General features: G+C 56.6%; 10 protein-coding genes across 17 annotated transcripts; 6 read left to right on the top strand and 4 right to left on the bottom strand.

Moving 5' to 3' along the window:
* Positions 1–648: 648 nt before the first annotated feature.
* On the top strand, positions 649–18956 carry PTP4A2 (protein tyrosine phosphatase 4A2). Its single transcript, XM_082071626.1, has 6 exons — positions 649–861; positions 8914–9585; positions 10564–10656; positions 15060–15190; positions 17385–17459; positions 18532–18956. The coding sequence occupies exons 2-6, from the start codon at positions 9490–9492 to the stop codon at positions 18638–18640; spliced, it is 504 nt and encodes a 167-aa protein (XP_081927752.1). The 5' UTR covers positions 649–861; positions 8914–9489; the 3' UTR covers positions 18641–18956.
* Positions 18957–21687: 2731 nt separating this feature from the next.
* Positions 21688–116473, top strand: ADGRB2 (adhesion G protein-coupled receptor B2). Of its 2 annotated transcripts, XM_082071385.1 has the most exons (29): positions 21688–22127; positions 95579–96371; positions 100194–100277; positions 101518–101682; positions 105251–105415; positions 105492–105593; positions 105712–105818; positions 106218–106412; positions 106506–106574; positions 106675–106783; positions 106858–107004; positions 107877–107952; positions 108027–108129; positions 108389–108432; positions 109376–109502; positions 110002–110105; positions 110348–110450; positions 110710–110860; positions 111115–111184; positions 111312–111378; positions 111496–111581; positions 113071–113242; positions 113315–113410; positions 113593–113632; positions 113766–114421; positions 115017–115052; positions 115377–115481; positions 115612–115665; positions 115845–116473. In XM_082071385.1, exons 2-29 carry the CDS (start codon positions 95594–95596, stop codon positions 116037–116039), a joined length of 4206 nt encoding a protein of 1401 aa, XP_081927511.1. In that variant the 5' UTR covers positions 21688–22127; positions 95579–95593; the 3' UTR covers positions 116040–116473. The 2 variants fall into 2 exon arrangements, with proteins under 2 accessions (XP_081927511.1, XP_081927512.1); XM_082071386.1 differs by lacking the exons at positions 108027–108129; positions 108389–108432.
* Positions 116474–119314: 2841 nt separating this feature from the next.
* On the top strand, positions 119315–140163 carry COL16A1 (collagen type XVI alpha 1 chain). Of its 4 annotated transcripts, none has more exons than XM_082071400.1 (70): positions 119315–119476; positions 120512–120624; positions 122649–122711; positions 122843–122960; positions 124167–124290; positions 124379–124654; positions 124733–124813; positions 125177–125308; positions 125661–125714; positions 126282–126314; positions 126707–126733; positions 126912–126974; positions 127117–127158; positions 127239–127283; positions 127510–127545; positions 127692–127754; positions 127880–127924; positions 127994–128089; positions 128209–128247; positions 128506–128550; positions 128781–128816; positions 128975–129091; positions 129203–129238; positions 129358–129393; positions 129481–129576; positions 129680–129724; positions 129867–129902; positions 129988–130041; positions 130215–130331; positions 130407–130442; positions 130551–130658; positions 130756–130878; positions 130955–131008; positions 131079–131120; positions 131212–131247; positions 131474–131527; positions 131598–131666; positions 131776–131856; positions 132071–132136; positions 132218–132271; positions 132370–132423; positions 132507–132560; positions 132928–132972; positions 133068–133184; positions 133504–133539; positions 133756–133836; positions 134006–134050; positions 134374–134418; positions 135585–135638; positions 135713–135766; positions 136092–136145; positions 136262–136306; positions 136423–136476; positions 136569–136604; positions 136957–137019; positions 137129–137200; positions 137393–137446; positions 137538–137582; positions 137792–137836; positions 137950–138003; positions 138086–138139; positions 138252–138302; positions 138407–138496; positions 138598–138633; positions 138757–138801; positions 138908–139096; positions 139171–139237; positions 139322–139498; positions 139653–139730; positions 139812–140163. In XM_082071400.1, exons 2-70 carry the CDS (start codon positions 120549–120551, stop codon positions 140012–140014), a joined length of 4851 nt encoding a protein of 1616 aa, XP_081927526.1. In that variant the 5' UTR covers positions 119315–119476; positions 120512–120548; the 3' UTR covers positions 140015–140163. The 4 variants fall into 4 exon arrangements, with proteins under 4 accessions (XP_081927526.1, XP_081927525.1, XP_081927527.1 ...); XM_082071399.1 differs by having other exon boundaries at positions 119320–119645; XM_082071401.1 differs by lacking the exon at positions 134374–134418 and having other exon boundaries at positions 119320–119645.
* A 387-nt stretch (positions 140164–140550) lies between these two features.
* On the top strand, positions 140551–143765 carry PEF1 (penta-EF-hand domain containing 1). Its single transcript, XM_082071239.1, has 5 exons — positions 140551–140653; positions 140776–140962; positions 141597–141752; positions 142261–142404; positions 142969–143765. Exons 1-5 carry the CDS (start codon positions 140633–140635, stop codon positions 143196–143198), a joined length of 738 nt encoding a protein of 245 aa, XP_081927365.1. The 5' UTR covers positions 140551–140632; the 3' UTR covers positions 143199–143765.
* A 782-nt stretch (positions 143766–144547) lies between these two features.
* TINAGL1 (tubulointerstitial nephritis antigen like 1) lies at positions 144548–152559 on the bottom strand. Its single transcript, XM_082071379.1, has 12 exons — positions 152521–152559; positions 151663–151994; positions 150824–150887; positions 148961–149053; positions 148752–148866; positions 147608–147731; positions 147339–147489; positions 146898–147081; positions 146548–146593; positions 145955–146078; positions 145471–145516; positions 144548–145316 (listed from the first exon to the last, which is right to left on the bottom strand). The coding sequence occupies exons 2-12, from the start codon at positions 151961–151963 to the stop codon at positions 145176–145178; spliced, it is 1389 nt and encodes a 462-aa protein (XP_081927505.1). The 5' UTR covers positions 151964–151994; positions 152521–152559; the 3' UTR covers positions 144548–145175.
* A 4377-nt stretch (positions 152560–156936) lies between these two features.
* KCNQ4 (potassium voltage-gated channel subfamily Q member 4) lies at positions 156937–172692 on the bottom strand (the record flags this gene model as incomplete). The annotated part of the gene is made up of 14 exons (XM_082071384.1): positions 156937–157155; positions 157270–157405; positions 157593–157724; positions 157982–158084; positions 158197–158396; positions 161065–161220; positions 162313–162401; positions 162603–162698; positions 162849–162959; positions 163052–163177; positions 163251–163426; positions 163501–163627; positions 164316–164406; positions 172445–172692. The coding sequence occupies 14 exons, from the start codon at positions 172690–172692 to the stop codon at positions 156937–156939; spliced, it is 2010 nt and encodes a 669-aa protein (XP_081927510.1).
* Positions 172693–177370: 4678 nt separating this feature from the next.
* NFYC (nuclear transcription factor Y subunit gamma) lies at positions 177371–206642 on the bottom strand. 4 transcript variants are annotated; one of them, XM_082071594.1, is made up of 10 exons: positions 206465–206642; positions 193198–193310; positions 190213–190284; positions 189541–189654; positions 187282–187377; positions 184100–184273; positions 182932–183090; positions 179530–179637; positions 178784–178843; positions 177371–178241 (listed from the first exon to the last, which is right to left on the bottom strand). In XM_082071594.1, the coding sequence occupies exons 2-10, from the start codon at positions 193300–193302 to the stop codon at positions 178122–178124; spliced, it is 1008 nt and encodes a 335-aa protein (XP_081927720.1). In that variant the 5' UTR covers positions 193303–193310; positions 206465–206642; the 3' UTR covers positions 177371–178121. The 4 variants fall into 4 exon arrangements, with proteins under 4 accessions (XP_081927720.1, XP_081927718.1, XP_081927721.1 ...); XM_082071592.1 differs by lacking the exon at positions 206465–206642 and adding an exon at positions 203161–203271; XM_082071595.1 differs by lacking the exon at positions 206465–206642 and adding an exon at positions 202853–203010.
* A 12387-nt stretch (positions 206643–219029) lies between these two features.
* Positions 219030–223728, top strand: RIMS3 (regulating synaptic membrane exocytosis 3; the record flags this gene model as incomplete). Its single annotated transcript, XM_082071468.1, has 6 exons — positions 219030–219243; positions 220252–220393; positions 220511–220623; positions 221631–221732; positions 222160–222299; positions 222489–223728. The coding sequence occupies 6 exons, from the start codon at positions 219030–219032 to the stop codon at positions 222699–222701; spliced, it is 924 nt and encodes a 307-aa protein (XP_081927594.1). The 3' UTR covers positions 222702–223728.
* Positions 223729–230788: 7060 nt separating this feature from the next.
* On the bottom strand, positions 230789–247970 carry SMAP2 (small ArfGAP2). Its single transcript, XM_082071224.1, has 10 exons — positions 247783–247970; positions 236097–236230; positions 235448–235533; positions 234702–234780; positions 234260–234346; positions 233742–233823; positions 233163–233263; positions 232880–233045; positions 232297–232619; positions 230789–231922 (listed from the first exon to the last, which is right to left on the bottom strand). The coding sequence occupies exons 1-10, from the start codon at positions 247883–247885 to the stop codon at positions 231797–231799; spliced, it is 1287 nt and encodes a 428-aa protein (XP_081927350.1). The 5' UTR covers positions 247886–247970; the 3' UTR covers positions 230789–231796.
* Positions 247971–250108: 2138 nt separating this feature from the next.
* COL9A2 (collagen type IX alpha 2 chain) lies at positions 250109–261849 on the top strand (the record flags this gene model as incomplete). Its single annotated transcript, XM_082071223.1, has 32 exons — positions 250109–250180; positions 251722–251796; positions 252538–252573; positions 252662–252724; positions 253024–253077; positions 253332–253367; positions 253574–253597; positions 253735–253788; positions 254090–254143; positions 254336–254383; positions 254664–254720; positions 254884–254937; positions 255187–255240; positions 255934–255987; positions 256145–256198; positions 256287–256340; positions 256497–256550; positions 256765–256818; positions 257068–257121; positions 257257–257301; positions 257392–257445; positions 257762–257815; positions 257894–257947; positions 258506–258577; positions 258670–258705; positions 258931–258975; positions 259167–259199; positions 259472–259618; positions 260198–260252; positions 260333–260521; positions 260694–260771; positions 261320–261849. The coding sequence occupies 32 exons, from the start codon at positions 250109–250111 to the stop codon at positions 261523–261525; spliced, it is 2073 nt and encodes a 690-aa protein (XP_081927349.1). The 3' UTR covers positions 261526–261849.
* Between the last annotated feature and the right edge of the window lie 12575 nt (positions 261850–274424).

Here is a 274424-nt window from a genome sequence, read left to right on the forward strand (position 1 = left end):
CAGGCGGACAGGCCGAACCACTGAGCGCCTGGAGGGGGGAATGGAGAGCGGGCTGTACCACTGCTGCTGTGCGCCAGGGGGGGGTGCTGGCGTGGAGACGCCCCCGCGCACGTGCGGCTGGAGGGCCAGTCCAAATGCGCCGGAAGGGCGGGGGGGGGGGCGGGGAGCGGGGCGTACCAAGGGGGACTGGGGACAGCAGGGAGGCGCGTTTCGCTTCGTGCCGTGCACACCGCCGGCGGGGCAGGGCGAGCCGCCCCCGAGCCCCACTGGGAAGGGCCATACCAATGCCCAAGGTGGGGGGGGGAAGCAGGCTGTACCTCTTTCGCCGTGGGGGGGAGGGGGCCTGTTCCAACAACCGCGCCATGTAGGAAGCTGTTCCCCGCCGCACAGGAAGCAGGACCCGGCTTGTCGCATGGCAGCGGCACGACAAGCCGCGGTAGTGGGGAGCGTGGCCTCCTCAGCGCCGCTTGTGCCTCGCCGGATTCCCGGGGCACCCCCGCGGCTCAGCGCGTGGACGCGCCCGGCGCGTTAAACCGGGGCGCGGGGGGGCCGGACCGTACCAATGCCGGATGTGGGTGTGAGCAGGGCCGTGCCAATCAGCGGCGGGCGGGTCGTACCACGGGGCGCGGGCGGGGAGGGAGCGGCCTGTGCGCGAGGAGCCGTGTGGCGGCGCGCGGGCTCTCGGGTCTCTCCGCGCGGCCGGGCCGGACCGGGTCGAGCAGCCCCAGCCCCGTCACGGGCCCCGCCGGCACCGGGCCGGGCCCGCCGCGCCCCCTCCCGCCTCCTCCCGCTCCTTCCCGGCCCGCTGCGTGGGAGGCGCCGGGCCCGTTCGGAAGAACGCCGACGCACTCAATGCCCAGGGTGAGGGGCCGCGGTGGGGAGGAGCGGGGGGGCCGCGGGTGAGGAGGGGGAGCGGGAGCCCCGCCCCGGCTGCCAAGAAGTGGGGACTGTGGTTCTGTGTCGGCCTGTGGGGTCCCCCCCGCTCCCTGGGGAGGTTCTGAGGGGATCCCCCTGGCTGGAGGGGCCTCCTTCGCCTGGAGAGTCTGTTTTAGGCCCCGCCGCTGATTTGAGGGGTGTTTTGTGGTCTGTGGGTCTAGTTTGGGTGGTCCTTGCTGGTCTAGAAGGCTCTTTTCAGGCCGAGGGGCCGGTTCAGGGGGTCCTTCCTGGGCTGGGGGGTTTCCTGAACTATGGGGCTTGTTTGGGGAATCCTTCAAGGCCTGGGGGCTCCTTCAGCCTGAGGAGCAGGCGTGGGGGGTCCCCCCTGCACTTTGGGGCTGCTTTTGGGGGGTCCTTGCTGTGCTTTGAGGCTGCTTTTGGGGGGGGATCCCTTCTGCCTGTGGGATTGGGCTGGTATGAGGGACCCCCACAATGGGGCCGGTTTAGGATTGTAATCTTAACCCTTGTCTGTGGGATCGGGCTGCTTTGTGGGGTTAATATTAGGGTTAGTGGCCTTTTGACCTGTGAGGCTGGTTTGGAGGGTCCTCCCTCAGCTGTGGGGCTGGGAGGAGTGGACCCCAAAGGGTCAGTTTAGGGGACAGAGTCTGCTTTGGACCTGGGCTTGGGGGGGATGTTGAAGAGGGGAGTTTGTTGCTTATACAATTGCAACAATGGGAAAATAAGGGGTTGGTGTGTCTTACTTGTGCCTGGTATGGGGGGCATTTGGAGGGGTTTGTTTGAGGGGAGGGGCTGTTAATTATTTGTGTGTGTATGTACGGATGGGGGAAGAGTTTGCAAAAGGATGGAAGGGTTGTTTTGGGGAAAGGGGCCCTGCCTTGTGTTAGGCCTGGAGACTGTCTGTAGAGAATAATGAGTTTTTCTGGGATAAGGGCTGGAAAGCAGAGAGGGGGAAGCCGGGAGTGGTGTTGGGGGAGATCATTCTCCGGCTGGAAGGGGCACGTGGAGCTGGGAAGGAAGGGTGTCCAGGATGTGGTGGTTTTCCTGGGGTTTGAGCGGGGGCAGGGTTGCGAATGCTGAGGGTTTGTGTAGATAAAGTGCCGTCCTGGGGGATTTGGAGCTGCTTGGGCTGGAAGGGGTTGCGGATGAAGTCTGGCCAGGGCAGCGGTAAAGAAAGGGATGGTGGTGCCGAGGGTGTTAGGAGTGACCTACAGGGAGTGGTGTACTTACTGGGAATGGCTGTGGTTTGCTGCCTAGGGCGTGATTTGTTGGGTGAGGAACCCTCGTAATTTAGAGCTGGAGGTTTGGGATGTGGGGCACAGGCAAGGCTGCAGATTGGGAAGCGTTACAGTGTGGGGATCATCCTAGAAGTGGCCTCTGCTCAGCTGCGGTGATGGTTCCTTGGTGTAATTAGTCACAATCTGCTTTATCTCTCAGGGCAGCTGTGTGCTGGTTGGTTTGTGTGAGGAGGAGCAAGGCAGAAAGTTGGCTTTTAAAGGCTACTGTATAAATGGAAACTTGCTTCAAAACTCCCAAAATGAACCCGTCAGGGTCTGACTCAGAACTGCAGTTAGTATTTAAAGAAGAAAAAAGATAAACCCACCACTAGCAGCAGCCAGGAAACTCTATCTCGTTATGACTCAACATGTAGAAGTACTTAATGAACTTAACTGTTGGAAAGAAAAGATCAGTCAGAGTTAAGGTAGGAGTAAGGATCCCTATGGATGCACAGCCAGGAGGGTTTGCCTTACTGCATAGGGATTGTGATGTTTTTATGTACATCTCCCATAAACAAAGGAGATTGACTTAAGGTTTAATCACCTGCAAATAACCATCGTTCTCTTCCACGCAGCAGTATTTCAATGTTCTTCCTCTATCAGAGTGGAGCTGAACTGTGATCGCAGCCGGTTTCCTCGCTCCTGCTGCTGGACTTTGCCCGGTGCTGGAATGTGTGCTGTTAACTGTTGGGAGGCTGCGAGGGGGAGCGGACGGGCGTCAATCTGTCCTTGCTTTCAGGAGGATGATGCACAGCTGAAGATGTGGCCCTTGTGATAGTGTAGTGCAAGCAGATAATTTTTGTAAATGGTGTAGGTTGTGTGTTTTGATTATAAGAGGAAACATGTTTTTGGTGATGTACTGTTACTGAACTAGCTCTGTGCTGTCTGTTGTATTTGGATTAGTTTGACAGCTTATTTGCCTGTTAAAAGAGTTGCAGGTTTAAAGCAGCTCTGTCTAAACATTGAAAAATACACCTAATAGACCTGAGATTCTGGCCTAGAAGTTACTCTTTTTGGCACGTATGAATTGCAGTGCTAGATCAGTCTGGCACCTCATTAGGCCAAGCTGATGCATATCATAAAATAATTTATAGTGGCTGTTGACTTTGGTATCATCTTGTGTCTCATTTTGCTAATTGTGAAAGGGTAACAGGAGTCTTAAATCTCTTGATCCTTTTTGCTGTCGTAACACTCGAGATGCTGGGTTGCTCTCAATCCAGGTCGCTGTTACGTGTACCTCTTTGTTACCCCTTGTTTCGCTCTGTTTTGTACTAAGAAGTTAAATTCTCTTTGGTGCCTTACACTGAAAGTCTAGCTCTGCTCTAAATGATGGACTGTGGGTTTGAACAATAGAGACTTTGTGGGCGTGCAGTGAGATTTATCGGTGAGCTTCAGTTTCAGTTGTCAGACTGAATTCAGGTGCCGCAGGAGCGTGGAACAGGAGCCAACTCTCCACTAAATTTTCCAGCAGACGGACACGGCAAATTCAAATAAGTGAGATGAGTAAGATTCAAGTAATTCAGCTCTGTAACTTCATAGAATAATATCCCTGTTGCTGTGTGATTTTTAAATTGCTTTTAAGTCCTGCTTGACTTGTTAATGAGTTTTTGGGTATTTTTTGAGACTTCATCTTAAAGTGTGAGAATATTCAGTCTGAGTTGTCAGGGAAGCGGATGATCCAGCAGGACCGTGTTTTCCAAGACCAACAGCTGATACAGCTCAGACAACTCAGCATTCTGGCTTGTAGGAATCCATTATTAGTGTCATATACTCGTGGCCTGTTCTCTAAAGTAAATTTGGATTTTACTTAAATATAATTCGGAGACTTAAACAGGGTAATAGCTGAAATTTTCTTAGCAAGGCCTTTTGGTTTTGACTTCACACACTTTTAGTAACTCTAAACTTTTTGGGCATGGTATGCAAATAACATTCAAATGTGTCCTCTGAAGGGATTTTAAAAACCAAGTGGTGGGTGGGGAAGGCGTTCAAAAAAATCCAAAGTGTCAGAACGGTATTTTTAACTGTGAAGCGGGTTCTGTCTCAAGGAAAGGAAGGTCTGTAGCATAAAGCACGCGTGCCTGTCAATTCTTTCTGCAAGAGGCAACGCAATATCTAATCCCTCCAGGACGCTGAGCTCTGTCCATCGGTGCCTGTGTTGGATGTGTAACGGTTTGACCTCACCCAAATTGAGGGGATGGCAGCTACATTTTTTTGCGTATTACTCGGTGTTGAGTTTTGCTGCAGGGTTGTTCTCTCGCTGAGTAGTCTCACACGGTACATTTGCCAACTCTTTGGGTTTCCTGATGTGTCACTTTTAAGTTGAGAGTTCTTAAATCTGGACTTTTTTTCTAGCAAAGGCAGATATCTCTACCTCCTGCCCTCGCTTTTGCGGCCTAGGACGGAGCGACTGGGTTAGAGCGAAAGGAAAGGAATGAGTCACCCGCAGAACTTGTCAGCTCGGCGCTGGGGAGGGTGGAACAGCACAATTTCTGACCTCACCCCTCCCTAGGCACGTGCCATTCTGAGCAAGCTTCCTTCAGAGAGCGCTCAAGAATTTTTTCCGAGAATCTTAGTTCCAGAGTTTTTCTCTGTATACTAGGAGAGTGTATTTTAGAAAAAGATGCTTGCTTTGGTTCTTGCTAACGTGTGTTTTTGCTGCTTCAAGGCTCGCTTTGGAGGTCTTGGTGAATTCTTTCACTTGAAAAGCACCTCGTGCTCCTATGAAACAGGACGTTTTGATACTGAATGTGCAGAATGTGGGTCACTCAGTGGGGCAAAGCAGGAAGGGGAGGTGAAATGTGACGTACACAGTGTCAGGAAGAGCTTGGCTGGTCTGCCATGTCCTACCAGGGTGGCAATTTCTATGCGATCGAGTTGTGTATTGTCATTGTCCTGTGGTGCCGGTTTCACACCTGTAAATGCGAACAGAATGAGGTTCTATAAAAGAGGAAAAATTCAACAGCTTGTGACCTAACTTCATTAACATCAAACGTGGGTTCCCACTTAACAGGAGCAAAATGAGTTGAGCTGGTTTCAGAATCCTGCTTTTCAAAACACTGCAGTGTTCTTTTCAGACTGACTGACAAATTAGCGGGCTCTGCTGTGCATCCTGTGCGCTGGGTTATTTTGAAAGCTGATCCCGGTGACCTTTCCAAAGGTGTCCCTGTTTTGCAATCTCTGGAAGCTGCAGCTGTTCCAAGCTGTTTCGCTGTCTCCGCGTAGCTAAGGCAGCGCTTTTCACGGTGTGTTTTGAAGGAGATGATGGCACTAGGAATTCCTTTGGACGTTATTACTTGTTTTTCATTAGACCTGTCTCCCTGGACTCTTACAGGCTCAGTGCAGGAGAACAAGCGACTTGCTCTATTGAAATACTTAATTTAGGAGTCAATGTGATGATAGACGAGGCAGCCACTGGAGGTGAATTGAATATTGTAGGTGTGTTGGATTTTTATTTAAGACAGTCTCCAGCGAAGTTTCTGTCAAGTCAGGAATTCATTTAACTGTTCTCTCTTAATTAGTTAATCACCCTGATGTATTTGTGCTGGGTAATAGGGGTGCCCCTTGCTTACATTTTAAGCACATTCTTGCATGTTCCTAGCATTTTGAAAGACATTCTTCTCAAATTGGCCTCATTAGGCTTTGTCAAGCTCTTGGCTGTGTGAGCATGAGGGATGGGGAGCTCACAGTGCTGTTAGTTAAACTGAAATTAGTCCTGTCTGTAGGTGCAGAGACCGTCGCAGCTCGCTAAATTTGATTGTATAGATAAGACATCTTGATTGATGATTATTCCCTGATAATTAAGTGAAACAGCATCAGGAACTGTCCCAAGCATATCTAGTTCTTTGCAGGTGCGTGAGTGGCTCTTGTGTGGATTTTTTGTGCTGCTTTCTCTGCTTTTTCTCCTCCTCAGGTTCCTGCTGGATCTTTTGTGCCTCATTTGTAGCGTTGACACGTTGGATGCTTCTGCTCCCTTTCTGAGACCAGCCACGTAAAACATGTAGTAACTTTTTGGTTCCTCTCCATGTGCTATCTCACTTTATAAGTATAAAAAGTTAAAAGTTAATTGGCTGAAAAATGGTTTCTTGTTTTATGTTGTGCGTAGGCCTGGTTACTATTTAGTGTCCGTTTGATAGCGCTCAGTTCTCTTGGGATTTTGAAGAGCAGATTTGCTTGCTAGCACAGGGAGAAAGAAATTCTAAAGTATTTACTTGGGGAGATCAGACATTGTAGACAATAGGGGGCTTTTCTGTTTTTAATTTTCTTAATTAGAAGCCTGTTTTTTAAACTTTAGCCTGACAGTGAGCAGTTGGAAGTAATGGGAGGAAGAGATGTGTGTGTCAGTAACCAAACTTAAAATTAGGGTTGTGTGCTACCTAAACTTATCCTTCTGGAAATCACTTTTCAGCCTTAAATACAGTGCTTTATGGTTTTAATCACTCCTTAGCTATTAGCTAATTAAATGCTTCAGTAATATTCCTTTGGGGAAGGCAAGACAGTGTCGTTCCTGTTCTGCAGATGGCTTGAGCTGCTGGAAGTGGCTTGGCCAAGGTCAGGGTTGGAGCTGGTGACTCCTCCTGCCACACTTAATTTACAGGAGCTTGTCATCCCCGTGTGTACTTCCTAAGTACTTGGTAAATAGTTTTTACAAAAGACTTTTAAAATAATTGGGTTGAAATTCCCTCTTTGATTTGGTTGAGGGAGGAGAAGTGTAACGATAATGACCTGATGTGATACAGCTCACTGTGCAAATATCACTGGTTGAGGGTCTTCCAACCCAATTATTGATGCTGAAAAGAAAAATGTTTGAAGAATTTGTTTAAATATGCCACGATAGCTCTTCCCTTTGTGACAGTGTACTTTGTAATGCTGTAAGCCTCTGGTACTCCGGATCCAAGTTTTGATCTCCTATGCCAAGATCTGTTGACCGCTTTTGGTTTTTGAATGACCTTGTTAGGTTCTTAAAAGTGGGTGTTGAAACTGCTCTGTGATGTGAGTCTGCAGGACCGGGTTGGATGTTCAAACGGGGGGAAAACAGGCCAGTATTTGCCCGAAAAGACTTTCTTGCATCAGGTTTTACAAGTGTTGAACACATGTGGATGCTGTAACTTTAGTTATTCTGTTCGTGGTACATCGTCGCTGTAGCAGACTGTAACACATTTCAACAAATCCTTTGAGTTTCGGTATGTATGAGAAAATGGTGACAAATATGCAAGAATTGACAAGCGTAGGGACTTGAATATGATGTGTTTAGATGGGAGGCTTCCATCTGGAGTGAGACTTAATCCTGTAGTCATTACACTGATAAAATATTCCAGGATTCATTTTTGAAATTTGTATTTCAGTCACTCAGAGGAAGAACTGCGTTGAGGTCGGGGGAGGTTATTGAAAACATCTTTGTTCTTGCCTCTGGCAACCTAATTAATGTATTCTTTTGGCATTGAAAGCTGTTCTTTAAGGAAATAATTGCTGTTCTTTGGGTGATTCTTGACTTCATGTCAGTGAAAAAGATAATTTTGTAGTGCTTAATTTGACTGTTTTAAAGTGAGGATCTCATTAAAGTGCTGAGCGCGCCAGCAGTTTGGGGTGTGAACTTCCACGCATGTGTGTTTTTTCCCTAATTGTGCTCACTCCAGTGTGCCATGGTGACCTTTCTGCTTGAGTTGCAGGTTTGTGACTTCTGACTGCTAGTTTGGATTTTATTCAGCTGATTTAAAACTTTTTCCGTGAAAAAGAAGTGGCGGTAGTGATTCTTTTGCTTCGTGCTTTTTAAATGCAGCGAAAAGCCATGTTTTTTCTTTAGTATTTCAGCCTGGACAGCAGGATGACTGTGAGCCAGCACTGGGCCCTTGTGGCCAGGAAGCCAATGGTACCTGGGGTGGGTTAGAAGGGGGTGGTCAGTAGGTCAGAGAGGTTCTCCTGCCCCTCTGCTCTGCCCTGGGGAGACCACACCTGGAATCTTGTGTCCAGTTGTGGCCCCTCAGTTCCAGCAGGACAGGGAACTGCTGGAGAGAGTCCAGCGCAGCCACCAAGATGCTGCAGGGAGTGGAGCATCTCCCGTGTGAGGAAAGGCTGAGGGAGCTGGGGCTCTGGAGCTGGACAAGAGGAGACTGAGGGGGGACTCATTCCTGGGGATCAATATGGAAAGGGGGAGTGTCAGGAGGATGGAGCCAGGCTCTTCTGGGTGACAACCCGTGATAGGGTATCTCCCTGCTGCTGTTGGGAGTTCGGTGACAAAATGTTGGTGAAATTTATCTGCTAGCAAAAGCTCAAATAGATCACAGTTATACTCTTACTTCTGCTTGTATTGCTTTTTTTGTTCAGAACATAAAGCCATACCAACAATATTTCGTACATATTTGGGCTTAAGCCAAACAGGTATGACTGTACCAACAACTGCTTTGGAGCGTGCACTTAGCTTTGGGCTATTTTATCTTCTTCTAGGGCACCTGTTTGGGCGGGAGGGGCTGTGGAGAGCACAGAAAGGTTTTCCTTGTTCTCCGTTCCCGTGCCTGCCAGCCAGGAACAGCACATACAACAAGTCCCGTGTCCCTGGGCTAGAGCATTCTCGGTGCCGAAAGAACATTCAGGATTGCTCCTATTGGAAATCCAGTAAAGGCTGATTTTTGTTTGCTTTTTTAACCATAGTCTTACCTATGAGTTTCTCTAGGAGGGTCAATATTTGGTGTCTTTGGAAGCAGAAGCAACAATCCCTCTTAAATGCTATTTTTTTTCTTCTCTTTAGGTGTTCTGTTGGAATCTACGTCACACATTTATGGCGATTCTGAGCGTGAGGGCAGACTTCTGCCAGGCCCAGCACAGCACCCTGGCTGACAAGTGAGCTGAGCGCAGGGGGTTCTACGTGCCATAATTACTTTGCCTTGAAGACTCCAGACACAGCGAACACACTCAAATATATGGGATATCTTCTGCACATTGGAAGCATATTCCTTTTACTGACTCTAGCAAAACTAAGCATCAAGAAAACAAAGTGGAGAGAAAATCCGCCCTTACTTTTTTGCCTCACCAGTGCCTAAATGTAGAACAGGCTGCCTAGTCTTGCATGTAGTCAGAGTTTTTGGAGTCTGAAGGATACCACCTGCAGTAATTGAGGCCGAAGTTGAGTTTAAGTGGATTCTGAAGCAAACCTGCTTTTCTAGAAGTGAATTCTTTAAGGAACAAACACATCAAAGCAAGCTCTGATCAATCCCCAGGCGTTTTAGTGGTCTTTTTAATGTTTTCTGCTGTGAAACGTTTCCAAGGCTATCGATTTTCTTTTTAATTTTGTTTTTTTGGCCCCTTACACATTTTGTTTGCCATTATGAACCGTCCGGCCCCCGTGGAAATTACTTATGAGAGTATGCGATTCCTGATCACTCACAACCCAACTGACGGAACCCTCAGCAAGTTCGTAGAGGTAAGTCAGCCAGATAAAGTACCATCCTTCTTTCCTGATACGCTCATAGTTTCTGTATTGAGTTTTCTGAAACAGTGACAGATGGTATCCTCAGAGAAGCAGTAGTACAGTGTATTGCTGCATTCTAGTTTGCTCTGGACTTGCTGTATCTTTGTGCCCTTTTATCTTAGATCTAGAGGACTTTTATCTTGCATATGCACATCTTTTTCATTCCAAAGAGATCTGTTATCTGATACTGATGGCTGACTGTGGCTATGAACACACGTCCATCATCTACCAGTGTGCTCTTCCCCATGAGTCTGCTCAGATATTAGTGGTTAATTTTGTATGAAAGCCACATTCTTTTGGTCTTTTTATTCCCACCCCATTGTTGTGAATTGTCTTCCTTTTTCAGGAGTCTTGACTGTGGAGTAGATATTATTGCTAATTGTTAGAAGTTAATAGTTATTCAGTCCAAACATGAGAGGAAATTCTGCTTGCGGTGTGAGCCGTCAGAATGAGCTGGAACAGCTTTTGTTTGATCTTCTGTCTATTTATCTAGCACAATGTGCTACTTATAGTGCATTACAAGGAAGCTGGAGTATGGTGGGTTGTGTGTGTTCTGTTCCTCCCTGCCTCAAAATGTCAACACTGGCTGAAGCAAACAGCTCCAGGCTTCTATTTAAAGAGAAGAAAATGCATGGAGAATATAAGCAGCTATTTTATTTTTACTTTTATATATGCATTTTTTTTTCCGCCTTGGCATTTCCCTGGAGAAGAAGAATTCAGAGGCATTTTACATTTATTCCTGTCACTTGTAACCCTTGTCCTAATGCTGACCATAAACCCTCCTTGCTCCTTTGTTGTGTTGTCACCTTGGAGCTGTGCAATAGTCACGGTACCACCATCTGTGTAAAATGTTGAGTTTTGTAGCTGATTAGAAAGTTCTTTAATTCTTTACTCTGTCAGTGTGCTCACATGTTTTCCATCTTCTTAAAGGAGCTGAAGAAGTATGGAGTGACAACCTTGGTGCGAGTTTGTGATGCCACTTATAATCAAGCTCCCATTGAAAAAGAAGGAATCCAGGTTCTAGTGAGTTGCCTTTAAAACTGTCTAAAAATGAGAAATCGCTTGTCTAGAAGTGTGGGGGTGGCCTTGAAGCTTTGGGCAAGAGCTCACGACTGGTTCGGATTGGCCAAAAGCGATATCATCCCCTGTGTCAGATAAAGCTGGTGTTGAGAAACTCGCTGTACTTCTGTGAAAGGTACTTGCTGATTTATTACTATTGCCTGAGCCCTTAGAAGTGTCTGTTCTGGAATTTCTGGATTTGTTGAGGTATTTTGGTTGCCTTTAGTGACTGGGTCGATACTAAACCAATGCTCAGCCTTGAGGTTCATCCAACTGTAGGATGTTCTGTAGGAACAGCACTTCTTGACTGCACTGTCGACCTTCTCAGGAGGCAGATAAAACTCTTTTCTCTCAGTCTTTCAAAAAATGCCACCTCTTGAGCCTATAGCTGGTGTGTTGATACAGGCTCCCATGGACTGGCTGTAGCAGGATGGTGATTGGAAACCTCGCCACTGGTCACCCCCAAACGCAGCCCGGCTGCTGGTGGCTTCCCTGGTCAGCAGGTGGAATTCCTGAACTGCCACTCGGAGTTAACATTAAGCAAGAACTGTCTGACCATATCGTCTAGCATTGCTTAGTGTTTTAGGGAGGTTTTTTTAATAGGTGTGTGCTCATACAAAGCTTGCAGGCAGTATTTTTCCAGGCAATACTTCTGAATTATGATAGTGTGTCAGATATCATCAGTTTATTTTATTGGAGTGAGTAATACTCTGTTGTGAGGCCAGAAACTGCATCTTACCTTCTTGTTGCAGGTAGTCAGTCTTCTATTGCCTCTTGATTTTTATGGCTCAGTCAGAGGAAAACTTCTGCAGTTTTCCATTAGGAGAAGAACTTGTATCCTGGCATAGCTGTGAAAACTCCAAGTACAGGTCAGTCAGGTTCCTTGGCTCCAGGCCCTGGTAAGCATTTACTGCAGTTCCAGGCAGCCACGTGGGCCTCGGTGTTGTTGGAAAAATCAGTCATTACGGGGCTCTTGGTGCTCTCAGGGCATTTTCACCCACTCTAGAGCTGTTGTGGACTTGGGCATCGCGATATTTTCAGGCATGCTGCTGTGAAACCTCTAGCTGTGATACTTCTGAGGGTGCCAGAGACTGGAAGGATTAAACTTCTGGTGTGGAAGCCCTCAGAGCCCTGATTTAAGCTGGGGCTTAGAGTATTTCTGTGTTCCTGTGCCAGAGCTGAGATCTGAGTTCTTCCTAGAAGACTCAGGGCAGTTTTGCAGGTGCCCGGCTCTGCTGGGGGGGCTGCCCTGTGAGGCCGGGTGACCTCAGCCCCTGCAGCTGTGGGCAAACTCCCCTTCTCTGGTCCAGTCTCCAGGGCATCTGCAGGAGCCGGGGAGTCCTTCTGAAACAGCTTGGGGGTTTTGGTTCTCGAGAAACTGTAAAAGCTTGCTGTTGGCTAGGTTTGAACTGAAAGCAGTTTTTTGAGGAAGCTTTTCGAAAACCTGGAAATGGTGTTTCCATCAGCTCTGCTGAGCACTGTTCTGTTGGAGAGCCTTTTGTTTTGGGTGACACATGCGCAGGTCTTGTGTCTGTGCATGTTTGCCTCCGCTAACCAGCCTCTCCGTGTTTGGTACATACCAGTTCTTAGTATTCTGCTGCTGCAGGAGGCAAAACAGGAGAGAGAGAAATCCAGCAGGCATCTGTGAAGGGTAACAGAAAGCAGGAGGTGACAGGGAAGGTTTGCTGCTAATACCATCCCTGATCCTGATGATCCCAGTCATGATGTTGTCTTAGTAATTTACTGTATTGCAATAGTGTTTTGATATTTGAGATAAGTTTTAACTGGTCACCAATGCGACCAGCTCCTGTGAAGTTTCTTTCCTGCGAATGCACGTTTTGTCAGAACAGAGTCCCGGTGCTGCTCAGAAACGTATTGAATTGCCATCTGGCTGAGGAAAATAACACGTCACTATTTAAAGCTAATATTTGCTTGCAAAAATAACATTAAGATTAAAAACACAGCCTGAGAGAGATTAGTGTCTATTTTAAAACGGTTGAGGTCAAAAGCCTAGTGAAACCCTTGAAAACGAGAGCATTTTCGCAAAGCCTGTTCTCATGCCATAATAGAGGATCATGTGCTGGCAAGACGGGTAGAATGTGGCAGCTCGAGAGCTGCTTTGGCAGATGGCACAGTGAGAAAGGGGAGGTTTAGACGTTCCATGTTTGAAGTTGTACTATTGCATGTGCGTGTTTATCAACAGAGATTAAATCCAGGAGGCGGGGATGGATTTAGTTTCTGTGGGCTTCTGCAGTTCTTACGGTTATGTTCATGTGTGAGGTCTTGTAACATAAAAATGCCACATCGCAAAAACTGGTAGTTTTTTGTTTTTCTGGAAGTATTTTTGCACTGGCTGTCAGTTGAGGAGGCCGTGATGGTTTTGTTCATCTTCAGGGTGTAAGACATGTTTCATTGTTCTTCTGTCGCTCCTTCATTACCGTTTGTCCCTGGATCAGACTTTACACTTGGTGCTCTCTGGAGCCGCCACCACCTGAATGCAAAACTTCGCTGCAATTGCTGCTCTGGTCACAGAATTATTCTTGTTCCTCCCTCTGGGCAGCGTCCTGTGCAGCAGCGTTTTATCAGTGCTAATTTAATGGCAGCGCTGTGCCATTCCTGGGAAGGTGATGATCTGTGGGGAAATGACAATTGTCCTTAATTCGGGCCAGCACAGGAGTTGTGTGGACACAGCAGTTACCATGTAAGCTAACGCAGTGCATGACCTGCATTGGGTCCAAAGGCAAGGATTTAATTTAATCCAAAACTAGGCCACAGAACTGACATGTAAATCCTGTTCTTTGCGAGGCAGTTTCAAATGAAAGCATCTTGCAGTGGGTAATGCCTCTTCTCTTGGCAGCCCGTAATCTCTTCCCGGGACAGTGGATGACACTGGGCCTAAAATAATAGAGCTCCCAGTGTGTGATTGAGTGGAAAATCTCGTAAAAGCCTTTTATTAGAAAGAACAAGTTTTACTTTAGCATCCTGTTCCTGTGGTCTTTTATTTTGCTGCGTTGCCCCAGATATTTTTCATTTCCCATTTGCTGTGAAAAAAGAGCTCTCTGCATTCTTCAGACTTTGTGTATCGTTCTTAATTGAACACACATAAAGTTATTTCAGTAACCTAAAGCTTTTTGGGTTTGGAGGTCCGAGACGCAGCTTTCCATGTTGCAGCTTTTTGAAGCGCTGATGTGTGAGGTCTGTGTGAAGCTGCACTTGCACTCAGGAAGTATTGGGGTAGCAATAAGTGCATTTCAACGTTTAAAATGTCATTCTTTTACCTTTGGTTCTACACAGAGTTTGCATGTGCTGCTTTCAGGCTTCAGACGATATTACTTCACGTTAATCTGTTCTCAGGGTACTCCATGAAAGACTCGTTTCTAGACAAAGAGGGTTCCTTTCAAAGCAGTTGTGCTGTTTGGAGAGGTTGAATAATATGAAACTCTGGCTATGCGTCTCTTATAAAATGCATTGCAGTCGTCTAATGGAAAGTGCTAAATAACCAGCGTGTGGGTTTTTTCCCTCGCATCCAGGAGCGCTCTTTCCGCACCATCCCTGTGTCTGAGGAGGTCGAGCAGCATGTGATGTTATGCTTGGTGTTGCATTATAGGACATGTAGTACCCTGCTTAGCTCGGGTTCCAGGAGAGAGCTGTGACCTCGAGAAAATGGCACCTTCTCGCATGGAATTCTGATTGACGGCCGGCTTGCTGATATTAAATGTGGCCTGCGGGGTTTAAATGTTGACTACCCCTTGAATAGGCAGAAATGTGATTGTAAATGCTGCTTCGTTGTTGACTTTGTCTAAGCACTCTGCTTTTTTGCTTGCGAATGTTTTTTTTTTAATATATATTTGAAAACAGCCAGGTAATTTTAACTGTCCTGCTTATTGGCAGCTGGACAAGCAGGAGCTGTGAAATACTTTGTCCTCTGCTGATCCCCTGAATTGTTGGGAAGCAGCTTCTCCTCTGTTCAGAGTCTGCGGTACAAATAGTATTTTAAAGAGGTTGACGCAACTGCAGGCAAAAGTCTACGGAGTTCTCATCTTTCACGTGTTTATTTGAAATGTCTATTGATTTTTACGTGTTTTTCATAAAATGGGATTTCAAGGGCAGCTATTTTTCTAAAAAATTCTATACTACAAAGGAGTTAGTGTTGAGTTTTATTGAGATTTTATTGAAAAGTACAATTAAATGGTTGTTAAACATTTAGTGTTGCATTATGATATTGATTTGCAAACTTCTGTGCGACCAGAAAAATAACTAGAGCACTGTTAGTGTAACAGGCGCTTGTTGCCGAATGCAATGTCATCCTGCCCCGGTTCCGGTCACGGATTGAAATCCACGTTGCTAACGTCTGTTTTCCTTCCAAGGACTGGCCGTTCGATGATGGAGCACCACCCCCCAATCAGATAGTTGATGACTGGCTAAACCTGGTAAAAACCAAATTTCGTGATGAGCCTGGATGCTGTGTCGCTGTTCACTGTGTTGCAGGGTTGGGAAGGTCAGTATTCTGCTGTCTTCTTGTAGTTTAATTTATTTGCTTGGGTGGCAGGTCATGGAAGGTGTTAAGAAAATGCCAATTTCTCTGTTTTTCCCAAACAACATTTTAAAGCAGCATCAAGTTTGTGTCATTAAAGCAAGAGAGACTTATTGCAGCTTAAAAAGCTTCAGTCATTTCATAACTCTAATCAAAGATAAGAGCAAAAACCTGGGGAGATTATTCGAAACACCTCTGTCAATCATGAACAGCAGCAGTTAGGGCTGCTGTTAATTTTCAAGTATAGGCCTTTGTGCTAAAACACTAAAATGTGTGCTTGAAAAATGCAACCTGCCTGATGAGGCTGATTCCTTAGGCTGTACAGGTTTGTTTGGTTTTGTTTGGTTTGGTTTTAAATTTCCTCCTGTTTTCAACTGGTGTTGGAAACAAAAGCATTTAGAAAAACTGGTTCAATTGGTTTCTTAACTCTAAAGTGGCTTCACTTCAGTGGTACGGAGGTTTCGGCTTGTGTTTCTTGCTCACTGGTGTTTCTGTCCTCACCACTAAAAGTGTAACTTCCTTCTTTGGGAAGAACTTCCTTTCGAGATGAAATAAAAAAAGGACTGATTTGGGCGAGTTTAATGCTACATTCATATTCCCTAATGTAATCTCTGAATGTTATGTTTATTTTATGGGCTAAGAGGAAATGGAACTTAAGTGTTAGTATTGCAATAACCCTGGGACTGTTAATATTTAAGGATATGAATAAGTGGGTAAGAAAGGTGGATTAAAGAAGTGAGCACGGAGCTGGAGTGCAGCAAGTTCTTAAATTTCCACCTCTAGAGGAGACGGGGGAATAAAAAGGTAGAGGGAGAAATAGCCAATATTTACATACACTAGAGCCATAAACTCAAGGCAGTTAATATTTGTTTCTCCATTTCTGCTCTATTTTTATCTGAGGAACATCCTTAGGAAGGTGTAACCCGATTTTCAACTCTCCTGTTTGTTTCATAGTATCAGGCCTAAGGGTGCCAGGAGCATCTGTATGTCACACAAACTTGTGTCTCTGTTCCTCACAGAACGACCTTAATCTGGAAAACTGTCTCCCTGTAGTGGGGAACTGAACTCCAACTATAGTAAGAGAGATGGGATTTTTTTTTTTAAGTGACTTTTGAAGTTTCAAATTGTTGCTGGGTAACTCTAGACCAGTCAGCCTCACCTCCATCCCTGGGAAACTGATGGAACGACTTCTCCTTGGTGCCATCTCAAGGCATGTCAGGGATAAGAGGGTCATTAGGGGCCATCAACATGGCTTCACCAAGGGGAGTCGTGCTTGACCAACCTCATTGACTTGTATGAGGACATAACAAGGTGGATGGATGATGGCAGAGCGGTGGACGTGATCTACCTTGACTTGAGTGAAGCATTTGACACAGTCTCCCACAGCATCCTCACAGCTGAACTGAGGGAGTGCGGACAAGGGGCAATGGGTGCAAACTGGAACACAGGAGGTTCCACTTAAATATGAGAAGAAACTTCTTCCCAGTGAGGGTGGCAGAGCCTGGCCCAGGCTGCCCAGGGAGGTTGGGGAGTCTCCTCTGGAGACATTGAAACCCACCTGGACACCTTCCTGTGTAACCTCATCTGGGTGTTCCTGCTCCATGGGGGGATTGCACTGGATGAGCTTTCCAGGTCCCTTCCAACCGCTGACATCCTGGGACTCTGTGAAAGTGAATAATTGTTTGTGTAAGTGCAGCATGGCAGTGCCGGTTGTTTCTCCTGAACGCTGGTTTTGTGTAGCCACGAGTACAGCTTGTCTGTATCAGTCATCTGTTCAGTGCTTCATAAATCTCTCATGTAGCTACATCTACAGTGTGATAAGATGCAAAATGAGTGCAAGAGGTATTACCTGTTTTAGCAAAGGAGAAAATTAGGTTGTAGTGAAATGAGAAAGTGTAAAAATCTGGAATTATTGTTTCATGCCTCAAACAGTAAGGAGCTATTGATTTTTATTTTTGTGTGTGTGTTGAAAGCAGAGCTGTCTACTAAAAGGAATTTTACATTACCTACTCAGCAGACAAATGTCTTTCTGTAGATAAAGCTTAAAGAGAAGATACTTCAGCTATTTGCTTAGAGATTAATTTGCTGTGTTTTGAGGGGTTTGATATATTGTTTCTCCAGATCTTCCTTAAATACTGTTGTTTTTTTTTTCCTGTAGGGCTCCTGTCCTGGTTGCACTTGCTCTCATTGAATGTGGAATGAAGTACGAAGATGCAGTTCAGTTTATAAGGCAGTAAGTTAAACTTCCCCCTTCTCCAGAATCTCTCCGTTTATGTTGTGTTTGAACAGCACGCGTCTTCAGAAAAGTTGATTAGATTTCTGATTGCTTTTCTGGTGGATATATCCTGACAATAACAGGCATGACTTTGACATTAATGCTGAGGCTTGTGCCCTTTCCTCTGTTTAGAGATGAGGATTAGGAGTTGATCTTTTTTATTAATATTAGCTTATATATTAAGCCGTTGACTCAAAGATTTTGGGGAGAAAACAAAGTCTAGGCTGGGGCTGTAAAAATTGTGTATTGGCATGGACTAATTGCTCCTAATTTAAAAAAACAAACAAATTGGAGTGAGGTTTGGCCCCCATGTAGAGTTTCTACAGCAAGTAGGTGAGCACACAGGTGGTGTAGGTGAGTGTGGAATCCACCCAGGTGATGTTAGAAACCTCCTTTCTGGAAAATAACAAAACTGGTAAAGGATGAGCCTGCAGAGCTCTGCTGGTTTAGTGATAACATCAGATCTTGAAATGAAGCCCAGCAGGTAAGATTATGTTGAATGAGCTCTGCCAAGAAAGCGATTCATCCGTTGATGGGTTCCCAGGGTCTTCAGTTATCTTTGTAAACTCGGTTGCTGTCAACAGATCCTGCTGAAATTTTCCTTTCTTAAATTCCTTTTTTCTCCTCCTGGGTACAGTAACTTTTATACTCAGAAGCTCTTTTCTGAGAACCTCTTACATATTTGTCTGAATGTCACGGTCTTTATTTCTTAGCTAGTAAGTAGCACGTGTATCTGCAAGGAAAGGGTGACCTTGATGTTGTTCAGTGACTAATGCTGATGATGGAAATAAACTCTCCCAATCCAAGAAAATATGCTGAAATTTGCTCACTGCATTTTGATTTTTAATATTGGCATGTAGGTGATGGTCTGGTTTATCCTCAAAGTGTGGATGGATACAGAGCCAAACCAAAATGCTGGTTTATGGACAGAGAAAAGCTTTGAAACAAGGACTAATCAGCCTTAAAATGTACATAGTGCTGGAAGCAATACTTTTTCCATTGACATTAGCCTTCGTTTTCTTTGTTTTAGGAAAAGGAGGGGAGCTTTCAATTCCAAACAGCTGCTTTATCTTGAGAAATACCGACCTAAGATGCGATTACGCTTCAAAGATGCCAACGGTCACTGCTGTGTTCAATAAAAAACAAGGTCTCAAAGGAAGGCAGAAGTTAGCATGGCTGTTTGCTGGACTCTTGGCACCTGGAAATGTGAATCTGGAATCAAACTATGTCGTCAAATGAGTGGTGGAGTCATTGCTCCTCAACCTCTGTCCTAATGGTGGTGATTGAAAAAACACACAAAAAAATAAACAAAAAATAAAGAGCAACATTTCAGTGAAGGATTGTTTTCTCCTTGAGCTGCAGTTTGAACATCTGCAAGGAGAAAATAAGTTTCTGAACCTTCTGTATTTTTAACTTTTTAAGAAAAGAAATAAATTTTATGTCTAAGGAAAACCAGCAGAGCATTGGCTTGTGCAGAAATGATCTTGATTTGAGGGCAGTACCCCCCAGTTAGGGCCTGATCCATTTGTTCCCGTGGGATTCCTTTAAATGGAGTTGCCTTTATTGTAACCCTGGGGGGCTGTGGCAGCTGGTGCTGGGGGGGAGTGGCCTGACATTATCTGGTGTCTGTGCTGGATGTTTTCAGTGTTCAGGCTCTGCAGGTGGGGGAAAAAGCTTCTGGTGGGTTTTAATGGAAGACTTGCTGCCTAATATCTGCGGTCAATGTTCCTGGTTGGTGGGAGATGGTGTTTTTAACCATGTGGGAGTGTGTGTGTGTCTGCACGTGTGTGTGATTTTGTGTGTGTCAGGCTTATTTTCCCAAAGAATTTGGCTGAAGTGTTCATTGTCTTTCTGTTGGAAGTTAGAAATATCTATCCTGGTGGAAGATTGATGTTCAGAAGTGTCCTGGGGCAATTCAGATAAGGACTTTAATTTCTCATAAGGCAGAAGAAAAGGCTTTTCGCTGCTGTACGGTTTCTCTGCCTTGCTGAACTCAGTAAATCAGGATTTTTGGGAGGGTCTCATTTGTATCACACGTGAGGTAACAATGGGGGACACACGTCCGTGAATAACAGCCTGGAATGGGGATTTTCCCAGACCAGCCCTTGTGTCCAATTCCGTTTAACCACAGATTGCCTTGTTATTTCTTCTTAGACTCTTTAGGAGGGAGAATCTCTAGTTACACACCAACATGCCTGTCATGTGTTCGCTGTGGACAGACCATAAATACGCTGATTTGTGGAGTGTGGACTGGCACTGTGTTCTATTTGTAGGGCCACTGCTATTGGCAGTGAATTAATCAAGACGAGTCACTTTGCTGTGTACCAAACCCACATTAACTCAGTGCCCTGTCCAGCAGTGACCTCGTATTCTTTCATCTTGACCTTATATCTGTAAAATTCAGCCATTAGAGGCTTTGAATACAGGTTTAGGGTGCTGGGGTCTCCTGCTCTGCAGCACCAAAGGCTTTTGTTGCAGGTGCAAACTGGTACCAGTCTCCTCCCGATACCTGAACTGCCTTCACGGGATTTCTTCCTGTTTTGGGTCTGCAGCTTAACTGTGCAAACACTTTCAGAACGCAGGTAATGGCTTTTTTTGGGATTCTATTCCTAGAAGGGATTTATAAATTTAAGCAAAAGAGGAATGGCACTTGTCAAGCCCCAGGTGTGCCAACAGATGTGGTCGAGGTGAAAACACGGCGCTCGGGCTGTGCCCTCACTCGAGATGTGTTGTTGTACCGAGTTCCTTCCTCCCTGTAAGATGTGTAATGTTTCTGATTTCTTTAATAGATAAAGGAGCCGCGCAAGTGTTTGCGATGTCAATGCCTGCGTTAGGGAAACAGCGGATCTGGTGGTGTCCGGGTCCCTGTGGAAGGGAGATGATGCTGAAGTTGCCTAATTCTGGCCTTTACCTTCCCCTCGCCAGCTCTAAGCCTATAAGCAAATTAAAAGTTCTTAGTCAAATGAAGTGCTGGTAGTTAAAGCTGATTTGATACATGGTGGAAGTCAAATTGGAGGGGAAGGTGTTGAGCTGGGTTAAAAACCGAACCCCAAGCCCTTTTGAAGAACAATTAGAAAATTATATGCTCTATGTATAACTTTGCATTCTTCCCCCTAGTTTTACTCTGATTTGTAATGTGCTAATTCTCATATACTATAACTCTGCAGCCTTAATTGAGGGAAAAGAGAGAAAAGCGCCGACTGTCATGCGGTGTAGACACGACTGGAGGAGTGTTAGTGCGACCCACGTCCGGTGGGCACGACACTTGGTTCAGCACTTGAACGCAGTGCAATAAAGTTCTTGCAGTAAAATGTCTCTTCCCTCTGGCTCTTGATGGATTTATTGCAGCTCATTAACGTTTCATGCTCTTTAATCTGGTTTGTAAAGGCCTTTGGCCAAGTCCGTGCCCCTCGCGTTACTCATCACTTGGGTTTGCTGGGGACTGCGGGCAGGAACCATTTCCTTACTTTCAAATTACCTATTTAAAACTTGTAAACTTACCTTTTAAAGAAAAAAACCCCAAGAAAACAACCCCCCCAACTAAGTGCCAGTTTAAACTTTCCCAAGATCTGTTGCAAAACTCTCTGTGGGGCCCAGGACAAGAGGAGACGCCGTGTCCCCTGGCACAGCTTGAATGGGGCTGTTGTTTTGGGGTAAGAATGAGGGAGTTTTGATCTGGAGTCCCATGTCCCAGTTGCTTCCCTGTCCATGGAATTGCCACTGCCTTGGTTTGTATCATTCATTTAAATAATATTAAGGTGCTACTTTGGGGACTTCACAGTCTCTTTCTGTGAGAATATATATTGTTTAACACCAAACTCTTGCTTGTTTTTCCAAGTTTCTACCTTTTATGTTACTGTGCACGAAAAGTAAAATGTCTTGCTAATTAGAGGCGTTTTTTATACTCAGTATAAAAAATACGATGCGTTTAACGGGAGGTGTGATATTCCTGTGTGAGTTACTTGTTTCTCTTGTTAGGTTTTTCACTGACATTGAGGCAGCTTCAGATACTGGTACTTGAACTGGAGATAACACTTAATCACGTGTATTTCTATCACTTAAGATGCTGCTTTTAGAACAATTAAGAATGATAAGTCGAGTGGAGCGACTCTGCATGGGGAAAGAAACTGTTCTGACCGCTTCTTTCATTGCAACTTAAATCTGCTTTTGATGCTGTATACTTAGTCTCGATCCTGCTGCTGCTGCTGGGACGACATCAGAAAGAAATCCAGGTTCTCTCATGGAGATATTTGCCATTTGAGAAGGTAGTTGGTGCAGTTGTAGAAAGTTTCCTCCATCCCCCCATGGCCAGGAGCCCCTCGGTGCAGGGCTGGGGTTGGTACCAGCTCACTGAGCACTTTGGGGGGTTAGTGGTGTGACAAGAAGCTTGAAGAAGCTAATGTGGGTGAGATTTAGAGGCTGCTGGAGAAGCCGCTTTATTTTGGCGGTGGCCGCGGCGATCCTGGCAGGACGGCTCGGATTTGAGGTGTCTGTGCCCTTTCTTACAGGGCTTAACTCTGTAGATGGAGACAAACGAGGGACAAACTGGGAGCCACCGCCAGAGGAAAATCCCTGACCCAGCTCTGCGGGTGGATTAGAAGAGCTCGAGGAGGGGCAAAGAACCAGGTAAGGAATCGCTTCTCTGTCCAACGTCGAGTCATAACTGAGTCATTTGGGGCTGCACAAAGTCAACAGAGAGAGCAAATGGTCCCGGGGCGCGGGGCGTCCTGTGCGGTTCCCAAAGCCGCTTTGCTGGGAAGCGGAGCTGAGCTGCAGCTTTACTGGAACCATTCCCTCTCTGACAAGCACCCCGAGGGGCAGGGAGATGCGAAAGGGCCCTGCTGGGGTGACACATCCGCGGTGTCGCGCCAAGGCCAGAGCGCAGCGGGGTCCTCTGCCTGGAACGACACCGGGGAAGCCCTTGTGCTGTCCCTGGCAAGGCCGTGCCTGTGGAGCTTGTGACCTTCCTGCACTACTGTTTAGTTTGTTTGTTGTTGTCCCCGTTGTCCCTGGGGCTGTCGGGTCGTTGGCTTGCTGGGTGGCACGGGTTTGCTGAGCTGGTTATTCCAATTGACTGGACTTAGCGCTTTGGGCTGCCTTTTGCTGCGGATAATCTTGCTCGCAGGCCGACTCTCGTGCTACTTTGTGATTTATTGCCATTGCAATTTTGGTTTCCAGCGTTAAAAGGGAAGGGGACGTTCTCATGTGGAATATAAACAGCTCTAGGACCGAAATACGAGATTTCCCTCGAGAAAAGGGCAGCAGGAGCCATCAGGCCGACGCTGAGTGGGGTTGGGGGGAAATATTAAAATAGCAGCAGTTGGTTGACAACTTGGCCCCCGAGCTTGGAGGGTGCGGGCAGAGCCTCCTGCTCTTCTGAGAGCAATGATGGGGTCGATACGTTCCTGCAGAACGATGCAATCCCATCATCTCCGTGTTTGGCAGGGAGGGGAGCATCTGTTCTGCTCCAAGATCTTTGACTAGTCCTATAATAAGGAGAGACATGCTTTTTGATTTCTGTGGCTCGAGGGCAGCAGGCGAGTCATTGGGTCTCCTGCTGTCAGATCAGGCGCAGGGGAGATAAAATGCAGATTGGATGGGCTCCCTGGGGATGGAGGAGTCAGCTGGAGCGCATCGCCAGCACCTACTGTGTGGAATAGCTGGTGCTGGGGTGGGGATAAACCACGAATTTCTTCCCTTTTCTCCTCCCTAAACACAATGAAGGGTAATAAAATGTCAGGCTAATAGAGGAAGAGCTGTATAATACAGAACTTAATGATAATTGTTATCTTGCCAAGTTTAGCTCATCCGCCAACCCCACCTGCAAGCAGCACAGGACTGGGACCTGGGTGCTTTTGGGGTGTTCCTTTCTCTGTAGCGCTCATTCCTATTAGTGGCATCTTTGCATCTGGGATTCCAGTCAGGCCTGAGTTTGCAGCCATGGAGTGGGGCAAGAAAAAGAGATTCCATTTAAAAAAAAACAGAAGAAAATGTTGTCAAGGAAACTGCTCCGGCGGTACCACTGTGTGCAGCCAATGAGGCACAAAGAGAAGTCTCCCCACAGCGGAGCTGTGCGGGGTGGGCTCCGCAAACGTAATTGAGACAGCAGGAATTCAGTGCTAACTACAAAGCCGTGTTTTGATTACCGCGTGGACTCCATCCCAACCTGCCGCGGCTGTTCTTTGTACCTTCTTTAATGAGCCGGTCGCGCTTTCCTTGCTGTAAAGCTAGCCAGAAATTTTAAATGGGAGAAGAGGTCAGGAGGAAGGTGACAGAAATTACAGCAGACTTGCTTTCTGTATCTTGCAAGGATAATTACTTAAAGCAAGGAGAACACTCTGAATTTCAGTTAACTCCTCTCCAGGCTGTGTTAAATCCATTACGGGATGCCTTGCGTTTGACATTTGCGTCTTAGTCCTTAATGATGACAGTAAATTTAACCATCCCAAAGGGCTGCAGGTGGCTGCCAAGTCTCAGGATGCTGCTGCTGCTCCGACTCCTTCAGCATCGCCCCACGGGAGCGACGGGAGGGCTGGCGTCTCCCACACACTCACATCACGGCGAAAGCTGCTCTCAGAAAAGCCGAATGTGACGCTGATAAGCGGCGGTTGCTTCCTGGTTACTGGGTAATAGCACCGTCCCAGGTGAATCCTTCGTGCCCGCGAAGGTAATTTATCACACGGCTTTTCCTGTTTGTGTTCTGCTGAGCTGAATCCGAGCCTCGCATTTATTTCAGGGCCTCGGTAAGAAATCAAAGCAGGATTGCCAAAGGGCAGTGGAATTAAACTGTTCGCCTTTGCTTGGAAGTGGCTTTGCATTAATTCTGGTGCTCGCGGAGCCGAGGCTGCTGGTGATGGCCGGGTTTGCAAACAGCACTTGCACTTTTCCGCAGCTGTGTGATAACTGACACAGCTCCAGAGCCCCCCCAGCTTCTCGAAGTTGCAGACGTGCATTAAACTCCCCCGGGAGTGAAGTCCGAGTGCCAGGGAGGTCTGCGGGGTCCCCGTGTCTGGCTGCTGCGAGTTCTGCCCCTGGATGCTGCCAGTGATGGAGCTTTGCTGTGAATCCAGGCTGTTGTCGCTCCTAAACAAAGCGGCTCTTAAGCCAGGCTTGCAGGGCTGTGAGCCGAAATGCCATCTTTCCTCCCGCTCTCATGTTTATGTATACATGCTATATACACTTCTATTATTCCACCTGTTTTCTGATAATGGGTGTTTGGGCTAGAGCAGCTGCTCAAGTGGCACATGGGGCGGATCGCATCAGCAGGTGACATTTTTCACTGGGTTTATCTTTGAGAACAAGCCGGGCCTGCTTTCAACTGGCTGCTCCCTCATTTACGAGAGGACAAAGCTGCCATTATTCAGGGCCAGAAGAAAGCGAAACCCCGGGGGATGAGCTGAGTGCGTGTGCGATATCCCCGTCTGCCGGCATTAATGCAGGACTCAAGGTCAGAGGCTGCCCAGCTCCGAGCCGGAGGCAGAAGGGGCCTCCAGAAGGAAGAATGGGTTATTTCTTTATCTCATGGAGCCCTGCATCAATTATCCGTGGCGTCGAACAGCCTAGGAAGGAATAGATCTCTCTGCGCTTTAAGAAAGGTTTTGCATGCCCTGTTCGTTTGCTGGGCAGTGAATTTAGACTCCGTGTGGCTCTCGAGGCAGGAGGATAAAAGCAGAGATGTGGGGTAGCGCATGAAAGGGGAAAACCCAAAGGGGAACAGCTTTCCTTTTAATCTCAGGTGCTCCTTCTGTGGCTCATCAGGCAAATGGTGCTGATAGTGTGAATTAGGGAAATCTGTTGCGCTCTGTTCTAGGGGGATTGCTGAGAAATTGAAGAAATTACCAGTCCTGCGCAACAGAGAATTGTGGCAGCGTTAAAACATAATCAGATCAGCTCAAAGCCAGAGGAGTTTAAAAAAGCAATTTTGTGCTTTTATGATGAACGACTTGCTGCTTGTCTCTGCTGCGATATCGTATCGTGACATGGGGTTTCCAGTTTGCAGAGTGGTGCTACGTCCTCCGGAGTGGATGCCGGTGAAGTGATGCTCCTGCACCTCCCCTGTGATGAGTTTTGGGAAGGCCCGGCTCACCGCAGGCTGACAGACCAGCAAAACCCACCCTGCGCACCCGCGAGCTCCAACAGAAACAGCGTTTCTGAGCTACATCCCAGCTCCGGAGGCAGAGGATCTTTGGAATACAAATGGATCTTCATCCCGCGCGTCCCTCGGCCCAGCTCAGCAAGTTCCAGGGCCAACTTTCCCTCTGGCAGCAGCGCTCGCTGCCGATTGCTCCTTGTTCTAGGAGAGAAAGCCCTGAGCAGGAGAGGCTCCGAGCGGTAATTCCTGCTCTCTCTGGGATAACAAACTGTTTTCACCTTCAGATCAATTGAAATCAGCTCCTTGTTTTTGGGAAAAAAAAAAAAAAAACAACACATTGTGTTTTCACTGCCTCAGCAGTGAATTGATTGCAGGAAGCAGTTGCTGTAGCATGAAAGAAATGCCTCTTAGCTAGAGAGCAAGGAGGAGGTTTGCTTTGCTGGCTCCGCGATGCGCGGGTGCCCTGCTTGCCACAGCAGATCAAGGCAGCGGGAAGCGCTCCAGCAGTTTTCAGCCCTTTGAGCCCCCTCCCCTACTGCCTCCTGCCCCTTCCAGCTCGGCTTGTTGGGCTCTGGAAACGTGTTTGTTTGGAAGTAAAGCGTTGGGAGTGTTTCAGATCAGAGAGGGGGTTTGGACAGTCACAGGGGATTATTGCCTTCAGCACCACCCGAAGTCCGGGGTTCACAGAATCCCAGAATGTCAGGGGTTGGAAGGGACCTGCAAAGCTCATCCAGTGCAATCCCCCCATGGAGCAGGAACACCCAGATGAGGTTACACAGGAAGGTGTCCAGGCGGGTTGGAATGTCTGCAGAGAAGGAGACTCCACAACCCCCTGGGCAGCCTGGGCCAGGCTCTGCCACCCTCACTGGGAAGAAGTTTCTTCTCAAATTTAACTGGAACCTCCTGTGTTCCAGTTTGAACCCATTGCCCCTTGTCCTGTCACTGGTTGTCACCGAGAAGAGCCTGGCTCCATCCTCCTGACACTCACCCTTTAGAGATCTGTAAACATTAATGAGTCCCCCCTCAGTGTCCTCTTGTCCAGCTCCAGAGCCCCAGCTCCCTCAGCCTTTCCTCACACGGGAGATGCTCCACTCCCTTCAGCATCTTGGTGGCTGCGCTGGACTCTCTCCAGCAGTTCCCTGTCCTGCTGGAACTGAGGGGCCACAACTGGACACAAGATTCCAGGTGTGGTCTCCCCAGGGCAGAGCAGAGGGGCAGGAGAACCTCTCTGACCTACTGACCACCTCCTTCTAATCTCCACCTCAGGATGCCATTGAGGTTCCCAACATGTGTCTCTCTGCAAGCACCAGTTACACCCGCTTGCTCTTCTTCACACCCTTCCCTGGATTTCCTTCTTTTCTTTTTCAGTTTTACTTCTTGCAGTAAGCCTGCAACATCCCAGGTGACGGGATATCCTCAGTCCAGTGAGATGGAGGCCTCAGATCATGAATCTCTTGTGTTTCCACCACCTGAGTCCTGCGGTGGGGACCAGCCTCCCCAAGTCTGACATTTGGTGTAAGATGGGAGCAGGTTCTTTGGAGGTTGGTCTTTAACGGCAGCTTCCTTCAGTCCATCGTCTCTTGACAGCCCTTCAGGAGTTATTATCTGGCTGTGTTTATCAGGTGCTTTGTAACATAGTCTGGCAGCTCCCTGGAGAGGAGCATCTTCCCTCCCGTGCGGCGTGTCCTGACAGCAAAATGATGCTCTCCCCGCTGCTCTGCCCCATTTTGCCGGGTTATTTGCAGATCTCCCCGCGGTGCCCTTGCTGGCTGACCGCTGGGGCCGTCTTTCATCCCGTTAGCAATTTTTTGATGATGGGAATAAATGTAACCTCTTAGAGATCACTCTCCTATTGAAAATGCAATAACACAGAAAGCGATTGCTCTTTGAGTCAGGCTTTGAGGGCTTCTGACCGCTGTCTGCCGGGCTTAATGCAGCAGGGAGCGTCTTCCTAATTGATGAGAGCTCCAGGTCGCCAATATCTGATCGATACGTTGTAGAAATGGAGCAGTGTTAAATCTGTGCCTTCTCAGGACCTCCCATGAGAAGTGGAAAAAATATAGTTGCAGGCTGGTAAAGTGATTTCCCAGCTGGAGACGGAGCTCTGCAGCGCTGGCTTCCGAATCCCACCCGTCGCACGCTCCCATCGCTCTGCCGGGGCTCCCGTCGCTCTGCCGGGGCTCCCATCGCTCTGCTCTATCTCCATGCTTCATGAAACTTGCATTATAAACTCGAGTCTCCCTCCTGTTTGCTGCGTAGCTGAGGCAGAAAACGGGTGAGAACAGCTCTGGGAGCAAAATGCTGGGGAACGTTTGCCGCTCGCCTGGAATCCAGCGCTGCCTCTTCAGTGAGAAAAGGGTCATAAAACACCAGGGGTGTTGATTTAATGAGTGTTTTGCGTGTGCTGCGAGACAAAGAAGGGATTTTTTAGATGGATGCCGTGGCAGAATTCAGGCAGGAGATGATTCTTGTTCCCTTGATAAGGATGTTTCAAGGGCAAACGGTGCGCTGTAACATCTTGGGTATGTGCAGCTCCCCACAAGTTATGCTCAGGAGGAGCTCTGGCTGCTGGCTTTGCAGCAATGGGCTCCATGGCTGAGCATCTCCCCGTCCCGTTGCTCGTGATGCTGTATTGAGGCTGCGGATGCTCTGCAGCGTTGGGCTCTCCGGTCACCTCGTATGGCAGCGAGCGCTGGGGAGAGGTGAAACGATCTAATCCCCAGCAGTCGAGGCAGCGGGACCCTCTGCTGCAGACACCCCTTGCAAAATCCCAACTTTCACCATTCAAATGGCATCAGCCTCTTCCTGTGCTGCAAGGGTGGCTGCAAAGCCAATGTCATTGCTGCTAGAGGAGAGGTTTGGGGGCCACCTTCCCCTTTCAGCGGGGTGCTGACTCCTCCACGCCTTCATCTTTCAAACCTCCCTTACGAACCGCAGGAGACGTGTTGCAAATCAAAAGGTATTTGAACTTGGCTGCCTCTGTCGCCCTTAGACTTAGAGTGTAATTAAAAATACAATCCATCCCCCGTACGCCAGGTGCCATCCCAGCCCGCCGGAGTTCTGCAGCTATATTTTGTGATTACCAGCGATGCCGATGCTATTCCCGGTTCAGCGGCAGCCTGACTTTCCCATCTGCCATCTGCCTCATGCAAGCTGAATGCAGCCCCGGAAGGGGACGGGACATGTTTGTCACCTGGCTGAACATGACAGGTCCAGCGTACCAAGGTCTCTAGATGTGCCTTAGCGAAGTGTCCTTGCTAAATAAGAGAAGTGAGATGGACGGGGGGTGGCAGAGCGCAGCGCGGGTGAGTTCCTGGCCGAAAGATGCGTGTCTGTAAATAACTTCCCATCGTGGTTGCGGTCCAAAATGATGTATATCAAACAGAGAGCCTTGTGTGCTCGGGCTTCTTGGTTTTTGATGCTAGATACATTCTTAACGTTCAGCTGAGTTGTTGCCATCTCATAGAGCACCTGCGTTTCCTTTGCCAAGGAGTGAAGAGCGGATTCCTGCGGTGTGGTACCCTGGGATTTATACCCACGGTGCTGGGGGATGTGGGGACTGTGGTGTCCCCAAGGGATGCAGGGGGATCATGAGCGATGGCCCAGGTTGGCCAGAGAGGTGGTGGATGAACCATCCCTGGAGACATCCCAGGCCAGGCTGGACGGGGCTCTGAGCAACCTGAGCTGGTGAAGATGTCCCTGCTCATGGCAGGGGGGCACTGGGGGAGCTGGGAAGGTCCCTTCAGCCCAAACCATCCTGTGATTCCTAAAGCATGGGTTGCGCTTCCTGAACCCCAACCGAGGGAGGCTGAGCTGCTTTTCCACGTGCTCGAGCAGACTGCTGATGTGCAAATACCTTGCACAACCCCTCGGGGATGAAACTTGCGGGTTTTATGACTCCCCGCTTTTCCAGGAAGGTCTTTGCCAAGACAAGCCTCGCTGCGCTGCGCTGCAATGGCATTTTCCAGATAACAGCTGTTTTTCTCCGAATCTCCTGTCCTGGGAGAGAGGAGCCCAGCTCGCCCGCGTGGCCACGCTGCAGCTCTCCACTTCCTCTGTGTTCCATCCTCCCAGCTAACTTTGATAGAAACCTGTTAAATAGCACTGAAGCGTTTCTCAAGTCGCATCATTGTACTTCAGAGAACACGCGGGAGAGTGCGTCAGCCTGCAAGCGCGATGGGAACAAATCCTGAAGAGCTTTTGAAGTGAGGGGAAGGAGGGGAACTGGCCTGCGTAGGAAGGGTCCTTGGCACTGAAACACAGAGAGCCTTTAATACAAAGAAAAAATCTGCAATTTGTTTAGTTGTTTCCTACCCAGTTTTCTCACATTCCTAGAACTGACTCATAAACCTGCTGCTCTGCATTTCTGATGCTGAGCCCGAGGGCCGGATTCATGCGGTACTGGGTGTCTCGTCGCTCTCTGTGCTGTCCCGGTGCACATGGAGGAGCTCAGCACAGAGTGCTCTGCACCTCACAGGATTAATCTTAGAGACCCCGGTCTGTAGGAAAGTTCTTTTTGGCTTGGAGACGGCTGATTGCCGTTTAATTAACGGCAGTTAGGGTGTTTGAGCGCTTGGGATGTGTCCAGAGGAGCCGTGTTCCGGGATGCTGCTCTCTCTGGTTCGCCCCAGCGCTCGGGCGAGTTGTCGATGAGGATTCAGACGCTGCCCGGGCTGGATGTGTGTGTTGAACTCCCCCAGCAGAGGCAGAAAATACGCTTTGAAAGTTGGCCTGGATAATCTATAAATACAGAGGGGTCAGAAACAAATCCGTGACATTTCGCATCAGCGGGGAGAAAACAACATTTCATCTGAGGTTTTATTCAATAGAGAAACTGATAATAAACCTTCCCTTCCTCCAAACGGTCCATCGCCATGGCAACCGACGTGACATGCCAGGATGCAGGGATGGATGCAAAGTGTCACCGTGAGGAGGGCTGATGCCTTCAATGTGGCAGCGTTAATTGGTGCCTTCGTTAAGGCGAGGAAGGAGTGGGGCAGCAGTGGGGTGTGTGTCCAGGTTCCCTCCAGCTGCATTTTGCTCCCATCAGCAGAGCTTCGAGTCAGCCCGAGGAACGTGGGGGCAGGTCTGGGGAATATTGATTTTTGGCTTAAGGCAGCGAAGTGCAGCTGGACAAGGTTTGGGGAGTTCGATTTGCAGCAGCCTGGCAATGGCAGAGCGGCCGTTTCCCTCCGTGGTGGCTGTCGCTGTGCGTGTCCCACCCCACGAGAGGGAGAGACCTTTGTTTGCTGCACAACTCGGCCAATTACTGCCCCGGTGCTGCTGTCTGCTGTGGTTCACAGCTGAAACCTGTGCAGGATCGAGCAGAGGACGAGGCACCTGTGAGCAAACTGGTGAGGTTATTTATAATCTCTGTTCCTTTTCTGTCCAGCGAGAGAAAGGGTTCTTTGGTTCATCAGTCACATCTTGTGCAACCCGTGTGTGACGATCGGTTCTGTTGCTTGCTGGCCTTTTTCTCCACCCTCGGTAAGAGCAGGCAGCGGTGCTTTGAGGTAAAACCCAGCACTTTAAAGTCTTATCCCCGTGAACAAGAGCAATTTGACTCCAAGTCACGCTGAGCACTTGTCTGGGATGTGGATCCAAGTCCCTGCGGGGAATGAGACCCAAACATGCTTGGCAGGGCAGCACCGCTGCTGGGGACTCTCTGTCGTTGTGCCCACAGCAAACAGTCACGAGGTGGGGGAGAGCTTTGCCTTGTAAAGCGGGGAAAGGCTTTAGGAACAGCTTTCTTGTGCGGGTATTCCCTGGAGGTGGAAGGATGCCAGCCTGGACCTGCCTGCCCTGCCAGGGACCGGGGAGGGCAGCAGGACCGAGCCAGCCCTTGGCGTCCCTGGGAGGGGACGCAGCTTTTCCCTGGTCCTTGTTTTTGCAACATTCTGCACGTTAAAACCTCCCGGTTCCTCCCGCAGATCACAGAGCTGGAGGTGTCACCTGTGCCTGTCACCTGCCCGCTCCAGCGCTTCGTGTCGGTCACCGAGCGGAGAGCGGGTGACTGCAGACATCAGGATGGAGAATAAAAGCTGCAGGTTGAATTTCTGCCTCGCAGGTGGAAGTTGTAGATCTCCCGTCTCCTGGGGGCGCGTTGATGAATGTGGCAGACGTTTCCTGGTCATTATTTCATAGCCTGCGGGCCTCCTTGTGACAGCGGTGTCCTTGTTGGTCATCTGCTTCGGAGAGCGAATCTTTGTGCTCCCCAGCGTGCGGCAGGGAAAGCACTTTGCAGAGTTGTTGTTTTATCTCCTGCAGAGGCAGGCGCTGTCATTTAGCCAGAGTCAGGAGGGAAAGCAGATGGTGACCTGGTTTTGCCAGTGAAAGAATGAGGCTGGAAAGGTTGCAGTGAGGACATGGGGAAGGGGCCGCCCGGCAGCCCCTTCGACTTCATTTTAGCTGCCCTGTCCCCACGCTGGAGGTGGAAGAGGTTCCCTCGGTGATGGTTAAAATGCAGATCTCCATGGTCCTTGATTGTTTTAACCCATGATGTTTTTCCCTCTTCAAAAGATGCATGTGGTAGGACGGGAAGAACTTGTCCATGGTGTGTCTGGTCTCCAACCATTCACTCCAAGAACTCCAGAAAAAGTGACTCTACACTACACAGACCCCGCTCTTAGTGTTTCAGCCTCATCCCTGATAAAGATGCGTCCAAAGCAGGAGTGATGACGGTATTTTTCCCTTTGTTTTCCTGTGTGCAGTTAACTGCTGGAAGATGATTCACTGTTATGCATATAAACATATGCTTCTTCTTGGAGTGTTGCTAATTTCTTGGCTTCAGCAGCTTCTTCTGGGAGTTTGGCCACATTTGGTTCGTGTCGAGCGAACAAGTGTTGTTAATGCCTGTTGCTTTGTGCGGGGTTCTGCTACAGGGGAGTTGTGAGTCAAAGCTTGGTCCCTGCTCAGCATTCATCCCCTGCCTTGAAGATAACTTAATCCCTGGCCATTTCTGCTGGAGCAGAAGGTGCCTGAGGCAGAGCGGGTTGCCCCGAGCAGGAGAATTCAGAAGTGCAGAGCTGGGAGACGCTGGGTGAGTTACCATGGGAGGGTTTTGCTGATTTTTGAAGCATTTTGGGTTCTTTGTTCCTTGCAGCAACGTGATCAGCAGCGGAAGGCACGGCCATCACTTCCCCAAGGTGAATATGAAATAATGGAGAAGGGATTTGGAGGGCGGATGAATGAGCCCTTTGCCCCCACCTGGGAGATCCCAGCTCTGCTGGAACCAGCCTGGCAAGAGAATGGGTGTCCCTGTACAAAACGTGATGCTGTGCATCGGCCAGGGATTTGAGAGGTGTTAATGGGCGAGAGAAAGTGTTTCCAGGCCTGGGAGAGCAATAAAACGAGCTGGAGTGGTTCGAGACAAAATGTGGATGCACAGGGAGATGCCACGAGCAAGAGGCTGGGGAGCGTTATGGTAATTAGGACGGGATACAGGGAGGCATATGAGTCACTCGGATTAGGTAAATCTCAGCAGGATTATTGTTATTATTACAAGGGAAAATCCTGCAGATGTTGGAGCTCAACAGCTTGAGAAGTCACCTTGAAAGGGGAACTTTCCAGGGCCTTTCTGCAGGGCCGGGCCTTGGGCGAGCGCCGCGGTTGTGCCTCCTGCTCTTCAGCCCCTCTTGTTCTCCTGCAAGGCTGCGGACTGACCCGGTGGCCACATCACGGTCTCCTGTTCATTCCCGTCCCTCTCTGAAGCTGCTGAAAACATCCCTGAGCAGCAGCCACCGTTTTGGGTCATGACTGAGGTTTGTGCACTGAGACAAAGTGCCTTGAGTGATCTTGCCTTGAGTGATCTCCCGGCGGGGCAACTTTCCGACAAAGACCTGCGCTCGGAGGCTGCGGCATCTGCAGCGATTCACAGGAGCAGCCCGCACGCCGCCCGTGACCTCTGCTCGCTGCTCCCGGCCCTCTCAATTAGCAGATCCTCGTTAGCGCTGGCAATGTGTGCCCCGGCTCTCCCCTCTGGCTGCAGCAGCGAGGTCGTTATCGCGGTGCGGGTGTGATGCTGGACTCTCCAAGCACCATTAGGTACCAAACGGGCTGCTGGGTCAAACCAAGGGCTTTTCTTCTTGCTCCTGCAGCAGCGTAGGAGTCAAAAAGGGGATTTCTCTGCTGGCCAATATCTCACCCAGGCTCCGAGAGCGAGCTCTGCCTCTCCACTTAGCGCTGATAATAAAGATGCTCTGGGCCAAGTGGTTTCTGTGCAGCCCACCCTGCCCTTGTCCTCTGTCTTCTGCAGGGAAAATGGGTATAACATGCTGATTTAGAGTCGTGATAAGGGGTTCCCCGGCTCCCTGTGAGCTCTGAGAAAGGGGAGAAAGAGCCGCTGCCACCCAGACCTTCGTTAGCGAGGGATCCCCATGGCCTGGATGCTGGCGGGTGTAGCAGGGGAGTGAGTTCATTTATGTGAGCTGTCTGGCGGTGGGGAAGCCCTCCCCATGGGGATCGCTGACAGAGCCCAGGATGAGCCAAATTTGCTGGCGGCGCTCCCGCAGTCAGTCTCGCACCCCGGCCGATGGGTAGGTGACCTTAGTTTTATTTATAATCACAGCCCTGTAATTCCCCAGGTAGCAGATGAGCAGCAGCCCTGTCCTGAAAGCGCAGCGCCTTGGCTCGCTATAAATAGATTAGACCTTAATCCTAAAAAGATAAAGCAGCGCTGGTACTCAGGCAGATTAAGTGATGTCGGGGGGAGTTTTCCAGCCCGTGGAGTGGGAGGATGGCGGTGGTGAGCATCGCCGCTTCTCCGCAGTCCGCTTGTCACACGAAGCCTTTAATCCAGACCCAGAGCATCCACGCTCTGCATTTTGCTCTTTTAAGTGTAATGACGGCCCGTGGTGGCCCGAGGTGCTGGATGCCCCCTGGCAGGGCGCAGGTGACCGCGCTGGGACGTGCCCGGGGGACACGGCTCTGCAGTCACGTGCAGCGATGCTCGTGGACGGTGGATCCGCTGCCCTGGAAAGAGATGAAATGATGCGTCTCCGCGGCAGATAAAAGTCTGCCTTGTGTTTGCCACAGGCTGCAGCTGCCTCTAAATGCTGTTATGCAACATGAGGTTTCCTCTCGTGTGGAATTTGACTTTAACAACCTTATAATTTAGCAGAGTGATGATTTTATCTTTTTCCTATGCCTTTTTTCCCTGAGCTGTCATCATCCTGGGAGTGCTGCGCTGGCTTTAAAGACGACTGGAGTTAATGACAGGTTGGCCCATTCGTTAGGCACAGGGTTCTGCTGGGGATGAGGAATGAAATGTTTAAGTAAGCTGGCGCAGGCAGGAATTCAAATAACAACAAACGTGTCTTGGTTGGGCAGGTGGTGGTCTAAGTCCTGTCCTGTTTTCATCGAGTGCGCCCGCGAGGTCCCTTTGTGCCGCTAATGAGAAGTTGGTGTCATTTACGTGGTGGGCTGGTTGTCTGCACCTTCTGTTGTCTGCACCTTGCATTGTCTGCATCAGCCTGAGCAGGAAAGATGTTTGGGGAAGGCAAAGAAGAATGTTTTAATTGGATGCTGAGGCTCAGACGTGCCTTCAGGAGACCTGAGCAGCCCCTCGGCCCTGCGCTCCCGCTCGGAGGATGCTCGGAGCTCCCGCATCTCTCGCCGTGTTGGAAAAAGGGGCCGAGGGGCCATTGTAACGCAGTGAGGATGAGCAGAGGAGGGGGAGGCGTCTTCCGAGGAAGCTTTTGGTGTCTATCGGCGGCAGCTCCGAGGAAGAAAGTTGGATTAAGGACACGAGCTCTGCCAGGGATGGTGCGGAGAAGGTGACGCGGCCATGGGTGAGAATCGCGGGGAAGGTGCTGGTGTTTGCTGGGAGCTGCGTGCGATTACCGGGCAGAGTCTCACGTCTGATGCCACTTTTCTTAACTACCCAGGCAGCGAAAACCCTTCTTCAGGATGCGATTGCCATGCTGGCGGGGAGAGACACCCTGGAACGAGCTGTTCCCATACACAACAAACTGATTCATCTTTTCTCCAGGGAATCGGCTTGTTCCACGAGGAGGTTATTGTACCTTATTGTACCTTAAACTCCTTGGAGCCTTCATCCACTTCTTCTTAGAGGATGAGGCGAAACTCCTCCCCCTGTGCCGTGTGGTCCCTCTGTGGTGCGGGGAGATGGGGATCAGCTGCTGGAGGGGTTTTCCCACCTATGAGGTTTTTCCCTTTGTGTGTCTCGCTTTGAGGGGCTGGAAGAAGCCTCCCAGCAGTTTGGGTTAAGAGCATTTTACTTTCCAGTGTTTGTTTCTGGTCTGAGAAATGCGAAGCATGTGCCCCAGCCCGCAGCAAGGCCACTTTGTAAACGTTGGAAGTAAATAATAGAGATTAATAGCAATAACAGTCTCGGTATCGTGTTGCATACATAGGCCTTGAGTAAATCTGAAGGTTATCAAATAAATAATAACGATAATCTTGTGTATTTTTACTCTTTCGGCTTTCAAAGCTGGCTTTCAAAAGGTTTTCCTAAGCAGGTTTTGCCCTGTGGATGCTGTCAAGAGGCTGAATTCTCCCCGAGGTCACCTGGGATTATTTGGAGAGCGCAGGCCCAGCCAAGACCGAGGTTTTTCTTTCAAAAACTCGTGATTTCTGTGCCGGGAGCTCCCTGGGGAAGGAGCAGTGATGGGAGGGGAGGTGGCCGGAGTGCCCCGTGTCACCAGGGACGTGACCTGGGGCTGGTGTGAATTTGCAGTGTCTGTTGGCACAATTATTGTGTCCAGTTGTGGCCCCTCAGTTCCAGCAGGACAGGGAACTGCTGGAGAGAGTCCAGCGCAGCCACCAAGATGCTGCAGGGAGTGGAGCATCTCCCGTGTGAGGAAAGGCTGAGGGAGCTGGGGCTCTGGAGCTGGACAAGAGGACACTGAGGGGGGACTCATTCCTGGGGATCAATATGGAAAGGGGGAGTGTCAGGAGGATGGAGCCAGGCTCTTCTGGTGACAACCAGTGACAGGACAAGGGGCAATGGGTTCAAACTGGAACGCAGGAGGTTCCACTTAAATATGAGAAGGAACTTGTTTGGGGTGAGGGTGGCAGAGCCTGGCCCAGGCTGCCCAGGGGGGTTGTGGAGTCTCCTTCTGTGCAGACATTCCAACCCGCCTGGACACCTTCCTGTGGAACCTCAGCTGGGTGTTCCTGCTCCATGGGGGGATTGCACTGGATGAGCTTTCCAGGGCCCTTCAACCCCTGACATTCTGGGATTCAGTGAAATGCTCAGCCCCAGGGTTGGGTGTTTGCTTTGCACGAGCAGGAATAACGTGCAGGGCTCGGAGCCCAACGGGTGGGTGACCAGGTCTCCGTGGTGAGGTACAAAATGCTTTTTGCAGCAGCTAAAATATAACTATTGACTGTTTTCCCCAGGAGGGCAGAAAAATCCCCTGCATTAACCAGGTGGAGGCTGTGGCCTTGCTGGAAAGGCACCTTCTGTCCCCATTTGGAAACAACACACTGCTGAGAGGAAGGGATTCAAATTTTAATTACACCTGGCATGGGCGCAGGTTGAAGTTTCGGGCTTTTAGTAGAGTGTTTTTTTCAATGATGGTTTTAGTGTGGAGACACCAGATAGAGGTGGATTTGCTGACTTGTGCAACGTGATACAGCCCTGAAGGTTTTAACTTCGTCACCGAGCGCAAAGCACTTTCCTGGCGGTTCTCCCACCCGGGGGCTGGTTTTTGGCTCTGGGAAAGGTCGGTGTGAGCCCAGGGGATTCACCTACATGATGGGAACCCCAATGGGTGAATCCCGGTGGGGTTTGCAAGGCTGTGCTGTCACCCGTGTGTGTGGGCAGGCTGGGTCCTCAAAGTACCTGGTTTTGGAAGAAAACTCTGGCACTGTAGCACGACAGTTTATTTAGAAAAGACCCTTAGGATCATCAAGTCCAAGCATTAACAACCTTGCTGTACAGCTGCTCGCCGGAGCACGATGCGTCTGGCAGCCTTTTATTGCTCCTGCAGAGGAGGTGGGTTTGTGTCCGGACAAGGTGTTTCCTGGAATTGCCTTGGAGGTTTTGCCATTGAATTGAGACGTGAGAGGTGGGTCCGGCAGCCCCAGGACTTTGTCTCCTTCCCGCGGGCGCCCAGCTGCCTCTGGACGTGCTGGGGAAACTCTGCGCCTCTCAATTTATCTCATTTCCTTGTACAGGATCCAGATGGCACCGAGCTCCCTGTCCTCTCGTAGTAAACACAGCAGGCAGCCTGATGGTGCTGGAACCGCTCCGGCCGGGCGTTCGGTGCTTCTCAGCCGCCGTCCTTGGCGCGTTGGTCCTGGTCTCCTTCATCTTCCAGCTCTTTGGAGCCCCATGGCCGGGCTGTTCGAGCAACCGGGGTTCCTGACACCCCCGTCTCATTGGGCAGCAGCACTCGGTCCCATTTGTGTGTGTTATTGCAGGGGTTTGCAGCCCCAATGAGGTTTTCCCAAAGCCAAGGGGTGCAGAGTGCACCCAGTTCCGTCTTGTTTGGCTGCAGGTCTTGATTTTTGAGCGTGAAATGAGGGGTTTGGAGAGAAACTTGCGGCCCCAGGGAGATCTGGCAGGTCTCTGGCAGAGCTGGGGTCTAGTCCCTGGGGTCCTGAGCCCCTTTTTGGCCCATTTCCCCAGTACCTGCTGGGTGTCCTCGCACTGCTGGGACACTGTCACCTTTAGCGTCACCCAACCCAGTAAACATGGGGTCTATGTGCCTGTCACACACAGGCAGCCAAGCTGGGAGTTTGCGGTTCCCAGTTCAGCAGAGGCCAGGAGTGATGGGGAGAGCTGCCTCAAGTCCTGGGGTGACAAGTGCTGGGCGTCCCCAAGGAGGATGTGGCTCCCAGCACCTGGGACCGGTGGCCCCGTGTCACCAGCCCTGGGAACGGCAGCATTTTGCTGCCCTCTAGTGAGGTTTGGCAGCCGGCTTCCCTTTGGGGTCCCCACGGCACCGACACCTCCCTTTGAGGTCCCCAGGGCAGGGGCACAGCCTTTGGGGTCCCCAGGGCAGGATGCATCCTTGCAGTATGGTGGCACTTTGTGGTAGGAGCTGCTGTCCCTGAGTGGCTGCGCCATGTCCTGCTCCAGGAGGAGTCACCAGCTTAAAACTAATTGACCCCCAAAGCAGCTGGGCTTGTCCCCCACTTCCCACGGCCTCTTGGGGACCCCACCTTGTCCCCCTGCTGTGCCCTGGGCTGCAGGCTGCTGTCCCCAAGGTGTCAGCACCCGCCACCCACTTCCTTTGGGACCTGCTCTTTGCCAAGCGCCAAGGAGACATTTCCCCTGGCTTCTGCCCGGGCAGCTGTTGCTGGGTGTAAATAATACAAATTAATTAAAAGGAAAATCAGAACTAGGCACATTTATAATTAGATAATCCACAAGCCCCTGGTATAATTAATTATGTTAATAGGGCCGCCTGCACTGTGAAGGCTTGCAGGGGGCCAGTGTGGTCGCTGTGTGGGGTCGAGAGCAGAAGGGATGTGTGGTCCAGCCCTGCTTGGGTGGGGGCTGCAGAGCATCCCTGTTGGGGGGGGTGCAGAGCATCCCTGTTGGGGGGGGTGCAGAGCATCCCTGTTGGGGGGGGTGCAGAGCATCCCTGTCCTGGGGTGTTGAGCATCCCTGTCCTGGGGTGTTGAGCATCACTGTCCCAGGGGGGAAGAGGATCCCTGTCCTGGGGTGCAGAGGATCCCTGTCCTGGGGTGTTGAGCATCACTGTCCCAGGGGGGAAGAGCATCCCTGTCCTGGGGTGCGGAGCATCACTGTCCCAGGGGCGAAGAGCATCCCTGTCCTGGGGTGCAGAGCATCTCTATCCTGGGGTGCAGGCATAGTTGCCCTGTCCGGGAGGAGGATGTCCCTGGCAGCAGTTTGGCGCGGCAGAGGGCAGCAGCAGCCTGGGCACGGCGGTGCCCACTGCAAGCAGCTGCAGCGGTGCCATGCAGGCTGCGCCTGCGGGGGTGCAGGGCCAGCACCCCGCCATGCGCTGGGTTTCGGGTGCTGCGCAGGCTGTGGGATGCAGGGCGAGCACCCCAAGATGTGCTGGGTTTTCCATTTCTGAATCCCGGCGTTGGAAGTGGTGCAGGGGGATTTGTAGCAGGTGAATGATTCAGCTTAGAGAGCGCAGCACTGCAGGAGCGTGGCTGCAGGAAAACAAGGGTTAGAGCTTCTGTCTGCCCTCCCCTCGGGGTCTGATCCATCCCCTTTCTGCTCAGGGTGCAGCAGGATGTGCGGGGGGGCTGTGAGGCTACCGGGCTCTCACACCGTGTGTGCTGTGTCTGTGCACGTGTGCAGGGGCCGTCTGTCTGTCCGGGTGCCAAACTGGGGTTTGCAGCCCTGTGCCATGAGGAAGGGTCTGTTGCATCCCCAGGAGCCCCCAGCAAAGGGCCAAGTGGCTGTGGCTGGCAGGTGACGCTGCCCGGAGGCAGGTGGGACTGAGGGCAAGATGGAGCTTATTAACAGGAGGATTAATAGAGGCTCCTTCCACAAGTGCCAGGAATCCGGGTGTTAAACGGCCGCTGTCAGTCAAGATTAGGGCTGACACTTAGCGCCTGACAGGGGAGAAGATGTTGTTGGGAAACCTGGCGGAGTTGAGGGCGTGCGAGTGAGTGAGTTTGTCTTTTGCAGCGATACAAATCCATCACCGCCCGGGAAGCGCCTGGTTGAGAAGCACAGCGCTGGCTGCAGCTCCTCCCCGGCAGCGGTGCCCATGGAGGCATGTATGGGCATGCACAGCATGTGTACACACCTGTATGGGCATGCACGGTGTGTGTACACACACGTACAAGCATGCACAGCATGTGTATGCATGTATATAGACATGCATGCCCCGTGTACACACATGTACTGGCATGCACAGCGTGTGTATACACCTGTATGGGTGTGCATGCCCCATGTACACACGTATGCATGTGTGCACAGCATGTGTACACACATATGCAGGTGTGCACACCCTGTGGACACACATATGCAGGTATACACATGTATGCAGGTGTGCACACCCTGTGTACACACATATACAGGCATGCACAGCGTGTGTACACACCTTTACAGGCATGCACAACATGCATACACACCTGTATGGGCATGCATACCCCATGTACACACATATGCAGGTGTGCACACCCTGTGTACATACATATGCAGGTATACACGTGTATGCAGGTGTGCACACCCTGTGTACACACATATACAGGCAGGTTCAGTGTGTGTACACACATGTACAGGCATGCATGAGGTGTGTACGCCCCTGTACAGGCATGTATGCCTTGTGTACACACATGTACAGGCATGCACAGCATGTGTACACACTTGCATGGGTGTTCAACACATGTACAGGAATGCATGATGTGTGTACACATGTATGGGCCTGCACAGCATGTGTACACACATGTATGGGTGTACACATATGTACAGGAATGCATGATGTGTGTACACATGTATGGGCCTGTACAGCATGTGTACACACATGTACAGGCATGCATAGCGTCTGTGCACACCGGTACAGGCATGCATGAGGTGTGTATGCTCCTGTACAAGCATGCACAGCACGTGTACACACTTGTATGGGTGTGTACACATGTACAGGAATGCATGATGTGTGTACACATGTATGGGCCTGCACAGCATGTATACACACATGTACAGGCATGCATAGTGTCTGTGCACCCCTGTACAGGCATGCAGAGCACGTGTACACACATGTAGGGGTGTGCACACATGTACAGGAATGCATGATGTGTGTACACATGTCCGGGCATGCACAGCATGTGTACGCACGTGTACGAGCGTGCACAGCATGTGTACACACCTATAGGGATGTGCCCTCTCCCTGGAGCAGCCCGCTCTGCTCCATCCCTTTGCCATCCACTCCCCGCCTGTCGTTTCCTCCAGGGCTGAAGCTCATTTTGAACCCAGTGACTGCAAATCGTCCCCTGGAGCCGCGACCTTCCTGGAGCAGCTCTGCCCTGAGCGGGCCCTGATTAAATGGGGTGTTGGGGAGCACAGCGGGGATCCCCTCCTGCCTCTGCAGCTGCTTTCTCGGTGCTTCAAAACATCCTCAGGTATTCTGAGAGCTGGGAGCAGCGTGAGCCCTGGGGACACCTTGAATTAAGGGGTAATTGTTCCATATTTTCTACGTAACTTTAAATAAAATAATAAAAATAACCCGCTACAAACTTAGCCTTTTGCACCAGCCTGCCAGGAGCTTTCAGCGCAGGGACTTTATAGTCCAAAACACCATAAAACGGAGCCTGAATTACCTCGCTCTCACTTGAAACAATTACAGTTTTTATCTATGGATATTAAAAGAGATGATTGTTCAGCGTAGTTAAAAAATCTTTTCCTTTTTCTCTTTATAATTCAATCTTTATGGCTGCGGAGGGAGCAGGTGTGCGGCTGCCCTGCCAGCTGAGCTGGGGCTGAGGGCCGGGGAGGGTTTTGGGGGGTTTTGGGGGATGTGGGGGGTTGCTGTGTGACTGTGGTGATGCCAATGCACATCCTTGGGGTTGGGGGAGCATTGCGGCTTCTGGTTAAACAGGGCAAGGATGGCGCTGGGTGAGGAATCCCTGCCCTTTGGGGCTCCACTGCCTGATTTAGGGGCATTTGCTCTTCTACACCTTCCAAGCTCTTCTCAGAATTGGGGGAGAAAAGGGCTGGGACAAAGTTTTGGGGGTAGGAAGGAGCCTCCCGAGGCTGCCCAGGCGCCGCCGCCGCTCTAATCCCAGGTAATTGGATTTACAGGGAGTGCTGTATCCAATTACAGAAATCCTAATTAACAGACCCAACTTACAAGCGCGATGTGTCTTGCTTTCAGCAATTATGATTAATTTTGCCAGAATACACACGCAGACATTGATTACAGGATCCGCGGGCAAACAGGAGCTGAATGCTGATAATTGAGCCGTCAGCGAGGAGGCAAATCGGGGGCTCAACCCGCCCTCAGCCCTGGGATCCCTGGAGGTGCCCCGGGGACCTTCCCCTGCATCGATGCACCAGACACGGGGACCGGGAGCAGCATCCCTGGGCTGCGCATCCCCTCGCTGCACCAACACGAGCCCCTCGACAGGGTTTCCCACTGCAGGAGCCGCTCCGCAGTGTTTTATCGCCTTGTTTTATCGCCTTTAGGTCAGAGAGTTCTCCTGCCCCTCTGCTCTGCCCTGGGGAGACCACACCTGGAATATTGTGTCCAGTTGTGGCCCCTCAGTTCCAGCAGGACAGGGAACTGCTGGAGAGAGTCCAGCGCAGCCACCAAGATGCTGGAGGGAGTGGAGCATCTCCCGTGTGAGGAAAGGCTGAGGGAGCTGGGGCTCTGGAGCTGGACAAGAGGACACTGAGGGGGGACTCATTCATGTTTACAGATCTATAAAGGGTGAGTGTCAGGAGGATGGAGCCAGGCTCTTCTGGGTGACAACCAGTGACAGGACAAGGGGCAATGGGTACAAACTGGAACACAAGAGATTCCAGTTAAATTTGAGAAGAAACTTCTTCCCAGTGAGGGTGGCAGAGCCTGGCCCAGGCTGCCCAGGGGGGTTGTGGAGTCTCCTTCTGTGCAGACATTCCAACCCGCCTGGACACCTTCCTGTGTAACCTCATCTGGGTGTTCCTGCTCCATGGGGGGATTGCACTGGATGAGCTTTCCAGGGCCCTTCAACCCCTGACATTCTGGAACTCTGTGTGCTGGGCTCAAACGGCTCCGTCTCTGCTGAGGGCTGGGGAAACACCAGCCGCGTGTTGCCTTGTGTTCAGCTGGGAAGCTCCATCGCGCCGCTGCTGCAGCGCCAGGTGTCTGCCCTGCGGCACGAGGAGCTTTCATCGCGTTTTCTCTCCTTTGAAAAAGAATTAAATAAAACGCACCCACTGTCCAAAAGTTACAAGTGCTTGAGAAATCTCCATCGCTCCATCAGCCCTGGGGCTTTGCTGGTGCCTGAGCACTTGCTGCAGTATCGAGTATCCCACCCGCCCTGTCCAAGGGGCAGCCGGGGTGATGTGATTCCCTGCCTGGCATCTTCCTGGCATCGCCAGCAGCCTCCCTGGCCATGGAGAGCTCTTCCCCGTGCCTTATCGCTCCGTTTGCTCTTGCTTATTATCTTGTTCTCAGGCAGCTGCGAGCCCCCGGCTCGGGATATTAATCCAGCGCAAGCCAGAGGCTTATCCAAATATGGAATCTTCCTTGGTGATTTTTAAACAAAACTTGATAAATCCTTTGTAAAAGAAAAAGGGCTTTCATCTCCAAAGGGCCCATCTCGGGAGCTGATGAGTGATAAACGCTCTGGCACTGCACATCTTCATTTGCTGCACGTTTTATCCCCGGGAGCCCAGGCTGTGCACATTTACTCTTCTCACCGTATTTTTTCCTGCTGTCACGGCTCAGTGGAGAGATCCCAGCGCCGGGACCGGCCGTGGGATGCTGCACCCCACGGCCATGCTGCTGGTTTTGGTGTCCATTATGGGCCAGGATTTGGTGTTTGGGCTGGCAGGGGCTTGGGGACCTTCCCTCTCCATGCACCCACAGAGACCCTTTGCTTGTCCCTTCCTGGGATCATCCCTGTGCTCTCTGCCTCCTGCCAGCGTGGAACTGGGGACCCCGTGTCCCCACCCGCTGCCCTTCCTGCCCGGCCTCAGCCCCCTGTGCCCCCCACCCTGCCTGGCCCTCTGCAGTGCCCAGATTTGGGGACAGCTGGGATGGTGCAGCGGTGCTGAGCGCGGTGACGGGACATTTCTTGGCTGCCAAGGGCGGGGGGCAGCAGGGAATCTCCGATGGAGCCTCCATCCAGCGCTCGGAGCCACATCTCCGGCTTCTCCGCCTCTTTTGTTCCCAGCCTTTACTCCCTCTCTCCCCTCCTTCTTCTTCCTCTTCTCCCTCCAAGCCCCCCAGCTCCTTTGACGCTCACACAGCGCTTTGATCTCCTCCGGAAAGCCCCTTCCTCATGCCAAACCCAACGCAGCGCCTCGGCAGAGACTTATTAAAATAGATGAAGAGCTCTTTTTGATCGCCGCGGTGCTCCCGAGACCTTTCCCCACTGCGAGGCTTCAAGCGAAGCCGTTCTGCCTTTCATCCCGGCGCCGGCGAGGAGCTCGCCATCCCGGAGACCGGGAGCTGCCGGGGCCACCGCTCGCCTTCCAGGGAAAGCCTGGGGGATCCCGGTCCTTGGGGAGCCCAGCGTGGTTACAACGGGGCCGCGGTGCATCCCTGGCAACGCGGTGCCCGCCGCACAGGGATCTCGGGGCAGCTGGCAAGGACACGGACATAGAGAGACGCACCAGGGAGAAGCGTTGCTGAAACTCGGGGGAAAACAGAAAGGAAATGAGAAGGTGAAGATAAAAACAGTCCTGGGGAAAAAAAGAGAAAGGGTTAGAAAGCAAAAGAGAAGGCAGCAAGGGCAGCTGCCCCCCTGGGCAAAGCGAGAGCTTGTTAGACCTTTATAACGACGTGTCTGAATTTGCTAAAATATGAATAATTAATCCTCTGCCCCTCCCCGTGGATTGGGCTCTCGGTGCGCTTGCTGCACTGTGTGTTTCTGCGGGCGCTGAGCTGCCGCTGGGCTGAGAAATGGGGGAGCCCCCACCCCGTGTGGGGATGTGGGGTGTGGAATGCAAGGATGTGGGATGCAGGGATGCAGGATACAGGGATGTGTGACACAAGGATGTGGGATGCAGGGATGTGGGACACAAGGATGTGGGATGCAGGGATGCAGGATGCAGGATACAGGGATGTGGGATGCTGGGATGCCGGATGCAGGGATGCAGGATACAGGGATGTGGGATGCAGGGATGTGTGACACAAGGATGTGGGATGCAGGATACAGGGATGTGGGATGCAGGGATGCGGGATGCAAGGATGCAGGATGCAGAGGGGGAACATTAGGGACCACATGTAGCTCCTGTCCTTTCCCACACCAGCTCATCCAGCTCCATCCCCACAGGAGCCAGCACAATCTGCAGGGAGCCGGTGTGCCAGCGCTCCCTGGGCAAATATTTGTCCAGACTGTGAAAATGAGGCAAATCCTGCTAATTACAGCTAATTAACTGCCAGGCGGGCAGCCATTGCCCTGCCTGCCGTGGCCCTGCCACGGGCATGCTCAAACTCAGAGCAGGCACGGTGGCTGCTGCCATTCCGGTGGGGTCTGTCCCTAAAACCTGGAGCTCTGCATGTTGCATCTGCCCTCCTGGGTGAACGGCAGCAATGAGGATCGCACCTTGTCACCACGGATCGCACCTTGTCACCACGGATCGCACCGTGACGCTGCTGAGTCCCGTCCCACCTCGGTGACGAGCCTCCACCGTGACCACATCGTCCTCTGTCCCACCACAGCCCCGTATGGCAGAAACTGCGCTGAGGCCTTAATAAGACGTGATTCACACACTGTGCTTAATTAGCAATTCCGTTAACGGTTTGTAATTCAGGCACGACCCTGATTGCATCCGAATGCTACTTTATTTCTTCTCTGCTGCTTGCATTCTGAGCACTAATTATGCCTCTTTGGATGCTAATTGCTTCCCAGCCCTCTGCCGCTGTCTTTCCTGAGCAACATTTATTTTTCATGCGTCCATGTGTTTAAACTAATAAAAGCTTGTGGGGGGATAAGGGGGGAGCCGCGTCGGTCCAAGGCTTCGCCAAGATCAAACACCCTGGGAAGGTGAGATGGGACGTGCAACCGCGTCTCCAGTGGGGAGGAGGGAGCGTGGGAAAGAGCTGGGCTGCTCTCCTGCCTTCCTCCTCCTCCTCCTCCTCCTGCAGCCCCGGTTCTACCCTGCACCAAACCCCTCCATCCTCCACAGGTTCATCTCTCTCCTCCATGGGGTGGCTGGACCGGGGGTCCTGGGGCAGGCAGGGATGCTGCTTTGTCACCAAAGCTGGTTGCATTGTCACCAAGGCTGGGTGCTCCCCACAGGCTCCCAGTGTGGATGGGAACAGCGAGGGATGTGGTCAGGCTGCGTTAGGGACGAAAACACAGACCCAGTGACCCCCAGACCCTCCTCTTTGCTGCTGTGGGCTTTCCAGCACCGCAGCTGGGTGGGAGCTGAGCCCTGTGAACATGTGCTGATGGAGGTATCAACACCAGCTGTGCAGACCACACAGCTGTGTCCGGAGCTGCTGGGGGGTGGCTCTGGCAAAGGGGAGGTCCCACCAAGGGGACAGGGACCCCCAGGGCTGGCAGTGTCCCTGCAGAACCCCACTGAGGGGACGCAGCACAGCCCATGGCTCCCCAGAGCCCACCTGCACCAGGGCAGCTGTGATGGGGGTGCCAGGATTAATTGGAAGGGTAATTAAGTCCCAGCAGGGCCAGAGCCTTGTGACATCTGCAGAGCAGCAGGATCGGTGACCAGCATGGCCAGGAGGGGTGAGTGCAGACCACTTTGTGATTCTGTGCCTCAGGTTCCCTCTTGTGCACCCAAATACTCACTCTCCCCAAAGCCAGGAGAAACCTCCCATTGGGAGCAGGGGGGCTCAGAGGCAGCTTTTATTGTAATAACTATATCACTAAGGGCTGTTTAATTAGCTCAGCCACTCTCATTAGTGGCATTGCAGGGCCCTGAGCCGTGTCTGAGCTGGTGAGTGCAGAGCGTGGGGGTGTTGGGTGCTGTTAAACCCTTTGCAGCATCAAAGAGACAGAGCTGGCAGCTGTCTGTCCCCTGCAGCTGTTTGTACTTCTAGCCGTGGCTTTGGGCTGGCCTTGCCCCGCTCCGTGCCTCAGTTTCCCCAGAGCACAGAGGTGTGTTGGCACCGCGGGGCCGGCTGGTGCTTGTGGTGAGAGGTGCCGGTGTTGGATGAGCCACGGGCCAAACCTGTTGGAATTTTACCTGGCGTTTCATGAATAACAACAGCGAGGAACCCACAGGAGGGCACACAGCAGAACTGGCAGCATGAATATTCATCTGCTCGGGGAGATGCGGCTGAGTGGCAGCTGTCAATCTCCCAGCTTGGGTGGGGGAGTGGGCGCCGTGGGGCTGGGGCCCCGGGGGTCCTGCTGAGCTCCCCCAGCACCACGGTGTGCCCGGCCCATGGCGGTGGGGCAGGGGGTGGGCACCGACCTGCAGGCACCAGGACTGGGAGATGGGATTTGGGCTGATTGGCAGCTGGGATTTGGGCTGGTTTGGAGCTGGGATTTGGGCTGGTTTGGAGGTGGGATTTGGGATTTGGGCTGGTTGGGAGCTGGGATTTGGGCTATTTGAGAACTGAGAGCTGGGACTTTGGGCTGGTTTGGAGCTGAGAGCTGGGACTTTGGGCTGGTTTGGAGCTGAGATTTGGGCTAGTTTCAAGCTGAGAGCTGGGATTTGGGTTGATCTGGAGCCTGGCACTCGGCTTCGAGTGCAGAGGGAGATCACCGGCCATCGTGCCGAGGCTGGACACGGCTCCGTGCAGCCTGTGGAGGGTTAAATCCCTGCTCGGGTGGGAGATACCGCCTCTTGATCAGTGTCTGCATTGCGGGACATTAATGCCAAGTGTCACTAAGCAGCTGTTTAGGCCGGGCTGGCATCGGCAGGGCCTGACACTGGGGACATGTGCCGAGATACCGAGAGGTTCACAGCTACCAGCAAAACCCCTGCCTGGCTTCCCCAGGACTGGTTTTGGGCTCATCCCACCCTGGTTTGGTTTTGGGCTGCAGAAGAGCCCATGGGCGGCGGGGCCGTGTGTGCACCTGCGAACCTCGGAGCTGGGGATGTATTGACGCAATCATGTTTATTTATTTAAAGTATTTGGCAGTCGGGGAGTGAGCAGAAGAATGTAAAATCATATTTGCATTGGATTCCTGCTGGATGGCCCCGCCGCCCCGGCAGCCGCTCGCCAATTAAATCTCCATCAGTAACAAGGAAAACAAACTCACGGATCCCTAACACTCCACATTAAAAGTTAATAATACAGCCAGCACCTGCAGCAAGAGAGACAAATCACGAGCAACACTTGGAGTAACACAGTAAACAGAGGAGGGAGCAATTAACAACCAGAAAAAGATGAAGAGAAACAATTGGGGGGGTGGGATGTGCAGGCACGTGTGCGTAGGAGCCACCGCACCGCCGGTAGAGCTGAGACGTGTCCCCAAGGTGCCACCTCGGGTGCTTTGGTTTGCCGCTGCCTTTCCCACTGTGTGGGGATTTCTGTGGTGCTTTGCTGGATCCCTGTTTGCAACCCCATGGGGTTTGGGGTAAATCCTGCGTCTTTCCCAGTACATTCATGTGATGTGCCTGGTCCCACCTGGGTGACCGCAGGGACCCCCAAGGTGTCCCTTGCACATGCAGGAGCGACACCAGCAGCTCCGCTAATCGCCACCGCTCCCCTCCCCTGCTCGCATCGATCCAATATATTAAGCTATTAAATTATTTTGCTGTTTCAGAGCTCGGTCAATAAGCTGTGAAGCTATCGGAGGGAATGACCTTTCCTGCGGGATGCTCTTGGGCACAAAACCCGCATCGCCATTGACCGGCGTGGGCTCCAGACGCTGCTCCGAGACCTCTCCTGTCCCGCCTTGTTTTGGGGTGTTTCCCCTGGGTTTGCAGTGCCAGGTTGGCTCGTAGCCACTGGTGGCGTTGGGCAGATGCTCCCGGTCCCAGGTTGGGCACAGAAACAGCTGCAGTGTGACAGGGTTGGGGACACTGTCCTGGGGTGTGACGGGATTTGGGAGCCGGGAGCTGGTCCTGGGGTGTCTGTGCCTGAAAAACATGCACCAAGAGAGAGAAAAGGGGGTTATTTTGCTGCATTCACCTTAAAAGCAGCGTGGGAGGAGGAGGATCAGGAGGGGGAGCCTGGCCTTGAGTTTGCACTGTGACCGTGGCACCGATTTCCCAGTGTTTTGCCCCATTTTGATGCCTGGACCATCCACATCCCAGCGATGGGCTGGGACCAGCCCCAGCCTGCCTGTGCCACTGGGGAAACTGAGGCACAATGCTGGGTGGGGGGCGTCTCCCCCATTTTGGGAGCAATGTTGGGGTTTAAGGGATCTGCTCGCGGGGGTCGAGCCCCCGCTGCAGCCCGTCACCCTCAAACATGGGGGGGTTGTAAATCTGGGCTGGAAGAGAAGCAGATGTGACAGATCCCGGTGACAGCAGAGCTCGGTTTTCCACGTTTTCGAAATGTGATTTTTTGGGTTGTTTTTCTTTTTCTTTAATGGGTTTTATCACAGTCAAAAAGGGAAAGCTGGCATCTCTGAATATGCGGGAGAATCCTTCCTTGCAGGCTTTAAACAGAAAGTGAAATGTTTTAACTATTACAATAGAATATTATTAGAACGGCACCGGCAGGACGGAGACATCGCTGCTGGCGTAGCCGCAATGAAAGAAGAATAAAATCGAACCCTGAAAGCCGCCCGAAAGCTCAAAGCCGAACGGCTGCTTTCAAGCTCTGACTTTTTCCATTACAGATATATTTTTGGAAAGCAAAAAATTTCCATTTTGGAGCATTTTTTTGATCTGGCAGATTACTAAACCCCCTGATTTTGGATGAGAGAAGTGAATATGTATGGGGGGTTGGTTAAAATAACCCCCGGTTGCTCCAGCTTTCACCCCAGCCCACGGGAGCCGCGTCTCCATCGCAGCCCCTGCCAGGCTGGGGGGAGATTGGCTTATTAATAAACTTAACGAGACGAGTAACATTGGCGGCCGCTAATAAAACGAGAGCAATTCTCCCATATTTCACTGCTGGAATCTGAATTACTGTGTATCGCCACCACTTACCGTTCCTGTAAAGCTTTATATCTCCAGAACGCTGTAATGTCATTAGCAACTAATTGATTTTTTGCAACATCTTGGGGAGATATAGAAGCAGGATCCTCGTTTCGCAGCCAGACAAATTGACTCGGCCGTGCGGCTGAGTCGGTGCCCGGTGTTGCCAGTGGCACAGAGCCTTTGCTGCCTCCCAAATCTCAGCTTTTTCTCCCCATTTTTTGGGGATTCCAGCATTATTCAATATATTCATCAATGATTTGGACGAGGGAATAGAGTGACTGTCAGCAAGTTTGCTGATGACACCAAGCTGGGAGGAGTGGCTGACACTGCTGTGCTGCCATCCAGAGACCTGGGGTGGGTTAGAAGGGGGTGGTCAGTAGGTCAGAGAGGTTCTCCTGCCCCTCTGCTCTGCCCTGGGGAGACCACACCTGCAATATTGTGTCCAGTTGTGGCCCCTCAGTTCCAGCAGGACAGGGAACTGCTGGAGAGAGTCCAGCGCAGCCACCAAGATGCTGGAGGGAGTGGAGCATCTCCCGTGTGAGGAAAGGCTGAGGGAGCTGGGGCTCTGGAGCTGGACAAGAGGAGACTGAGGGGGGACTCATTCCTGGGGATCAATATGGAAAGGGGGAGTGTCAGGGGGATGGAGCCAGGCTCTTCTGGTGACAACCAGTGACAGGACAAGGGGCAATGGGTTCAAACTGGAACACAGGAGGTTCCACTTAAATTTGAGAAGCAACTTCTTCCCAGTGAGGGTGGCAGAGCCTGGCCCAGGCTGCCCAGGGGGTTGTGGAGTCTCCTTCTGTGCAGACATTCCAACCCGCCTGGACACCTTCCTGTGTAACCTCATCTGGGTGTTCCTGCTCCATGGGGGGATTGCACTGGATGAGCTTTCCAGGGCCCTTCAACCCCTGACATTCTGGGATTCTGTGATCCTGCCTGTGGGGAGATGGTCTGGGATGGGTGGGAATCATGTTGGATTTTCCAGCTCTGGTGCTGGGAATGGGGGTCAGGGCTTGGCAGGGAGCAGCTGTCTCACCGGTATATGATGTACCACGGTTTCTGTGCCCAAAATCCAGAACCACCTTGGGGATGCCCAAAAACCAGCACCCCAGCATCCCTGGTAGTCGCCTCTCCTCTGGTACCCGGATTTATGCCAATGGACCAGGAAACTGGAGGGAGAGATAAATTAGAATTATTTTTAATAAAACGGGGATCATTTTTAATCACGTTTAAGTTATTTTTCTTGAGCCACCTCGCGCCGTGTAGATTTCTCTGAAAAATGGGGAACTTTCATCTCTCGTTCCTTGGAAATTAATTCCTCCCTGACAGCCGTGGTGCTTAATGTAGATAATAACTATTAGTTCTACCCCAGACAGCACACTCCGTCCTGCGGGGCCGGGGCTTTCATTTTTCTCCCTGGATTAGACTAACTCCTTCGACAGGCAGCGAAACCCTTGAGCAGGAGGGGCTGGGGGGACACACGTGTTGTTAAGCCATACGGATGCTCCATCCCTCTCCCCATCCCCGTGTTTCGCGCTGGGTTTTTTTTAGTGCTGGTGGTGGGTTCTGGTTCTGCAAATGGTGGGTTTGAGGTTGGTTTTTGGGGTGTCTGCTGGATCGTGTGTTGCCACCGCGGGCATCCCCCACCAGTGTGACAGAGCGACGCGACCCGCGTCCTATTGAAAAGGGGCTGTAAATATGAAGTTAATGGAGCCTGAAAGCCGGTTCCTCGGTGCGGCTCCCTGGCTGAGATATTTCCAGGCTGGTTTGTGAGCTGCTCTGGGGATTTTATAAATATATAAAGGGGGAGTGTCAGGAGGATGGAGCCAGGCTCTTCTGGGTGACAACCAGTGATAGGACAAGGGGTAATGGGTTCAAACTGGAACACAGGAGGTTCCACTTAAATATGAGAAGGAACTTCTTCTTAGTGAGGGTTCCAGAGCCTGGCCCAGGCTGCCCAGGGGGGTTGTGGAGTCTCCTTCTGTGCAGACATTCCAACCCGCCTGGACACCTTCCTGTGTAACCTCATCTGGGTGTTCCTGCTCCATGGGGGGATTGCACTGGATGAGCTTTCCAGGGCCCTTCAACCCCTGACACTCTGGGATTCTGTGATGGGGCTGAAGGGACCGTGCCCACAGCAGCCCTGGTTTGGTGGTTCTCGTGTCCTCGTGGCACGGCGAGAGTGTGGGGCCAGCTGGCAGAGAGCCCCTTTTGCCCAATATCCGCTCTTCCCGGTGACCCAGGAGATGCTCAGGGTTCACTGGGGCCTGGTGACCCCAAAATCGCCTCGTCCATCCATCCCCGATGGCTGAGCCCATCCCCGGAGCGTGAAGTTCTGTTTTTCCCTCCCTGGAGTTGCTGATCCCCCATCACTCAGCACAGATAATCTCCCTCCATCAGCCGGAGCCCGTGGGGCTGCAACAAGAGCTGCTTTTAGAAGCAACACAAAGAGGCCGGCGGTAATTTAGGTGCAATAAGGGCTCTTTGCCGCTTTCCCCGCGATGTGCCGTCCTCCCCTCGCATCCTCGCTTCGCCCACATGCAGCTGGTAATCACTGCTGCTCTGCTCGCTCCCGGGCTGGTGTGCAAAGCCGAGTTTGCAACAAACCCCTCCTGGCCCCCGAGGCTTTGCCGGAGCTGGTTGTGCTCCGTGAGCAAGGCTGTGAGTCGAGGGGAAGGAAAAACCCCTTGCTGGAGCTTGGAGAGTCCCAGTGGGAACAATTTGAATCATATTGGTTGGAAAAGACCCTCAAGATCGTGGATACCACCCCATCCCTGCCCCATGTCCTGAGAACCTCATGTCCGTCTGTCCAACCCTCCAGGGATGGTGACTCCAGCACTGCCCTGGGCAGCCTGTTCCAATGCCCCACAGCTCTTTGGGGAAGAAAAGGTTGAACTCGATGATCTTGAGGGTCTCCTCCAACCAAAATGATTCTGTGGCTCTATGATCAATGTTCTCAATCCCACCAGTTTGGCTGTGGAAGCACCGGGTGGGCTGTCCTGGCACCATCGGTGCCCGCTGCGTGGTTATCACCATCGCAATTACGGCTCCGGCGCTGATATGCGGATCACAGGGGCTTTGATCCGGCGTGTTGTTCTTTTTTGCTGCAATTTCGCATTCATTAGCTGCACCATTTACCTACTGAAAACACTGAAAAACACACCGAAAGCCCTCGTGTTTTGTGTAAATGACAGCCTGCCGAAAGGGACGGGTGATGACACCCCCGAGACGGGTGCAGAGGGAATGCAAACAGCTCTGGGCTGGTACAGAGCCTGGGTGGTGCGTGATCCCCCCGTCCCCTTCAGGATGCTCTCGCTGGTCCCTTAATTAATGCTCACAATGAAGATTCAGCAACTGGAGCCATTGGTCCCTAATTTAACCCCAGCCAAACCCAGCGGCGTCTCTGCTCCCCCCGTGGGGTCTGGGGCTCCACGTGATCCCCCCGCTGCCACGGCTGGAAAAGGTTCTTTTAATCAGGGGTAATTTTATGCATAATTAATATCAGGCCTGATTATAAGGAATGAAAGTTCAGCCGAGAGAAAGATGAAAGGAGGCAGCAGCCGTCCCCTCTCCCCTCACTGTGGGGGGTGTCCGGGGGTCCGTAGCTTTGTGCTCGGTCCCTCAGTGTCCCTCGTGTCCCCATGTCCCCTGGGAGGCTGGTCTGGCCAAGGGGACAGGGAGGACCCCGTCCTTTGGGGACCCTTTGGCTGGGGTTGTTCACCAGGAGCTTGGGGACAACACGAGTCCCTCGATACCAGAGCGGCGGGGGCTGGGGGACGGCAGCGGGATTTGGGGGACAGAGACAAGAGGGTTTATTCGCTTTTCTTTGTTAATACCATTTTATGCCTGTAAAGTGCTTTTATAGCCTCTCCTGCATCAAAGGATTTTATTTCACAGGCAACGCATCAAACACGCCTCTCCTTGGAGAAAACCCCCGTTTCTTCCTCCTCTTCCTCACCTTCCCCTACTTGCTTTCCTTCTGTGTGTGGGTACGGCCATAAATTAGAGCCTCCGTGAAGAAAACAACATCTGTTTATTCTCCTTGGGTGTGCAGCTCATGAAAGGAGAAGGAGAAAAGGGTGCCCTGATAGGTTATTTCATTATTTATCACCCAGTTGCTCCCGGGCATGTGGGTCCTGGACGCGGCTCCGGGAGATGGAGAGGAGCAATTCTCATCTGGGGTGCTGAAGGGATAAAAAACGCCCCCAAGTTTTATTCTGTGAAAGGCGCAGGATATAAAATCTAAATGCCAAAAGAACCTTTTAGTGACAAAGTGTAAATTTATGAGGATTCACCCCGATAAAACTTGGATGCGAGTCGCTGCTGAGAAATGTGTCTGCGTCCCTTGGGTGCGAATTGTGATGGAGAGACGGTGCCGGGAAAAGGTTTCGGGGAGGATTTTGCTGCTGGGATCTCCCAGCGGAGATCGCACGTCCCAGGGAAACTGCAAATCCCCCGGTGGGGAAGCGCTGATGAGCACGAAATAAATTAGAGCTAATTGGATCAAAACATCTCAGCGCCGGGGTGGGAGCCTGAGCGTGGCTGCGTCCCCAGCTGCCAGGTGGGGACTTTGGTGACACGGGGGGGCCGGGGCTGTGCCACAATCGCTGGATCTGTGAGAGCTGCACAAGCTGCACTGAAATGTCACGTTAGTCAGGTTGCAAACGTTAATAAGGTGCATGTTTAATTAAATACCATCTTTCTCCCCCTCGTCCTCCCCACCTCCTCCTCTTGTCCTTTCCCAAGGAAGCGGCTGTGATGGAACATCTTTAACCACCAGCCCTGAGTTTTGGAGGAAAGTATAAAAAGCCCAAAGTTCCCCTCTAATGTTAACCATAATGAGATAAACGTAATTGAACAATTTTACGATGTCATACTCATTTCCCTTTTTAATTAGGTCCTTCTTCCATAACAACACGAAACCGTATGATTGTGAACCTCCATGAGCTGTTCGTTAGCGAGAGCACCAAGAGCCAGAATTAGCGGGAGGGTTTGGACAGAGCGAAGCGGCTCCTGGTCGGGGCTTTGGGGGACACGGTGATGCCGCGATGGGACACGGGGACAAAATCCTGGTGGTGCCGGTGCTTGCGGGGTGGCAGGAGGTGACATGAGCCCTTTGCTGCTGGGTGCTCTCCCCATCACCGCTGTCTCCCAATCAGGAATTAATTGCTCTTAGCAATGTAAACACACTAATGAAAAAAAAGACAATGAAAGATAAGCTACAGCTTTGATTTAATGGCCTGATGGATAGGATTTGCTGGGAATTTGTGGTGTTGGGCTGAGTGGGGACAAAGGGGCAGGACCCTGTGCTGGGGGGGCTGTGGATGTCCCAAGTGTCCCCTCGTCCCCAGCACATGGTCACGCCAGGACCCACATGGGCACAGCCACCCCATCAGCAGCGATGGCAAAGACTGTGGTGGGTGAACCTCATCTCCCTGCTGCCAAAATCCAGATATTCGGCTTGTTTTTCCAAGCCAGAATTTTGAAGGATTGACTAAAGGGGCAGGAGGTGGATGCTAAAGAGGGGGCAAAAGAAGACGTGGGGGTAACAGTGCGATTGCGGATGGCCAGACTCCTTGTATTGGCTGGGGGTCAGCACCCATGGGTGGGTTTGGTGGGCTCGGTGCCTCCCTGAGCACCCATAGCCCTGAAACTGGGGCACGGCACAGGTTTGTGTGCAAGGTTTGCACCGCGGTTGCTCTGCGGTTGCTCCGCTCCCTCCGGGCTTCGAGGAGGTATTTTTGCAGGGGAGAGCACTTAGTGCATTAGCAGCAGCTTCTCCACGCCTGCACCCGGGCGGTAATTAATCATTCATACAGCTCTGGGACCCCTGGCATCGTTCGGAGGGAGTAATTACACCTCTCCCGCTCCTCTTCCTCGCCGCAGCCGCCCCGCTCCCCCAGCCCGGAGAGCGGGGAAGTTTTGACAAGGTGATCAATGAGGTCTGCAGTGCTGGCGGGGGGGGGTGTGCGAGGGGGGAGGTAATTAGAGCAGAAAAAAGGGGCCTGGAGGAGGGAGCCCTACCTAACGGAGCAGCCGGGTTGCGGCATGCCGGGAAAAAGGGGAATAAAAGCCGGAATGTGGCCATGATGCTGCTGACCCTGCGCTGAGCTCCTGGTGGAGACTGCGCCGGGCTGGGGGGTGAGAAAGGTTGGGTGGGCTCCTGGTTTGTGCGGGATCAGGTGTGGGGTTTGTGGGGTACATGTATTTGCTGCCCCCGAGATGGAGGTTGGGACCAGTTTCGCTGTGGGGCGATCCCAGTATCACCAGTGCTGGATCCGCTGCCGGCCCCAGTGATGCTCTGCGTTGTTCTGTTGCGCCGTGGCTGTGGTTTGTCCTCATTGCAGCTGGAGAGAGGGGGGAAAAAAAGGCAAAAAAAGCACAATTTGGGACTGAATTTATGTCCTGGGCTGGGCCCAGGGGGGACCACGCGCCCAAGGGGTGTTGGGGACAGGAACCACGCAGGGAATCAGGTCCACAGGCTGTGTGTGACACGGTTGGGGTTGGAATCGCTCGTCGGCCGCAGAACATCGCCAGACAAAAACCTGCGGAAAAAATCTTGGTCCTTAAAAATGCAAATAACATGGGATGCTGAATGTCCTTGTTTGTGTGTAATTGCAAAATTCTTAGACTCAATCAGCCAAAGATAAACTGTGTTATTTAGGAGCAATTTGAAAGCAGACGGATTGAAAACAATGGGCCGGATTCGGCTTTCAGCGGCTCAGGAATGAAGCCAGAATCTCGGGATCAGCTGGGCCGTGTGGGATTTACACCCCATGGATGGGGAACATCGCAGTGTCCAGGATCGCTCCCAACAGACACACAGTGGGACAGGGACCTGCTCTGGGGAGCCTCTTCCCTCCATAATTCCTGGGCATTCCCAAATTTCCTGCATTTGCAGCCTTAAAACACCTTAATAGCCACAAACATCCTCCTGGCTCACTGGTGGCTGTCGGGACTGGTGTGTCCTGCTCCCGCATCCCCTGTGTTTAATTAATATTTAGGAAAGAGAAGGCGCAGGGACTGATGAGGGTGCAAACCGCGGGTGTGCGGCTGCTCACACAGCCCGGCAGGAGCGGAGCCAGCGGCCAGTGATTTATAAAAGACAATTTTCTTGGCTCCTACGCTGCAGATAAATCACTTTGGGGAGCGGCCCCGAGCGTCTCTGCTCGGGCGAGCTCTGCACCAGCCGTCACGCCGAAGTCCCCCGCAGGAAAGTGCCGCGGTTGTCTCGCCCGCGCTCGGCTCTGGTGGCACCACGTCCTGCTGCTGTCAGCCTGGTGACAGCTTGGTGCTCGCAGCTGTCCCTGCTGCCCAGAAATACACGTTTGCTGCGCTCCGCTCCCTGGGAAATGGGAGTTTGGGGTGGTTGGTGTGCGCCTGCATTGTGAGCACTGCAAGGAGGGCAGAGCCTAATGCTGCAGGTGTCTGAGCCCCATCGCTGTCTGTGCCCTGCAAAGCACCTGCTGCCCAACAGCGGCTGGGTGCTTGCCCTTCCATGGGTGCTCGTTTTTCCATAGATGCTCATTTTGCCATGGGTGCTCATCCTCAGATGGATTCTCACACTTCTGTAGTTGCTCTTCTTTCCATGGGTGTTCATCCTTCAATGGATGCTCATTTTTCCCTGCGTGTTCACCCTTCCATGGGTGCTCACCTTTCCATGGATGCTCACCTTTCCATGGATGTTGTCCCTTCCCATGAATGCTCACCTTTCCATGGATGCTCTACCTTCTATGGATACTCATCTTTCCATGGGTGCTCATCTTTCCATGAATGCTCACCTTTCCATGAATGCTGTCCCTTCCCATGGATGTTCTACCTTCTATGGATACTAATCCTTCCATGCGTGCTCTCCCTTCCATGGGTGCTCAACCTGCCCTGGGTGCTCTTCCTTCCATGGGTGCTCATCCTTCCATGGATGCTCATCCTTCCATGGATGCTCATTTTTCCATGGATGCTCATTTTTCCCGGGGTGCTCTCCCTTCCCTGGCCAGGGTGCAGCAGCCAGCACCCTGCACATTCCCAGCAATCCCAGCCTCAACCCTTTGCCCAGCTCCGGTTGCTCCAACAGGGTTTTCCTTGGGGCCGGAGGAGCCGGGGGAGCACACGGTAGTGCAGAACACAGAGGTAATGATTTTTAAACAATCACATTTCCCTTTCTGTGCAGACCTACGAGGATGTAAACAAGATACCCTTTAAACACATGCTTCCCGGCCATTCATCACCCCATCCCGACTTTATTATGCTCTACTCTATATGTTATAAATTACATTTTAATGATACATTACGCACTCCTAATGCAAACTGCAACCTCCTGTTGTCGGTAAAAACAATAATGGGTTTTGTAGAAAGTGAAAATTGGGAAATGCATATTTATGAGGTTGGACAGTTTGGGGGAAAAAAAGGCAATTGTTATCTGAAATATTTGGATTTATGAATTACTTCCTATTTTAAAAGGCCTCTGTGTCTTCTTACGCTCAAAATGTCAAGTCGTTAGAGCTGACGAGGGTGGGAAGCGCTCGCTGCAGCTTCTGCCTCGTGTGTTTGGCCCCAGAGTCTGCTGGGCAGACTGGGGTGAAGCCCGGTCCTTAATGGGGTTTAACGGGATGATAAATGCCAGGGGATGCTCCAGCATCTTGGGGAGATAGTGACCATGGGAGGGGGCTCGGATGGAAGCGGGGAGCCCCAAAATGCGCTGCAGCGGGGCTCAGGGCTTGGGAAAATACCCAGAATGTTGGGAATAACTGGGTCAGCATCCAGGGAAGCATCTTTTCAGCAGCCAGAGCTAAGCAGGGGAGGAGAGACCCCCCCCCAAAGTTAATTTAACCCTGTCATGGTGGAACACTGCTGTAATTAGCCTTCCCGTCACGGTGCGGTGGCTCTGTCAGGCAGCCCTAACGATGGCGGTTAATTAGGGGCTGCCGCTGGGCAGGGTGCCCTGCGCAGGTGCAGCCAGCCCGGGGCTGTAATTGGGGGGAGGCTCGTTTAGAGGGGGAGGCGATGGGGAGGCTGCGTGTCGCAGAGCTGCAGTGCAGCGAGGAAGAGGAGGAAGAAGAGTATTTGGGGGCAAGCAGCAGCATCTTTGCTCCCTCCTTCCTTCCCCGGAGCAAACCACGATTCCTCTGTGCACCAGCAGCTCGGCAAAGGCATCTCCCTGCCCAGATACTCTGTGTGTTGCTGCTCCGTGTCAGTGCTAAAATGTGGGAATTGTTTTAGGCTTCAGTATTCTAGCTTGAAATAGTATGGGGGAATACTTCATCTACTACTGTAATCTTGTATTATTTACTAGTTACTAAGTTATCTTTTTGTATTTCCAAGTATTTCCTCCTGGCTGCTGTGCTTTGAAGGATACGGCTTCAAACATGGGATGAACAGATGAAATGTTTCATCTAGATGAGGTTCTTAGGGACACGGTTTAGAGGTGGACTTGGCAGGTTAACGGCTGGACTCGATCTTAAAGGCCTTTTCCAACCAAAACCTTTCTGTGATTCTATGATCTGCCAGCTGGGGCTGCATCCTGCACGGCTCAAGCTGTTTGGGAGTCGGGACAAGGCTGCGTTTGGGTTTGGCTGGAGAAAAACTGCCCTTGTGCATGGTGGGACACAGGGATGCTTGGCCAAGCGAGGAGCTGGTTCCCGGTGCTACCGGGGCTGCCGGTGCAGTTGTCCGGTACTGCCGGTGCAGTTGTCTGGTGCTGCCGGTGCTGCCGGTGCAGTTGTCCGGTACTGCCGGTGCAGTTGTCCGGTGCTGCCGGGGCTGCGGTTGCCGCAGAAGGAGGGGGTTCAACTGCCAAGCGGGTGCTTTTGTCTGCACATCCATTACTGGAGCAGCTTTTAGAGTTCAGCAGAGATCGTGTCTCTGGCCTTCAGCAAATGGCTTTTTTCAAGGTGAAGAGCAGCTTTCCGCCAGAGCCGAAGCTTTTGGGAGCTTTTAAAAGAGCATCTTTTATTCGGCAGCAGCGGCAGCTGGAGGCCCTAAGTGAGATCAGGGCCCGGTGGTGCGAACCCCTCGGCCCCTGCCTGGAGAAACTCCCGGGCGAGACCAGGAGGCAAAGGGGAAAATGGGACATGGAGGAAAGTATGAGGAAGGCAGGAGGCGCAGGGGTCGCGAGGGGATGCGGGGCTGTGGCCATGGGGCCGTCCCACCCCGTTGTGTGTGACCCCAGCTCTGCAGAGAGGAAGGGGCTGTGGATTTTGGAGATGGTTGAGGGGGCTGTGCACACCTGGGCAGGGGACTGGGGGACAATAAGGACAAGGACAGCATGAACCGGTGTCTGAGATGTTGCTCCATCCCCAGGACCGCCAGGGCATGGGGTGATGGAGAGGTGAGAACGTGGAGATAAATGAGTGGTGAGCACAGAAACGTGAAAGTTTGACGTTGGTGATGTTGGTGCCACTTCCTCAGTCCCCTGCGGGTGACAAACTCTTCTTGTTCCCCATCTCCATCGGGCACAGAGTTCTGGGTACCAAACCGATCGCTCCCGGGCCTGGGTGCAGGAGAGGATCATGCAGGAGCACTTAAAGGGCTCACGCGAGAGCACCCTAATAGTTTATGCATGATCACCTGTTCAGCCCATGCACGAGCGCCCATTTAATTTGTGCATGGCCACTCAAGCCATCCATGCATGATCACCCTGTTAGCTCATGTGTGGGTGCCCAACCACCCCCCCCAGCCCCTCGCAGAACAGAGTGCTGAGAGCTGCAGTCAAAGTGGGGAGAGGCCGTTCTCTGGGTGCTGGGGATGAGCCAAAAATCCTTCACCAGCTGCTGTGGACAGGAGGCACCTGGGGGTGTGCTGAGCCAGGGATGAGCTCTTGTCCCATCCCAGCCATTCTCCCTTCCCTCCCATCTCTCAGCCCAGCCTCCGAATTCCCCAGCGCTTTGGGAAGCGGGAGGTGAGAGCGAGCGTGCGTGGCGAGCTCCGCTCTGCCTCCTCATCCTCCTGTGCCGCGGCTGCCAGCCGCACGATGCCGGCGCTCGCCGCCCCCTCCACCACCGGCTGCGGGAAGTGTGTTCCTGGCTATTTTTGGGTTGGCTCCCCGTGGCGGGGCAGCTGCAGGGGATGGGTCCGTCCATCCATCTGGCTGCCTCCCCAGGGTGCGTGGCCCCCGCTCTGCTGAGGCTCTCGCATGGATGGGAGCGGTGACGCTGGGCTGTGGGTTGGGGACAGTGGCATTTTGGGGACAGGCAGCTGCGGGTTCAGCATCCCGCGGTGAGGCGATCTGGACCACACCGGGGGCAGGTGTGTGCTGAGCATCTCCCAAGCTGGCTGCGGCAGGTGGGACGGCAGCACCTGCCCGGCTATATTTAGGAGGAATGTAGGGCAGGCTGGAGCATCCCCGGCAATCGCCCTCCCGCAGCCGCTCTCGCCGGCGCGGCACACACCGCAGCATGTGAGGGCTGGAGCCGGCGCTGCCCGCGGGCTCTGCCGGGCGAAGGGGGGGCTGGAGGGGCTGCCGTGCCCCCGAGCAGATGGGGGTGAACGCTGCGGCTCTGGCCAGCTGGTAAAACACTCGGGAGATTTCCTCCAAAAGCTTTTTGGCATGGCTGTGGTGCACCCGCGGCAGATGAGCGCCTGGTCCTGGGGCTGGGGAGCACTCGAGGGGTGCAGGGGGGTCCCCACCCGGGGGGGGGGTCTCATCTCACTGCCCCATGCTGCTTCTCCAGCGGCCGAGAGCTCTTTATCCGGCTGCCGTGTCGCTGGCAGCGCGCCATCAGCCGCGGTCACGCTGATCTCCTCTCAATAGAGGCCTTTGTTCTGCTGCACAGGAGATGTTTAATTCCTATTATTGCCATTAGCATAAAAGTACAAAGAAAGGTGAAATGAGAAAAATCGCTCCTGTCCCCTAATTCCCCAGGTCTCTGCAGCACAGCAAGCGGGGCCGGTGACGGGAGGGACTGCCAGACACTGCCCCGGTGTCGGGCAGGATTTGGCACCTGGGAGGGAAGAACCCCCGTGGCTGGGGGAGCAGGGGGGGCTGCGGGCACCGCTGCCTGCTGGGCACCCCCCACCCTGCTGCCATCAGCCCTGGGTGCTCCGTGAGGACACGGTGCCCTTTGCCGGCCATGGTGGGACCTTCCCAGCTCCCCCAGTGCCCCCCCTGCCATGACAGGGACATCTTCACCAGCTCCGGTTGCTCAGAGCCCCGTCCAGCCTGGCCTGGGATGTCTCCAGGGATGGTTCAGCCACCACCTCTCTGGGCAACCTGGGCCAGGCTCTCACCACCCTCGGGGCAGCAATTTCCCTGTTGGCAGGGACACACGCTCTGGGGCATTTTGGAGCCATGGCAGAGGAGGGGTGATGGTGTGGGGGGTTGTCACCAGAGCTGAGGGACACATGCCACCCGGCAGAGATGGGCTGTTCCCTGCCAACGCCATGGGAGAGAGAGGAGAGGAGAGGAGAGCTGCCGGAACGGCGCCGGGCTGCTGCCAGCATGGCTGGGAAGTGCCGGGAGCTGAGCCGGGTTTTGGACACGGGGCCCTTTGCCAGGGCTCCTGGATGCTGAAAGCGGCTTCGTGCTGCTGGCCCGGTCCTTAAAATTCCAGCGAGGGATTTCATCCCGCCTGCCCGTCCCCACCTCTGCGGGCCCCGGCTGCTGTTGAGTGGCCAATGCAGATGCTGCCGATTGGGGCATTAAATTTAAAGAGCTGATTAAGTGCAATGAAAACCGTGTCAGCTCGTTGTCAGCGAGGAGAATGCATCAGGGCTGCGGATTAGCGGCTGAGTGACGGCTGGGGATTGCGGGCAGACAGCCCATCCGTCAGCCGCCGGTGCGGGAGGAGGCAGCTCTGGGTGCTCGGGGGGCTCCACCCCTGGGTGCTCATCTCAGCATCACCTTCTCCCACCGTATCTGAAGCAAATCCGCTGGAAAAGCTCCAGGCATGGCCAGCTCTGGGAAATGACATTTCTCAACCTCAAGCGAAGGAGCCGGGCGTTGCATTTGGTTGCAAATGCGCAGGATTCAGCCCACGCTGAGCTGTCTCTCGAAACGAGGGGCTCAGGCCAGGCTTCTGCGCCCGCGGCCGCTTGTGCCGGCTGCCGCAGCTCCATCGCCACCGGCGCTGCTGGCGATCGCTGCCGGTTTATCGGCATTTCACACCCTCCCTTCCCACCCCGCGCCAAAGCCGGGATTTCTCACACGTCTGCGAGGCGGGAGCAGCCGCAGTGGGGATGGGGGGGACGGTGCGGGGTTTGGCACCCCCATCCCAGCCCTCCCATCCTCCGGAGGTGGTGGTGGGGCTGCAGGAGCCGCACGGCTTCAGCCGCCTCCAGCTCTTTCCGTGCTTCATTACATCACCTGTATAACAGGATGGGGAACCCGAGGCTGCGGTGCTGGCTCAGCCCATCGCGGTGGACTCGTGGCTCTGCTCCGCGTGGCCGGAGCAGCCTGGGGACGGGCAGCGCCGTGGCTGGCCTGCCTTTAATTCTGGTATAAATACATGTAAAACGATCATCTGTTCTTCAGGGGGCACCCAGCCTTTCCTCTCTTTCCCTTGGTTAATTAATTTAATGGTTTTATGATTGCAAAGAGATTAGCTAGGAGATATATAATCTATATATAGAGGTATAGAGGGGACTATAGATAGCACATAAAAGTGAGAACAACCCCCACTCCCCTTGAATTGGGAACTTTTGAAGCGAAGGGGAGGCCTTGCCGGAGGACGTTGATGGAGTGCCTGGATCCAGCCGGCTCATTGCAAATCACCGGAGACGCTGGCCGGGATTTAGCGGGGCCGGTGCATGCCGGGAGGAGAGCGAGGGGGTGGGAACCCCGCAGCGCTGGCTGGGGGCTGCAAATGGCTGGAACTGGTGATGGATGGAGCAGAAGGACAGGAGGGCAGCGTGTCCTGGACCCCACAGCACCCCTCTCGTCGGGGTCCCTGGTGTCCCCGGGATGCCCTGTCAGGTGTGGCTGTGCAGAGCTGGGTGCTGGGAGGGATGGAGATGCTCCCAGCTCTACCTTCCCTGGGCTTTGGCAGCTCTGGTGCCATCCCCGCGATGTCACCATGTCACACAGCCCAGCCTGATCCCTCTCCAAGGGCTCCCTCATGGCTGCAGGGCAGGGATTGGGGGGACGTGGGCAGACGAACTCCACAAAGGGACTTCTGGTGCATTTTCGTGCTCCAGAGGCTCAGTGAGGACCAGTGATTGCCCTGGGGGTGCTGAGCCCTGTGCAAGATCTGACCTCCAGCTCTTCCCCGTCTCGCCCTCCACTTCCAGCTCAGCCCAGTGTCACCGTGACGGTGACGAGCCCCGTCCACCATCCCTCCGCCTGCACTGTCACCTGTTCCCTGGCAGCTCCCTTTGTGTGGGGAACAAAGCCGGTCCCTGAGCAAACACAAATCTATTGCAGGATCGGCAGCTGTCATGGAGGGAACATCCTGGAGCCACCACCGTCCCCGTCCCACAGCCCTGGGGGGGAGCTGAGCATCACCATGGGCGAGTACCCAAGGGCTGATGCTGGAGCGGGGGGTGATACTCCTGCACTTGCTGCTTGAAAATAGCGTTTGGTCCCCTTGGTGCTTCTCATCACCCCAGGGATGTCCCTTGTCCAGCAGCAGGGACGGGGGGAGCCACGGAAACCTTGACCCTGCGGCACCCACAAGCTGGTGGCTCTGTCCAAGAATTTATAGCCCGGGGGCTGAGGGTGACAGGGCGTCACTGGGGTGGACAGAGGGTCCCCAGCACCCGCCCAGCTCCGTGATGCTGCTGGGGGCTGTGCCAGCGCCGGGGGGGCAGCACCGGAGCAATCACCCCTGTGTCGTTGAGGCTGAATGTCGCTCTCATGTCGGGATCTCCGGAGGCAGCGAGCTGCAGATTGACTTTGACAAACACGGCCCAGAAGCTGCGTCTTGGCGGATGCAAATTATTCAGCACCTCCCGGGGAAAAAAAAACACGCTCCCCGACAGCACGCCGGGGGGGGACGGGCTGTAACACCCTGTCACATCCCCCGCCAGCAGCAGCTGCGCCCTGTCCCACCCCCCCACCACCCTCCCGCCAAAGCGGCCGGGGGGATGTGTGCTGTCACCGTCCCCAAAGGCGGGTGGGTGGGAGGTTGGGGAGGTGACACCGGGGGTTTGGCCAAGGGATGGAGACCCCCGGCCATCAGAGCGGGCAGCAAAGCCCCAGACTGTGTGTGCACCGAGGAGCACACGTGCACGTGTGTGCATCTCCAGCCACGCGCGGGGAGATGCCTAAAGCATCCCAGTTCATCCCAGTTCATCCCAGGCTTGCGTCTCGCTGGGGCGGGTGTGAGATGAAGCTCCAAGAGCAGCTCCAAGCTGTGTCGGGGCTGTTTTGAAATTGGCCGGGAGCTGATAATCGAGGAGATGAAGCTCTGGAAGACGTCTCCTGGGGTCACTTTACAGATCTGATTTGCCAGCCGCCGAGCAGGTAGATCTTGCGGAAAAGCCTGTTGTCAGCTGAGATTCAATTCACGCTCGGAAAATAAGCAGCAGCGAAGCTGTTCCTGGCTGCGAGCCTGGGGCAGAACTGTCCCCAGGGCTGTCCCCAAGGGAGTGACATCTTGGATCGGACACCGCAGCCTTGTCCGGGGTGAGCTGCTACTGACCCAAACAGGTGTCATTTGCATTAAGAAATGGGATTTTGTGCCTCTCCCCTGGTAGCAAAGGTGTCTGGGCAAACCAGGCTGTGGGGACACAGCGTGGGAGCTCTGGGGTCATGGGGGGAATCCTAAACACCCCATGGGCGTTTTAAGACTATCCGCAGCCCTGGTTACACACATTTTACCTCGCTCGCAGGTCCCACAAAGCCCAAAGCTCTCCTGAACTCCAGGGATCAAGGTGGCGAATCCTTCAGAGGAGGATGGGAAACGAATGACAAGGGGAGAAGATGTTTCGAGCCAATCCCTTCTGGATTGGTGGCATTTGAGCAGATGGAGGAGTGGAGCAGGAGCTGTCTGAGGAGGATGTGATAGAAATGTGAATATGGAGAGGATGCTCCGGCTGCCTCCTGGGAGCTGGTGCCCTCTGAGACCTTGATAAAAGACCAGCCAGCAGTCACTGACCCACAACCAGCCCCTCGTATTAACGCTGCCAGCCTTGCAGATGTGGCAGGAGCCACTTTTGAGGCTCATTAGGGCCCCGACCGTGGGCTGGAGGCTGCTGGGGTCCCTCTGCATCCCGGGAGAGAGATGGGAGCCAGGTGGTGCTGGGCAGCATCACTCACTGAGCGCTTTGGAAAGGCTTTCGCTGCCCTCGCTGTGGCTGCCCAGGTGCAGTTGGGATCTGGCACAAGCGGCGCCACCGGCCGTCGCTGCCACCTCTCGCCAGGACAGGAGGAAGCTGCAAGATGCTCGTGGCTGGACCAGGCACGGGGGAGGCTGCCGTGCCAAGCCCTCCCAACACCAAGCCATGTTTTTATTTTTATTCCTTGGCATTAATATTTATCTATCAGCGGCTTGTAATTAGGCCTTTCAGTGATGCTCCTGTACTTGGTTGAGGTAGATAAATGCAGATGATCTGTGAGCGGAGCGGCAGCCTTGCTTGGGTATGTGCTTGGCGTCTAGATCAATAGCGGGGCTTGGTTAAAATTTTCCATGATGCTTTTCCGCGTGCTGCCGGCTCTGCCGCCTCCTCGGGAAGGGGAGAATTTTCCCTCCAGGCGTTTTCCCACATTTCCAGGGCTTAGTGTGTCGGTGCTGCGATGACAGCAGGGATGGGGATGAGCCATGCAGGAGGGAGCTGGTGACACAGTGCAGGGACATGGGGGCTGCCAGAGTGGGATCAGGCAGGACGGTCCCTCTTGGTGCCACCCAGGGAGGGACATCTCCATCTCTGCATCCTGGGGCACCCACAGACCCCTCACTATCAGGGGGTCCCATGCCATGGCCATACGCACATGTGGGATCTGCTGATGCTTCCTCCAGTGGCCCAGCATGACCGGCCAGGGCTGGGGAGGCTGGATGTGGCTGGGGACGCGTGACACCGTGGGCAGCATCCCAGGCACCACGGGCAGCGTCCCAGGCCCCGTGCAGCTGCTGCTGTGGCAGGAGCCGTTCGGGTTCCTCTCGGATCTCACTCCGTGCTGCTTCCCATCTGCTGTATTATTTCAGCATTTAATTATTTACCGTGGGCTGTGTGGGCGGCTGTACAGAGGCAGTTATTGCTTAATTGAGCTACTTGACTCCAGCGCTGCCAAAATAATAAGAAGTGTGAAAAAAAAGATACCCCCTCGATGAGCAGCCCAGGACAGGGGCAGACGTGCCCCGGGCACCCACTGGACTTCCAGGGAAGGTTTGGGGTGCTCAGCACCCACCCCTGCATATGCAGCTTCTCCCCCCGTTGGTACCAATGCAGAGCTTGGGGCTTCCCCTCCAGCTGGGTTGGAAATGGAGAGTTTTGCAGCATTTCCCTGTTTCCCAGAGGGAATCCATCCCCGGGCTCTGCCTGCCCCTTCTGTGACCTCCCCATCTGTCACCAGGCTCAGTGTCCCCAGGAGCTCCGTGTGGGACATCCCACCCCTCCGGCTGGTGGCAAAGAGGCTCCATCCATCCCTGTTTCCAGAGAACACATGGCTCCGTGGATGAAAGCTCGGGGTAATTGATACGATTATTGAATCCAGCAGGATGCAGATTGTCACAGAGCAAACATCTGCCCGCTGCTCCTCGGGGAGCCTGGAGGAACGGGAAGGAGAGGAGAGGAGACACCGCGGCTGCTTGCGTCTTCGGGGGATGTGTGATTTTGATGGGACGAGGTGGCTTGTCACATCCAGGCGTGCACAGGACTCGGGACAGGGACATGGAGCCGGCTGGACCCAGCGCCTTTCACCAGTTGCTGCCTCCCACCCGCTCTCTCCACGCTGTCACATCAGAAGCGGTGATTTATCAGCATCTAAAGGCCACTGGGACTGCGTGTCCCTGGAGGTGACGGCTGCTGGTGCGTGAGGGACGGCAGCTGTAAATATGCTCCAGGATGCTCCTCGCCACGGTAAAGCACCGAGGTGGAGACCTTGGTGTCTGCTCAGCTCATCAATCACTTGACCCCGAATTGCAGCCTCCCTGGGGTGGGGATGGGATGGCTGCAGTGGTGGGGACAGGGGGACAGCGGAGAGACAATTTGCAGCTCAGCCTCTCTGGGTGGCTCTTTCCCCCGGCGCTGGGTGTACCCTGACCATGCTGGGCTGGCAGCAGAGCCACCAGCTGGGGCTGGGGACACCGAGGTGGCCCTGGTGCTGGTGTCATGGCACGGCTGGTTTGGCATTTCGGAAGCTCCGGCTGTCACCGCCAGCTGCCTTGCTACTGTTACTAGTGTGGTGGGAGAAATCATATAATTTATAGATGCCTTTTATTTTCCTCCTGCTGTGGCATAAATACAGCTCCACTGGCCGCTGCAATGCTGCTCTCCCCATCCGTGCCCCTCGTCGCCATGCACAGGGGCAGCCCCAGGATTTTCATAGAATCACAGGATGGTTTGGGTTGAAGGGACCTTCAAATGTCCCCCAGTGCCCCAGCTGCCATGAGCAGGGACATCTTCACCGGCTCAGGTTGCTCAGACCCCGTCCAGCCTGGCCTGGGATGTCTCCAGGGATGGTTCATCCACCACCTCTCTGGGAACCTGGGCCAGGCTCTCACCACCCTCAGGGCCAACAATTCCTCCTCATGTTCAGCCTGAATCTCCCTCCTTTAGTTTAAAACCATCACCCCTTGTCCTATCACAACAGACCCTGCTGAAAAGTCTCTGAGATGACCCTGCCCGTGGCAGGGCAGTTGGAACTGGATTATCTTTAAGGTCCTTTCCAACCCACCCCAAACTGGTTGAGGGTTGTCCCCGAGCCCCCATGGTGTCACTGAGCCTGGCCATGGTGTCTCCAGAGCCACCCTTTGAGAAAGACGCATCCCATCGTGTTCGCTACTGGTTGGGAAGCAGTTGTATGCAAAGAAATAAATTAATTAAACCCATCAAACAAAGCAGCACAACAGCCCCGGTGGGATCACAGCTAATGCATTCACTGGTTGCATTTAGGTATTAACACCCTGACAGGAGGGCTTTAATTATCAGCCTTTAAGCCTGGTTTTCTCCTCCCGGTGTGGGTCCCCACATCTCGGTTGTCAGATCGTGTTGCTCTCCAGGAGCATCCCTGCTCCTCGCTGGGTACCCGCGGCCCCATCCCAGCCTTCCTCCCGCAGTCATCCTCTCGCTGCTGCTCCGCCGGGATCCCGGCCAGCGAGGATCAAACTGAATTAGTGTGAAGCTCTTGCGTAAAGATCCAGCAAAGCAAAGCGATTCCCGCCTGATCCGCTCGTGCTGCAGCAATCTGTGCTGCCGGAGAGCCGGGGGCGGCGGGGAGGGGGAGAGCACGGCGGGGCTCGGCGTGGGGAAAAGGGCCGACGTGTTGTGGTTTTTGATAAATTGTTGATAATCTCGGCTGCTGGAGGAGCTCGCGGGATCTCTTCTTTATTCAGAAACAAGAAGGATTCGCGAATCTTTGAGCTTAAGCAGCCCCAGCTGTCTCGGTGCAAAACCCAGGGAGGTTTTCTGTTGGGTTTGTCGTGCGAATGGTGTCACCGTTAGCGCCGGTGGTGGGTAAAGCCTGGCTTTGCCTCCCTTGGGTCTCTCCATTCTGCCCTGGGTGTGAGCGTGTGGCTGGTCCCCTCTTGTCCCCGCAGCCACAGCCCGTGTCCAGATGCCGCTGTGCCCATCCAGCCCCGGCTCTCCTGCCTGCAGCTTTGCCTCCTCGCAGGATGGGATCCACCAGAAGGACATGGACAATTTAACCAGTTATTACAGGCTTAATAACACAGTCATTAGGAGTTTAGAAATTAAAAGGGGAAAAACAAGCAAGTGCTGCGCTCAATACGCAAAGGCAGAGGTGGCAGGGAGGTGCTGGGTGGGATTTAGTTAAGTTTTAGCTGATGGAAACCTCACCCGGGAGGGGAAGAGTGTGGGGCGGTGGAGCAGCTCGGGTGCTGTTTGGGTGCTGGGGGTGCTGCTGGTCTCCAAGCCCCCAGGAGAACCTGCCACCCCCACCCCCTGCAGCCCTGTGCTCGCCGCTCCCGCGTGCTGCCTTGCGCAGCTAATTGTCTTTTAATTGTAATGTAGCTGTAACCTGTTGTGGTTTAATTAGCCGTGTCCCTTACTCACGGAGCTGCTCGTGGGAGCCCAGGGCTCAGCGCTGTGTTTTGGGGGGACTCATGGGGCACCTTGTGATGGGCGGGGATCATCGGGCTTGTGCAGGGAGCAAGTGTTGTTCCTCAGGGATGGTTGCGATGCTGATGGGTGGTGCAAAAAGTATCTGGGTAAAAACATGTGGGTAGTGCTGGAAGGAGAAGAGGGTGCCCATCAGAATCCCAGAGAGCCCCCAGCTATACCAGAGGTGTTTGGTCCCGGGCCAAATCACAGCTGGGGTAAATCAGCGCAAGCATGCCAGGGCATGAGGCGGCACGTTGATGCTGTCCCCACATTGGGGATGGGAGCGGGGAATGAGCCCGAGCACATCAGTTTGCCGCCCTGATCGGCTCCATGGGCTTCCTCGCAGCTCTTAATTTATTGGGTTCTTATTTTAAATATACTTTAAAGCACAGTGCTAGTCAGAAAGCGACTCCCTGAAGAGCCCATCTCGGGGTTTTCTCTCCATTTCCCATCAACGCGTCGGACATAAACATGGCAGATTTGTTATAAATCAGCCTGCCGTCCGCCCCCCCGCTGTGTGCGGCATCACGTTGGGCTATTTCTGACTCCGGCATCCTGGCAATAACGTGTCGGGCACTGAGGCTCCGCTGGCGACTCAGCCGCTGATGCACGAGGCGCAGCGAGCACGTCGCGCTCGTCAGCAGCCGCGGGAGCTGCCGCCTGCTCGCAACAGGCGTTTGCTGATGGGTGGGATGAGCGGAGGGAGGACGGGAGGGACGGAGGTGCTGTCACGCCGTGACGGCTTTTCACAGCACGGCTGCCTGTTGGGCCAGGAGCTGCAGGGTTGATGTTGTCCATGGTGCCTTGGGAAAGCCAAAATCTTCTGAAACCAAGGGGAGGAATCCTGGCTGGCACCCAGGGGCGTTTCCCATGGGATGCTCCAGCCCTGACCTTGCTCCTCATGGGACAGGACCAGGGACAACCAGCAGTGTCGGAGAGAGCAGCCCAAACTGCTCCTTTCCTCAGAGCCACGCTTTCAGCCTTTCTCCCCTTCGGGTTTCACCCTGGACAGCGAGAGCTGGTGCTGGAGAAGCCAATCTGCTTCATTTGAAGTTTTTCCAGCCCTCTTGCTTTGCTGGCTGGTGCTTTGGGGCAACATTTTGGTGGGTGCTGGGCTGCTCACAGGGAGCAGCCGCCCACCCCGAGCCCCCTTGGTGACAGATCCCATAATATTCAGACTTTGGTGCCTCCATCAGAGTTCGCAGCATTGGCAGGAGTGGTGGCTGGAGAATGAATTGGTTCCTGCCCGTGGGTCTGTCCCTGCAGCGCATTTGCCCAAAAAATAGTTGTCACACTGGTTCACGTGCACATGTATTTTCCCACCAATAAACTTCTGCTGCAATTACCCCATTTTTTATCTTTATGGCCTTGGACGCTGCAGGAGATATTGGATCCATATTGGAGCAAAAGAGGACATGAAAAAAAGCTACTAAAACCCGAGAGGAGATCAGTCAAACCGTCAGGTGAAACACGCTATTTTGATTAAGGATTCAGCAGGTAACCTAAACATAATTTATGGGGCTTAAATGGCTTCACGCAGGGTTTTACTCAGCACCGGGAGCCAGCTCCCTTGAAGAGCGCTGGTTTGGTGTCACCCGCTGATGGAGAGTGGGGACAGTCCTGGGGACACCCAGAGATCCTCTCAGCCAGACCTGGGGGGCATTGTCCCCCAGGACTGCAGCGCGGGGAGGCTGAGATGGATAAGAAGCAGTTTGGATGGAAGAAGGTGTGTTATCTGTGCACTTCAACAGAGGTGAAGGAGGCGCTTTCCAGGAGCAGGGATTTAATTGCTGGAGCAAATGGAGCTCCATTGAGGGCAGGACCTGCATCCTTCACTGGGGGAAATGGTCTCACCCCGTGAGGGTTTTGGGGTGCCCAGGGATGGGCACGGATGGTTTTTGGGGAGTGGGGCTGGTGTTCAACCCTTGGCCCTTCGGCTGGGACCTCACAGCTCTGTGCCCGCTGTGCCAAGAGGACATGTATCCTGGGGATGCTTCGCAGTTCCCATCCATCGTCCGTGCTGACCAGGGCATTTGCAGCCCCCCTGTCACACGGGTGATGTGTGGGTGTCCCCCTGGCCCTGGCAAACTGCTGCGCTGGGGTTTATGATGTGTATGAAAACCAAGAAGTCGATAGGAGAGGGCTGGGGGGGATGACAGACTCATCCATCACCGGCCAGAGCTGCATCCCAGTGAGGGGACCAGGGAGCTGCCACTGGCTCTGTCCCCCACTCCAACCCCTCGCCAAGTTGCACCGATGCCATGGCGGGGGGGTTTCTCCCACCTTCACTCACCCCCCTCCCTCAGCCATTTGTCACCTGGCAGAGGGGACACCAGCACGGCTGTGGATGAAGGGACAGGATTGACAGGCTTGGCTGGGAGGGGCTGCAGGAGAAGAGCCTCCAGCAGCATCTGCGGATTGATGTGGCATTTTGGGGGGGCTCCCATGGCAAAAAGGGCGCTGCACCCCGTTCTGATGTCCCTTCTGCCGCTGCCTTGAAATCTCTTCAGCCAGAGCAGCACGGAGGGGACACGGCGCTGCCAGACCCCCCGAGATGGTGGTGGAGGTTGGGGAAAATCAGAGAGCCTGGGCACACTGCTGGGACCTGACACCCCCAGCTTGGCCCAGATTCCCCCCCAGGAGCGAGGGTGGCTTTGAACGTGTCTTAGTGGTGTGAAGGTGTCTGAATGGGGGGGCTCTGGGGACAGCAGAGGCCACAGGTATCCCCACTGTACTCCACAGAGTGCCCGTCATTTAACAGCAGTTAATGAGCACTTACAGCCTTATGTAAATTTGCTCTTCACTCTCACCCTGAGGAATCAAATAAGAGCAGGTGCCTTTTCTTTTTTTTTTTTTTCCCTTTTTTCCTCTCTCTTTTAATCTCATCACAGATCATATTTTCTTTTTCCCCTTTTTTCCTTTCATTTAGCAGCAAAGCAGCCAGGAGATGATCACACCAAACGCTGAATTCAAACCAATGTGTGGGGATTTCATAGACGGGCATTACCCGGGTACCATGAGGATCACACACCATTAGCCATCCCTAGACCCCCCCGCTCCACCTCTGCCTTGGTTTTGGTGCTTTACACCCCTCCAGAAAACCTTTTACACCCTTCTGCAAAGCATAAAACCTCTGTTGAGGTGATGCACAAGTATCACCAAATGCAGGCAAAGGTCTGTGAGGGGTTTTTGGAGCTGGGCTCAGGTCGGGCTGAACGCACACGTGTTGCTTCAACCCTTTGCTGTAAGAAAAGCCACTTGGCTTTGTACACATGCATCTCCTGGAAGTACTTTTTAGCTCCTTTCCTTAGTAATTATTCTTGGGATGATAAAGCAGCTCGGTAGCTCTAAGACCTGGGAGGAAATGTGTCAGTCATATAATGATTTTCTTGATATTTTTCCCCCTTCAAATGAAAGTTGGCTAATGGTTCATTTCGCAAAAAAATATAATTGCTACTGATTTCACCAAATTGCAGAAAATGTATTAATGACACTTTTCAAGACAGAAATAACACAATTTGCATTTAAATGTGCCTAATCTTTGCAAACTCCACTTGGTATTTTCTTATAGACACATGAAATACTGAGCATTTCAGCACATCGTGTGAGTTGCTGCTGCTCCGGAGGAGCAGGTGCCTCGCAGCCAGGGATGCTCATGGGGACAGGGGACAGTGGCAGGGGATGGGAGGGTGGCGGGGGACAGTGGCAGGGGATGTGGGGGATGGCAGGGGACAGTGGCAGGGGATGGGGGGGTGGCGGGGGACAGTGGCAGGGGATGTGGGGGATGGCAGGGGACAGTGGCAGGGGATGGGGGACGGTGGCAGGGGATGGGGGGGTGGCAGGGGACAGTGGCAGGGGACGGCTCCATCCCGGAGCTGGGCATGACGTGGCCGGCTCTGGTGCGGGCAGCGATGTTCACACTGTGCCAGGCTTGCTCATCCGTATCGGCTCCCCATGCTGCCGGGAGGGGAACGCCGCCTCGCCGAGCCGCTGCGCTTTATTAATAACCTGGCCCTTGATTTTTATTGCTGCCTCATTAGCGAGAGCCTGGGGGGAACCGGTGACACGAGTGATTTATGCACTGGGGAGTGAGTCCCCTGGGATGGGTGGGATGGGGAGAGGCGGAATGTCCCCAACCTGCTGTGACAGCCCAGAGTGCGGATGGCACTGGGATGTCCCCAGCTCTGCGCTTTGCCCCCTGGTCCACAACAGCCTCTTGTGCTGCTGGTTTGGGCCTTGGCATCCACAAAGGCTGGGGGTCACCGGGACCCTTTGCTGTCTTTATGTCGCACTGGTGACAGGAGGGATGGGGCTGTGTGAACGTCCTCTGCCCAAGGTGATGGCCGTGGGGGCTGCTGTGCCCCCCAGCTCCTCACCGTGCACCCCCATTCTCCTCCACCATGGCTGCTGCGGTTTAATTCTGCATTAGGCATAAATGCGTTCAGGTTTAGGAGATCAGGGTGGACTCAGCACTGTTGAAACTGGACTTTTCCCTGGCTTTGGCAGGGCAGAGCTGCGGCGGAGGAGCTGAGAGCAAATTCCCCCCGGTAGCTTCAGCGGGAGATCAAGAGGAGTCGGGAAATCGTGATGAATCCTTGGGCTAATCTTTCTCTTCTCGAATAACGATTGTTCCCAGCTCCTCATGCACAGGCTGCCTGCGGAGCGCCTGGGCCCTCCCCAGCTGGCAGATGGGGAAACTGAGGCACAGGGTGGTGGGTCACCAGCCCACCCTGGGGGGATATGATGGAGGATGTCCCTAGAGCCAGGAGGCAGCAGTGCGGGGTCTCTCAAGGGTCAGAGCCTTTGCAGACCCTGCAGAGACAATTCCCTCTTTGGGGCTGTTTTCGGGAGCATCCCTGATACCCCCAACCTTGTCCCCACAGCCTGTGTCAGGACTCATCCCTGGTGTCCCCATTCCTCAGGACCGAGGGACACAGCGAGGTGAGGGGACAGAGGGATCGGTACCTGCAATGCCAGGGTGTCAGGGTTTCTCGCAGAGCCCCGGCGCCCTCGGCACGTCCCGGCAAGGCCAAGGGCAGCGGGGGCTCTCGCCAGCCCCTGGCTCCTCCTGAAGTTATTTCTTCCCTCTCCCCCTCTGTTTTCCTTGCAAACAGCTCGCCTTTGAAATTCAAATGTTGCCGTAGCCCTTTCCTCACCCTCTGCAGGAATATCTCCCTTTTCATCTGAAAATAATTAACAAATGAACAAAACTCCTGTGTGAAATTAAAATTCATGCCCAGAGGTGACCTTTGAAGCCCAGCGCTGGCTGCTGCTGAGTTGAGTTGGTTTTTCTTTTCCTTTTTTTCCTCCTCACGCCCTCCCCAGCTTCAGAAGGGCTCCTTTACACCTCCTTTCCCCTCTCTTTTTTTAATTGCATTAAATTGCATTCCTCCAGAGACGCTTTCCCTCCTGCTGCCAGTCCTGCCTGTCCCCATGGGCTCCCCAATCTGTCCCCGGCGAGGGGGTGAGCACAGCCTGGTGCTCCCCCCGGGTGCAGCATGTTGGGCTGTCTGGCAGATCAATATGGTTATTAAATCCCCACCAGCCGGCCATGGTCAGGCTCCATCTGCCCATCTGGCACCCGGACACGGGGTCAGCCGCTATGGGATGGTAATTGTTTGTAATTGGTAACGAAGCAGCCTCGGGCAGTGACTTTGCAGCCGCTTGCCTGTCCCTGTGAGAGGGGTTCCCCACTCGATCCCCATGGGGGTTGAGATGTCTCGTTGCTCATTTTAACTTGATCACAGAATCAAGAGAATAGTTCAGGTTGGAAAGGACCTTAAAGATAACCCAATTCCAACCCCCCTGCCATGGGCAGGGTCATCTCAGAGACATTTTAGCAGAGTCTGTTGCAGTAGGTCAAGGGGTGATGGTTTAAATTCAAGGAGGGAGATTCAGGCTGGACATGAGGAAGAAATTGTTGCCCTGAGGGTGGTGAGAGCCTGGCCCAGGTTGGCCAGAGAGGTGGTGGCTGAACCATCCCTGGAGACATCCCAGGCCAGGCTGGACGGGCTCTGAGCAACCGGAGCTGGTGAAGATGTCCCTGCTCATGGCAGGGGGGGCACTGGGGGAGCTGGGGAGGTCCCTTCAAGCCAAACTGTTCTGCGATCTTCAACTAGACCAGGGCGCTCTAAGCTCCGTCCAACCTGTCCATGTTGATCAGCTCGGCCACACACTGGGGTTACTCCATGAGGATGCTCCTCTGGGGCCAGGCAAGGACCCTCCAGCTCCTGTGGGATCCTGTGGGTTCCCATGGGCTCTGTCCTACAGCCCTGGCTCTGGGGAGCAGTGAGCAAACAGACCCCCCCCCCAACCCCGTGGAGGCAGCAACCGGCTCTGTAATTAAGCCAAGTGGGAAAGGTTGCCATGGTACCAAAAGCAAAGAAAAGGATGCTGCACCTTTATTGCTGCTCCTGAGCCTTGGGGCGTTCCCAGCCCCTCTGCCTGGGGGGGAGGATGCTCTGGGGTGCAGAGGACACCCCGGTCCCCCTGCTTGTCCCTGGGCTCTGCCCCATGTCTCCCAGGGGCAGACACATCGGGATGGGGCAGCTGGGTTGTGCTGTGTCTTTTCCCCCGGGGATTTGGGGTTGGTGCCTGTGGGGTCCCCCCTCCATCCCACATTCCCCGTGCCCCCACAGCACCCTGTGCCAGGGGGCCGTGTCCCCATCCATGTGGGGTTCCTGGGTTGCACTTGCCATGGTGCAGGTGGCTCTTGGGGGGCTTTCTCCGAGGGTCTCATATGGACTCCAGCCCAGGGGGGTTTCCCCAGCACCCCAAACCTGCCAGTTGATTGCATCCCCCACAGCCCAATGTCCCCCCGCGATCGCCCTGATGGGGATGGCTCCATCACATCCCGTTGTCCTGGCAACGGGCAAGGATGCTGCTGAGCCAGCCCCAGCCACTTCCCTCCGGCTCCAGGGGGCTGCCCCCACCCTAAAATATCCCCCCCGCCTGGATCCACGGGTCCTGCTGCATTTCCCAGCCAGCTGGTGAGGGAGGATTCAGGGATGCTGGAGACCATCCTGTCCCCACCTCACTCCACTGTCCCTCGGTGCACACAAGATGAGGGTGCCCAGTGGCATTTATGTCCCTTTGCTCCCTTCCCAGTTCCTCAGCAGGTTGTGATTATGGATGGGGCGGGGAGCACAGCAGGGCTGGCCAATCAGCAGTGTGTTAATTAGTTAATTATCGACAGGCCACCCACCTGGCTCCATTTACTGGAGGGCTCTTCTGGGGCAGCCTTGAGTGCAGACTTGAACCCTGGCATGGAAAGCACCAGCTTTAACCAGAGGGGTGAGCAGCTGTTCAAATTATACCCATTTGGGTGACTTTCCCCTGTTTTAAACCCCCTTGAATAAACCCACTGTGTGTGGAGCAACCTTGCTTTTCACACCCAGTTTAATCTCAAGGCGCTGGGTGTGGTGAATGGCAGAGGTCTCAGCTGCTTTTGTGTCCAGGTTGGGATTGATTTTTTTAGCCTCTGCCCCACATTCTGAGCTCATTCCTTGCCCTTTCTCTGGCCTTGTCCTCCTGTTGTGTTTCTGCTGCGACAAAAATAGCCCAAGAGGTGCTAAAATAGAATTAAGGCACTGGAATATGTAAATGCTCTTTGTGCTCGCCCTGTTGCCTCCTGAATTTCAGCAGGAATGATGCTTTTCTTTCCATCTCAGTGCAAGGAGGTGATTTTGGAGCAGGGAGCACCAGGGTGCAGAGCTGTGCTGGGGGGCAAAGAGCTCCCTGGATTTGTGAGCTCCACTTGGTGCTTATGATCCTCTTCCCAGAATAAATGAATAAGTACCAGTTTTCACCCCAAATCAGCGAGTGTTGGGTGGCGGCACACGAGTATCTTTGGCTTCCCTGGGGGGAACATGGCATCGTGGCATGGGGTCGGACCTTTCACAGAGGAAAAGCTTCCCAGCCCGGAGTCGATTCCTCTGTGTGCAGCAAGGGGGGATATTTTGGGAACGCTGCCATGAATCTCGGCTGCTCCCGCTGCTGCCGAAGGGAAGGAATTAAGCACTTTGAGAAGCTGGCAAAGGTCCCTCCGGGAGCCCTGCGGTGGCTTCTTCAAACCCAGCGTTGTTTTGCCCACCCACTGTTGTTTTTTCCCTCCCATCAGAAGTTACAATATGTGGTCGCTGCTGGTGCCTCAGCCCCCCCGTTCTGTCTGCCCCATCCCTACATCCACCTCGAATCCTGGGGTCAGTTTTGGGCCCCTCGTGACAAGAAAGCCCTTGAGGTGCTGGAGCGAGTTGAGAGAAGGGAACGGAGCTGGGGAAGGGGCTGGAGCACAAGTGCGGTGGGAGCAGATCAGAGGTTTAGAAGAGGTTGAGGTTGGATCTGGGGAACAATTTCTTCCCTAAAGGGCTGTGGGGCATTGGAACAGGCTGCCCAGGGTGGAGTCACCATCCCTGGAGGGTTGGACAGACAGAGATGAGGTTCTCAGGGACTTGTGGCAGTGCCAGGGGTGGGTAATGGTTGGACTTGATGAGCTTGAGGGGCTTTTCCAACCAATATGATTCTGTGATGATTCTACATTCCCCCTGTGAGGCGGCTGAGAGACCTGGGGGACCCTTAAATCCCACCCCACCCCTTCTCCCCGGTGCTCCCTCTCCCCGTCTGGTTTCTCTCGGATGATCGTGGTCTGCCTGCGGCTCGCTCCGCACCGGGGGGGCTGGGGCCGTGGGTGTGAGCTCTGCCAGTCGGCACAGATGCTGTATTTGCTCACACAACGGCTCTGCTTCCCCCTCCCAGATTTTTGCCCTGAAAAAACTAGGGCGCAGCCGCGCTGCCCACGGCTCCTAATCCCTCCCCAGCATCTGCTGCTCCTGGGGCTGGGGATGGGGGAACAGACGGGTCCCTCCCGGGGTGCTGAAGGGCTCCCGCAATGTATTAGGGGGGTCAGATCCAGGATCATGCTAGTCCCTCTGCATGGTTTCTCATGGCAAAATTTGGGCAACGTGGCCCTTGATCGCGGTGCCATCCCGGGTGTGCAAGGACAACCAGTGCCCAGCTCAGGAAGGAGCATCAGGGCATTGCAGGGACCTCGCTGGAGGCGTTTGCTCCGGGTCCTCTCTCCATCACTATGGCTTGAGTGGAGCTGTGTGTTGGGGTCCTGGCACGGCCACGCACCCTCCGGCTCCGCACCAGGGACGCAGCACAATCTGCATTTCAATGGGGATATTTAAAGCCGTAGCCGGGTGGGAAGTGAAGGAATCCATTTCCCAAGTGGGAGGCCGGGATGTTATTTTTATATATTATTGGATACGCAGCTTAAATCAGGCCCTGGCAAATGGAGAGGAAACGGGGCAGAGTGGGGAAGGGAAATCGTGTCCTGGCGCTATCGCTCTGCAGTCGCCAGCCCCTGATGCTCCTGGAGAATCGCCCATCGCTGCCAGCCCATGTCCTGCTCCCTCCCCGGCCCGGCTGGGATGGCAGGAGGGGACAGGAACCATGCACACCCTTGTCCCCATCGGGTACATCCCTGCAGCACTGGGTGCAAAATGCAAACGGTCAGAGCAAGGGAAGGTGAAGCCATCGAGTTGTCATCGGTGCCCGAGGAGGCTCCGCACAAGGATCCAAAGGGCTCCCTGACCTCACTCCGAGCATCCCCGCCAGCTCACAGCCACATGTTTTGGGACGTTGTTGGTCCCGGTTTGGACACGTGGAGTGTTTCCCATGGAGCCATGCAGGCTCCTCGAGCAGCGATGCTGGTTTTTGGAGGTGGGCAGGGGCTCCTTTTGTTCTGGTTGTTAATTAAGCGGATCATTCAGAGTCACTAGTAGTGTAGTGTGTTGTCTTATAATAGTTGCAATTCTGTCCCTGTGCCAGCTTCCATTAGCGACAAAACCCACTTATCTTGTTCTTTCCTATCTCTTCCCTTTATATTTTTATCCTTCCCTCTCACTGCAAGTCTCTCTCTCCTCTTTTTTCAGCCCCAGCACCGCAGTAATAATTCTACCAGTCGTCATCTCGGTTGACAAAACACTGTTGATGTGACAGCTCCGAGCTATGAAATCTCCGTTACCGCTCGATAATTAATTTACTAATTGCATGGCGCTGCTTTGCCACGCGGCTGGGAGCCAGCTCCGGGGCCAGCGGTGCCATCCTGACCTGCGGGACTGGCGGGAGTGATGGGTTGTCCCCTCCCTGTGCTGGGGACCATAGGGAACAGGGGGATGAGGTTGGACAGAACAGGCTGCCCAGGGCGGTGGTGGAGTCACCACCCCTGGAGGGGTTGGAGAGATGTGGAGACGAGGTTCTCAGTGACATGGGGCAGTGGCAGAGCTGGACTTGATGATCTGGAGGGGCTTTTCCAACTAAAATTATTCTATGATTAGCATCAAACAGCCTCCAGACTTGTCCTCCATCTCCTGTAGGATGGGAAGGTGTGATGTAGGGGACAGGGGGGGTCTCTCCTCCTGCCAGTTGCTTTTAAACCCAATTCAGCTGCCGCCTGCACCTCCTGCCCGGCTCCATGTCGGGGAGCTGAGGCTCAGCGAGAGCTGACGGTTCCCACATGGGGATTTCGGTGGCTGTGAAATGTTTTGATTTTCCCCTGATTGCAAAAGTCAGAATGAACCAAGTCTGCTGGAGCTGCCGTAACCAAGTGGCATCTCTCATTTCAGCATCACCGCTTGTTTCCTTCCTGGAGGGAAGTGTCAGGTTTTGCTTCGTTTTGTTGGGTTTTGACGTCTCAAGCCCCACATGATGTGTTTTCATGTGCAGGAAAATTTCTCCAGGTCTCCAGTGAGAGAGATGGGGTAGGACCCCCCCGCCCGGGGAGCAACATTTGGGGTTGAACCCCTCTGTTTGGGGTTGTGTGACCTCTGCCACTGCACGGTGCCACTTCTTGGCATTGGGGACAGACAGACGGACCCTGCATATGTCTCCTTGGGCTTTGCAGCTGGGGAGGTGACAAGTGCTGGAATCCTCATCAGCATATTTTTAGGAGATGTCACCTGAGACTCGGTATTGATTTGTTCCCCCTGCTTCTACCCACCCGGGCTCGGCTGTGGTGGCATGTTGTCACCCACATTGTCACCCACCACCAGGACAGACATAGGGATGGGGCAGCTTGGGGGGACAAGCAAATACAGAGGCAGGTGCTCAACTGGGTTCTGCTCTGAGCGCATGGAGGATACAAATAGGGGAAGGGAAACTGAGGCACGGGGACGCAGGGGAGCTTGGTGCAGGGCTCTGCCCTGGCCCTCACAGGGTTTAAGAGCCCTGTCCCCATACCAAGGGACCTTCCAGGGCTGCCACCTCCTTACTGGGTAAATGAATAGCATTTCACTTCCAAAACCATGGGGTGGGTTATGTGGTAATTGCTTTTTGGGAGATTCAATTACCAAACCCGCTTTGCTTTAAATCCTCCTCTGCGGTTTGCATTTTGGGGCTCCCTCCTCCCGTGGTCAGGGGGAGACACCACGCTGTGTTTCCCCCCCTGTGTTTTGGGGGCTGTGGCTGCGCTTGGCACCCGTGCCCAGGAAAAGGCTGGTTTGTAATTTGGGATGGGAGAGGAGGGGCCGGTGATGGGGGGGCAGGAGCCACTGGGAGCTGAGGCTGTTTGGGGAAATGAGTGATGGTTTTGAAGCACGAAGCTGTGGCGCTCAGCAGCTTTTTGAAGCCTTGGGAAATTTGTCTTTTTGACTCGGCAAGGTGCTCAGGCGGGAAGGGAAACGCATTACAAGTCGAAATGCTTGGAGAGCAGAGGGGAAACATTATGTGATTCAAGCCCTGTTCCTCCCAGCAAGAGAAACCCGGCAAACACAATATATCGTATTCTTCGCATTCCTTCGCCTCTCTGTGCCGTGTGTGTAAATGGGCTTGTTCCCCCCCGGGGTTGCAACTGCTGCTGCAGCACCCGCTGCCCAACTGGTACCCAGCGCATCCCGCCTGCCCGCAGGGATGCAGGGGATGGGGCAGAGCCCGGATCCTGGGCAGGATAAAACCCAGAGCATCCCGCTGCTCCCCCAGGTGGGCTCTGGGGGGTCGGGGCCGTGCTGTGCCGAGGATGCGCTGTCCCGCCAGGGAGCCTGGGAGCTCAGCGTGACGTGTAAAGGAGTCGAAAATAGAATCAATGCCGGTTTGTTCATGATAATAAATGGGGAGCAAATCGCAAACAGTGGGTAAGTGACTGGCAAACGCTGGTATTTTAATGTCCTCACAAAAGACCCGCGTGTGAGAGGGACTTTGCATGAGTAATTCCATACATTTTTAATGGTGGACCCTGGGGGAGAATCAATCACGCCGCGCAGTTGAGTTTCCCTAATGCAAGGCACAACACAAAGCAATTTTATTTGATAAGGCGGTGCTGAGAGCAGCTGGTTCCTCGCGCTCCGGCTCTTCTCTCCCTCCAATGACAAAGTCCTCCCGGGGAACATTCCTTTGGCAAAGCCTCCCAGGAGTTACTGGTTGGGCTGGGCTGTTACTGGGAAGGTTCCTTTGGCTTTGCAGGACCACGCAGCTGTTATTGGGGGTTTATGTGTGGAAGAAACATGGCTCTGTGTTATCTGTGGTGTGGAGATGGGGCTGGTGGTGCCGGTTGTCACAGTGAGATGCTCTCCCAGTGGTACCCAGGGACCTGGCGTTGGTCCCATCTTGGGACGGTGGGACTTGGGCCAGTTTTGGGGCAGCTCACCCACCCTCTGTGACCTGCAGGGCTCAGTGTGGCCCCGCGTGGGTCCCACAGCCACACGCCGTGGCAGAGGTGACGGGGACATTTTCTGCAAGGGCAGGCAGCAGGCAATAGCTTTTTGAGATGGAAATGTGGCCCCGCAGGAGCCAAAGGCTAATGTGCTCTGGGTAGCTGCTAAAACTTCTGCTGGGGATATGTAGCACCTCATTTACAATGATATTTTTTATGCTGCAATGGAAGAAAGCAGCTGCTATCTGTACAAATAAAATTAGGCCAAAGGAGGAAAGTAATTTTGTAAAAGAAATAGGGAGATGCAGGGGGAGATGGATAGGAGACAGATGAATAAACACAATCTACATAGAAACTGATAAAAATTCAATTTCTGCTCACACACGTCCCGGTCTAGCTCACTCCCTTCCTCTCCTCTTCTCCACGCGCTCCGGCGTTGTCTGCGGCCCTCGTGCATCCATCTGGGATGTGGGAGGCAAACACAATGATCCTATTCTGCCTTCAACATGCTGCAAAATTTTCTTTAATTACAGTTCTTTAATTCTTCTGACTCTGGCTTTATCTTCAATATTTCTTTTCCTTGCGAGCAGTGGGTGCCAGGGCCAGTGTCCCATGGGGGGAGGTGGTGCTGGGGGTCCCTCTGGGCACAACCCCCACCACGAGGCTTCTATGGTGGCACAGGGGACCTCGATGGTGCCTCTTCTCCCAAGGAACAAGGGACAAAATGAGAGGAAAGGACCTCACGCTGCACCAGGGGAGGTTTACATTGGGTGTTGGGAGCAACTTCTTCACCCACATCCTCCTGTGCACACCCATATCTCCCGTGCACACCCAGGTCCCCGTGCACACTCACGTTCCTGTGCACACCCAGGTCCCCGTGCACACTCACATCCCCGTGCACACCCACGTTCATGTGCACACCCACGTCCTCATGCACACCCACGTGTGTGGGGGCTGAGCCGCGCTGCAGCCTGGTTTCCATAGGAAACCAAGCGGAGCCCAAAATCCTGTGGGGAGGTGCTGGGGAGGGGGGGGTGCTCTGAAATATGTCCTGAAGAGCTCCATGTCCAGGGAGCCTCACTGTCCCAGCCGGTGCTCTGGGGACACTGGGTGGTGGGGACACCACGGTGGCACCCAGGTGGCTGGCGGTGCGAGAGGAGCTGTGCTGGTGGCAGCTCGACTGTGGTTGTGGGGTTTGGAGAGGGGATTTTGGTGGTGAAATAGCCTCTGTGTGCTCCCCTGACACTCGCAGATGACCAAGATGGGGCTGTGGGGGGTTGTCACCGGCGCTGCGGGGCTGTCACCAGCGCTGGGGCGCGTTCCTGCCCTTCTCGCTGCTTGCGTGTGCTTGTGCAGGTTGGGGGCGGCTCAAAGCTCACCCTGAGCATCCTATCCTGAGCACCAGGGAGTCTGGGGGCTCTTCGCACCTTGGCCCTGTGTGCAGCCTGCGTGCCAGCCCTCCTCCTCCTCCTCTTCCTCCATCTCCCCTTCTTCCACCTCCCCTTCCTCCACCTCTTCTCCTCCTCCTCCTCCTCCATGGGCCTTTCACAAGCTGCCAAGTGAAGACGCGCTTGCCGGAATGCACGCTCCAAAAGTTGATAATTCCCCTCCAGGCAATTAAAAGGAAGCCATTTCTCCTCAATCAGCTGTATTTGAATATGGAAATGATTTTTAATTACTCAGAGTCAATATCGTTTTATCACCAAAATGTGTTTGAACGAGGTTCACCGTATTTGCAGGGCGTCTAATAACCTGAATGCAAATTCACTGCGATTCATGCTTTTTAAATGCTCTGACGAGCAAGGGAAGGTGCTGCCCTTTGATGGTTTCATTCCCAGGGTCCTGACAGGGCACGAAATGCCCATCATCCCCCCCACCCCAGCAGCTGCCACAAGCGCACGTGCAGCGGGGACGTGGCAGGGGCCACCAGCCCGATGGGGACACGGGGACCGTGAATGTCCCTTTCCTGAGCACGGCCACCCCCGGCTCGCCTGGCCCTGAACAAGCCCTGGGTCAGCTCCATGTGGAGGCAGTGACAGCTCAGCAGCGTTAGATCCCTGGCTATTGTCTCCTGATTAATTTGCTAATTATGTTCTGCTTTTATCCAAGGGGCCTGGTGGCAGTGTGGAAATGTCAGGCACTTGTTTATGCCCCGGGTTGCTGGCACAATGACAAAGGCAGGGTCCTGGAGGAGCCACCGGTCACCTGGCCCTGCCGGCTCCGGCGTCACCTTGTCACAGCTCCCACGGGGCTGGGACCGAGCTGCTGCCTCTGCCACCGCTTCCCCCGTCAGCCCTGGGCCTGTCCTTTGGCCCGTGCTTTGATTTTCCCCATGGTGGGACCTGAAAATATCCAGATCCATCTCCCTATGCGCTCCAGGGATGGGGAGCACCGACACGGTGGCCCCAGTGCCACCATTGTAGGGGCTGACTACCCGTGGCTGTAGTCTTCTGGGTTTTCTTGCCGCGAGAACACATCAGGTGTCGGCATTGGACACCGCGCTCCTGCAAGCCTGAGCAGCCAAGATAACATCCCCGCTGCCGGCTGCAGCCGGGCGTTCTGCAGCCCTCATGTTTATTAATCGAGATGAATATTGATGTAAGGTTTCTTGCTCGTGAGCGGTTGCGGGTGTGCAGGAGCGACCCGGCTGCTGCTTCAGGCAGTGAAATGGTGCTGGTGGCCGGGGGCTGCGGGCAGGGCTTGGGGTCGAGTCCTTCAAACTGCCCTGCCTTGTGCCAAGGCATCATCCCTGCTTTGGCACAGATGGACACACGATCAGCCCGGGTCCATCCTTCAGCACACAAAGTGCCTGGAAGAATCAAAATGAATATGCTGAGGTGAAACGCATCTTCCCGGGCACAACAGCCACATCCATAGGTCTGGGAGCCTTGGGACTGGCTGTTGGCTGTGCCATGGTGGCAGTGCTCCTCAGTCCATAACAACCCCCAAAATGACAGTTATTTCAAAGCTTATTCATACCCCTCCTCTTCTCATCACACAAGCTTCCCTTGCTCCTTTTCCTTGGATTTTCTCCCCCCTGCCACCACCAGCAGAAAACTTCACGTGAAGGTTCCTGGGAGGTGAGCAGCGGCCGCGGGCAGCCGGTGCGGCGCCGGTCCCTCTGTCCCGCCGATGGGCACCAAGCGACAGGCAAAGGCTCCTCCGCCGGCGCTTACTGCCTCTTCCCATTAGAGCGGATTGTCTCACAAACCAAACTTCCCTGTTTATTGTTGCTTTTGTTTTTCCACCGGAGCAATTCGCAGTGAAGTTTATGGGAAGCGATTCAGACAGGCGGCTGCGCTTACCGGCTTCTCGGGGGCTGCCTTCTGCTCCCGTCTCACCCCGCGGTTCGAGCCGAGATGCTCCCGCTGAGCCTTTGTGAAAAGCTGCTGCTCCGTGCCCTGCTCGGGGAAGACGGGCCCTGGGGATCGGGCCCATCAGGGGCTGGTTTACAGCATCCCCGCATCCCCCCAGCCGAGAGCTGGATTCTGTCTCATCCCTGAATCCTCATCCAGTGCTGGGCTCGGAGTAGCTGCCACCTCACTGATCCTCCCCTGTCCCTGATCTCTGTGCCAAATGAAGGGGAAATAAGAGCCCCGTGTTGGAAACACAATAGTGCTGGATGCCTCGGGAGCTCCGGCCGTGGGGAGGGCTCGCCTGGTCCCTGTCTGGCACGGTGGATGCCGTGAGCCGCGGCGGCAGCGCCGGCGTAATGATTGTGGCGGCACCAGGGACCTTGTGTCAACCTGGCGGGTTATAATTGCCTTAATGGACAGGTCTAATTCCCATCCAGCAAGCAAAGCCCTGGTGTTACAACCTCCGCACGCGCGGGCGCTGCTCTAATTATGGCCTGCGAGCTGCTCTGCCTGTGCTGACACCCAGCCCCCCCCAATCTGTGGGTACTGATGAGGCTGAGAGCCCCGACTGGGGTTTTCCCCGTGTCCCAGGGGTTGAGGGGGGTGCTGAGGGCTGGGGCATCAGCCAGGGAGGTACTTCATTTTGTTTTCCTGGCCCAGGGGGGCTGCGGAGGGCAGAGCACCCCTCTTGCTTTGCTTTGGGCTGGGGGCACGGCCGACGGCGGAGCTGACGCTGTGACTGGGGGAGGTTTGCTGGGATGCAGCAGCAACAAGCAGCTACAGAAAGCACCCAGTTGTCCTGGTAACAGTGGGTGCTGCCGGCTCCTGCAGCTCAGCCCCCCTGCAGTGCCGGAGCCCTCCAGCCCCTCCTTGCCGCAGGCAGGGCCCCACTGGGGGCACTGGAGCCTTTTGGCGATGGAGCCTTGGGCAGGGGAGCGACACAGGGGCTGGAAATGGCTGGAAGGGCAGCAGCAGGCACAGGGTGACCTGCATGACCACAGGCTGTGGCCAGGCCTGGTGGCCCTGGTGCTCTTGCAGCACAGAGCAACGCCAACCAGGCTGTGCCGCAGCCAGCACCGGGGTCAGGGCTGAGCCTGTGGGCAACACATAGGCATCACATCTTGCATCCCATCCTGCACCCCATCCTGTGTCGCATCCTGCATCCCACCCTGCATTGCTTGCAGGGCAGTGGTAGCTGGTGACACGCAGTGCGTTTGGGTATTTGGAAGTATGTCAAGCGTGCAGATCTATTCAGATGTGGGAGCAAATACCTCGTGGGAAGCAGAGAGTGTGTGACCCAGAGAGCCGTGGCTTTGGGATCGCCCTTCTGCTGAGCTGCAGCCGCTGCAATGATCTGTATTTACAGAGACGGGTTCTGGAATATCCTCCAGTTATGTCTGAGCTAATGATGCTTTTCTCCCTGGGACACAGAACAGCCTGCAAAGCTGGTGTGCTTTCCTTCAGCCTTGACCCAGAGGGGATGAGTCTGTCTGGGGTCGAGGGGTCGGGCACCAACAGGCTGCAGGGGACAACTGGGAAAAGGGAACACCAGGGAGGGAGGGAGCTGAACAGCACAAAGGTCCGGGCTGCAGTGGAGCCTCTGTGCCAGCTGCTCTCAGCTGCCCATGGACCACCAAGACGCTCAGGTTTATCCCGCCTGTGCGGGGCCTTCGCATGTGAAACTGCAGCTCTGCAGTCCCCACCAAGCCCCACTGTGGCGCTGGGAGTCTGGCACCCTCTGTGTCACACACACTTGTGCCGCGTTTGTGCAAATGAGGGGTGTGCCAACCCTGTTTCTCACCTGGTGCTTGTGCTCCAGGTCTCCCTGCAGCCCATACCCCCCTGCACCCCTGTGAAACACGCCATGCTGAGGCCTGCACGTGTGTGCAACACAGCTGCTGGCAGGGACAGCGTGCATCCTGCACAGGGGTGTGCCACGCACATGCTTGTGCACACCCCAGCACCCACTGGTGTGCACGCGTGCGCTGCCCACGCACCAGCGCGCACGAACAGCCCGCTCGTGTGCACGCACCGACAGCCCAGCCGTGCACACGCGGCCACAGCCCACGCTTGTGCGTGCACGAACCAACTCACGCGTGCGCGGGCACATGCCATCCACACGCGTGCAGCCCCCCCGGAGCACAACACGCGTGTGCATCCCCCCCCACTCGGAGCACAACATGCGTGTGCCTGTGCATCTCTCCCGGAGCACAACACGCGTGTGCATCCCCCCCCTCGAATGCTCGCTCCCCCCCCGCGCTGCAGCGCCCCGGGGTCACCTTCCCACGCACCCACCTCCCCCCGGCCCCCCCCGCTCGCCCCCCCCCCGGGCTCCCGAAGGCGGCCCCGCCGCCGCGCAGGCTCCCGCCATGCCCGGTGCTGTCACACCGCCCCGCGCCCGGCGCATGCAGCAAGTGCCCGAGCGGCGCGCGCCGCCGCCCCCGCCCGCCCCCGCTGCTGCTGCCGCCGCTACCGGGGCCCGGCGCGCCGCGCGCCCGCTGCCGGCCCCGCGCGCCTCCGCCGCCGCGCTCCCCCGGGCGCGCCCGGGCACCGGCTGCCGCCGCCGCTGCCGCCGCTCGGGGATGGCCAGCCCGCTGCACGCCGCGCCGCGCCGGGGCTACACGCGCTGCTGACGGAGCGCAGGTAAGGGCGGCGGCGGGGACCCCCCTCCCGGTGCACCGGCACCCCCCTCCCCGCTGCACTGACCCCCTTCCTTCCCGGTGCACCGAGCCCCGGGCTGCGGGGCGCTCCGTTTCCCCCCCACCCCCCCCTCACTCCGCGGCGCAGCGGGGGCGGCAGCTCGCCGGGGATGCGGGATGCGGCGGCCGGAGCTGCCGGTTGGGCAAAGCCCCGGTTCCGCCGTGCCGCCCCCCCTCGCCACCACCGGCCAACTTTCCGGCCCCGGCGGCGAGCGGTAGGGCCGGGGAGTTGCAGGCGCGCCGCGGTACCGGCGGTGCCCCGTGCCCGGTGCGGGCAGCGGCGGCCCCGGCCCCGCATGGAAGTTGCGCGGGGGTTGCGGCGGCACCGGGCGGGCTCGGCACCGGGGCTGCCTGCGAGCGGCAGCGTGCCCGGGGCTGCCGGTCCTCCTCCGGGGCTGCCGGTTCCCCACTCGGGGCGCCGTTCCCCCCGGGTGTGCCGGTTCCCCCACCACAAACGGTGCCAAGGCTCCGGCAGCCCCACCGTGGAAGGGCTGCACGCGTGTCGGTGAGCACATGCATGTTGCCGGGCACACATGTGGCATTGTGGTGCCGCGGTGTGTCACACAGCAAGGCCACGGGTGCCCGGCTGCCTGCTGGCATTGCCCCGGCATGGGCACACGTGCTGCCAGCCTGGCAGGTGTGGATGCTCGGTGGGCTGGTCACCCCACACTGTCACCCATGGCAAGCGCCCCGGGGAGTCGGCACACACCGGGGCGCGTGGGCTGGCGTGTTGGCAGAGCCCTGGCAGCAGGCGGGCGGTTTTGCAGCCCTCCCCTACAAGGGGCTTTGTTTGGTGCCAGCATGGAGGGACTGCGGGGAGCCCCCCTGCCATGGCTGGGGCGAGCGGCACCTGGGGACCGTGGGCGTGCGGTGAGGGCACACGTGGGCGCCCAGTGTGTGCCAGCGCGGACACGTGCAGCGTGCAGGTGGCAGCCAGATATGGGGGGGAGTGGGGGAGCTGCTTCCCTTCCCAGGGGACCTGCAGGACCTGGGGTTCATGGCAGGAGTGGTGTCACATGTGCACACGCGTGTGCCCACGCAGGGCACTTGTTGAAGCACAAGGGGGGGATTTTCTGCAGCCCTGGCCGGTGTGGAAGGGTGCGTGTGGACCGTGTCTGCATGGTCGGTGCCGGGGGCTCACGGCAGCGCAGTGTGTGAGAAACCCTTTGGTTTTCTAGGTCATGTCACCACTGCCTGTGCTGGATGGCGCCTGGCAGCCAGGGCTGCCAGTGACGTGGGGAGGTGGCCCCGGGGTGGCCGGGCTGCGTTGTGGCAGAGAATCTGGTGGGGGTTTGTGACAGGGTGCTGCCGGTGGCTGAGGTGCCTGTGGAGCTGGTGGCACCGGGCTGGCACTTGGCTGTGTGGCTGGGAGAGCTCCCGGCAGGGCGATTATTTTGGACAAATCTCTCCCCTCTTGGTTTCTGAGCCGAGGAGGGTTTGTGGGGAGGGAGCTGGCTTATGGAGCTTGCACCAGGCACCCGTGGGGAGGAGCGGGGCGGTGCGGCTGTCGTCACTGTCACCATCGCCTGGCTGCCCTCTGGTCACCCTCACCGGCGAGGCTCAGCGCCCCGTTTCCCAGCGGGGTTCGTTACCAGCGGCACAGACGGCGGCAGATGCTGGAGTTGGCCGTGGGGCAGTGCTAGCCCCTCTGTGCCGGAGCCTGGCAGCAGTTCCTCCTCAAGGCCTGCTCGTCAAGCCTTGTCACCAGACCCTGCTTTGATCCAAGGAGTTTGCAAGAAGCCGGGATCCTACAAATTTGGTCTGTGCTGGAGACAAAATGGATACGGAGCTGGCACCGTGGGCGGCTTGCTCTGCGACCGGCAGCTGCGCGGCAGAGGTGCTCCAGCGCCTGGGACACGCTGCCGCCTTCCTGGCTGCCTCCGGCTCTTCTCAACACCTCTAAGGATCTCTGGCAGCGCAGCTCTTCTGCCGCCGTGCTGGGGGTGCCGGGCTCTGCTCGGAGAGCTGCAGCTGGCTCTGTCCTCCCTGGGGGCTTGTGGGCACCAGCCACCTGCCCAGAGAAGCGAGAATCGATGGGTTTTCCTTCACCTGGGCTATTCCCATCACTGCTGAGGTCCTGTTCTGCAAGAAGGGCTGCCCGTGCTGCCCTGCCCGGAGGAGGATGATGCTCGGATGGACCGCGGGACGAGCCGCCAGCCCTGGTCCAGCGCCCACGCAGCCCTCGGGGCTGGGCTGCTGTGACACCTCGATGCTTTTCCACGGGAGTTTGGAGCGGGGCCCTGCAAACTCATCTCTGACCACGATGCTGTCCTCTGGGCTGGCTCTGGGCCACCCAGCTCAGTTGCCAAACGTCAGAGGCTCCGTAGCTCCTCGGTGCTCGCGAGGGCCATTGTGTCCCCCCCCTGCTTTCGTTCTGTCTGTTCATTCTTGATGTCCTCCAAGAGTGGGATGGAGCCAGGTCCCTTCTTCTCCTTGAGGCACCTTGGAAGTTCCCGGTGGATCTGGGTCTGGCTGAGACAATGAGTTACAAAACAAAAAAATCCCTCTCCAGCATGAACACACATCCAGGCTGCCACCTCCCTGCTGCCACCCCTGCAACTCGGACCCCCCTTTGGAGCTCTCCTGGGGCTCTTAGCCCCCCGTCCCTTTGTTGTGCGGTGCCATGGCAGGAGGGAGCTGATGGAGAAGAGGGAGCCGCATCCCAGTGACGTGGAAACGACTCGGAAGAGGCCGTGGGAGAGCGGCAGGAGCAGCCGCGGCTGCTGCAGCCCCTGCGGGTGCCCTGCTGCGGGGGGGCTCGCCTCCAGGGACCCCCGTGGCCGTGGAGGGGGGAGGCAGCACACGCTGTTCCCTGGCAGAGCGTAATCCCTAATCCCGGTGGAGATTTCACTGCGCTGTCTCTCGGCCGTGCTTTTGGAGTGGAGTTTTACCAACAGCAGTTAAGTAAAATAAATAAAAAGGCCTGTGCTTGCCAGTGCGAGCGCGGCTCAGCCGCTGATTGGCAAAGCGGCACCATTAATTACCGCTCGGCGCTGCTGCCAGCCTGCCAGCTTCGGGAAAGGTGGTGGCAGCGCGCCGGGGACACCAGAGGGAGAGGGGGAGATGTGGGAGCGATGAAGGGGGAGAACGTGGTCCCGGGAGCCGGGGGGGTTGTGGTGCGGTGGGTGAAGCTGCACTGATACCCGTCTTTCCAGCGAGTGTCCATGCGTACACAGGAGCCCACGCATGTGCACACACATGTGCACGCACACGCCTTTGCAGGAAGCCGTGTTTTCGGGAGCTGTGATCTCAGCGGTGATGCTCACAGCGTTAATCAGCTGGCAGGGAGGCTGTGTGGGTGCTGGGCTCCGTGCTGGGGGTCCCTGGCACGGGGAGGACGGGCGCAGGGCGGCGAGGGCTGAGCACGGAGGTGGCGGAGGCGGCTTTGAAGTTCCCGGATGCCTTTGAAGTGCTAGTGAAGACCCTGGAAATTGGAGGGTTCTGGACTCTCCCGGCAGGAAGAGCTCGTTACGGCGCTTTGTTCGTCGGCATCGCCGCTGGGCAGGCAGGGATGTGGCCCCGTGGGATGGGAGCTGTGCCGTGGCCGTGCCGTGCTGTGCCACCGCCAGCCTGCTCCTCCCCAGATGCCGTTGCAGGGAACAAGGCCGTTCCTGCTGTGCTTCAACAGCCAGGACTGCCCGGCCTTTCCTTACCCCGTGCCCTTGTCCCGAGCCATCCTCGCCTTAGGAATTCTCATGCATCGTATATTTTCTACAGCCTATTAAAAGAACAGTGTCGGGTTAAAAACCGTGTCTCTTAAAACCCAAATCTCCTTTACTTTGCTATTAATCGTTTCTCAGATTATTAATGCCAGCGGGGTTTAGTGTTGCCCGTTTATCACTTTTGGGGCTGGTTTGTTGTTTCTGGCTTTGCCTGGCTGGAGAGGGGCAGCCGCGGCAGAGCAAAAGCGCGATGGTCAGGAACCGCCCCCCGTTGTGCTGGGAGGATGGAGCTGGACCAGATCCGCGCCAAAATCTCCATTCACGCGAAGCATCTTCAGGGAAACAACCTGTTTGTGCGGTGTGAGCGGGGCTGGCATGGAGCGGTGCCTCCTCCTGCTGTGCCGCGGCCGCCAGCGATGGGATGCCGAGCCCCGGTTGCGTCCTGCCGGTTACCAGCACCCAGTGGGATGCGATGGCAGCGATGGAGACGGGCTGCAGATGGGGAGCCTGGGATGTCGCTTCCGCTCAGTCACTTCCCAGCTCTGTGATGGCTCTTTAAAAGCTTTAATTAAAAACCCACCCCCTTCATTGCGCCCGAGCGGGGAACAAAGGCTGGAGGGTGGCCGAGGTGCGCGAGCGTGCCAGCCTGTGCCAACCGTGCACCGGGTGCCGTCCCCGGGGAGCAGCAGCCGCTCCAGCGAGGTGGTTGGGTACGGTGGGTCCCTAGGGGCAGCCGGCATCCCTCCATCGGCAGGCGGTGCCGGGATGCAGCTGCCGGGTGGTTTCTCCCGCATGGACCATTTTGGAGGGGCGACGGGCAGCGGGGCCGTGTCCGGGCACCCTGGCGAGGCTGGGCTCACCGGTGCACACCGACGGCAATGCTGCAGGGTGCCACATCCTTGCTGTGGTGCCAGGTAGGGGGTGATGGTGGCCCCTCCTTGATCCGGGTGACTCGGTGCCCCAGATGTTAAATATCTTCTCAGGCCCAGCATGCAGCTCAGTGAAATATTTTCACTGCAGCAGCAGCAGCAAGCGCTGCGGGGAGTGGGGCTGGTGCTGAACGAGCTGTATCAGATTTGATCTGCTCTTAACGAGCCCTGGCCTTCGGGAGCAGCCGTGGCGCGGTGCTGGGCTCTCGGGCAGCTGCAGCCGCAGCCCCAGCAGGTTTTCGGGGTGGAGGGAAGCTCCCCGTGGTCTGGAGCACATGGGTCTTTCATGGCACTGTGTTATAAACGTGTGGAGCCTGGGCAAGCATTGGCAGTGGCTGTGCCCGTCCCCACTGAGCCTTCCAGCGGCCGGTTTGCCCCGGTGGCCGTGGCGCGGGCAGGCTGGGCACCGGCAGGAGCCGGGCAGGAGATGACGAGCGGCTGGCGGTGCCCGAGCATCCCTCCTCGCTGCTCTCAGGCGAGGGAAGCAAGCACCATCTTGTGTCCCTGCCAGGCTGCGGGAGCCCCGGGAGCTCGCTGCAGAGCAGCAGCATGTCCCTGCCTGACCTCCTCTTCCTCCTCCTCCTCCTCCTCCCCCCATCCCCGGCTCTCCTGGAGCAGTGGAGGGATGTGATTCTTTGCTGAGTGCTTGAGGAGCACCAGTGGGGGCCGCCTGCTCCGGCTGCCCCTCGGCTCCCCGCCGCTGCTGCCGTGCGTGAGGGGGTCTCCTGCCGAATCCCCTGGGATCTCCTGAGGGTGGAAGTGGCCCCAGCCAAGCGGGGTTTTCTTTTGCCCCACATCTCCCTGCTTACATCGGGGTGTCCTCCCTGGATCCAGCCCCAAGCTGGCTGCTCCAGCCCCGTTCTCCCCGCGCTGCCGGGGCGGCAGGAGCCAGCGCCAGCCTGTTGCATGAGAGCTGGGTTATTTTTAGCTCCCTAATGTGCCCGTCGTGGCTTCAGCGCAGGCTTGGCCGAGGCTCAGGCTCCCTCCTCGATGAGCAGGGGGATACCCCGGTACCACTGCCTGATTTGGGAGCTGGAGATGTTATTTGGGGATGGAGAGGAGCATCCTGGTGTTGCACTGAGCATTCGGCATCCCCATACATGACTGGAATGGAGGGGAGCAGGGACCTTGGTGATTTTTGGAAATCAGTCTCTGGATGGCATCCATCCCCTGCGGGCACCTCTGAGCGTCCCCCGCCGTCCCCAGGGCTGCCCCGGGCGCAGGGTCCCCGGCAGAGCGGTGCCGCCACACGCGTGGTGGCCTTTGCCACTGTACAGCCGTGCTCCGGTCCCGCTTAATAAGGCCACCGCGTGCATTATTTTATTAATGAGTTATTAAAAAGCTATCCACGGCGATGCTGCTGCGTACCCGGCGTGACGTCCAAGAAATATGTACTTTAACGCTTGCTCGCCCTGTGCCAGGCTCTCATGGCAGGTCGGGGGACACACCACACTGTTGGGGTGCCCCTGTACCCCCAGCACATCACCACGGGCTCCTCTGCTGAGCTGCCAGCCTGTCCCCACGGTGCTCGGGGGCACCAGCAATAGCTACAAGGATTTTTATAGCCCAGTCTGGACAGAAGCTGTTCGGTGGCTCCTTGCCCAGGCTGTGCTTGGCTGGCTCTGAGGGCAGGGGGGTCTCTGTGTTGAGGTCCATTGGCTATGGGGGGAGCCGGGTCTCTGCTGTGGGGGTTTTGGGGTGAATCCCCGGTCCGTGCTGCGTGGTCCCAGGCCTGGGGGCTGCCTTGGCACAGCCTGGGGGACAGTGCAGGGGTCACTGATGGCTCTCCCCTGCCTGCAAGGTGGTGGCAGTGGCCGTGGACCAGCTGGGATGCTGCAGAGCACTGGCCCCCTCACCCCATACCAGCTCTGTGCCTCCCAGTAAGCATCTGTCTGTCTGTCTGTCCGTCTGTCTCTCCCGCAGGGCAAATGCCATAGGATGACCGCTGCTGGTCCCCTCTTACTGGCTGTGATATCGTCTGTCCTGTGGTTCACGTGGGGCTTCGACCCGGCTCCCAGCGCCTGCTCTGCTCTGGCCTCCGGCGTCCTCTACGGCTCCTTCTCCCTCAAGGACCTTTTCCCCACCATCTCCTCCGGCTGCTCCTGGACCCTGGAGAACCCCGACCCCACCAAGTACTCGCTCTACCTCCGCTTCAACCGGGAGGAGCAGGTCTGCACCCACTTCTCGCCCATGGTGCTGCCGCTCGACCATTACCTGGCCAACTACACCTGCGACCCCCGCGGCGAGGCCACCAGCCCCCCGCCTGCCCACCAGCGCCCCGAGGAGGAGGAGGAGGAAGCCGAGCTGGAGCTGTGCGAAGGCGCGGGGCCCTTCACCTTCCTCCATTTCGACAAGAACTTTGTGCAGCTGTGCCTGGCGGCCGAGCCCGAGGCGGCCCCCCGCCTCCTGGCCCCGCAAGCCCTGGAATTCCGTTTCGTGGAGGTGCTGCTCATCAACAACAACAACTCCAGCCAGTTCACCTGCAGCGTGCTCTGCCGCTGGCTGGAGGAGTGTCTGCAGGCGCCCGGCACCCGCCGCTGCGGCTTCACCCACGCCGGCTGCAGCTGCCAGGCGGGGACCCCCCCGGCACCGCGGCGCAACGGCACCCGGCACAGCGCCCGCACGCCCGCCCCACCGCCTGCTGCCAGCGACTGCTGCCCCCCGGACCTGCATTCTGCGAATGCCAACGATATCGACCTGCCCGAGGTCCCGCACGGTGAGTGGGGTGCAGGGGGAGCCCTGGGGACGAGCCTCTTGCTCCATGGGTGTTTCCCAGAGCATGGAGCAGGGAGGGTGTGCGATGGGTGAATCCTGCCTGTGCGTGCACCCTAGGGAAGTAGGGTGCAAATCGGGTGCTGCACATGGAGCATGGAGGCTGCGCAATGGATAAATCCTGTTTGTGCACACACCCCAGGGCTGGAGGGTGCAAATTGGGCACTGCACAGAGCAAGGAAGCTGTGCAATGAATAAACCCTACCCATGCATGCTCCATGGGGCAGGAGAGTGCAAATTGGGCACTGTGCATAGAGCAAGGAAGTCATGCAAAGGGCAAACGTGCCTGTGCACAGTCCCCAGGGCAGGAGCGTGCAAACTGGGTGCTGTGCACGCAGCAGAGAAGCCATGCAATAGATAAATCCTCCCTGTACCTGCTCCATGCATATTGGATGCTGTGCATGGAGCGGGGAAGCCATGCTGTGGATAAATCCTCCCTGTACCTGCTCCATGCATATTGGATGCTGTGCATGGAGCAGGGAAGCCATGCTATGGATAAATCCTCCCTGTACATGCTCCATGCAAACTGGGTGTTGTGCATGGAGCTGGGAAGCCATGCATTGGGTAAATCCTACCTGTACCTGCTCCATGCATATTGGGTGCTGTGCATGGAGCAGGGAAGCCATGCTATGGATAAATCCTACCTGTACATGCTTCCTGCAAGAGGAGTGTCCAAACTGGGTGCTGTGCCCAGCGCAGGGACGCCATGCAAAGTGCAAATCCTGAGCACGCTCGCAGCTCCCGGTGCACCTCGCCTGAGCAATGGCCAAGCTCAGCGGAGCTGCAGCTCGCTCTGCCCTGGCCGGTCAGCGCGGCTCCCCGCCGGCCCCGGCTGTTTGCCGCGGCTGCTCTGGCACAGCCTGCGTGGCCCCGGGGCTGCTGCTCGCCCCACTGCGAGCCCAGAGCGGGAGCCCTGTCACTCTGCATTGCTGGAGACGTGGAAAACAATTTGCAGGTAAAATGACCCTTTCCCGTAGCAAATTACCCTTGACTGCTGCAGCTCGGGCGCTTGTTATTCCAGGGAGGATGTCACGGCATGGTGGCATGGCGCGGCCGGGCTATTAACCAGGCGGAATGAAGCCATTTGCTCGTTACGGGATTGCAGGAGCCTCAAGTGAAGATAAAGCAGCCACGTTCACCCATACCTTGGGCACGGGGGTCAGGCTGCCCGAGCGTTCCCGTCACCCGCAGGGCATCTCTGCTGAGCCAGCGAGGGGATGCAGGGCTTTTGGGTGCACATCTGGCCAGATGTTCACCCTGCGCCAGCCCTGGGAGATGCGTGGGGAGGAACAATCCCCAACTTAGCTGTTTAGGGTCTTTATCCAGCAGATTAGGTGGTGGTGATGGGCTGTGGGTATATATATAATTTCATTGGGCTTTAGCATTTATTTCTGGAGCTAAATGTCATTACGGGCAGATCCCCCGACTAAATCCCTGGTCCGTTACAGCTGCAGGGTTATAAATCGCCTCATCCCAAGGGGAGCTGCTTGAGCTGATTTTACTTTATTTCTTCTTTTTTTCCTTTTAAATGCAACTCCTCATGGGTGATTAAGAGCTCAGTGCCTGGTTCAGGTGCCATCCCTGAGCTCGACCTGGCTGGTTCTCTGCTCGGGGCACCCAGGGATGATGGAGGGTGGAGGAGGGCTGGAGGATGCCCCATCCCTTTGGTTCCCTGGGCTTTGGTGGGGGTTAGCGATGCCCATGGCTGGTTTGGTTGGGTTTAGTGATGCCGAGCATGGCTCAAAGAGGGGATGCTGGAGCGGGGAGTCCCCGCAGACCCGGCAAGTTTGGGCATGGAGCCACCTGCAGAGCGGCTGCACGAACTCCCGCTCCTTCCCCAAATTACATTTGACATTCAATTAAAACCTGGAGGCACCCGGAGGTACAATGTTATTGTGTTATTGCGGCACCGCTGCCTCGGCCGCCCCGTGCGCCGCTCGCTGCCAGCCCCTGCGCCACGTCCCCCCCGGGGGTCCCCAGCATCACCGGGCTGCACCGCAGGCCGGAGCACAGAGCACCCTTGATGGCAGCGAGGGGGGGTCCCAGGCACCCACCTGGCCTCCCCCTGGGTGAGAATAGCCGCCTTTCAGGGTGACGGTGACAGGCAGGGCCGGGGGGCTGAATGGCGCCTGTGAGCCCAGCCTTGGCGGGCGCCCAGCGCTGATCTCACCAGCTCCGCTCCGCCGAACGCCGCAGCCGCGCAGCGACGCGGGGGCTGGCACCCGCCCAGCGCTCCCCGGGATCCCCACGGCCAGCCGCCGTGTCCCCGGGGTGTCCGCGCTGTCCCCTCCGTGGCACAGCTCTCCCTTGGGAACAGGGGGGATATGGTTGGAACTGGTGGGTGCAGCCCCAGTGAAATGTGGTGCTGTGTCCACGCAGATGGAGTGGGGATGGGGTTGAAAATTTGTGGGGTGACGTTGGGCACATTGCATCTATGCAATAGGGGGGGATCTTTGGGGGTCACAGAACCCACAGTGCCACAGCCAAGCAGTTCCAGCTCTAGGCTGCCCTGAAGCCATCACCCTTCAGAAACCAACCCCTGGGGAGGTGACACCATGGCTGCTGGCTTGTGGGGACACGACTGGCCTTGAGGGACATCCTGGTCTCCCCAAAAGAACCCCCCTGCCCTTGCAGCCCAGCAGCCATGCCATGGTGTGGGGAGGTGGGGGCCGCCTGGGGCAGGACTGGGCGCAGGTACCAGGATGGAGGATGCAGGGGATGGAGGATGCAGGGGATGGAGGATCCACGGGATGGCTGCAGCCGCCCTGTGCTGACAGCCGGGGATTTAGTGCTCTCAGAAGGAAATTGAATTTGGTGTCTCTGTCGAACACCGCCGGGGAGAGCGCCCTCGTATATCCTCAGGATTTATGGTTTTCCCCGGGCACTCACCATGACGGGTATAATTCTGCCATGCTGCTCGTGCAGGCAGGCGGCCCCGTGGGGAGCTCGGCCCCATGGCTGGACAGACCCCCCAGGGCGGCCCCTAGCCCCCCTGGGTCCCCCTGCACGCCCCATGCCACAGAGCAGGATGTGTTGGGACAGGAGCCAGGGGTGGCTGAAGGTGACAGCGAGGACCCTGAGCAGGGGACAGGGCCAGGCAGGGGTTACGCTGGATTGAAAGGAAAAGTCAGTCAATTTGGGTCTGGTTTAAGGCACTAACAGCCCTGTCTGGGGCTCATACATCGCCTGCAGGTGTTGCTGCCATACTGTCCATGGGAACTCACCAGCATCCTGCAACGCGGGTTTGGGGACAAGGGACCGTGCTGCAGGATGTGGGGTGGCCTGGGGGGCGCGGGGGAGGCCGGGGAAGGCGTCACCCCCTGCGCCCGCAGCCGCGCGTCCCACCGAGCCCTCCGCATGCCAGTTAATTTCACGCCAAGTGCTCTTGATGGATCTCTTGTTATTTTTGGTGAGCCGAGCTATAAATTTGTGCCACCTCACTGCAGCAAGCTGTTAAGTGGGGACGCAGAGCACCTCTGCCCAGCACCACGGGGACACGGGCACCCCGACCGCCCTGGGGACATGGCACCCCTGGCCACGCTCCAACCGCAGCCCCTCTGACAGGGGGCGATGTGTTTGGGGGGAGCTGTGACACATTTTGGGGGGCTGGGAGTGTGCTCAGCCATCTCAAGCCCTCAAGGATGCCACGCAGTGCTCAATGTGGAGCTGGGTGTTGGTGTCCCCCATGCAATGTCCCTTGACCCACAGTGGCCCGTCCCCATCTCCGTCCCCTGTCCACTCTCACCAGAGCCCTTTTTTCTTCCAGGCAATGAGATTGAGGAGAACCTGAAGGTGAAAACCCAGTGGCCACGGTCGGCAGACGAGCCAGGTGTCTACATGGCCCAGACAGGTACTGGCACTGCCCCGGTGTGGGGACAGACACAGGACACCAGTGACGTGGGGCTTGGGGTGATGGAGATGGAGTGACTCCCTTTTGCTTCCTGCTCACGGACCAACTTAATTTGCTCCATTTATATATTTTTTTCCTTTACACCTTCCTCCGAGGGTTGTAAAGCAAAAAAAAAAAATCCATTAACTGTTTAGTTCAAATGTATTTATTTGGCAAATCCATCTGGCTAATTTGAGTGCGCTGCTTCCCCCTCCCCAGCCCCCCTTGATTTATGGTCGGAGGGCTCGGAGGCGAGCGGGAGATGGATGGGCTCTGTGTGCCTGGCATGCAGATCTGCTCCATGCTGGGATGCTCGCGGGGGTCCCGTCCCCCTGGGAGCTGCTGGGCAGAGCCTGGGGTGACCCTACTGGTGGTCCTGGGGTCCCCATGTGACGCAGGGCATTGTCACCTCCACGGGAGCCCTGCTCTGCAGCCTGCGTCTTGCCTGTCTCCGGGACAAATCGTCCCCTTTGGAGCCCTCCTCCATATATTCCTTTTTAATTTAAACTGATGGCCTTTGCGTCTGGCCTGTCCAATAGCTTCAGCGACATCATCAAGCTTAATAAGAGCTGGGTTGTTGTAAATGTCAATGCTGTGCCTGGGCGGGGAGAGGGAACTGCGCCGGGCTGCCCGCGCTGCCTGTGCTGCCCAGTGGGTGCTGCCCCCGTGCCGGGTGCGATCCTGTGCCCCAGCCCTCACTGGGATAGTTTTTGTGTGGTTTAAGGAAGGTGGTTAAATATCTCCTTCTCTGGGGATATTCAAAACCCACCTGGATGCAATCCTGTGTGATCTGCTCTGGGTGACTCTGCGTTACAGAATCACAGAATCATTTTGGTTGGAAAAGCCTCTCAAGATCGTCGAGTCCAACTGTTCCCCCACCCCTGACACTGCCCCATGTCCTGAGAACCTCATGTCCGTCTGTCCAACCCTCCAGGGATGGTGACTCCAGCACTGCCCTGGGCAGCCTGTTCCAATGCCCCACAGCCCTTTGGGGAAGAAATTGTTCCCCAGATCCAACCTCAACCTCCTCTAAACCCCAGATCATCTCCCCATCACACTTGTGCTCCAGCCCCTTCCCCAGCTCCGGGGTTGGACTGGATGACTCCAAAGGTCCCTTCCAACCCCAACCATGCTGTGATCCTATGACCTTCCCCGTCCCCCTGGCGCGGTCACCATCTCTCAGGCTCCGTGTCACCCGCAGGGGACCCGGCGGCAGAGGAATGGTCCCAGTGGAGCGTGTGCTCGCTGACGTGCGGACAGGGCTCCCAGGTGCGGACACGCTCCTGCGTCTCCTCGCCCTATGGAACGCTGTGCAGCGGGCTGCTCCGCGAGACGCGCACCTGCAACAACACGGCCACCTGCCCAGGTACGGGGGACATGGGGACACCAGGGGCGTCGGAGCCAGCTGGGGTGCCCAGCGCTGATGAGGCTCTGGGTCAGTGCCCAAAGGGCTGGGTGGGTGGGTGGCTGTGGCATGTCTTTGTTGGGGCTTTCTGGGGGTGTGGGAGCTCTTGCAGGTGGGGGGATGCTGTACAAGGTTGGGGCTCTGTGTGGCAGTGCTGGCGTGGAAGCATCGTGTGCTGGGCTGCTCTGAGCCCCGTCTCCGCATCATCTCACCTTCCCAGTTGTAGCAGCTCCTGGGAAATCACATGGGGTGCAGCAAGTTGGGGGGTGTCTGGAATGGGTGCCCCAGTGCCCCATGTCACTGGCGCTGCTGCTGGGGGTTTTGCCTTTGAAGCAGCTGGGCTGGTGACTCCTCTCCATGCCCTCTTGGGGCTTCCCCAGGGTGTCCCTGAGGTTTTGTGCTGGGGGAATGTGGTGCTGGCGCCTGTGCTGGGGGACGTGGGGCCGGGCGGCTGTCAGGACAGTGTGATGGTGGGTCCCCACTCACACGGGGCAGGATGGGGCTGAGCTGCTCAGGGCTTTGAAGCAGATTGTGGGCAGGAGCAGACAGGTGGGATGCCAGGGGTCTCCCTGGGCCCGTTTGTCCGTGGTGTGTCCGTCTGTCTCGTGTGGGACACTGGGGATCGGAGGGGCCTCGGGGTGCTGCAGTGGCAGCCAAGCCTGAGATGTTTCTGAGGCTTTGCACCCCCAAAACACACATGTGCCTGCTTCCCTCCGTACCGGGAGCACAGCCCTGTCCTGGTGCTGCGGGGAGGTGGCAGCTCGCGGAGGAGCATCCTTTGGGATGCTCATGCACCATATGGTCCCCACTCCCTTCCTTGCGAGCTGAGCTCCATGGATGTGATGTGTAAACGGGGTGGCCGTGCCTGGTGTGTCCATGTGGGCTGGAGTGCGCCGGGCTGTGTGTTGGTGTGGGGGAACATGTGCCGCCGGTGCCGGGATCCCAAAGTTGGCGCCGGAGCAGAGCAGGGAGCGGCAGCGGCACCGCTGCCTGCTCAGAGCCCTCGGGGTTTGGGCTTGGGCGTGATGGTGGGACACAGAGAGGAGATGGGGACCGTCCCACACCTCTGTCCTGGGGCTCGAGGGGTCTGCGGTGGGCCGGACCCCTGGGTGCAGGGAGGAGGAGGAGGAGGCGAGGGCGCTGTGCTGTGTTGCAGTTCGTGGTGCCTGGGAGGAGTGGTCCCCATGGAGCCTGTGCTCAGTGACCTGCGGGCGAGGGGCCAGGACCAGGACGCGGCACTGCGCGGCCCCGCGGCGCGGAGGGAAAGCCTGCGAGGGCCCCGAGCTGCAGGCCAAGCCCTGCAGTATCGCGACCTGCCTGGGTCAGTACCCCCCGCTCCCCCTGCTCCTCCGTCACCCCCCAGAAGCCCAGGAGATGCCATCAGGGCCATTAGTACTGTGAGGGATGGGTGGCATCGCTGCGGGGACCCGGGACAGCCCGTGCGTGCTTGACATGGGTGCAATCTCCTGTCCCTGATGGAGAGCCGGCTCTGTCGGCAATGCTGGGGGGGGCTCAAGCCCCACCATGGGCAGGGTGGCCAGCCTGGGGACCGCAGAGGAGCTGGCTCCTTCCTTCTCCATCTGCTGACACAGACTGTCCCCGCAGCACGCACAGCGCTGGCACTGGGACATCGTGGGGCACCGGGGAGGTGGCAAAGGGGGTAGGTCACAAGGTCTGTCTGTGCGCAGGTGGCAGCGCCATCTCTGTCCCTCACTCCTGCCATGGTGGCAGCCGTGGGGTGTGTGCAGGGATGGCCAGGGATGATGCCACATCAGGGCTGGCATCCCTGTGTGTGTCGTGGTGAGGCCAGGAGCAGGAGGGAGCTGAGGGTGAGCAGGGAGCAGCAGCTCTGGCAGGGATGTGTCACCCATGGCTCATGGCTTTTCCTGTGGCTGCCCCACGGAGCTGCTGCTGGAGTGACGGGAGCTCAGAGCAAATCCTTCCCCAGCCACCCTGGTCCCTACAGGTGGGCTCACAGGTCTGGCAGTGAGCGATGGAATCATTTTGGTTGGAAAAGCCCCTCAAGATCATGGAGTCCAACTGTTACCCCACCTGGCACTGCCCCATGTCCCTGAGAACCTCATGTCCGTCTGTCCAACCCTCCAGGGATGGTGACTCCAGCACTGCCCTGGGCAGCCTGTTCCAATGCCCCACAGCCCTTTGGGGAAGAAATTGTTCCCAAGATCCAATCTAAACCTCCTCTAAACCCACCCAGGTCCCTCAGCCGCTCCCATCACACTTGTGCTCCAGCCCCTTCCCCAGCTCCGTTCCCTTCTCTGAACCCGCTCCAGCACGTCAAGGTCTTGTTTGGTGTGGAGCGATGCTGGGACTGTTGGGTTTGTTGTGTCGTGGTGCCAGGGGCTCACATGGCCCCATGAGCATGACCATGTGTCACGCTGGGCGTTGTAGTGCTATGGGGCTGTAGGAGCATCTGCTCGGGGTGTGGGGACCAGTTCTGGTGCCAGCCCCCCCGTCCGGGGCACAATTTGGCGCTGGCTGTTGCTGTCGGCACAGGAGGAGCCGCCACGTCCGTCGGTTGGACCCGTTGCGCAGGGGGTCGGGGAGAACCGGGGCTGCGCGGCCAAGGGGCCGCCGGCTGGGGGGGCTGACGCTGCTCCTCTCGCTTGTCCCCGCAGTGGAAGGGCAGTGGCTGGAGTGGGGCGCCTGGAGCCGCTGCTCCGTCACCTGCGCCAACGGCACGCAGCAGCGGACGCGCAAGTGCAGCGTCGCGGCCCACGGCTGGGCCGAGTGCCGGGGGGCCCACGCCGACGCCCGGGAGTGCTCCAACCCCAGCTGTCCCAGTAAGGCCCCGCGCGCTGGGGGGGAGCTGGGGGGAGGCCACGGGTGCTGCTGGCATGGTGCACAGCTGTGCATCCACCTCGTGTCACCGCCGGTGACACCGGGATGCCGGCAGTCCCCTCTGCTGTGTGTAAGGAGCAGGAGGCAAAGGGTGATGCTGGGGATCAGCAGCCCCCCCATAGTGGTTGCTCCCTCCAGACACATCCCAGCTGGAGGAGCCGGGGATTCACCCTGTGCCCTCACTCCTGTGTCACGCTTTGGGGACCCGTCGGTGCCTGGTGGCAGCAGGTCCCGGTGTGCTTTGGGTGCACAACACATGCGAGCTCTTGCAGGGCTGGGGGCAGCTCTGGGGATGGGGGGACACTGGTGGGGGCAGTCAGGCCAAAGGTTGGACCCCGTCCTCATCCTGTCCTTCGACCCCATCCTTGTCTTGTCCTTCGACCCCTCGGTTTCGGTGGTGGGTGCGGAGGGAGGCGGTGGCTGCGCCGTGATGGGGCAGGGAGCAGCTCTGCCGTGTGCCGAGATGCCCTTGGGCTGGACGGGGCTGCTGGGCTCGTCTGAATGAGATTTAAATCCTTGATCCATGGATTTCATATGCTGCAGGGCTTTCAATTCGTGGCATGGGGGACGGGGGACCAACCGCCGCTGGGGCCCATCAGCCCATCCTCATTCCCCTGGGTGCCACTCGCTGTGCTGATCCAAGTGTCCCACTGTGTCCCCATCCCTGCAGCTGACAGCAAATGGGGTCCCTGGAACCACTGGAGCCTCTGCTCCAAGACGTGTGACACCGGCTGGCAGCGCCGGTTCCGCATGTGCGAGGGCACGGGCGTGCAGGGCTACCCCTGCGAGGGCAGCGGCGAGGAGGTGAAGACCTGCAATGAGAAGAAGTGTCCAGGTAGGGGACGCCCCGTCACCCCAGTGCCCATCACCCCATGTCCCGCCTGCACCTGAACACCTGTCTTGTCCTCCAGCCTACCACGAGATGTGCAAGGACGAGTACGTGATGCTGATGAGCTGGAAGAAAACAGCTGCCGGGGAGATCATCTACAACAAGTGTCCCCCCAACGCCACAGGTAAGCACCCCCGAAACCCCACACCCTGGAGCAGGGTGGCATCAGAGTCCCAGGCAGTGCCACCTGTCCTTGGAGACACGGTTCCCGTGCTGGTGACAAACCCGGTTCTCCCGCGCAGGGTCTGCCAGCCGCCGGTGCCTGCTGAGCCCCCATGGTGTTGCCTACTGGGGGGTGCCCAGCTTCGCCCGCTGCATCTCCCACGAGTACCGATACTTGCATCTCTCAGTAGGTGCACGCTCTGGCGCGGCCCCCTGCCCTCCCCTCCCTGTCTCTGGGCGTCTGCTCTGTCCCCAGTCTCTGCCATCCCCTCCCGGGCAGGGAAACCCAGCAGCTGCCTTGCTTTGTTGCATGGGGAAACTGAGGCAGGGCTCCCTGGGCAGGGCTGGGAAAGGGGGGGCCCTGTTCTGGAGTGGGAGGGGGACCCCAGTGTGAGCAGTGTCCTTGGGAAATGATTTTTGGGGTGGGAACGAACCCCCTGTGTCCTGCTGCTGCCCGAATTAGTGCAATTAGCTCTGCAGTTTTCCCACTGCCCTGGCTCTGCGCATGGCAAGGGAGCTGGGGACAAGGAGCATGGCTGGGGAGGGTGCTGGTGGCCAAGTGACACTGTTGTCCCCCCCATACAAGCTGCGGGAGCACCTGGCCAAGGGGCAGCGGGTGCTGGCGGGCGAGGGGATGTCGCAGGTGGTGCGGAGTCTGCTGGAGCTCATGGCGCGCAAGACCTACTACAGCGGGGACCTGCTCTTCTCCGTGGAGATCCTGCGCAACGTCACCGACACCTTCAAGAGGGCCACCTACACCCCGTCCTCCGAGGACGTGCAGGTAGTGGGGCAGGGGACGGCGAGGGACACGCCTTGGGGGAGGTGGCAGCGGTCGGTCCCCAGACGCCAGCCCCGCTGAGCCCCGTCCCCGCAGCGCTTCTTCCAGGTGGTGAGCTACATGGTGGACGCGGAGAACCGCGACAAGTGGGAGGACGCCCAGCAGGTGAGTGGCACAGGTCACAAGGGGGTGGCCGGGGCAGCTGGGATGTCCCCACCGTGGGGACATTGTCCCAGCAGCTGCGGAGCTGGTTCCTTGCCCACAGGTCTCGCCTGGGTCCGTGCACCTGATGAAGGTAGTGGAGGACTTCATCCATCTGGTGGGGGATGCGCTGAAGGCTTTCCAGAGCTCCCTCATCGTCACCGACAACCTGGGTGAGCGGTGGGATGGGCACGGGGCCGCGGCGGGGCCGGGGAGCCGGGCGGTGACACCTGCTCTGCCCGGGCAGTGATCAGCATCCAGAGGGAGCCCGTCTCCGCCGTCTCCAGTGACATCAACTTCCCCATGAAGGGGCGGCGGGGCATGAAGGATTGGGCCCGCAGCTCCGAGGACAAACTCTTCATCCCGCGGGAGGTGCTCAGCCTCACGTCTGCTGGTGAGCGCGAGCGTGTGCACGGGAACGTGCAGGTGTGTGCGTGGATGTGTGCACGGGTGTGCAGGCGTGGGAGTGAGCGTGCGGCTGGGACTGCACAGGGGTGTTCATGGGTGTGAGAGTGCACAGGTGAGTGCACATCTGGTGCTATGCGCGTGTGTGAGTGCACATCTGGGAGTGCATGTGTGTGTATGTGTGTGAGTGCTCATCTGGTGGTGTTCACACATGTAATCATGCTCATCTAGGAGTGTGCATGTGTGTGCACATTAGCATGCACATGGGAGTGCACATCTGGTGCTGTGCACATCTGTGTGTGCACGTGTGGGTGAGCATGCATGTTCAAGTGCACATCTGGTGCTGTGCATGTGTGCGACTGCACATCTGGGATTACGCACATGTGTGAGTGCATATCTGAAAGAGTGCATGTGTGTGCACATGTGTGAGCACGCACATGTGTCATTTCACATCTGGTCTTGTGCACATACATGACTGCACATCTGGGGGTGTGCATGTATGTGCACACATGAGCATGCACATGTGAGTGTACATCTGGTGCTGTGTGCACACAGGGCATGCACGTGTGGTGCAGCACACATTTGCACATGTCTGAACATGCATGTCCAGGAGTGTGTATGTATGAGCACACACATGTGTGAGCTTGTGTGCCTGGGGCTGTGCACATGTGGGAATGCACATTGGGGAGTGTGCGCATCTGGGAAAGCACATGTGTAAGTGTTCACATGTGTGCGTGTGCAGGCCAGCTCCTGCCAGCTCGTGTGTCTGCATGTGTCCGTGTGTCTGTGCCATGTGCTCGTTCCCCCCTGTGTGTCGGGAGCAGCCGTGTGTACTCTCACATGTGCGTGTGTTCTCTGCAGAAACAGAGGAGTCATCCCACTTTGTCATCGGGGCCGTGCTGTACCGCACGCTGGGGCTGATCCTGCCCCCGCCCAGGTGAGTGGGGCTGCCCCTGCTGTCCCCCTGGGCTGTGTCCCCATCCCGGTGACAGCCCGTGCCCCTCCCTTCAGGCCCCCCCTGGCTGTCACCTCCAAGGTGCTGATGGTGACAGTGCGCCCGCCAACCAAACCCGCGGAGCCGCTGGTCCTGGTGGAGCTGTCCCACATCATCAACGTGAGTGTCCCCCTCCTGTCCCATCACCATGTCACTGTGTCACCTCTCGGTCCCATGTGGACCAGCCCCTTCACTCCCGGGCACTGAGAGCAGGGCAGGGGCCAGCAGCTCCCAGCTGGTGGCCACAAATACTCGGCTCTGTGCCCACGCTGGGGACGTGCCAGCGCTGGGGGAGCTGGGCAGGTCCCCAGCATATCCCCATGGGCCGGTCACCCCCTGGGGTGGGGGGTGAAGCACTAACCCGTCCCTCTGTCCGCAGGGCACGTCCCACCCGCAGTGCGTCACCTGGGACTACTCGAGGACGTGAGTGGGGCGCAGGGGACAGGGACACCCCTGGGGCAATGCTGGGCAATGGGGCTGTCCCAGCACCCCGTCAGTCCCTGGGGAGGTGACAGGGCGGGACGGGGAGCGGGGACAGTCCCTTCCCATGGCTCAGCCCCTCCGGCTGCGGGTGAATCGTGCCGCGGGATCGATGTGACGCTGGGGACGGATGCTGCCAACCTGCCAGATGCAATTATTTAGTGCAGAGCCCAGTGCTCTGGCAGTGCGGGAAAGTAGGGCATGGCGGGGGGGACAGGGGGACACTGCTGGGCCCCCCAGCCCGATGCCTGTGGGTGCTCCGTGCCCCGGGGTCACTGGTTCCAGTCCAGCTCCATGTTGACGGGGAGGCGCGTGGCTGTGATGAGTGTGGCAGGTCTCAGCCTGGCCCGGGGGAGCCGTGTCCCCATCTGTCCCACAGACCCAGTTCCCGGTTTCCTCACTTTGCTGGGAGCGGTGGCCAGTGTCACCGTGGGGCACCCCCCTCCCTGCTCCCTCTTGGAGGGGTGCCAATGGTAGGAGGGGTCCCCATGGCAGTGGGGAGGCATCACCTGCTCTGGGGCAGCACATCTGTGCTGCATGAGCCATGGCTCGTACTGGGGGGGGCCCTGGACTGCTCCTGCCTGCTCCATCCCCCCCACCCCTCCTCTCCCAAACCTGATCCCCTCCTGCTGTGGTTTGCCCCCCTAAACCTGTGTGGGATGATTAAAAATCAAACCTCCTTGTTTCACTGCTCCCCAGGGGGATCAGCACCGGGCCGGGACGGCTTCACCCCCCCCCGCAACAGCCAGGGGGATTAACCTGTCCCCTGGCAGTGTCCCCCCATCCACCTCCCCCAGGCAGGGGCCAGCGAAGGGTTAACTGGGGAGAGGCGCGAGGGGCTGCGTGTGCGTTTGATCATTTCCAATTGCTCTGTCTCATTAATCAGGGACGCTGGCTTGGGAAACTGGGACACGGAGAGCTGCCAAACCCTGGAGACCCTCCCTGCGCACACCAAATGCCAGTGCCGCCAGCTCGCCACCTTCGCCGTCCTCGCCCAGCTGCCCAGGGACCTGGTAGGGGACAGGGACAGGGACAGGGATGTACCCGCAGGGGACACGGGCCATGGATGGGGGGCGAGCCCCAGGCTGCCGAGGTGGGGGTCCCGGGGAAGGATGAGAATGCCTGCAGGCACCTCAACAAGGTTGGGGGGGCACTGGGGGGTGAGGGGGTGTCTCCCAGCACCCAAGGGAACCCCCTGCACCCCCTGGCACGGCAGGGTTGGGTTTGGGTGGGCAGGGGGCTGTGGGGGTCGATAGGGCTCGATGTGGGGCATTGCTGTGTGCAAGGAGGGGAGGGGGTGGCCCTAGGCATGCCCCCCATTGCTATTCCACCCGCGTCCCCTGTTGGCATGGAGATGGGCACGGGTCCCCGGGAAGGCGCCTTGGCTGAGCCACCGACCCCCTCCGGTGCCCAGGGGTCCCCAACCGGGGGGTGGAGGGGCCCAGCAGGGGGCTGGCAGGGAGCAGCCATGGGGGGGTCGGGGCTCAACCGCTTCCCCCTGCTCCCCACCAGGCCATGGACCCCTCGGGCACCCCCTCAGTGCCGCTGATGATCGGCTGCGCCGTCTCCTGCATGGCCCTGCTGACCCTGCTGGTGATCTACGCTGCCTTCTGGAGGTGACATGGGGACCTGGGGGGCACCTGGGGTGCCAGATCATATGGGGAGGGGGCAGCAAAGGCTCAGCATCAATGGGATTAAATGCAACACGTTGGGAGGGGAATAAGCCTGGTGGGAGAGATGTCTGGACTGTCCCACACTGCCCATGGCCAGCCGTGAGTGGGGGACATGGGGCAGGGACATGGGGCAGGAACGTGGGGCAGGCTGGCGCCTTGCCCCTATGCAGCTCCTGCCCACGCAGGTTCATCAAGTCGGAGCGCTCCATCATCCTGCTCAACTTCTGCGTCTCCATCCTGGCCTCCAACATCCTCATCCTTGTGGGCCAGTCCCAGATGCTCAGCAAGGTGGGTGCCACCACCCTGTCCCCCCTCGCAAGGTCCCCAGGTGGGGTCTGAGCCCTCTATTCCCAGCCGGTCACCTCAACCCTGCTGGCTCCCAGCAGCAGATTGGATTTGGATTAATTCAATCTCAGGATTAAATCCTTTGCGCCGGTGGCTTTGACACAAACCTCGCTTGGACGTGAGAGTTTAACCACCGCGGTGCCAGGTCCATGGCCCTGGTGGTGCCGCGAAGCGTCCCCCTGACGTGCCCGTGTCCCCGCAGGGCGTGTGCACCATGACAGCCGCCTTCCTCCACTTCTTCTTCCTCTCGTCCTTCTGCTGGGTGCTGACGGAGGCCTGGCAGTCCTACCTGGCAGTGATCGGCCGGATCCGGACACGCCTGGTCAGGAAGCGTTTCCTCTGCTTGGGATGGGGTAAGAGCCCGGGATGGGGTTGGGGGGAGGCACCGTGCGCCCCTCCCTGCGACCCCCTGGGGTTGTCAGAAGGGGAAACTGAGGCACAATGGAGGAAAGCAGACCCAGGTGGTTTCATCTGACCAGACGGGCCGTGGGGAGCTGCCACAAGGGCCCCATTCCTGTCCCCATCCATGGGGCTGGCACAGGGGTGATGCTGGGAGGGGACAGCGATGTCACCCCCCTGCAGCTCTAGCCTTGTCTCACCTCTCCAGGGTTGCCAGCACTTGTGGTCGCCGTCTCCGTCGGCTTCACACGGACCAAAGGCTACGGGACAGCGAGCTAGTACGTGGGGACAGGGGGACACAGGGCTGGGCACAGGGACCACTCCAGGCTGGCAGTGCCAGGAGCAGGGGATGGGGACAGGGGTGTCCCCTCTCCATCAGCCCCTGAGACACCGTGGTCCCCGCAGCTGCTGGCTCTCGCTGGAGGGGGGTTTGCTCTACGCCTTCGTGGGACCTGCTGCTGTCATCGTGCTGGTGAGCTGTCCCCAAAGCCTTGGACCCCAAAACCCACCCCGGCGCATGGCAGCTCCCCCCGGCCCCGGCTCGGGGGGTCCGTGCCCGACCCTGACTACGGCACCCCTCTCACCCAAGGTGAACATGCTGGTCGGCATCATCGTGTTCAACAAGCTCATGTCCCGTGACGGCATTTCAGATAAGTCCAAAAAGCAGCGAGCTGGGTAAGTGCCCTGCGCCCTGCGGGTGGTCTTTGAGCACCCTGCCATGGCGGGGGCTCAGCCGGGAGCGGGCTGAGGCCGGGGCAAACTTCATCTCACCGGTGGGCAGCCCAGGGCAACCACAGCTCCTTGGCAGAGGCTGCTGGAGGAGCAGTAGCTGGGGGGAGCCTGGGGAAGGGGGAGCTGCACGCTGCAGACCCCCGCTAAGAGGGCTGAGCCCTGTCCCCCCGTCCCGCTGCCGCTTGGCCACCCCGCTCGTCATTAACAACTGCTGCTGCCCTCGACTAACCCGGCTCTCTCTCTCTTTCTCTCTTCCATCTCCCATTTGCTTTTTGCCTGTGTCCATCTGTCTGTCCATCCATCCATCCATCCATCCATCCATCCATCCCTCCGACCCCTGCTCCATCTCCGCCATCCCGCTCTCCCATGGCCTCGCTCCCCCCGCGTGGCCCGGTCCTGGCCGCGGGGCGCCGGGGGGTGGTGGGCATGTAGCTCCAAGCCCCCCCCCTGCGGCAACCTGCTGCTGAAATGCACCAAGTGCGGCGTGGTGTCCAGCGCGGCCATGACCTCCGCCACCGCCAGCAGTGCCATGTTAGTGCCCGCCACGCGCCCGCTGCGCCCCCGAGCACAGCCTGGCACCCCGGGGAGCAGGGGGTGGGCGCTGGGTGGCACCCCGGGGTGGCGGGCCGGGCTGCGGGTTGGGGGTCCCGTGGGCAGGGCGAAGGCTGTGTGCTCAGGGTGGCCCCGGGCGCGGGGTGCGCGTGTCCCAGCACGGCCATCACGTCTGCATGGCATGGCTTCCAGCAGGTCACCTCATCGCCGGGGTGCGGGGGGGCTCAGCTCCTCTTCCCTGGGGCATGGGGGGCTCCGCGCCATAGGGCACAGGCCAGGCCTGGCCTCGGGGGTGTCCCCAAGGACCCTCTTCCCTGCACATGAGCCCCCACGGGTGCTGGCTGGGACATATCCAGAGGGCTGTGACCGCTGTCACCCTGCGCAGCCCGGGTTCCTGCTCGCAGGGGTTTAGTTACAATAGGAGCAGCCCCAAAATTCACTGCAAAACAAGGAAAAAAATCCCCTTTCTGCTCTTCTTGCGGCTGTGGGAGGGTGATGGTGGCCCCGTGTGCCCCCAGCACGCTCACTGCCTGTGCGGGGACAGGGACACGCGTGGCTGGGCTGGCTCTGCGGTGCCAATGGCTCAGCCTGGGTGGGGGGAAAGGAGCCCGTGGGCCCCTCACCCTAATGCAGCCAGTGCCCTGAGCACCCAGCCGGTGCCCTGAGCACCCAGCCAGTGCTGACCTGGGGACACTGAGGAGGAGGGGACAGCAGGGGCCACGGGGCGCTGGGGCTCGGGTCTGTGCACGCGCGGTCACCCCCGGCCATGCGTGCGGGTTGGGGGGCGATGCTCGGGGGCTGTGGCAGGCTGGGGGGCAATGCCTGGGGGGCTGCGTGGGGGCACAGCAGGCTCACCCCGGCCCCTCTCTCCCCGCCCCAGGGCATCGCTGTGGAGCTCCTGCGTGGTTCTGCCTCTGCTGGCGCTGACCTGGATGTCGGCCGTGCTCGCCATGACCGACCGGCGCTCCATCCTCTTCCAGGTCCTCTTCGCCGTCTTCAACTCCGTCCAGGGCTTCGTCATCATCACCGTGCACGGGTTCCTGCGCCGAGAGGTGGGGTGACCCCGGAGGGGTGCCATGGGGGGGACCTTGGCCGCGGGGCCGTGACCGGCTCTGTCCCCGCAGGTCCAGGACGTGGTGAAGTGTCAGATGGGGGGGTGCAGGAGCGAGGAGAATGAAAACTCGCCTGACTCCTGCAAGAACGGGCAGGTCCAGATCCTGGTGAGTGCGGCAGAGCTGGCACGGGCGGTCTGGGGGTGGCTGCTCCCCTCATCTGGGGCAGGGTCCCCCTTCCAAACCTCTCTGCTCCCTGTGCTGGCCAAGATGCATTCATTTCCCTGTCTCTCTCCCTCTCTTTCTCTCCTCTCTCTCTCTCTCTCTCCCCTCTTTCTGTATTTTTATAGACAGATTTTGAAAAGGACGTTGACCTGGCGTGTCAGACAGGTGAGGTCTGGGGACAGGGATGTCCCAGTGCCATGTCTGGGAGGGACAGGCAGCGTGTGCTGGGTCTGTCCAGCCTCCCTGTCCTCCCACAGGACCCCCAGGACCAGCTCTGACCCCCCCTCCCTGCCCACAGTGCTGTTCAAGGAGGTGAACACCTGCAACCCCGCCACCATCACCGGCACCTTGTCCCGCATCTCCTTGGACGGAGATGAAGACCCCAAACTCAACACCACCTCGGAGGGTGGCCTGGGCTTCTCCAGCCTGCCAGGGAACATCCCACCCCCCAGCATCCTGGTCCAGGTCCCCAAGATGACGCCCAACGTGGTGGCGGGTCTGAGTGAGCTGGGTGAGCCACCAGTGCAGCACCTGGAGACGCCGGGTCCCGTCTACTTGTGCACAGAGAGCAGCCTGCGGCCCCTGGAGTACGGCTGGCTGCGGGGCCCCCCCGAGCCCCCCCGGGAGAGCGACTACATGGTGCTGCCTCGCCGGACCGGCAGCCTCAAGCCCTTTTCGCGGGAGGAGAGCGCCCACGTTCCCAGCACTGAGGAGGGGGTGCCCGGCGGGACGGGGCGCCCGGCGGCTGAGGGGGACGCGTACCCCAGCTTCGTTGCGGTGGACCACGTCAATGTGAACTTGAACCAGCCCTACGGGACGGTGAAGGCTCCCTACGGTCTGCAGTTCAAGCAGCACCCCACTGTGCGGCAGATCCTGGCCTCGGAGCTGTCGGAGCGCAGCCGCACCATGCCCCGCACCGTCCCCGGCTCCGCCATGAAAGTGGGGTCCCTGGAGGTGAGCGAGGGGCTGTGCCTGGGGACATGCAAAGGGGAGGGAGATCATAGAATCACAGGATGGTTTGGGTTGAAGAGACCTTCAAATGTCCCCCAGTGCCCCCCTGCCATGGGCAGGGACATCGTCACCAGCTCAGGTTGCCCAGACCCCCTCCAGCCTGGCCTGGGATGTCTCCAGGGATGGTTCATCCACCACCTCTCTGGCCAACCTGGGCCAGGCTCTCACCACCCTTAGGGCCAACAATTTCTTCCTCGTGTCTGGCCTGAATCTCCCCTTCTTTAGTTTAAAACCATCACCCCTTATCTCAGATGTGGGGGAGGGAGTTGTGGAAGTGTGCACAAGCGTGTGTGCACGTGCAGGGTTGCATGAGCTGCCCCTGTGCTGGCTGTTCCCACCTTTCCTTGGGGCTACCTTCACCTCTGTCCCCAAGCTTGGCCAGGACCCCCATGTCCCAAACCAAGCTCTGCCCCCCACAAGTTGCATGGCACGGGGCTGGCATGAGCTTCCCTCCTGCCCTGCTCTCCCCATGTCCCGGACCTACAAAGACCTTTCCCTTTTCTTCTCCATCTCCTCCCCCTGCTCCGGGTCCTGCCAGAGGAAGAGGTTGCGATATTCTGATCTGGACTTCGAGGTAAGTCCCGCCATGGCAGTGGGTGTCATGGCAGTGAGTGTCACCGGTGTCCACCGTGGGGTTGGGTGCCATCTGGGGACTCAACCACCTTCTCCCCGGTTCCCTCTGGCTCTGCCAACAGCTGAGCTGGGAGGAGTTTTATAACAACCAGGCAATAAAGAGCGTTGGCTCTTGATTAAGGCGAGAGTGTTGTGGTGGGCACTGACGCTTGCTGGGGTGTCAGGAGGAGGCAGGGGGACAGGGATGGGGGGGACAGGGATGTGGGGGTGTTTGGAGGGGTGCGGGGCTGTGCTGGGGACCACAGGCTCTGCCCTCGCCCTGCAGAAGGTGATGCACACGCGGAAGCGTCACTCGGAGCTCTACCACGAGCTCAACCAGAAGTTTCACACGTTGGACCGGTACCGAGCCCCGGCTGCTGGCTCCTCCAAGGTGAGGTTCTGGGGGTCCCATCCTGCCCCAATCTGCTGCCCAACACCCTGCAACCTCCCCTGGGACATCCTGGGGAGATGGAGCATCGCCAGAAGGGTGCGGGGGCTGAGCGCTGGGGCTTTTTCCACAGCGAGAAAAGCGGTGGAGCGTCTCGTCGGGCGGCGGGGAGAAGAGCACGGCCACCGTAAGTGCCTCAGCATCCCTGGGGACTGATCCATCCCATCCCATCCCGGGTGGGGCCGGAGGGTTCCAGACCCCTCTAGAACTGGGAGGAGGTGGGTGGCTCCGCCCTGGGGGTGGCTGCTGGTGGGATGGAGCCATGTGTCACCACACACCGTAGCCACTTGTCCCCTCTCCCCGCAGGACGCAGCCAGCCCCGAGGAGCAGCGGCCGCAGGCGCCGGCCGCGCCGCCCAAGCCGTGGAGCACGTTCAAGGCGATGACACTGGGGGCCCTGCCCAGCGCCCAGCGGGACCGGCTGGAGCTGCACCGTGCCGACTGGGAAGGCCCCTGCGCCGGGCTGGACACGGCCGATGGTGACTTCCAGACGGAGGTGTGACCCCCCCGCCCGCCACCGCCGTCGCCCTGGGCAGGACGAGCCACCACGCTGGGTCTGCTCCGTCCCCCTCGGTGGCCCAGGGGGGTCCCTGTCCGGCCGGAGCTGTCCCCACGGGAGGGACCGCAGCCGCCTCCCGCCCGTCCTCGCGCGGTTTCTCCTCCCTGCCACCCTCCGGACACGGGTGCGGAGGGGACACGTGTAACCCCCCCACGCTCACCCACCGATCACGCCTGCACCCCCCGGGGCAGGACCGGCCATCCAGGCTGTCGGATTTTCGTTCTTTTCTACCGGGATGTTTTCTTCACGCCGTGCACCGTGTGCACGCGAGCGGCCGCCCCCCCCGGGACCGGGCTGCCCTCGCCCCCCCCAGGGCCCCATGGCCGCCCCCTCCCAGCCCTCCCCACCATCCCCACCCCACGGGGCAGGTGCTGTCGTTGTTGGAAATAAAAGTTCACTCTCTGTGGTGCCGTGGGGCCGCGGCCGCCGCTTCGTGCTTGGTGTCGGGGCTCTGGCCAGGGAGGGGGGTGGTTGTCACCCAGTGGGGACCCCCAGCCTGTCTGGTTCCCCCAGACCCCAACCCGGCAGGATCCTGCTGACCAGGGCTGAGCCCGCACCCACGCGCTGCCTCGCAAATGAGCGTCTTATCGCGGGAGCCAAGAGCGGTAAATTACATGGTAATTAATCTATGAGCAAATTAGTAACTTTGGAGGCAATTACCATGCGATCTGCAAGGGCATGGTGGCGCGGGGCGCCTCGCGCTGCCGGAGCATCCCCGGCGTCGGCACAGCCGGGATGCGGGTGTGCTGCCCAGGGCACCGATGCGGCTGCTTCCGGGGGGCAGGGGCCAGTACCGTCCCCTCCCCGGGGATGCTCACCCGCTGCCTCATCCCGGCTGCTAATTTTGCTAATGATAGTTTGCCATGCACTGGGGTCCCTCTGCCCCACGCTTTGGGGTACACGGGGCCAGCTCTTCTCCCTTCCCAGCCAGATACAGCCGTGAGAGGCAGCGTCAGGGTTTCCTGGGGCATCTGTTGGCAATTAGCAGCTTTTATTACTCATGGAGACGCCATATGCGGTGAGGGAATGGAGCCCGGGCGGGAGGCGCAGGCTTGTCCCGACAAGGGGGGATGGGGGGCCAGCCCCCCCAATCCTGTGGGTCCAGGCAGTGCCTGGGGTTGCGGGGGGGTCTGAGCAGATTGGAGAGCTCTGGAGCCATTTTCCGTCTGCAGCTTCCATCTGAGCCAAGCCAGCCCCCTCTCCCATGCCAAAAATATTCGTTTTGGGGGGCGGAAATGATGGAGAAACGGCTCTGAGGCTGCGCGGCCCAGGGAGGTGCAGGGGGACGGCGGGCTTCGCTTCTCCCTTCGCACAGAATTCCCTCCAAAAGAGGCAAAAACTGCTGGTTTAATGCCACGGAAACAAACGGGCCCTGTCAAGCTGGAAAGAATCCCCGCGGGCTCTTTCCTTCCCAGCAAACGCTGGAATTGGGTTGGGGGGGGTTGTGCCCAAATTGGTGCAGAAATAAATGCTGAACTGCCCAAATCCTCGCCACAGGAATTCCCTCCTGCGTGTTGCGTGGGTCAGCAACCTACGAGCCAGCGGGGTCCGGCCGGCGTCACCCCAACCCTCACCCCCCAGCAGTGGGGCCTGTGGGGGGGCCGTGCCGGCAGCACCGGGGAGCCCCGCGGTAACGCAACCGCTGCCGCATGACGCTCGGGCTTGGAGGAGGGTTGTCTCCAGCCCAAAAATTGCCGGGCTCTGCTCCGGCTCGTGTTTCTTGGCAGCCGATGCAGCTGTTTCTTGGAAGAGCAGCTTGTCTCCGCTTTTTCCGTGCTGGGTCGGTGGGCAGGGGCCGCAGGATCCTGTTTTCCATCCCCCAGCTCGGCGGCGCTCCAGGGGCTGCCGGCACGGGCTGGAGATAGACTGTTCACCCTTAGTGTTGGGGGGCAGGATCTGGAGACACCGACCCTGTGCCCTGGCACAGCAAGGGGAAGCGGGAACCCAGGTTTCCACTCCATGACCATCCTGGGGACAGTGGGGTCCCTTTGTGCCACTGGACTGGGGACAACCTACCCAGGGGAGCTCCCTGGCAAATGAGGGAAACTGAGGCACGGGAAGAGCAGCAGGAGGCATAGGTGCAACGCCCCAAAGCAATTCACAGTTGAATTTGCGGGCCTTGGGAGCTGTTGGCTGTGCTGGTGTAAGCAAGAGATCTGGCTTGAGAGGGATGAGGCTGCCCCTCCTCCCTGCTCTGCTGTGGGGTGAGTTGTGGGGCCCGGCTGGGCTGTGGGGCTGGGCTGTGGGGCTGTTCTGGTGCTGGGGGCAAGGGCAGATGTCCCCCGCCCCAGGTCCCCAAACCCACGAGATGCACAAACCCCACTCGGGGTTTGTTGCTGCTGGGAGGCCACAAACGAGCAACAGCTCGGTGTGAATAATCGCCCAACAGGAATTATAAAAGTTTTGTTATATTTTGTACCCACTTGCTTTAATTACCCTTAATTACCATAGTAGGCAACTCGCAGGAGAATCGAGCGCTCTGTCACCGCATGTCGGGGGCTGTCTGCCGAATAAATGGCAGAGTCGAGCTGCTCTTCAAAAGCAGCATCGCTTGGTTTGCCCGCGACAGCTTATTTGCTGTGGGCTGAATAAACATCAGTTGTTAATTAGAGCGCGTTTATTGAGATGCATGCGTCCCTAACACACATTTGTAAAGCTTCAGTGTAAATAGATTCATCACAATTTGGGAAGAAAGCGGTTGAGCAGGGACCCGATGGTGACTTGCAGCACTGGGCATCCCTCGGAGAAGGGACACAGGGATGGGGACACAGGGACACCCGTGGCTGTTTGGCCTCTCCCAGACTCAAACTTGCGCTGTGGGCCGGTGCTGTGTGGGTGGAGGAGCATCCCTGGAGGGACACGCTGGTCCCCACAGCAACAGCCATTCTGGCTGGCGATGCCACCACCGGTGCCAGCACCTGGGTCCCCTCTGGTCCCTGGGCAGAGGAAAAGCAGGTCCTGTGCGGCAGCTCAGGAATGGGCTTCACCCCCAGCTCTAGGATCGGGGTGCCCCTCTCGTCCCTCGCAGGGGGTCCCCTCCTCCGGGCGGGGTACAGCCCCCGGGAAGTGGGACCGCGGGGTGGGGAGGGCGCTGCCGGAGGAGGCACCGGGGGGAGGAAGACGAGGAGGAGGGCGGGGAGACGAAGGCGGGCAGCGGCTCGGGCCCCCCCGGGTTGGTGAGGCAGAGGGCGGGCAGCTGCCGGGGGGCGGCTCGGGCCCCCCCGGAGGGAGGCGGGGAAGGCGGCGGAGCGCCCGGTGTCCCGCGGCTGCTCCCACCGCGCCGGAGCGGCCGGACCCGCGGCGCCGCCCGCTCCCTCCGTCCGTCCGTCCCTCCCTCCCGCCAGCCCCGGGCAGCCCCGGCCCCGCCGAGCCCCTCGGAGGTGAGACCCGGCGCCGTCCTGCCGGTCCTGGGCACCGGGAGCGGGGCAGAGCCCGGCCCCGCCGTCGGGCGGGCGCGGAACGGGGGATTCCCCGTGATTAGTCGTAATTAATCACCGCCCAGGGGCGGGCAGGCTGGGGAAGGCGTCCCGGAGCCGCGGGGACCCGCCGGTACGGAGGGTGCGGGGGTAGGAAAGGCGGGGTGCAGGCGGGGGGAATGGGGTGCAGGGGGAGTGCAAGGAAGGTGCAGGGGGAGCAGAGGGGGTGCAGGGGTGGGTGCAGGGGGAGCCGGGAAGCAACAGAGGGGAGCCGGGAGCTGCAGGGGTTGTGCAGGAGTTTGGAGCACAGGAGCTGGGGTGCAGGCAGGACAGAGCTGGGGGTGCGGCAGAGCTGGGGGTGCGGCAGAGCTGGGTGCGAGCAGGACAGAGGCAAGACCACTGGTCACAAAGGTCCCAACCGCTGTGCATGGGGCCGAGGGCGCAGGGATGCACGTCCCGCTCTTGCAGCGGCGAGCGGAGCCGAACGTGTCCGGTCTGTCCCAGCGCTCCGGCTGCCTGCAGCCCTGCCTTGCGTCGTGGCAGGAAGCAGCAGGAGGGACGCCAGGTCGGGGTGACCTCAGGGCCTTGGGCCACCCCAGGGTCTGCACGGGACCGGGAGATAAAACAGGGAGAGAGAGACCTTCCTGGGCTGGGGGTTCTGCACAGGAGGCACCCAGTTCCGCTCTGGGGCAGCCCAGCCTCCGCGTTTGCACGTTTGGAGTAAATCTGGTTGCTGGGGTCGGACTGAACCTGTGAATGCCGGGATGCTGGGGGTTTCCCTGTGTGCTTGGGCTGGGTGCAGAGGAGACGGGGGCATCCAGCAGTGGATGGAGGCCACGCTGACCCCCAAAACCTGCCCGAGCTGTGGCCAAGTGGGTCAGCATCACCTCTGTGAATGAGGCTTACCTGGGGGTTTCCCAGCACAGGTGAGCTTGTGGGATGTGGGCCAGTGCCCACCATGTGTCTGTCCCACTGCTGCCCCATCTCTCTCCCTTGCAGGCAGCCGCCTTGGCCCCGACCTGCTGCCGTGGGCACCATGAGGGGTCTCTGGGCCCTCGCACTTGCAGGGCTCGTCAGTGCCTGCGAGGGGAAGGAGCTGCCGTCAGCAGGAGGTAAGGGACACTGGGACTGAGGGCTTGGGGTCCGCACTGCTTGGGGTCCCTCCTTGCCTGTCCATGGGGAGAGGAAAGCAAGGCTGGGTCAGACCCAGAGATCTCAGGGCAGAGGTGGTCAGGGGACACGGCAAGCTGTGCCAGGTCCCCACGTGCCGGGACCGCACACGGGTGCACACTGGCGGCCAGAGCGGTGGCTGCGGACATCGGCCGCCTGCTGAGCGCCGGCCGCCCAGGCTGCGGGGCTCCACTCAGCATCCCGTGCAGGCAGGGGGCCAGGGACGGCTGAGCGAGTCCTGCCGCGGGGAGCCAGCCCGGGGACACCCCACCATCACCCCCGCCGTGGCCGAGAGCCGGGAACACCCCATGGCCCAGGCTGTGGTCATGGAGGGCTGGGGCTTGGCCGCACTCTGGCCGCAGGGTGCTTGCTGCCAGCTGGCAACGATGGCGGCACCATCCGGCAGCACCATCCGGCAGCGTGTGCGGGAGCCGGGAGTGAGCAGGGGCTGCTCTGTAGGTGAGCCAGGGCTGCTCGGGGCAGTGGCGAGGATGCAGAGAGCTTCTGAGAGGGTTTTGGCCTCCAGCTGCGAGGTGCAAAGAGGTTTGGCCATGGTGCACACCAATGGTAGAGGGCTCAGGGCTGTCACCACACAGCTGGGGACAGTGGGATGATGACTGATCCCGTGGGGTCCCAGACAAGGTGCCCCTGGCCATGGGGCTGCTGTGCATGGGTCCCAGCGTGGGGCTGGCCGTGGCTCGGGTGAGCTGGAGGCGGATGGTGGGGAGGAGCTGCTGGCAGCAAAGCCACGGTTGCATCAGTCTTTGCGGGGGTGGAGCGGTGGCTCAGATGGGGGGCCCAGGGGCTGCCGGCTTTGCCTGTGCAAGGGACTCCCCTGGCTGGTACCATCCCTACTGTCCCACATGGCATGGGCTCCTGGCTTTGGGCCCTCCATTAGGGAAACGAGGGTTGGGGAGACACGATTTTCCCTTCAGGGCAGCACAGGGGCCGGGGAAGGCTCCAAAGCGATGGCGCCCGGGGTGATTTATGCCTCACTGTCTGGCCTCTGCCCTGCTGCGGATGATCTCACCGATCTGTCCTCAAGTGCCACACGTGCCTGCGGGACCAGGGCCAGTACAACAGCCCCTGCTGCTGTGCCGGAGGTCCTGGGAGCGAGGGACATGTCCCTGCGTGCGAGCGAGTGGTCAGCCTGGGGGAGAAACACCATGGTGGTGCCTGGCTCTGGGCAGTGGGGCTCTGGGGGTCAGAGCTGCCCCCCAGGAGTGGCTAAGAGCTGGAGAAGAGGCAAATGAATCATCAGCTCCAGGGCTGGTGTACACAGAGACAAAACAAATTCCTTCTTCAATACCCCCTTGTTTCCTCCTTTATCTCGCGCCTCCCAACATCTGGTAGCATCCAGCGGAGGTGGATTGATGCTGCTAAAGCAGTAATATATCAGCGGGGTTGCAAACAGCACCAGCGTCCTCGTGATCACGACTGACACGGCATTTCCTGTGGCTCAGCCTCTCCCTGTCCCTGGCCCGGCCCTCACCCTGTCACCTGGGGCCACCAGGTCTGAGGATGTCACCGGGATGGGACAGGGAGGCTGGCGGGCAGCTCTGGGTGCCAACTCCCCGCCTTGGGGGTCCGCGGCACCCGTCCAAGCTTCTTGATGCCGATTCCAGCCGCGAGGCTGTTTTGATGCAGAACACGCAGCAACTGGGAAAAACATTTCACCTGGTGAACTCGCTGTGGGACGCAGCTCTGAGCTCACTGCCCGTCCCTTCCAAATCTGGTGCTTTGCTCCTGGGGGGCTCTTTGCAAGGAGCTGGTCCTGCCGTGGGAGCTGTATTTGCTGAATTTATGATCCCTTGTGCCTTCCAGTGGCTTTAGGGGGCTGGGGTGAGCTCCCAGCAGCACCCCAAGACCCGCTGGGGTTTGGGGGGCTCCACACGGTCCAACCCTTCTTGTACAGTGTCCCTGTGTCCTTGGGAACACTGCAGTGATGTGCTGATGTGCCTTGCAGGGGAGCCGTGCCCGCAGCTCTGGGACGAGGATCTGGTTGGGGACAAGTATGAGAACGTAACAGGTAAGGAAAGCTCCTCTCGCTCTGCGCAGCCCCGACTCCCCGGGGATGGGCTTTGCACCCTGCCTGGGGGGCATCAGCCCTCGGTCCCCATGCCAGGGCCGGCTCTCACCCCACTCCGCTCTATCCTGCAGGTTTTAACCTGATTAAAAGGTTCGACCTGCTGAAGATCTCCTCCATCAAGAAAGTCCAGAACCCACGGGGGCCGGTGGTGCTGAGGCTGGGCACTGTGCCCCTGGTGCAGCCCACGCAGTGAGTGTGGGTTCTTGCAGGGTGGCCCTTGGTGACCAGAGCATCCTCCCCACATTTTAAGGATGGGACCTGGGTGATGCTCCTTAGGCTTTGACCTTAACTGGAGGGGCCAGGCAGCTCCGTGGCACCGGGGGGGATGCAGAGATGCTGGTGGTGCAGCCCTCAGGCTCCCCAAGCTACTTTCCTCCTAGAAAGTAAATCCCGGGCTGCGGCGGCTCGGCTGGGTCCTGGCCAGCCCTTATGCAACCACGGCTCTGCGGCTGCTCTGCGCTTGGCAGGCACTCACCGGGGTCTAGACAAGCTCGAGACGCTGCTCAGCTCTGAGCTGGGTTTGCTGGGGCGGTGGGGGGCTGCTGGGGGACGCACATGGAGATTGTCCCTCGTCCCCACCATCCCCAGCACGTCCTGCCCGGCCGTGCCCGAGGCCGTGCCAGGGCTGGCAGGGATGCTGCAGCGTGGCGAGGTGGGAGCAGGTCCACATCCTCGGGAGCCGTTCCTGGAGGAAACCGCTGCGGTTTGCACACCCGTCTCCTCCTGCCCGCCTGTCCCCACATCGCCCCGGGGCTGGCACACAGCGACGCCGGGCACGGGGCTCTCCCACGGGTGAAGGAAACCCAGCCTTGGCTCCTGAGCAGGGCAGTCGAGTCCTTAGATGGCTTCGAGGTGGTGGATGCTCCAGGCTGGTGTTGCTGTTGGCCGGGTGCCTGTGGCAGCTCAGAGCCAGCCCTGGGCACAGGGTGGCCCTGGCAGCCAGGTTGTGAGCTCCAGGTGGGCACCCATGGGTGTCCCTCCACCCCAGGAGCCTCCTGGGTGCCCAGTGAGGACAGGCTTGTGTCCCACGGGGAGCAGAGGGGACTGTGGGGTCTGGCCCACTCCCCATGCCTTGGTCCAGCTCCAGGCTGGTGGCTTGGAAAATTGCTGGTGTGGTGGAGCAGAGCAGAGCTCAAAGCAAATATTTCCAGTGGATGAGTGGCTGCGGGCGAGCTGGGCCGTCTGCCTCGTGTTCTGCTCCTGTTGCACAAGTTGGACGTGCCCCTAAGGCATCCGCGGTGCCACCGATGGTGACAAACCGCTGCAGGACCCATGGGGGCTGTTGAGGCAATGCTGCCCATGGGTGCCATCCAGGAGGGGGTGTTGGGGATGGTGCTGCCACTGTTTTTGGAGCGTGGTGCAGGGTCTGGCCACCCCTGATGCCCTTCCCTGCAGGCAGGTGTTCCCCCACGGGCTGCCCCCCGCCTTCACCCTCATCTTCACCTTGCTGCTGAAGAAGAACAGCACCGGGGAGCACTGGTACCTCTTCCAGGTCACCGACCAGCAGGGCTACCCCCAGGTACGGCCCCGGGATGGTGGGACACACCAGTGGTGAGGGGACAGCCGGGAGCTGTCCCCAAGCATGGTATTGTCCCCTCTTTACCCAGCTCTCCCTGACCCTGCACGGTCCTGAGAAGAGCCTGGAGTTTCAGGCCAGGTCTCCGGGAGCCGCGTTCGTCAGCGCCGTGTTCGCAGGGACAGCTGTGGCGTCCCTGTTCGACGGGCGGTGGCACAAGGTGGCGGTGGCGGTGCAGAGCCACGCCGTCTCCGTCCACCTGGACTGCGCCTCCATCTCCTCCAAGCCGCTGCCGCCCCGGCGGGCGCTGGCCCCCGAGGGCAATGCCTTCCTGGGGCTGGATGCCACACGCGGCACCCCAGTGCGGGTGAGTCCCCGGGGGTGCGGGTGGGCTCTGCGGTGGAGTGGGATCCGTCCATGACGTGCTGCTCCTGCCCCATGGCAGTTCGACATCCAGCAAGCCCAGATCTACTGCGACGCCGAGCTGGCCAGGCAGGAGGGATGCTGTGAGATCTCAGCCAGCGGGGTGAGTCCCCCCCGAATCCCCACCCTGGTCCCTGGTGGTGAGAGCCTGGCCCAGATTGGCCAGAGAGGTGGTGGATGAACCATCCCTGGAGACATCCCAGGCAAGGCTGGAGCAACCTGAGGTCTGAGCAACCTGGGCTCTGAGCAACCTGAGCTGGTGAAGATGTCCCTGCTCATGGCAGTGGGGGCACTGGGGGAGCTGGGATGGTCCCTTCAACCCAAACTATTCTATGATTCTATCACCTGTTACCTGTCCCTGTGGCCAATGCAGGATGAATCCACCTCCCAAATCACACTGTCAGGGCTGGTGCTCCCAGCTCTCACCCCAGCAGCCCCCCCATGACCTCCTTTTCCTTCCCATCAGTGCCTCACAGAAGCACCCAAGACCCGTCGGCAAGCGGAGCTGATGCAGAGCAGCAACCTCATCGAGATCTCGCCGCAGCCCGAGGGCCGGGTCTACACCCGCTGCTTCTGCCTGGAGGAGCCGCTGGGCGCGGTGAGTCCCCGTGTCCCCCCGTGTCCCCATCCCGCTGTGTGTGCCCCAGCCCCGGGGTGGGCAGTGCTCAGCGGGGCCGGCAGCCACAGCCATTCAGCCCCTGGAAGAGCCCTGGCTCATATTTTCCACTGTGTGAGGGGAGGGAGGGAGCTGGAAGACGCCAGACACCGCGGAGTGACGGGGGGGCTCCTGCAGCCCCGTCGCTGCTCTGCACCCGCTGAGCCGCCGGCTTGGGGCTCAGACCAAGGCAGGTTGCACCCCTGGGTGCCGCAGACAGGATAACCCAGGGGTGCAAGGGGAGGTGTCACCCAGGGGTGCACAGGCTCCCATGGGTGCTCTGCTCTGTCCACAGGAGCCAGCGAGGACCTCGGGGAGGACCAGCCCAAAGGGAGATCCTGGGGAGAAGGTGCGGGGAGGTGGGAAGGGGTGTCCCAGCCCGGCTGCACCCGTCCTGGCATGCCTGGCTCTGCTCCCCTTCCTCCCGCCGGTGCTGGTGCTGTGCCAGGACCCACCTGCGCCCCGGGCTGGGTCTGTCCCTGCTCCATTCCGGAACTTTCTGCTGCCGCCAGAGCTGCAGGGACGCCTGCAGAAGCGGCTGCTCTGCTCCCCCGAGCAGGAATTGAGGCCCCACTGACTGCTGGAGTAATCCCAGCCGTGGCCAAGGGCCTCTTTGTTCCCTCCGAGCGTCTCCGGAGCGCTGCTGGAGCTGGGAAGCGTCTTCAGCGTGCCCTGTGCCCCATCCCCGTGTCACCCATCCCCTGGGGGCTGCTGTGACCCCGTGGCGGGATCCTGCTGGGGATCTCTGGGGTGCAGATTGGGTCCTAGCTGCTGGGTGAGCCCCATAGGTTTGGGGTGCCCAGGGGACAGGGGCAGTGGCCACAGGGCTGTGGGTGCCACAGGGTTTTGGGTGCTGTAGGGTTTTGGGTGCCATGGGTACGGAGCCGGTACAAGCTGCCCTCCCTGTCTCTTGCAGTGCCCGCCCTGCTCACCGCAGACCTCGGCAAACGTGAGTGTGTCACCAGGCAGTGCTGGCAGGGGGACATGGGGACCCTGACCCATCTGCTGGGGCTGGGCTGTGAGCTGGGGCCGGCAAAAGCCACCACAGTGCTGGCCCGGGGGTGTCACCTGCTGCTCTGCCATCACCAACAGCCCCCCACAACCCATGGCTCCTCCTGGCCTGGGGCCCAGCAACATCTGGCTGTGGGGAGGGTCTCTGATCCTTTCCAGATGTGGGCCTGTTCCTATGGCAACCTCTGGCTGGAGGTGTGGGGCTGGTGGCGAGTTTTTGGGACCCCATGTGCCCCACAGGTCTCCTGGGGTGGCACTTGGGGACAGAGCGTTGGGAGGATGGGTTTGGTGCAGTGTGCCCTGCAGGACACCTCTCTCCTCTCTCTCTAGGTGACACTCGGTCCCCTGGGTCCAAAGGTAGGTTTGTCACCGCAGGATACACAGAGCCCAGCTCCCGCGGGGATGTGGCCACGCAGATGCTCGGCTGTGCCCAGAGCATCCCTGCCCGGGGGCCCTGGGTCCCGCGGTGGGCACATGTGAGGACACGGGGACACTCATGCCCCGTTTTGTCACCCACACGTCCCCTCTCTTGCAGGGCGGGAAGGGCGAGCGTGGCCCCCCTGGCATCACTGGCAGCAAAGGGGAGAAAGGCGAGCGCGTGAGTGTCCCCAGTTGTCCCACGCAGGGACCCTCTAAACTGGGGGTGCTCCCTGTGTGGGTCCTGCTGCCCCACATGGCCCCCTGTCCCTGGCCATGCCGGGTGCAGGCTGAGCCCCTGAGCTGCCTCCCCCCTCCCGCAGGGCGCTGACTGTGTGCGCGCCCACCCCGGCGGCCCCGTGCAGGTGAGACCCCCACCCTCCATGTACCCCCTGTCCCAGCTCTGCCACCCCCCTTCACCCCACTCCTTCCTCTTCCTCCGCAGTGTGCCGAGGGCCCGCAGGGTGAGAAGGGGCAGCGTGGCGAGGTGGTGAGTGACGCTGGGCGGATGGGGCTGTGGGTCGGGGACCCAGGGGTGCTCCCCCAAACATTGTATGTGTACCCCAAGCTGGGGTGTGGGGGTCCAGCTCAAGGGAGGCGGTTCGGTGGGGTGAAGGGGGTGGTGGTATGAGACGGAGGGGGTGAGCCCTGCACAGGGTCACCCATGAGCACCTGCATAGGGTGGGCACCCACATTTCCATGCTGTTCCCCTACAGGGCCTCCCCGGGGCGGCCGGTGCTGATGGGCAGAAGGTGAGTCCAGCCCGTGGGTCTCAGCATCACCGTGGGGATGTCTGGGCTGATGGGATAAACCTGGCTTGTGAGGTGCTGGCAGAGGTGCCAGGACCTTCTGGTGCCAACCCAAGAGATGGTACAGGTGACGTCTGTCTGTCCGGCAGGGCCAGAAAGGTGACAAGGGTGATGGAGGACTGCAGGGCAAGCCGGGGCGCCCGGGGCGAGATGTGAGTAGTGCCGGGTGGTACCTGGGCATCCCCGGGGACGCTCCCTGGGGAGGGGGGTCCCGTCACTAGACCAGCACCCCCCGTACTGTGCACGATGCTGTCACAGCACTGTCCCCTCCCTGCAGGGCCGGCCCGGAGAGATCTGCGTGGTGGGACCCAAGGGACAGAAGGTAGGTGGGGGCTTAGAGGGTGGGGGCACCCAGCAGCAGCCCTGGCACTGACACCTCCTTTCCTTCCAGGGTGACCCTGGCCTCGTGGGACCCGAGGGGCTGGCCGGTGAGCCAGGGCCCCCGGGGAAACCAGGCTCTCCAGGGATCGGCTTTCCTGGCAAGCCGGTAAGGACCGCTGTGCTGTGGGGCTGCGGGTGGGCGTCACCGTGGGAGGGGGCGAGGTGCCCCCAGGGCTCTGCTGTGGGGCTGGCTGGGGTGCTTGGCTAACACCGTCTTCTCTCCAGGGTGACCCTGGTGGCCCCCCGGGTCCAAAGGGAGAAAAGGTGAGTTGGGGCTGAAAAAGGGGTCCCAAACACCCCCACACCATCCTGCCTGAGGGCAGTTGAGTGTGGGGAGGCTGTGCCAGGATCCCCAACTGGAGCCAAGTCAGTGTTGGCTCACGGTGCTGTCGGCTGGACAAGCCCCAGCTGGGTGGCCCAGGGTTTGGGTTGGGGGGCAGGAACCCCCCTGGGGTGCTGGGGGTCCTGCAGGCCGTGGCTTTCTGCCATGCATGACTCAGACTTTCACATCTCTGGCTCCAGGGCAGCTCTGGAGCTCCCGGACCCGGCGGATCGCCTGGGACACCCGTGAGTACTGGGAGCCAAAGCCTGGGGTCAGGGACGGGTTTCTTGGCTCAGGGTCAGGGCTGCTGGGCCGGAGCAGTGGTGGGATCAGAGCCCAGGCACAGAGAGGGGGTTGGGAGAGCTGGTGGCCTCGGCTGGGGCTGGGACCGTCCCACGCCATGGCTGGTGTCAGGGGCTGGGGATGCTGGGTGGCATTGGCTGAAGCAGCCCCCTCCCCTGCCTTCCTCCCGCAGGGACCCCCCGGCATCCTGGGGCCAAAAGGAGACAAGGTGGGTGCAGCGTCAGGGTGGTCTGGTGGGGGCACAGGCATGCAGCACCTACAGTCACGTCTCCACTGTGGTGCCCGTGCCCTGGGCTCGGGGCATCTTGGGGGCCACCTCAAGGACCCCACAGCCCAGGGCTGTGTCTCACTGTCCCCACCGGGCAGGGTGAGCCGTGCGAGGTGTGTCCCACCATGACCGAGGGGACGCTCAGTGTCACGGGGCCACCTGGCAAACCGGGACCCAGGGGAGCGCCCGGAGCACCCGGCAAGGATGGGGTCTCGGTGAGTCTGAACTGGGGGCGTGGGGGTGGGCACGTGGGGCGGGGGGCGGGGGGCAGAGCAGGAGCTTGGCTCAGCATCCCTAATGCTCCCTCTTCATTTCCCCCTCACCAGGACAGACCTGGCCCTGCGGGACCCAAAGGGGACAGGGTAGGTGACATGGGGCTGAGCCGGGGGCTGGCTCATCCCCAGTCGGAGTTGGGGGGACACCGAGTGACATCCAGCCTGCCCTAGCAGCACCCAGCCCTGCTCCTCTTTCTCCTCCCCAGGGAGATGCTGGCATCCAAGGGATGAAAGGGGAGAAGGTGAGTGTCTGTCCCTCTGTCCCACCTGCTTGCTGGGTGTGCAGCCCCAGGTCCCCCCTGAGCCCTGTCCCCTCCCTGCCCTTGCAGGGGGACTCCTGCCTGTCCTGCGATGCCCGTGTCCTCTCTGCGCTGCTGCGGGGTTCCAGCGAGGGGCTCCAGGGTGAACCAGCACCAGGGCTACCAGTGAGTACAGGGGGCTGAGACCCCCCCATTCCATATTGGAGGGGTTCCCTGGCTCCCCAGGGCTGTGCAGGTGCTGGTGTGTGACTGCACGGGGTGTTCGCAGGGTGAAGCAGGGTTCCCCGGGCTGCCTGGCATCAAGGGCCAGAAGGTGAGTGACCCCAACGTCCATTCCCCCCTTTCTACACTCCCTGAGGGAGCAGCAGCAGCTGCATCCCACCGTGGGGTTGGGGCAGCTTTGGCTTCCCTTGGGGCCTGACCATGACCCTGACCTTGACCCTGACGTCTTGCAGGGGGATGGTGGCCAGGAGGGACCCATGGGCAGACCGGTGAGTGTGGGTGAGGGGACCCAGGGGTGCAGGATCTGGATGCTGCAGGCCATATTCTCATCTCTGCCATGTCTCCTCGGTGCAGGGGCTCCCAGGGGACAAGGGCGATCCAGGCGTGCGGGGGCTCAAGGGGGAGAAGGTGAGCCCTGTGACGGGGACCCCCCTGGGACCCCACTCCCTGCCCTGTCCCTGTAACATCCCCAGCTGAGACCCGTGCAACTCATTGCATTGAGATGGGGAGAGCAGTGGGGGCTGCGAGCCCCCACCCGCAGCGCCCTGGTCACCAAAGCCACCGGGATGTCCCCTCCACAGGGTGATTCGTGCGGGCTGTGTCCTCCCGTGCCACAGGCTCTCGAAGGGGCAGCGAGGGTGCTGGCGGTGCCCGGAGCGCCGGGGGAGCGGGGCCAGAGCGGCCCCCCCGGCAGAGCGGTGAGTGCCCCCCCGTGCTATCAGGTGACCATTTTAGGGGACGCTCAGGCCTGACCCCTTTTTCCATTTCCCCAGGGCAGACCCGGTGACACTGGCCAGAAGGGACAGAAGGTGAGAGGGGCTGTGGAGGGGGTTCCAGCGGGGCTGTGACCCACCTGGGCAGGGGGAGTGCTGTGTGTCCCCCTGCCTCGTGCCAGCCTTGTCCCCTCTCTTTGCCAGGGGGACGCTGGCAGCCCTGGGGACCCGGGCACCCCGGGCATGGCCGGTGTCCCGGGGCTGGCGGGTGAGCCTGGCATCAGGGGTCCAGCCGGCCCTAAGGGCGAGAAGGTGAGACCCCCAAAGTGTATGGGGACCCGCATCCCGTCACCATGGTGTCACCCACCCCCTCCATCCCTCTCCCATCTCCATCTCCCCTCCTCTGTAGGGAGACGCCTGTGAGCCCGGTCCCTCTCCGCACGGGGACTTGTCAGATGTTATCGGCATCCCAGGAAAACCGGGGGCCAAAGGGGACCAGGGCCCCCCAGGCATCGGCCAGCCAGGCAGACCTGTGAGTGTCCCCCTGCAGTGCTGTGGATGTCCCCATCGTGGCATCACACTCTCAGGGCTGACCCGGTGTGTTTTAGGGGAAGCCGGGGCTGCCGGGGGTACCGGGCCCTGCCGGACCCAAGGGGCTGCAGGTGAGTGGGGCTGCGGGGAGGTGGGCTGGGGGGGGTGTCGCGGCTGCTCACTGTCCCTTTGTGTCCCCAGGGTGAGCCAGGACCGCGGGGGATTGGCCAGCCAGGACCACAGGTGGGTGTGCAGGCTGGCTGTGCCATGCTGTGCCATGCTGTGCCGTACCCTGTGCCGTACCCCTGCAGCTCCCGCACTCTGTTTTTCCCAGGGAGAACCCGGGAGCACAGGACCACCCGGAACACCTGTAAGTGGCATTTCACATTGCCCAGCCCTGAGAGAGGGGGCACCCACCAGCCCCCTGATTCCTGCAAGTGGGGGGGTCACACCCCTGCAGCATCAACCCCACCCCCATGCGGGTGGTGGCAGTGGGGTCATGGCCAGACCACCCTGGGGACAGTGCTGTCACCACGGACCGCTGGGTGGGCAGGGGGGGGCTGCTGGGGGGTGCTAACGCTCTCTCCTGCCCCCAGGGCCCCCCCGGACCCCAGGGACCCCCGGGGATGGCGACAGAGAAAGGTGCAAAGGTAAGCAAGTGGCCCCCAGCCCTCCCTCCCCACTCCTTTCGTCCCTACTCCTGCTGTCCTTCCTCTGCAGGGATCTCCGGGACCCAAAGGTGCCATGGGACCCCCTGGGCCACCAGGGACCAGCGTCACGGGGCCACCGGTACGTCCTGCCCCCCAGGACAAGCATCACTGTCCTCCCTGGCCTCTTGACGGTGGCTAAAATGTTCTGAGCCCAAAGCTGAGCTTCCTCACCCTCTTCTTCCTCGCAGGGTCCCGAAGGGCAGCGGGGGCTCCCCGGGGTGCCCGGGTCCAGCGGGCAGCCGGTACGTGGGGGATGGCGGGGTGGCTGTGTGGCAGCGCGGTGCTGAACTGCCGTGTCCCTGTGGTGCGGGTGGGGGACACAGGGTGGGGGACAGGAGCCACCTGCTAATGCACCTCTCTGGCTTTTCTCATCATAGGGGGAGAAGGGCGCCCGTGGCGAGAAGGTGAGTGGGGTCAGGGTGGAGCTGCCCCCCCCATGCCACCCTGTACCCCCCTCCCTGCCATCACCCCCTCTCTTCACAGGGAGACCCTGGGGAGTGCATCTGCTCCCCCAGCCCCCGCCAGGACCCCAGCTATACCGGGATGCCGGTAAGCACCGCGGGCACCCCCGGGGCCCCCCAGCTCTGCTTCGCCCCCCGCTGAACGCTCTCCCCCTTCTCTCGGCACCAGGGAGCCCCAGGACTGTGGAGCGGGATGTCCTGGCACCCGCAGCCGGGTCCGCAGGTGGGTGCTGTTCCCGCTGCGCTGTGCCCCCCGCCAGCCCCCCGCCCCACACTGCCTCACCCCCCACCTCTCTCCATTTGTGTTTTGGGGTGTTGCAGGGTCCCCCCGGAGACCCCGGCCCCCCTGGCCCTCCAGGAGCCCCAGGCCGCCAGGTGAGTGATGGGGTGAATGGGGATCAATCCTGCCCGGCTTTTAGGAAAGGGCTCAAATATTTAAGCGCTCTGTTTGGCTTTAGGGGATGCCAGGACACAACGGTTTACCGGGACTGCCCGGAACGGTGGGAGACCTGGTAGGTAGTGCTGTGCCCATGGCACCTCTCCCTGTGTCCCCATCCTGCTCCACCCCACGTAGGGACTGGAGCGAGTTCAGAGAAGAGCTGGGGAAGGGCCTGGAACACAGGTGTGATGGGGAGCAGCTGGGGGGCTGGGGGGCTTAGAGGAGGTTTAGACTGGATATTGGGAACAATTTCTTCCCCAAAGGGCTGTGGGGCATTGGAACAGGCTGCCCAGGGCAGTGCTGGAGTCACCATCCCTGGAGGGTTGGACAGACGGACATGAGGTTCTCAGGACATGGGGCAGGGACAGGGGTAGGGGAATGGTTGGACTCAACGTTTTGAGGGGCTTTTCCAACCAAACTGATTCCATGATCTCTCCCAGGGGCCACTGGCCGTCATGGCCGAGAGGAACATCGAGGTGCTGAAGGTGAGAGCATGGGACAGGGTGCCTTCCCGCCATGGGTTGTGCCCAGGGGAGCCCCAAGCACTTTGGGGTCCCCCTGACTCCCTGTGTCCTCCCAGACCCTCTGCGGGGACTGTCCCCAGCTGCAGGCAGCCTTCGCAGCACCCAGCGGCGTCAAGGGAGAGGAGGGGGACGGGGCCATGCCAGGTGTCCCTGGCAGCGAGAACTGCGCCCGTGTGAGTATTTGCCCATCTCTGGGTGGGACTCCTGTCACCCAAAGACCCCTGGTCCTGGTGGGGATCTTGGGGTGAAGATGTCCCTGAGCATCGGCTTGTGTCACCATTGTGCAAAGCTGCAGGCACTCGCAGCGCTGGGCACGCTCTGGGCACGCTGGCTCCCATGCACAGCTCCCTCCTGTCCCGATGTGTCCCCAGGCAGGGTGACAGGCTTGCCCCGGGCTAGAGCAGTGGGTGCTGAGCACCTGAGGGGTGCAGGATTTGGGGCTCTGTGCCCCACTGCTGGGAACCCCCAGGTGACTCCTGGGTTTTCTTCCAGTGCTTTGCGCAGTTCCCGAGAGCGGAGGAGGCTCGGGTGAGTGAACCGTGCTGCCCCGCTCCCACTTCCCAGTCCCCAGGGTGCTGCAGGGGGGTCCCCACTGGGGCAGGACCCACCACTGTCCCCCTGTTGTGGGAGCAGCTGGGGCTTTGGGGAGCAGAGGTGGCTTTGGGGGGCGCTTGGCGGGGCTTGGCAGAGCTCAGCTGTGTGCAGAGCCACCCCCAGCTCCTGACGTGTCCCCGCTTCCCCCAGGGTGACAGTCCTGACCCAGACTGTGTGGGTGACCCTGGGCTGCCGGGCACCCCGGGCATCCCCGGCGAGAGAGGCGAGCAGGTGGGTGCGCTCCCATCCCCGGCACTGCCCTGCTCCTGTGGTCCCCCCGCCATCCCAGCCCTGCCCAGTGGCCACAGGGGACATGGCTGGCCCCTTGGTGCCACCTCGGTGCTGGCCGGTCCCCTGTTCCCACACCGCGGTCACGTCTGACCCAGCCGTCTCTCCCCAGGGCCCACCGGGACTGCGGGGACCTCCGGGGCCACCCGGGCCCATCGTAAGTACCCGGGGCAGGGGGCTGTGTGGGCATCACGTTATGGTCCTGGGAGGCTTGGAGCCCCATGCTGCGAGTCCCCAGGGGGCCCAGCGCCCTGCCCCGAGGCCGCGGTGACAGGCAGGTGGCCGGGCTGTGGCGAGGCGGAGGTGCAGCATGGCACGGCTGTATCCCGGCGAGGCTGAGATGGAGGTGAAGGTGCTGCCAGCCTGGACATGGAGCAGGAGCCTGGCTGGACATGGAGCCACCGCCCTGCGCACCCCGAGGGCTCAGCCCCAGCTCCCGGTGCCGTTTCCAGGCTGTGACCTCCCTGTTTCTCCCCTCAGGGCCCCCCAGGCTTTCCTGGAACGCCTGGCGCACCCGGATTGCCCGTAAGGACCCAGCACGGCTCCGCTCTGTGCCCTCTGTTGCTGCCGCTTGGTTTGGCTGTGTCCCTTGTCCTTGTGCCCCTTGGGAGCAGCCGCAGCCCCCCCTCCCCTTCCACCTCATCTCCATCCTCCCATTTCCACCTCTTCCATCCCCACACAAGGTCTTGCCAGACGTGGGGTCTGCAGGCCCAGGAATGATCTTTCTCTCGGTGTGTAGGTGACCTGGCACCCCCGCTGGGTGCCTGAAGTTTGTCACAGCTCCCGTGGGGTGGGCTGGGGGCACCGGGTGGTACCCGACTGCTGCCCCTTCCCTGCTGCCCCTGGGGACTCCCCTCGGGGAGCAAGGAGGACCCTCTGTGCAGCCGGTGCTGCCTGGGCTCATCCTCCTCTTCCTCTGGTCCTTGGCTCCTCTGGGGCCAACCAGCCTCCAGCATCATCTTCATCTCATCTCCATCCTCATCTTCATCTTCATCCTCCTGTTCCCTCCTAGCACAAGGTGAGGTGAGGCTGCGCCGGCAGCTCCCGGAGGATCCTGCCCTTCCGTGCCAACCGTGTCCTGCTCTTGTCCCCTCGTCCACTAATGTCACCACAGTCTGTGTGGGTCTCTGTGGGTCTCTGTGGGTTGTTGCTCTGCGGTGTGCCCGCGTGTCCTGTCCAGTCTCGGCACCATGTCACCCCACTAACCCACCCCAGCGGCCCCATGACACGGAGCCATGGGGCTCCTGTGTGTCACCCGTGTCTGGCCCACCCTGGGAGGGCAGGGGGTGGCACCAGGCTGGAGCTGTGGTCTGAAGCGTGTCCTGGGCAGTGCCTGGGGGTGCCAGGAGCTGGGCACCTCATGCAGCACCCGCAGGGCTGAGATTTCAGTGGCCCGGTGGCACCAGAGCTGCCTATGGGTCATGACGTGTGGCAGCAGTGACCTGTGTCTGGGTGTGAGTGTCACTTGGGCACTGAGCCCAGTGCCTGTGGGTGCAGGGAGCCCGGCTGGGGGACGAGCGGGTCCCCCCGGTGCCTGGAGGTGCTGGGCAGGCTGGGGCTGTGGGCTGGTGGAGGTCACAGACCTGTGCCCGGTCCTTGTCCCCTGCGCTCTGCCCAGTGGTGCTGCCAGGTGGGCACAGCCCCGGGGGCTGCAGGAGACCCCCTGTAGCTCCTCTCTTCTCCCTCCAAAGGGTCTCCAGGGTGATCGTGGCCCTGCCGGGCTTGCCGGAGCCAAGGGGGAGCCGGTGAGTGGTGTGAGAGGAGGGGACGGGGGGGACACTCGTGCGCTGGGTTGGCTCAGCGTTCTCCTCCGGCACAGGGACCTCCAGGACAGCCCGGCTACCCCGGCGCGACGGGTCCCCCCGGCCTTCCCGTGAGTACCGTGGGGAGCCAAGCAGCGTCTGCCAGCCCCTGGCCACCTCCTGTGTCCCCACGTCTCTCCCTGCAGCCTGTTGGGGCCCCCCCGCTGCTGGGGATGGGCAGCTGGGGGACCCCAGCAGGCACTGAGCACCATGTCCCTGCAGGGCTCACCCCTGTCACACCTGTCCCCAGTCCCACACATTCCCGGTGCCCTCTCCACTGCCCATCGGTTCAGTCCATCCATGTCCCCTCCATCTGTGCCCCCCGCTCCCATCCATGCCCCATGTCCCAGCCCATCCCCTGTCCTGAGCGGGGTCTTCATCTCCTTCCTTCCCCAGGGCATCAAGGGTGAGCGAGGCTACGTGGGCCCCCCCGGGGAAAAGGGGGAACTGGTGAGTCCCTCGGGGCCCTGCTCCAGGGGCAGAGGGGCTGGGGGGTCTCCCACGTGCCACCTTCCCCACGGTCCTCCCAGCCACATCCATCTGACCCTGTTTTCCCCCCTTCCCAGGGACCCCCCGGCTTGGACGGTCTCCCCGGTCCCGTGGGGCCAGCGGTAGGTGCCCACCCCGCTTGGCTCCTGGGGGGCTGTGGGGAATGTAGGGGGGTAAGCTGTGGTGGCTGTGGGTGCAGCGAGGTGCCCCCCACCCACCTCAGCCCCTCTCTCTGCAGGGACCGAGGGGTGAGCGTGGGCTCCCAGGCAGCGCTGGTGAGAAAGGGGACCAGGTGAGTGTCCCCGAGGGGATGGGGATCCCTGGGACCCCTAAGGGAGCAGGATGTGGCTGTTGGGGTCCAGCTCAGCTCTTGTCTCTCCACAGGGTTTCCAAGGCCAGCCTGGCTTCCCGGGGCCACCGGTGAGTCACTGGGGGGTGTCCCTGGGATCCAGCTGGGGATGAGGATGAGATGGGAAAGGGATGGGGTTGAGGATGGGAATGGGATGGAGATGAGGATGGGATGAGAGTGGAATGGGAATGGCATAAGAATGAGGATGAATATGTGATGGGGATGAGGATGGGAACGGAATAGGGATGGGAATGAGATAGGGATGGGATGGGGATGAGGATGAGGATGGGAGTTTCTCGCAGAAAGACACAGGTGTGTTCCATGGGGCAGGGTGTGCAGAGCAGCCCCACAGCAAACATGTTAAAATGAATCTGGAGGCAGTGAGCAGTGCTGCCACACACTTAACACCTCGCTTCTCTTTAGGGGCCCCCCGGCTTCCCAGGGAAGGTTGGTCCAGCTGGGCCACCAGGACCCATGGCTGAGAAGGTTGGTGCCAACGGGACAAGGCTGCTTTCGTCCCCCGCTCTGCAGGATGGCCGAGGGGTGCCTGGGCACGGCTCTGGCTGCTCCCCTGACCCTTCCATGGCTCTTTCAGGGCAGCGAGGGCATGCGCGGGCCCACGGGGATGCCGGGGCCCCCTGGACCCCCCGGACCTCCTGGCATCCAAGTAAGACCCCCCCCATGCCACCTCTGGGCACAGGACCACCGGTGTCACGGTGCTGCTGGGGAGTGTTGCTGGCTGGAGCTGCTCCCCAGACACATGTTCCCATGACCTGGGGGGCCCAGGGCAGGTCCCTCAGGGACCCCCCAGAGCCCCTCAGTGCAAACCACCCTTGGCACCCCCTCCTTGCCTCCGCAGGGCCCCGCTGGCTTGGAAGGACTGGATGGCAAGGATGGCAAGCCAGGGCTGCGGGTGAGGCTGCGGGGCTCTCCTGGGTGCTGGTGGGGGCCAGCAACTCTGCAACCCCCCAGGACACCCCCAAGCCCTCTCTCTTTTTCCCCAGGGTGACCCTGGTCCCCCTGGGCCACCAGGGATGATGGGTCCTCCGGTGAGTGACAGCCTTCCTTGTCACCCCTCCCTGATGCTCGGTGCCTGGCGTGTCCCTGCAGCCAGGACCAGATGTCCCCTGACCTGGGATTGTTCCCCCCCAGCCCAATGCTGAAAGTTGGGGTCCCCAGCAGAGACCGGGGTTGGGGTCACCTGCCTCAGTCTGCTGGCAGGGACTGGGACCCCCACCCAGCTCTTTTCTCTCCCCAGGGCTTCAAGGGGAAGACAGGGCACCCGGGTCTCCCGGGACCGAAGGTGAGCGATGGTGGCACTGGGGGACACTTACGTGGTGACATCCCCAGGGACCTCAGTCCTGGGCCAGGGTCTGCATGCATTGCACTGCCCAGCATGTCCCTTCCTCCTTCTAGGGCGACTGCGGCAAACCCGGCCCCCCAGGGATCGCGGGCCGGCCGGGAGCGGAGGTGAGCGAGGGGCTGCGTGGGTGCGGGAGCCCTGAGCCAGGTGAGCCCCACGCGCCCCCCCTCATCATGCTGCCTTTCCCAGGGTGACCCTGGACCCATGGGACCCCAAGGCCGGCAGGGACCCCCAGGGCTCATCGTAAGTTGGTACAGCGGGACAATGCCCATGGCAGGACCTCCCTGCAGCACAGGGAGTGGGGTCATCACCCACAGCCCCCCCCAGCTGACACTCCTCTTTCTTTGCCCCCCAGGGCCCACCCGGTAGCCCGGGGCAGCCGGGTCCTGCTGGCCTCGCTGGAGTGGTGAGTACTGCCCAGCTGCAGGATGTGGGGGCCAGAGGTTGCCCCAGTTTTGGGGGCCATTGTTCCCATCCTGTGCCTGTCCCCTTCCTCCCGCCTCTCTGCAGGGGCTGAAGGGCGAGCGGGGCTCAGCGGGGGAGCGAGGGCTGCCGGGGATGCCAGGACAGCCGGGACCCCCAGGCCACCCGGGACCACCGGTGAGTGCAGTGGGGGGTGGCACAGACCCCCACACCCCAGTGCAGCGGGGACCTCGAGGACGGCACTGCAATGGTCACCCTGCCCCACTTTGATTTCGCAGGGGGAGCAGGGACAAGATGGACCCATTGGTAAAGAGGTACAAGCGTGGGCTCGGTGGGACCCGGGGCTGGATCGTGGCATCATCTGGCCTGACCACAGCATCCCCAGGGTGCCCGTGTAGGGGACATCCCTGCCACGCCGCTCCTCTGTGTCTCCCCAGGGTCCCCCAGGAAAACCGGGTACCGCAGGACCCGCTGGCCAGAAGGTGAGGGGAGAGCCCAGTTGTGCCACCGCAGCCATCCCAGTGTCCCCCAGCCCTGCTCAGGGCTGGGGATGCTGGGGTTCAGCCCTGACCCTCCACCTCTCCACAGGGTGAAGCTGGATCACCCGGAGAGAGGGGCTACCCCGGGGAGAAGGGCAGAGCCGGCATGCCGGGTGGGCCGGGGAAAAGTGGCTCCATGGGCCTCGTGGGGCCACGGGGACCCATGGGAGAGAGGGGCCCCCCTGGCTCACCGGGACCTGCAGGCAGCCCCGGGCTGCCAGGACCCCCGGGGATGATGGTAAGGAGGGGCGGCCGGGGTCCCCACGCCCCCACGGCCCCCCAGTGGTGATGTCCCCTCCTGTGTCCACCCAGGGAGACGTGGTGAATTACGATGAGATCAAGAGGTTCATCCGGCAGGAGCTGAGCAAGATGTTTGATGGTAACAGGGAGATGGGGGTGAGAACTGGTGGCACCCTGGCATCGCCACATACCTGCCGGTGCTGAGCGTGTCCTGTCCCCGCAGAGCGGATGGCGTATTACACCTCCCGCATGCACTTCCCGGTGGAGATGGTGGCATCCCCAGGCAGACCTGGTCCCCCGGGGAAGGACGGGCTGCCTGGCCGGCCGGGACCCCCCGGCTCCCCGGGGATGCCGGGACAGATCGGCAGAGAGGGGCGGCAGGGAGTGCCGGGCATGCGGGGTAGGTGCTGCTCCCCAGGGTGTTCTCAGTGTCCCCAAGGCATTCTTGGTGTCCCCAAGGCATTTCTGACGTCCCTGAGGCATTTCTGACGTCCCCGAGGCATTCCCAGGGGAATCACTGGGGTCTCACCTCTCTACATCCCCTTCTCCTCCAGGTGAGCCAGGTGCCAAAGGAGAGAAAGGAGAGAAAGGCGTGGGGCTGATGGGGGACAGCGGCCCCCCAGGACCCCCAGGTGAGCCCCCTCTCTCCACTTGTCCATCAGCCCCATGCTGGGGCTCGCTGCCACCTGTCTTTTTCTCTCCATCTTTTCCAGGTCCCCAAGGACCACCAGGCTATGGCAAGATGGGCCCCCCAGGCCCCGTGGGACAACAGGGCATCCCCGGTGTCCCCGGCCCCCCTGGTGCCACGGGGCAGCCGGGCAAGACTGGGCACTGCAGCCCGGCAGACTGCATGGGCGCCATGCCCCTGGAGCAGCCCCTCTTCCAGCCCAAAAACGTCAAGGGCCCCTTCGGCTGAGGGGTCCCCCCCACCCCCCGCCATTGCTGTTAATATTGTTCCCCCGCTGTGCCGGGGTCGTGCGTGTCCGCGGGGGTGGGTGTTGTACAGCTCCGTCGCGATCGGGAGGGCGGGTGGATCCTGCCCGGACAAATACACCCGTGCTGGTGCCCCCGTGCTTCCCGGTTCTTCGCTCGGCTGCGAACGCGGTCTCCGCCCCGTCCCCATTCCTGTCCCCGAGGGTCCTGGAGCCCCGACCCAGCGCACGGGGCTGAGGCCACCGCGGCTGGGGGAACAGTGTCCCTGAGGCCCCTCCTGGGGAGATGCCAGCCCCACGCCCTGGGCGATCCCTCCCCTGCTCCTGGGCGATCCCTCCCCTGCTCCCGGGCTCATCCCGGACCAACTCCCGGGTAGATCCCGACCTGCTCCCGGGAGGATCCTGCGGCGTTCGGTGGACCCCACCCCTCTTAAGGGTCGTTGCCGCTTTAATTCCCCTGTGGGCGTGCCCTTCCCGCGAGTCCCCGCCCCTTCCCTCTGCCACGCCCAGCTCATCCACCACGCTCAGGGGCGGGTCCTCCGCGGGACCAATGGGCGCGCACGCCGCCGGTGACGCAGCAGGGCGGGGTCGGTAGCGGGGCCATGGCGGCGTATCCGGGGCAGGTGAGGCCGGGGCGGCGGGGCCGGGCCGGGGGCAGCGCCGGGGGCCGGGCCGGGGTGAGGGGCAGCGGGGGGCGGGACGGGACCCGGTACCGGCCGCACACCGGGCTCTACCCCCTCCCCAGGGCTTCCCCGGCGCAGGACAAGCCCCCGGTGCGCCCCTGCCAGGGTCCTACCCCGGGGCTCCGTACGGCGGGGGCCCTCCCGGGGCTCCCTACGGCCAGCCCCCGCCCGGGGGTCCCTACGGAGGCGGCACCGCTCCCGGAGGTCCTTACGGCGGCCCCGGGCCCTACGGAGGGGCGGCCCCTGGAGGTGAGTGGGGACCCTGCGGCGGGTCCCCGGTCCCCGGGATGGCCCCGGGACAGCGGGGCAGGGCGGGCGGGAGACGGGGGGTGTTCCCCAGCGCGGTCCCGGGCGGGAGGGGGTGGCTCGGTGCCCCTCGCCCAGCTCACGTTAGCTCACCGTGTGGATGAAACCGTGAAGTCCCGGTTTATTATTTGAAAAGCCCAAGGAGGGAAGTACCGAAGAGTCCTGAGCGGCAGCAATCAAGCTTTGCAGCCTAACTCTAATGACCCTAACCCTAATGACCCTAGTGACCTAGTGACCCTAGTGATCCTAATGACCCTAACCCTAACGACCCTAACCCTAGTGACCCTAATGACCCTAACGACCCTAACCCTAACGCCTTCAGGCGCTGCTGGGTGTGTGGGCCAGCACCCCAGGGTCGCTCCCCAGCCCCCGCTCTGACTCACGGCTCTTTCTCCACTGATTGCCGAGCCCACAAACCTGTTTGCCCAGGATCATACGGCTGTAAAAAGCTGCTTAGAGCAGAAGCGCTGAGCAGTCCCTGGGTGTTGGCTGTGTCTCCGTGCACCATCGTGGGGACGGACCAGCCAGGGCCTTGCTGAGGGGACAGCAGAGCCGCTGATGGCCTCTCCCCGTGCAGGTCATGCCCCCCCGGGCGTGGACCCCGAGGCCTTCTCCTGGTTCCAAGCGGTCGATGCTGATCACAGCGGGTACATCTCCGTGAAGGAGCTGAAGCAGGCGCTGGTCAACTCCAACTGGTCGACGTTCAACGACGAGACCTGCCTGCTGATGATAAGTGAGTCTGGGCTCTCTGTGCCCTCCCCCTGCTTTTCATTCTGATCTCTGTGTTCCCCTGGTGCCTGAGCGTTGCTTTTCTGAGCCACTGGCCCGTAAGTGCTCTCCGGAGCGAGAGCTGGGCAAACTGAGAAGCTCCAAGCACCTTTTTGGTGGAGAACAAGTCGGGGCCCAAACACTGATTGGAAAAGGGAACCCAGCTCTACCTGAGGCTGAGCAAGCCCCAGCTCCCAGAGGACAGGGAGCAAAGGGAGGCAGAGCTCCAGTAACAAGCCAGAGTCACCCCGTTCCCCTGCTTGCCCCAGCACAGGGTTTTGGTGCTGTTTCCTACCAGCCTCTTAGGATTGAGTGGGCCCAGTTGATTGGAGTCCTGGTGCGGGAGGTATTTCAGGGCTGGAATGGGGTGCCAGGGAGCTGCAGTGCAGATTCTGAGCTCTCAGAGTTCTTGCCGTGTGTCCTTGGTCTGCTCCTCACTGCCCTGCTCCTGATCTCTGTTCTTTCTTCCCCAGACATGTTTGATAAGACCAGGTCAGGACGCATAGACGTGTACGGCTTCTCAGCCTTGATGCGCTTCATCCAGCAGTGGAAGAACCTCTTCCAGCAGTACGACAGGGACCAGTCGGGCTCCATCAGCTTCAGCGAGCTCCAGCAAGGTGGGCGAGGGACAGAGACACCGACTTGACCCTTACCGAGCTCCCTGGGGACCGCGGTCTGGCTCTGCTTGCTGTTTATTATTTCCAGCCCAGCCCGGTGACTCCTCCTGGCACCATCCCTGCAGCAGGGCTGGGTGTTCCTGAGCTCCCGGGTGCCTCCCACGCAGCCATGGCCACAATTCACGCCTGTTGCTGCGCTGGGGCACGCTGGGCTGGCAAAACTGGCTGTGGCAGAGCTGGCACTAAACTGTTCCATGGGGCAGGAGATGAGGGGGCAAAGCAGGGTCGCGGCACAAACTTCCTTCCTTAAGGAAACCCCAAATTCCTCCTCTAAATGGTATGTGGCTAAAGCATGTTTCCTGGGGAGGAGCTCTTGGGTGTGTGTGTCTGATGGAGGGGAAAAATGTCTGGAATTCGTGCCTTGGTTTGATTTCTCTTGTCGGAGAGTCCTGTGAACACGATGGGGCAGTGGGAGAGAGGGGGGCGTGCCAGCACACGGGAGGGAGGTCACAGCCGCTCTTCCTCCCATTGGGAGGGTTTAATCCGAGCGTTTCTTGCTCCCAGCTTTCTCCCAGATGGGCTACAACCTGAGCCCCCAGTTCAGCCAGCTGCTGCTCTCCCGCTACGCCCAGCGCTCCTCCAACCCCAGCATCCAGCTCGACCGCTTCATCCAGATCTGCATGCAGCTCCAGAGCACGACCGATGCCTTCCGCGAGAAGGACACGGGGCTGGTGGGCAACGTGCGCCTGAGCTACGAGGACTTCCTCACCATGGTCGTGACCCGCATGATGTGAGGGCTGCGAGACGGCCAGGAGCTGTGCGGGACCTGCCGCCTCCTGAAGAGTGAGATGTTCCCGGGGATGGTTTTACAGCCTGAAGAGCCCCCAGACCCAAGGGGGCCCCTATTGGCTTCCATTCCTTGTTCCCACTTGATGGCAGTAGGTGCCTCCCTGCCAAACTGGAGCCTGGTTCTGGGACGGCCAAACTAGTAGCCTGTGCCATGCATCCCAGGGAGTGCTTAGATCCTCCCTTGCCAGACACAAAATCATATTTAAACCCTAGCTGTACTGTCCCTCTGCTTGGTGGGTTGACTGCAGTGGGATGTCCCTGTCTTGGCACATTTTTGGGGACTTTCTGGTGACCAAGAGCTGAGCTTTCCTGGAAACATTCTGGCTTTCCTGGGGGTTGGAGCCCCGATTCTCTGTGCGGCTGGAACAGGTCACGTTGCTGCAGTGACACACAGGATCATCCCCCCCCGCCTTGTTGCCAATGTCTGTATTGATTAGTTCCTGCTAAAGCCAAATTCAGACGGTTTAGAGCTTATTTTTACAGCTTTTGAATAAAAGGCGATGTGCACTGGTTGCGGGCTGGTTTGTGTTTGTGGAGCAGGCTCTGGGGATGCTGCCCTACCCAGTGTCACCCCATGTATAGATATATATATATATACACACACGTGTGTGTGTATATATATGTGTGTGTGTGTATATATATACACATATATATGCACGTATATATATACACACGTGTATATATATATATGTATATATACACGTGTGTATATATATACGTGCATATATATGTATATATGTGTGTATATGTACATATATATATATACACTCCTGTGTGTGTATATATATATGTGTGTGTGTGTGTATATATATACACAACCATGTGTATGTATGTATAGTCCCCTACATATACACATATATATATATCTCTCTCTGTACATACCCATGTGTATTCGCACAACCATGTGCCTGCAGCAGCAGGTGTTCACTATTACCACCAGGTGGCGCTTGCCACGCATGGTAAGTGTCCCCAGGGTGCTGGGGGGGGTGGCGCATCTGGTTGTGGTGCCACATCTGGCTGCAGCAGCAGATGCAGTGGCACATCTGGCTGGGGTGGCACTCCTCGCTGTGGTGGCACCCAGTGGCCGCGCATGCCTGTGGTGGGGCCAGCGCTGGCCCTTGGCCGCAGTCCCGGGATGGGGGGGGCAGGAAGGCGCACAATGAGCGGGGCCTTATCTCACCCCCCCGCCCTTCCTAAAGCATGTTCCCCCACCATGGGACAAGGCAGGTGGGGGGCAGGGGGGACACCACCACCCCCCCCCAACACACAGAGCAGGAGCAGCCCCTCCTGCCAATGAGGCTTCAATGAGTTTATTTACAAATAATAAAAAGCAAAATAAATACAAAAAGTCTTAAAAGTACAGCCCTGGGGGTGGGGGGGTAAGAGGGAACCCAGGCTGTGCTGCTGTGTGGGCCCCAACTGTGGGCCCATAGGGACAGGGACACCCTGGGAGGGTGGCAGTGGCCATAGCACCATAGGGAGTGGCAGGAGGGACTTTGGGGACCCCCTCCCCAACCGAGGGGGGATGGACAAACCCCACCCCAGGCCCCCGCAGGGTTACTGTAAGCCCCCAGCTCTAGGGCTGCTCATGGCGGGGGAGTTAGGAGCCCCACAGGTCCCACTGCCGTGCTCCCCCCACCACCATGACAGCCCCAGGCTGCCAGCGCAGCCCAGTCGAGCCTGGGGCAGGGGGATTAGCGGGTAAATCCCATAGGATGCACCCCCCGTGCACGCACCGCTGCACCCAGCCGCTGTGTCAGCACTGTGGGGACATGCGGCCCCCTGCCCGGGGCCAGTCCCATCCCCCTGCCCAGCAGCACGGGGGTCCCACCCCATGGGTACCCCCAGGAGGGGACGGAGGAGCTGCGGTGCTGGGCAGCGTGGGGACAAGGACACCTGGGGGGCTGTGTGGCTGTGGGTGCTCACTTGTGGGGCATGTCCTCCATGCTGACGCGGCCCCACACCCCCACCACGAAGGTCTCCACCTCGCACTCGTTGACACCGCGGGCGATGCGGAAATAGCCGCCCTCGCCCCACGCCGTGCCCCAGGAGTTGGCCGCCGTCTGCAAAGGGAAAACAGGACATGGTTCAGTGCTGGGGGGCCCAGCTGATCCCCCCCATCCCTGAGCAGAATCCCATGCGGGTGTGTGAAAGCAGCACTTGCACCCCCTCCACTGCCCAAGCCCCAACATGCTTGTGACACCCACCAACACTCACCCAGTATTTTTGGGTCTGTCCATCAGGCAGCTGCTCTTCTCCCCACCTGCAGTGGAAGGGCAGGAGAGTTGGGGGGGAGTCTGGGGCATCCCCTTGGGCTGCGCCCCATACTGTGAGCACCACCCTGCCCAGCACCGCGACAGCAGGAGCTGTGCAGACCCCACTTGTTTCCTGGCCCTGAACGAGGTATTTACATCCGCTCCCGAAATACGGGTAGGTATATTTAGCCACACGAGGAGAAAGGAAGCCACCGGCACAGGGCAGGCAGCCCCGTTCCCCTCCTGGCTGAGCACTGCACACTCATGTCACTTGTGGCTACAGCCCCAGGGCAAGCACTGGCCCCCAGCACGGCCCCCCCATCGCCCTGCACCCTCCCGCTTCCTCTCCCTGCCTTGGAGGAAGGGGACGCCTTTCCTCCCACGAAGGAAACGCTTCTCCTGCCCAGAGCGGGGCTTTCCACACCCCCCGAGCCCCCCCCACCTACCCAGTGATTTTCACCGAGTGGGTCCCGTGTTTCTGGTGCTTCGGCCCCTTCCCCTCGGCCACCGGTGTGTGCCGATAGATCCCGCTCTTGTACATGAAGAAATCCTCGTGCACCTCCAGGATGGCTGTGGGCATGGGGACAGGGTCTGGGGACACCAGTCATGGGACACCGAGCTCCCAGGGCTCTGTGTCCCCCGCAGTGGGGGGTACAAGCACCAGGGACACGGGGCATCGTCTGGGAGGGGGGAAGGCAGCAGCCAGACCCTCCCCCTGGGCAACGTGACAAGACTCAGAAGAGGATTATAAAAAAAACATGAAGTAAACCAAAACCAACTGCCGAGACGGAGATTAAGCCTCAGGAGTTAATGAGCAACAAGTGCCTGCTGGTGTGGGCAGCGTGACGGGCACCCTGGGGCCGGTGAGAATGTGGCACTGAGCGGGTACGCGGCTCAGCGTCAAGCAGAACAGCCGGGGGGGTCCTGGCTCCCACAGCAGCCCCAGGCAGGGCAGCTTCCCCCACCCACCACGTACCCCCACCCATTGCAGCACCCAGCCTCAGGGTGCAAAGCTGGGGTGTCCACACCAGCTCCCTACCTTGCACAGGGCCGTTCTCCATCAGCTCCTTCATGATCTCCTTTTCCTGCAAGAACAAAGCCGGGTGGTACCGGGACCCCCGGCACTGCCCTCCCCACCCCCCGGGGTGCAGGCAGAGGCTGTTTTGGCACCCGTGGGTGGGTGTCTCGGAGATGCTCCCACCCGGCGTGGCAGGGCAGAGCAGCCCCCGGGGAGCCCTGCAGCAGGTGTTTCCCAGCTTCATTCCCAAACTTGGCTTTCCCCAGCAAACCACCCCGAGCCAAGACCCATCCCGCTCCCCGCACCAAACGGCTCCCGCGTGGCCCACGCTGGCGGCTCTGCCCGTCCGGTCACGGCCCGCGGGCACTCACGCTGGAGGAGAGGCGGTAGGCGGGGGTGGACTGGTAGATCTCGTTGGCGTGGGTCTGGGTGTTGGGGCACCGCGCCGTCGCCTGCCGCTTGCCGCGGCCCGTGGAGCGGCTGTGCATCATGCAGGGCTGTGCCGCCGGCTGGCTCTGCTGGCTGGTGAAGGGGTAGCACTCGTCTGTCACCACCCTGGGCAGAGGGACAAGGATGTGAGGAGGGGAAAGGCTGCCTGGCTCCATACCCAAACACCCCCCTTCCCAAAAACTCCCTCTCCAAACTGCGCTCTCCATCCTACCTGGGCTGGCAGCTCTTGGTCCCTGCTCACCCAAGGGACAGGATGCGCATGGGGCACCCCTGGGCTCTCCCCGGGTAACCAGAGCCTTGAACCCCTTATCCTACCCCAGCATAGGAACATCCTCATCCCATCCCATCCCATCCCCACTCACCCTCTCCTGCGGAGGTACCACCACGCGCCGTCCAGCCGGCCCCCGCTGCAGCCCCGCTGATTGCGGGTGTCGCAGGACAGGAGGTTTTGGGGTGACAGGGCGGGCGTCATGTGCCCCATGGAGTGGATGGAGATGCGGTCTGAGGCGACGGCTGGGAGGGAGCGGGGGGTCAGGGACGGGTGGCTGCTGCCCCGGGTCCTGCCCTGCTCACCAGCCCCACGACAGAAGGTTTAGTCCCCGTCCCCACCGGCCACCCCGTCCCATCTCACCCGCTGTGGAGAAGGCCCAGGAGCCGGCACAGTTGCCCTGGTCCAGGGGCTCGTGGATCATCCCCGGCCACTTCGCGGCTGCATCAAAGTGACGGGGCAGCACCTCATTGGAGTCCATGTTCATCTGTGGGCAGAGCCGAGGCATGAGGGGTGCTCGCTGCACAGGGACCCCTCGGTCCTTGTCCCCACCCGCAGCAGCAACCGGGGCACCCATGGAGCCAGGGTCCCCAGGCAGTGTTAGCATGTCCAGCCCACTGCAGAAGTGATCACAGCATCGTTTTGGTTGGAAAAGACCCTCGAGATCATGGAATGCAACCATTACCCCACCCCTGGCACTACCCCATGTCCCTCAGAATCTCATCTCTGCGTCTGTTCAGCCCCTCCAGGGATGGTGACTCCATCACTGCCCTGGGGCAGCCTGATGCAGCTGAACCCTTGGGGACAGGGACACCTGCAGCCTTGGCCAAGCACGACCAGGATTCAGGTGCTCCCTTGTCTTGGGGGAGCCAGATCCCTCAACTTTCCCTAAATTTGGGCTCCCCAGCAGCTCCTTACACAACAATGGTGCCAAGTGCCAGGTCTCAGAACCCAGCAAAGACAGTGCCACAAGGACACGGCCCCAGGTGCCTCCAGCCCCTCATTGTGGCCTCTGGCCGGCTGACTCACTCCTAACCTTTCCGCTCCGGGGGGGTCACAGTGCCCCCGCCCCGGCCGTGCACAGCTCAGCCTTCCTGGGGAGGACGCGGCCACGACACCCTGCGCAGGAAGCGCCTCTAAAATTAAACCTCGCCGGGAGTCAAGGCCACGGCGCTGGGTGTGCACATTGCTCGCGCCCATCCAGCACCCATGGGACCCCAGCTGCTGTCCACCCCGTATGGGGGGCTGGTTTTGGGTGCAGGTCCGGGTACCCCACTTGCAAAGCGCTGGCGCAGCTGGCTCTGCCGACTCAGCAGCTGCGGGGCCGGCTTTCCGATGGGAAACCAGCACGGAGGAGCAGGGGGAAAAAACAACACTGGCAGCTCAGGGATTGTCAGGGGGAATTTGCTGAGCTGCTGTCTCCAAACACAAGGGCTGCCCGCGGCACCCACCCGGCACGGCCCCTTCCCCGGGGGCAGAGCCCCTTCCTGGGGACGGGGACACTCACGTGCATCTCGTTCATGTTCATGACGGTGGGAGAGGGTCGGAAGGTGCCCAGGCGGTACCGGATCCCGTCCTCCAGCGTCATGCCCCAAAACTGGCTGTAGTTGGCGGCTCTCCAGCTGTGTGGGAGGCAGGGCTGTGGGTCAGGGGTCCCCCAAAAAGCACCAAGGGGTGAAGCATCCCTTCCCCACCCTCCCGGAGTCCGGTCCTTACCCGTAATTGCCCCTGTTGACGGCATCGATCAGCTCCCCGTCCATCAGGCACGCATGGTCCTCGCACTGCCACTGCCCACCAGGGCCGCAGGTGCTGCAAGGGGACAGCACCGGGGGACAGTCAGCTGGAGAGGGACAGCGTCCCCTGTCCCCGCAGCCAGGGACCTGCTGCCATTGTGGGCAGCCAGTGAGGGGCTGCACCGGGGTTGGGGGTGGGCAGGGGGTCACACTGCAGCTCAGCACTTCTGGACAGGGTGACACCAGGACAGGAACCAGCGGGCAGCCCCCTGTGTGGCCCTGGGGACTGTGTCCCCCCCGCCCCAGTCCCCGCAGGAGCCCGGAGGGCAGACAGAGCATGGGACAAAAAAAAAAATATCAGCTGAAAAGCAGCCAGGCCTGCAGACATCAGAGCGGGGCTTGGACACCAGCCCGGGGAGGGGATTCGGGGCTGGCTGTCCCCCCCGGGGCGAGTCGCTTTGGCCAGGTTAGCCCAGAGTCCCGTGGCACCCACAGCGAGGGCAGGGGGTGTCTGGGAGATGCTGGGGTGCTGGGTCTGGGTCCCCCGAGGAGCTCTGGGCTGTGCTCCCCCTGCACGGCGAGCAATGCTTGGCATGCTTGTTCCTGCCCGCCGGCCCAGCTCCCGGCACGCTATTCCCTTTTAAGGAGCCGTACGAAGCCGGAGCTGTGTCCCGCCAGCCCGTGTCCCACCAGCCCGCGTCCCAATCCCACTGGTGGCACCTGCATCCCCAGCACTCACCCCATCCCCAAGCACTCCCAGGGCTGCAGCAACGACCCCACATCTGGCTGTGACCTCCTCGAGGACTCCCACAGGAGCACCTTGGGGTGCAGCCACATAGCCCCTGTACTTCACCCCAGGCATCACATTTGCCCCCTGCCAGCCCCCCCAGGAGCCGGGCAGGACAAGGTCTGGGGTGAAGCGCTGCAGGAATTGCTGCTCTGCAGGCGCCAAGTGCGGGGGAAGAAGGATTTGGCAGAAGAGCCTCGGCCCCCAAGGGCCAGCGCTGCTGGGGAAGGGACGGTTTCCGAGCAGCAGGGACCAGTCGTCCAAGTGGGGGACAGCCGCCAGCCCCACGTGCCACGATCTCAGAGAAATGCTGGGCAGCGTTGGGGTTTCAGTGAGAGGTCAGGCTGGCTTTTCACCTCCAGCACACGCCTGCACACACATGCACACACACGTGCTCATGCCCTTGCACACACCCCAGCCAAGAGCCTTTGATTCCCCTTATCTGCTGCATCGCTGTGAGGCAGCCAGCCCCGCTGCGCTCGCTCCTTGTCTACGGGCAGATCTGCGCCCGCAGGTTCCCCTATTCCCCACCTCCGGGATGCCATTAATACCACCACAGCCCTCTCCAGATAAACCGCGCGCTGCTCGCTAATGCAAACAGCGAGCTCTTGGCGCACAGCGCAGACGGGCTGTTTGCACCCCAGAAAGCGGCGGGGCCGGACTCTGGCCGCCTGGCACGGAGCCGCCGCGGCTGCCAAGCTGCAGACGCGTCCCGTCAGGCTTGGGCAAGCTGGGCTTGGACCAGCGCAGCCAGAAAAACCCCGGCAGTGCCGGGTCCGTGCCGGCAGCGCAGCCGCGCGCTAACCCGACGGGGCGAGCGGATCCCACAAAGGCATGTGCTGAAACTTGGGAGCGGCTCAAGGCCCCGGGCTCTCTGCGCCGAATATGCCAGAGCAAAAGCATTTGGCACTGGACCCCACCACCCAGCTCGGGCCCCCGCGCTCCCGCTGAGCCAGCAGCCCTGTTGCTCACAGCTCCCCAGCACCCTTTCTTGGGGCAGGTGGCGTGCCGGTGCCACGCCGGCGGTGCCACATGGCGCGGGGAGCATGGAGCACTCACCACAGGTTGCAGTTCTCCCGGTACGTGGCTCCGGTGGGGTAGGTGTGGCCGGCGCGGGCACAGCCTGGATGGGAGAAGGGAGAGAGTCCGGTGAGCACCCGGCTGCATCAGGGGTCCCACCAGCACCCCAATGGCTCCAGGGAGAAATACCAAGGGGAAAGAAAATAAGTGCAGTCCTTAAAGCCAGGCAGGTGCCTGGCTGCAGCTCAGCACCTCCAGACCTCTGTGCCCACCCAGCCAGGGCACAATGGGGACCAGTTTGTGGGAGCTGGGCTGGCTCAGTGCCGGGAGGGTTAATTGTGGGGCTGTGCGTGGGGCTGCCGAGCGGAGCCGGTCTCGCACGCAGAGCCTGGCGGGACGGGGATAAAGGGGCCAGTTGTGCCCGGGAGCTGGCTCTGCTCTGCAGGAACTTCTTAGAAAGCCTTGTGCTGTGCAGGGGGGCTGCCCGTGCCCCCTGCTCGCCCCCGGCCGCCCCAGCTGCCAGGCGGGTTAAGTCAGGACCTGCATCCGCCTGCCCCAGACATGACCGGGGAAACCGGGTTGGGAACCGTCCACCCCTGCTCTGCCCCACACGTCCTCACCGCTGAAGCTGCCCCTCTGCCCTCCTGCCCATGGCGGGGAGGTGCAGGGACAGGCTGCTCCCAGCCCCATTTCTAGGAGCTCGGCCCCAGAATGGCCACTTTGCATGTGTTTCCCCAGCTCTGAGGGGTCCAGAGCAGCTCTGCAGTGAGGGCAGGGCCATGGGGCGCCACGTCCAGCTGTACCCATTACCCCGAGGGCATCACAGAACACATGGGCACCCACAGACCCCTGCCTGGCTGGGGTGGGGGCTGCCTCACCTGGGGCTTTGGGGAAGGGGGCCGGGATGCCCAGGCAGTACTCCCAGAAGTCAGGGCAGCAATCGGAGATGGTGCGGTTGCAGAAGAGGTCGCAGTAGCAGAGGGTGTCCTGGTAGGGCACGGTGCAGCCGTCGTCGCGGCCGTGGCAGCAGACGTCCCCTCGCTGGCAGTAGGACCCGCCGGCATCGTAGACCCCGTGCTCGTACAAGCCAGGGGCCAGTTCCCGGCGGGTGCGCACCCGGGAAGCCAGGGCCACCTGGGCCAGCAGGCAGAGGCAGAGCAGGGCCCGCGGCTGGCGCATGGTGCCGGCAATGTCCCCAGACCTGCAGCCGCTGCAGGGGGGGGAGCAGTGAGTGGGTGGGGGGCAACTGGGGATCCTGTGGGCACCCTTCACCCCATCCCACTGGGTTGCCTGCCCCAGCCAGCAACCAGTGTGCTGTCCCCTGAGCCCCAGGCCACCTCACCTTCACCCTGTCCTCCCCCAAATGGCTCAAAATCTTCAGATTTCTTAACTCCCCTTATAACCACCCCGGCTCTAAGACCCACAGCCCCATAACACCGGCTCCCACCTGGGTGCTCACACCCCGGGTGGCTGAGGAGCCTGGTACCCACCCGTACCGCAACCCCCCCACTCCAGGAGTAAATCCTCGGTGGGACGGGGCCTCCCGGGGCACCCGGGGGAACTGCCTGGATCCCACCCCGGCCCCGGTTCCCAGCGCCGTGGAGGCGCAGACAGTGCGATGAGCTCCCGGGTCTCAGCCCGGGGGGCAGGGGGGACCCCGGGAGTGAGGTGGGTGGGGGAACCAACGGGGTACGACCCGCTCCCGCCACCCCGTTCACGTTCTCGCTGCCCCGTACCTGCCGCCCCGCCGCTCCGCGCCGCCGCCGAGCGCCTCCTCCGCCCCCGCCGCTCCTTATAGCCGCGCCCGGCCGGGGGGGCGTGGGAGGCGCCGGGGGCAGCGATCCGGCCGCGCTGCCCCTCCCCGGGCGGAGCGGAGCCCAGCGGGGCGCGGGTCGGACCCGGGGACAACGACCCGACACCCCCGACCCGGGATCCCCCCTCACCACCCCGTGTCTTCACAAACTGGGGGGTCCCGGCAGCCCCGCCAGCACCTCTCGTTCCAACCAGGGGGATCCCTCTGCTGCCCGGGGCAGGGTGTAGGGAGGGGGGCTGCGTGACTCCCCCCTCCAGCACCCCAACTGCAGTGTGGGCAGCTGGATGCAAGAGAGACAGCGACATCCTATCACAGCCCAAGACACGGAGTCACTGTCACTTAGAGTCACCCCAGTGTCCCCGGCCAGGTATTCTGACCCAGGGAGGGGCGTCATGGTCTCCCCATGGGCTCCAGTTCCCTCTGCAGTACTGGGTACTTGCTGCAGGGCTTCAGTTGCCCCCCCGACCAGGGGCTCCTGCCTGTGTCTGGCCCGTGAGGAGCATCTCCCAGCTGCTGCCAAAGGATTCCTCGAAGATCACAGAATGCTAGGGATTGGAAGGGACCTCGAAAGATCAGCTAGTCCAATCCCCCTGCCAGATGCCACATGGCAGCCAGGACAGGAGGCACTGTGGGTGGTGGACAAGTGTGGGGTTTCCTGGGTGGCCACAGGAGCTGGGACACAGGCTGGGGGGCTCCTGGCTCCCGCCTGCAGCCCACGGGGATGATGCTGCAGCCAGGCAGGGTGCATTGCACCCAGGTGCCTGTGTACAGGGAGCACCGCAACCCGTCAGCTGCAAGGGCTACCTGCTCCCCGAGACCCCAGGGTGCTCTGGGTGCCCAAACAAGGGTACTGCAAGAGCCCCATCCACCAGGACCCCCACCCAGCTCCTCGGCCAGCACTCTCCGAAGGGCCTTTTCCTGCAAGCGTGGCCTTGGACGAAGCGCAGCCGTAGCACTGAGAGGCTCAGGAAGGAACTGGGTCCGGCCCGGAGTCCGGCTGTCTCGTACTTTCTCCATGACAGGACTGACAGGAATCCAGTGAGTCACGAATTCTCCAAGACCCTCAGGGGACAAAGCAAAGCCACCAGCAAAAAGGACATCCCTGGCAGCTGGATGTGCTGCGGAGTGCCGCCAGCAGAGCTGGCCCCTTCCCATTCCCGTTGCAGCCCCCGGTTGATAAGGGCTCGTGTAGGGAGGCGGGAGCGGAGACAGCCCAAGCGCGAGCCCCCCTCATCCCCTTCCTGCTGTGCTCAGCGTGCCAAGCGTCGCTCTCGGCAGGACACGGTGAGCCAGCACCGCGAGGTCACGGCTCGCTGCGTCCCTCTGACATTGGCATTTATTCCCCCCGGCCAGGCCTGTCCCCGTTCCGGGGAGCGGCAGCCTCTCACACATGCGGCGAAACCAAGGTGGAGAGGGACAAAGTCCAACCCGGGCACCTTCGGCCCACGTGGCCGCGGGAAGCAGTGCCAAGTGCCGCGGGCTGGCAAGCACACCTGCCCCAGCCACCGCTGCCTGTGGCTGCGCCACGGAGGGGAAGGTCCCAGCACCCCGATCCCATCGCATGGAGTGATGCAGAGAGCCCAGACCCTGGTGGGTCATCCCTGGATGCCCCGCGGAACAGCAGGGATGTGCTCGAGCTCTGCTGAGCTGCACCCATTGCACAGCACTGCTGTGGGGTGAAGGAGGAGCACCCCTTGGCGATGCACAATGCTGCAGCAGGGTGAAGACCCCGCTGTTGCGGCAATGCCCAAACCCACCCCCAAAAGCCACCCAGCTGGTGCAAGGCCAATGTGGTGCCCGCCCGGCACAGACGCTCACACGGGGCTTTCCGGGTACCACTGCATCCTGGCTCCCCCTTCAAAGCTTCTGCTTCAAACAGCCCCAGGGCCACTTGCCAGCAGGATGTGCGCAGCTCTGGGGGCGGCTGAGGCTCCCCAGGGATCGTGTCCTGCACACCAGGCACGTGGTGGGTCCAGGAATCACCTCGAGACCCCCATCCCAGCAGGCTGGGGCAGCTCTGTGGGCAGCGGGGACAGGGAGGTGCTGGCCCCATGGTGCTCGGCACAGCCCAGTGCTCCAGGATGAGCCAGGAATGGGTTTGCTGGCGAGAAGCAGCCGGAAAGGCAGAGCCTGACCTGTGGTGAACCCCGGCTTCCTCTGCAGGCAGCGCCGGGGCAGGGCGGCGCAGAAAGGGGCCACCCCTGGCCCCCCGACATTCTCAGGCTGGGGGACATATCCCCGTGGGGTGCCAGGACATGGCGATGGGGTGAAGGCTTTGCTGTCACTTGAGGGGTTGTGGTCTCCTGGGCAAGGGGGCTCACACCCCTGCCTTCCTGGGGCCACCACAGTGTCATCCTCACTTGGGGACACATCGTGACACTTTTAAAGAGGCAGATGGGCAGTGGCCATCCCCAGGGTCCAAACACAGGACACGGGCCCCTCTGTGGTGGCATCAGCCCCCAGGGACATGGCACCATGGAGCCGGTGAGGGTGATGGAGCTGGGATCCTGCGGCCAGATCAGGGGGTGTCTGTGGCTCGAGAGGAGCCCAAGGCGGGGGCAGGGAGATGGCCGGACGCCTGGGTCCCCTGGCTGGATGCCTGGGTCCTCCGGCCACGGCACTCGGCGGCAGGACTGGAGTGCCACCTCTCGGGAGAGCCGGGAGAGAGAGAGCAGGCAGGCAGGCAGCCTCTACTCCAAATTTTAATGAAACAAATAAGTTAATAAGTTAATCAAGTGAGGTAACTACCGCTGGCTGGGGCATTCTGCAGGGACCAGCCAGCGCCGGGGAGGCTCCTACGAGTTAGTTCCTGCGTGCGAAGCTCTCGCATGGCACCCACAGCACCCACGCACCAACCCACGGCACCCAGCTGTCCCCTTGTGTCCTCACGGCATCGCTGCCCCACAGCCCAGGGACACGGGCACCCCTGGGGCGAAGGGAGGGGGCCAGGGTGGTGCAGGAGCAGGGGGGCTGCCAGCGGCTCTGGCCACATGCACTAACAAGGCAAGAAAAACGAGCAGGGTGGGGGGGTCCCTGCTGCCGGGAGCAGAGGCACAGGGGGGGCTTGGGAAAGGGGGTGCAAATCCCACAGTCCGAAGCCCAGGGAGGGGCCATGCTGGCAGCAGCGAGGGGCTCAGGGGTGTCCCCCCCAGCCCAGGTAAGATCCACCATGCAGGTGTCGCTGCCAAGCCCCTCCCCAGGACCCCCACTTTGGCAAACTTTGGCACTACCATGATCGCTTCCAGCCCAGCTCAGCCCAGCACTGTGGGACTGGAAACCAGTCCCAGGGCTGGGATCAGGGCAGCACAGGAGCTGCCGTGGCTCTGCTAGGGGCAGCATGCAAGGAGGCACAGCCAACACGGCTCTGTCCCCACCAGGCAGTCAACCCCAGGCCCAGCCCGTGCTCCCCAGGTCACAGAGGGGATGGGGACATTGGGAGGGACAAACTGAGCACCGCAGGACCCATCTGGGAAGGAATCCTCTAAGCAAGAGCAGGGTCTGGGACATGAGAGGGAAGGATGCTCCTTGGGGACCACCGTCCCCAACGGCTGTGCCTGCATCCCTTCCTCCTGCCACCCTTGAGTGGAGGTTTGTCACCTGGCCCCGAGCGCCCAGGGCACCCAGGTAGGTCCCCACGGGAGCAGGATCCAGCCCTTTGTGCTGGTAAGGGGGGGTTGCTTATTGCCTATGTCCCCACGAGTTGCTTTTCATGGGGGTCTTGCATATTAAGACATTATTGCATAAATATATATATATATATCTCCTATATATATATTGCCCTGGGAGCATGCACGGGCAGGCAGAGGCTCTGCTGTGCTTCTAGAGGTGCAGCTGCAGCCCTGCAAGCAGGGAAACAGAGGGTGAGGGGGAACAGACCCCCCATTCTCCCTCCCAGGGGTCCCCCACTGCTGCCCTGACCCCAAGCAATGCAGGTAAAACCACAGTGGGTTGTGCCCCAACACCCCTGCTCAGCACCGGCAGCGGAAAATGGAGCCTTGCATAGCTGGTAGTGGCCCAGGGGACCATGCAGGACCCTCCTGGGGAGCTGGACATGTCCCAAGGGCTGGGGTGTCCCTGCCATGGCTGGGGAGCACTCAAGCCCCCAGGAGCTGGGGGATCTCACCCCCCGGGAAGGCAGGAGCATCCCAGGAGTGTGGTCTGGCCGTGCCACAGTGCCACGGGCTCCCACCGCATCCCCAGCATGGGCACCCTCCGCAGCCACGTCCCCGCAAAGGCAGACTCGGTTCAAGTAACAGGGCGAGGGACACGGCTGGAGGGGACCGGGCGATACCACAGCTGTTCCCGCATCCCGGCAGGATCCGTCCCGCTGCCTCTGCGCTCAGTCCATGTTGGTGCTGGCCGACCTGGAGATGTTGAGGGTCTGGGCAGAGATCGAGATGTCCTCGTGGTCCACGGGGCTGTGGTAGTCGGAGGTGATGTCGGGCTCGTGCGGGGGCACCTGCACGGCGGCCAGGCTGAAGGAGTTGACGGAGCCTTTGCGCAGGCACTGGGAGTAGAGGCCGAGCAGCAGGTCCAGCTTGTGCTCGATGGACTGCACCTGTGAGTTGGGCAGGGTGAGCACGGCGCTCCCACAGGGACGGGACACGGGGGTCCCAGCTCCCCCCATCCTGCAGGCACACTGACATGGTCCCCAGCGGTGTCCCCTCCTGACCTGTCTCTCCACTTTGACCACGCGCCCCATCATGCTGAGCTCGTCCACCAGCTCCGTCTCCAGCGCCGGTTTCTCCCCCTTCTCCCGTGTCTTCTTGTCTGTGGCAAGGCCCCCCCTGCCCACAATCTGGTCCACGCTGGCAGGGAGGGAGGGGACACAGCGCATCACTCCCAGGGACCAGAGGGTATGTGAGACCACAAGGGATGGGGACGGGCTCCTGGGACATGTCCCACCCATCGCGATGGCCCAGCGCTCCTCCCACTAGTGAGGGGAGACCAAGAGGATCCCCGAGCTCCCTGCCCCACAAATTTGGGGCAGCTCACCGCATCTGAAGGCTCTTGATCCTGCCCAGCATGTCGAGGTGACCGGCCGAGTACTGCTCGATGACATCCTTGACATCGTAGGGACGCAAGGTCTCCTTGAACTTCCTCTTGGCCACCAGGAACTTGAGGATCCTGCAGGGACACCGGACTGGCTGCAGGACACTGGGGAGGGCTGGGGGCTCCACACTTGGGGGTGAGGGGGAGGGCACATGCAAAGCAAAGTCACCGTCCCCATGCGGGGCTGAGCCACAAGCCACCCTGCTCCCTGCCCACCTTGGCCACCACCATGGGCTGGACTGGGGCTCTCTGGACATGTCCCCTTGTTGCCAAGGGCCAAGAGCTGCGCAGGAGCTGGGGACACTGGGGAACACCGGAGGGGACGGTCTCACCTGACAGCCCGGATGAGGGTCTTCACCGATGGCATGATGTCCTCGAAGGTCAGGTCACAGTGGGAGCCCTTCTCCTCGCCGCTGTCCTCCGGTGGGCAGTCGGCTGTGGGTGCAAGAGTGTGTGGGTGGCAGAGACCGAGCGCTGCCCCCCATACCCCCCCAAAACCCCCACAGCCCACCAGTGTGACCCCACAGCCGGGGTCCCCAGGGCTCACCCTCGACCGGGGTCCGTGGCTTGAGCCTGAGGGACGCACGGAAGCGGGTCCGGTCATTGAAGCTCCAGCTCTTCTGCACCTTGGTGGGGCTGGAGGCCTCGGGGATGTCCTCGGTGCTGGGGGAGCGGTGCAGGGGGGGGCCCAGCTGCTGCCGGCCCCGGCTGCTCAGCCGGATGCGGTCCTTGATGCCCATCTTGTTGCTGCACGGGACAAGGGGGCAGGTGGTGTCAGAGGTGTGCGGGCACCGCGGGACAGGGATGGGGATGAGGGAGAGCAGATCCCACTGCGGGCACACAATGTGCCCATCACAGTGGGGGTGAGGATGGGGGGCTGTGCTGAGCTCACAGAGAGCCCCCAGCACGCCATGGGCACAAGCTCAGGTGCCAGCCAGGCCAGGAGCAGCTCCAGGGTTACTCCTTTAAACACCTTTTTTTTACCCCAAAAGCAGAGAAAAGAGGAGACAGGGAGAGGATGGAGAGACAGGCACGACACAAAGCACAGTCACCAGCAACCAGCCCTGTGGGGCGCTGCTCCTGTCCTGTCCCCGCTGTCACAGGGGGTCCTGGGGCACCTGGCCAGGCCCCTTCATCCTCCTCCTCTTCCTCCTCCGGGCTGCACCACCAAATTGAGGCTCTGCTTGGGTGGGGAGCAGAGCAGCCCCCCTCCTGCCCTAACACCAGCTCTGCTCCCGAAACCAGCCACCCCGCTGGGCTGTGGGGGACAACAGGCGTCATTTATGTAGGACCTACACAAAACCACCATCTGGTGCTGCCTCTCGTGTGAGGTGGGACCACAGGCACACCCTGAGACGTGCAAGGAGGCCAAGCAGACGCACAGCACCACCAGCAGAGGAAGCGGCGAACACGGAGCAAACCTCACACCCGGTGCACAACAGGTGTGCAGGGACACCCCCGGATTCCCAGCCAGGAGTCATGGGACAAGGTGGGGACACAGGCAGGACACAGGGCTCCCAGCTCCCCCCATGGCTGCTGGTGAGCTGGTTCCGTGCAAGCAGAGCTGCCACAAGCCCCAGCAGTTGGTGGCACAGGGAAGGGGAACACCTGGGGGGTTCCAGGCTGCGGGACAGACATGCCATGGGGTTTATTCAAGTGCCGCAGTTTGCCATCGCTGGATGCGGCAATCCAGGCACAACCAAGGGACTGGGCTCATCCATGCTGCATGCAGGGGGAAACTGAGGCAGTGGGGGGCAGTGGGGGCAGCCAGCTCAGCCCAGGCTGTGCACAGACCCCCGTGCCCTGCGCAAGGACCATCCTTCGACCTCCATGCCCTCCGCCTTACCCCCGACCCCCTCTGCCCCACGGGCACCATGCACCCCACCGCTCCCCAGCCTGCGGCTGCCCGGCGCAGGCAGCGGGACGGGCAGGCAGCGGGACGGGCAGGCAGCGGCCGCAGTACCTCCGTCTCCACGTGCCCCACGTCCGCAAGAGCCTCCTCTTACCACTAAAGATCTGGCTGAAGGGTCAGGGCAGAGACACAGGAGAAAAGCAGAGTTAGCCCAGGGCCGGGAGGGAGCGGAACATCCCCAGTGACCGCGTCTCCGACCCCCCTGGCCACGCTGGCACCCCAGCCCATAGGCACAGGGTCCCTGCCCGCCGCCGGTGAGCATCGCCCGCTGCACCGGACCTGGGCACGGTGCTCCCCCTCCGCTGCAGGGGCAAGAAGCACAAGCAAAGTTGTTTGTGTAGGTCCTGCATAAAGACTAATGCCTGTCTGGCCAACAAAAGTCCGGTTTCTCAGTGGCAAAACTCTGCAAAAAAAAGTGATTTGGTAACAGCACGTGCATACCCTTGTCCCCATGGACCCTTGTCCCCTGCGGGAGGACAGGACAGGACAGGCAGCAGCCACGGCCGGGGGGAAACGTTACCTGAGGCGTAAGCACTTGTGGGGCTGCACGTCCTCCTCCTTCAGGCTTGGGGGTGGATGGGGGGGCAGAAAAGGTTTGGGGGGCAGAAAAGGTGTGGGGGAGATCAGGGGGATGGAGAGGAGGAGGGTGAGCAGGAGAGGGGAGGAGAGAGAGAAGATGAGATGTTATGAGAGGTGATGCTCGCGGAGGAGATGGGGGGAGGCTCGGGCCCCCCTGGGTGGGATGGCCAGGGGGTCACAGTCCCTCTCGTGCCAGGTCCTGGCTGCTCACCAGGAGGAGCCCCCCAAGCCCGTACTCACCTCGATGCGCACAGGGGGAGCAGGTCCCCCCAGCCCCATAGCAGGGCAGCCGCAGCCCCACAGCTCAGCACATCCCCACGCCACGCCAGAGCTCCCACAGCTCTGTGTCCAGCTCCACAGGGGAAACTGAGGCACAACACCACTGCCTCTCCACACCTAACCCTGACGCTGTCCCAAAGCCCTGCACCGTGCTGATGTCCTGCATGGCACACTGGCATCTCCGGGATGCTCTTCACCCGGAGGGGACCAGGGACACGGTGCACAAGCAGCTGCCACCAGCAGCGTGGCAGCTGCGAACCCTCATCTCTTCTTGTCGGTGCAGGGGCAGCTTGGCACCGCTGCTCCCCACTGCTGTGGGCACACGAAGCCCATCTCAGACCGGGGGAAGCGGGTTTTGCTCCCCGCCTGGCTCTGCAGCAGGGCCACGCAGCCCCACCGGCATGCAGAATTGCCATCACAGGCTCATTTCTGGCCACGTTTTGTCCCCCTGTGCAAGGTCCCGGTGCCGCGGCCACATGGAGAAGGGCAGAAAGGTGGAGCTGAATGTTGCAAGAGGCTTCACAACGATACAAGAGCTCAGAGTCCGTCCACGGTGACGGGCACCGCGGTGGCACCACAGGCAGACAGACGAGCAGAGGACAGCAGACAGAGAGAACGTGGGGCCGTGGGGCTGCACCCTCCTACCTGTCCCCTGGACAAGCCGCAGGGCTGATGCTTTTCTGGCCAGGGGTGAAGGAGTGATAAGGCGGTGGGGCTCCGTCGGGGAATTTTTTCACCTCTGAATTCCTAAATCCTCCGTTGCGGACTCGGTGCAAATGCTCAAACATTAGGACCAGCTCTCTGAGGTTGGGGTTAAATAAAAACATGGAGAAATTAAACTTTCCAACGCAAAGGAGATGAGCAAACCAAGGCTGAGCAGAGCTGGGTCCTCCTCTGTGCAAAGCAAAGCAAAGCAAAACCAGAGCAACATAAGAAGGAGAAACAAGAAGCAAAAACCAGCAATTTCTTTCAAGATGGTTTCTTAACAGCTCTGACTTGGTGCTGCCGACCTGGGGGTGACAGTGCTGGGAGGGGGACACTGGGAAAGGGTCCCACAGAGCTTGGGCACAAGCGGAGGGGTTGGACCCCTGTGCCCATGCCAGCTCCCCGCTGCTGGACAAACAGGTCCTGGCACAGCAGGAGGGGCCGCAGAGCCCCCCGCGATGTCCCCGCTGGGATTGCCCAATGCAATGATGCTCAGGAAGCCACATCTCAGGGACCAGAGGGACTCGCTGCTTCGGCTGTTAAGAGCCTTGTCTTTGAAAAAATAAAGAGTGAAAGGGAAGAGTGAATTTGTCATTGCAAAGAAACACGGGGCCACAGCGGGGTCAGGACGCACAGGCAGGGACAGGCAGGGCGCTGGCAGGTCCTGCTGCTGGGACAGGGACCGAAGGGCAGACACCAGCGTGTTCAGCGTGATGGGAAAACAAGGGGCATCTGGAAAAGCTTCAGAGAGTCCTTGATCCATCCATGGTGGCAACATCGCAGTGGCCACAGGAGGGGACAGCGCGGCAAGGAGGGGGCACAGGGCTCCCCTCCAGACTGCCCGGCTCCATCTGCTCTGCTGCGCTCGGACCTCCCAGACGGCTGCAGCTCCATTGCCCCCGGCCACGAGGTCCCCACGGCCGGTGCCACCATCCTCTCCCCGCGGCGGTGCTGGAGGAAGGCTATGGATGTGTGGGATGGGTGCTGGGGATGGTGGGGATGGAGGAGGGTGCTGGGTGTTCGGCAGACGCTGTGCCCCAGTGTCCCGGGGCTGAACACGGTGTCCATGCTGCTCGGCCCCACCGAGCCATTGGTGGCTTCACATCGTGGCAGGGGCTGCCCCCGTCACTTGTCACCCTGGGACCCCACAGGGACTCACAGGAACCCCGCAGCGCCCACCCTGCCTACCTGAAGGCGGGCAGGAGGCTGTCATAGTAACACCAGGTAGCCGTCAGGTACAGCCGGCTGCCGTCCGTAGAGTACAAGCGCCAGGCAGACTGTATGGGAGCAAGAGCCCACGGGCAGTGGGGTCTGAGATCAGCGAGACCCCCTGCCGACTCCTCCATCCCCTTGGGCAGAGCCAAAGGAACCAGCTGCCAGGTTTGGGGTTGGCATTGGGGTCCTGCCTGCAGCAGGCAGGGACAGGCAGAGCAGATGGGGGGACATGCCCGTGATGGGATGCACCAGCCCCGCGCTACCTGGATCAGGTTGGCTGCTGGAGTTCGTCTCTTCTCAAAGTGCTTCTGCCGATGCTGCTCCTGCACTTTGAGGGCGAAGCCAGAGCCCAGGATCCCCTGGGGACAGCAGGGGACAGGATCTGTGGGTGCCAGCCACGCCACCACCGCCAGCCAGGGCACCCTCCTGCCTCAGGGGTGGATTTTTCCCCTTTCTCCCCGATTCCTGCAGGGTAGGAGGCGCAGGGACCGTCTCCCCATCCTACTCACTGCGGGCAGCGCGAAGAAGGAGATGCCGAGCAGGGCGAAGCCGGCCGCCAGCATCCGTCCCAGCCACGTCTGCGGCGTCTTGTCCCCGTAGCCGATGGTGGTGAGGGTGACCTGCCCGGGGGCAGAGCAGGGGGAGGCCTGGAGGGAGCTCCCCCCCTCCTCGTCCCCTCCCGGGGCTGGGGGGCCGCGGCGGCCGAGCTTACCGTGCCCCACCACAGGGAGTCAGCGTAGGTGGCAAATTGGGCGTTCGCATCCTTCTCAGCCAGGTAGACGAGGAAGGAGGCGAAGATGAGCACCAGGAAGCCGATGTACCAGGCGGTGATGAGCTCCTGCCGGGGCGGGGGTGGTGAGAGGGGCTCAGGGAGGTGTTGGGGGGGCTGTGGTGGGACCCCACGCCCTCACCTTGCTGTGGGCATAGACAACGGAGCCCAGCAGCTTCCAGGTGCCGCCGCGCCGGTCCATGCGCACCATGCGCAGGATCTGCAGGAACCGCATGCTGCGCAGCGCCGAGGTGGCGAAGATGTTGCCCTGGGTGCCGGCAGCGATGACGGCCACCGAGGCGATGAAGACGATGAAATCTAAGGGATGGCGAGGGTCAGGGGTGCATGGGTGATGCCGCAAGCCCCCAAATCCCTGTGCTGCGCCACAGTACCTATAACGCAGAAGGGCTTCCTGGCAAAGCGGAACCGTCCCCGCCAGCCCCGGTAGCGGCAGCAGCAGCCGGCCGCCCAAACGCGGATGATGTACTCCATGCCGAACACCACGATCATGACAAACTCCTGCCGGGGGGAACGGGGGGGATAGGAGGGTGAGATGGGGAGGGGGCTCAGCTCTGGCCTTCGGGCTGCAAAATGACATATTCATGTTGAGGAGGGTGTAGAGGGGACATGGTGTCCCTCCCAAGGCCCTGACACAGCCCTGGTCGGAGCCAGCCCGGGGGAATCAGGGCAGCAAGACGGGAGCTGCAGCCGTCGAGCCCGTGTGAGCATCCCGGCTCTCCTACCTGCGCCAGCTCCCACCGAGCTGGGTCCTTTTCCTCCGCCGTCAGCATTGTCCTCCTACCTCCCGCACAAACAAGCCCCCGTTCTGCTTACTCGTGGGAAAGTCAAAAGGACCTTCCCAATTTAGTCTCCATCACTCGGAAGAACTCCAGCGTCAGCTCTTTCTGACAGTTTGGGGGAAAGTTGCCTATTTTAGCCCCTCCTGCCTTGCCTTTTCTAGTGTTTATGCCTCTCTGCTCCACGGAGGTCTGGCTGTGGTGTCGGGCCACCCCAAGCATGGGGACACTAACAGCAGCGTGGCCACCCTGCAGCTTCTCCCCGAAGTGGAGAGGCTGCCATTGTTAACACCAATGATCAATAACAAAATTCGGGATGGGGAAGGGGTTGGAGGGGTTTTGTCCATGACTTGTCCAAGTCTCTTGGGGTGCAATGTGGGGAGGGGGAGTCCAAGCGACTTCCCACTTACCAGGATAAAGAGGCACTGGTTGGCCAGTTTCTGGTGCTCCTGGATGGTGGAGAAGACCGACAGCACCAGGCAGCTGAAGACGAGGAGGAATCTGGAACGAGAACGTGTCAGCGCAGGGATCAGGGCCGGGCAGGGGGAGCCCAGCCCGCAGCGCTGACCCCGCTTGCAGCCTGTCCCCCCAAGCTGAGACCTCGGTGGCCGTGGCTGAGCCACCGGAGACATGGTTTGCCCCTAGATGGTGGCATGGAGCAGTTCGGGAGCCCAGGAGCCGCTGCCCATGGATGCAGAGACAGCGCTGTGCCTGAACTCTGCCACAGCACCGGGATGCACCTCTCTGGTCCAGGGCACCGAGGCCATGGCAGGACCCTTGGGAAAACCACCGCTAATTAAAGACGGGGAGGGAGAGGGGGTGTCCTGCACCCCTGCTGCTGCAGAAGAGGCACCAGAGCTTCTCCTGACTGTCCCCAGCATCACTGACACTGTGGGGACCTGCCAGGGACATGGGGACACCCAGGAAGAGACAACTGTGAGAAGAGTTACCGGGGAGCTGCTCTGGGGCTCCGTCCTCCAGAGCCGCGTTAAGACACGAGGGGCTTTGGCCCATTTAAAATAAGGAGGGGGGAAAAAAAAAAATAGATTCTGAAGCTGAAGCAAATCAAACTCCAAAAATACATTTTTTCCCCTGATCCAGCGATTCTAAAAATGGAAAGCAGAGTGCTTGTGCCACCGGCCCACGTGATGGCGTGCAAAGGGCCGTCACTCCGCCGGAGCCGCGTCCATAATGCCATGGGGGACTCCGGGCACCAAACCCGACCCATATGGGACAACGCTGTGTCCCCTGTGGGACCACCCAGCCAAGGGGACACGATTCGGAGATGGAGTACTGGGGGTGTGGGGAGCCTGGGGACACATGCACACCCCAAACCCAAAGTGTGTGCCTCTGCAAACCTGGGCAGGGCTGAGGGGGCTGCCAAGGGCCCTGTGCCCACACAGTGGGGCAAGGGGGTGCCACCCAGCTCAAATCCCAGCCTCCAGGGGACAGGCAGGTCCCCTTCCCCAAAAACGCTGCAAGAGGAAATTAGAGATGGGACTGAAGGCAGAGAAACCCCGAGGAACAAGAGAAGGGAGAGCTGGAGTGACACACCACGTGCCAGCTACAGCACTGGCGGGTGTCGCAGTCCCGACACTGTCCTGCACTCCCCAGCTGCAAAGCAGAAGGCTGGAGCCAGTTCTTTCTCCCTCTGAATTATTAATCAAGCCCCTTTCCTCCAGCACAGCAGTTCTGCCGTTAACTCCTCCGGCAGCCGATGGCACAGGCGGTGGCACAGGCGATGGCACAGGCGGTGGCACAGGCGGGGAGCACTGAGCCAGTCACCGTCCCCCCGTCACAGCGTTTGGTCCGAGGAGCAAAACAAGAGCTGGCTGAGCAGCCCAGAGCAGAGCCTTTCTGCTTCGTGCACCATCAGCAATAAAGCTTATACAATCAGGATTTAGCAGGCAATTACACGGGCAGCGGAGCACAAAGCAGAAGGGAAGGCAGAAATCTCCCAGCCTGCAAAGATTTGTGCCTCTCGTCCTGGACGGGGAGCGGGGAGGGGGGGTCTCTGGTGGCTGAGGACACGCGGCTCCCACGGGGACACGCTGTGGGTGGCAGCGAGTCACGGTGCCTTTGCACCAAGCCGGAGCCTCACTTGTCACCTGTCCCCACAGCAGCACCAGGAGCAATGGGGCTGGTTGGTAAAGCCGTGTCACGGGGGGGGTGACGGAAACCCACACCCCCAGGGTACAAACGCCTCCTGCCCAGATCCCCCCAGCATCCCATGGGACTTGGGGAAGGATTCGGGCATGCGAGGCCCCGCTGGGGGGCTGGCAAAGAAACTCGCTGGGAACACATCACCTGCTAGGAATTAACTTGTAAAGCCTGGCAAACGCCCCGGCTGCGCCTAAGCGGCTTAGGGAAAGGGTCAGGTGCCTGAAGGCATCTCGGGGAGCCAGGAACGGGCCGTGTCCCCCCGCCTTGTCCCCCGCCGGGGCTGAAGTGCTGCTCTCAGCAGCTCTGCCCCGCACCGAGGGCTCGGCCGACCTCTCCATCCAACACCGTGCCGTGCTGGGCTCCCCCTCCCCAATTCACTGCTCTGCCCACCCACCAAGAAGGGGAAGAGAAATATTAAAAAGAGCTCTGCCAAGAAAAAAGGAGCTGGGGCAGGGATGGGGGGACGGGAGCCTCGCTGCATCCCTGCTCCCCTTCATCCCAGGGGACGGCAGGAGCAGATGCTGCTGTTGCTGAGCTGGTGCATCAGCTCTCCCCAATAAACCTTCCACTGCCCCCAGGGGCTCCTGCTGCCCCCGCACATGTCCCCGCACAGGAGGGGACACGGGGATGAGACCCCTCCGGGTGTTCTCACCTCTGCAGGAGCAACGCCTGTCTGCAGGATCACTCCTCCCCAAAACAATAATTAAAACCTGGCGGGGGTCCGGGCTGGAGAAGGCGAATCTCCTCACATTAATCTTCATTAGAGCGCACTTTGCCATATGCTGCTGCCCGCACGGGCAGCGCGGTGCCGCGGAGGAACAGGTGAGCCAGGAAAGCTGCTGAGCACAGGGGAACCGGGCCAGGTCAGCCCGGGCTGGCGAGGAGAAACACCGGGCATGGGGGCACCGGCCGGCACCCAGCACCCGCCCAAACAGCCCTGGGGAAACGGGCTGCATGCCGGGCCAGCCTGGGCAAAGCTGTGCTGCAGCACCCGGTGCCGATGGGACAGGGATGCTCAGCCAGGCTGCACCCCCAGCCCCGGCACGGGACCAGTGTCCAGGCTGAGAATTTGGGGGTGATGCTGGGTACCCCCAGACCCCGCTTCGCTCTCCCCCTGCAAGCAAGCCCCGCGGCGGGGGCACAGGCGGGGTCAGGGAGGTTTGTGCTGACAGCCCGGCAATAACTCAGCGGAAGGAAAACACCACGCGCCACAGGATAAACAGCTCAGGGACGAGCGAGCAAACAGCTCCTGGCAAAGGGCACAGCTCCCGTCACGGCTCTGGCGGGTCCCCATGGCACGGGCTGTCCCACCGCGGGAAAGGGCTGTTTGGGTCAAAACTGCCCAAGTTCAGCTCCAGTGGGGACAAGAACAGGGATGGGGACCATATTTCGCCCTCCAGCCTCCCCAGCCCTGGAGGTTCAGCTCCCCGCGCACCGTCTGCAGCTGTATAAACAGCGTGTCTTATAAATCCCCCGTCCCTTGCCCCGGCAGCCCTTCAGGAGAGGTGGAGCGGGCAGCCTGGCTGCTCCGGGGGATATAAATAACCGGGGCATAGTGTGGCTGTTTGCACCCGTAACCATGGCAGGGTCCAACCCGCGCCGCGCTCCTGCCCACGCCACAGAGAGGAGCAGCACAAAATCACCGGGCATCTCCCCACGATCACCTGGCCACCCCACCTTTGTGTTTTGGTGAGCAAAACCCGCAGCTGGCATCACCCATCACCCTCGCACTGCCCGTCTGCACCCCCACGTCACCCACCGCCCCGCGGTCCCCATGGGGAGCCCGGTCACAAGGCTCCCGCGGACGGTGCCAAGACGCTCACACGGAGCGGCCGAGATAGTTTTGCTCTTGAATCATTCTGGCAAGGAGATGGCTGAACGGGGGGGACAAAAAAACAGCGTGTTTGCAGATGCCCAATGGGCTTTGCACCCCAGGAGAGGGATCAGGGCCACCCCCACCCTCCAGCACCCTGGTACTCCGCAGGGGACAGGGACACAAGTGGCCCCAAAAAGTCAGGTCAGGCTGAGACCCCAACATCTTGCATGGGCGGCAGAAGCACCCACAGGCAGAGGGGCAGGTTTGGGCACTCGCTCAGCCCCACTCTGACCCCCACTGCTTGGAGGGATCAATAAGCTGCAGGCACCCAAACTGCCACCTCCTGCTCCGGGCTGGGGGATGTGATAGGAACAGCAAGAGGGGAGAGGAGAAAATAAATAAAGAAAGAAAAGAAAAATCAATGCACAGTTTCATGTTGCGCCAAAGTTGCTTAATTTTATGCCCCGGTGACACCGCATCGGGCTGGGGAAACTGCTGTGCCGGCTCCTCTCCCCACTGGCATTGCCCCCAAACCCAGCTCCCATTTCAAGCCCAGGCAAGGTGAGCGAGGCAGCCCCACTGCCCGAAGGGCACAGCATCCCCGGCCCCTTTTATTTTGGCCACCTGAGCGCAGGATTTGGGTTCGACAGTCACCAAACCAGCCACTGCGGGAGATGCCAGGGCCAGCAAGTAAAAGCACAGAGCATAATTCAAGAGATTTCTACTGAGCTGGCAGTGCTGGCATCAAGCAGGGGATGAAGGAATTTCTCTGCAAACCCTTCAGGGCTCCAGCCCATCAAACAGCCCTGGGGGGATTGGCAGAAGCCTGGGCTGGGGCTGCTGCGGGCACTCAACACGGTGGCAAATCCCTGGTGCGGTGAGGAAAGGGCTTTTCCGCTTGCCAAGCGGTGACGGAGGGATGCGGCAAGACGGAGGGATGCGGCAGGGGTGGCAGAGCCCCCCTGCCCACCACAGCGCTCCCTGGAACGGGAGCCGAGCACAGAGAAGCTGTGGGACGGTTGGGCTGCCAGCAGCCTGGTCCCCAGCCAGGAGCTGGCCGGAGCGCGGGGGGACCCGCCAGCCGCTGCCCCGCACCCACCACCCCCCCATGGCGCTGCCCCGAGCCAGCGGGGATTCCCCAGGGCCCCGCGCCCAGCCCGCGCCTGGCATCGCTCACCCGGTGCCGAGCTGGCTCGGGGACTGTCCCAGCGCTCTGCCGGGAGCTGCCACCCCTCTGCCCCGCCACAGCGAACGTGGGGACCCAACGGCACCAAATGCTGGGGCTGGGGGATGCCTGCCCAGGGCACCCTCTGAGCATCGCGTTGCCAACTCCTCCATGTCCCAGGCACAGGGTGACACTTCACAAGGTAAATAAAATCCCAGCGACTCAACAGCACCTGGGTGAGATGCTGCGGGGGGGACACATATCCCACTGGCCCAGAGGTCAGTGCTACAGGCAGGGGGCTGCGGGTTTTCCCTGGTGCTGCCGGCTCAGTCTTCCCTAATTTGCTCCAGGTCAAACTGTTCTTTATTCAAGCATTCCTCTAGGAAAAGGAAAAGTGCTGAGCTGAGCTGCTGGTGCACCCAGCAGTTTCATAACCACCCAGACCAGCTCCCAGAGCCCCGCTTCCAGCAGGGCAGCAGCTCCCAGAGCCCCTGGCCGTATGCTGGTGGATGGGGAGGAACAGCTTGAACTGGAAACCCCGCAGTGCAGCTCAGGGCTGGAGGAGACCCCTTTGGGGGCAGCCCCCCGGCTGGCAGTGGTGCCTGTGTCCCAGCACGAGCCCAGAGCAGCAGCTCTGCCCAGCACCGCAGAGCAAAAGGCACCAACTGGGGATGGGAACAGCCTTTCCGCTTGCTTAAGAGGTGGAGATTGGGAAAAAAGAAGCTTTTATTTGCTTTCTGGCTGTAAAGTCTTTAGGTTAACGCTCTGGTCACACTCCCAGATTTGCTCTGTAAGCTGCAAAAACTCTCATTTCGAGAGGGAAAGGCAGAGCTTTGCAAGCCGGCCAAGCCCAAGCGTGTGCTTCCACAGCCCCGATGGAGGTGATGGGGCTGGCGAGCCAACACCGCACACCTCACCCCGCTTTACACCAGCTTGCACGCCCCTGTCACGCTCGGGGCTGCAGAGACGGTGCAGCCACCAAACCACCCTGCAAGGTGCAGCAGCACCAGCCCAGCCCGGAGCTGAGCTATTTGGGATCAATTTGCCACCAGAAAGAGACTGAACTTGTCCAATAAGTGGTACCAGCTCAGCCCAGCTACGTGTTCCCAGACACTAAATCGCTCCGGGGAGGGAAGCGCTTCGCTTCTCAGCGGGTATTTCCATTTTAGCAGTTTCCAGGGCTGTCTCGCAGCCAGGCTGCCTGGGGGGAGCGCACAGGAGTGACTCAGAGCACAGGTCCTGTCACCAGCGCTCGGGTCACCTTGGGCCACGGGCTCCATCTTCCCCATGCCTCGGTCTCCCCCAAAGCACGTGTAACACCTTCCTCCTCTTTTTGTTAAAAAACACAGTCCTCAGCTTTTGAGGCGCACAAATAACTCCTGAGAACAGAGGTGACTGCACCACCACATTTACAGGAAAGGTTTCACAGATGTCCACACTTTGCATCTTCCCGCACGCTTTTGGGGGGTCCCCAGCAGGACTGCAGCGTACCTCAGCTTTTAAACTAAGTGAGCAAGCAAACACAAATCCTCGCCGTCCTGCTAAATGCTTAAGGTGTTTTGGTCCTGCTATTGACTCCCCATTGGGTCCATGCTCAGCAGATGAGCCTGCAAGAGCCCCGCGCTCCCCGGCAGAGCTGTGCCACCGTCCCCGCTGCTCCCCCTGTGCAAAACCCATGTCCCAGAGGTGACAGGAGCCGGACACGGTTGGGGAGGCAGAGGAGGGACCCGGGGCTTGTTGGGGTCTGCAAGGGATGCTCTTTGGTCCAGTGTGGTTGTTTCCAGGCCAACACATGCAGGTCAGGAGGGAGAACTGGTGGAGGATGCTCGGGCACACGCATCTCGGCCGTGAGATGAGCAGTGGCATCTGTTTTCCGGAGCCCAGCGAGTACTTACACAAAAAAGTCAGATCCCCCTTCCCTAGCAGGAGGTTTCGGCTGCTGTCATTATTAATTCCTTGCAGGAAAAGCTCTTTCCAGGGTGGTATTTGCAAACGTAGGTATTATTGCTGAAGCAGACTGCGGAGGTGTCGGCAGGCGTTACAAATGGGTCCCGGGCTCCTCTCCTGGCTCCCTGGGGAGCTCAGGTGCCCTCTTATCTCCTGACAAATTCATCCTGCCACCTCAATCTGCTAACTTAGGCAAGACCCACTTTCCTGCCTCCTAACGAGCTCCAGCTCGCACACCCCGCTAACGACTCAGCACCGCGTTATCGCTCCTGAACGCAGAGGGAGAGGCAGTTTTTCGGCTCATGGGTCTGTGGAGCACGGTGCACACACCAAGCAAACCACCTCCTTCCCCATGGCAATGGCTGGGAGCACTGGTGTCCCGACACTGTCCCAGCAGCGCAGCCAGAGCAGGGTGGGGGTCCTGAGCCAGAACAACCCCCAGCACGGAGCTCCCTTCTCTGCCCACAGCCTCCGGGTGCGTCACCGGCACCCCAGCTCTGCAGCCCCACGACAGCCCTCCGAGCAAACAACCCCGGTTTTTGTGAATTCGTTACTTGGCCCTGAGAAGATTCTGCTTCAGAAAAGCCAACAAATTCCCAGGTCCGGCAAGGAAAGCCGGAGTAGCGCCGCACAACCCGCGAAACCGCATTGAGCCAGGCCAGGTAGCAGACGCACTCCTGCGAGCACCCCGGCTTCATCTCTGGAGAGGGATGTTCTAGTGCCGGGGACCAACAGCAGCCATGACCCCAGAATGGGCACAGCTCTCGGGGTACAGTTGTCACCGCCAGCTTGCAGCTTTTAACCAGGGACAAGAAACCCATCCCCTGCTTTCCCCCATCCCACTGGGCACAGCTGCAGGGATGCTGGGCTGGGAGCACTGCTGCATCCCAACACTGCTACAGGTACCCCAGGGGACCTGCCCTGTCACCCCTTCAGGGGACTCTCCGCCTCTGAGGCTCCCCACAGGTTCGGTGACACCAGCCGGGGACACATACAGCCAGGAGACAGCGGCAGAGCAGGACGGTGACCGTTTGGGTGCCACCAGGAAGGGGCTCTCTGTATCCGGCCATCGCGGAGAGCGAGTCCCGTCCCCCGGGGACCCGCTCACCTCCTCGCACCGGAGCCGCAGCCCCCGGCCCAGCCGGGACCGGAGCCCCCAGCGCGCAGCTCCCACCGCCCCGGCCCCGCTGCCGGGCCGTACCGGGCACCGCCGGCGCGTCCCCCTTCGCCAAACGCTCCCGGAGAAACTTCTCCGGAGGAGCCCGGGGAACCGGTGCCGGGACTCGCTCGCAGGGACGGCTGTCCCCGGCTCCTCGTTAGTCCGAGCGGGCAGCGGCAGCGCCGGGACCCGCCGTCCCACCGGGAGCAGCGGCGGCAGGAGCAGCCCCGGGGCGGTGGGACGCTGCAGCCGGTAGCCGCCCCGCTCCCCCCGTGACGCTGGTACTCACATGAAGACATGGTAGACGAAGGCCCACCCGCGGGGCCGCTCCAGCACGTTGTACAGACAGTTCTGCAGGCGGCGGCGGCAGCAGCGCTGGGGCCCGGCGGGGCGGGCGGCGGTCCCGGGGCGCGGTGCCGCCAGCAGCGCCCGGTGGCGGGGCGGGGGGGTCCCGCCGGGCGGCCCCGTGCCCTCGGTGCGCACCCCCGTCAGCGCCGCCGCCCGCAGCTCCCCGCCGCCCGCCGCCGCCCCGGCCATGGCCACCGCCCCGCTCAGGCCGCCGCCCGCCGCATGGCCCCGCCGGACCCCCGCTCCGGCTCCGCTGGACGGCTCCGCTGGACGGCTCCGCACCGCCCCCGAGCAGCCCGGGGCCGCTCCCCGGTGCCACCTGCCTTTAGCTGCCCGCCGCCGCCGGGCCCTCCCCCGCCGCCGCCCCGCCGGGACAGGCCCGCCCCGCCGTACCTGGCCCCCGCCCCCGGGGCTCCGGCGGGACGGGCACGACGGGCAGGGGGTGGCAGCAGCCCCGGGGGCTCCTCCGCTGTCACCCCCAGCCCGGCTGGAGGGACCTTTCCTCGTGGAGTCCTTGGGGACCTCCTGCTGCCCACAGCGCTGGGCAGTGTCCTGGCCACGGGGCGTGGAGCATCCCAAACCGTGGGGTGTGGAGCATCCTGTGAGCGAGCATCCCAAACCACGGAGTGTGGAGCATCCCAAGCCACAGGGCATAGAGCATCCCCCTAGCGAGCATCCTAAACCATGGGGTGTGGAGCATCCATCTAGTGAGCATCCCAAACCATGGGGTGTGGAGCATCCCACAGTGAGCATCCCAAAACATGGGATGTAGAGCATCCCAGGCTGCCAAGTACCGAGCATCCTGTGAGTGAACATCCCAAACCACACAGTATCAAGCACCGTAGGCTACCAAGCATGGAGTATCTCTGGAGGGAGCACCTCTGGAGCCAGTGTCCCTGGTCACCAGGCGTGGAGCATCCCAGACACGAGCTTCCCAAGCCAGCCAGCATCAAACCTCCCCGGCTGCCTGGCGGCGAGCACTCCGGGTCAGAGCATCCCCCCTTCCTTTGCTCTTGGCCCAGGAATTACTGAAGCCACCGAGGATTAGAGGGACAAAAAATACCTACAGAGAGACTTCTTGTTGCTTGGGAATGTCCTTGTCCTCCCCTCCCAGGCCAGGAGTCCTGCTGGTGCCCGTTGCCCCCAGTCCCTGCAGCAGCACAGCTCACCTGGACCTGCCCATCCTCTGCAGGCTCAGCTCCAAGCCTGGCCCCGGTGTGTTTCCCAGCCAACACCCACAGCTATTTGCTCTTTCGCCTTATTCCCCTCAGCTCCACACAACCTCCCACTAACAGTTTGGGAAACTGAGGCACCCCTTTTCCAACCAAGCCGGGGCAGAGAAACCCCGTCCCAGCTGCAAACACATGTTCTCTGCACCTTTGCACAAGTCGGGTCCCCCCACCCCGCACGGCTGCCCCAGCGCCTGTGCTCTGGGAGAGGAGAGCAAGTTAAAGGCTCGGTCAGTGAATTATTTAACGTGGTGTTTGGAGATCCTGGCGCTGGCACGGGCCCTTGTGAGCACTGCGGTATTTTGGTAGGTCTCGGGAAACACACACAATAAATAGGCAGTTTTATTTACTTGGGCATGGGGGAAATGGGGCTGGTAACACCCACCCCATGAGCCAGACTGCAAACCCCTATTCTGAGGGCGCCTCTCCCCCCCAGTGCCACACAAACCCCACAGCAGCAGGACAGGGACCTGAACCGTGCCTGCAGAGGCTGAAATCCTGTAAACCCAAAGCAGATTCTCCCCAGCGAGTCACTGGTGTCTCCTCCGCACTCCCCTCCAGCCCCAACCCCTGCAGCCCCCTCTGACTGTGCCCCCCAAGGGGACGCAGCCCCCGGAGCTGTGCGCAGGGTTCCCCAGAACATTGTCCCCCATACATGCACCCCGGCGGGAGCACCCTGACCTTCATCCCGCTGCCGTTTGGTTCAGCGTATTCCCCTCGGTCGCAAGGTTTAGGTTTCACCTGGTGATTGATTAAAGCCTCCGGGCTGCAGAGGGGACAGAGTTAAGGTGACCTGGAAAGGACTTGTACCAAATGGGCACTTGCTTGAGAGGTGGTGGGAGTTGTTTTATTCCTGCTGCTGCTCCACAGCTGGATAAGGAACATCCAGCCCGACGTCCCGGGCTTGCCAGGGCAGCATTGGCAGAGCTGTGTTTGTAAGTGCACAAGAAGTGCTGATTTATTTTTTTGTTTTAAACAAAGACGTCACTTCTCTAAATTGTTTGCTGGAATGGGCAAGCTGCTAATAAATAAGGAGAGAAGGCGTGCTGCCACCCCCCGCTGCCGCCCCCTCCCTGACTGTCGCTTTCTGCCTCCGGATACTTTGCTTTTGCAGGTTGGACCCTGAGCAGCCCCTGGTAGGGAATGAAACTTGGCAAAGCTGCTGGGGCTGGTTTAACCGGGACACGGAGCTGCTGCTGTGGGTCACTGTGCGTAAGGAAGGGACAGGTCCCACCTGTGCCTTGTCACCTCCCTGGATATGAATCTCCATCAGTCCTGGAGCGTGAAGGTTTTGGGATGGAGCCAAGGAGTTTGAATCAACACGGTACCGACCCATCTGTCAGAACCAGTGGAGGTTTTGGGAACTTTCCTGGGCTCTGTTGGATTTTCCCCCACCGACCCGACTGTGGGAGTCCTGCGGCTCCACGTCCTCCTGTCCCGATGAAATTTTAAAGAGGATTTCCGCGGCTGGGTGATGGCGAGCGGGGCGGCCTGCGTGCTTGGAGCCTGCTGCCCTCTTGGGATTGCAGCTCAAGTTCCTGGCACGGCCGGGAGGCCAGGATTTGCATCTGCAGGATTTCCAGTAAGTTTTGCAGCCCTGGAATGCAGCTGCAGGGCTGCGGGATGGGAAGAGGGGCAGGCGGCACAGGGGGGAGCCGGGACTCCTCACCCGGGCACCGCGACTCCAGCAAAGCCCCAGCCTGGCCCCCTGGATGGGGGGATGCTGGGGAGCCCCGGGCAGAGCTGGGGGTGGCATCGCGGAGGGGAGGGTGCAACCAGCCCCTTCTGTGTGAGGACTTCGCCTGATTTGGCACTTCATGGGTAGAATTTGGGGCAGGTGGCCTTGGGGGACCCAGGGCTGGCGTCACCCCGAGAGCCGGGAGAGCACTGGGGACAGCCGGGAGCTCCGGCCATGGTGCGCGGGGGCTGCAGAGCACCTGCTGCTGCTGGAGGTTTGGCCCCAGCCCAGGGCAATTAGCTCCTGGCGCTGGTGATCACACATGCTCTGACAAACAAGCGCCGGGATGCCCCGGCTCGCTTCGGTGAGCTCCAACCGTCCCTCCCGCGGCCGGGTGCGGATGGGGACAAAAGCCCCAAAGCCAGGACAAACCCCTCCCATGTCCCAGCGCTGCTGTGGGGATGTGTCAGCGCCTGTCCTGAGCACTGGAGGAACAGGGAGGCTTCCACCCCACGCTGCTGGTGCGGGGAGCGGGATGGGGCTGGGATTTGGCTGCTTTTCCCAGCTCTGAAGGCGAGGAAGGAAGAATGGACGCTGACTTCAGGAGAGCTTTGCACCCCTGGGCTCTCCAGCTCTGGCTCGGCAGCCGCAGGACAGTTCACAACCAAATCCCTGCAGGGCTGCTGGTCCCTGCAAAGATGGAGCGTCAGAGGACAAGAGCGAGTGCTGCTCCCCAAGGAAACACAGTCTGCCTGGGGTCTGATTGCCTGTGCCGCTTCCATCCACGCTCACCTGCCACACGGCCTGGTGGCGCTTGCCAAGCCACCCGCAGGTCTGGTGTCCCCCACTGTGAGTGTCACAGCTCAGCGAGATGATACCGAGCATGTCAAAACCAGCATCCCCTTCAACTAGAGGTAGAGGCTTTCACTGGAAACTCCTCTCCTTTCAGCATCCCACTCCCATTTGTTGTCCTTTGAGCAATTTATCCCCATTCAAATTTAAACTATTTCAAGCAAACACAAGCGCTCTGGGTAAAGAGCTTTGGAAGAGGCTCGCTCGCCACCGCTGCCCGCGGCTGATAAGGCAGCAGTTGCCTGTGCCGGCCGCCCCGCTCCCGCGTCCAGGAGCTGAACATCTCTCTCCATCCTCCCAAGCCGATTCCCTGGGAGGATGCTTTGCTGAGCTGCTCGGCGGTGATCCATCCCTTCTCTTCTCACTGTGGACGGCACCAGCTCGGCTGCGGTGCCTTTGCTGGGGCAGGATGAGGCTGCTGGACTGACAGCAGCCGGGACCAGAGGATGGGGAGGATCAGGGCGCTGGGACCGGCCCTGGTTCCATCAAAGGGACCCCCAGGCTCCCTGGACCCTTCCCGGGCAGCCGTCGCCCATGGGTGCCCTCTCCTGGCCGGTCCCCACGCACAGAGTTATCACACGAGGTGTGTTTTCCACCCCCCCCTCCCCGACTTCATGTTCTCTGTGAGATGCTCCTGCAGGGCGCGGTACCAGGGCCGGTGCTGGGCCCTGCTGGCGGGCTCTGCTGCAGTGCGCTGCTGGCTCCCGGCATTGCGGGATCGGAAAAAATTGACAAAAAGAAAAGAAAATTGACATCTGGAAAGCCCAGGAGGGGCAGGTGATGCAGCGAGCCCCCCCTCGGCTGCCTGGAACAACCTGGCCCAGATTGAGCGGCGTGCACCGGCCAAATGCTGAAGCGGAGTTTTCCTCCCCCAGCAGCAGCTGCTCCTGTGGCTCTGGGGCGGCCTCGATGTTGGATGCACAAAGGTCCTTGGTTACAAACCTGCACCCACCTTAAGCCAAGACCTAAACTCAGCCCAAGCCTGCCGTGATCCTTGCAGTGTGTTCAGTTAAACTCGACCGCTGGAGTTTGCTCAAACCTGCCCCAAACTCCCTTTCCAGAGATTCGGGTTGAGACCGGGCGATGCATCTCAAGGAGAGCACACGCATTATCTTACAAAGGAAATTTATTTCATTTTACGAAGCTTATATTACATGCATGGACTGAAGCTAGTACAACAGCTAACAGCAGGGCTGGGGTTTGTCCTGATTTCCATTAGAGTTCCTGGAATCAATCAGGCCAAATTAAAGGATCTTTTGCCCCTAGAAAATACAGTCATAATACAAGGAATGTTGTTGTTGTTGTTTTCACTTTCACTCCTTCACTCCCTGCCCTCGAGCTGCATAGAGCCAATGCTCCTGTTTACCAAAAAAGGAGGCAGGAGAGGCAAATCTAACACACACATACACACGCCCCCCCCTTACGCCCCCACCAGACCACTGAGATGGGAGGACTCCATCTAGCTCTATTCAGAGAATAAAAATACAAACAGAATACCGGGAATAAAGCTCTTACAACAAACCAGATGCAGTACCCTTTCATAATTTTACTAGATAAAAACGTTTTACACGTTGTTCAATGAGATGCTACAAATGCCTTTCGATTAGTTCTCTTTCAGTTTAATGGGTCTGAACAAGCAGCTGAATACACTGAAATATTGGTTTCTAAAAATAAAAATATTGCATTCTTGTCAGTGTCTGTTGGATATTCTCTCATACCCAGCAGAGGAAGGTGTATAGTGCACCAGAGACTGCAGCCTACTATAGGCTTAATATCAAGTACAGATACACAGAAGCTAATGTACTCATCCGAGCGGGACAGAAAACGTCGCGGATTTGCGGTAACGTCCCCGTCCCTGCTCAGTCCCCTGTCACTTGTGTGGCTTGGCCGTCGGAGGTCTGGTTGGTGGACTGGATGAACATGGGCTGGGTGATGTCCTGGCCTGCAGGCATGGTCACTTGCTGGATCTGGTAGAGTTGCTGCCGGAGTCAGAAGCGGAGAGAGAAAGGAGCGTCAGCTCTCATCACACCCAGCACCAACACCCTCCGCGCAACGCTGGGCATTAACCCTCCGAGTTTAGTGGTGGCGTTAACAGCAACTCCCAGGTTCAACTCCCAGGTTCCCCCCCAAGAAGAACCCACAGACAACAAATGGCCATAGACATTTGCTGCTAAATCAGAAAGTAATTGTGTGAATTTCTGAAGCACAGATTGAGTTCAAAGCTACTTCCACAATAGGCAAAAGCCCGATGTTAAGACCTTTATTCCTAAAGCGTTTAGGACTACAACGGGTCCCACCCAGAGCGCAAGGGACTGGATTAATTTGGAGCAAAGGCAGCAAAACATGAAGAATCCACCTGAATGAAGACTGGCACAACACCCACTTCTGCTCCTGCTCAGGGTTTGCTGGCAGGAGCAGTTTTATCAGGAGATGCTGATTGCTAGAACATGCAGATCTTAGGAGAGTCTTTCTAGGCCTTGATTTCAAAGGCACGTTGCGCCAACGACCTCCAAGCTCTTACCTGTCCGTCTGTGAACTGGCTGAACTGCTGCTGTCCTTGCTGGACTTCTGTCTGCGTTATCTACAAGGGTAAGAGAAGCACCATCACTGACAGCACTTTGGAGACGGCCAGAACCCCACTACCAATATTCTGCTGCTGCCTTTCGAGAGCTTTTAGACTCTCCCAAACTTCATTACCCCACCACGTGGTTAAGACACGGCTTAAGCCACCGGCTGGTGCTAACCACAAGAACAAAGGACACGGGATTCAGTTCATTCTAAACTGAACACAGCACGTCCTTTCTGGCTTTCACAGAACGCGGGCTCCAGGGTGACAGAAAAGCCGTCGCTTTTCTCTGAAGGCAGAGAAGGGTCTCTTAGCGACCGGTGTCCACAAGAACACGAGACAACCCGCCGGCAGCAGCGCTGGTCATGATGTGTTCCCACTTGGCTGCTCCTCCCTCGCCCGGCCAGAAGGAGCAGAAGGAAAGAGAAGGTTGATGAACCCAAGTTTTACCTGCAATCAGCTCCAAAGCAGCACGAGCGTTACACAGCGCGACACACACACACACACATATTCGCATGCACCTTTCACAGACAGGGAAAGAGTTCCGCTGTGCTCCTCGCTTCGTTATTGTGATGGAAGTAACAGGAAGAAAAGAAACGCAGGAATCCTAGCCCAAGAGCTGGGGCATTCGCCTGGAATTTGCAGTTTTAGGAGCGAGGGGACAACATTTTAAGGTCAGTCCTGCCGGTTTAAGTGCGTACCTGCTGAGCATTGGTTGCAAGCGTCTGGATCTGCCCCTGGACTACCTGGGTGCCTGACACAGGTTGGGCTAAGCGGATATACTGCAGCTGGCCAGCATTCAACTGAACCTGGAGACAAGCGGAGGGGGCAGGGAAAGAAAATTAAACACATAACTGTGTAACCTGAAACGCATCAACTTGCCTTCTCGTTTCCACAACACAAGCCAGGGGAATGGATGACACCGGGGAGCTTCAGCGGAGATGAGTAACTACCACAGAGCCTGCCAAAGCAAGACCAGAGTCCACACAACTCCTGCAGCATCTCCAAGCGAAACCCCGAGGAACCACAACATCACGTCTTTGTCCAGAACGCAGTGGTCACTTAGCCGCTAAAGCAGATTAACCGCTCCATTTCGGAGAGCTTGGAGAGCTCTTATTTCTTTTTGGTTACGAGAATCAATTCACTACTTGGATGTATCGTTTCGCATAAAGAGTATTCTTATGAGCTGGCTGCACATAATGACACTGCTATTATATCCTGCCAAAAAGGATAAATGAATGTATGGGAGATTTGTACATAAAGACAGCAGAGATGACAAACCCCAGGAATATTGTGAGGTAACATTTGGAAGCTTTTAATGCAACTCTCTGCCAATACATGTCACCCCCGCTTGGCAAAGGCCAAAACCTTCTGTGCCAATACTTTGTGTACAACATTTAAATGCAATTCTTTTTTAATCGTGGTAACCTCACTCTCACCTTGCATTTTCTGTGATATCAACTACTAATACACCACTGAGAAGCGACAAAAAGATCACAGTCTGATTGATACTAGCGTTGAATTGTTCAGTTAGTGTTATTTAACTTAAAACATTTGGAGTCACGGTCTTAAGGTTAATTATATACACAAAATGTTTTGAGGTTGTGCTTTCTTTTTAAAAATGGGAAAGGGGGACATACAACTACTTGAAAGCTGCTCACTGACAGAGGTTCGAGTGCTTAGAACATGGTCTTGGTGTTTGCACAAATGCTGCTGAGTTCACCAGCTGTGTCTGAAAGCTCCGATATTATTTCAAGAGCAAATAAACTCCACATGAGCATAAACACGCCAATAAAGAATGTGTTTCTGCACCGAAATCTGCTGGCAGATGATGTTTGCCACACTGGGGGCTTCCTGCTCGGATTGTAACCGTGCTACTGACTGAATGGATGAAAGCGATTTAGAAACAGCACTTTTCCAGAAATGAGGGCAAGCTCCAAAGAACCTGCCCAGCGAGAACATACAGATTGAATTTAACACAAAATTAATGCGGACAAACAAATGATGACCGTTTAATTGACACACACACACTTCCAGGTTTTTCTCAGTTTAAAGACAAAAATAAAAGCTGCCTTTCCAGAGGCATCCAGTGGTCCTGGAGTGTCAGTAAATCACAGTAGGAGTGTTCATGGTGTCAAGAGAACGTGGAAAACCAGCAGAGAACATTAATAAGGTTCTCTCAACACTCCTGTAGGCGCTACCAGTTTCACGAGGGTGTTTTAAATTGTCATTTGTGGCATTGCGAAAGATTCTTTGCTGAACCTGAACAGGTACCGGAGTGAAAAGGAACCAGCAGAAGAGAGCACTAACTATATCAAGACAGAAAGGAAACTCAAGGGAAAAATAAGAGAAGTGCGGTAGAAAGAGAACAGAACAGAGAGCAGCAAAGAGCCCAAGGACAGTCATTATATGAAACTGAACAAAAAACACTTTCCAGGGTAGGGCACTAAAAGCTTTGGGTGTGAGCGCGCGGCTCCACGTTCTGTTTCACTTCACTTGTTGGAAGTCACGCGTCCTTCGGCACACACTGTGATTCTTCAGCACACTGCGATTAAGAATCTTCTTAATTACAGTCAAAACAGTCTCTCTGGCAGATAGAGAAGTGCGAATTCTGACTGTTTCATTAAAACGCTGCTCCTAAGCTGCTCTGCTTTGCAGTCTGACAGTTATTAGAGGGTTCCCAAAGACAAGACATCACACTGTTTGTCTCACATCTGTGTGTAAGACGCTCCAAGGAGAATGTTCTGCAGGAGATTATGGCTCCTAACAGCTATTTTATAAAGAATTCTTTCTCCTAACAGACATCCAAGCCCTCTTCTTGTAGGGAGTTACAGCGTTCACTGGAGACAACTGGGAAACAAGCCTGAGCTGTTGTTCTATTGCTGAACCAAAGGAGGATGGTTTAACGCTCAGTCCTGTTGGAACGGACTCACTGAGGTTGGAGGTGGAGATCCAAAAGGCTTTGAAGAACAAGTACCTTGGAGAGCCTTTCGTGATGTAAGGAAGCAAAAAGAATGTAAAGGAAAGGTAGTGGAGAACGCAGAGAAGAAAAAAGGTTGCTTGTAGTAAAACACCGTATTTGGTAAGAAATATACCTCCTTTCTGAACAACACCAAGGAGTAGGAATCAGCTGAAGACTTAAGAGATGAGAAGAATTTGGAAGTGAATTGGGAAAATCTAGTAATATCCACAATCTCAACCTCTTTTAAGATGTTCTGTCAAAGCGCTGGTTTTGCCCGATGTTCAGAGCAAATCTCAAAAAGCGAAATTGTGTGAGAGATCAGTTTTGCCCCAGCTGTGGGGACACTTAATGATAGAAACCACAGCAAAATGCTTGTCTTGGTCACTTGGTCTGACCTTTGGGTCACTTGGTCTGACCTTTGGGTTACTGGTTAACTACATAGAACCAGATTTTGTCTTTTTTCCTTGAAGAGGTGTAAAATTTTCCAGATGGGAACCAACAGGTGCAGCTTTGTTGTGATTTTAAGTTAGAGAGGGGGGAAAAACGTGACAAGCCACATGTTTACCCAGGACACAGGGCAGGATGTTACAACTGATGCTGGGTACTCAAAATCTTAAGGCCACAGTAGGTCCATGATGATGTGAAAGTGAGGAGATATTTTCTGGTTCTGCAAAGCTGTTCCTCCAAGCAGCTCAAAGTATTTTGTAGAACTATTTCTCGTAACATAAAAGCTGATTAATAACCTCACAGATGGCACATTTCCCACTCAGTCTGCCAGGTCATGACTTCAGAGCGCAGAGGCAGAATGAAGTAACAGCAAAAGAAGTTAATTATGCTTTATTTAAGCCATGCTGTGGTAGAGAACTAAGGTTTATGCAGGAAATATTTTATTTATTGCTTCCTAATTGTAACTATTTCACTCAGGAGAAAGTATCAGGGGTGGGCAATGAGTTTACACTAGATGGGTTAGATTTATTCCCCTCTTCAGGTCACACCTGGTTAGTTTTCCTCTCTTAAGTGCAGGAAACACAATCCAAACTTCCTCTCGCAGTTCAAAAAGCACACATGTACAGTCTTATGCCAGAACACCAGCAGACAGTTTGCTCACAACACTGTTACACATTTCTACTGGCAGCCTTACCGGGATTTGCTGGATTTCTCCTGTGTTGGTGATGATCTGCTGCATGACTTGCATGGTCTGCCCGGTGCCACTCTGAGCCTGCTGGGTCTGGCCTTGCGGCTGGGCCTGGACTATCTGTACCTGCTGCCCTTCGCCCACCTGCATCGTCACAGGGGTGGTCTGCGTTCAAAACGGGGAGAAGGACCAAACAAGGACTGATCATGCGTGAAACAGCCACAAGATACAAAGATTACCACAGACAGACCACTTCCTAGACCCACTGTTGTTGATGATTAAATCACCATGAAGTGAACCCAGGATCTACACAACCCTTGTTACTAAGGTGCCTGAACACCTGGTCACAACCAGAAAACATATTTCACAGAATCCCAGAATGTCAGGGGTTGGAAGGGACCTCGAAAGCTCATCCAGTGCAATCCCCCCATGGAGCAGGAACACCCAGATGAGGTTACACAGGAAGGTGTCCAGGCGGGTTGGAATGTCTGCAGAGAAGGAGACTCCACAACCTCCCTGGGCAGCCTGGGCCAGTGTTCTGTCACCCTTACTGGGAAGAAGTTTCTTCTCATCTTTAAGTGGAACCTCTTGTGTTTCAGTTTGTACCCATTGCCCCTTGTCCTATCACTGGTTGTCACCGAGAAGAGCCTGGCTCCATCCTCCTGACACTCCCCCTTTCCATATTGATCCCCAGGAATGAGTCCCCCCTCAGTCTCCTCTTGTCCAGCTCCAGAGCCCCAGCTCCCTCAGCCTTTCCTCACACGGGAGATGCTCCACTCCCTGCAGCATCTTGGTGGCTGCGCTGGACTCTCTCCAGCAGTTCCCTGTCCTGCTGGAACTGAGGGGCCACAACTGGACACAATATTCCAGGTGTGGTCTCCCCAGGGCAGAGCAGAAGGGCAGGAGAACCTCTCTGACCTACTGACCACCCCCTTCTAACCCACCCCAGGTACCATTGGCTTCCTGGCCACAAGGGCCCAGTGCTGGCTCATGGTCACCCTGCTGTCCCCAGCACCCCCAGGTCCCTTTCCCCTACGCTGCTCTCTAATAGGTCATTCCCCAACTTATACTGGAACCTGGGGTTCTATATTATTACTGACTGTCCTGAGCGGTGAGAGCAGGACACAGCAACACATCACCCGCTGCAAAGCCCCAGCCGCTGCTCGTTGCTCACCTGCCCCTGCTGAGGTTGGGCGATGATGATCTGTCCTGGCTGGATGGTCGTGGTGGATGTGGTGGTTTGTTGGCCTTGCTGCTGGCCTTGAACCTGCACGGCAGCAGGTTGCTGAGCGAGCGTGAAATAATACTGTACAGGCTCGGCTGGGGTCACAGCCTGACGCACCTCCTCCTGCAGCACAGCGAACAGACAATTAACCACAGAGGGAACACATCGACACCCAAACACCACGGCTGGAACAGCCCCTCCGTGAGCACAATCCATGGGAAAGCATCTTTATACCTCATCTGTAACCGCTTAATTAAGTAAATCTGAAATGATAAATCAAAACGGGTTTCCTCGTTTAGTCAGCTGTATGGAAATCAAAAGCATTCCCAATAACTACATATAATCATGTAGTCACCAATTTCATTATGAGAAGCAAACGAGTAAAATTAGCATAGCTGAAAACCACGCAACTCCTCATCAGTAAATTCCATCATCGCCTGTTATCTTAACACAGTATGAATTGCAAATGTACCAGGAAGACTTAAAAGCCTCATCTGTCAACAAAACCCTCTTCTTAGCCGACATACCCAACACAAATCTCAATCTAGCTCTGATATTAAACTCCTGGGAATAAAAGCCATGGACTTGATGTATACTGTCGTGCCCTTATTTATTTATTTAAACCCAGCCTTTCCAGAATTATAACAACTTCATCTTGTACTGCGGCTTAGCAGCCCGATTCTGCTGGAAGCGGCAATATCTCAACAGTGTGAAGAAACACAAGGCTCTGTTCTTGCTCACTGTCAGAGCACAGGCTGTAATACGGCTGGTTTGTTTTATCCAAGCGTGTCTTTAGGAGAGAAAAAGCCCCTTAAGATTAACGATATTTTAGGCAAAGATGTAGATTTTTCCAAGATTATGTGAAGTGGCAAGCCATTAACGCTCAAGAATCACAACTGTTACGCTCCCTCGAGGAGCAGCTGGATGTTGAAGCTTCGGGAGCCGCAGCTCGGCAGACGTTCACTCCATGGCAGGAGGAGTAAACAATCCTCTCCCAGCCACCTCAGTTCACAGCTGAGAGTGTAGGATGTTTACACGTGCTACAACATGGTGAATTCCCATTTACACGAGCCTGCTTGACTCCCCTGTAAGAACTGCTCCCGGATCACCTTCAGTGCGTCCAACTGAACGAGACGAGGAAAATTCACATTGAACTAGATGGATATACATTGTCTAGATGGGCTGGAGTAAGACAGTCCTTCTGCTCAGATGTTGGTCTCTCGGAGGGACTTAATACTGTGGGGTTTCTCAATAGCCTACCAGAAAATTCCCCTCCAAAGATTAAGCTGTTTGCTGTAATCAAAAGTGCCACCTAAGCCTGGCTCTCAGAGCAAACATCAGCACTATCCCGTGGTACTGCAAACCACCGCAATCAAATACTTACAGTACGCTACACAGAGCAATTCACTGATTATTCCAACTTGCTTCATGAAAAATCCTTTGGGGGAGGGACGAATAACAACTTTTAAATATACATTCAACAGGACATGTCTTCAGTTAACCATTAAAGCACAGGCGTAGAAGAGCTGCAGCTGTTTCTCTAAGTCTAGTCCTTGTACCTTATTTCTAGAGCACTCCAGTCCTCAGTTCCTAGCTGGATCCTGAAACAATTAAGGCAACTGCATACTTCTTTAAGTATCTATTCCAGGTTAAGCTGCATTTGCTGCAGGCAAAACCGGCTTAAAATCCAAATCTGCTTGAACTAGGTTATATCATATCATTTGCCATCTTTTATTTTCAAGCCACAGCTTTAGTTACCAGAGCAACATAACAGTCATGGTTTCATTCCCAGGTCTTCCACGTAACCAACACTGACTTGTCAAACACTCTTTTCCATGGTAGAGATAAAGTACAGATTGTATCCCGAGCCAAAAAGCACCGACTGTCAGTGCACAGGCAGCCGCTTTTCAACACTGCTGAATCAAGGGAGTGTTTTCCATTGCAAAGCCCTGACCTGTGTTCTTATCAGGCAGCTATTTCTCCATTAAGCTTCTCTCACCATAAGAAGTGTTTCTAGTGATTGAGTGGATGTATCAGTAGGAGACACATCTCTACAGCTTATTTCAACCCCAAACCGCCCGGGTTTCACTGCTGAGGCTGTGCAATCCCAAAGGCACAGCTCTGGGGGGATGTATCGTCAAGACACCTTAACCGAGCAACCTAAATGCACCTAACACACTATTAAAATCCTCTGGACATTCATTTGATTATGGAACTTGAATGTTCTGTAATCAGAACATTTTGATGTGAATCGCAAGGTTCCAGCAAGAAAAAGATACAGGCGATGTTCTCCCTCCCAAACATGGAGCACTTCTAAAAATAGCACCGCAAAGCAGAATAACCGAACGAGGCACCTAAAAGAAAAATAACCGAATTTGCAATGCCAGAATTAACCTGTGTTACTTCAGGCTGCAGCCAAGTCGTTTCGGCTTATCAAGCTGAACAAACTGAGTTGAGCAAAGCAGCGAGAGCGGCTGTGCCAGCTGCTGCTCTTTTTATTTAATACCGAACTAATGATCTTTGGATACATCATCCCTGCTGCAGGGCTAAACTCAGTGAAGGGATGGAAGGAGCTGCGCTGGAAGCAGCAAGACTGAGCTTTGATCCCACTTCATGGCATCTTCAAGGAGGGAGGGAACCGAACGCTTTGTAAAACAGGAACCTGTTGCGTCGGAGGCGTCGTGCTCAGGTGACGGCAGCAGCCTGCTGCTGCAAACATCCGACTGAAAGCTCCTGCTCACACCTCACAGCTTCCAGTCAAGGATGTTTACAGCAGCAAGGACTGCCCCAGGACGCAGGGGCTGGTCTCTGAAGCACGGTGGTCTGCTTCTCCCTTTACACGGCAAAGCACGCTTTTTAAATGAGACTTTTAACATTTGGTATCGGAGACATTTAGTTGTGTCACTTCAGTAAATCTCCAAGTCAGGCTTGTGTAAGTTTCCACTCGAGCTCTATTTCCATAAAAAAATATTCAAGAAGCTGAAAACTGTTGTAAATAAACATGCAAAGGAAAGGCACAAACCTCATGTTTAAATCTGGTTCTGCGTCGCTTTGTCAACTCTCTGCCAATTACAGACCGAAATCACACCAAGGAAAGGACAGACAATAACGTTTTCATTTTTAAGCCTCACCTGCCGCTTTGGAGGCTTCAGTTCATCTCTTGGAACAATATCGATAAGAAAATCGAACTGATCAAACTTGGTAATTGCCATGGCGATGTCATTCCTCTGTTAGAACAAAAAGATAAAACCGTTCTTCAGCTTTAAAAGTCTATTTGTCACTGGATAAATAAAGCGAGAGGTTTTTAATTGAGTGAAGCTCTCCACAACAGTCCCGCTGCAATTCACAGAGGACTCGTGACAACCACCATAAGCCTTACAGGATCTTATTCAGGGCAGGGGATTCCCAAGAGATGCTGAGAGAACAAGCTTCAGCATGCGGAAGGGCAAAGTGGTTAAAAGAAAGCACGAAGATTAAAACATACTCAGCAAACTGGCCAAACATGTATCAGGAAAAGGATGTGCAAGAGTCAACGAGTTTCAACGAAAAACTGGCAAGGTAAGTGTCTTCTCAAAGCAAATTGCAACTTCACTTTTCTACCTCGCCTCAAAAGAAATCTAAGGAATAGCATGAGGTCAAAGCATTAAAGACCTGAATAAAGAGCTACCCAGCAATAAGTCATCACTTAAGTGTATTTGCTGAAGATTTGAAAAAATCCCCAAGATAAAAAGGCCAAATTACTTAAAAAAATAAAAAGCACTCAGTCATGTTAGAATTCTTGCAAGCCACCCTAAAGAGCAGGGCTAATTCAAGGAGCTATTAGAAGTCTCATTCTCTCTTTAGTTGAAGATAAATGTATGAAGTATATATATGAACAGGATTGGAGGCACAGATGCAGACGCTGCCTAACGAGCAGGTAAAATCTGAAAGACCATCAATCCTCTCCTTTCATGCTAGTTGATATTTCTAAACCTTATAGTGTCTTGGTGTTTAATTGCCAAACAACGATCACGTTGAAAGCATAAGAGAGACATTCCTTCTGTTCTGCAGGCAGCACATGTTAGAAAAGCGTCTTCACCACTTTTACTGCGCAGATGTCCCTCGTATGTCACTCTCCCTGCTGAGGATTGGGTTCCATCCAATTTCCTCAGGAACAGACTCCCATAACTCAGACCTCCCCGCTCACAATTTTCTTCCCAAATACTTGATAAGCAGCGACCGCATTTCTCCAGCTGCACTGTCCGTGCAGAAAGCGGAAGGCAAGGCAGCGCTAAAACCCGACTTAGTTTAAGGTCTTATATGTTAGGATCAGGACTTAGCTATGATTCTGAAATGAACGGACCCATCCAAGCTTGAAAACTGTTAACAGGACATGCCTGAGTCAGCGCTTTTAAGCATCTTGTTCATGGAATGTGAATGAAACCCATCCTTCCCGTGGGTACTGCACTAATACCTGGGTTAAACAAGTAGCATCAGTTTAGCGGAGGCTGAGTGGCCAGGTCACCTATCACAGGACAGCTTTGGACTGAAATCAGACACGTCTCCTTGCCACCACAGCAACCTCTGCACCGGGAAAGCTCACTTGGCAAAGATGATGGAGAGCAGTCCAGCAATGACCTCAGCCAGCTCCCTCAGCACCCGCGGGTGCATCCCATCCGGACCCATGGATTTATGGATGTCCAGATTGCCCAACTGCTCCCTAACCCAGTCCTCATCAACCCAGGCAAACTCCTCATTGTCCTGCCTTCCTCTGGGGCCTCAGCGGTACGGGATCCTCAGGACAGACTCCAGCAGAGCGGACAGAGACAAAGAAGGCGTTCAGTAACTGCCTTCTCTGTATCTTCTGTCATCAGGGCACCCACCTCGTTCATCAGTGGCCTACATTGCCTCTGCTGTTAGTTTTATGTGCCACGTGTTGGAAAAAGCTCTTCCTGTTGTCCTTGACCCCTCTGGCCAGGTTTCATTCTAGGGAGGCCTCAGCTTTCCTAGTTGCCTCCCTACCCCCTCTGACAACAGCCTGATATTCTCCCCAAGTGGCCAGCCCCTCCTTCCGTGATCTAGAAACTCTCCTCTTCCACTTGAAGAGCCTGGAGCGTTACAGTTTACTCTCGAATCACTTCAGATGCAAGTTCAACAGCTACCGCAGGTCACTATGAGCTGACAGCTGCAGCTTTGATTGGTTTTGTTGTTGTTTGGGTTTTTCTGAAAATAATTAAGGAAAGAAAAGCATTTCAGCTGCAGAGTTACACTGGGCACTGTGCTTTTTACAGGGGTTCGCAGCGATAAACACAGGTACCAAAGTTCCTGTCTACAAAACATGCCTCATATTATGGAAACAAAGAGTTGGAAGGAGCTTCTGGAGCAGCTGAGGGTGGGAGCAGCTCCATTACCTGCAGAGTCCTGCGCTTGTTGTCTTCCGTGTGTATCCACGCTCGCAAAGTCAGTTCTGTGATGAAGATCTGAGCCGCCCTGGCGAACAACACGGGAGCTTCTGCACTGATCATCTGCAATTACATTTACAGTGTTTTTCTTTAAAGTTGCCCATTAGTTTTACTGCTAAGCAGTAGTCGAGGTAATTTTATCACGTTAGTAAAGTCTGAATGGTTGCATTGCTTAATAGGGAAGTTGGGGGAATTTCCACAAGGTTCAGCTCAAATGTTGGTATCAAACCCATGTTATCTACTTATTATATTTTCCATAAAACTGGGAACAGCACAGCAGGGATATCGCTCTTCATTCTAAACACTCTATGGCTTTGGGAAAGGAAGAGTCGGGAGCACGAGGAGGAAACATGAGAATAGAAAGTTAAACACTAAAAACCAGAAAATACACAGAATGATACAGAAAAAAACAAAACTGCAAAAGTCTTCAGCAAAAATCCCAAATGATTTTGCTTTCCCAGCTCAGTTTAATTACACAAGGCTGGTTAATATTGCATTCAAGGCAACAATTAAAATGTGCTTTAACAATGATAATAAATAACGATAGCCATGAGTAAAGAATGGCAAGGAACAATATCCACCAAAAGGATCATAACTACTTAAGAAAAACCCCGAGCGTACCTTCACGTCTTCATCGAGTTTCATTATCTTCTTAATCCGAGCCAGAGGGAGTTCTTGAACCCTGAAGTCTTTCTGCAGAGAGATTCACATGTGAGAGATGCTCTACTGATACTCCACTGAAAACAAAGGGAAGAAACGTTACAACAAGTCTGTATAGTCTAGAATTAAACTGTGTTTTCTTTGAGCTGTGGCAGCTTCTCCTCAGCCCTGAGAACTCTCATCTGCTTTATTTTATACTGATATCATTCTACTTAAATCTTCCGTCAGGCGCTTGTATCTACTATTTCACCTCAAAGCTGAAGTCCTTCTGCAGAACACAATGGTTCTAATATCAAGCATTTCTGCATCTATTTATTTTCGAAGCAACTCATTCAATTAGGCGTCTCAGGACACAGAAACCATTGGAATTTACAAAAGGTCCCAAGAGAAAAAAGACGGCAACCAAGAGCTATGTGTGGCCACCAAAAAGTCGGATTTATTTGTCCTTCCCGGTTGCCCAATACCCATTTTGGTGTTAAAAAACTTGCAAGAGTCTTGTTCAAAAAATCTCTTCTATTCCTGGTTTGAGACGGAGGAATAAAAAGAATCCACAGTGTGTTGCTACCAGGAGCCTCTTAAAAAGGGAGAAAGGCTGGAGCTCCGTGCAATCCCATCAGGAATGCAGAATCCCTGCCCACAAAGGGCTCCTAAAAGAAAAATGTCATCCCTTCTTCACCAAAATGTCATAGAAAATAAAAGGAAATTCATTTCTCTGGGGAAGAAAGCACTGCAAGCCGTGGTAGTGAAACAAAAGAGGGGGAAAAATGCTGAAAATGCTGTTTTCTATTGAGACTAACTATGGAGGCCACGTGCGGTCCAGCCGGCGCTCCAGCAGGGGGCATTTTATTGCGTTTCCATGTTCAAATTTAGTGTATATTTATAGATGCTATTGTATATGTATATACATTAAAAAAGCGTTCTGTGTCCTCATTCTGTAGAAAGCAGGGAATGAGGTGCTCCCAGTTATGTGCTGCAAACTGGCACTGATTGGGGGTGACCTTAGAGGGGAGGATTTGGGGCGACCTTAGAGGGGAGGATTTGGGGCGATGGGAGAAGAGGCAGAGACAGGACCGGTGCTGGACACGCTCAGGATTTCAACCACAAACTGCCACAGAAACAAGTTACGGGGTTGCTGGGGCATGGAAAAATAGCCCAGAGGGGGGTTTTTGGTGTTTTTAGAATTTATTTTAAAAGCTCGTTGCTTTTTAAAGAGCCTCGTGAGCTTTTCCGCAAAAAGAGACGAGGACAATATTTCTAGTTTGTGAAACTCTTAACTATATTAACTTCTATGAGCAGCAGAACTGCAATTTGACATGCACAGGTACAACGTTATTAAAACCTTTAGAGAAGAGAGACGGCGAGAGAAAAGAGAATAAAATTAAAGCTCCTTTATTCCTTTAAGGCAAACGTCACATAAATCAGAATTAATACGCAAGCACCACGGTGAAGAGAAGCATGACCACTACTGGCTACTACCCAGCAGAACAGACTTTAGACACCAATTCTTCATCTTTTCTTTTTTCCAAATTAGGTCTCAAATGTTTTCCCGAGCTTCTTCGAACTCATTGTGGAGCCGAAACTCAAGTCCCAGCTCAGTCCCCTTTCCCATTTCTCCAAGACTCGGCTGCAGTTCTTTCTGTGACATGGGGCAGAGAACAGGGACTCTGGTTTGTTCTTCTAAAGAACTCGCTTGTTTTTTCCCCTGAATTTTAGCAGACAACCAAAGCAGCTTTTCCATCAACCAGCTGCTCTGACCTCACTCCCGAGTACACACAGATGAGCTTTATTTAAATTTACTTACGTCCACATCCATGGGAGCGATGCACACTCAGTTTTGGGATTTAATGATGCAAGGGACGACTGCATAGGAATGTTTTGCAGTTATCCCTTTTCCAACTCCCTTCACTGTTCTCAGTTACATTTTCAATGACTTACTAGCTTGCAATGCAATAAATAGATTCACACGACAGTTAAAAATTAAGCTGCCCGTACTTGATAAGCTGCAGAATAAACCCCTTTCATGTGGAGATGAAGACAAACTACAGCTCTTGAACACAAGAATTCACTGCGCTGAAAGAGGAAAGTAATTAATTCTGGTTATGCATACAAATTTCTACATCTGTTTCTTTAATCAACTATCTGCACATAGGCTGAAAAAAGCAGCTTATCTTCTGACTATTGGATTGGGGTTTTCACTTTGAACAGCCCGTCTGTGACTGGAGTTCTTTTGTTTTCGGTGGCATTGGAAGCACAGGAGTGTGCTTTCAGCACCACTGTGCCACAGGAATCTATCCATCTCTCTTGAAAAGCCATTTTTATGATATGCCCTTGTTCTCGGGGACATCTCTTTTGGGGATGGAAAAAAATAGAAGCTACTTAGTCCAATTCTTATTCTCAGCCTATGCATGATCTTTTTTTTAATCAAATGTCTTTAAATTAATAAAGCATGTGATAATGATGCACTTGGCATTCAAGTGATTTTCAAAACTCCAGGCTTGTCAAAGGAGACAGTTCTGAAAGAGGACATAATAGTTCTATACACCAGTCAAACCCAAAAACTCATTCACAAAAAACTGTACCTGGGGTTTGAATTTATGAAGGGGGGAAAAGAGTGAGAGTCGTGTTTTGAACATTAACATTTAAATCAACTTTGTGTTCTCGTTTAGTCCACAAAGAGCTGAGGGGATGACTATTACACCCCGCTATGCTGTGAATCAGCTGTGTTCAGTTTATATCCTGAGTTCAACCAGTGGCGGCCAACAGCCACAAGCCTGGCTGAATGATTATTAATCAGCTCTTTCAGGCCACCTTGCAGCGCATCAATAGCCAACTGGATCCCATCAGCAGCAGGAATCCGTTCACGCTGAGGTTTATCTCGCTACCAGATGTCACCGGTGCCTTTTGCTGTCAGTTCTGCAGAAATAAGAGGGCGACGAGGCCACTCACCACAGTGAGGTTGCGGATCTCCTCCATCACCCGCGGCCAGAAGGACTGGAGGCTCTGCTGGGCATCGCTGCTGCTGGCGGGGCCGAAGCCGCCGTCCGTGGACATCCTGGCAGCTGGGAGAGACAGAACCGAGCGTCAGCAACCAGGCAGGCAGGAGCCGCGGGTTTCCGAAGCCACCGCCAAGTCCCAGCCTAAATAATCGCTCTGTAAAACCATCAAAGCAAGATACGCCAGTCCAGGTCTCGCAGCAACAATGTGGAGACACTCACAGCTGCTAGAAGGGTTTTTCTTGATTTATTTTTTCAAAGATTGAAAAAGAACATTTAAAAAAAAAAAAAATTAAAGCGAAAATAGTCTACTTAATCCCCATTAGAGCTCTGCCTTTTCACAAGGAGTTACAACACACAACCGATGCCCCATCACTGCACACACACCCATTATAAAAATCACTTGTTCTCTTGCTTGTTACAGCCAACAGTTGTGCAGGTTCCGGTGGCAAACGCCCCTCAGGTTGAAACCAGAATGTCAATGTCAGCCCGACATGATTTCTAAGAAGTGTAACAAAACGGTTGCTTCTGAGCCTGTTTGAAAAGTGTCAGTTTTTGTGGCTTTACACTATTTTAAAAACACCTCTTCTCCTTGGGTGTAATCAGGACTACTTGTATCTCTGCGAACAGCTTTATTTACAGTATATACCAGTCACCATCAGGAACTTATACAGAGCAAACAAAGGGACAATAACTGGGTTTGGATCTTCCCCTCTAACCGCGCTGCGGTGAAGATGGTGAAGAGGCGCAGACATGCAACATCGGTCACTCGAGGATGAGGCGGATGGGGACGGTGCCAGGACTGTGTGTGTGACTCTCCAGGAACATTTCAACTTGGCCAAGGCCAGAAGAGCCACTTCTCGAGCGAGCGGAGCAGAGAAACCCAGCGACTCACTGACTTTAAACGCTCTCAGGGTCACCCAGAGCAGCTTTGAAGTTTCCGTGAACGACGCGAACGCGCCGCGTACGAACAATAAGTCTCTGTGCCTTTGAACGCACAGCACGAGAAGGCTGCTCCGCTCGCTATAGGGAAAGATCAAGATACACACAGATGTTTGTGCGTTGCCATGTAATGGAAAAAGAGCAGATTTAGCTCCGACAACCCCTGTTTGTGTTTCATCCACCGTGTAAAGGTTTATTTCTGTCCTCCCTCAAGCCAAGAAACACCGGTCAACACACCAAAATACCGACGGGAGGCAGCGGCCGATTGCCAGTCATTCCAAAATCTATTCCAAAGCAACGACGATCCATAAAATCTGATTAACAGATCAAAGAGATGAATGTCAGACAATTAGTTCGTTACCTCCCGCAGCCTGCGCTTCCCAAGGCGGCCTCTGAACGGTCGTGTTTCTCTTTCGTCAACCTGAGAAGAGGACAGGGGAGGCGTGGGAAGAGCCGAAGGGGATTTTGACAGGGGATGGCAAAGAAGAGCTCCAAAAATTGTATTTTCAGTCTCAAAGCAAGAGTTTGAGACAGGAAGAACTCCAGGTAAGGAACCTATGGAAATCAGCGACTGATGAGTTACCTGACAACTCTTCAAAACTATTTGCATTATAATACTAGCCGCCTACAAACGAAGGTATTTCGGGTATTAATAGGAAAATACAAAGATATAAATATTCTAATGAGTGTTAAATTGGCATTTGATTCTTCCCCCCTTGATCCGCATTGTCAAACAGGCAAAAAATAGTTTAGGCACATAAATAAAAGCTGATCCTTGAGATTTGCTCTGTTGCAACAACATTTCAACACTAGACGGGGTCTCTTCTGCAGTTCATCTTGAAGACAAGCCAAATCACTTTTCAAGGCTTTATTTAAAAACACAAACTCCTTGCGTTTAATCCACTTGGATGCCGTACTGGAATATAATGCTCTAAATAATCCCCCTCCCGCCGCAAAAAGAAAAGTTACAAAAATAAAAAAGCTAATGAAGCGAAAAGGAAGAAAATTCCACTGTCGCCATCACTGCTTTGCCCTCTACCACGTGCAAAAGTAAATCTCTTGCATTCTATATATGCCTCTGTAGTATTACTCTAGATTTCAAGAAGAGCTAGAAATGGTTTAGTCCAGTCATCTATAAAAAAATTCTGTTGATGCATACAAAAAATATCAGATCTTCAAGGTAAACACGGGAGTGATTCCAGAATTCAAAATGAACAGCCTGACACTCGACCCAAGGGCCAACTGCTGCTCTAAGGGACTCTTTAGGATAATTGGTAGGAAATTGAGTAAGAGTAGAAACAAGAGTCACCAATAGGCTGATGTTCTGAAACGCTTATAGAATGAAATCACTATAAACTCCAAAATAGAAGCCTAAGCAGGTTAAAACCGCTCAGAACGTCACTACGGTAATTTCTCCCCGTTAAAACAGATCCATAAGTACACTGAAGGTGCTCGCGAGCATTAGAGGAGGATTGTAAGGAAAAGAGAAAGCCCCAAACCATTGGGGAAACCTACGGCGTTGGCTTTGTGAGATAAACTTCACTAATGAAACCATTCCTGCGCAATTAGGTAAGTTCCTGCACCCCAGGGTAAACCGTGTTCTCTTCTTTTAAGAACGTCTCATATCAGGATTAGCGCCAACAACAAAAATCCCAAAGCGCGCAGCAGAAGATAAGGCACAGTATCAGTGTCTAAACCTGTTAGTCTTTTCTGAGATGCAGTTTGTATCTTCGCTCCACAACCCCGTGCAAAGAGGGGAGAGGTGCTGAGGATCCCCAGGTAACGCAGGATGTGGTCTCTCAGGAGTTTTAAGAATAAACTGGCTATTCCGATACCATCTTGTTGCCGAATAATAGAAGTACCTGCGAGCCGGACACACTTCTGTTCTGCACAAAGCTTAATTACCAAAACCCACCATCTCACCGGTGCTCCTGATGATGCGGCAAAGCAAACGGGGTCCTACGCTGACCTCGGTTTAGCGAAACTACAGGCGTGAGTCCCAGGAGGGTGCAGCCTAAAAACCAGGCTCTGCAGAGACGCTCTTGCAGAAGAATCTAGATGAGGAGGTTCACACACAACACAGACTCACAATGTGGACACGCTACTAAATTAGATACAAGCAAACAAAACACTATGCACTGTAAGAAATAAGGGTGTAAGAAGAGAGACTGGGATACAGCAGCTTCACAACAGCCAGCCCAGTCCGCACAGCCTGGAATCTGCTCCGTGAGGGCAAACATTTTGTTTCCAGAACAAGGGAAACAGAAACCGAAGGCCAAAAAGCTGAGGCCTACGCATGAAATGCCTGGAGGTGATTACAGAGCAGATTAGCAAGCACATCTCAAGAACCACGCCATCAACACTTTGCAATTAGAGCTTTTCTGCTCACCAGAGCAGAACACCTTTTACAAACATTAAACTTACAAAATCCTGGGGCAGCTGACAAACGCAGAAGAGCTTCACTCCATGGGAGCACAAAGCAAGCATGGAGGCACCTCAGGTGCCTGCGGTTGCGTTTTATTTTTGTTGCTTGATTGTTTTTCTCTCTTAAACAGATGATAGTTTGTGCTCTTTAATGCCGTGGGAAGGGCGAAGCAGCCAAACGAAGCTCTCACCCTGGATGCATAGTCTGCACGCTCGAGCAAGAACCTGCTATTGAAAACACAAGCTATGGTAGAGATCACAAATAAAACTAACATCTCTGATTTTTCTGTATCACCTGGAGCTCTTCAGCTGGAAAACCAAGGGCCAGGAACAGGCCAGCGGAGCAGCAGCCGCGGGCAGGGACATCCCGGGCATCGCCACGGGCGCTTGGGAATGGGACCGGAGCAGAAGCGGCTGCTCGTGTCCCTGTGGTTAAGTCGCTCCCAAGCGGGCCCTGATTAAGAAGCTGACCGAAGTCAGCTGGGCAGAGAGCACATCTAAATGAAATTTATCCAAATATCTGACGGGATATGCAAACGGCAATAGCAGAGGGAAGGACTGGAAAGCCTCGAGGCTCTCGATGAAGGAGGGAGTGACTCGGCAACGTCGTCAAGTACCACAGACCCTGGTTATATCTGAAATATCAGGTCCTTTGCATACAGCACAGTCACATTCCCATGACCTACATTAATGGGAAAGGGCCTGTTTTACACAGCGTCATATTACAAGGCAGCAGAAGCATATTCCATCCAAACGTCTTAAAAAGACGGTTAAATAAGGAGTAAGATGAAGGCTGCAAAGAAATCAGACAGAAGCTCAGGCAACATTTTGCCTCAACATTCTTAGATTATAGCTACAAATAAGCATAACACACAAACATTTATGAAACTGCCGCTGCAAAAACAAATCCCCCTGCCAGATTCTACCACCGTACAAATACAGATTTACCACCTCCACATCAACAGTGTTTAGCAGATCACCGCCTCCCCCTCAATTCTTAAGATGCTGTTGGATTTACAATCATCCACTATCCCACAAAACTCGCAAGTCAATTATTAGGAAGCGGTGTCAAAAAAAAAAAAAAGGGAGAAAACAAGCCATAAAGTTCCTCTTGGAAAAAAATATATGTTAAAATAATAAATACATCATCTTCACTATCAAAGACTAAAAACCAATGCCACAACACCTAGAAAAACTCTGGAAGTCTGAAGAATTACAAATAGATCCACAGAGCTGAAGAAGAGAATATTTAGAATAAATACTAATCCCAACATTCTGTGCTGCTTCCAGTCTGATGCGCTGACTCTCAAACCATAGTGTTCTGTCTTGAGAGCCGGTCCCTTGATTTAAAAGTAAAATGTGCAGAGCCACACTCACATATCTAAAGAATGAGCTCTGTGTAGCAATGAGCGCCAGACACCTGATCCTGCCAGAATCAGGAGGAACAATCTAGCAACCAAGAACTAGTTTCACAAGGAGAATAAATACGGTTTTATGTGAATTTAGTAACACGCTTATTGAAATGTGGCAAAGGAGGAGTGTTCGATGTGTGAGAAAGCCGCATCCCAGCACCTCTGCGAGATGCTGCTCTCATTACCGCAATTAGAGCAATTAGCAGTATCAGAACACCAGACGCAGCTTGAAGTGGATGATGACAGCAATGGGAACGGGTGAACCTGCTGAAACGTCGTCTCTGCGCCGCAGATCAACAGCACTTGTTTTGCACGGCATCGCGCCCCGTGCTACTGGGTTTTAAAACAAACCTTTCGCAAGTCATGTTAATGGTCCAAAATTGCTTCCACAGAGATATCATACCTTAATTCACCGCACATTTTCTCTGCTTTAAAAGCTACTCAAGTCAACCTGGATATTTTTAGCCAACTCTTCTTTTATGAAATAAGATCAAATTTATTTCCATTACAGTTCCAAGCTACATGTTCACTAGACAGAGGCCAAGCAGCACAAGCGCACAGCATGGCTGGAAATACAAAGGTGCCAGAACCGCAGCCAAGAATTACTTTTACTTGCTTTGGGGGCTGGCGGCGGTGGTGTAAAAATAGTTCTTAATTGTGTTTGAGATCAATGGTTTCTTCTTCTTCTACCTTAATATTCAGGCCTTGCCTGCACAATTATGTAAAATGGTTTTAAAGCAGTAATGCGATTCAGAAACTTGAGTCATGTTGGCAGTAGAGCTGGCACTGCAGACAGACAGATATTTTGTGTGTTGTATCTATTTTCTGCACCTCCTGCTCATCGCAGCTGGAGCTTTGATCAGGAGAGCGGCAGGAGCCGCTCGGGCTTGCCAGAACTCACCCGACTTCTGACACAGCAACGAGAGACCACGGGAACACAGTCCTGGGTGGGCACAGAGCTGGAGTATCATCCTCTGCACGTTTCCTAGCGATGAAATCAGGCACTGCGATTACAAATCCCATCAAAACCGCACGCAAACCCCATCTCCGCAGCACGTTTCTCACCCGATGAAGAACTGGCAGCTGCCACCAGCGGCAAGGGCTGAACAAACCAAGTTTGAAATGTTGCTGTAGAGTTCTAAAACAAAAAATAAGATGTTGCCACAGAGTGGCACAAAGCACTACGGCAGATGGAAGAACCATCAAGATGATTTGTGCCTGGCCCTGCTGAAGCGCAAGGAAAGACAAAAGCTGCAGCACGCAAGGATCGGGGGTTACGACACACGAGGCTTTGGCTTTTGATGTTTTGAATGATTCCATGGAAACCCTGTGCTGTGGGACAGGCTGACAGAGTTGGGGTGTTCAGCCTGGAGAAGAGGAGACTCTGGGGAGACCTTATTGCAGCCTTTCTGTACTTAACATGGGCTGATAAGAAAGCTGGGGACAGACTTTTGAGCACGGCCTGTGATAGGACAACGGGTGATGGTTTTAAACTAAAGGAGGGAGATTCAGGCTGGACATGAAGGAGGAAATTGTTGGCCCTGAGGGTGGTGAGAGCCTGGCCCAGGTTGGCCAGAGAGGTGGTGGATGAACCATCCCTGGAGACATCCCAGGCCAGGCTGGACGGGCTCTGAGCAACCTGAGCTGGTGAAGATGTCCCTGCTCATGGCAGGGGGGCACTGGGGGAGCTGGGATGGTCCCTTCAACCCAAACTGTCCTGTGACTGTGATCCTACAGCACAGACACGACACAGCAAAGGCGCTTCACTGCACACACAAGCGCCAGAGACAGCGCGTTGAGTTTCATACCTTCATACAGGAGTCAGCGTGACCGAGCGGTTAAGGCAATTGCCAGTGCAGCCAACGGCACGCTGCACCTCGGGCAGGCGATTGTCACCAGCTTTCCCCCTCAGGAGAGGAAAAAAATCAGGAATGCCTGTTTTTACAGAAGCACTGAGTTTCTGTATCTACAGCACTGCTAGAAATCCCCCATCCAGCAGCGGTCCACGTGAATTCATGCACAGAATGACTGGAACACATACGGGCTGTTTTAACACTGGGCAGGGTTTGGGAGCGCGCACAAATACAGGGGAGGTTGGTGTCAGAAACCCACCCACAGCACGGGACCGGGAACCAGCTCCAGCATCAAAACCACCTCCCCACAGAGCAGCACCGAGTCAAAAATGAGGCTGCAAATACTAGAACACCACAGAAAGTGGCACAGGGCTTTTTTTTTTTTAAAGGTAAAGCAAACAAAATAATCTGAATTGCTGTTTGTACTGGTTATTTTACCTTCCTGTTTTCTTTGAATGAAAGAGCACAAGGGTCACACTTGATATTTGGTGTTCCAACAGTTAAACATTATTAAATAGTGGCTCTTTGCAGTGCAATTTTGGCAGGTAGGCACATGGAGTGAGAAGTATCGGAAGAAAATTCCCAGATGAATAACAATAAGGGTCTAAGATGAATGGCGCTGCCTCTCCAGCTCCTACATTAAACGCCCAAACGGAAAAGCTCTTTTAAATAAAGTGTGTTCAAGTTAGTCAAGTCTCCTTCACACAGTCAAGCAGTTGGCACATACCAAAACAATACCACATATTGTGTACTTCACCTTATAAACTTTGATCTCAACATAAAATTGAGGTTATGTATTGCAGCTTTATGAATTTAAAAGGAATTACAAGCTACACACCTCACCCAGTCCTGGTACAGGTGTGTTTTACTCACTTCACTTTAACAGGAGCCTTAAGGAGGATAATAAGACAAAAACTGATACCAAACTCAACAAAATGACACGGTCTCAGTCTTGAATAGTTGTGTACTTGCACTTTTACAGGAAAAATCTGGAGAGAAACACAGGAGCAGGAGGCGTCTCACCCAGACTTGTACCACATGGGAATGAAACTTCACAACTCTGATGCCATTGGGTGCTCACAAAACAAAAGTATTTGCCCTGTACCCTGAATGTATATAATACACACAGCATATGGGATATCAATAAATCAAAGCTGACGGTGCTACAAGTCAGGAATTGGTGTAATCTATTAATAAAGCCCTTTTCAGTGCTACCAAAAGCTTTATGTTTTTCCTGCTGCTCTTGACCTAGAAAGATCAAGCAGCGCCTCTTCTTACACAGCTACAACCTCTTGCGAGTTTAAGCAACAAAATATGATAAACATCGGGTGTAATGAAGACTTCTGCGGGATTTATTCCATCTTACAGCAGTTATAGATTCCCTTGCATTCTGCCACCCCTTAAAACCATGTAGCAGCTGAATATAACCTAATTTCAAGGCAAAAATCTTCAGAATTACTCATTTCTGCTTAAAGATGCTAACAATGACCTTCACACTCGCACTAGATCCCCCGATTCCGGCCAACCGCCTGCTACAGAAGTTACTGCTATTCCGCTAACATACCGGAGCCGCCACCATTATTAATAGATGACTTATGGTGACGTTTCTCATTCTGCCCCCTTCTCGGATTGGAACTAGTGTGACATGCCAGACGCCACAGAAAGCTGAATGAGCTTCGCCTCAGAGAAGGTGATGCTATTCACCAGTCTTAATTTAAATTAAAATACCCAAAGTAATACTTGAAGGCTGTAACAATTCAAAGACCATTCAGGTTGAAGTTCAACCCCAAGACACCGTCCTTTGTTAGCAGCTGACACCAACGTGCAGATAAGGTTCACTTTTCTAACATCCCTACGGAAATAAGTTGCACAATAGAATTACTTCTAATATTCAAAACAGTGCTTTTAAGGCCAACAATTAGCAATCAGGGAAAAAATATTCTAAGAGCAGGATTGAGAACACTCGAGCTGTGTCACCCAGTTCACTCCTGGGAAGGCAAGAGCAACATTTAGCATCTCTGGGTAGGAGTGGAGGAGAAGGAATGTCTGCAATGTGATTTGACTCCCGGCTGAAAACTAACTTTAATTCTAATCTACAAACTCTCCTCCGTGTCCTCAATGCCCTCGGCCATCGAGAGCAGCTTCATTTTTCAACTTTGAGTCTTTCTTTCTTTATTTTTTTTTTCCCCAGCGCAAAGTGCCGTAAACAAACTTTGTCCTTCATTCTCGAAACTCGGAGCGGTGGTATTTCAAGGTCACTCCTGCTAGTGACGGCAGGCCTGGCTCCAGCACCGCTCTGACGACAGAGCCCGGCCCCGCGGAGCTCGGGGTGTCACCGGGACACCCACAAACCCCTTTCTGCTGGAAAACTTGGAAGCTGAGACACATTCTCACCCTGTTCCTCTGCCTGTCACCATCGGGCTGCGGGGCTGCGATGACCTTCAACGCTTCTTGGCAAATCAAAAGGACAACAAAGGGCTGCTTGTACTTGCCAGGAGTTCGGCCGGCGGTTCGGGGGTGCCGGGGGCTGCGCTGCCCCCCAGGAGCCGCGTTCCTGCGCGGTGCCCGCGCTCCAGCCCCCGCCAGCCCCCCAAGGGCGGCCGGGGAGCGCCCCCCGCCGCAGCCCCACGGAGCAGGGGGCGGCGCTGCCATTTTGTACCCCCCCCCAACCCGGTTACCGGACCCGGGGCGGCGCGGCCCCCTCGCCGGCGCGGCCCCGCGGTGCCCCCAGCCGCACCCGCCGCCCGGGGGGCTCAGCCCCGGGCCCCAACCGCGACGCGGGCGCCTCCTCCCGCCGCCCCCCGGAGCCTCCGAGCTGCCCCCCCCCAGCACCGCCCCTCCTCCCGCCGCACGAGGCCGGGTCACCCCGCAGCCCGGCGGGCAGCTCCGCCGCCGGGGCCGGCTCCCCCGGCACGGGCCGGGCCGCGGCCGCCCCCCGCCTCAGCCAGCGCGGCTCCGGCTGCCGCGATCAACTTACCGGGCCGCGGCCGCCGCAGGCCCCGCCCGCCGATCGGGGGACGGCTGCGGCGGGGAGCGGCGGCCCCCGGTGCTCCCCGCCATCCCTTTGTCTTTGAGCTGACCCCTGCCTGCCGGGACTCTGCGTCCCCGCCGGACCGGGCCGCCGGCGCCTTTAACAGCCGCCGCTCAGCCTACCCTGCTGCGCCCGCCCGGCCCGGCCCGCCCGCGCCCATTGGCTGCGCGCCTCCGCGGGGGGCGCGGCCCAGCGCGCTGATTGGCTGCCGCCGGCGGCGCAACCTCGCCGTCCACTTCCTGTTTTAAAGTTACCTTGAGAGGCGGCGCAGGGGTCAGAGCGGCGCCCGTCCGCCCGCCGCCCCCTCCGCAGCGCGGCGCCCGGGCCCTCACCGCCCGCCCCGGCGGCTCCTATTGGCCGTGCTGCTCTCATTCAAACAGACAGAGGGGGGTCGTGGGGCTGCCGCCGATTGGCCCGGGCGCCTGTCACTCCAGCAGCGCCCCCCACCGCCGCCGCCGCGTCACGGGGCGCACCGGCGGGTCACGGGGCCGCGCGCGGGCTGCGGCCGGGCTGCACGTGCGCGCCGGCGGGAGCGCGCGCAGGGTTGGCGGGACGAGCGGATGCACCCCCAGAACCGCGACCTCCCGGTTGCAACAGGCGCGTTCCCTCCCGGGCCCGCGATCCCCGGGCAGCGCGGCCTCTGCACCGAGCTGAACACGGTGCGGTGCCTCGGACCGCGGGCACCTGCGGAGTCGGTCCCGGTGAAGGGGGTGACTGACCGCCGGGCCGCACGGTGCAAGCGGCGGGCGCAGCCCCGGGAGAACCGCGGTCACCGGCCGGTGCCGCTTCCCACCGCAAATCCACCGAGAACGGCCGTGTGGCCGCGGGGTGACCTGGATTATTAACCATTATTATTAATTAACCAGCCTCTTCACCAACCCCATTACCGTATCACTGCTTTGCCCCATCACAGTTCCCGGAGGCCCCAAAAATACTCTTGGATGGGACCGAAATTTGGGAACGTTGTGTTTCCAAAGCACAGGTGATATTTTAACCTACACAAACACCAGCAGGTCAGCAACAACACCCGAAGGGATTTCGAGCTCAATTTACTGCTCGAAAATAACGCGCTTACAGGATTATATACACAGCAGCGGAGGGAAAAATATTACAAAGCACAGGCGACGCTTTACTAGTCCCGCAGATTAAATTAGTTTGAATCAGATAGCAAGGAGAGATTAATTTTAAAATAGGTCTTCCCGGTGATTTATGAAATGCCGTCGCTTAAAACGTGTCTCAAAAATAAATAAATAATGCTTTGCAATGCTTTGTTCTCTTCCTGTGTCATTCCTCCGATAAACCCGAGGCCTCCCAGCTATTACAGGTATGCGAGGTGCTTCCAGGAGGTTTGCAAAACAAACCATCCCTGGAGGGGTTGAAGAGATGCGGAGATGAGGTTCTCAGGGACATGGGGTGAACTCAATGATCTCAGGGGGCTTTTCCAACCGAAAATTACTCTCTGACTGCACAAACGCATCCCCACGTGCCTTTCACCCACTGAGTGGGTTTGGCCCAGCACAGTCATGGGAACAGCTACTGCTCTCGCAGTATTTAATAATCCTTCATGACAGTGCGGGGGGGAAATAATAATTTAGGGAAGCGCTACGGTAAAGGGTTTATCTCAATCACTGCAGCTCATCTTGCTCTGAAATCAGGCCGGGCAGTTCAGCTGACACTCAGGGATTGCTGAAATTCCACTTGAAAGATTCAACTACAAAGCAGCTGTAGAGACCTAAGGAGCGAGTTGGGCTCTTAACCCAGGAACTGTCACCTGTCGCTGCGCTTTGCAGGTTGTGGCACTTCTAAGAAAGCGTCACCGCACACTGTTCACATATGGCATGAGAATGTACACTGACGGACGCGACTTATCTTTATAAAGTACCAAATAACGGGAAGGAACAGGTTGGCCGTGCAGGATAAGCGACCAGCTCAAGGTAACCCACAGCAACCCAAAAACCAGCAGGATTCCACCCAATTCCCAGTCCTCTCTTGGAGCAAACAACTCTCTGTGCTCCGACTCAGGACGCTGTTTTTGCTTTGACCAAGAACTGCGTCTTCACCCCAAAACCTGTCGAATGTTCCACTCAGTCTGGTCACATTGGTCTGAAGGCCACGAGGCTCCAGACAAGCCCATGTAACAACGACACGAAAACCAACATGGTCACATCAGGGACCAGCCAGATGTGAGATTGCATCAGGTTGTCACCACGATGCCTAAGGGACAGTAAGCTTGGACCAGGTAAACTGAGGCTGGTACCAGAGCATGGCTCAACTGAAGACAAACACAGATCTAGCAGGAGCAGCCTAGTCCAAAAATGTAACCTAATTTAAGGACATGATGTTGCCAAGGGCAACGGCAGCAAATGGTGACCCAGGTGGTCTGTTTTCTGAAAAAGTTACCCACACACTCACAGACTGTTTGCTCTGCAAGTGAAGCCAGATGAGACTTTCCTCTTCTCTGCCTGTACTGAGACATCTATTGAGACAGGCAAGAAGTTAATTCATTAAGTACGTGGAGAATATTTTACTCAATAATTGTCCCCAAAAGCGATATGAAGTCACATTCCAGAAGTAGCCAGTACTATTGTTTCTCCTCTGAGCAGCCTGGTCTGCCAGAGCTTTGGGTTCCGGAGCCAGCCCTGGGCCACGGCTCAGCTATCACGAGGCATAAGCTGGTCCTGCCACCAAAGAGCCGTCCTGTGTCCCCCCTGAGCCCTGACACCCCAAACAGCTCATGATGCAGCTGGAGAATGACCTGCCCTGAACGAGATCCAGCCCAGATAAAAAAGAATCAGCTTTCATCCATACCATACTCATATAACTTTTAACGTGTCGTGCGTTACCCGGGGGTAGTTCTTTCATTTCCTCAGCTCAGGAAAAAAGGGCATCTAGAGAGACCATAATCTAACGCAGATGCTTTCACATCAGCACCTTTGGCTTTCGAGCACAGATTAAACAATCCCTCACAGATTTACCCCAGACCCGTAACTCATCTCCAGCTGCTTCACCTCGGCTCCAGCCCCGCTTCCCACCGAGTGCGGGTGCAGACTCCGGGGAAGGCTCTTAAAGCAGAAAAACCTCAGGGATCGGTAAAATACAGCACCACCGGTACACGAAACTGAGCTCTCCCGGCAGATCGGGCCTGCCGCCGCCCGGGAAGGCACCGGCCGCCCCGGGAAGGCCTCTGCGCCCTACCCGCCGGCCGCCAGCAGCACCTGCTGCGGGCACTGCCCGCGGGCTGCAGGCGCTCCGGCCGCAGAGAGCCCGAACGGGCCCCGCTGCCCCGGGCCGCGCCCCCGCCCCCCCGCGCCGCGCGGGGAAACGGTTCGGTTTCCTGTCCTCTCCGCGGTCCGCGCCTCGGCAGCCAATCAACGCGCAGCTCCCGCCACCCGCCTCTCACAGCGCGAGCCAATCAGCGCGCGCGGTGCGGCTCCGCCAATCGGAGAGGAGCTGCCAGCGGGCGGGGGGGGGAAACGGCTCGGGCCGCCCCCGCCCCGCGCCCACTCACGGGCCGCCGACTCCCCCCGCCGCCTTCCGCCCGCGTTCCCGCGCACTCACCGGGGCGGCCGGCGCCGCGACCTCCGCCTCCTCCGCCCGGCGCCCGCGCTGTCTCCGGCCCGGCTGTCGGGAGGCGGGAAGGAGGGGGAGGGGGGCGGCCAGAGCAGAGCGAGCGCTCAGCGGCCGAGAAACAAGATGGCGGCTGATCCGTGAGGCGGCGGGGCGGAGGCTCCGCCCCTTTCCCCTGGGCCGCTGCTCTGCGCAGGCGCGTGACCCGCGGCTGATCTCGCGAGGTTTCCGCTGGGAGCGGCGGGCGGCCCGGGCGCGGGGCCGGGCGGGGTGACGGTGTCCGGGCAGCCCGGAGCGCGGCCCGCGGCTCGGCCTGAGGGGCCACGGTGCTGGCGGGGAGCCCCGTCATGCCCAGGTTGTCCCCGGTTTAGGCCTGCCCAGCCAGGGCCGAGGCGGGCTGGCGTGGGGCAGTCCCCGGGCTGCAGGCCTCTCACCTCAGGTGCGGGTGAACCTGTTGCTCGCTGTTGCCGAGGCTCTGGCTCTCCCCGGGCAGCACCGCGATCCCAGCCCGGTGTGTCCCCGGGGCCCGCGGTTGGGGTGTCACACAGGGCTCTGGGTCCCACAGTGGTGGTGCAGGAGCTGCTCCTCTACACAGAATCGCAGAGTGTCAGGGATTGAAGGGCCCTGGAAAGCTCACCCAGTGCAATCCCCCATGGAGCAGGAACACCCAGATGAGGTTACACAGGAAGGTGTCCAGGCGGGTTGGAATGTCTGCACAGAAGGAGACTCCACAACCCCCCTGGGCAGCCTGGGCCAGGCTCTGCCACCCTCACTGGGAACAAGTTTCTTCTCAAATTTAAGTGGAACCTCCTGTGTTCCAGTTTGAACCCATTGCCCCTTGTCCTGTCCCTGGTTGTCACCAGAAGAGCCTGGCTCCATCCTCCTGACACTCCCCCTTTCCATCTTGATCCCCAGGAATGAGTCCCCCCTCAGTCTCCTCTTGTCCAGCTCCAGAGCCCCAGCTCCCTCAGCCTTTCCTCACACGGGAGATGCTCCACTCCCTCCAGCATCTTGGTGGCTGCGCTGGACTCTCTGCAGCAGTTCCCTGTCCTGCTGGAACTGAGGGGCCACAACTGGACACAAGATTCCAGGTGTGGTCTCCCCAGGGCAGAGCAGAGGGGCAGGAGAACCTCTCGGCCCAACTCTTGGCTCATCCAGGGACGTTTCCAGCCCCGAGAGCTGACCAAATGAAACCTCAGTGAGCTGTCCAGCGCTGTGCACACAGGCCCCAGATCTGTCATCGCAGGGGAACTTTCTGCTACTATCCTGCCCAGGCTGGAGCCAGTTCAAGCAAAAGTCTGTGCTCCAGCTCAGCTATCGCGTTTCCCAGGGACTGCTTTTCTGGCTCAGGGACATGTTACACTGAAGCGTGACTCATGCTGCCTCAGTATTTTTCCCATGAAAAAGTTACATCCTTAAAAGTGAGTCCGTCTTTGCCTCTTTATTGCACCAGAGGACAAAATCCCTCACGTGTCCTGCAGACACAGAGTTCGGATCTGCGGTTTCTGTTGCACGGCATTTGCCCAAGTGTAGGAAATGGGACAAATTTCTGCGTACACTGTGGTTTCAGAGCTCAGCCGCCCCGAGGACCGCGTTGGCACTGAAGTGGGACAGATGTTGCAGCAACTCCTGCAGTTTTATTAAGAGTCTTGCAGCTTCATGATCTCAGGGTCACTTGCAAGGCAGCCGAGAGAAGTAAAAGTCATGCTAGTTGCTTTGGTTTTTTTAAAATTAATCTCACAATTTCTAAGCCTCTTTGTAACATTTGAGGGTGAAGATGTGCAATGCTCTACGGCCCCTCTTCAAAACGACTCATTTATAAATCAATTAGCCGGCGCTGCCGCTGACTTTGCTGCCGGGCGCAGCTGTCAAACCAACCAGCTGTTTTTTCCTGCTGGGAACCAGGCCCCGCTCGAGGGTTTTCTGCACAATACGCCGCTCCTCCTCCTCCTCCCGCGAACCCTTTTGTGCGCCGCCGCGCCCACGACGCTCCATTTCCTCCCCACCTGCTCTCCCGGCAGCAATGGGCGCATTGTCTGGAGCCGCGCGGCTTCCCCAAGGATCGCAGCCATCTGCAGACACAGAGCTCCCTGTGTCAGCCCGCCCGCAACGCAGAGGAGCCAAGAAAAACAAGAGAGAAAGCAGCAAGCGTTTTTTCCACTCACTGCTTTATCGGTGCTTGCAGAAATTTGGTGGTGGTTTGTTGAGTTCGCGCTTCACCGACAGCTGGTACCTGCTGAGCTGCGATCCCATGGAGCTGCGCTGACTGCACCCTGGGGTTGGGTTTTGGAAAGGCTGAATTTGCTTCATAATTTAGAAAATTTGCACTTAGGGCAGAGATAATGCATCTGGCTTAGCCCTCTCCTGTCCCCCAGGACTCCCGTTACAGCAGCCCTCTGGGCGCAGCCCAAATCAGCTGTTGCTCTGCAGCAATTATCCCTGAGCAAAGAAAAGCGTAAATAAGAAAAACCTTTTGTAAATGCTATATGGACACAGACATGCTGCCTTGTAGATTTTTGTGGAAAAGAAGCTATTTAGGGCCAGATCTTGGGGCCTGTCAGTCCTGCAGATGCCCCCCACACCTGGTGCTCCTAACCCGCTTGTACCCACCTGGTTCATCTATATGATATTTAAGTTAATATATATCAATATGCCTGGACACATTTCTGGAGGCCCTGTGGAAACCTTGTCTTCATTATTGAAAAAAACCCAGAAAGAGAATTTGATGTTGGAGAGATGATGGTTTGGACGTTGCCGCAGGATTCCTCGGGAGACCAGAACATCTGGAGTACACTCTGGTGTCAGCCCCAGAGCACTGGGTTACCCACTGCTTTAGTTCTCAGGTGGTTTGAGGTTTGAACTCTGCTCCTGGAACAGCACAAGTGCTTTTACCTTCTCCAACCCAGAGAGGAGCACCACAATCTCCCAGCCTCCATCCCTAGAGATGACAAAAGTCATTTAAATAAGTTGTGAAATCCGGAAACCTGAAGTTGAGCTGCAGATGAGCAGTGATGCTCAGCCCAGTTCTAACTGGGAGGCCCCGTTTCCAGTTGAGGACTTCAATCTTGCTGGCTCAGAACTGGGGTTTGGGATTCGGCTCAGCTCGCGTGGTCCTGCTGCAGGACCAGAGCCTGCAGCACCCCGAGGAGCAGCAGACGCACCTGCCCAGCACAGATCAGCCACGCAGGCTCTCCCAGTAGGATACTGGTGAGCACACGCGACCCGATGGCTCCCTGCAGAATGGCAAAAGGAGGTTTTACAGCATCTCTGTATAGCTCCTTCCTGTGAGAAGTGGGACACGGCGCTGGAGCAGGAGAGCTGCAGAGCTGACGCGGCACTGGCAGCAACGCGCTCGTCCCTGAGCCGCCCAGGGGACAAACCCCTCTGCCCATCCACAGCATGGCCCTCTGGACAGGGACAAACACCTGCCTGGAGCAGTGTTATTCTGGAAAACACTGCAAAACATGCTGGGTTTACCCAGTCCCAGCATAAACCATCCTCTCCCCATATTCCTTTACAAGGTGCAGCACGTAAAGGCAGCGGTAAAGGCAGCACGTGGCACCCACGGGGTCTGCAGAATCCCGGGGTCACCCGTGGGACACCACGGCTTGAGGTGCCAACGACCATGTTGCTTGCAAAGCCTCTTCCACACTTTCCGCCAGCCCACAGCCAGCACGCTCATCCCCCTGCGGTACCATAAAGCCAGGCCCCACGAATCCTCTTAAGTGGGCTTTACCGGAGTAATCGCATTAAACCAGCCCCCTTTCACCAGCACAACACCAAAAGGTGAAGGAGAAGGCGGCGAGGAGCTGATAAAGTTGGAGAGCTGAGCTCCTTAACCAATTAAGAGACATTAGAGATGGGGGGGTCCCAATGGGATGCCAGTTTTTGCTCATCCCAATCAGCTCTGGAGGCTGTTGGTGCCACACTCCCCTGGCCCCAAACACATGGGGATGAGCCCCCAGGTCACTCCTGATGGGAGGTTGGTGAGGGATCCCAGTTTAACCTGCCAAGAGAAGCAGAAAACCAGTTGGTCAGAAAGTTTCCTGCCAATTGAATTGGAAAACTTTATCATTGGTACTTTATTATTGCCGTGAAACTTCATGTTTTATCATTGAAATGTGGCAGTTGAAATAAAATGGAACATTTTATTAGGATGGGAAGGAGGGGCAGTTCACAATCGAGTGGTGTTTTCACTATCTCTTCCCTCAAAACAATATGTTCCCAGGACTGACGCTTTCCCCACAAAGCTGGAAGTTTGCTTTGATGAAATAGCTTTCCCTACCGAGATATTTTCTGCCAGTTTTTCTAAATATTACTCACAAAGGCCCCCTCCAGACAACCTCTCTCCCTCCCTGAGTTTGTTTATAAGCTTTGAATTCTGTTAGGAAACCATCTCCCTACTTCAGCGACGTTTTATCCAAGTTTCCATATTTAGTTCTTTCAGCTATTCCTGCTCCTTAACCAGCTTTCCTGTGCACAGCGCTGGGACCCGCCGCATCCCGGCTCTCCCCTTCCCCTCCCTGCACCCATGGGTGCCCATTGAGCACCGTACTCACCCACCCACCCAGGGACATGGTCCCAAATCACCCCAAGACCTTTCCCTTGATGTAAGGAACCTGGCAGAGGCTTTGCCCACGAGGTCGCGTGTTTCCCCACAGTCTGGGATACGGTGGCAGCCCCGGACCCCCCGCCATGGTGTGGATGGGGAGCCCACCCAGTGGGAAATCTGAGCCCGGCGCTATTGTAGGGAGAGACAGAGTTAAAGCTGGCGAAGGAGGGTTTCCTCCTGGCACGTGGCTCCATGTCAGCCGCGGTGCGCAGCCTGCAGAGGGAACGCAGGGAAAGCGCTGGAGGAATTTACCATGAGTAAAAAGAGACGCTGCTTAGGGAGAAATTAGCGTTCGGATCCCGGGAGCCAAGGTGAGTCCAAGGGCAGCGTGGGAACTGGGGCTGCCCGGCCCCTCCAACTTTCTGCTTCGGAAGGAACCAGGGCGCCACAAGTCCCCCTTGGTCTCTGTCCCCCCGGGAGGGCCGCGCTCCCGCTCTGGTGGCAGCCGAAGGGGATCGGAGCTGAGAAGTTTATGTGATCACGAAGGAGCCAGCACCGTGGCCACCCCGGCTGAGCAGGGACAGGCCAAGGAGCCTCAGGTCTGCTGGAGGGTCCCATGGGCAGCCCTGGGGTCTGTCTGGAGGCTTTTGGGGTCCAGGTTAAAGTAGTGGTGTCTGGCCAGCAGCTTTTGGGGTCCACCTGGAAGGAGAAGGGTCAGGTTGGCAGCTCTTGGAGTCCAACTGATGGCTGTAGGGTCTGGCTGGCAACACTTGGGGTCTGGCTGGCAGGTTAAGGGTCCTGCTGGTGGCTCTTTGAGTCTAGTTGGTGGATGTAAGGTCCTTCTGGAGGTTCTTGGGGTCCAGCTGATGGGTGTAAGGTCCCGCGAGAGGTTCCTGGGGGTCTGTTTGACTGATGTAAGGTCCTTCTGGAGGTTCTTGGGGTCCAGCTGATGGGTGTAAGGTCCCGCGAGAGGTTCCTGGGGGTCTGTTTGACTGATGTAAGGTCCTTCTGGAGGTTCTTGGGGTCCAGCTGATGGGTGTAAGGTCCCGCGAGAGGTTCCTGGGGGTCTGTTTGACTGATGTAAGGTCCTTCTGGAGGTTCTTGGGGTCCAGTTGATGGGTGTAAGGTCCTGCGGGAGGTTCTCAGGGATCTGTTTAATGGATGTAAGGTCCTTCTGGAGGCTCTTGGGGCTCTTGTTGATGGGTGTAGGATCTGGCTGGAGGCTCTTGGGGTCTGCCTGGCAGGTGCAGGGTGCAGCCAGCAGCCCATTGGATCCGACCGACGGGCGCGGGGTCCAACCGGTGGTTTTCGGGGTGCAGCTGCTGGGAGCACACGGCTTTCGGGGGGGAAGGGGGGCACCCAGCAGCCCGGGCCGGCCCCTCGGGGGATGCCGGCCCCTCTCCGCCGCCGCCCGGGCCGTCGGGGCCGGGGCCGGGGCTCCCCCGCCCGCCGCTCCCAGCAGCCCGCCGGGGCCGAGGGGAGGAGCGGGCACGGGCGGCGGCGGCGGCGGCAGCGGTGAGTGCCCGCGGCGGCGGGGCGGGCTGGGGCGCTCCCGGGACCGCGACCGCCTCGGTCCCCGCGGCCACCGGCGGGGAGCGGGGCCGCACCTGCCTCCGAGCATCCCCCGGCGGCGGCGGCGAGCGGGGCGCGGTGGTTTTGGGGATGGCCGTCGCGGATGCGGTGCCGGGAGGAGCGGGATGAGCGCTCCGGTAGCCCCTGGGGGGGAGAAGGGAGGGGTCCCGACCCCACTGAGACAGCCCCGGTGCTCCCCCCGCACCCCACGGCTGCTGACAGGGTGTACCTGTTATCCCTAAAACATCCCCAGGCTCTGAGACGTGAACACCCCAAAACCATGGCTGCAATGAAAGTGTGGGGGCTGCGGCCATGCTCCCCTATTCCCGAGGGCTCCCCCATCTCCGAGGGCCGGTTTAGCGGAGCCCTCCCGGGCTCGGGGCGCCGGGCAGCGTTTCCCAGCCAGCGGCTCGGGAACGGGAGCGCTTTCCCGTGCCATCCATCATCCCTGCTGAAAGCCCGTTGACGTCAACCCCGTCCCGTGCACGCTGGTCCCCACCACCGGGGAAACGGGGGTTGGGACCGGCAAAAGCGGGGTGTCCTGCCTGGGGAGGGCTCGTCTTGGGGCCTCGTCCTTGCACTGAGCAGCACAGGTAACGCCAGCACCCGCCTCTCCCTGGTGGCTCCAGCCTGTGCTGCCTACTTCGGTTTGGCTCTGCTTGATCCGGGAAGCCTGTTCTGCCCTCCGTGGTGTTTTGTGCAGGTGCTGTGGCTGGTTCTGTAGGGAAATCCTTTAGAGCATTGGTGAGGAGTGAAACGATGTGCCAAGACGGGCAGAGGCCCCTGTGCTGCTCCCCCCTTCCCCAAACTGGGGTTACAGAAAGGGGGTGAAGCCTGAGGGCAGCATGGGCATCACTGGTCCCCCGCAGCGGGGAAGCACCTGAACGGGCCCCGGCTGGCCGGTCACCGTGTGCACTGAGCTGCTGCGGAGCAATAGCTGCTCTGCACCTCGACACGGTCCCCAGAGATGGTGCCACCGCCCGGGTGCTCACACGGAGCTGCAGAGTCGTCCCCACGGGAGCTGGTGGCCACACCAGGCTCTGTGATGGCCAGTGCTCACGCCCAGTGCTCCAGGAAGCATTGCAAGGGGTGTTCTGAGGCTGAGCAAAACAACCAGCCCTGGGCTGAATCGCATCACTTGGTGCCCAGGGAACATCCCACGGGGCTGCGTTATTTTGTTAGTGTGCTGACAGCAGGAGCCTGCGGATCCCTGCGGGCAGGCGGCGCAAGGATGGGCTTTGCCTGCAGGACAAGCCCAGCGGCTTTGCTGCCAGGCACAGATGTCTGGGGTTGTCCCTCTGCACAGGGCAAGGGGCCACCGGCCCGAACCAGCCCCGGCACAGCCGGGTGCACCACACGGCCCCTTCTCTGAGCAGTGGAGCGGCTGCTCCCGTGCTTCTCACCTCCAGCCCCAGTTTAGCCGTGTGCCCATTTCCTTCTACACCAACACCTCTCACGAGCCAGCCCTTCTGCTGTGCTCACGCATCTCTCCTGAGCGCGATGTACCTTCACCAACACCCCTTTGCCAGGGCGAACTCCCGCCGCCTCCCACGTCCCGACGCTCCTCTCCGCAGGCACGGCCCCCCCGGGCTCTCGCTTCGTCCCCATTTCATCCTCACGGGTGTTTGCTGCGGGCAGTGCCAGGCTCCCGCCGGCTCTTGGCATCGCTGTGGCTCGCAGAAGTCCTCCTACGGCAAGCAAGTTTTCTGCTGATCCCTTAAGAAGCCTTGCTGTACTAGTGCAGTCTTAGCATTTAAAAAAAGCAACTTCTTTTCCTGCAAACAGCCTGCCTTGCCCTCTGGCTCCTGCTGGGACCTGTGGGTTGGAGCAGACCAGGTCATGCTGCTGGCACCAGGGCCACATTCACCATCCTGCTGCTGGACATGAGCTGGGGGGCTCACAGGCTTTTGGGTGGGTTTGGTCACCCATCCTGGAGCTGCCGGGCCAGCGGCTTCATCCTGGGGAACCCAACACGGGGCTGTAGCGTCAGGCACCCCTGCTGCGGGCACAACACGGTCCGTGCTTCCATTTGAACCCAGGGGGACTTCAGGGCCCTTGGCCCATGTGAGAGACAGAGGCCCTGAAAGGCAAAGAGATATTTGCTAATGCAGAAAGGGGAGGGAATGGGGAGGCTGCTGGGAGGAAATCAGATGTTCTCTGCGAGAAGAGGAGAGCTGGTAGGAGCAGCAGAAAGCCGGAGCTGATAGCAGCCCTTCCCCTGGAGGAAGCAGCTCCATGAAATATTGATGGGATTCACACACAGCAGCCGAGCGGTGTGAGCTGCATTGCAGAGCTCGGAGCCGTGCAGCCGGGGAGGCAGCGGCTGCCGGGGACGGGAAAAACTCCTTCCCGCAGCCCCTCCGTGCCGCTGGAGCTTGGTACCAGCGCCGGCCCCATCGCGGTGGTGCCAGCTCTGGGTGTCCGCGCCACAGGTTGGGGTCTGGGTGCAGGTGACACCGCCCCCGACCCACCCCGCGGGCCACCAAAGGCCCTGGGCTGGTTTCTGACGTCCCCACTGCCTCCCCATGGAAGTGGCCCAGTTTTTGGGGCTGTGTGGCTGCAGCATCACGTACCCACAGCAGCTGCCGCTGGCCGCCACGCACCCGCTCACGCGCGTCCCCAGCGATGTCCTGCTCTGTCCCAAACCACCCGGCACAGCCAGAACCAGCCCCGGGGTGCGGCCAATGCGGAGGCACCGAGTTCTGCTGGACATGCCTGGTCCAGGTGGCACATCGTGGGATGGACCCGGACCGGCAGGGCTGGCCGGTGCTGGCCGTGGGGCCACCAGCCCTGGCCAGGTGGCCGAGCCATCAGGCTGGGCTCGGCGGGAGCTGGCTGTCCCCCAGCCACAGCCCCGCCGGGTGGCTTCTGCTCCTCTGATTCTTTTATGTTGCCAAGGAAACGACGGGATTCGGCGCAGATCTGATTTAAGCGAGCGGCAGACGTCACGTAGGGACACGGGGAAAAGGGACGGTGCGGTCAGGGCACTGGCCCTGGGCTACCAGCATCTCTGAGGGGGCTTAGCCCAAGCTCAGACCACCAGGCAGGGGCAGACATGGGTGCCCCCGGCTCTCCCCGCACAGGGAGAAATGGCTGCGACGTTCCTGCCTGTCCCTCCCGGAGATGATCCGCTCACCATCCTTGTACTCCTGGATGGATCCCGTCTGCCAGGAGCATCCTCACTCCTGGGATTGCAGGGAAATCACCGTGGCTGAGGTGGTGCGGATACAGCCGGGACCGAGGAAGGTGCAGGAGGCGACTGAGCAGCTTCATGGTTCAGCTTTGTGTGCCTTTTGGAGAGCTATCCCGACTGGAGCAATGGGGCAGGAGCACGCTGCAGGGTGTACCTTCCTCTTCCTCTTCTTCCTCCTGGGCACAGGCTTGCAGAACCTTGCACAACGGCCAGGCCCTTTCTCCAGGTGGGGGCTGCAGCATCCTCGGGCAGGAGCTGCTCCCCCAGGACCCCCCAGCTTGGCCTCACTGAACTTCTCTAAGCTCCACTTTTCTCACAAACGGGCACATTTGGACCCATCCTTTACCTTCAAGGTTTCTGTTTCCCATGGAGGTTGTGCAGGAGGATTAATGTTGTGCCTGCAGCACATTTCAGCCAAAACAGAACTTTTATGCCAGAATATAACTTTTATAACCTGCCTGAGCAATGAGACACTTAACTCCGGTAGCTGGAGTTACTCACAAGTTCTCAGCTCATGTGCGCTGAATCACACCTCTTCCTGGGCAATTCAATTTATATGAGCAACTGCCTATCAAACCTGAAGCAATTAATTAGAATTAAGTACTTTTAGGGGAAATAAGCCCTTGCCTGACTTGCCAATACAAGGAGCACACGCTTGTCTGTGTCGCTGCAGCTTGTCCCAATGCATTTTGCCCTGTTCGGGACTGGCAAAGCCTCATAACAAGCTTTTTCTTCCCCAGCAATGCAGGACCTACCTGCTCCAGACAACAACAGCATTTCAGTGCTTTCCCTCCAGCCTGGGGGCTGCAGGACCAGCCCGGGGGCGAGGGGACCCGCTGCCCCATGGCCAGGGCTCTCCAGCCCCATCTGTCCCTGGGGACACGCACCGTGGGGGCTGTGAGGGAGGGGTCCCAGAAGCCCTGCGCCTCCTTCCCTGGCCAGGCAGATCCGGGCCAGCCCTTTACCAAAACACCATTTTTTCCCATCCATACTTTGCCCCCTGTTTGTATCTCAGTGGGATATTTGGGGCCAGGGCTCCCTTGCAGCCCCAGTTTGTTCCTCACCCCATGTAGCCCCTACGCCATCTGCTCACTGGGACGCAGCGGGACCACACAGCTCTGTCACATCCCGGGGGTCACTCATAACCCCCCACCCTCCGTGCTGCCTCTCTCTCTACTTTTCCCAGCTCTGGCATCCCCCATCAGCTCCATGACACCCAGCTGGGGGTCCCAGTGGGGTCGTGGGGTGCCTGAAGCCTGGCACAGGGATGTCCCCAGCCCCACGGAGGCGCATCCCACCCTGCTGGACCACTCTGCTCGGGGCTGGGAGGAGAACTGGGTCAGCCGTGTAACCATGGAGATGCTGAAGGAGATGCTGAAGCAGCGCTGGCACAGCCCCGCTCTCCAGAACCCTTTAAAGATTAACCAGACCCATCACCCTCATCTCAAGCTGGGGATGGGGCTGGGGGGCTGAGCCTCCTCGGCAGGGCGGGCGCTGCCCCGTCCTCCTCCACCTGCGCAGGGCGGTAAGATCCCTCTGTCTCCTCTTTTCCTTCGGGGTGCGACATGGGGAGGGCTCTGCCCTGGCAGCGGCGATCGAAATGCAACAGGGAACCCATTTTCCAGCTGCTTTTGCTTGTCTGCGCGCTGTGCGGCGGCGGCGGGGGCAGCCGGGGGATGCTCCAGCCGTGACACCGCTCCCGGCTGCTCGGCCGGTGCGCGGGGGCTCCGAGCATCCCGCAGCCACCCCGGAGAACTTCTCGGCGCTGGTTGTTGTTTCCCGCAAGGTCGGTGCGTGGTAAGCGCTGGGGGGGTGCTGCAGGTGCTGCCCCCCACGCCGGCAGCTTGGGGACACGTTTCCATGGCAGAGGAGGAAGGGGCTGGCGTGTGATCCAGGCATTGTGCTGGTTTGCTCTGAGAATCCTGGTGGTTTGCAATATTAGAGGATAAATAAAATAAGAAAGGGTGGGGGCTGAAGGGAACACTGGTGGTGTTCCCTGAATCTCCCACCCACTGCTGGGGACAGGGAGCTGGGGACAGAGGTGGCACCGGGGATGCTGGTGCAGGATGAGGATGCTGTGGCGGTGCCGAGGATGCTGTGGTGGTGCCGAGGATGCTGTGGTGGTGCCGAGGATGCTGTAGTGGTGTTGAGGATGCTGTGGCTGTGCTCAGGATGCTTTGGCTGTAGCGAGGATGCTGTAGTGATGTTGAGGCCGGCTCGGTGGTGGGAACCATGGGCTCCGGTGCTCGGGCACGGTTTCAGCACTGATCACCAGGCACCCCTGATCTCCCCATCCAGCACCTGCTCCCGCAGAGGCCAGAAGCAGATTGTGAAAAGAGATACGGGGTAAAACGATGCGCAGTGTAGAGCAAACCCCTTTGGGCTGAGGAGCGTGCGCTCCCTTCCCTTGCGGTGGATTATCCGTGTGTGTGTTGTGCTGGCGATGATCCCATTAGTGCTGTGCTCTCCTGATCTAATTTGCTGCCACCAGAGCCCGGTGCTCTCCTGGCGGCCGAAGCGCCGAGCAGGGAAAACAGCAGCGGGAGCCTTTTGTGTTTTCCTGGCCCTAGAACTGACGGGGCTGGGTTGTGCCATGGCTCCTCGTGCCCGTAACGCCGCGTGGAGAGGCCTGGACCGGGCGCTGAGCCCACCTGCAAAGGGACGTGCGTTTGTTTAGGCACAACCTAAAGTCAGGTTTGCAGGTGGGGAAACTGAGGCACGGGGGAGGGAAGTGGTAAAGGCGGAAAATCCCATCATTAATGATATTAGTTACTAAACGCCCACTTGCCCCTGTTTGCATCCCTTCTGGAACTGAAAAATGTGTGAGTTCAGTGGTGCTGGAACCGAGCCCGTGCCCCCGCGAAGCCCCCGCGTCGCCCCGTCCCCAGCCGTAGATGATCCTCCAGGTTTGCATCTCTCTCTGTCTCTTTTGCAAGAGAAATATTTTCCCAGGCCCTGCCTCCATCCATTATCGTAAAGTGGCTTCACTTGGCCCGGAGTTAATAATTCACCTTTCCTTAGAAGATGGATGCTCCATCCCGCTGGAGTTTAAATATTCATGGGGAAGGGATGGCAGCAACCACTGAACCGCGTCCGGCAGCCCCGTGGGGCCGCTCTGGGTGGGAGCGCGGTGACATGGCCGGTGCCACCGCCCGGCGTTGGTGGCCTTGACATGTCCCCCTGCTTCCCCCCACAACGCACAGCTGATCCCAAGCGGCGGAGCCGGCGAGCGCCCGACCATGTTCAACGGGGATGCCAGCTCCTCAGCGGCCCGGAGCGTCATCCGCAGCTCCAGCATCAGCGGCGAGATGTACAACATCGAGCAGAGCGTGCGGGGCAGCGCCGACTCCGTCACCATCACCAAGAAGAGGCGCTCCAGCCTGGGCGCCAAGATGGTGGCCATCGTGGGGCTGTCCCAGTGGAGCAGGAGCACCTTGCAGCTCAACCAGACGGGTGAGCGGCCGCTGGGGACACCCGAAAAAGCCCTTTGAAATCCCCAATGCTGCTCCAGGTGCCAAACCCATTTGCAAACCTGAGCACGGGGGGGTCCGGGCTCAGCGTCCCCCTCCCAGTAACACCAGTCCCGGCTGTGGGCAGGGACAGAGCTTGGAGAATGGACTTGTCAAGCACTCTGGCTCTGGGAAATATTTAAATGCTTAAAATAGCTTTTTAAAGGGCGGGGGAAGCAAAAGCCTCATTTTAGCGCAGGCTTTTTCTTCAGTTATTGCTTTTTTATTCTGGTTCTCGTTGGCATTTTGCAATTCGGGAGATGCTTTATAGAGAGGAGTGAATTCAGAGCCCTCCAGCCCTGCACATCTGAGGGGTTCCTGAAGGGGTTTAATTATCCCCAAAAGCCACGCAAAAAGTGCCGGAGCCCGGCAGAACCTCACCTGGGGCCGGCAGGACCGGGACCCTTTGGCTGCGGCATCCGGGGGAGCAGCAACCGCTCTGGGGGGCTGCGGGGTCAGGAAAACACTTCTGCAGGGACAGCCCCAAATTACGGGGACAGCCCCGAATTAGCAGGACAAACCTGGCCCCCCAGGAGCAGCCGCGGCGCGGTGACAACACACAGACGCTCCCGCGGCAGGAGCGGGGCTGCCGGCAGCGCCAGGGCTGGATGCTCGTGTCCTGCCATCTGCCACACGTGGCGCTGGGGACACTGTGACCCTGGGGAGGAAGGACGACACCAGCCCGTGTCGGGCTGTCAGCCGTGCAGAGGCACGATGGCAGTGGTGGGGACATGGCTGGGACACAGGCAGCCTGGGGGTCCCCTCCAGCACCGGATCGTGTGCTGGGCGCTGCAGAGCTTCACCCCCAGGGAGGTGTATAAACCACGATGGATAACTCACAGCAGGAAGGCGGGAGCAGCCCGCGGGGAGGCCCTGGCCGGTCCTTCCATCTGGTTTGAGGGTTTGGTGGCAGCGGGTGCTTCCCAGGCTCACTCCCCATCTCGGCTTCCAGAGGGTGGCCCCAAAAAGCTGCGCAGCAACATCCGGAGGAGCACGGAGACGGGCATCGCGGTGGAGATGAGGACCAGGGTCACCCGGCAGGGCAGCCGGGAATCCACCGACGGCAGCACCAACAGCAACAGCTCCGACGGCACGTAAGGCACAGGGGGTGGCACCGGGGGGACAGGAGCTGGGCACCCTCCCTGTGCTCCCAGAGGGTCTTGCTGGAGCCCCTGATGCTCCACGACAGCCCTTTGCTCTCCCTGGGGCAGGTTCATCTTCCCCACGACCCGGCTGGGAGCCGAGAGCCAGTTCAGCGATTTCCTCGACGGGCTGGGGCCGGGCCAGCTGGTGGGACGGCAAACACTGGCCACCCCGCCGATGGGTGAGTGCCGGCCCGGGGGGGGTCCCTACCTGGTGACGGGGGTCCCATCTCCACCCCCGCAGAGCAAGGGCTGCGTTCTGGCTGGTGCGGGGCTGAGCAGGGCTGAAGGATGCTGCAGCGAGAGGGACGGGGCTGCAGGGGGACGGTGACACGTGCTGTGGGGGACAAGCTCAACCCAGCAGCGTCCCCCACCGCTGAGCACGGCCAGCTCGGTGCATGGCTGGGGATGCCTTGGGCTGTTGTTCCCGCTGCCGGTTCCTTGTGCAGCCCCTGACTCGCTGTTGAAATGCCAAGTGTGTTTTGAGAACATCCAGGTTCACCTCGCTCCTGTTAAACCCTGCTGGGACATCAGCTCGCCCCTTCCCCGTCCCCATCTCCCACCCCCCGGGGCCGCAAGGCAGCGAGCGACGGGGACCCGCCGGCCAAGGGACATACGTACGTACAACGGGACAGCGTAAGCGGGAGAACAACTTCCCAGCGAGCTCCCCCAGCCACGTTTTCTCCCACAGATTCCCCAGGGAGAGGGGAAGGACCCCAGTGAAGTGCCCCCGGTGGGTACTGAGCCATTGACCCCTCCAGCCCTTGAGGGCATCACCCGGCCAAGGCACAGCCTGAGTAACCCCGGCTCTGGTTAATCCCAGCTCTGGTTAATCCCAGCCCCTTTTCCCATCATGAAGGGAAAAAAGAAACCCACGCTGTAAGGCTGGGGATGGGGGGCTCTCACCCACTTCTCTCTTTGCTGCTCTCTCGGCTTTGTCCTGCCTCCAAATTCATGATTAATCAGGCGCCCGGTGGTGGGATGCTCGGTGTGCTTGAGCGCTGAGGATGGAGGAGCAGGTTTGAGGGTGCAGAAGCTGCCAGCCCTGGAGGTGACACCTCCCACCTGCTTTTTGGGCAGCGCTAAAAGGGACAGAGAGCTGGTGGGGACCAGCCGGGGGCTGCGGCCGTCCCTGCTGGGGGGGTGGCCAGCGGGGAGAGCACTGAACGCGTCTCCTCCCTCCGCCAAGGTGATGTCCACGTCGGCATGGCTGACCGCAACGGGCAGCTGGAGGTGGAGGTGATCCAGGCCAGGGGACTTATCCCGAAGATGGGCTCCAAGTCCATCCCTGGTAGGTGGCCGGAGAGGGAAGGGTCAGGGATGGAGGGGACGCGATGGGGATGGAGGGGATGCGGTGGGGATGGAGGGGAGCGATAGGGATGGAGGGGAGTGATGGGGATGGAGGGGACGCGATGGGGATGGAGGGGACGCGATGGGGATGGAGGGACGCGATGGGGATGGAGGGGACACGATGGGGATGGAGAGGAGCGATGGGGTTGGAGGGGAGCGATGGGGATGGAGGGGACGCGATGGGGATGGAGGGGAGCGATGGGGATGGAGGGGAGCGATGGGGATGGAGGGGACGCGATGGGGATGGAGGGGAGCGATGGGGATGGAGGGGAGCGATGGGGATGGAGGGGAGCGATGGGGATGGAGGGGAGCGATGGGGATGGGTGCTGTGCTGGGATTCAGTGTTTCTCACCTGTTTTCCAACGCAGCCACCTACGTGAAAGTTTACCTGCTGGAGAACGGCGTGTGCCTGGCCAAGAAGAAGACCAAGGCGGTGAAGAAAACCTGCGACCCGTCATACCAGCAGCCTCTGCTCTTCGAGGAGAGTCCCCAGGGCAAAGTCCTGCAGGTGACGTGTCCCCACGCAGATACCTGGGGACAGGGAGGGCTTAGGGGAGCGAGGACAGGGCATCACCAGCATCCTCTTTGCTGTCCTCCAGCCCGCAGCCTCCCCATCCCCATCGCACCCAACTCACTGAGTTTTCCCCCAAAACTCGCACCGCAGGGCGGGTCCCCTAACGCCTCCTCTGCCCCGCAGGTGATCGTCTGGGGCGATTACGGGCGCATGGACCACAAGTGCTTCATGGGGATGGCCCAGATCGTCCTGGAGGAGCTGGATCTCTCCAGCACCATAATGGGCTGGTACAAACTCTTCCCCACCTCCTCGCTGGCCGACTCCAGCATCGGGCCCCTGACGCGCCGGCTCTCCCAGTCCTCCCTGGAGAGCTCCACCAGCCCCTCCTGCCCATAGGCGGCAGCTTGGGGACAGGAGACACCCGAAACTGTCAGTGGATAGCTGTAAATATCCTAAATATCCTGTTCTTTTTATTTTTCCTTTCCCCTCCTTTTTTTTTTTTTTTTTTAAAATTTTCTCTTTATTTTTTAACTCTCCTTCCCAAAACAACCCCGCTCTCAACACACTCCTCCCCGAGCAGAGGGAACATCGCAGGGGGAGCGAGGGCCCTGGGTTTGGAGGCAAAGGGAAGGAGAAGCAAAAGAACCCACCCCAAGCCAACCCCGGCGGTGCGGCAGAGCGAGGGCTGCGGTGCCGACCGGCCCCGACTGTTACCCAAGCGCCGCGTTTGTGCCGCCCGCCCGGCCGGAGCAGCTCGGTCCGATCCATCCGGCGCCGCCGCAAGCAGCACGTCAATGAGGTTTCTTTTCCTTGCCTCTGAGGAAAAGGTAGCTTTTCAAAGAAAAGAAAAACTCCGAAAAATATCCAACTCAGCACTATTTTTTCTTTTTGGTTTTGTTTCCGAGGAATGTAGCATCTTCTATTATGTAGCTTGCCACATGCTAACAACACATTCACTCTCTGCAATATCTAATTGACTCCGGGTCGACCGGGAACATCTGCCCGTTTGTTCGTTTTCCAACACAAATCCTGCGACACTGAGCAAGCACTTCTGGTGGCCATTTTTCTTTGGTTTCTTTTTGGTAGCATGTAGCCTGTGACCAGTGACATTGCCAAAGCGAGAGACTGAACAGAAAAAGGTGCGCTCACCTCCCCGAAGCGTACGCTGGTCTTACCCTCGTGTTCCGCCACCCACCATGGGCTTGTACGGCCAAAGCAAGACCCAAAATATAAACTCTGCGATGCCTCACGTGAAAATCCGAGTCAGGAGAAGGTGACCAGACGGAGCAGGAATATCGTGATGCTGGTTGATCGTCTGTATCCCAGCCCCTTCATCGATGTGGACCAGCTCGAGGTCTGGGATGCTTTCTTGGGGTCCAGGATGCTTCCCCTGGTCTTGGATGCTCTCCTGGGATCCAGGATGCTCCCCCTGGGATCCAGGATGCTCTCCTGGGCTCCAGGATGCTCCCCCAGGTTCAGGATGCTCCCGGGGACTCCAGGATGCTCTCCCTGCGATCCAGGATGCACCTCTAGGATCCGGGATGCTCCCCCTGGTCCAGGATGCTCTCCTGGGGTCCAGGATGTTCCCCCAGGGATCTGGGATGCACCCCCCTGGTCCAGGATGCACCTCTGGGATCTGGGATGCATCCCCCTGGTCCAGGATGCACCTCTGGGATCTGGGATGCTCCCCCTGGTCCAGGATGCACCTCTGGGATCTGGGATGCTCTCCCTGGCCCAAGATGCACCCCTGGGATCCAGGATGCTCTCCCGGGGTCTGGGATGATCCCACTCTCCTCGATACCCAAATTCCAAGCCGGACCAGAGGGTTTCCCAGACTCCGCACCTTTCTCTAACTCTCGACTAGTCGGTACAGCTACAGGGGAACATCTCAACAGCATCTTCTGCTGATCTGGAATTAGGGTGACTGAGAGGTTATGAACAAAAGGACTAGATGCTTTGAATTTATTATCAGGATGAGTGTTTTTGGGTTTTTTTTTGTTTGTTTGTGTGTATGTTTTGTTTGTTTGTTTTTAAAGCAGCATTTTGGTTCCCCGCCGAGGGACCAGTTCTTGTAGCAAAACTAAGAATTACGGAAGCTTTTTTTGAAGGTGCCTAATGAAATTTGCTGAAAATACTCAGGGGAGACACCACTAGAAACTCTGGTTTCTTCACAAAATGTACTTAACCACAATGACTGTCCTGAAGGATCAGTTTCCAAAAGCGAGGAACACAAAACCAACACACCAAAAGATGAGCAGACTGGAAGAGGACAAGAGGTTAATGGGGAAGTTTTACCAACCAGATGGCTCTGACCTTCAGTCTTTAACACAAACCAACCCACAGCACAGGTGGGATTTTTTTTTACAGTTATTTACTGGCAAAGCAGAGAAATTCACAACGCACAGAGCACAACAAACCCAACCTGCGGTTCTGCTGGGGACGCCGGGAAGGATGAACCGGCTTAAAGCTGCTGCCACAACGGAACGAACCCAAACCCGAAGGAAAAGCCTGTTGCGATGAAGCTGTTTTTCCGTGTCACGGAATTTCAGCCGCTCTTGTGGACTTTGGATCTTTACCGAATTAAAAGCGCTGTAGAGCTCTGAGGAAAGAGCAGCCTGGATGCTGCCGATGGGTACGGAGATCCCGGGGTTCCCCAGCGCCTGCTTCATAAGGGATTAAATCCTCGTGGGTTGATGGATCAATACGCTATTTGGAGGTGTGCGGGATGGCCACGTACAGGACCATGGGATGCGCCGAGTCTCCAGTGTTCTGAGGATGGAAACTCGGTGCCCTGATGGCTGAAATGGGAATAAACACCGGTTCACACATGACGTTCCTTCCAGAGCACCAAGCAGTTATACGAGGTCAGCGCCGCCTTTCCCTGCCCCGCGTGCTGGATTGTTTCAATATACGCGAGGGAAGGCATCCGAAGAGGAAAAGCTTTGTGCTCCTTCAAGCTAACATGGTTTGCTTTTGCTTTACCAACTCTGTTTCAATGGCAAAATGAGAAATCTGCCTGTGGTGGGACAATAACCACGTCCCCGGGGAAGGGGGTTTTCTGCATCCCACCCCTTCCCGGCCGGCACAGGAACCGCTGGCTGTACGTTCCCCCAGCCAGTTGCAGAGCTTTACTGGTTGCCCTCCCCACGAGCACCGTAATGATCTTCTGGAGCTGGAGAACAGCAGCAGGACAGCGGCTGCCGCTCGGGTCCAGCAAAAAGCTCCCTGGTTCCACACCAGCTGGAAAACCTGTGGAAAATCCAGAGCAAAGAACTATCACCTGGAAGGCGCTCCAGGGAAAACCCAAAAGCTTCAGTTTGCTTTTTATCGTGGACTGACTGAGGATGCAGCGGAGGACGACGGCGCAGGGACCGTCGGAACAAACCGCACCCCGGTTCTTGCTCATTGCCACGTGATGTTTGTGGGAACGACCCCTCCTGCTCCTCGAGAGGCTGCTGAGGTGAAGCCACCGCAACAGTGACTTCAAACGATTGTCACCTACTCACTAGAGTCACTGAAATCCATCAGGACCTTGATGTCTTCACTTAGAGCACAACACAGCCCGTCCCCCAGGGAGCTGGTTCTCACCCTCTGGGGAAGGATCCGGGTCAGGACCCACCTGCCACTTACATGGGTAAAAATAAATAGGAGAAGAGACTGAAACGTGCCCCGTTTACATCACAGCTTCAGGTCCCTCTTATTCCTTCACCTGCCGGACCAAGGGTCAAGATGTTTTCCCTCCTTGAACAAGAACAAAGAAGTTGAGACACGTGGTTGCTTTTCTACACGCGACACACCAGAAAACCCACGAGCTGCTGCACTCCAGGGTTTTTTCTGGGGGATGTTCTATTGCAAAGGGCATTTTTTTTTAAAAAAAATGTACTATATGATTTGCAAAAGGTGGCTGCACTGACTGGGTATTATGCGTTAGATTATTTCCTCTCTTTCCTCCAAGAAAGGAAATTCAAACTATTTGACTTACTAGATATTTTCCCCTAGAAAGAATAATATTGAACTGAATGGGTTTTGCAGCTTGTTTTATCCCCAGTGGTGAGACACAGACCTCACTAGATTACAACCAGCAGTAGATCCCGGTGTCAGAACAAGGGAACCTTCCAGAGTAACAGCGATGGATTTTGCCAAAATAGCCTTGAAATGGTCCTTAAACATCCCCTAAGCTCTAGGGGAAAAAAAGTGTCCCAGTCATGCAGCAAAGTACAGAAAATACAACATGATTTCAAGCCCAGGCCTAAGTTAGCCCCGGCTTTTCTGCATGCCTGGAATGGGTTTTATTTGCCAAAGCTGAGGGACTGAAAGTGTTCCAGGGCACCAGAAGGTGAGAGAGGCTTCTGCGCTCAGTCGGAAACGAGCTCCAGTTCCATCAGCATCACCACGCGTTGAAAGGCAGGGAGAGGACGCTTAGACATAGTTTTCCTGAAATCAAGTTCGATTCAGAACCAATTACCCGGCCAGAAAACCGCACCTATTAATTTGCTTTGGAAAACGCCACAGAGGAACGGAGACAGCGGGAACCGTTCCCTCCGCAGCACCTCGTCCAGCTCTGACACCTTTTCTGCAGAAGCAGCTACAGACGTAGCTCTCAAGTGCAAATCTGAGACCAGAAACGCCGACAGGGAACCGCTTCTGCTCCCCGTCTCACACCCCCGCTCCAGCAGCGACGAGACGGCCAAGTCAAGCCTGGGTTTGTACTTGAGGAGTTATTAACAACACATTTCAATACCTTCGCTTGTGTAAGTGGGCTTGCAAATACCCAGCAGCAGAGAGTTCAGTTTAAGGGTCTTTACCAATATGAGGCCATTTATAAAAACATCCCCGGTGATGTTTTTTCAGGCATAAAGGGTCCACCTTCTATTTTCTTCTTCCAGTTGACTCAGACACTTCTTTCCCAGATTGATGTGAAACGCTTGGACAACGCACATCTGTAAACTCCCCCAAGGGTGTGCATTGGGTTACTGATTTGGAAAATAACTGCATTTGAGAGGTCAAGGAACGGTGTTCGGGCCCCGTTCTTCTCGATGGCTGAATTCAAAGTCTAAATGTGTTTTGCATCGCAAACAGAAAAAGATATTAAGAGCTCTCTCCCCTTCCCTTTGGGTTCTCATGCCTCCAGACAGATCTGTGCAATTACCCGCAGCAAAAGCAAGGTTTGCATCCCAGGATGTGCCAAAGGCTCCGATGTTTCTCTGGCAAAGCTGTTTCAACTGGAAGTCTTCCTTCTACTCCATGTTCACAAGCATAGGAAACACCACAACCCTTGGCTGCTTGTTAGAGGTGCAAAAGGGATGTTTATGAGCTAAAAAGAAGGTTGAAAGCTGCAGAAAAGACTTCCTAGGGGGGAAAACAACTAAGTGTCCACAATAAGAGCTGGCGGACTAAAGATGTGCTGTAACACAGCTGGAGTTACCCAAAAAGTGACCAGGTGAGACAAGAACGTTCACACCTTAACCAAGCTCGTCCGTATTTAGGGAAGGTTTAGGTTTTAGAAGCTGACTTGGAAGAATGTCCAGTAAAGGGCCTAAGTGTTTGTCTTGCTGTCTGAATAACCGCCACACTGTTCAACCCCGGGCACGGACACCAGGACGGACGCGGCAGCAGGACACACAGAACAGCAGCTCGGGTTCGCGGCCGCCACCCAGAGCTGGTGAACCCCCGTGCCTGCCTGCAGCTCCGATTATTCGTATACCTCATTATTTTTTCCCCTCTTCCTTTTATTTTTGTTTGGTTTTGTTTTTAAGAACCAGAGCTTAGTGCACTCTTATCACATTCAGGTTATTTTTTTGTCGTCGTTAACTGTGCAATGAAGAGCAATTCCACGGGATGCGCATCCACCACCCGCTCCCACGCTGGCTCCCGGGGGCTCAACCTCTGCTTCGTTTCGCACTTGCACTAATTGCTGAGCTGCAGGGTGAGGGAAGCGAGCGGCCTGAGCACTTCTCCACCGGGGGGGGATGATTTGGCCGGACAGTCGGTACCCCCATTTCATCCCTCCTGTTCCAAAGCATCCCAAAATCTGCGGGTGTCTGTAGCCCCTCTCGGATGCGAGAAGCCGGTGCTGCTGCCCAAACCCTCGCTAAAGCTTTTGCCCATTGCGTGGAGCCTGAGAACAGGCAGAAAGCGTTTCCCTCCAGCAGGGATTAGACCTGGATCGCATGGGATCGGTCCGTATAATCCCAATAAAAGAGGGGAACTCACCCAAGGCTGGCAGGGAGGAGCGTGAAGCGCTGGTTGATGCGGGGGGTCCCTGGCTGATGCGGGGGGTCCCTGGTTGGAGCAGCGCCCCGGCCGGCCAGGGACCCACAGCGGGTGCCCGTGGAACGTTCGTTAGCACTTTGAAGTTGGTGGCCTTGTTTTCTTAAAAGGGCTTGATCTTTTCATGCAGTTCAAAGTCAATAATCTTCCCCATCATGTTGTCCTACTCCCCACCTCAAAATGAAGCGACGAGCAAGCACCTGGACCGTTTAAGATATTAGCCAGGGCTAAAGAATCTGTCATTAATCTCAGAAGTTTATACCTCAAATATAAAAACATATACATCTGTCTTAGTAGCAACGCTTGGTAAAGTAGCAGCTCCGAATTTGAATTAGACTTTGTCCTTGAATTAGATTACTAACAGCACCCAAACCCACAGAAGCACACAGAGAAAAGCATCAACCGATATTTTAGAAGTACCAAAGCTGAAGTATTCGTCCTAGTAAAACAATTCAGAATTTATATTTCTAAACAAGACATAGAAGGGATCTTACCGACAGCTCACAAATCTTTAAACACAGCCTATGCCTTTTAAACTGCATCAGCCCCCTAGAAAGTACGAGGGCACAGAATGCCGACACCACCGGCAAATAAAACTTATATCAAAGGGTCTGAGGTCTTTAAAGGCACAAGGCGATGAGAGATACACCCACAACTCATTTTGACCCACAGCATTTCTCCCGAAGGCTGAGACGAGCATCGTGACGGGTACATCACACAACCACGCGAGGACACGCAACCCTGCGCTCCTTCGCGTTTCCATCCTAAAGCCCCCAACGAGTTGCATTAAAAAAAGTTACCTAAATTGTCCCAAAAGATTGGGATAGTCAGGACTCATTAGCCACGAGTTAATTGCTTAGCGTTCAATCTTTAACGCAAGAGGTAGCAGATGTCTCGCACCACGCACACGCCAACCTTCTGTCTTTGTGTGCAGCCGGTACCTGAGGGAAAAGCAGAATTAGGTGCAGAATTGATACAGAACCAACACGCTGACCCATCGTGCTGTTGGGAACCAGGATGTAACCAGGTGAACCAATCTGGCTGCCTCCACTAGGCTTGTATTTTGTGATAAACTTTGCTTTGATGACAGATTCCTAAGTTGAACAACTCCACCTTAAAATCGATGCCACAGAGGGGTGAACTAGGGGGGCCTCGAAGCCCCAGTTCTATGTTCAAGACAAGGGGATGGGCTTGTGATGGATACTTGAGAATGGTAATAGATTTAAAAACAAAAAGCAAATGGCAATTTTCTACCCGTGTTATGTAATGTTTTATATGTGCGTGGTCTTTCTTAATGTAAAACTCTTGTATTTTTGTGGTTTATATGCAGCGGGACTGATGGCTGTGAGGGTGCACGCTATTTTGTAAAATATTCTTAGCCAGTTTTCCCGAGGAGGGAAAAAAAACCTGAAGTATTCACATTTTCATTGGCTTGTACCTGCATGTACAGTATTGGGGCAGCAAGTGAAGATGATTAAAGCCAGCTTGAAAACTTTCTGTGCTTGAGTTGAGCTTCTCAGAGCATCCAGCCCAAAACCACACGTGTAGCTTAAAAAAGCCAACCCTCCCCCTCAAAAATAAACCAAACATATGCTGGGGAGAAGGGGAAAAGGAAGAAATGCTCTTTCTTTTTGAAAAGAGCAGGTTTTGAATTGAGGAAAGCAATACCATCATTAATATGCAAGCAGAGTCCCATCAACCCAAGGCTCCCATGGTGAGCTGAGCTCTGCCCACAGCTGCACGCAGCTTCCCAGCTGCTCTTTAGGCCAGTCCTAACTCCCCCCCAGCCTCTCATATTCTCACTTATCACTTTTTGTAAAAGCTTAAAACCCCCATTTCGACTAGGTCTTGGTCAGGTTGTATTGAATGTTGGTGTAAAGCTGCAATCCCAATAATTGGAGTTGTCCCTGCAGGCGCAGCTGCAGGAATGCGGCGCTTACCCGCCCCCCCCCGAACTGCGAGTTTCTCTTGTATATAAAAGTGTCAACTGACCCGATTCTGCCTCCGCTGAGCCTGGTTCTCTGCACGCCGAGAGCCCTTCGCGTTCAGGCAAACGCTGTTCTCCCCCGGCACTCGGGACATTTGCTACAAAACAGATGGAGTTAGTCCCATTTGGATGAAAAGCTCCAAAATGCCCACAACACCTGAAGTGAACAACTCGCACTCATGACAGTCGCGTTTCGCACAATCTGTTCGAAAACAAGGGAAGTCAGTTGAGGTTTCACCGCAGTATTTTATTGGGGAATTTACATATACACAGGATAAAGCAGACCGCAGAAGTCTGGCTTTTCGCTCGACGCTGATGAGTTTAAGCAGTTGTGTTCTACTGGAGATGAGAAAAAGAAATCTGACCCACCCACTTCTTATGCCTAGATTAAAATGTCAATAGCTGGCTGGGAAGGGGTACCAGGATTACACAGGAACAAAAAATATGAAAAAAGTATAAATTAGGATGTCATAGTCATTTTAAAAGTGTAAGAAAACTTGCAGCGGGCTCTCAGCCCTTGATAAGTTAACTCTCAGTTAGCTTGTTAAAAGTTAAATACATCAATACCACATATTAGACGGAAAAAGCCACTCTGAAGTGCAAGTTTCACATTCTAACGGCTTGCCCCCACACTGCGCGAGAATCCTGCTTGCTCACGGGGGGATGAGAGGGGTCTTCCGAATGACTTTGGTTCCAATGAGGGTTGGCGAGCGAAGCACAGCGAGGCCTCGGCTCCGAGAACTCCGCTCACGGGAAGAGGTAGCAAGGCTTGCTTGCCCCTGGGCTTGGGTTAAAATCCAGTTTCCTCAGCACCAAACAAGGTTTCCACCCCTCTGCTAACCAAAACCCCTCCTAATACTAGAGCTGAAGTGATTTTTCTTAAAAGGCCTGACATTACAGGCAGTATTAAGTACAGATTTCCCAAGTTCCTCAGTCACATCTCTGCTAAAATACCCAGCAGGACATTAAGTGCTACCCAGAAGCATTAAGTGGAGGTTTGTGCAAGGAGGTTTGTCCACCCCAGAAGTGTGCATTGACTGTGCTAAATACAGGGGAGCTCATGTTCTGGTCACCGAGGTTTCACCGTGTCTGACAGTGAAAAGGCAGAGATGGGTCTCAGTTACGGAAAGAGGCTCAGGCTGGGCAGGCCAGCCAGAAAGAAAAAACCCTGAATGTCTCATGGAGCAGTTTTGAAGAACAGAACAGAAGGCAAAAATGGTCACAACGCATGGGATCATTTCCACATCTGGGTGCTGAGGGACTGATTGCTGCCCTGGGCACCTCCTCCACCCATTGACTGTCCATAGCTCATCATGCCATTAGCTCCATAGAAGTTCATCCCAGCCATCTGCTGGGTCATCTGCAAAGGGGAGAGGACAAAAGTCAAGGCTACGGCAAGGAGATCACCAGCCCTCAGCCCGCAAAGCTCTTGCTCTTCAACATATTACCGGCTTAAATAAGTTATTTTAAAGAGTTACAGTGAACAGAAGTCACTAGCTTCTCAGGTGTGTGCCCATCTAGTTTTCATTTTAGCTGACATCACACTGATTTTTGTTCTCCACTGAGTACTGAGACCTCCGAACAAGTTACTCCTCTGACATCCCTCAGTTTGCCTGCAGGATCAGCAGACCTCACCCAACCCCAGCCTATAAAAGCACCAGCCTGGGTTTAACTGCATGGTCCTCCCCTGCCCTCCATTCACCCGGGGGGGGGCAGCAGAAGATCACGCCTCACCTGAGCGATGTTCCACTGAAGCTGCTGTGCAGGCTGCACACCATAGACGGGCTGGGGAACCGCTGCCATGCCAGCGACGTAGCCAGCCTGCTGCGCAGCCATCATCCCGTTGGGGACACCGATGACAGCTGCCTGCACGTTCCCCACGTACCCAGCTGGTATGGCCATGGGAGCCACCATCCCTGCAGCGCCGGGCTGGGCCATCATCCCCACCGATGGGGCCATCATGCCTCCCATCATGCTGCTGGAGGGGGCTACTCCTGGAAAACCAGTATATGCTGCTGCAGGATACGCCATCTGAGCTGGGGCCATGAACATTGCACCTAGAAAGAGGCAGAGAAGCAATGAAGGGAAGAACTGCTGTATCCACCATCATAAGGATGAAATGCTGACCTTTGAATCAGAGACTATCACAACACTCACTTGGCCATGACATTCAGACTAAGCTGCTCGTTTTGTTACTCATCAGTTCAAGAATGACCACCTACACTCCCACATCTTTGCTTGTCAGCCATCAGAACACATCCCACCCACTCTGAATTAGCGTAGTGCCATTCAACAGCTTGATTCCGAGCTCCGTTACCTTGCGCAGGCAGCTGAGGTGTCTGAGAGCCGTACAAGGAGAGGATCGAGTCTTTTGAGAGCTGCTTCTTCCCCACTTCGTCTCCTTTGCCTCCCGGCTCAGGGAAGAGATTCAGGTTTTCGGGAACAGAACCAGCGCTTCCAGATGTTGGCATTGAGCCAGTGACCTGAGACAGAGACAGCACAAGTGCAACAGCTGCATTCGGCACTAGGGGAGGACACAGATCATCACCTCGTTCCAACATCTAACCAGCTTCTGTCAAGCTCTGATGTTCCCTGCTCACCTTCCTGGAGTCAGAGCTCGATCCCACTGATGCAAAAAGATCAAGGTCCTTCTCTAAGCTGCTCGGCCGGCCGTTCGTCACAGCAGTTGTCACAGGAGCATCTGCAAGAGACAAAGCTGCCGTGGATGTTCCCACAGGTGGCCTTGGGGCAGCCTCCTGCCCAATTCAGCAGTTTGCACATGGGCCACTCAACCCAGTGACCTGACCTCGCTCGTCCTTCTGGTGCCGAGAAGGAACTGGCCCAAGACCAAGGAAATGTGCTGCACCACCTCTGTCCAACTGACCTTGGAGCAGCCAGGGCCCACAGGGTGTCTGGAGACCACTACAGCTGCTCCCATAACACTATGGGCACAACCACTGCACCAGCTTAAAGCAAAAACATAAGGAAAACTGTCTGCTGCAGTGCTGAGCACTGTGCTCGAGTTGTGCTGGAGCAGTTTAAGCAAAACACCACTATTCTGAACAGCTGCTGTCCACCTGATGTGGAAAACAAGCACTAAAAGTTCACCAAATTCACAGGATCAGAGAGGGTGACTGGGGTCATTGCGACAAGCCCAGTAAGGCTGGAAAGGCTCTTACCCAGTCCTAGCAAGTCCATTACTGGTTCGGTAGATTTAGGAGAACTTTTTCTAGACTGCTGTGTTTCTTCTTTCTTTTGAGGCTAGGGAAAAAGAACAGCAGAAGCCTGGTTCAAATTTGGGTTTTACTCAGATACATTAGAGGCTTTAATCTCTTTTTTCCAGTGTACATAAGTCCTTCCAAAGCAAACCATTTCCGAGCAAGTTTTACATTGTTGTTTTATTGTCCCATCGTGTTGGAACCCGTTGTCATGCTCTAAACTAGGAAAGTAACTGCTCAAGCTGGAAAGCTAAGCAGGGAGTAGCAGGATTCCAACCTGCTCTGCACTGCATAGCAGGACACATCTGCTTAGTGTCTGCTTGAGCAGAGGAAAACAAGCTACTACCATCGGTGTGACTCAATGCACCCGCTGCCATGACTGCGGCCAGAAAAAATGCTTCCATATCGAGCTGGGTCACCTCTGTGCTGCTCAAGAGAAGGTTTTACAATTGATCCACGACCATGCCTTTTGGCCTTACCATTTTCACCTTCTCAAAGATGATAGGTTCCAGTTTTCTTTCTGATACTGGCTCATTACTCCTTTTCCATTTGTCATCCTTTTCTTTCTGTAAGGAGAAAAAAACCACACTGACATGAAGGTCAAAACTCATATCAAACCAAGAGAAAGTTCATACAGAGCTTTACATGATGTTGTCACTCATCTAATAAGCCTCAAAGATATGGCAAAGGACGAATATTGAAGCTCATCCTGCTTTGAGGAAGGAGTTGGACACGATGGCCTTCAAAGGTGCCCTCCAATTTAAATTCTTTCTACAGAATGACCAAATGCAATCAGCCTTGGAGAAGATATTAGTCACTAATACAGGAAACATTTACATTGTTTTCATGCTTACTCACAAGACAAACATACACTTATATCTTAATGTGTTCAAGCTTCTGTAGAAGTGATTAGAAACTAACCCTAAATGCATTGATGTCGATACTTCGGTCCATGTATTTCTTCTTCTCATATTTCTCCCTAATGAAGGTCTCCACAGCTCTGCAAGCAGCTTGTTAAAGACAAATGACTCGAGAATAGAAGACTTACGTAGTATTATTTGACATGTGGATACAAGGTACAGGCTGTAACTAAACTAATGACTGTCTAAAAAGCATTTCCAGCAGTAACTTTCTTAAAATAATTCAGTGTTGGATCCAACTACTTTAGCTAGTCAATTTTTGCCCTTGGATTACTCCAAGCATGACAGTGCTATAAAAGGTACATTAAGTCAGGGCTTAAATTCCTTGTGTGTTTTGTTCACAACGTATATTTACTTCAGCCATCACTGAAGAGCATACAGGTCACTGGCACAAATTACACAGCAGTCAGAGAAATGGATCCTGCACATACAAAAGCATCTCAGCCACCAGCTTAAGAGAAATAAAACCATGGTAGAGATGCTCCTGTGTTTCTTTATGTTCACATGAGCACACCCCTGCTGCACTGGGCATCTAAAAACCTGCCTGTACAGTTAAAAAAGGCTTGGAAGCAATCTTTTTAGCTCTCTGCTTCATTCTGTACACAAGCAGCCTGCAGGCAAAGGGACTCATTCTCAGAGCTGATGCCCAGGCACGTGGAGTTAAACCTCCTGTGGAGGGAGCGCAGATAAAAAGCAACGAGATGAGAAGACTCCGCATTTCCTCGGCAGCAAAGGAAGAAAGGATGCTGGTCTGTCTGAGGTCGCCTGAAGTTCTCTGGCAGGTAGGCTTCATAGAGACGATTTGCTTTTCCGTTTCCCATCTCTTGCATGCACTGCAATTCAAAAGAACTCTTGAACCGTTTGTTTCACAGACGTTAAAGCTCTTACACATACTAGCATGCCAGGCTACCAAGGAAGAGCTTACGAACGTTCACTAGAAGGCACATGTAGACTTTTGAAGTCTGTTCTGTACCTGAAAGCCGCTCCTCAGGCTTTTGGTGCAAGCCTACTAGCTGGGAATCCCTGACACAGTTGCTATGTTCCCCCAGCACAATTCATCAATACTAAGTACCACAGCGTGATATTTATTTGAAGATAAATATCTCATTAGCCACCTAATGTCACTCTGGAAGTTGAGGATTTGTCTTGGGGAACCTCAAGGAGCGGAGTTGGGCAGCAGCTCCAGCCTTTGACAGTTTGACAGGAACTTGCCGAGTGTTTGTCTTTACCCTCTCAAACTGGCTAAGCCTGGAATCGTGACATTTTCCCTCCCAGTCTAACCCAGCTTGATATCTTCTTCCTGCTTCACTTCCCACATCTTTGGCCTATTCAGACTTTATTCCCAAGCTTACCAAGCCCCTTCAACAGAACACTGTGCACGTTTCACTCGCGTTACCTGTATCTGTTCTTGTGTCCACTGGTCGAGGTTGACAGATTTTACCCTGGATATATGAACTCCCAGGTTCCTGTGGATCCCGGCACAGCGGATACAGATGAACACTCCGATATTCCAGGACGCCCATCGTGGCCCTGCAAAGAGACACAGGTGTTTCACACCAGAGTCGGCCTTGAGCAACCGAGAAACTGTACCAAGTGAACCGAGACTGCGGCATTTGCATTTTCATCTTGTTAGAAATTGGAATTAGACATCAGTGGGATGTTTAAAGGTTTGCCTCCTAATCATTATACTTACAGCTAGTACTTTATCGCCCCCCTCTTCCATTTTGAGAGCCCTATGTAAGACAAAAATTGAAAAGGAGGAGCGAAGAAAATAGGCATCCAAACCACCCAAGACCCTACAAAGCCCTGATTTTATCTTGCTTCAACCGATGAAACAGTCATGTCAATATATGCACGGTTTGCATGCAGCTTTCGGACAGGCGGGAGAGCTCCGAGGTGTACAAGGGACATCATGCCAGGGAAAAAGAACAAAAGGGAAAGATTAACAAGCTTGCTGCAGGAAGACCAGCTTCAGAAATCACCGTCCGCAGTGCAGGACAAGGCTTTCAAATGAAATACCTGGCTGGAGCTGCCAGCCAGCCCCACCGTGGGTTGGCTATCACTGGCCAAACAGCCACAGCAAAACCACATGAGGGACCCAAGAGCCTCCAATAAACTGTGCCAGCCCTTTTTATAGGCATTACAGGCATCACTGCAGCTGAGTTCTTGTGTCTTTTCTTGCCACAGTTAAAATAGCAAGCCTCAAAGCTAATGAGACTGAGGTGGGAGGGGGAAGAGGGGGAAAAGTGTAATTTCAAAGCCCTAAAAAAGCAGCACTTTGTTTGACTCCCCTGGATATGCTGGATGGTTGTTAACAGTTTAACTCCTATTTCCTGGCAAAGTCTGGAGTATCCTGCGGGATTTGGTGCTGCCAAGGCAATCAGCGGCTCATGGTCCCTTCCAGGGCAAAGGCATCCAGCCTCTGATTTCTCTCCAGTACCTATTCCAGCTAGGTTATGATTTTTAAAAAGCCTCCTGGCCTGTCTCGCCATTGCTTTCTGCTTCTTCACTAGAAGAGCAGCCCTTGAGAATGATACTAATTTAACAAAGCTGATAGAAGCCACTTCCCAGCTTGGGAAGAGCTCTTGGTGAAGACCTCAAAAGCAGCACACTCTTGCCTATTCCTCAGCTCCTTTATGATACCTACCAAAATTTAGAACTGAATGCACCAGAGCAGGGGTCCATACGTTTAGCAACACCCAGGAATGCCGGTTACAGAGCAAGGCGTGGGATTAAAAGCCTTGTTCAGTGTTACACCTGCAGCACACCAAGGTGAAGCCTTCTGGCCCTTGATGTGCGGAGTTCTCTCCCAGACACCCCCTGAAGGCTGTAATGTGTGACTGCCAGCAGGATTAACCGTGAGATTCAAGGTTAGATTTAAACTCGAGATATATTTAGCCTTTATAGGGCTAAAAGGATTAATAGTCAGCTAGATAGCAGAGCTGGAGCAATCAGCTCCCTGTTTTGTCACATGTGCCAGCTCAAGCCGCTGCAGCCTCCTCCCTGCGATGCCACACAGGAGAGTGACTCAGTGGCACCGGCTGTTGTACCCATCCTGCTTCAGCATCACTTTGTGATGCAGGATGCCAAACAGCCAGAGCTGAGCACAGGAATAACAGCTGATCCTTGCTGCAACTCCCAGAGCCCAGCTCTGGAAGACCCCAATGCTGAAGCAGCTTTGTTATGCCAGCAAATATTTAAAAACAAAAACACCCAGGCTTTCCAAAAATCCCCCAGCAGCTTGCACTTAGTCTGGTGATAAACACATTATACAACCAAGGGTATTTCTCTTCACTGATGCTTATGCCAGCCAGGGTTTGGGTGGACTTGCAGTGTCAATGAATGCCATCAGAAAGGCTTGGAATCTACAGACTAGAGGAAATGCCGCAAGTTTGGGGATGTGGTCGATTTTCCAGGAGCCAGGAGGACGGTGATCCCAGTAGTTCAGAAATCTGCTCATGGTGGTGACTTCAGAGATACACACATGGGATGCTTGGACGGTTCTGCAAAACACCACCTGAAGTCTGCAGGCATGAGAATCTGACCTCTAGATCTGAGCACCTGATGCTTTTGGATACAACTAGTCATTTCTTGAGCCTAGTTACATAGCCTTGGATTCTATAAACACCAGGATCAGAAAGTAAAAAAGGGAGGAACAAGATATGGTTACACCCCAAAGAGTGAAGAGCTGCTTTGAGATAAGCAGCTGCACAGGAGAACCACTCGCCTCAACAGCAGCAAAGGGTTGATGCAGCAAAGTGCAATACAACAGGGAAATGCCCCCAGCCATTAAGCCAAAACAACATTTTTTAATGATTTCATTCCTTAAAAAGCACTTAGTTTTGATGGGGTTTGCTGCAGATGTAAACAAACCTCCCACTTCCCTCTTGCGAGGCCACAAAAGGACCTCGCACCAGCAATCACATGAGGAAGCGCCCAAAGATCTGGCTGGGGAGGGCTTTGTAGAGTCGCTGCCCCCCAGTTTCACACGCCATTTTCATGGTGACTGACGGCAGAAAGCCCCAGGTGCTATTTACAGCTCTGAGTTCACTCATGTTGCAGCATTTAACTTCCTAAAAACTAAACAGAGCTTGATGTGCAGAAGCTCCGGTGACTGAGCGCTGACAGAAGGAGCAAAGCACCTCAGCAGAAGGGTAATTTTTACACTGGTAAGTGGCTTTAGGGAACACAGCGGCGTTTATCAGCACAGCCCAAGCTGCTGTGCAGCCCCATCTCCTCTTCGCACACCCCAACACTCACACGTGCAGAGAATCATGGAAACGTATACGCAAAAGGTTTTAGGACAAGGTTAACAGAAACATGTAGCTTGTTAAAACACTAGACAGAAAGGTGAAAGAAATTGGTCCTTTCATGAATACTCTCGCTAATGTTACAAAAATAGTTGCCTTGAGGCTGGCAGCCCCACAGCTACCGGGTGGCTTTGGAGCTTGAGGCCCAAATGAAAACTCCCTTCCCATGTGCAAAACTGGGAGTTTGCAATGAGAACCTGTGTCAGCCATGGAAGCCTGATGCTGCAGGCACTTTTGTTTCAGTATTATGGCTAATTTTAACTTCCATGGTAAACAAGGTACTTGGCACTAACCCAAGCTGGGCATAGCTTGTTCTGCTCTGATTAAACATCTCTTTTCCCTGTACATCACCTCATCTGTGCACAAATCCTTCCTGGAGAACGCCAGCCTTTTGTAGGTGAACAAGAGAGGAAAGAAAATGGCAATTTTGGGTAAAAATAGGATACTAATCAAAATGGATTTAAGAGCCCAGCTACACACTGAGTTCTGGCTCAACATTTAATCTTTCTCAGACCACCTTGGGATATATTCCTAACCTGGCGATGATCACAGAATGATCACGAGCTTACAAGCATCTCTTGCTCGGTGACTTTTCATTTTATAAAGCTGCTTTGAATACTTGAGCGTGTTCCTAAGCGAGGACGCACCACCATCCAGCAGAGACCAGAACACTATTTGTGAGGAACTCGGCTGCCCAGTCAGTGCTTCCATGAGACAGTTTCACAGCCTGTTTTATATCCCAGCCTGTCAAAATAAGCAACACATACCAAGCTGGTCATACCAGCTTAAGTTCGCATCTAAGCCAGAATCATTAATGCTCACAAAGACTGTCTGAATGATCTGTCCTTACCAAAAAGGCTCCTAATTCCCTTTAAAACCCCAGCACTGCTCCACTTTACATCATGTCTTAATGACCTGCTGAAAGTTCACACTCTTGAGTGTTTTTAATCAAGGGATCCCAAGCAGATTCACTCTTTGCCCTTTATTCAGGCATTACATTTTGGCTCAAGCTACTCATGCAAGTTTCTTCAGTAATAACCCTCCAGAAGGCATTTAAAAATAAAACAGAAGTTGGCTGCAATGCCACTGCTCTTTTGAGAAGGGGGGAGTCAGGAAAAGAAATAGATGCTTTCACAGGCAGGAAGGAGAGAGCATCGCTATTCAAAGCCTGATGAAATATTCTGAGTGCAAACAACCTCCAGCAAAAGCCCAGCTGTAAGAGGGAAACGTGCCCGCTCGGCCATTGATCCCGGTTAACACTGCTGCGTGTGTCGGGCTGCGGCAGCGCACAACCAGCCCCTCTCATGGTGATGTGGGAAATCCTCCTCCGGTGGGACGGTCCCTGCAGGTGACATTCACATCCTCTCCTACAAGCCTTCACCAGCGCCTGGAAACGTCTCATCGAGTCAAAAGTTGAAAAGCGCTGCTTTTTGCAGAGCCAAATGAGGAAACGGCCCAGCATCCAAGAGCTTCCTTTGACCTGGGGTTTCCTTGTTCTGGAAAGAGATTGCTTCATGACTTACTGAAATTCATTCCGCTTGTAGAACAGCCATGACAAAGGCTGTCTTACAAAACAGCTTCCTCTGCTCTTCACCGGAGACATCTGTTCTACAGTCAGGGCTTCAGATTAGTTTGGGGAAACAAGGTAAACCCTGCCAGTGAAAAGCAGCTAAACTGAACTTAAAGATCTCTAAATTATGCTATTTAGTTATTAACACAGCCTAGTTAGTCACTGGCCTAAGCATGCATCCTGATGCAGGGTTCGTGGACCTCTCAGATCTCTAGAGCACTGACACCTGCTGTACGCCCAGGTTTAGTACCAGACTCAGCTATTTGTGCAGTGTTTAGGAAGCCATTGGAACGCAGTGAAACAGGGATGCTAAAGCCAAAAAGCTCCATAGCAAGGGAGCTTGATAAGGGTATGTACCTAGTTCAGTTTAGTCATTCAAAAATCCAACTTCATGCCATCCTTTGAAAGACAAAAGGGCTGTTTTCAGGGGGGTTCTTTGTCCTTTTTTTTTTTCCTCCCTCAGTAGAAGATTGCTGCAGTCATTACAGGCTTTAACCACTCTTTGCAGGAAAAAGGAAGAGCCAGAGGCATGTACGGGGGTTGAGAATATTGCTTCCAAAAACAGCTTGGAGCTTTGTCTTCAAAATCTTCTTGGCTGCATTAGCAGCCACCAGGATACTCTCTCCTTCCCCAAACCATCGCGTTTGCTGCAGGTACCTCACTGGCCAAGTCAGCCCAGGCTGACCAGTTCCAGCTCCATTCCTGCAGGAACAGGCTTCGCATTTTCTGCAGTTTACCAGAAATGCATAAAACTTGAGGGCCCAGTGGCCTTGAAGGCAGCGACGCAGCAGCATCTGATCTAAGCTGGCAGAAGCATCCTTCAACACAGACCTTATCACCGTTACCATCGTGCTCTTTGAAGAAGTGCTGTGATGACGCAGAGGCAGATGGAGCAAGGTGGAGGAAATTAAAACAGAGGCTGCAAACAGCAGGGTGGGTCCTTCCTGCTGTTTGAGCGAGTGATGTTTATTACTTCAGTAAAGAAACTGCGAAAGGGACAATGTGGAGCAGATGCTCTAATAAGGACCCATGCAAGAGCAGTGGTTAACATCACCGGTACTGGTGGCAACACAGCCTAAAGATACAAAAATCAGGCAAGTTCTACAAGCCACGTTTTTCCTGCGGTCATGAGGTTGTCACCAAAACTACACACGGGTCAGGCCTCAAAGGCAGCAGATTTCAAGGAGGCCTGAATTCCCATGAAATGCAAAAGAAAACATTAGCTAGTAGGTTAACACCATTCTTGTGCCAAAATGCACATGTAGGCAGAGCAGCAGAATAGAAGCTCACTCTATCACTACTATTTTACACCATCAGAATTCAACTTCACCACTTACAAAATGTCTTTAATTCTTCACTGCGTGTTGAAAATATTGAGACCCTGGTTTCCAATCTCATTGGAGTTGTGGAGATATGTAGAAGTCACCAAGTCCTTAAAGTAACTCCCAACAGAGGAAGGAGCCTCAGCTCCTGGGCCACTTCTGCTTGATTGAGAATATCTTCAATATCTAGAGATAGACATGAATTGTTTGCCACTATCACAGTTACCAAAAAGGACCTGACATTGATAAGGAAAGGGCATAACCTGGCCAGTAAGGAATGGCATGTTTTGCCAAAAATAGAGGTAAGCAGTTTAACAAGGCACCGAAGGTGATGGCAGCACAGGTAAATCCAGCTTCCCGCCTGGAGGAAGCTTTGCTCTAAGACAGTTTCTCTTAGAAGCTCAAAGTTTCCCTGTCCTAGATTTCCTGGGACACACGAAACAATCACTATTCTGGATCGACCTGAAGGAGACCGAAGCTATTCTTGATTCTCTAGTTGGTTTTGATAACCTACTTGCATTTTAAAAAATTAACTACCTCTAAATTGCAGAGGCATTTTCTGAAGAGGCTGACACACAAGTTCCTGAGCGTGTTTGATCCCTTATGTAACTCCTCCAGCAGTTACTATAGGAACTAACTTTTACCGAAGTTGCAGCTACGCTCTGAGAATCACATGCCATTTCTGGCCCCTTAATTTACACCCTCTGCTATCCAGTCGCTCACCGCACGGGCTCTCCATTCCACGGGCGCGTTGATACGGCCACACAGAACGGCGGCATTAAAGCTGACATGGTTTGCTGAGATGCCCTCTGCTCGGAGGATTATCTTTGTTATCTGTCTCCGGCAGACGTAGACACATCTGTGTACATGACTCAGAGCTCTGCGTATCTTTTCTTAAAGGGTATCTTCCTACAACTGTCCTAAGCACAAACCAACTCCAGAATAAGTCTCTGCTGGAAAAGCTGATGCTTTTTCCTCGCTTTGTGGCTGGAATGGGAAGTTATCACTTCGGGCAGGTGGACGCAGGGTCAGAGCTGCGCTCCCTCCCGAAGTCCCACCCCAGATGAAGATCACTGAGGGACAAAGCCAGTCTCACAGAGTTAATTCCTGAACATTTCCACTTGCTTGAAATGAACGGTGCATCATGCACAAGACTATTTCCTTCAGATCTGACTTCAGACAAACAAAACAGTTCAAAAGCAGAAGAGAAAATGCAGCGCTCATTAAGATAACTGCAGAATATCATGAGTGCAGCTAGGAATTAAAATGAGTATACAGGCAAAGATGCATCCCCTCTGGAAAGCTTCCATTACATAACACTGAACTTCCTCCTAATACAAGATTTAAGGCAAACTGAGAAGCTTTAGTCCTACGGCTTTGGTTTTTGAAGCCCACTGCAGGCAAGCATCACTACCCACTGCTCGGTTTTCCCATAATGATCATTTCTTCATCACATGCAGTTGTTCTAGGCAGCTATTTAAGTTACTCTCCACATTGCTTCTACTGAAAAGAAAATTCAGCTGCAGTACCATAGTCTGCTGATGGAGGAGTTGAGTCACAACAGATTTCTGTTGAATATTAGAAACATGTTTTATATTAATACCAGTTTGGCTGGACTAAACCATCTGTAATAAGTTAACTCCCCCGTTTCACTGGAAATCATCCTTCCTCAACTGCACCCAAGCTTTTAATCCTGCTCCTCCTGCCTCCCATCCAATATTTAACCGTCTCTTCACAGGTATTTTCAAAGTTCTATCCTCTTTCAAAAAAGGCTGCTTGAAAAATTAGATCTGGGTTTGTGTTTGGCAGCAAATTGTCTCCCATCTAACCACTGAAGTTACAAGAAGGGGCTGATTTCGGCACGGAACCCACAGCTCTCACAAGACACAAGGAAAGGGAAGAGTCAGACAAACCAGGAGGAGCACAGGGCAACCTGAACCGATGGGCAGACAGCGGCTCTCGCTGGTGCTCCCTGCGGAGGAACCTGCCGTTCCGACGTCAGGCTGGGTCCAAGGAGCCTGCTGGACGGACAGACCGGAAAACTGAAGGGGAAGGGTTTGGGAGGAGGAGAGAATCAAATAGAATTAGCTGTATGTTACACGAGTTCAGCACAGAGCTTTAGAGGCAGAAACGCAGAGGAGGATTCAATTCATGTAAGCATTACTCAACGTTTCCCAGTTACTGGAAGACATCCGGACACTTAGGTCAAGTCCGGCTCGCACGGGTTACACCACAGCCCTCCAGCTACATCGCAATTTCAGCCTCCAGACTCATTCTGATGTTCAGCAGCGGATATTGTGACAGATACTCAATACAGTCAGACTGCTCGACAGCCGCGCTGCCTTACACACACACAGCAGCAACACAACAGCCATTTGCCACCAGAAATGAGCTGCTGGAAGAGATCCCACCCTCCCTCATCAACAGCTTCTCTTTTAAGGCATTTTGTACAAGCAATTCATAAAGGAAAGGCCTTCAAAAAGAGGATTATGATAATTCATCATTCCACCTTTTTTGATCAGATCACCCAGATTACCTTCAGCTGCTTTGGTGCAGAGGTTTGCAACACAAAGAGGAAGCAGCAGGCGAGAGATCTCACTAAACTTCCTCCAAAACAACAGCTCTAACCACTGCAGCTGTCGGTGCTGCAGAAGCAAAGCCACCCCCAGCTTGCTTTTCCAGCTCCTTCATCCTTTTTTCTGCCCAGCAACTCCAACCCAGGCCATTAATCGCTGTCTAGGAAGCTATCAGGCTCACACTTCCACAGTTTCAGGCTCATCTGTGCAGCTCTTACAGAAAAGTTGTGCAGAGAAAGCACCTGAAGCCACCACTGTCTCCAACAGCTCGTTGGAAGAAATGCCTTGGGAAGAAGTTACTTGAATCCCAAACATATGAGGGAAGGAAAAGATGCAAATTGGACTAGGATTCACTTGTACACGCTGCCTAGTGGAAAGCAAGAAATAATGAGAACACAGAAAACGACCTTTTCTCCAAGTAATCACTTTGCTGATGGCAGAAGATATGGAAGATACCAAACTGGTTACCAACGCAGCAAACAAAAGTGTTTGCTACACTGGTCCCAGAGTGTGAGCCCAACCAGTAGCCAACATCAGAGAGCTGATGTTCCTGTAAATCAGACTTTTAGCCCAACGCTGAGAATTTCTGTAGAGCGTGAAATCACGTGGGTACATACGAGCACTGCAGCTCATATGAACAGGTACTGTAATCTCCTTCAGTTCTGTATATAGAAGGGGAAAAAGATACAGTAATGAAACCCAGCAAGTAGTTAGGTCATTGGGAACAGGCATAATGGAAGTGTGGGTGGCATCTGAACAGTCTCTGCCTGTGTGTCATGCGAGCTTTCAAACGCTCCGATGGAGCAGCAAACCACTACAAAATTCAGTAACTCCACCATAAAAACAGATGGTCAAAAGCCAGTTTTTATTGTAAAAGTGTCTTGATAGGTGTTGTATGAGCTGCCAGGTTCTTACTGCCTTAACTTCATTGAAATTCATGCAAGAATCCTTCTGATGTTGAACAGGAGCTGCCAAAGATGGGAGCTGGTATAAGAAACATTACCTGCCACCAACCAACCCCCCAGCACCATTTACGAAACGAGCAGATTTCAGCCCTGACCTTGGCAACCTCCCATTCACAAAACTGTACACAAATGCATTTTTTTGTGGGCCTCAACTAGTGCAGCTAGACTGGGAATCAGCTAAAAGCAGAGCAACAATCAGCTGCACAGAAAAGCTGCTGTTCTTCCAGGTGGCACTGGAAATGTGGAGGGAAGGGATCTGGAGGCAGCAAATACCACGTGGCCTCTCGTCAGTGCCAGCTTGCAGAGAGTTTGAGTTATTAAGAAGCCATATATCAAATAAAATGCACTCTTTAGTCTGCACAAGTACACCTGGGGCTCATTTCCATATGTAAAGCAGAATCTTGCTGTTACTTTCAGCAGTGGTAAGAACATTGGACCTGCAAACCAGCCCCAGCACCTCGCTGGGAGACACCACAGCAACCCACGGGAACCAAAACGCAGCCCAGTACGATGCTTTGACTGGTACCAGACAGATCCCTGGCTGGAGACCTCGCTGCACAGACACCTCCTAGGGCTGCGCACTCCACATGTTCCTCTCAGTAATGAGATTTCACATGTCCATGAATCTTATTAGCATAGTGGATAATAATTTGCCAGATCCCTCAGCAGAACAGGAGCCTGCTCTCCAGGACTAATGCCACCAGTCTTCCCAGACAAGCAGCTCCCAGCTTCAGTGGCAATGCTGAACTGCACACTTGGATTTTTAGACATAATTAACTGGAATACTGCACTGCCAGGCTGTACGACAGACAGGAGAAGCTACATAATCACATCAAAACAAGTAACCTGGTACTGTGATGACGACTGGTTCCCATACTGTGTACATTATGTTACTGTCTCATGACAAGATAAAACAGCTATTTTTGCCCTTGGCACCAGAGTAGGAGCCAAGAGATAAGGGATTTCCAAGCAAAAGGAACATTCCACTCTCTGCCAACACTACCACATCCAGCCTACATGGTCAACCAAACCAGCTGTGGACCATGTCACAAAACTTGCCATCTCTAATATAAGACAGGTTCTTATGATGAGGTCCCTAAGGTTTGGGTTTTTTTGTAGAGCAGGGCTGAAAGAAAACCTTAGTAACACCATTTTTTAATGCTGCTCAGCAGTGCTCTCTGCAGCTTTTAGAGGTCAGACCGAGGTGACAAAGTCTCCCACTTACAGACAGACATGGAAAAGCAGCCCCTGCTCCAGGTTCACTTATTCCAGCTATTGGGAAACAAGCCTCAAGTCCAAATCTCCAAATCATGAGAATGCTCATTAAAATAGGATTTTAGGGAGGCATGGGCACAACCCTTAACATTTGGCTACAGAAAAGCAGAACATTTCACAGTAGCAAGCTACAGAAAGGTATCTGTATCACCACGTAACAGGTAACACTTGTTGTATTCATTTGGTTTGTCTTCTGGAGCTCGAACATTTACATCTGACTTCCTCTCTACCCCACTCCTTTCTAAGGGTAAGGACCACAACACACCTGGACATCAGTGCTAATTGGAAAAGGAAGCACAGGACCAAAACCTGAAATTCCTTCAGTAGTGTGTGGCTCCAGGGCCAGGTTACAATTATCTGATCCTCTGATCTGTTGCTCACAGCTATGAGTTACAGGATGTTACTCCTCAGCTGGAATGCCCTCCAAAATTACACAACACCAGCTTTCCAGGTTCCTCTTTAACACAAGGCTTCTCCAGAAGAGCAGTCCCCATGTGTTAAGCGTTTTCATGCTGACATTTGAGGTTAAACCCTGGCACAGACAGTGAACCGGCGAGTTTCCATCAGCAGATCTGGGGCAGTTTTCTGTTCAACTCACCCACCGAATGAGCAGGAGCGGCACGAACAGGGTTCGAGGCACCGGCAGCAGCTCCTCTGCAAGCGCCTCACAGTGAACGAGCCCCCAACGAAGCCAAATCTGAGCCAGTTTTGCCTTTTTTTGCAAACACCAAACACCTGCTCAACCGAAGGGGAAACCACCCGCCGTGCTATGAAGCCCCAAACCGCCCGGGCCCCGCTGCAGCAGCCGGGGAGCATCGCGGCGCTGCCGGCCCTGGGAGCCCGGAGCCATCACCCCCAAGGCCCAGCCGGGCCTGTACCCCCACCCCGGGGAGAGGGGACACCGGACGGCCCCGGGAGCCCACAGCCCCGGCAGCAAGCGGCGGGGAGGCAGCGCCCGCCACAGGCCGGCTCCGAGGGGGTGACAACCCCGCCGGCCCGGGCCTACCAGGCCCCGCCGCCCCTCAGCCGCCGGGACCCGCGAGGGGGGGGGGACCCGCCGGTACCTTTGGCCTGGCAGTCGGCGCAGAACTTGTTCTCCTCCTCCGCCAGCAGGCCGGCCAGCACCGCCTGGTACCGGTCCACGTCGCGGACCGACTTGCCCGTCATGGCGCGGCCGGCGCTGCCCGCCCGCGGGTCACGGCGCCGCCGTCCCGGGCACCCGCCGCTTCCTGCTTCCGGCCGGCGGCGTGGGCGGGGTGAGGAGGAAGAGAAGCCAATGGGTGGCGGCGCGCGCGTTTTAACGCGTTCCCAAAGCCCCTCCCCTTCTCCGTTGATTGGCTGCGGTGCGGCAGCGCCCGCGGGAGCCAATCGGAGGAGGCGGGGCGGTGGCGGGGGAGGCATGAATGGGCAGGGTCACGTGACGGGCTGAGCCGGGGGCGTGGCGCTGCGGGAGGGGCGGGACGGGGGTACGAGAATGGGGGGTCGGCATGGGATGGGGCTCGGGGGTTGGCTGGGGGGGTTTGGGGGCTGGCTGGGGGTGCAGGGACACGCTGCGCCCGGTGCCAGGTCACTGCGGGCCCGGTCACAGAATCCCAGAGTGTCAGGGGTTGAAGGGCCCTGGAAAGCTCATCCAGCGCAATCCCCCCATGGAGCAGGAACACCCAGATGAGGTTACACAGGAAGGTGTCCAGGCGGGTTGGAATGTCTGCAGAGAAGGAGACTCCACAACCCCCCTGGGCAGCCTGGGCCAGGCTCTGCGACCCTCACCCTGAACAAGTTTCTTCTCAAATTTAAGTGGGAACCTCCTGTGTTCCAGTTTGAACCCATTACCCCTTGTCCTGTCACTGGTTGTCACCGAGAAGAGCCTGGCTCCATCCTCCTGACACTCACCCTTTATATATCTGTAAACATGAATGAGTCCCCCCTCAGTCTCCTCTTGTCCAGCTCCAGAGCCCCAGCTCCCTCAGCCTTTCCTCACACGGGAGATGCTCCACTCCCTTCAGCATCTTGGTGGCTGCGCTGGACTCTCTCAGCTGTTCCCTGTCCCGATCCTCATGCAGGTCCCCTGGGAGGACTGTGCAAAGGAAAATGTGCTGCTTGGATCCGACAGTAAAAGGGGGAGAAAAAGACCGAGACTTTGAAACAAGATGGAGATCACACACCAAACCCTGGTATTCCCATGCCAGGGAGAGGGTTTGAACAACCACCATGTGTACAAAGCTGCAGTCAAATGAGCAATGGTATCAAAAGGAGACACACACACACAAAATGTCACTATGTAGTAATCTGAGAAACACTTGAAATTACATAATTCTTCCAAAAGTGACACTCGTGTCCCAGAAAGTTGCTGGGCTCGGTGGCAGCGCTGGGGCACGTCTGCCTCGGGCACCTGCAGAAATATCCCAGCGGCTCCGTGAGTGGGGGGGAATCCAAATTTAGATGCTCTGAAAACAAGGTGCTCTCAGCCTGGAGCCAGAAGGATTTTTGTCTCAAAATAGCAGGTTTTGGTGGAAGTGTTTTCCTGCTGCTGCCAAGGCTGAGAGCAGATTTACTGCCCATCGGAGGAGCCGGGAGGGCAGGAGCCCATCTGCCTCCCCGTGCCAGGCTGGCACACGGGGAGAAAGAACTGGAGAGCAGATACCAGTCCAGACCAGTGCATCACCAGTCCGTGTGCTGGGACGGCCCTGTGTCCGCTGGCAAGGATGCAGCCCCTTCTCTGCCATCCCCGATGGACACCAGCCTGCCCGCTCTGGGGGGCACTGAGCCCCCCCAGTGCTGATGAATCAGTGCGCAGCTGCTCACTGCGGAGCCTTCGAGCCCTCGGTGAGGAGGAGGAAGAAATCGCCAAGATGAATCATCCCCGCGTTCCCAGGGAGCTGGGGGGGGCGGCGAGTTTTGGGGGCGGCTGCTGGGGAAGGCAGGAGGCGAGTGGGGGGAGCTGGGTGTGGGGGGTGAGGAGTGGGGCATCCGTCCCCCCATGGATACGGGCCTTGTGATGGGGACGTGCCGTGCCGGGGCACACTCTGAGGGTGCCCACATAGATATTTGACCGGGGCCCCACCATGCAGCTCCAGGAACAGCCCCCCCAGCCCGTCCCCCTTCTCTCCTTGTCTGCATCAAAGCCCCTTTGTGCCGCTCGTGCCAAATCTGCTGCCATCGTGTCACATCCTCCGCCACCATCGTGCCAAATCCCCCGGCACCGTGCAGCCCAAAATAACCCCGGGTTTACCTGAGCGGGGGGGCGGGGAGCCGGGGCTGTCCGCCTGCCCTCGTCCCACTGCTCCATATTAATGAGCCCCCTCCTTCTCCTCCTCCTCCTCCTCCTCCTCCTCCTCCCGGTGTCCGGCGGTGCCACTGCCCTACCTGAGCGCGGGAGACGAGGCCACGGCCATGGCCGGCTGCCGCCCCGTCCGCCGGCTCTGGCTCCTGCTCCACGCCGCCTGCCTCTGCCTGGCCCAGATCGTAAGTCCCTGCTTGGTCCCCTCTGCGCCGGGCTGGGATGGGGGACGGAGAGGGGACAGAGAGGGGACAAAGAAGGGACAGTCCCATCTCCCCCGTCTCAGATGTTCGCTCGCGGTGCTGAGCACCACTGGGATTTTCTGCCTTTTTTTTTTTTCCCAGCACCTTTCACTCGGTTTTCCCAGGAATATCTCATGGTGGGGAGAGGAGCAGCCCCCAGCCGGGACCCACAGCCTCATCCCACTGGGGATATTGTGCTGAAAGCTGCCCCTTGCCCCACAAGACAGGGACAGGGCTGGGCTGCACGGCTTGAAGTTTGGGATTTGTTAGCTAAACAAGCAGCAGAGGTGCTGGGGGTCCCGGCAGGATCACACAGGGGCAGGAGAAATGCATCGGAGAGAAGAGAAGGGAATGTGTCCCTCTGCTCCTGTCCCTCTGCTCCTTGGGGTGGGCAGCGCTCCTTCTGGGATCCCACCTGAAAAGAGAAAAACTCTCCCTCACCTTGCAACCCAAAATAAGGGATTTTTAGGAAAGATTTTGGAAAAATCTTCCCAAGTGGATCCTGAGCTGCCTATGGCTGCGGAGAGCAGGGGAGCAGCTGCCTTCCCAAACCAGCCCCCCAGGATGCCCATGGGCTGGTGGTGGCGGGGTCTGGGCTGGCTCCAGTCGGAGCAAGGGGGACCTGGGAGCTGCTGGAACAAGGAACCATTTGGAAATCATTTGGGGAGGACAAAGGTGGCATTCATGGGGACTCCCCGACAGCGGGATTTACTTCCAAGGTGAAGCTGGAGCTCTTCTAGTTCTGAGAACAAAACAGCAACACCTCTCATCCTTCACCATTGCACTTTAAAATAAATAAGCCTGGAAGGACAGAGGAGCCGCCAGCCCCAGCCAGCCCGCCTGGTTTGCATTTCCAGGAACACCCGGGGTTCGGTCTCCAGGACCGGACTCTCTTCCCCACAAACGCCCCGTTAGGATAACAGAGATTTCTTTGCGAAGCTGGGAGCCCTGTGCAAACCTCAGAGCCGGGGCCAGGCTGCTGGGGGAACCCTCCCTGAATGGAGCTTTTGTGCAACGGTGTGATGGAGCAGGGCTGCGGGCAGGGAGCCAGCCCGTGCGGGGAGGGGGGATGCTCCCGCAGAGGGGTCCCCATTTCATACCAGGGCTTCAGGCACCTAAATCCTGCTGGTGCTTTTAGAAAACCCACTGCTGGGCTTGAACCCCAGGCCAAGTGGGGCCTTTGTAAGTGCTGCCATCACCCCATTGAGACCCTGCTCTGCCGGGAAGGAGGGGGCAGCAAAACCAGGGAGGGGAGGGAACCTGGTTGTACTCATGTGGGGGGAGATTTCCTGAATTTCTCCATCTGTGCCCTCGCTGGGGGGCACAGATCAGGCAGCAGGGGACCCTATGGGCTCTTGGGGTGCTCACTCCATCCCAGCTCTCTGGAAATGGGTCCCCAGACCCTGGGCTCCCTCTGACCCACAGCATCTCTCGGGGTCCAGCTGCTCCTTCTTGACCCGGGTCCTGTCCCTTTTTCCCCTTAGCGAGGGCCACCGGGAGAGCCCGGCCCGCGAGGGCCCCCCGGTCCCCCAGGAGTGCCGGGAGCGGATGGCATTGACGTGAGTACGGGAACCTGGGCAGGGAGGGAGGGAGGGGACGTGCAGCACAAAGAGGGACATTGTGTCGGGGCAGGGGGTGCCGATGCTGTACGGTTCCCGCACTGCGCTGCTCATAGGCTGGAGCAGATGGAGCATCCCCGGCTTTGCTGGTAGCCCTGAGTGGCACCGATGGTGTGGGGAAAGCAGAGCTCCTGCACCGCAGCTCCATCCATCCACCCCCCTGGGACAGCAGCCTGTGGCCACCTCGGGAAACAGGGACTGAGATGCGTTTTTGGGGAGTGCAGCGGCAGGGAGGTTTGGGTGCAGGGTGCTCAGGGCAGCAGAGGATGCTCGCAGGGATGCGCCCAGAGATGCGCAGTGAGGATGGGGTGCTGGGGGACTGGCAGGGACCAGGACACCCAGGTCGGTACCCGCAGAGCAGTGACGTGGCTGGGGGTTGTGGCTGCAGGTCTGGACCCTCCCTGGGGCTGCTGGGGGGAGCCTGAACAGAGGGGAGATCTGTGCGCCAGCAGAAAGTGCCCTTTCTCCGAGACTTGCCCCAGGGTGTTATTTTAGTGCTATTTATACCCAGAACAGCTGCAGCACAGCCCCCACTCCTCAGCACTGGCCCCATCCTGACCCGGCTGCTGTGCTGGGGGATCCAGCATCTCGCTCTGCCTTATGGGGTGGATGGGAGGTGGGTCCCGAGGTGGGTCTGCAGGGTGACAGACCCCTTTTTACAACATTCTTCCCTTTCCCCAGGGTGACAAAGGCTCTGCCGGAGCCCCCGGCTTCCCGGTGAGTATTTGTGCCCCCCCGCAGCTCGGTCTCCCCTTTTCTGCAGCAGTTCCTTCCAACCTGCCCCCACGCCTCTTCTCTTTTAAAGGGTGCCAAGGGGGAGCCTGGAGCCCCCGGTCCAGACGGGCCCCCAGGGAAGCCGGGCATCGACGTGAGTACCGATGTCCCCACGGTGTCCCTGGTCACAGCCGGGTCCCAGCAAACTCCTCCAACCCCTGGTGCAGGGATCCTTTTCTGTCGCACATAACAAAATGCCAAAATCCTGTGGTGCAGGAGCTGAAAGCAGCTTTTGTATCGCAGCAGGACAGGCAGAGCCCGGGCAGGGCTGCTGGCCCCCCAAGCACAAACTAAGCAGTGACAAGCACAAAGTCCCCAGCAATAACTCTGAGCACCAGCAAAAATCTCTGTCTGAGGGCTGGCAATAACCTCCTGCCATCTCTTCTCTCGCAGGGCCTGACGGGAGCAAAAGGGGAGCCAGGACCCATCGGGGGGCCAGGAATTAAAGTGAGTGAGGGGCCGCTCTGCGGGGGCCACTGCAGGCTCACCCCTTCCCCTCCTGAACCGGCGGAGCTGGGCCGGGCTGGGACCATGCCCGCCGATGCGCGGATGAGGAATGGAGTGATGGAGTATTTAGGAATGAGGGGGCACTGAGGCTGGGTCCAGGGAGGGGTGAATTTTAGCAGCTGCCACAGGGCAGCAGGGCTTGGGGGGGCCAGATCCTGCTGTTTCATCTCCTGACTCCCTGCTTCTCTCCCCAGGGCCAGCCCGGACTCCCAGGGCCGCCGGGGCTCCCAGTGAGTATCAGTATCTGCCTCTCCCATGGGTGCTGGTGATGCTGCACCGGCTCCCTGAGCAGCCACGAGTGGGGTGGGAGGGGGGATCCAGCCCCCCAGCTACATCCTTGGTGGCAGCGTGGGCTTTGTCCTGCTCAGGGCAGGGGTGCTGGTGGTTTTGGGATGATGGAGAATTTGGACCAACTGAGTCTTTCTTCTTGTTGCAGGGTCCTTCGCTGCCAGGACCACCCGTAAGTGGTTTGTGGGGCTGTGGGCGGCCAAGGATTCGCGCAGGGTTGTGCTGAGAGGGTTCAAACCTCAGCACCCTCAAAATGGGGGGTCTCAAGGCTCGACCTCTCTCACTCAATGAATCTCTCTCCTCTTTAAGGGGCTTCCAGGCCAGGTTGGGATTCCTGGAGAGATTGGAGCACCAGGACCCAAGGTGAGGGGTCAGGAGGGGACATGGGAAAACCTCCCCTCCTTACACCAGCATCCGCTTCTCCACACTTTAGGGCTCCTGGGTAAACAAGGATAACTTAGTGATGCTGGAAAGTGGGGTGCTGCAGTGGGAATGGAGGGGTGACAGACTCTGTGCCTGCACCCGGGTCCCCTGGCGCCACCCATCCCCGCCCCAGCCCATGGCAGGGGGATGGCCCAGCTCCTGCTGTGACAACATGGCTCTCTGGTGCTTTGTCACCCCTCTCCACCCCTAAATCTCCTTTCCTGGGGTTGTTCTTTCCCAGGGCGACCCTGGACCCGATGGCCCACGGGGTCCCGCAGGCCCTCCAGGGAAACCCGTGAGTATCTCCCATCATCAGCATTTTCTGCAGGAGGGAGAAGCTCCCACCCAGGCTCAGCCCAGGGCTGGGGCTCTGGCACACACCCCCACCCTGTGCCTTGCTCCTCTTCCTCCCAGGTGTAACATTCACCTCTGCTGTAACATCGTCCTGATGTTAAACAGCAGATGCTGATGTTTTTCTTCCCTCCAGGGCCCCCCTGGACACATCCAAGGAGTGGAAGGCAGCGCTGATTTCTTGGTGAGACCCCCCGTTACCTTGTCCCTTCCACAGGGCTTTGCAGGGTCACGGCTGCTGGAAGAGCATGTGCTGCCCTGGCCCGAAATAGAGCCACCAGTATAACGTGGTAACTGGGGGCTGATGGAGCAGGGAGGAGCAAGGTCCCAGCCAAAACCATGGGACGAGTGGTGGGTCCCTTGCGTCACCGCACAGCCCACCCTCGAGGGAGCCCAACCCTCCCAGCTTCTCCGCAGCCTCTGCGTCCTTCCCCAACTCAACCTGCGCTTCTTCTTCCCCCCAGTGCCCGACCAGCTGCCCGCCAGGTCCCAAGGGCCCCCAGGGACTGCAGGGACTGAAGGTACAGGAGCTCTGGAGCTGCCGGGGAGCGAGCAGGGACTGTCACCTCCAGCACGGTGCCATCGCAGGCAGGGTGGCTCTGGGTGACGTGGCGGACAGGACGCTGCCTCCACCCCGCTGCTCTGCCCAGGATGCTCACTCACCATCTTCCTCCTCGCCCGCAGGGACACAGAGGCCGCCCCGGTGCCCTCGGGGAGCCCGGCAGGCAGGGCAGGCAGGTGGGTGACATCTCCAGCAGCGTCCCAGCGGGATCCAGGGGTACCAGCCTCTGCAGGGGACAAGGGACTGGGGGCTCTGGGGACAGAAAGGGGGAGGAAGGACAGAGGTGGGAGAGGGAGGCTGGATAGGGTGGTCTTCCCACGTCCCCATCCCCTGCCTGGTCCCAGGTGAGGGGTTCTCAGGTCCCCAGGGCGATTTTAGCCCTGCTCCACCCCAACACTCACCTCACTTTGCTCCATCCCCCCCAGGGCCCCAAGGGTGACGTTGGTGTCTCTGGAGAACAAGGTGTCCCAGGCCCTCCGGTAACACTTTTATTTCTCTCTGCTTCTCTGTGCTCCGGGTGCCCCATGGGCTGGGGGTGGCCAGTTTGTGCTTGTTCCCAGACATTGGGGACATTGCACCAGTGTGTCACTGCTCCTGGGGACCCACCACTGGGACCAGAGTGGAGCCTTCATCTCATCCATCTCGCTCCTCCCAGCCATGGAGCTGCTGCCAGGAGGGTGACAAAGCCACATCCTGATGGAGACCCCCACGGTCAGCGCTGGCCTGGGCCCCTCGCTCATTAATGCACATTAATTAACATGGATAACCAGCGTACACTGAGCCCCCCATACCCCACCTGAATGGGGGTACAGTGCCCAGCTCCCCGTGGGGACACGAGGATTAAAGCTGTTGGAACTCGCTGAGTACTTTGAAGATGAAACGCAATTAACGGGCTGAGCCCCTCGGTCCAGGAAAGGGCAAAACCGCTTTGAAGCCAAGAGCTTTGGCGAGGGAAACAGCACCAGTTTGGGCCCGTTGCTGTTATTGAACCGACAGCTGGAAAGGTGCCTGGTAGGGGGTGCAGGATTAGGAGCGAGCGGCAGGACTGAAATACCTCGCATTCGGCAAAACCGGCTGATTTCCAGTACCGGCTTTTGCTTTAATTGCGGCTCCCCCCTGGGCTGCTCCTGGGGCCGTTCCCACTTAACTGGCTGTTGTTTCCCTCTCCGCAGGGTCCGCAGGGCCCAAGGGGTTACCCGGGGATGGCGGGACCCAAGGGCGAGACGGTGAGTGCTGGGGACACTGGGACAGCTGTGCTGGGGTCAGGGGGACCAGCCCCCTTGGAAGGGGCATTGTTTGGCCATCTCGGGGACCTGGATGCTGCTAGTGGGGTTGCACCAGGCTGGGATGGAGGAATCGACCTAACCTGTGCTCTATTTGCAGGGTCCTGCTGGTTACAAGGGGATGGTCGGGACCATCGGGGCGGCCGGGCGGCCGGTGAGTGCCCTCCCTTGTCCCCAGGGGCTGCGGGGCAGGCGGGCGACCCTGCACTTTGCCACTCAGCCCCCACCTTTCTCCCCTCCAGGGCAGGGAAGGCCCCAAGGGACCACCCGGGGACCCTGGTGAGAAGGGAGATCTGGTAGGTGACCCATTCTCTCATGCCCTATGTGATGCCAATGCCCCCTTGTCCCTGGCATGGAGAGCGGCTCTGCCCGAGGGCATCTCCTCCCTCTCCCAGCTCCATCCCCTGTACCAGCAGAACGGCTGAAATAATCCTTGTGCTGTCCTGTTCTAGGGTGGCCGTGGCATCAGGGGTCCCCAAGGAGACATTGGCCCCAAGGGGGAGAATGTAAGTACATCCGGAGGCACCCGTGCCCTCAGCTGGGGCTGAGCCCCTTGCACAGAGATTGCTCTGTCCTGTTCGGGGCCATCCTGTGTCCCGCACCTGGCTCAGTGCAGAGCTGGCGCTTTCCTTTCCCTTCCCAGCCTTTCTTTGCCTCCACCATGAGCCTTTTAGTCCCTCTCAGAGGCATCAGACTGAGTGACAATTCTCCCTTTTGCAGGGTCTCCCGGGCATCGATGGCAAAGACGGGACCCCAGGGATCCCCGGTGTGAAGGTGAGCTGCTGTGGGCACCGCGGAACACACACACACACACACCAGTCCTCACACAAGTGCTTGCTGGAAATAATGGGGGTGGCATAAGGTCCCAGCCCTTGACATGGCACCTCCTGACTGTTGGAGTGTGGTTGTCCCCAAAGGATTAAGGACCACGTGCCCTCTTGGCCCAGAGTCCTCTGTCCCACCCATGGACACCTTTCTGCACCTTTCTCCGCCACACGGTAACACCCTCTGTGTCCCTTGCAGGGTGGCGTGGGACAGGCCGGCCACCCAGGGACGCCAGGACACCGGGGACAAGCTGTGAGTATGGGAGCATGGGTACCCCATTATCCATGGGCTGGCACCTCCGTTCCTGGGCTGTGCTGGGGTGCAGGACCAGCACCCACAGGGACACTGCCTCAGGTGCTGGGTTTGAGCCCGGCTTTCTTTCCATAGGGCTTGCCAGGCCAGCCGGGGAGCAAAGGTGGCCCAGGAGACAAGGTGGGTTTGGGCAGCCGGGGTCACCCCCTCTGAGCATCCCCATCCCATCACCTACCCTGTCCCTGAACCGCCTCTGTCTCCTGTTCGCAGGGTGAAGCAGGTGCTCGGGGCCAACCTGGTGTCACTGGTGCCCCAGGGCAGATCGTAAGTATGGAGATACCACCTCCCAGCCACAGCCTGTGGGTTTCTCTGTTTCCCTCTTGCTCTTTATTCCCTATTTGCTGTCTAACAGAAAGCAGAATTGGGCACTTCATCCTTCCTCAACCCTCCTCTTCCCCCTGCCCCTGGGGCCACTTCTCCAGCCCCTCCTTGGCCACCTGCTGCAGTGACAGCCCCTGGTGTGGCTGCAGGGCACAAGGGCAGGGCAGCAGGTCCCTTGGGGAAGGATGAAGAGCAGATAATGGCATGTGAATGCAAGAGAGAGGCAGCTGGGTTGGGTTGTTTATTTTTCCCCTCTTAGGGTGAGCCCGGACCTCGGGGTGAGCCAGGACCACAGGGTGTCCCCGGGCTGAAGGTGAGTCAGGGGCACCACGGGGTTTGGGGCAATGCTGGGAGCTGCCCCTGACTCTGTCCTCTTCCCGGGTCTCTGCAGGGTGACCGGGGCGACCGTGGCCTCGTGGGCCCCCCCGGTGAGCAGGGGAAAGCGGTGAGTTGTGTCACAGCCAGGCTGGGAAATGGGGTTCACCTGGGCACATCTTGGGGATGCTCAGTGGCTGGGGAGGAGGGACAGGGACAGCAGGACACGCTGGCACCACCGGCACGGGCCCCACGCTTTGATCACGGTGGGGACGATCTCGTGCCCCGTCCCGCTGTGCTGGGGTGAGGGATTAGACAAGGGGGCAAATAGCGCTGGGATTAGTGGTCCTGAGGCCACGCTGGGTTTGCAGCCCCAGCTGGGAGAGGAATTTCCTCCCATTGCAAAAATGGCCAAAAAGTGACCTTTGTCCCTCTGGCTTCCTGGGGGATGAGGCTCCATTCCTGGTGGAGCTCCCCATCTCAGCAAGGTTTTCTGTCCCATCTCCCCACAAAGGCTGGAGTCAGGACAATTTGGGATGCCATGGGGCAGGGTGGGATGCTGGAGGGGATGGGGAGCTGCCCATGCATCTCAGTGCCTGGGGAGGATGCTGTGATGCAGGAGGAGGGATTTCCCACCACCTCTTTTCGCTCATTTTTCTCTTTTTCCTCATGTTACCTTGATTTCCAGGGGCCAAAGGGTGAGCAGGGTCCACCAGGGATCCCAGGACCCCAAGGCTTGCCAGGAGTCAAAGGAGACAAGGTGACAGCTCTGGGCTGAGAGGACGGGCTGCACTGGGGTCCAGCTCAGGGGAGCTGCACTGAACTCTGCTGAACCCCATCTTGTTTCTCCAGGGCTCCCCAGGGAAAACTGGCCCCAAAGGCAGCACTGTGAGTACATCACCCTCCCTGGGCTGGGGATCAGTGGAGAATTGCTAACACCTGTGTTTAGCAGGGCTGGCACCTGCCTCTTGGGGGGGTCACACCCTCTGACACCAGGTGCTTTCTCCATCAATACCCCTGGTATCCTGGTTTGGTGGAATGGGGGGTTAAAGCAGCTGCAGAGGAGGTGGGTGTTGTGGTGATAGGTCACATTTCTTGTTTTCTTTCCTCCAGGGAGACCCTGGTGTTCATGGCCTCGCAGGGCTGAAGGGAGAGAAGGTGGGTCCCTGCAGGCAGGTCCTGGGGTGAGGAGGAGGAACACAGGGGTTGCAGGTCCCTGCCCATGCTGGGGTGTCCTGCTCAGCGCAGCATCACACCGCTGTGCTCCAGCGGTACACCTGCCTCCCCCCAGCTGCATCCCCAAATTCCTGCTGTCTCCCCATTGCATTTCTCATGTCCTCTGTCCCCAGGGTGAATCAGGCGAGCCAGGGCCGAAGGGACAGGTGAGTGCTGGGGGTCTGGGTGTAAGGGACTCCCCGCATCTTCGTGCTGGGTGGCTCTGTGGGATCCTCAGCAACAGGTGATCCCCTGTGGAGGCACCTGAAGTATTTCCACTGGAGATGGGCTGCAGGGACAAAGTTCACCCTGGATTCAGGTTCAGCCCCTTCTTGGGGGGCTGCAGTGGTTGCTACTGGAAGTCCTGGGGTCTCGCGGCGCAGCTGCTGTGCTCAGGACTGGCTGAGCTCCTGATACCGTTTCTCCATCCCCACTGCAGCAAGGCATCCAGGGTGAGCTCGGCTTCCCTGGCCCTTCGGGGGATGCGGGTGCACCCGGCCCACGAGGTTACCCGGGACCCCCTGGCCCACGAGGACTCGTCGGGGAGCGCGGCGTGCCGGGGATGCCTGGCCAGCGGGGCACAGCGGTGAGTACCCCATCCCAACCCCTCCTCACCCCCGCACCGCGCAGGGGACACCTGGGGGCTGCCACTGTCGACTGGTTCAGCTCTGTGGGTGAATCGCCTCCAACCATTTCGTACCCACCAGCTCCCCTGGGAAAGAGCTGCTGTTTGACTCGGGAGCGGCGGTGATCCCCCGTGAGCTCTCCAGGAGGGCTGAGCTGTGATCTCACCTTTCTACAAAGCAGGAATTCTTTATTTCCGACCATATATAGCACCAGCAGCAGGTTTAGCACCAACATGTGCCTTTTCATCCTGCCCAGGGGACAGAATTTTTCCATATAAGCCTCATTTTATACTTGCAAAATGTGACTGCAGAAAGTTAATGCAGTGAGGAGGCTGCAATGTGGCCAGGCATGGCACGAGCTGAGTCTTGGAGCACTTGTACCAAGACCAAACAGAAAACAAAGGGTTTGGGAAGGTGGCATCGGGTACAGGGAGGTGCTCTGGACCAGGGGACTGGGATGGGACCAGTGCTCTGGGTGCAGCTGGGGATGGAAGGAGTGATCTCCCTTTACAACATGTCCCTCTCCACACTGCTGGCAGGGCCGGGATGCTGGGGACCAGCACATCGTCGACGTGGTCCTGAAGATGCTGCAAGGTGAGGGGTTGAGCATGGTGTCACCAATGGGGTGGCTGCCACCGCATCCCGTCCCACACCGGCCTCTCTCTGCCCTACAGAGCAGCTGGCTGAGGTGGCCGTCAGCGCCAAGAGAGCTGCCCTGGGTGGAGTCGGTGCCATGGGACCTCCCGGACCCCCCGGTCCCCCAGGGCCACCCGGTGAGCAGGGTCCACATGGACCCATGGGACCTCGAGGCGTACCCGGCATCCTGGGTGCTGCTGGGCAGATTGGCAACATAGGACCTAAAGGTGAGTGGCCTTACCCACACCGTGCCAGGCAAAACCCCTCCTTAGGGCTGAGCCTGCTCCTCCTGCCGCCACCTCAGTCTCCGAGCAGGGGCAGCCCCCTCCTCTCCCCCCAGATCTGTGTTTCCCACTGTGGCTCCAGCACATCCTTCCCTCCCTGTTTCTCTCCGTGCAGGGAAGCGAGGTGAGAAGGGAGAGTGGGGAGACGCCGGCCGTGGCCACCCGGGCATGCCAGGTCCGCCGGGGATCCCAGGTAAGCGCCTCTCCCCCAGCACAGACAGGGCAGCAGGTTCCCACAAGACCCCGTGCTGGGGCGATGATGCACCCAACAATGGCTTGGGACCTTCTGGCCCATCTCTGCAAACCTGCACAGGAACATGGTTTTGAACTAAAAGAGGGGAGATTCAGGCTGGACATGAGGGTTTTGTTGGCCCTGAGGGTGGTGAGAGCCTGGCCCGGGTTGGCCAGAGAGGTGGTGGATGAACCATCCCTGGAGACATCCCAGGCCAGGCTGGACGGGGCTCTGAGCAACCTGAGCTGGTGAAGATGTCCCTGCTCATGGCAGGGGGGGCACTGGGGGAGCTGGGATGGTCCTTTCAACCCAAATCGTTCTATGATCCAACAAATCCCCAACTTGTAGCATCTTTTGCTGCCTGCAGCTCTTCCAGCTGCTTTCCAGTGCCCCAGCATCGCTTACACACCACACCCCCATCCTCACCAGCAGCCTTTCCCATTCCCCAGCAAACCCAGGGCTCAGCACCCACAAACACACCCCCACTGACACCCACCCTCCCCTCGCAGGTCTCCCCGGTGTCCCCGGCCACGCGCTGGATGGCAAAGCCGGGGAGCGGGGCTTGCCGGGCGCCCCCGGAGAGGCCGGGCGGCCGGGGCTGCCGGGCCCCGCGGGGCTGCCGGGGTTCTGCGAGCCGGCCGCCTGCCTGGGCGCCTCGGCCTACGCTGCCGCGCGCCTCACCGAGCCAGGCGCCGTCAAGGGCCCCGTGTACTGAGGGGACGGCGGCAGATCCGGCCGGCGAACCCGCTGGGGGCTGGCGGCAAAGAGACCAGAACACTGCAAACCCATAGGGAGCGACCTCTGCCCGTCCCGGCCGCCGGGCAGCACCGCAGGGAAACAGCCTCGGGAATGTGATGTGGGTGGGTGTCACCCTCTCACACAGCCCCAGGGACAGTGAAGAATAACAAGAGGTCACCCCAAGTCCTGTTCTCATTGCTGGGGTTCCTCACCCACCTCTTCTGACCGTCCTCTGCTCCCTGTGCCCCTTCCCAAAGAAATAAACTGTCTTTTATACAAACCCTCTTCATCTCTGATGTCCTGCTTGGTGCTGAATCGGCTCATCGCTGATTCCCTTTTTGTCCTTTTTACTTTTTAAACCAAAAAGAAACTGATTGTGGTTTGATTATTTAAGAGACCTGCCTGATCCAGCCTTGTCCACTGCTGGGCACTCACAGAGCTGTAAATCTTTGTAAAATAGGAGTATTTTGTAACTATGAATAGAAAGAACACCAACTTTTAAGGAAAATGGACAATAAAAACAAGATGGATTGTTAATGAACTGAAACAATGTGTTGATTTATTTGAATCAAACCCAGACCGTACCACCGGGGGGTTATTTGAGGGCTGAAGTTAGGTTTTTCTTTTGCTTCAAGGCTGTTTCATGGGTAACTCAGTTACTCATTCGCGTCCTTGGGGACAATTTCAGCCTCTCAATAAGCTGTTCAAGCAAAAGCCCCATTTTCCCCCCTTCACACCTCTGCAAACGTGCAGAGGAATTTGCCATCCTTGAGCCCTTTCATCTCCGAGACTGAGCAGATCTGCCAAAAATGCATGGGGCACCTTCAAATAAGGCTGAGTCTACTAAAGTCCCCTTGTAATCAAGTGGGCCAGAAAATTATTAGCAGCATTGCAAAAGGTATTGATCTCTTAATAGTTAAAAAGGAGGCCAGCGGCTCTCACCAGATCCACAGGTGTCTTTCTCATGATTGCCATCGACAGCAGAAAGGATTAAAGCCGCGCAGCGCGAGCAACGGGGCTTCGCTTTGTAAGATAAATAGAAATCAATTTTTGTTTATTAGCAAAGCGTGTTCGGCCTGGCAGGGTAACAAATCCCGGGAGAGGCGGCGGGAAAGGCTGGTGCCTCCAGCTGCAAACCAGAGCCAGATTGGGGCTGCGCTGGGCTGGGCTCAGGCATCCTTCAGCTGGAGGGGTTAATCCTGACAAGGACCAGATCCAGGCCTAGGCAGACCCAGTCCCATGTGCTCATCCCTTCCCCTACACACCTCGCTGTGTAGCAAAGCATTTTCCCATATGGATCCTTAGCTGTCCTGGACAGGGAACTGCTGCAGAGAGTCCAGCGCAGCCACCAAGATGCTGCAGGGAGTGGAGCATCTCCCGTGTGAGGAAAGGCTGAGGGAGCTGGGGCTCTGGAGCTGGACAAGAGGAGCCTGAGGGGGGACTCATTCCTGGGGATCAATATGGAAAGGGGGAGTGTCAGGAGGATGGAGCCAGGCTCTTCTGGGTGACAACCAGTGATAGGACAAGGGGTAATGGGTGCAAACTGGAACACAGGAGGTTCCACTTAAATTTGAGAAGAAACTTGTTCAGGGTGAGGGTGGCAGAGCCTGGCCCAGGCTGCCCAGGGGGGTTGTGGAGTCTCCTTCTGTGCAGACATTGCAACCCGCCTGGACACCTTCCTGTGTAACCTCATCTGGGTGTTCCTGCTCCATGCGGGTATTGCACTGGATGAGCTTTCCAGGGCCCTTCAACCCCTGACATTCTGTGGTTCTGTGTCCCCACACTCTCCAGAAGTGTCCTCCACTCATTCTCCATTTAAATTACCTTCCCTGTGCCCTTTGCAAACTGCTGCCTTGTCACTTAACATGCAATCAGCTAACTTTAAGGGGCTTGTCTTCAATTTAAAAACAACAAAAAAAACCCAACCCTGGAAGTGAATTGCAAATGTTTTATTTGCAAGTTGAAATTTAATCAAGGAATTAAGAAGGCTGCATATGAATTAGGGGCCAGGCTCTGGTTGTTGCCAATGAGTGGTAAATGCACTCCGAATCTGCCTCTTCATCAGAGCCCTCATAAATATTCATCCAATAAATAGCAGATTGGATGCCATTACAGAGACAAGAGAGATTGAAACCCAAGTATCTGTGGAAATGAAACAGCTGGAAAGCATCCAATCTCTGCCCAAATAATAACAACTTATTATTAGGAGAGGTGAAGAAATAGCCTCGTTGAGCACTTGTCTCCATTTCTGGACAAATAGGGAGATTCAACCTGATTCCTTTTGGGGAGGAATTCAAGTTATCAACCCCCTTGGGGGACAGCCCAAGGCTGGGCTTGCCCCGGGCTCCAGCTGTGCAGCACATCTGGGCCACATCCCAGCTGCACAGCCCAAATGATCCTTTGTATTTTTCCCCACGAGAGGGAGCTGCCTGCCCGTCGAATCCCCTTCTTCCCAGGGAGCCAAATTCGTGCTATTACCACCAAAAATCCCCAGTTTTTATCCCTGGCAGGGGATTGCTGCAGGGATGTTGGTACAAGGAGGCTCAAGCTGTGGTTCTGGAGCAGGGAGAGGCCACTTCCAAGGGGACAAAGAGCTGCCAGGGGCAGGAAAGGTGCTGTTGCGTCTGCAGAGGGACCTGGGCTGCCCAGAAGGACACAGGATCGTTTCCAAGAGCCCAGGAGCTCCTGGGTCTTGCACCCAAGGGTGCACATCCCCAGGCTGGCTGGGAAGGGATGGAGCGCTCCAGCACGCAGTGTCACACACACACACGGGTCTTGCTGCTGTTCAAAGCCACACGCGACTCCCCGAAGGTGCTAATTGTGGTGGCAGCTGAGCTCTCCGTCAGCGAGCAGCAGCTGTGACCTTCGGCGGACAGCCCTGGTCCCAGGCTGCAGGGCAGGCGCGGCTGCAGCGGTTCTGCGCGGCATCACCAGCCGGCGCTGGCAAAGCCGGTGACTGGGAAGATTAAGAAGATCAGGTTTAATTAAAGTGCCAAGGAAGCAGCTGTCTGGAGCTTTTGCTCTTTTCTCTCCCACCTGCTCGTGGCTGAATTTGACATCGTGGGTTCTCCTGTGGATGATGCCACAGGGAGCCAGCCCAGGTCCCTGTCTCCTCACCGGTCACACACAAAGGGGCTGCTGGGCTAAACAGCCCATAACTATCCCACCACAGCCAGTCATGACTTGTTTTCAAAGCAAAAATGCATGGAATCTCTATTTCAAAGGGTTTAAGAACCTGCTCCCAAGCTTGTCTGTGTGGCTACAGGCTCCAGAAACATGAAGGTGTGGAGTCAAGGATGTGGCTTTCAGGTGGAGCATCTTTGTGCAGGAAGGGTTTTCATCCCCAGGAGGACGTCACGTCCTGCACGGCTGTCCATGGTCGCCCATCGGCGTCATCCCCACATCCCATCCCGGTGACATTTGAGTGACGAGGGGCAGCTCTGCTGCATGAATAATTCAGGGCAAGGAGAGAAAAGTTTCCTTGAGCAAGCTAATGCATTGATTAGACCAAATTGCCTCCCTCACCCTCGAGGAGGTAAAAAAGAGCTAATCACCGTTTGTTCTCTCTTGATAGATGATTAACCACAAATTAGAATATTAAACAGAGGACTTTGGGTACATAAATTAGCAGCTGAGAACTAAGTTAATTATTGGAGGAGCCATAAAACTGCTTATTTTTATTCTTGGCTTATTGTTTGATGTTTTTTTCCTCTTAAAAAAAAGGAGGGAGTTATATTTAAAATGGCTTGTTCTGCTGCTTGTGGCCAGAAGAGCCGTATGTATCCATACCGGCCCGGATGCTCAGGGTGAATGAATCTTGTGCTCCATCAGCAATACCCAGGGGAAATGAATCTCCCCTTTGCCATGGAGAGCAGTTCTGCTGGCCCTGTGGGTGGGATGTCCCAAGGCAGGACAGGCAGGTGCCCGAGGGACACATGGGCAGCTGGAGGGGCTGATCCTGCTTCTCCAAGGAAAAAGGTCAAATTTGGATACTGGCGCTACCCAAAAATGTGACAAGACTCTTCCAGACCCTGGACACTGCAACAGTGTCGCAGGGAATTAACTTTGTTAATAGCCCATTCATTGGAATGTAAATGGTGAGCTTGGCTGGTATAATGAGGCTGGGAAATGTTATTAGAGACCAAATTAGAGGTTTGTGGGTGAGCGCGTGCAGGAGCGGGTCTGAACGCGAGATGGGGAGCGGGTCTGAACGCGAGATGGGGAGTGGGTCTGAATGAGAGATGGGGAGCGTCTCTGAATGAGAGATGGGGAGCGGGTCTGAACGCGAGATGGGGAGTGGGTCTGAACGCGAGATGGGGAGTGGGTCTGAATGAGAGATGGGGAGTGGGTCTGAACGCGAGATGGGGAGCAGGTCTGAATGAGAGATGGGGAGTGGGTCTGAACGCGAGATGGGGAGCAGGTCTGAATGAGAGATGGGGAGTGGGTCTGAACGCGAGATGGGGAGCAGGTCTGAACACGAGATGGGGAGCGAGTCTGAATGAGAGATGGGGAGTGGGTCTGAACACGAGATGGGGGCTCCTGGGGGGAGAAAAGTGCCGCAGGTGGGGGTTTGTACCCAGGCACAAAGCAAGCATTTCACTCCACGGCTGTGAAGCACAGGAGGGAAGGTGGGTTTGGGGTTAGATGACACTGGGGGCAGGATATAGGGGGTTAATTCCTGCCCTTCCTGCTGTCTTTGGGGACAGGAGGGGCCAAGGGGTCGTGGCACTGGCTCCTTCAGGGCTGAGCATCACCCTTGCACTAACTAGTGCTGGCCTGTGGGCACGCTCAGGTGGTGACAAGTCAATGTCACCTGCCCTTGGAAGGGCTTCATGTCCGCGGAGCCCTCGCTGGGGGGATTTGGGGCTGGCGATAGCCTGGACCCACACGCTGCTGCAATGAGCGCCTTGCAAGCAGCTCCGTTCCTCTCCAGGTTCTGTTAGCGGTGTCACCGGCACGGCGAGCGCTGCATGGGGACACGCTGCTCTTGGGAGGGGTCCTGTCACCCCGCTCCCGCACCCGGCGCAGGGGGAAGGAGCCCGCTGACAAAAGGCTGATTTAATTACTAGAATTGTTCTGATTACAGCCTGCAAACACTGTTATCTTGTAATTATTGCCAAGAACATGCCATTAGTACATGATTAAACACAACGTCTTGTGGGCTGCTAGCTGATTGTCTGATGCCTTATGAACTTAATTACTTCATGCTGATAGGAAGCAACTGAAAGGATGGAGGGGGTGATGGCTCTGGAGGGGAGCTGGTTGGGGGCTCTGCTGGGATACCCCGTGATGAAGGGACCCTCAAGTCCCTTCCCTGATACTTGGCCCATGCGCAGGGCGCTAATTCTCACCCTCACCCAAGTGCTGGAAATCCCTGGAACCCCTCAAGCTCGGCAGAGCCTCACAGCCTACGAGCAGCTTGGTTTCCTTCCAGGAAAAATCAAGCAGCCGTCTGCCTCGGGGACCCTTCAGCACCTCTCACACCCTGTCACCCTGCCCTGGTGACAAGGAGATACAAACTAATCCTGACATCTCATTAGCAGGACTAATTCCCAGCCACATTCTCCTCTCGCCTGAGAAACTGGCGCTTCCCCTTGCTGCCGCACCGAGCCCCGCTCCCCTGGGCAGAGCAGACACAGAGAGCAGGAAAACACCCTTTTCTCCCGCTTTCCTCCTCCCTCCTGCCCTGGCACACAGCACTCAGGTGGCCTCTGGCCTGTCACCTGCATCCCTGTCCCCTTTGTGCCCCCACGCTATGGTACCTGTTGCGGAGGAGCCTCCACCTCCCTGCAGGAACCGCATCCCCCAGCAGCCAGGACACCCCAGAGCTTTGCAGGCACCAAACTCACGCAGCTTCTAAACAGAGAAGCTTTCAGGCTGGTCACCTGCTGGCCATTTTCACGACTGTTTTCTAAACGTGTCCTCCCAGGAAACTCAAAGAGAAAACCCAAAGTTCCTGTTCTCCGGAATAGGTTTTCTCCGTATTTCCTCACCCTTTCCCTGTGGCATCGGAGTTAAATGGATGTACCATCCTCCGCGTGTCGCGTGGCATGAGAAAAACTCCGCGTGTGAGTGACAAATCGGCCCCTTGAAAGGAAAAGGGGGAAACACATTAGAAACAGGTCTGTTAGCCCAGCCTGAGCTCAGTAAAGGGTCTATGAATAAAAAATGAAAAGCACGAATTTATAATGGCTCATAAACATTTCATCTCCTTATGCAGAACATATATATTTTTATATCCAGACGTATGGGCTGCAGAGCCCTCTATTTATGGAAGCGCAGGCTGGGTAAACAGCCCACTGCTGGCAAATGCAAATCATTGGGGATGGGTCCTCTCCCATGCTTGTCCCCCCTCGGAGCCCAGCGCTATGGGGATGAGGACACTTGCCCGTCCCTGTGCCCCCACCAGCTCCACTGTGATGCTGCTGGAACAAGGAGCTATGGCTGCGGTGCTGGGTCTTGCTGTGATGGGGAAAACCATGTGTGTTTGGATCCTCATCACTTTGGATGCAGAAGAGGGGTCTCATCCTGCTGCTCCCCACCTGCATGGGGCTGAGCCCCCCGTGTCGCTCCCACGGGGGATGATGCTGGGGATGATGATGCTGGGGATGATGATGCTGGGGATGATGATGCTGGGGATGATGCTGCTGCCTTTCCCGGCTCCTGCTGGATTCACTCGGGCGTAAAACAGGGCAGAACCAGCCTCACCACACTCAGATAAAGGTGATAAATAACCGGCTGGGCTGGGGTGCGGGTTGTGGGAGCCCTGGGCAGCACTGGCTGATCCCTACAGCTCTGGCTCCGGAACACCGTTTATATTTCTCTCACAAGACAATTTCCATTGCAATAACTTTGCTCCCGTCAGGAGGCAGCCTGATGTCAGATCCATTTTTATGGCCCGCTGGAAATGCCTTTTACATGCCTGCTCCTTCTCCTCCTCTCTCTTTTGCCCTTTATTTCCTGTCTTGCAGGAAAAGGAGAGAAAATCCCCAGTAGATTTGCTGTTTATAGAGTCGTGTTCAACACGAGCAAATCAATACAACAAACTGTAGAGTGTGATTCTGGGCCTTGAACAAACAAGGTCCCAGGCAATTTAGCCAGGTGCCTGTCACGTTCAGGCACCCTCCGCCTCGCAGCCTGAGATCAACCCAAAATGTCTCTTTGCAGGAGTTAATTACAGCTCTCAGTTTCTCATCTCTCTTTACCACCAGCCATATGTTGTGTGGTTTTGGTTCACAGGCAGTTTCAGCCGGGCTGGAGGGGTGTCCTGCAGGTTGGATTCCCAGGTAGGGAATTCTGGTGATGGGAATGGGGACATCAGGGTAAGGACAGAGGGCCAAGGGCAGGATGGAGCTCTGCTGTCCCTCAGAACGTATTTCCATCCCAAACACACCCAGATTTCCAGATTCTCCTTGTTAATTAATCTTCCTCTTACCTCTCATGTTGCCCTTTTGCCGTGGAAGGACGAGCTCTCCAGCTGTTCCCCAGCTGTGCTCCTGGTGCTCTGCATCCCATTGTTGTGCCCTGATGGCCAGTGCTGCAGCTGGATGGTGACTTCCCATGGTTGGGACGGTGACTTTTCCCCAGGGAAGGGGACACCACTGCTTGAGAGCAGCTATCGGCAGGGACAGGGTATTACAGAAACGTGGCACTATCAGATGAAACGGTCATTACGTTTCAAAGCCACAAACAGCGGCTGTAAGCAGCTCAAGCCTCAGAGTTCTGACGCCTCAGAGAGTCCCTGTATTTACCAGTCACACTTCAAATTGCTGTCTGAACCAAAGGATTTGATTGCAGTTTAGAAATGGAATTACTGTCTGCTAAGAGTGTGTTGGGAAGTTATTAGAGGCCTGTTTACTGGGGTTTTGGAAACATCTTCCACTAAAATCTCTCTGCAGGAGCTTTGCAGGTGACAGCCGCGGGTTTACTGCAGGTGCAGTAGTAGGGGAGCAATATAGGAGTGCAGTAATAATAGGGGTGCAATAATAATAATAATAATAATAATAATAATAATAATAATAATAATAATAATAATAATAGGGGTGCAATAATAAAAATAGAGGTTCAATAATAAAAATAGGGGTGAAATATTAATTATAGGGGTGCAATAATAGCAGGGGTGCAGCGCAAGAGCCCTTTCCCCTCAGCACACAGGTGGGCAGTGGCCCTGGGAAGAAAACCAGCTGAGCATTGGGGACCAAAACACATCCCAACAGAGACGGAGTCTCCCCATCTCCTTGCAAACCGCTGCACAATGGTGGGATTAAGGAGCGAGGCCCTGAATCTGCGCTCGAATCTTTCCGCGCGTATCATTAATCCTGTGTCTCCATTCCTGCGGAGATGGATTTAATGAGGGTAATTATGATTTGCAAGAGAAAAACCACTCAAGCTGCAAATGGTGCCCGCAATTCCCCTTTTTCTCCCTCTGCAACAGTAACTCCCAGAGTGCTCAGAAACACCGTGTTCCCAGCTCATGCCCAAACCAACAGGGTCAAGGTTATAGGCACAAACAATTCGGCAAGTCCATCTCTTCTTGTTTATTCTTCTCTGTCCGCTGATGACGGCTCATTGCTCCATCATCCTGTTTCTCCATCACCCGCCTGGTGCGTTCCTGCAGGTTTGCTGAATTTCTAGCACAAAAAGAGCATCTTCAAGGACACATCATCTCTGCCCCTGGTCAGCCAGCTTTGCTTCCAAGCTCTGTAACTCTCTTGCTCATTTCGAGTCAATATTTTTCCCTTTCTGGCTTGCGCAACGCTAACGTTTTGAATTAACACCCATTCCCTCTTCCTTGTTTATTTATTTACTGCCTGCATTGCATTTAATTTCAGATGTCTCAGCCACAAAGCCCATATTTCGGACACACAATGGCCAAAGGTGCTTGGGGGGACTCTGGGATGTGTAAGAGCAACTCTTTTCCTAAGGCTTTGGCTCAAGACAGAGATGGATTTTCATGCCTTGCCTCGACATGAAGGGATTTGCATGTACATAAATAGTGGTGCAAACCCAGTGTTGCAGTGCCCGTGTCTGCCCCGCTGCACGCTGGTGTGGGTTGGGCAAGTCAAAATTGAAACAAACTGCATCAAACGCATTATAAGAGAGGAGAAATACAATTCTTCCCCTAAAAACCCATCTTTCCATAAAGATGGACTGAAGGTGCTCTGCTCCTCCTGGGATAAACTCCCTCCCTATCTCCGGAGAGCAGGCACAGGGTTTCATAGCGCTGTAAATCCAGCTCCAGGGCTTCTCGCACCAGATAAAACCCCTCCGTGCCTACACGACATAACACACTGATCCAGTATAAATTCACTCTGCCACTTCGCGTTTGCTCGGGCGGCTTTGACAGGCCGTGTCTGTCTGGCAGCGTTATGCCAGATCAGGTATCTCCCGTCCTCCTGCAAGCTGCAGCAAACCGGACTACACTTCTGATCGTCAGCTCGGGATGAGCCGCGCGGCTCCGGCTCTTAGAGCTTCACCACCCAATACTGCACATCCTCGGTACCAGGGACCGCATCACCGCTGCGGGAACCTCATCTACCACCCTCCTTCCAGGGCTGGGTAGGAATGTTGCTGTTTCGGGAGGGGAAGAAGACGACAAACGGGATATTTTCAATTTGCTCTCATACATTGCAAACAGATTAAGCAAACACGCCCCCTCCCTGTTTCTGATGCTGAAGGTGATGGAGAACTAAGGGATGCAGCCTGGAGCATCCTCATTGCTGCCTGGGCTGCCGCTCCCACTGCCCCTGCCCAGCATTAGAGCCCCGATTTGCATTGCAATAAACCATCCCATTAACCAGGGTTAGTTAAACGGCTGGTATTCCCTTGCAGAATGTGGCCCTGTTTCCCTTTTGCAGTTTAAATAACACTCTCTGAGCCCCAGGAGAGCGGTCCAGGACACCCCAGTGTTCTCCTGACCGCCCTGCTTGAGCTTGGTGCTTTCGACAGAAACCAGCTCACCGGGGACAAAAGGATGCCCCTGAAACTCCTAAAAGGAGCCAAAATAAATGAATCTATAAATATCCTTGTCCCCAGCTATTCATCTCGCTGCTGCAGATGTTCTTTGCCATTAGAAATCCCCTCTGCCCCTTCTTAGCTTGGACATATTTAATGGGAAATTAGGTCTTAAATCCTCCATGTCCTGGCTGGCTGCAGGAGCCCTCCCTGAGCTCAGGAGAAGGTTTGGCCCAAGGCCAAGTGCAGGACCAGGACTCGGCATTTCCGCAGTGAATCTTGGTGCTGGCGCCTCATTTTGGGCATCCCGGCTCTGCTTTTTACCCCAATTTGCCATAACCAGAGGCTGTAGAGAGCCAGACTGGGTACCTGGGCAGGGAGGAGCGGACATCACCTCAGCTGTTCACCAGCTCTAATTATCTACCAGAAAGGTGCAATGCTTTAATTATTTCTCTTTGATTAGCCCCAGCTGCAGCTCGTTGGGAGGATCCCCAGCCACAGGTGGATGATGCCACTCAGATTTCCCCCGTTCCCTCCTTTTTTCCAGCTTTTAGACACTGAAAACAGCTGCCCGGTTGGATTCATTTACTCAGTTATACCCTCCCAGCAGCCGAGTCGAACTGGAGTCCAGCAGAAATATTATAGCGGTGCTAATTACGGCAGCACCATCAATAACGAGCTGCAGTCTGTAGCTATGGCAGAGGCGCTTTCTCTCCCTGGCGTGCAAATAGGAATTAACTGTGAGGGACCCAGAACAGCAACTAAAATACAACCTAAACTGGAGGCAACACGCGACTTGTGGGGAATGAAGGTGCATGGGGAGAATCAGCTCCCGGAGCACATTTTGTGATGCTTTAGGTGAGGATGCAGCTGATGTCTGGTCCAGGGGGTCTCTGGGAGATCCCTCAAAGGAGCCAGACCCCCAAAAACCCTCGTTCCCAGCATGTGCCCCCACAAACCTGCTCTGCAGTGGGAGATATCACTGTCGCAATGTTTATTAAGGATAAGGCTTTCCCAGCCACCAGCTCGTGGCTCAAAGGGCCCTGAATCAGCCTGTGATTTATGGAGCTGAGTGGGAGGGTTTTGCTGGCTTATTTTTAACTTGGTTCAGCGAATTCTGCAGCAACTTCAGCCCCTAAATTGGGGAATAAACCCAATTATTTTCCAGTATTATTTAAAAACAAGAAAGACGTATTAAAAAAAAAAATCAAGGTTTTGCATCTCTAAAGAGAAGTGATGGGGGGAGCTCGTTTCCATCCCACTGCATGGGAGGGAGGCGCCTACCAGCACTTCAAATTTACCATCTTCTCCGGGCAAAATAACCGGAGATCTGCCCTGTTTCCACGTCACCGTGCAGAGGTGTCACAGAATCACAGAATGGACTGGGTTGGAAAAGCCCTCATTGATCATCCAGTCCAACCCTTGGTCCAACTCCAGTCCGTTTACTAGATCATGGCACTAAGTGCCATGTCCAATCTCAGTTTAAAACCCTCCAGGGCCGGTGAGTCCAGCACCTCCCTGGGCAGCCATTCCAATCCTGACCACTCTCTCTGCACAGAATTGCTTTCTAATCTCCAGCCTCAATTTCCCCGGGCAGAGTTTAAGCCCGTGCCCCCTTGTCCTATTGCTGATGCCTGGGAGAAGAGCCCAATCCCCACCTGGCCAGAACTGCCCTTCTGTAGTGTCACCAAACCCCAATCTCCCAAGGAGCTGTTTTGCATCCAGTTTGTCCTCATCACCCGTCCCACCTGCCGGTGTTTCCCAGCGATGGACGAGGCGTCTTCAAGGCGGTTTATTTGCTGCAAATTCCCATCAGTAAACAGCATCGAGGAATGAATTGATCCCGTGCAATCTCCACGTTAGATGCAATCATATCTTATGATCTGCTAAAAGCCAGGATTTATCTCCTGCTTTGATAGGCAGCCCTTTTCTTCCTCTAGTGTTTTAGCCATAAATCCCTCTCCCTCTCATTATACTTTAGCACTGTGCAAACAGTTGGGAGAGAAGGATGCTTTAAATGCTGAATTAGCATACAAATGTAACAAAAATAACAACCAAAACCCATGCCCTGCAAGAGCAGCATAAATATGAAAAAAACATCATTGTGCATTAATGCTAATTGAAACAGTGAGGGCCCCACTTACACCCCTTTGAATATGCATCAATCGAACAAAGAATTAATGGAACTTTACAATCAAAAACCTGACAAAAGAGCCCCCATTTCTTTTTCACCATTAATATTGTTAAAATGTTTTACAATCTGCGAATAATTGTCTGTTTGTAAGTGAGAATTAACCCCTGAGTCATCAGATCATTGCATGTTATTATATTTAATAGTTATTATTAGTTTCATGTTCTCCAGAGTGTTGCTAAACACACCACCAAAAAACCAAATCAGATGCAACACTCGGGGGTATTTAGAGAAATATATAACAGCCATGACTGGGCATCCTGTGTTGAGACCCTGAGGTCCGAGTATTCAATTAAAATCAGTGTATAAATTACTGCATATGCTAATGGTGATGGAAGAACTTTGGTGTAACAGCAAAGCCTTTGAAAGTGGTGGTGGCAGAGTTCAAATGGCCAGTGATGAGGAACAAAACACCAGCCGGGATCTGAGGTTTAAGTGATAATTAAGATTTAAAGGAGAGCGCCTTTTGAGGGATTTCAAAAATAATGAGTGATGCATGAATAAACTGGGAAGAAAGTTGGGTACTGCTTTATAAAGAGCCTTAATTGAACTAGGATGCTCTGCCAAAGCCAGCCCTGGGACAGTGATCCTCATCCCTAAATTCTCGATCCTGCAAATTATTTTTGCATGTCATTCTTCTATTCACAGACACCCACATAGGATACCCCATTTCCCATTGCAGGTGTGATCAAACCCCAGGTGAACCAGGTTCCCAGCCCGGCCGTTCCTCC

Source organism: Streptopelia decaocto, assembly GCF_964273445.1.
Source record: "Streptopelia decaocto genome assembly, chromosome: 23".
Lineage (NCBI taxonomy): Eukaryota > Metazoa > Chordata > Aves > Columbiformes > Columbidae > Streptopelia > Streptopelia decaocto.

Coding starts and splice junctions, on each gene's coding strand:
- PTP4A2 (XM_082071626.1), top strand. CDS start 9,490: ATGAACCGTCCGGCCCCCGTGGAAATTACTTATGAGAGTATGCGATTC. Junction 9,586..10,563: donor CCCTCAGCAAGTTCGTAGAG/GTAAGTCAGCCA, acceptor ATCTTCTTAAAG/GAGCTGAAGAAGTATGGAGT. Junction 17,460..18,531: donor GCAGTTCAGTTTATAAGGCA/GTAAGTTAAACT, acceptor TCTTTGTTTTAG/GAAAAGGAGGGGAGCTTTCA.
- ADGRB2 (XM_082071385.1), top strand. CDS start 95,594: ATGACCGCTGCTGGTCCCCTCTTACTGGCTGTGATATCGTCTGTCCTG. Junction 110,861..111,114: donor TTTCCTCTGCTTGGGATGGG/GTAAGAGCCCGG, acceptor TCACCTCTCCAG/GGTTGCCAGCACTTGTGGTC. Junction 113,633..113,765: donor TGACCTGGCGTGTCAGACAG/GTGAGGTCTGGG, acceptor CCCTGCCCACAG/TGCTGTTCAAGGAGGTGAAC.
- COL16A1 (XM_082071400.1), top strand. CDS start 120,549: ATGAGGGGTCTCTGGGCCCTCGCACTTGCAGGGCTCGTCAGTGCCTGC. Junction 131,857..132,070: donor GGGGATGGCGGGGTGGCTGT/GTGGCAGCGCGG, acceptor CTCTCTTCACAG/GGAGACCCTGGGGAGTGCAT. Junction 135,767..136,091: donor CGGGTCCCCCCGGCCTTCCC/GTGAGTACCGTG, acceptor TTCCTTCCCCAG/GGCATCAAGGGTGAGCGAGG.
- PEF1 (XM_082071239.1), top strand. CDS start 140,633: ATGGCGGCGTATCCGGGGCAG. Junction 140,654..140,775: donor TGGCGGCGTATCCGGGGCAG/GTGAGGCCGGGG, acceptor CCCCCTCCCCAG/GGCTTCCCCGGCGCAGGACA. Junction 141,753..142,260: donor GACCTGCCTGCTGATGATAA/GTGAGTCTGGGC, acceptor TTTCTTCCCCAG/ACATGTTTGATAAGACCAGG.
- TINAGL1 (XM_082071379.1), bottom strand. CDS start 151,963: ATGCGCCAGCCGCGGGCCCTGCTCTGCCTCTGCCTGCTGGCCCAGGTG. Junction 150,888..151,662: donor CCCCTTCCCCAAAGCCCCAG/GTGAGGCAGCCC, acceptor TCTCCCATCCAG/GCTGTGCCCGCGCCGGCCAC. Junction 149,054..150,823: donor CGGGAGAACTGCAACCTGTG/GTGAGTGCTCCA, acceptor GTCCCCTTGCAG/CACCTGCGGCCCTGGTGGGC.
- NFYC (XM_082071594.1), bottom strand. CDS start 193,302: ATGTCCACGGACGGCGGCTTCGGCCCCGCCAGCAGCAGCGATGCCCAG. Junction 179,638..182,931: donor GAGAAATCCAGCAAATCCCG/GTAAGGCTGCCA, acceptor GCTTGTCTCCAG/GTTCAGTTGAATGCTGGCCA. Junction 178,844..179,529: donor TTGCAACCAATGCTCAGCAG/GTACGCACTTAA, acceptor TTACCCTTGTAG/ATAACGCAGACAGAAGTCCA.
- SMAP2 (XM_082071224.1), bottom strand. CDS start 247,885: ATGACGGGCAAGTCGGTCCGCGACGTGGACCGGTACCAGGCGGTGCTG. Junction 234,781..235,447: donor AGGCGACCTCAGACAGACCA/GCATCCTTTCTT, acceptor AGCTGCTTGCAG/AGCTGTGGAGACCTTCATTA. Junction 233,046..233,162: donor CGAGCTCTGACTCCAGGAAG/GTGAGCAGGGAA, acceptor TCTCTGTCTCAG/GTCACTGGCTCAATGCCAAC.